Genomic DNA, 288,358 nt, shown 5'->3' with positions numbered 1-288,358 from the left:
CTTGGAAATCAGGTCAGTTTATTGCTTCCCTTAGAATGCTTCAGTTGCAATTAGCAGAAAAATTCTATAGAAATACCATGTTATAATAGAATGTATTTGGAAATCGGGTCAGTTTATTGCTTCCCTTAGAATGCTTCAGTTGCAATTAGCAGAAAAATTCTATAGAAATACCATGTTATAATAGAATGTATTTGGAAATCGGGTCAGTTTATTGCTTCCCTTAGAATGCTTCAGTTGCAATTAGCAGAAAAATTCTATAGAAATACCATGTTATAATAGAATGTATTTGGAAATCGGGTCAGTTTATTGCTTCCCTTAGAATGCTTCAGTTGCAATTAGCAGAAAAATTCTATAGAAATACCATGTTATAATAGAATGTATTTGGAAATCGGGTCAGTTTATTGCTTCCCTTAGAATGCTTCAGTTGCAATCAGCAGAAAAATTCTATAGAAATACCATGTTATAATAGAATGTATTTGGAAATCGGGTCAGTTTATTGCTTCCCTTAGAATGCTTCAGTTGCAATTAGCAGAAAAATTCTATAGAAATACCATGTTATAATAGAATGTATTTGGAAATCGGGTCAGTTTATTGCTTCCCTTAGAATGCTTCAGTTGCAATTAGCAGAAAAATTCTATAGAAATACCATGTTATAATAGAATGTATTTGGAAATCGGGTCAGTTTATTGCTTCCCTTAGAATGCTTCAGTTGCAATTAGCAGAAAAATTCTATAGAAATACCATGTTATAATAGAATACCATCTATTTATAAAATCAGGTATCACATTATGATAAAGTATTTCTAAAGAACGACTTATTATCATTCTGAAATAAAAAAATTTAATTCCGTAAACATATCTTTTTCAAGTATTCATAATTATGATTGCTCCAATATCTATTTAATTAGAGGTAAACAATATTTTATTTTGACTTAAATTTATTCGGGAAGTGTGCCCCTTCCCTTCCTTTCAACCATACATAATTTGGCATTCTTATAATCGATTGTCGGTAACATGATTTTAATTCTTACAAACTGACTTTTATCTGCTCATGAACACGCCCATTTAAACTGGAGTTTGAAACATCGGTACTGGTGTTTGGGGCAATGGGTCAATGTGGTGTTCAGTTTCGAATTTCGCTTTAGTTTAAACACTGATTTCCATCATCGGATAACGACCTGACAGAAATGCAGAAGACATTTTCACCAAGGAAACGTCACGACAAAACATCGTTTTCTCTGAAGGGTGTCATGGTGTGTGTAGGCGTCACGCTGAATGGTCGAAAAGATCTTCTCTTTCAAATGGAATCTGTGATTTTTAAAAAATATTGAGATGAACTTATTGAGTCTTATTTTCGCCTATTTATAGGTGTTTCTGGTCATATTTTTGAATGATTACAGTCTTGTCATAATACGAGCCTGGTTGATGATTTCTTTTAAACGAAGAATATCCAACGCATGCCGGGCCTCCTTACTTACCTGATCTGAATACCGCTAAAAATGTGCAAGAATTACTTCATGCCGCTTGCTTGGTGAGGCAATCGAGCCCACGAAGCTCCATTCCAGAAATGAAAAGAACTCTTCGTGAGATTAGGAATTCTTAGAGCTCACCAACTCATCCACAATGCCATAGAAATATTGTTGTGCAGCATGCTCACCTACCACAGATGATCTCATTTTTTTTTTTTAAACTATAACATCAACTTTTTCTTTCATTCGTTTTTTTACTGTAGTGTGAACTTCTCTCATACACAATTTTCATTCAAATTCACTGTTTTTTGGATACTAAAAGTTATTATTATCATTCTTCCGTATGGTTTTCTACTTTTATAACCATAATACAATCACATATCACATCTCTCGGTATTCTGACTTGGAGTTCCTATATCACTTATATAATTACTAATTATGGTTAACTTTAGGACACCCGTATATAAGTCACTCATTTCTATATGTGCCTTTTTAACCACTTGAATATTCATGAAATTTTTCATAATATACTGTCTGTGAATTTGTTGTGACCTATTTTTCATCCAAAAATGCCGAAATTTCTTTTATCGGTAAGTCATTTTTTTCATATTTTCTATTATCTGCTTACGAAATTTAATTTTATCCGGTTTACTGGCTTCCGCAACAGATGACTCTTAACAAAGATATGCATTTTGTGATCACCCTGTTTTTTCCACTGGCTTGGTAAGGGAATTAAAGAAGTTTAAAGAAATATATTTAGATTTTCACAAAATTATTTAAAATTATTGAATCTATAATGCACCTTAATAGTTAATTAAGAATAATTAACTATTAAGTTAATTATTCTTTAAATAGTTAATTTCTGAATAACTATTTAAATAAAAATAATTTAATGTATCACTTTTTTAAGACTATCAAAGAAATATAAAATAGTTTCCTTTGCTTCGCTACAGATAATCCATGCAGATTGTCTGGAAAATTTATGATTACGAATTTTTAAAATTAATTTCCCAATTGACTACACCAGAAGGAGAAGTTTATGACACCATCTATCCGGTAAAAATTGATTTGATTGATTTAAATCGACTGCAAAATTTGCATCGAACAGATAGATATATTATACGGTATTTTCATCCAGTGCTGAGCTATGTTTGAAGTTTCAAACCTCTAGCTCATTGGGAAGTTCGTTTAAAATTGATCGCAAAATTTGTACCAAAGAGACACGAGATACAGAAGAAAGTAAATTAATGAAAATGTGTTAATAATAACAAAAAAAAATATTAATATAGAAAATTTTACGAAACTTAAGCAAAATATGTAAATTTTTATTCTGTTATATATTCACATAAATATGTTGTTCGAAATCGAAATAATGCAGAATTTTCAGATAGTTTCAATATAAAACTACTACAGCTGACTCAAAATTTAAAAAACAGTCATCAAATAAAATATTCTAATCTGTATCTTAACAATCTTTCTGGAATTTTAAATCCTTTGAATTGGAATTTCAAAAACTAAAAATAATACTTCAAAATATTTTCATTGCAGCAAAATACTAATAATGATAATAAATATTCAGAGTAAGTTTGATATATAAACTCAAATTGATAAACATGTAGGAATACATCTCTAGTATATTTGAACATGAACATGATAATATCCTTTCTTAAATCCTATTTACAATTGAACTAAACAAATGTCAAACATGAAATAATTAAATACTACAAAAAATGGTCTTCATAATATAATATTTCCAAGAGGTTGTTGTGATATAATTGACCCTTTATCGATTTATTCAGAAAATTAAGTAAAATATGATCATTCTTAAAAAAGTCTATCACCTTTAAGTTTTTCATTATTGACGAATCATTTAGTTTTCAACAACGCTGATTTTTTAAGATTTCAATATGCTTCATTAAACAATTATCTTCAGAAGACACATTTTTCGAGCAATTTAGCTTTCTCGCATGGAATGTTTAAAGATGATCACATTGAAAAGGATATAAATTACAGGCAAAGAAAAACTAAAATTTTATTGTTTTTTCACATTTCCTTTTCATTAAGCTAGAATATTCCCTATGTTTAGAATTAAAAAAAATTGTAATGAATAAAATTTTAAAAATATATTTTTTTTTCTTATATATCCAGTAACTATTAGTCGAAGATACCAAACAAGAAGGAAAATGAAATAGTTTCTGCTTGTGAAAGCGATCATTAAACAAATAGGCAGCAACTGATTTAGACAAGTGATCTAGCCCAGTATATGCTCAAGTTTCGTAAACTCAAGTTCGCTCAAGTTTCGTATCTCGAAAGGTATTTAGAGATACTTAAAAGATTCATTTTCTAGAAATCGGATTCAATTAAGAAATCTAAACATTTAAACCAAACCATGAGACGAAAATTGAATAAAAATAACACGCCAAAGACGATATTTAATAAATAAAAAAGAGAGAAAGGAAAAATGCAGATTAGCTAAGAATTGAGAAAACGTTTGGCTAAATAGGATTTGGCTAAAAGATAAGAATAAGAATCATTAATCTCAGATTAATGAGCAAATTTCGGAAATCATTAATTAAAGAAAAACAGAACTGAATCTTCTTTAATGAGCCCCTTGAGTTTATCGCTAATATGACAACCCAAATACACTGGTATGCAAAACTTAAGCAACAATGTAAATTTTAGGCAGGGTAGCCATGAAACTGCAGAAAAAGGGTTATGCGATCAGTATAATAAACACACAATTCAGTAGAAAAGTGATGCGTATGCAAATGTCAGGAAAAAACATCATTGGCTACGTGAGTGTGCACAAAACTTCAAAGTCGTGGCGCATAGCTCAAGGCTACAAAGAAAGGAAGGACGGAAGCGTAATTAAAGTCATTCGCTGCAAGTTTAAATGAGTTTTTTTCGTGAAATATGGCTAGAAGAAATAATCTGCACGATTTCACACGTGCAAACTGGTGTAATGTGGTGTGGAGAGGGGGTGACAGCTCAGGTGTCGTCCTCGTCATCTGACCGCGGTTCAAAATTACGAGGTCCGTCCCAAAATAGCCCAAGTGTTGCTTCAAACGGGACGTTAATATAACTAAACTAAACTAAACACACGTGAAAGAATGATCGGAAAGCTGGAGGAGGGGCGCAGTTTGACCAGTGTAGCTGAAGAATTCGGAATCAACAAAAATGTCGTTTCGCGCTCTTGGAAAGCCTTCCAAACCGTAGGCATAGGTGTTAGAAAGCATAGTTGTGGCCGCCCTAGGAAAACAACTGCAGTGGATGACCGATATATCGTTCTGCATGCGAAAAGAGACTGATACCATTTAGTAAGCGCTACTTCTCAGCAACTGTGTATAGCAACAGGGCAACAAGTGTCGCGGTTTACTGTGGCCAGACGCCTTCACTAAGGTGGCCTATTATCCCATCGTCCTGAAAACTGAATCCCTTTGAAAGCTGGCCATCAGTGGCACCGTTTAGACTGGTGTAAGGAGCACAAAACTGGACATCTCATCAAGGGCACCGTGTCTTTACGGATGAGAGTTGTTTCAGTGCCACAAGTGATTCTCAACTCCAGTTGATTCAGAAATAGATCGGGACACGTTTCATCCCAGTAACATCATAAAGAGACCGCCTAGGTTTGTCCTTCAGTTGTCGTCGGAGAAGCATTATGCTGAACGGGTGGACTGAGCTCCACATTTTCGTTTTCGACTGAGGTATCGCTATTGTAAGGAGGTGATCCTTCTCTATGGGCGTCTGTTCCTAGGTGCTATAGGACCAGACTTCGTTTTTAAGGAAGAACCACGCACGGCCACACATGATTGTTGATGTTCAGCAGCAACTGGAAAATCGAGATATCACTCGAATGAATTAGCCAGCATTCTCTCCTGATTTAAATCCCATAGAACATGTGTGGGATGCTTTGGGGATAAACCTTGATGCGAAAGTACATCCTCTGGGGAACATCCAACAAATGAAACAAATGCTAATTGAGAAATGGCACCCTTACCTCAAGAACTGTTGGAAAATCTGGTGTTCAGTAAGGAGAGACGGTGCGAAGCAACCATTACAGTAGGGGTAGGGCAAATTCCATGCAAAGGAACATCTGCTTGTTGCTCTTCCACTTGGACAGATATTCATATGTACTATGAGCTCAATAAAGCCTTTTTTCTGTTGTTGTTGGATTCCATGCTATATACATTGTATTCATTTTTACACAACTGTGCTTTCTTACAAAATGATGTCTCTCATTTCTGAATTTCATGTCTCTCTGATGATTTCCCGTGGAGTTATATGCAACAGCAGCTGTTGCTTAAGTTTTGCACACCAGTATATATTGTTACGGACTTACTACTTCCGTTTGGGGTTCTTTTTGATTTGCTGGTCGATGCAGAAGTAATACAGTTCTTTAGTAGAAAATAGACAAGAAGACAGTTCTTTAGTAGTTTATTAGACAAGAAGACACTAACACAAAGATGACGAATACTCAGAGACAACAAATATATACAGCCGAGACAAAGACAGGCAACACACAGCAGCACACTACAACAAACAGTAGCTTACAGGTCATAAACGGTAGTAATAACAGCTACAGCACACAAAGCGACCAGACAGAATTCAGCAGGAGAGGGAATCTTCGCAGCTTCACTCTAAGGATTCTCTAAATGGCTGCAATTCTCCCTTGTCTCCACGCTTTAGCTGTATCCAGATGCCGACACACTACTACACGACTGGCTCCTCACAAGAATCGATGCTGCTTCCACAATAAATACTAGGACTCGGCACACAGCTCAGTTCAGCAATAGCTTGGGCTCCACACAACGGACTATTCCGCCATTGCTTCGTTATCCTCTCGACGACTCGTTACTTGTCTACGATTCCGACTATGATTAATTCCTTGCAGCTTGAGAGTGCCGGCCTTTTATAGTTCCTGAGGCAGGCTGAGCTGTTTCGGGACTAAGCAGGACTATCTTGGTTCCTATTGGATGGATCGCTAAAATTCTTAAAGTTTCCAGTAATATCTATTTTGTCGCCAAAGTCGCCAAAATTCCAAATGGTCGCCAAGTTTGTAACCAAGAACTGAGATCACTGATGCCGCACCCGATCAGCACCCAACAGGGCTCACCGTGAAACGGTCTTCTTGCGATGAAACTAATCGTGCTGGAAAGCAAAACTGCCGGTTTGTAACAATATTATATTCGGGTTTTCATATTGAGAATATCGCAAACGTCAAGCGTATAGTTCCAATAACTGCGTTATTTGCCTTAGCAGCCATTTCACTTTTTGGCCTTAAAAACTTGACAACGTTGTCGATGTGAAGCAGCACACTAAATTATAATTTAACCAAAAAGAGCTCAAGTTAAGATGTAGTGATATCTAACTAAAACTGTGCGCTATCCGTCGCTGATTTAATGATTATGGAAAACAGTAAATATAAAAGTTAATAAACAAAAGACAGGAATTATTGTACAACAAAGAGAATATATAAGAAATAAGCACCAAATATACTAAGAATATAAAACGAAGATGGTAATGGCTTTCTTAGTTTTTCCACGACTCTTGTTCCACGTATATTGCTTTCGTGTCTGCACCCAGCTGATATCACACTTTATTAATTTTATGGTCAGTCTAGACTCTTTGTAACTTATGATATAACGGGTTGTTTAACTAAATAAATAATATTATTTATAATCATATTCCCAGCAAATTTCCGCCTTACATTTCAAAGCATATGTAAATTCTAACAAAGGCCTAGTGAAACAGAATTTATGATCTCAGAAAATTTATAATTCTATTCTTATATAAAATTTACTCGGAAAGTTATCGAGTTTTTTTTAAAGAAAAAGCTTTCTTTTATGCCTTTAAGCTAAATCTATTTCATAATTTTCATAATTATTACTTATAAATTGAAGACTTATGAATAAAAAAGAATTAAAATTTGAATAAATTATTTTAATACATAGTATAAAAATATTTTTAGAACTCATTTTATTAAATTTACTTCCGATTCAATCTCTGAAAAGGATTGGATAAAGCTGATAAATTTCATTAAGCAGAATTTGATTTTGACATACTGTGAATGTATGATATCGCTACTGGGTTGAAAAGATTATTTTAAAATAAATATAAAATTGATTTATTGGCTTAAGATAAAAAACTATGTTGAAAAGTCAATTTTGTTCAAAAATATTCTTAATGTTTGAATAGTTTTCTTTGTAAAACCTTTTGAATTTTGGCCGACAGATGGTCAATCCCTAAACGGTTTTAGTTGAAAACTCAATAGAATTCTTAAATCAGTTTACCAATCTATTTAACTCTCTCAGTTATCAGTTTAACTCCTTTATTTTTATATTATCATATTTACTTGTATTCAGGCAACTAAATATACATACTTCCTCTGATGATTTTTAAAATTTGATTTTAAAAAAATCTATAAATTTGCGCAAAGGCGGCTTGCCAATTTGATTCATCGATCTCAAATCTTTAAAGTTAAAATATTCACAAGCACACACAAAAGAACAAATAAGACACATTTCCAAAAATATGTTTCTCGGAAGACTCAGGGATGTCTGAAACTTGGAGATTCCTTAAAATTTCAAGTTCACATTTTTTTATGATTGCATTGTTATCTCTTTATGTATTTCGTGTACGAAATAGTAAATTAATAACGTAAAAAGTAGAAAATACAAAAAAGAAAAATTATGTACGTTGCTAATGTTGATTAAGCATCCATTTCTATGCTCGATAATTTCTCAACGATCAGAATGACGGAGTTACTGATAAGTTGGAGTTTCATTCATGAACCATAACCAGAAGTTATGGAACTCAAAAATCACCTCTACGTTCTTCGATGTGAATTAAGCGCATTTGTATTGATCCCCCCTGCTCCCCAGAGATTATCTAAAAATATACTATACTGACCCCTTCTTAGATGTCTTCACCATGAAATGTGTCCTTATATTTAATTTCAAAATACGACGTTTAGTTAAATAAACAAAACATTGTTAACTTTGGAGATCTGCTATGCGTGTGAAGATTGTATATTTTATTTTTTCTCAAAATGATCAAATGTTACGATCGTGCGATGATGATGTTTAGATTGTAAAAATTAAAAAACGCAATATGGCAGACTCCATATTATAAAGCGATAAAACTGCTTCAGAGAGATGGAATTCCTCAGAAAATTCCTTTGTTTTTCGAATGGTTTAATTCAAGAATTCAGATTGATTTTCATTCCCCTGTATTTTCAGATGGACGAATTCAACAACTTAAATTAAAACAAATATTTGACTTCAGTTAAAAACTTTCATTGCCATTAAATATATGTTTACTTATTTACTTGATTTAGAAGGTGAAATTAATTCATTTGAACGAACTGTGATTTATTTCAAAATTGAAGCTTCAATTATATATTTTTACAAAAAAAATATTCTGACTATAAATAATTCTAGTATATATATTGAATCCTATTGAAAGACATTTGTAGCGTAGCAAAATCAATTAATTTATGTTTTAAAGCTAGAGGGTACTCTACAGTTATCTCAAGAAAGAAAGTCCTATGCTGAAATTCTCCAGACCAAGTTGGATATTTTTAATTTTGAAATGGATTTAAAAGTGTAAAGCTGGGATAGCTTAAGTGTAGCACAATTCTTCAACTGTTTGATTTAAGTACACATATTTTGATATTTTGAAAACTGCCGCTTCTACATGAAAATTTATTTTCCATGATTTCAAATAAATCTATTATGCATAGTATGTTTATGGTTCCCTAAACAAAATACTTTCAAGCATTAAATTACGATAAACTGAAACTCGTTGTGTTTCAATAACCGTACATCGATTATGTTTATTGTGCGCAGGATTCTTTCTAGTGGAGTCAATTGCCATGGCAACATAGAGAGTAACTTTAAAGATAGTCTAATTTTACTTACATGCTGCCGTTTGCACTAAATAGTTCTCTTTCTGATTCTGCATGCAAACTGAGCAAATAAACAGTAGGCAAAATCTTTCTTTCTTAATTTCCAAATATGGCAGAAAGTCTATTGATTACATATTTGGCGAAAAATGAAAAATGTTTGAATTACATTGTAAAGAAAAAAAATATTTTTGAAAAATGTGCCAAAAAATTCTATTTAAAAAAATTGTCGAAAATCAGAGAAAATTTGTACTACAAAAACGTCGCTATCATTAAAAAGGATTTTTTTTTAAAAAAAAAAGGTACAAAAATCAGTTTTATACAATGTGTTTTTCGAGGTTAACACATAATACGCCAAATTAGCACTTAATTTTAATCAATTAAAATTTTCAAGAATTCGTCGAATGTGTATGTTCTCACCTTAAAAGTCGTCCAATGTGTATGTTCTCACCTTAAAAGTATGTATGTGCCAAATTTTGTAACTTCAATTTAAATAGTCTGTTCTATTGTATGCCCACACAAACATTTTGCGTTATTATTATTAGAGATTAATAGAAAGTAATAAATCGAATATAATTCATATATTCTGCTTCTGAATAGGTTCAGATATTAGCTTAGAGAAAACTATCCTTTCAAAAAATTATAGTACTTTGAAACCGGGTATAAATACAAATATTTATATCACCTAGATGATATTCAGCAAATTGAAAATTTATTATATATGTGACAGCAACGTAGCTGTCAAAAAAGAATATGTTGCTTTTTTTAAAGTCTGAAACTGTCATTGCTTTTCAAATCCTTTTAACGATAAAGCGATAATCTTTCAGATATCACCTGTGGCGTTCCGTCGAATATAGCAATTTCATATAAGCCAAGCAGAAATTCCATCGCGAATGTAGTGCTTATATATATATATATATATATATATATATATATATATATATATATATATATATATATATATATATATTTCTCATTTTGACAGGTGTGGATGATCGATTTCTTCGATTTTCCTGTCTTCTTCGAGTGCTTGTCAAAGTCTGGCATTTCTCAAAAACTTTGCGAGACCTGATTGCACAATTGGCATATTGATGTTGTCCACCAGCCATTCCGATCAAGTGAGAACTATGATGTTCGTAAAAAAAAATTCTTTTGAAAAGAAGTTCTTTAATGGCGATAACTGAAAAACTATTGGGATTTTGCTTTGATGTATAATAATTCAGACAGTTTTGTTCAATCAAAAATCGAGTGTACTGATGGTTTATAATCGTTTTATAACATCAATCACAAAAATAACAGAGATTAAGAACTATGTATAATAATGCGTACTGTTTTAATGAAAAGACAATTCCAATTTATTATAAAACTAACAGCTTGTGAAACACTGAAAATATCCGAAACTAGAAAGCATACATAAATTGAAATTGCTTCTATATTTCATTCCTTATTTGATAGTTATTACATGATACGAAATATCCGGATTAGTGATAAAGGTTCCGAGTTTTTTTAATAGTGAATTGTTTCAAATGGAAAGCAAAACACTTCTTCTTAGTCGGAATATATTTGATTATTAATGGTAGGAATGCAGGCTAAGGCATTATCCTAACCATCAACAGAATATTCAATGGATTATTCATCGACTATTTAGGCGGTATTTAACATTTAAAGATGTGTGTGTGTGTGTGTGCGTGTGTGTGTGTGTGTGTGTGTGTGTGTGTGTGTGTGTGTGTGTGTGTGTGTGTGTGTGTGTGTGTGTGTGTGTGTGTGTGTGTGTGTGTGTGTGTGTGTGTGTGTGTGTGTGAATCTAATTTAATTCCTAACCAATTTCCTAATTTTTATCTTAATTTACCCCATATTAACTTCAATCTAAAATATGGTCTTATTTCCTGTTCCAATTCCCACTTTTTATTTCATTATTTTTAACACACACTCTAGATGATTGATTTCAGCGTTTTCTCTGGTTCCGAGTGAAGGGATAAAAATCCCTAATGCTTACAGTATTATTTTAAAGATACCTAAGATTTCCTTTCCTAAGTCTACACATGTCAAAGAATCAAATATCAAAGTAAAATCACTGAAGGTGAAAACTTCTATCTCTCTCTCTCTCTTTTTTTTTTTTTATTTATTTCTTAGGATTGCTTTTTGCCACTTTTTCTTTGTACAAATTATGTCTCCCAGGATGAAATAAATCGAAGTAAAACTTCAAAAGTTCCATTTTTTCGGACAAGCACTGTTAAATCAATAAATTAATTTTTTAATTCAATTTTCATGAAGCAATTTTTAAAGATTTAAATAAACAATTCAAAAAATTAAAAAGTATTTGCATTTGGGAAGAAAGTTATATCTTGAAAAGAATAATATTGAATGCTTTTCTTTTAAAAAACGTGTTTAAATACTATATTATATAAAAACAAATTTAGAAAAATAAAGTGTATAGTAATATGTGTTTGGAATTCGTATTCCGTTCATAAAATTCACTTTATAATTTAAAAAAAACTACCATGTGTTTTTCTCTCATGCTGTTTTTTTCTTCAGCAATGTGCCAAGAATAACATTTGTAGAAGCAAATTAGTTTCAAATATTTTTGTTGTAATAATAAAATATAGAAAATATTCTCTAACTGCATTTTCTTTCTATTAAAAGGATATCTTTCTATCAAAGGATAAAAACGCACTTACTCGGTTGAAGAATTTTTTTATTAAGATAAATATTTTCTACATGACATTAATATTTATTTAATCTTTTAGAAATAAATTGACTTTCATCGCTGTTAAATGATAAATATCTGATCTTTGAAACCATTCGAAACATTTCTAAAGAAATTAAATGTAAATTAGACAGTAACCAATAACTCAGCTTATTATTGATTCACATATCAAGGGGAAACTCATTAAATTCTTTTGATAATTATATTAAGCTGTGTAAGTTCAATTTTTAATATTTTTTTTAAATATGAATTTTGGAAATATTATTCCTTATGAAAATCAATTCCTTTAACAATTTTACAGCATTTTTATGTTCATATGTTGTGTTTTCCTGACTGTTTTTATATTTTGAAACTTCCTAAGTTAAAGCTGGAGTGGTATGGAAGTTTGGAGAAGGGGTGCAAGCTCAGACGTCGTCCTCGTCATCTGACCATGGCACAAAATTACCAAAATAGCCCTAGTGATGCTTTAAAACGGGACGTTAATATAACTAAACTAAGCTAAACTCGAAGTTAAAAATAAGTATTGTTGAATCAGTAGTATGAAGATAGAGAACAAATACAAAAAAAAAAATGAAAGTGCACATTGCCTGCACCAAACATGCGTTCTCATAGAAAGCACTTATATTTAAAATTAGAGTAACGAAAACCAAAATTAAAGCAAAGAATGTCATGTAAAATTTTGGTTGAAAACACTAAATTAGAAAAATCAGCTTGTTTTTATTTCCTGTAGCGAACTTTTGGATTAGCTCCTTTCTAGAAGCTGTGTATTCAAATTTTATTTATTTATTTAAGGAAATAAGCACAGTTGCCAAGTTCTGTAAATAAATTTTTTTTTCTTTTATATTTTTAAAAAAAATTACCTTTTTCAGATTTCTTACGTTGATAAACGATCAAAATCAAATTGAAAAAAAAAATATGAAATTTCGAAATTTTTTTCAGGCGAAATCTTTTGAAACAAGATGATAGAAAAAAAGATTTTTTCACGAAATATTCTTTTTTAAAACAGCTATCTTAAAAAAATAAACTTTTCAAAGCCGATTTTAAAAACTCTCAAAAAAATAGTTGAGAATTTCTGCTCCATGTTTCAAAGCATTTCCAAAATATCTAAAGATTTAATCTTTCAACTATGAATGAAGGGTATTTTATCTTGGAGAAGGGAAGTTTTCCTTGAAACTCCAGCTTCAAAACGTTAATAATGTATTAGAAATTCATTATTCTGTTTACTTCAAAGTTAGTTTTGATGGTGAACTTTTTTAATCCGAAATTCTTTTAGATGGTATCAAAAGTAAAGACTTCAGAAAGTGTAAAATATTGCAAAAGATTTTTTCCGATAAGATAAGAATCTGAAAGCAGTTTTCTTTTCTACTTTATATTTGATAGAACCTATACAGAATTGCCATTCACATGTCAATTGATTTTTATCTTGATTCTTTATTTTTATATAATCTACAAAAAAAAAAAAAAAAAGATTATTTAGCTGTGAGCCTAACATCATTATATACGAAATTTGAACCAGATATGTCCGAAACTGGAATTAACTCTTTAACATCGCCTTGGGCAACCAGCGGGTATATCAGGAATATTTACTGATTATTATTTATATAATTGTGCTTACCTTCATTTAAATCTTTTGTGCATAATTTCATAATCATGGTTATCTCAACAAAATAATTTAAGCATCAAAATTGTGACAAACATTGTACCACAGTTATTTTAATCGTCATATAATTGTTCTGATTATTCTTTTCTGCTCTATATACATGAAGTTTCCTAATGAAATCGAGTCCCATGACATCATAATGTCGCTGCAGTTTTAAATATCAAGATAATCTATTTCATATCGCGCTTTATCTCTCTTGTTAATGTAATTTCATTTCTAATTCCTCATAGTAGCTGAAAGGATAATAAACAGATTGTTTTTTTTTTGTTTTTTTTTTTTTAGATTTTAACAATAATATTTGATGGAACAATAAAAATGATTTGGATTTCATTGCAGTAATGGAATCTAATTTTAAAAATTCTGCAGAAAAAATTGTTTGATGTTTAGGAAAATATTCCACGGTAATTAAATTGCTTTCATTAAAAAGACAATCAAGATATTTAAATAATACAAAATTCTGTTTTGTGCTGTAAAATTACCGGAATTTTTTTTAATTTGAAATTTTATTTAAATTATTTTTTAAATTTTATTAAATTTTTATTAAATTATTATTTTTTAACATTGTTAAATTTTTATTAAGTTATTAACATTTTAGCAAAACGACGAATATTTTTTGGCATGATAATTTTTTATTGGCATTTTTTCTGTAAATTGCATTTTGTAAAGACTAACATAATTAACCAGACGAAGGAAAAATACCAGATCTAAACAAACTTAAAGCATTCTTACAATGATTCAATTTAGAAGTTCAAATTTTCTTTAGTTTTTTAATTACTCTAAAAGCAGTTTTGAAAAATTTTGATATACATAAGTGCTTGCTTTCACCGATACCTCAATGACTGAATGAAATTATCTCGCCAATGATATTGCCTCAATGAACATTATTTTTGTCTCATACATTAACATTTATATTTATTCATGTTACACACGATGTATTCCACAGAATGTATCTGTAGTTGAAACCTATTTTATCTCTTGAGTTTATCGCCAATACCGTAACCCAAATAAATAAGAGGATTAATAATTCTAGATCACCTATTAATGACATTGTTTACTTTGTAGCCATCTTGATTAGCAACTTGACATTTTTGGCATCTTGGTAATGTGAAAAGGGATATTCAAGTACTTAAAGTTTAACCTGAAAGTTTATTTTTCCTAAGTTTTCCAATCGCTTACAATGAAAACCACCGTACATTTAAATATTAATTGCTCTCTAAGTAAGTTAAGTCCAAAAAAATCATTTTTTGGAGAAGTGTTCATTTGTCTGTGAATATAATAACTTATAATTGTAGGGGGAAGTCTGTTCTCTTAGAGTAGGCATCATTGTATGAAATTGTTATCTCTTAAGGGGGTCCGGGACACATAAATCGTCAAATTTTCGAAAAAATTTTTTTAGCTGAAAAAATCCTGCATGCGTTTCTGCTTAAAATAACATTAAATAATGTTTCTATCTTAATTAGAACGGGAGATATCATAATTTTTGTTGACCACTGCTTTGAAATTCCAACTGTCAAAAAGGCGTTACCATGGCAACTTCATCTCTTTAAATGTAAACAAACATTTCCTGGCGTTGTTTTAGCGTAATTTTTGATTTTTTGGAAATAAATTTTTAAAGAATTTATTTTAAATCCTAGATTTAGTTTGTATACAACTCAACTCCTTCAATAATGAAATGAAACGAAGAGATTCAGTGTTTATTTGAACCTCTGTGTTTACATTTCATGAGACAACGTGCTTTTTAGTTCCCTGCTCTAAAGTTTGTTTTCTTCTAATTTTTTCTGAAAGTTTACGCAGTTATTTGGTTTCATAAGCTGTTAAAATGGGTAGAAAAAGGAAATCTCAACTTTTGCGGTCTGAAATCATGAAAAGAAAATCGAAAACAAAACTTGGATTGTGATACTTTGGTAGCTGCTGAAAGCAAAGTTGTTAAACGTTTGGATGAGCGAAACATAATTTCTCCAATGAAGAAAAACTTGCCTGAAGAAGTAAATGAAAATTACATCATTTTAAAACAGTCTGTATTGCATGATATTTTATTAAGTTGTTGTTGTATCTGTTGCAAACAGAATACATTAGAACTTCACATTGGCAAACAGTTTGGTTTGGCCCAAGATATAAATGTAACTTGCAAGAACTGTTTTTTTAAATTTTCAAAGAACTCTTCTACGAATGTGATTGAAAATAATAAAAGCTCATACGATATTAATCGCAGAACAGTGGTTGCTATGACTGAACTGGGAAAAGGACATGCAGGACTTGAAAAATTTTCTTGTATAATGAACTTGCCTTGCATGGATTCTAAATCTTTCATTAGACACTTAAAATCTTTTCATTCTTCTACTCTAGAAAACTTTCAAGAACAACAGAAAGACACTTTAAAAAAAGTTAAAGAAGTTCATGCCCTTCTATCCAAATCTTCATCTAATATTTTGGATATAGCTGTAAGCTATGATGCTACTTGGCATAAAAGAGGTCACACGTCAAATTACGCTGTGGGGTGTGTGATCGACGTGCTGACCGGATATGTAATTGATCACCAGGTTTCATCGAAAGTTTGTAATCACTGTATTCAAACGAAGAAAGCTTTAGGTAAAGATTCACCGGAATTCGCTGTGTGGCAAAAAGGTCATGCTCCATCTTGTGATGTTAATTACGTTAGATCTTCTGGAGGAATGGAGGTAAATATGGCTTTGAAATTATGGAAGAATTCCGAAAAACTAGGATTTCGATACGTGGAACTGGTTGGAGATGGAGACACTAAAACATTCCTCGAGCTAAAAGCTTCAAATGTTTATGGTAAGGAATTCTCGATACAAAAAATAGAATGCATAAATCATGTTGGGAAAAAGATGGGGACTGCTTTGAGAAATTTAGAAGATGCTGAAAAGAAAAGAGGCTTTACACTCGGTGGAAAGAAATATGGCAGTCTAAGTGACGCAACAATAAAAAAAATTACCAGGTATTACCGTAATTCAATTATAAGAAATAAAAACAACGTTAAAGCTATGAAAAGGGATATTTATGCCATTCTTCAACACTGCAGCTCTACAGACTCAAAACCAAAACATACGACTTGCCCTGCTGGAAAAGAATCTTGGTGTTTTTATCAACGAGCCATTGCTTCAAATCAAAAACCTGCTGCACATAAAAAAGCTTTAAAAACCCCGTTGCGTGAAAATATAATTGGGAAAATGATGCCTATTTTTCAAAGACTGGCCTCGGATAGTCTTTTAGAGCGTTGTTCAAAAGGGGAAACTCAAAACAGAAATGAGTCTCTGCACAACATGATTTGGACCCGTTGTCCCAAAAATATGAACGGTTCAAAAGTTAGAGTTGACATTGCTGCGGCTAGAGGAATAACAGATTTTAATAAGGGAATCAAACCCTCAACTTTAAGTATGTTCAACTCTGATTTCCTTTCCCCATGCCAATCGTCTCTCAGTATGTTAAAGAAAGTGCAAACGCGACATCTCCGAAAGGCATTATTTAAGTTGACCGAGACTTTTAAGTTATATCGGAAAAAGGTTGAACTTGCAAAAATTAAATTAAACCAAACACTTGTGAGGAAGGGAGGTGTCTCTTATGCATCTGGAAGCTTTTAAAGGGATTTAAATAGTTTTAATTCTTATAAATTTTATTTTTAAACTTTAAACGCATTTTTAACCATGTTGCTTTTTTTCATTATTTGTTGTGATCAAATTGATATAAGTCCAGATCATATAAAGATAGAGGTCTGAAATTTGAAACACATACTTTTCAAACTGTTTACTTTAATTTTGATTCAGCAAATTTAAAAAAAAATTTTACTTTTCAAGATATGAATTTTTTTAAAAAAAAGTACCCAAGATTTTTTCAAAATTTTCATTCAAATTTTTTTAATTTTTTTTAAATTAATATTTTTTAAATTGCCGAATCAAAATGAAAGAATATATATTTGTTTTTGATTTAATGAAAAAATTTTGAAAATTGATCAAAAATATTTTGAGTTATATCAATTTAAAACAATGTCACTTTTTTCAAAAAAATTTAAATTTTAAATTTAAAAAAAAAGTTGAAAACTTTTGTGTTGTGATTTTGCTTATTAATAATATGGTTAATCAGTACAAAAAATTTCAAAATTTTAAATTAATTAAAAAAAATTTCAAATTGTGTCCCGGACCCCCTTAAATAAACCTACTATCCAATAATACACAATGCGCTTAAAAGGACTTTAGTGACTTTAATGCCTACTCTAAGAGAATAGACTTCCATCGACCCTTTCCAGCGATTATATTCGCAAATAAACAGACACATCTCCAAAAAGGATTTTTATCGGATTTAACTTATTTGAAGTCATAAATATTTAGACTGCAATGATTTCAGTGGCATACGACTGGGATTTTTTTTTTGTTTGTTTGTTTAAAATGCTAATATGTCAATATTATTTTAATATTCTCGTATATCATTAATCAATCTTGGAAATTTTATAAAAGTTTAAATCTTTTAATTTTTAACAGTGTTTTCATTAATTCAAACAATATTAAATAATAACTCTTTACATCATTTTGAGTATTTTCCAAATTAGAAATATATGCATATTTCTAAAGATTTAGAAATGTGCAACTTGGTCATGCTTTGAAAGGACATCCTGTGTAATCTCACTTTGTCGTTTTACATCATCATTTAAATTATTTCTCCATTAAGCTCTATCATTGTGTCGCATCATCATTTAAATAATTTCTCTTAAGAAGTAAATGCCTATATCAAATGATTTAGAAATTTACTACTGGTTAGTGGAAATTGTGTACACATCTCTTTATTACATTATAAAGAATATAATATTTTGCCTATCATAACCTTAAAAAAAATATTTACTTCTCCATTCACTTTATTTAAAGTAAGAATTATTGGACTTCAAATCATATAATATTAAATTTTGTATGGGAGTGTAGAAATAGTAGTGTATTGTACCTGAATGTGAAATTACTAATGAAAAATAAAAATAAAATATTTTGAAAAAAATGAGAATATCAAGAATATTTTTAAATTATTTAAAGTAAATATCCTGTTATATTTAAGTATAATCATGCAAGATCTTATTAAAAGAAACAAAATTACTTTAATTATAATTATTAAGAATATAATATTTTGCCTATCAGAAGCTTAAAAAAATATTTACCTCTTCCTCAACTTCACTTAAAGTAAAAATCATTGAATTTCAGATAATATAATATTAAATTTTGTACAGGAGTGTAATAGTAATAGTAATAGTGTAGTTGAATATGCAGTTACTAATAAAAAACAGAAAAAAGAATACCTTGTAAAAAATGATAAGATGAAGAATATTTTTGAAACATTCAAAGTAAATATCCTGTTGTATTTAAGTATATTCATAGAAGACCTTATTAAAAGAAACTAAACTATTTAAACCTTAAATGCAATTAACTTATTCCCACAAACGCATTTCTTCTCTAACGCAGGTCTTGAAACTTTTAACTACACTTCGAACTTAGTTGTTCTTTCTTTTAAATGTTCGAAAAATAATAAAACCTAATGGATAAAGCTTGTGCTTAGAGTCCAAAGTTATTCTGCTTCTGAAAGAATTATCATAATACTCTAGGGACAAATTAGCAAAGGATCAATTATTAAAGTTAGGATCGATTAATTAATTACTCTAGCCCTAAGTGGATGGAATACTTTAGGAATGTTAGAATTATTTTAGCTTTCTTTTAACTTCAATCCTAAAATATTCGAAGCTCATATTCTTGATTTAGTTCCAAAACATGAAATTTTAATCGAAATTTTTAACATTTCTACTGTTTTAGTTAATAACTAATTGATTAAAAGCAGTTAATGTTACAAAAATAAAATCATAAAAATATATTGAAAAATTAATATTACAAAAAACTCAGTTAATATTACAAAAAACATCTTAAATTTAAGTATTTAAGTATAAAATAGAGGAATTGTTCACGCTATAAACTATTCTTAAAACTGAAATAAAATGTTTGACGTAAATAGTTTAATACTTTGAAAGGTCTACTTTTAGTTATAGTATATTAAAATATTTTTGAGATTAAGTAGATTTTTTTAAAAAAAATCATTTTATTTATTAAAAAAATTAATTTTACTACTCATTGATTAATAAGAAATTAATAAATCAATATACTTCACTATACTAAAAAACTACTGCTTCTAAAATTTGTTTCAATAAAAAAATATGACAGGTGTTTATGCCAACTTATTTTTCTTGCTAAAGGTTAGTGTATAATTAACTCCAAAAAATATTATTAATCCCTTGTTAATTAACTTAATTTATCAAACTACAATATTCAATAATAATTTTCTGTTCCCAGAATATATAAAAAGAATGAAATTATTGAAAAATCCTTGTTAGCATGGAGAAGTTCTTTTGATAGAAATGTGTAGAAAAAATTAATTCATTATGTATGAATTCTTTACACTCATGTTTCTTTTCAATTCATTAATATAAATAAATGTATTGAAATATTTTCGAAAATTAAAAATCGTAAAAAAATTGCAATTATCATAAATTAATTTTTGTTTTCTCATATAAGAAGAAATTCAAAGAGAAAGTAATATAATCGTCAAAAATTTGACTTTGAGGTTTTGACGAATCTCCATATTTCAGATCTTTCTGGCTAAAATATTTTTAGGTTATTGTGTCTTTCTGCTTCTATGCAGTTCTGAGGATCTATCTGTCTATTAACACGATAATTCATAGAAACTTTGAGCTGAAATTTATAGATTTGAAACTTAACTAAAATTTATAGATTTCTTTCACAACTTTTATGAAATCAATTCAGATAAAATTTGTTTACTTAATATTCGATAACAAATGAACACAATAACTACAAAACATACGCAAATGATACACTTTTTTAGCATCTTTGTGGATTCTTCTCAAATTTTGAATTAAATCCGTCAAGGGACTAAGTATCGGTTGACTTGTACATTAGCAGGCATGTTAAAGGAATAATTAAAACTGAATGATTTACATAAATAAAATTCGGTATGTTAAAAATTATAGATTTTTGTCAAACTATTTTTAAATCAGTCAAAAAAGAGGCATCCAAAATGTTTATTTGCTTTCTTTCTCTATATTCTGAAATACACAATTCTGATTGACGGAAATTCTGAAATTTGAGTACTCACGGCATTTGGCCAAGATTCACGCAAATTCTGAAATTTGAGTAATCACGGCATTTGTCCAAGATCCAAAATTTTATGCTAGGGAAAGGGCATAACACAAAAGTTATAAACATGCAAGAAAGTTTCAGGGAGACCATTCCCGTTAGTTCAAAATTGACTAATTTGACCTTCATTTATTCCACTCATTATATTTTTCGAAGAAGAAAATGAATATTTTTAAGAGTTTTCATTCAAATAAGTAATTATTGTCATAAATTCGTCACAATTTCTCTTAGAAAATTCTGTCTGATATGTAAAATAAAAATTCTAATTAGTTTTATTTAATCAATGTTTGAAATTCTAGATGAATTTTCATTTAATACTTTCAGCAAGCCAGGCTGTAATTGATATTTTCAAAGTTAACGAAATATTTGCATTGCTCGCAATGCAAATCCATAAATTTTCATAATAGAATCGGAAAATTTTTAAGCAATCCTCAGCAAGTGCTATTTTCAGAAATGACTATCTCCGAATTCAACTGAGGATACTGATTAATCTGATGGTAATTAATGCATTTCAACAGATCCCGCAAAGCTGCTTGGAGAGATCACTGAGGATTTGCCCTGGTTCAGCGAAATATAGCCAAATCAATAAGTGAAGCTTAATCTAAATTTAACCAGAGTAAATTATTGAAATCCTATAAGTAAATTGATCGGACTAAAATTCAGACCAAATTAATTATTATGGTAAACCCTTTTAAGGCGGGTATTAAAAATAATGTACGAAATTTCAACTGAAGCATACAGTGATTAGAAACCCGCTTTTATATTCCTGTATTTAACATTTTGTTATTAACATTCATTTACAATTCTAATGTAAGGGGTTTCCAGTGATGTACGTTTTCTTCCAAATTACACCTTAATTCTTCTGATCACTTTTTGTGTGTGTGCCTTTATCTTTGTATCTTTCTTTTATTCGTGTCCTTTATGGCGAAATAAATCTTGATATAATTTTACAACACACACAAATTTACGAATAGCACCAAATTTACTGAAGTACTTTGAAGGTTTTATTTCTATAAGTATTGCCAAACTATAGATCTAAATATAAATTTCTAAAACTATATTTTTAATATTTTTGCATTTTTCAGAGGTAAATTTCTTTTTAAACGACAAATTATGCTGACTCTAAAGTAGTGATAAGTTTGTTTTTATAAGTGATAAAAATGTGGCCTACTACGTAGACAAAGAATTAATTATTAATATGCACTTTCATATACGCTATTTAAGCCCTATGATCATATTTATTACATTCGATAAATAATTAGAGAAACATTCATCTTGGTTCTTTTTGCTGACTGTAAATTATGGTGAGAGGTTTGTTTTTGTAATTGAGGAAACTCTCACAACGGCAATGAATCATTTGTTAATATGTACCAACATTAAATCTATTTAACCCCTATGATTTTATTTATTACATTCGAAGAAATAATTAAAGAAGCATTCACACTTGATTCCTTTTGCTGACTGTAAAATATGGTGAGATGTTTGTTTTTATATGGTATATGATAATTTAGGATGGTCTTTTGTGAGAAAAAAATCGGTATCTATTATAGAATTTTCAAAATTTTCGTTCCTTCTTTTGTCTAAACTTCATTCCCCGTGTTTATGTAGCATTTTCAAAAAGACAAAGCTCTTGTTCCATTTCTAATGTTTCCTGACATAACAATGAAGTAGACCAGTATACTCATTAGCTTTGAATTGTTTGATTACTAAAATTTCAGAAGTTTTCATATTTCAATTTAATGCTTAGATGTTAAAATTGGAATTAGAGATTTTTTACAAAAGAAATGATTACATATCTTTTAAAAGGCTTTTAATATCTACGAGTCAATTTCAACTTGCTCACAATGTGTTTATCAATCTAAGGATTATTGAAACTACAATTAATAATGGTATTGTTTTATTTCATAAATGTTCCCATCTGTTGTTTTAACCCATGTGTAAATGAAGTAAAGCTTATTTATGTTTGGAACATTTCTGGAAGCAACTTTTAGAGTGGATTTATAAAATAATGAATACGCGTATTTAAAAGTAATTTAACAATAATGTAAGTTAACCAGGAATTAATTCCATTGGCAGATTGTAACATGCCCAAGAATTGAAGAGTGCTTAATGCGCTTATTAATAAAAACTATCTACAGAGCATATATATTGTTACGAATCTGTGATGCGGCTTCCCAGCATAGTTGGTTCCATAGGAGGTCCCAGAGCTTGGCGACAAACTTGGCGACCTTTTGGCGACTTGGTGACGAATTTGGCGACTTTGGCGCAAAAATAGTTATACCCGAAACATCGAGAATTTTCCCGATCTGCCCAGTAGGAACCGAGTTACGCCTCGAACGTTCCTGATTGGTTGAGAGGCTTCTAGCCCCGCCTCCTGAGACCTATAAAAGGAAGCAGCCGCAGCTTCCTGGCAGTCGTGAACCAGTGGAGTGCGAGAATAGTCGGAAGCGACAGAGGAGGTCGTAGTTGGAATCGACGGTAAAGAACTGGCCTTCGAGAGATTAGCAGAGCAGCGACGGAGTCAAGCTAGTGCTGAACTAAGCTGTGCGCTACTGTCTGCAGTAGAGAGTCTTGTTGTATGCTGCACGTCTCGGCTGAAGATAATCGTCTTCTATGCTATATATAGTTGTCGTCCTTGTGCTGTCCTGTGTGTCTTCGTGTAAATAAACGTCGTTGTTTTATTTTTTACTGCCGCCTGCTGATTGAGCGTTCTCCACACCATATAACTCCCACTATCCAAACGAACCCCGGGAAATTTCGCAACAATATTATTGTTAGGTGACACAGTTATTCAAAAGTTTTATAGTGAATTGCAATTATATTATCATAAAATTTAAGTTGGGAGATATGAAATAATATTACGCAATACGAAATTCGTCTACTTTTTGTAAAATGTTACATCAAGTGTTTTTTTTAATGTCTCTAAGTGGGTATCTAATCTTTATAAATATCAGGGCCTACGCCTTTGCATAAATTTATGAAAATTGCAACTCAATTTCATAAATAAATGAGGTCCACGACAATATTCGTCCTTTCAAAGCGGTTGTACCGAAACGTTGGGTCGAATATATTCCTGCAACAGGCAAGATCTCTTTCCCTACGATTTCTAAGGGATTTTCTTTCCTTTTTTAGAACTTCTACTGGCTTTCTTCAAGATAATGTAGTGAAATAATCTTTTATCTAATGATTTTTCATCCATGTTGTCATCATAATATCTATGGTACCTTCTCTTGAAAAATCATACTTAAATGTAAGCCAAATCATGTGCATCAGTTTGAAATATAGTGCAATAATAATATTTTACATGGATAATGGATCTCCCTGTCTAGACACACTAAACATTGCAATTTTCAAATCATCGTTATTAATTTCAATAGTATATCATTAACATTAATGTGATATAATAAATATAATGTATGTAATATATGCAATAATAAATGTAATGTAATATAATTATGTAAATTAATAAATACAATTGATTATTTTACGCAGTTAAGTTACCAGAAAAGAATTTCAATATTGTGAAGCAATTTGTCATCATCACAAGTACAAATCATTTTAATTATCGGCATAATTTTAATTAATCAGTCAAATGTTTCATTTAGGGATCTGTGCGTATTTTCCAAATTTTTATCTTATAGGGTAGAAAATCAATATTCCATCAAATCAAATTAATTAATAACCTGTGTGAAAACTTTATAAATACAAAATATAGTAGAGCTCAGTGTGTCACAGTATTCTCAAAAATTAGTATTTTGTTGCATTTAAAGAGATAATAAAAATACGTTGGAAAGGCAAAATAGGATTATATAATTGAGGATATATTTTCGTACAATAAAAAAGCTCTAAATTTCATATTCTCTAAGTGAATTAAATACTAAATGAAAGGAAAGAGAAATATATGATGTACATTAAAAGAATTTTAAAACTCAGTATGAGCGAAATATTTTCCCTTTATTAATTAAATTCGAAATCCCACTATAGCCCCATCTATATTATTCCGGATATAATAAGCCATAAAATAGATTTTAGGATCTTAAAGATAAATTGTTACATAAAGATTTATCATCATAATATAAATCATAAGAACATAATTTAATTTCCATTTCATTTATCATAGCTACCAAATTCATATTAAAAAGGAAATGCAATACCTTCTTTCGTTTAAAGCTACCTGGGAGAACAAAGGTAGTAACTGAATTAGAAATCTAACTTTACATATATGTATTGGAAATGGGTTGTTCCCCTGGAGCATTTATCGTAAAAACTAACCCATATATTGGTCTCGCTCATAGCAATTAGTAATAAGAAGTTTATTAACAAAAACAACTTTTATAAAATTTGTTACGGCATAACATAATATTACATCCATGACTTTTTTTCTCCAATTCATATACTTCAGTAATACTTTAAACTAATAATCCTATATAAGACCAATTATATACCAAGTTACATAGTTTATATACCAAGTAGAAATATTTCTTGAATAAAATGAATACAAAACTTTCCAGTCTATTTCAGCGGTTTTACAAATGTTACATTGCTGTTTATTGAACTGGTCAGCGTATTCTGGAATAGAAATAAAATACAAAATCCATGAATCTTTTATCCATTTTAGACATTTTTCACTTTCAGATAGTATAAACACAATATTCTTGTTACAAGAAAAAAGAAAACGTTTAGATTTTGTGAAGACATGAGATCCACAGGTATTTTCTGACTTTCTCCTGTATTTTCTCTATAGATTTCAACCAAGAAGGAATCACTCTCTAAACTCTCCTAGAAATGCTAGAAAAACGGTTTCTACTCTGACAGAGATATTTTTCAGTGCATAGGAACACATATATTATGCACGAAATAGAAAAATAAGCTTACATTTGTAAAAAAAATGTTTATAATCAATATGAATTTCAAATAAAAAAAAATTTTAATCCTATTTACTATCTCTATTAAGAATACTTAAGAAAATCAAATTTCAAAATCTGTAATTAAAAGCATAGATAAAGCAAAATTCATAATTTCTGTTGCTTTTAAAGGGAAGTTTGATTTATAAGAAATATTGTGTATATCAGTAAAGAAAAAAAAACATATACATAATTGTCCTCCACATATTTAACAATATTAATAATTGCATTCGAATTATCAACCAAGTTTATCTAAAAGGCAAAATATATAGAAAAAAAATTTAACTTGTTTTTCGATTTATTATTGGAGTTACATTGGCAAATCAAAACTCATTTAAACTTTAGCCAGAAAAACCATTCTTATGAATAAAGTAGAAATGCTTTTTCTGGAAATCAATGTTAGGTCATTGCTTGATCTTACGAACGAGGCTTCTCTGAGGATGATGGAAAAGATTTCTGAAATTTCGAGAGATATTTCTGGTGAAGTTCATATGTGGATGGGATGATGGTTCTGAACTCTGGGTTGCTTGCAGTCTTATTTTATTTAATGTTTTATTTATGTAATTATTCTGGCACAGCTTCTAGTTGTTATTTTTTTGTGCAGGATTATAGTTAATAAAAAAACTTGTGCATTTCTACTCATATTCTTTATTTATCTTTCTAGTAATTCTCTTTTTTTTATTATCTATGCATATCTAGATCCGCTCTGTATTTTCACTTTGTGTTTATGTCATTCACTTATTACTCACTTTGTATAATGGGTTCACTTGGTGTTTTAGATATTCGTAGGTTGTTTTATATTTCTGTGCAGTTTATTTTATCCTTCGTACTTTGGACATTGTGATATTATTTTTATATTTATATGTGTTACTGCTTTATCTATGTAATTTTCAATTTAAGTCTTTTGAATCTATTGATTGTTTATTATTTAATTCAAATATTTTTTTTATTTTAGTCAAGTGAACTATAATGCATACCTTTTCAACTATCATCCGTATTCTGACGGTAATTGCAAGCCTTTCAATAATATCCTTAATAACCTTAATAATTTCAATAATAACCTTAAAGATCGCCGGGCAGGCAAATCGTCGCGGTGCAAACGAAAACCAATATTTGACCTTGCCAGTATCATTTCTCTTCATTCTATTACAGAGCAAATATGACAGTAAAATCCTGAAGAAAACTGAAAAATAAACAGTAAAAAAAAACCTTGAGATAAAGTGCGCAAGAAATTTTGAGAATTCATCCGCTCTGTATACAATCAGCGGAACTTACAATCCGAGCAAAACGCCAAGACCTTTCGTTAGTCTTGGCGTTTTGTGATGGCAATTCATTGCAACGCATACCCACATGCTGTATGGCACTGTTTGGTAATTATTAACCTTTTAGTCTTAAAATTTCTAGAGCATTCACCTTGTAGGCCGGATTACAGTAATTTTTTATTTTATTTTATTTATTTATTTATTTATTTTTATTCTTTAAAGAGGCATTATGTTAATACAAGTTTCTGCGAAATAAAATGTATAAGCTGAAGTTTAACAAATATCTAACACCCATCCAAAAGCATTCTTCTCAAGGATTCTTGAAAGTCGCTGGATTATTAACCAACCTTTTAGGTATAAATTTAAGAGAGTACACTCCTTGCAATTCTTTATGCACTTCGTCCATCTCTCTAGATCTTTCAAAGAAGTATTACACTATTATAATTTTTCGACAGTATAGGATTTGTAAGATATAGTTCAGCAATTATCTAATAACAGCCATGGGCACTCTCCTTCAAGGGTTCTTTAGAATCCCTGAATTATTTGTATAGCAAAAGAGCGGGACTCTGGAAATTACCAACTATCTTGTTTACTTACTGCTGGAAATCGAAAAGCAGATAATTTTTTTACTTATACTCGCTTTATTTTGAGGAATATTATTCTTTTTTTTTCCTCCTAGCTAGATGTGGAAATATGGAAGATAGTACAAGCTGAGATATGTACTTATATTTGTGTGTGTGGATGTGTTTGCGTGCGTCCATGCGTGCGTGTGTGCATGTACATGTAACTATCAGTATATAACTTTCTTAGGGAAGGTATGTCATATTACCGAGACTCAAAATTATAAGTTTCTTTCAAGAAAAAAAAGAATAGATATTATTTTAACTAATAACATAAAATAAAAAGGTTTAAGATGAAAAAGTTGATTATTAATTAATTTCATTTTCTTATTTTCCTCTTCATATTCATGCTTTCTTTAAAACGTAAACTGATTAAGAATCAGTAGCATTCGATATTCACTAAGTAACCAATTTTTTTTTTTTAAACAATGTTTCAAATTGGGTCCACATGTTACTAGCTGAGAACTGCAAAAAAATCTGTTCTTGAGTTAAAAATATCAAATGGTTTCTAAATAATGTTATTTCAACTCCTTGCCTCCGAAATATAAATGGACCTTAAGGTAAACATTTCCTTTGAATTTCTGCTTTAACGAAATGATGGATTTTAGATTTTCACCATCATGACACATCAACCATGATGATACGAAACGAATCCAAACATAAAAATTTTAATACACCCAAATTGTCCGCTGTTGTATGATTTCTTAACAAATTAGTTTAACACTTACCAAACAGAGAAAATCATATTTACCAAGATTTTCCTAATTATTGCCTCCGGTTTAAGCTTTTGATATAATGATAAGTTTATTCATATAATCTTCAAAATTGTAAGAAGTTTGAGTAAAAACTGTTAAATCAAATATAAGTCGTTAGAGTTACGCTTCTGAGTTTATAAAATATAGTATCATTTTCAAAATTTTCAAACCTTAGAATTGAAATGAAACTGACTCTATGTTCCCTTTCAAGGTTGAGATAGGTTATGTTTCTTTCTATGGTTAAAATGTGTTTCTTTCTTGCTTCAATTCAGAAACTATACGCGAATGATAAATCCTTATTCTCCTTTTTATAACTTTAAAAGCAGAGATATGTTTTCTAAATGGGCTCAATAAGTAAGCTTCCAAAAAGTCGTTTATTTTTATGACTTCCTCTTTCCTTCATGGAGTCATTTTCTATGTATATGTTTATGATCATGAATAGTTTGAGCATAAAATAAAATAGCACAGTGAAATCATAATAGATAAGTGAAATTTCAAAATTACGTCTTGGCTCAACATTTAAATTCATTATTACTATTTTCATATTCTTTAAAATATACTAACCCCATTTATGGCATTGAAAAATTTGGCATCATACTATAAAAATCAGCGAGAATGGTCTCTCACTAACTTTTCCCATGCTATCCAATAAATGTGCTTTTGTAGTTTTAACAACATTAGATATTTCCAACTTTTCTATTAGATCAAGAATTTGTATGACATTTCCACACTATTGGTTTATATTCTTAATATGGAAAATACCGTGAAGATATCTTTTCAATGGTCCTAAAATTCCTTTCCTGAATATATACAAATGTTATCGAATAATAATACACATTAATTTAAGGCGTTAGAAACAAAGTTCTGTTGAAATTTTATGGCATGACTTATCCATTAAATAAAAAGAAAAAGAGAGAAAGTGAAAAAAAGACTATGTTACTTTTTGTTTTAAACAGGATAACAGGCTTCTCCTGCTTAAAACAGAAGAATCCTATAGGACATTTCTTAAGATATCCTCATAAAGAGAGAATAAAGATATAATTTAATTTTAAACAATGAAAGAAGCAATCTTTTGATGTGCAATCTATAATTTGGTGAATTGACGAGCAGAAAAAAATATCTATCATGCATTTCAATCAATCTCCAAATAATCTGATTTTTTTCTACCCTTGTCAGTCATGAACATAGTTACACATAAGTAACAAAATATTTTGTACAATTCATATATAAAAGTTAGTTAAAAAGTTTTATTTCAATTCGAAAAACTTTTTGTAACCTTCAGACTATTTTGATATAATTAATAAATAAAGGTACATTTTTTTTCAATAAAAATAATAATTAAATGAACTTTTAAGCAATTTTTACACTTGTAATTAAGCAAATAAAAATTAACATATGTTTTGAACTAACGACTTTTGGCGACCAGCTGGCTCACTGGGATTAATATGTTCGAAAAATTTTTATCTTATATTTTATGCAGTTTTATCTCTCAATAACTTCTTCGGCAAAATATATAAGCACCAAATTTTGATAGTTATATGACTATCATATAACTCATATTATTAAAGAACATTCAAATCTTTCTGTTCATTGCTTTGCGTACCTATCTAATTTTCGATCAATTCTCTTAAAATCTGAATTTTAAAATGAAAAGGAAGTGATTAAACTTCAATTAATACAAAACCGTTTTACTGAAAAGACATATGATTTTTAAAAATAAGTGTACGAAAAATAGAATCTTTCAGCATTAGGTTCTCATGTGCAAAGTAGAATATTTCTTATAATTTATGTAATACCTCAAAATATTATTCAACAAAATTTTCTCAGATTCGTCGTAAAGTATTTAGTTTTTAGTTTTACTTTCAATGGGATTTAAATGGCGTAAATAATAATAATTTATTTTGCTTCAGGCGGTAAAGGTACATCTGAAAAAAATCATGAAGCCTAAATTTTCTACAGTCTTTTGGTTATAGGTAATCATATTACTATGGAATCATATTACGTGAAATACTCTTGACACACCAACTTTTAAATCAAAAAATTGTTTCTGTCTTCTATGGCCAAATTTGACCGAGTTGTGAAAATTTGATTGACACTATTTTAAGACAATCAATATTTTCATGACCTTAAATTAATCAATCTTAGGGAAAGTCCAGGTATTGATTGAAGTGCTAGCTTTGTGATGGTCAATGAAGTCGTCTGAAATAGAGGACACTTCATTCATTAGATTCAAATTTAATATTTAAATTTTCATGACTCATTCAATTTTAATCACAAAAAAGATTGTCTTTCTTTAAATTTAAAATGTCAGCTTCTCATGATTATTTTATTTAATATGATTCATAGGGCATAGGGTATGCACAAAAATATAAAATTCTTAATTCATCTAAGCTCAAACTGCATAAAATAGTATTCTTTAATACATTTTTAGAAATTGGGTATTGAGATATAGAGTGATAACCTGTATACATATAAACCTTGTTTCCCTTTACTTAAAACTTGATGTAAATATTAAAATGTATTTAATTACTTAAAAGTTGCATATCCATGATCAATCTGGAATATTTTTTTCTAAAACGTCAGCAGTAGCTAAAGCAGACTACATAGGCAACATGTAGTAAAAAGCAAATAAGAGAGAAAAAATAAATAGTAGAGAATTAATGTTTTAATTAAAAAATAATCGATGGCAGCATAACCGATTACTTGAAAAGAAACGATCTTAACATAATAGGAAAAATTTTACATGATGGAACTTGTGTCTTTAATTAATTATAAAAAATGTCATCGCTGGCTAATTTTAGGAAGAAAATAAACTTCGCTTATTATTTCCAAAATCCTGACATTCCATCACACCAATGCATGTATGAATTGATATACAATTTGTTCAGGAGGTGTGTGTTTTTCAATAGAAATATCTAAATGATATAGAAATTTCAAATTTGATTCTATTTATTTTATCTCGATGACTAAAATAAAACTTTTTAAGAACATTTCTGTTAAAAATTGTTGTTAATGTGTGAAAATTTAATAAGAATATAAGGAGAATGTATGCCGTTTCATACATTCAGAATTATAGTAACAAAATTTTGCACTCATTCATAACAGAGTTACTATGTAATACAAAAAAAAACTAATGCAAACATTTTCAAAAACATATTTCCATTAGAGTATAGAGATGTTAAAAAAATTTTAATAAAATTTGGTAGTAAAATAATAAAAAATTAGTATGTAGGGGATTCGAATGAGCGAGGATAGAACCTGGGACCTTGTGGTTCGCAGCCCAGTAACATGACCAAGATACAAAAGCAATTGCTCGTGTAGTGTAGCTGTTAACTGGCTTATAAGCTTTCACCACAAGTACATAAATAAAAAAAGCATTGTAGTATTTCTATTAGCATCCTTAAGTTATTCAGATTTTTCTGACCTCCAGATCTTGACGAATAAAAATTAATCTTCATTGTACCACTATTTAATAGTACAGTAATATGAGTTTATTTTTAAAAGCTCTTTAATATTGATTTCATCTAATTCGCCATGCACATTAGCACATATATTGAGAAGTTTTTCAAAACATTTTCCCAAAATTCATTATCATTCGGAAAAAAAATTTATTTAAATAAACGATTAAAGTATTTAAGCTTTTAAAAAATTAAAATATTATATCATCATAAAAACTCACAATTGTGTAAAATGTCAAAACTTTAGCACATCATAAAGCAAATACAAATCAATTATAAATTTCAATTTTGCGAACATATATGAAGTAAAATTAAAAGAAAAAGTGTGTACACAGGAGAAACTTATTCAAAAATTAAAAGCAAATAGATGAAAATAAGCAATGTTACATTTTAACAAAGAAAAAAACTTTATTGAAAAAGTTCTTACAAAAAAATTTAACAATGGAAAAATATTAAACTTTCTTTTTTTTTATCACTATTTAGTACCTTTAGTTTTTGATATCATTTTTTCAATATTATATTGCTTTTTAAGACATCACTTCAGATAAAAATCCTGCTATTTTTTTACACAAATTTCTGTATACTGTACAAAATGCTTATGGATACTTTCCGTTTCTTGCAGTGGGAAAAAATGTATATTTAGAAAATGTAGTTCGATTGTTTGATTCTAAGTCTTTTTTTTTTAACTTTTTAATGGGAAATTCTTTTTTTCTTGGTTTTCATATTTGTCATCATCTTGTAAGTTTCCTACAAATCTACAATTCAGATCTCCTTTCCATCAAGTTAACTTCTTCAATATTTTCGTCTTTTCTTTTCTAAAGCTCCGTTATGTAATTTTATTAAAACACTTAAAAGGCAACTGTTATCATGTTTTTTTTTTTTTTTATTTTAACTTTAAATCGTTAGAGTGAGAGCGTGTCATAAAACTTTTGAATTGTAACTACTTCAAAATCTCATTTTTTTAACTATGAATTTTTGTGAATGCCTTGTGTTTATATTGAAATAATGCGTCACTTTTTTAATATGATAAGGAAATAGTTATGAGAAGTATACAACAGTTATACGCATTAAGAACTTTTCATATTTATTTCTGTTATGACATTAGGAAATAAACTTGCACAAAGCATTAAAAATCTGCTGAAAATTTAATTAACTTCTCTCAAAATTGTAATCAACTGCCTTATTTGCGAATAAACTTCAAAAAAATTTAATAATTGAGAAAGCCGCATGATTTTAACATTCAATGAATAGATCGGTAAATTTATATTCAAGTTAATAAATACATTGATATAAAGATAAAATCTCAATAAATATTTGACAGATTAAAAGAGATTGTTGAGATTAATAGAGTCGAAAAGCTTTTAAAATTGTTTCACAAAATTTCGTTAATAAAAAGAATAATAGATGGCAGCACAAGCTATCATTTGAAGTGAAATGTGCTTCTCCCCATCGTCCTTAACCTAATAAACAATAATAAATACTTTGTGAGTGACGGGAAAAGTTCAATAATATTTAAGTAAAAATTTTGAATAAAATAAAGTTTCTCATTCTTTTTACAGTTGATATTTTTCAAATGAAACAATATTGTAAAATCATAATTAAATTATTTTGATTATCAAAATTGTAGGGTTAAAAAATAATGATGGAATTCATCTAGTGTTGTAATTTGCAAAGGAAGCTATCTCTCCATCATCAGTCGCAACAAACAATAATAAAAAAATATTTTCAGTGACAAAAATTAAATATATATAAAGAACTCATTTAAAATAAATTAAAATTCCTCATTTTTTGTATAATTGTTACTTTACACGTTGAAACAACAAGGCATGAGTTTAAGCAATCTATTTCAATTAATTGTTTCATTTATGAAAGTTAGATTAATCAATACAATGATAAGCATAAAGAATTCACTAAAACACAAAAATATCTATTTCTTTGTTTATATAAAAGGCCTTATTTAAAATACAAAATTCTTTTAAAATTCTGAATATTCTCTAAATCTAAAATAAATTATATATTGTAAACTGAGTATCGAACATACAACAAGATTCAATTGCAGATATTAAACAGCAGAAAGAGAAATTCATTCAATTTCTACTTTTCCTCTTTTTTCCCCATAGGATTTTAGATGGCAGGATCAGTTATAAATATTAAACAGCCGTATGAATACACATTCGTGTGATTTCAATTTTGTCCCTTTCTTTTGTTTTGTCTGCAGGATTCTTCCAATTCTTTATGGATGGATCTTGATGGAAATTTGCATCCGAGTTGTTCTTGCATCTTTGCTTAGGTAGCGCCATCTGTCCACCATTTTTTAAGTGGTTCCGATGCATTTTGATGACTGGTCCCGGATGTGGACCTTTAGCGGCATGCTTGCACATGAACACGCTTGCCAGAAGAAACAATGATCCGAATGCTACGCAAACCGGTCCTGAATAGAGAGGTACAGTCAACAAATTGGTGGCTCCTATCCCAAGAAATACACCAGCCATCATTAAGAGAATAATTGCTGAAACTGCTAAATGCGAGTCGTACTTCATAATCAAGCAAACTCGAACTCTGAAAAAAATATAATTTATGTATATATATATATATATATATAAAACCAATCTTAAGTAAGAAAAGTTTGAAAACGAAACTAAAATGAAAACGAAACAAAAACAGTTTCGAAATCGCAACTAAAATTTATAACCTATTTAAACTAAAACCAAAAAAAAAAAAAGAACTTCATAGTATTTAGAGAGCGCAATTGCAGCTACTTCTAAAACACAGATGAATTAATACAAAAGTATTAGAATCAAGTTAATAGGAAAAACAAAAATCAAAAAAATTAAACCAAAAAAATTATAAAAAATATAAAAAAAGAATCCGGCCTGAAGACTTTTTCAAGGGTCACCCTCAGGCAGGGATTCAAAGAAAGGGATTTTTTCTGTGAGGAAAAACAGACATTGTCTAAAAAGGATTCCTCGTGACCCGAAAATCCCCTGAAATTATGCTCAAGAGATATACCATTTTAACAGAAAGGAAATATAAAACAACAAATAAGAAGAAATTAACCACAACAAAGTAAAAATACAATAACAAAAATAACAATAAAAACAAACAATAGCACAAAATTAAAAATTAAAAACGAAAAGGCCAGTACATACCATTAACAGTCAAGAAAACTTTAAACTATTGATTGTGATTCCCTGTTTTTAAAAAACTAGCGGTAAATTATGTAAACAGATGTAGGCTCCCAGCGCCATCTATTGAGTAATCCAATATGCAAGGAAAGTTCTATTTTTATTTAAGCCAAAGGATTAATCCCAAACCATACCTTGTTTAATTAAAAAATTGACATTACAGTAATTTCTAGGAAATTCATTTTTAATTAAATTTTTAAGGATGTTGTTTGATGCTTCAATATAAGAATTTTTATTATTGCAAACCCTTTTGATCCTGTTAACTTCTGAGAAAATTAGATTTTTGAAAATTTTAGAGTTTAGATTGGAATGGTAGTTACATAGTTTTGTTATTTTAAAGTTGAAATCATACCTTTTATCGTATATACCAACTATTGTTTTATCATTAGCAATTTCGATTTTTAAATCCAGAAAGGTAGCCTCAAGTTGATTTTTATTTGTATCTTTTAGAATTAAATCTTTTGGATAGCAATTAGTAATAATATTAGTATTGTCGAAGTTAATTAAAAGTAGGTCATCAATATATCTCCACCCGTTTATTAAATTATATTTAATTATTTTTTTCTCATAGTAATGCAGGAAAATATTAGCTAAAGCACTTGAGAAAGCTGTCCCCATTGGAATGCCCTTGACTTGTTTATAAAAATTAATACCATTAAACACGTAATTTTCAGTAATATTAAAATTACATAACTGAAGCCAGTTAGTTTTAGGAATGATATTTTCATTTAAATATTCGTCATATATAAAAGTGCAGACCTTTATTAATTTTTCATGAGGTAGATTAGTGTATAAATTTTCGAAATCAAAAGTATTAAGTTTATTAATGTTGTTATCTTTAAGAAAATCCAATACTTCTTTGTTACTAGAAATAATAAAGTTGTCTTCATTTTTTATTTTGTCCAGGATAATTTTTAAGTATTTAAAGAAATGTTTACCCGTATAGTAATTATAACTGCCAGTGCTACAGGTTACGAATCTGAATTTTAATGGATTTTTATGAAATTTAACTGTTGGGAATAAATAAGGATAGTTAAGAGAGCAAGTCTTAGTTTTGGTTTTTTTTGCGAAAGCTAGCATTCTTTTATCTAATTCCTTTTTCCCGGTGTTCTTTAACATATAAGTTGCATTAGAGTTATATTCATTAATTATATAATTATTAAATATATATTCATTAATTATAAAGAACTTTTAATATATATATATATATATATATATATATATATATATATATATATATATATATATATATATATATATACATACATATATATATATATATATATATATATATATATATATATATATATATATATATATATATATACATATATATATATATACATATATATATATATACATATATATATATATACATATATATATATATATATATATATATATATATATATATATATATATATATATATATATATATATATATATATATATATATATATATATATATATATATATATATATATATGAACTATATACCGGTTGATTCAAACTGAGAATCTACAATTAGCAAACAAGTGAAATTAGAAAAATACCATTTGCATGGAAATAACTGAAATGAAAGATAATTTCTTTAAAACATGCTATTACTCATATTTTGCCATACCATCATACTTAAAACTTAAATCTGTATAAAAGTGCAATTCTTCAGCTGACAATTTAATTTGAAAAATGAAGAATGGCGTCTAAGACATTTATAAATCATAAATACGATTGATATCTCATGATATTAAACACAGGGCTACGAACTTGCAATATCACTTTCGGATTTAAATTGTTAATTCTGCTACAAATGAAATCCAAAATTCTCATATTTCAGTTCAAACTTATCTCATGTTTGTAGCCATTTTTTATATCAATCTGAAAAATCTGTATCATCTCGTAAAGTAAAGTGAAGATTAATAAATAAAGTAAAGAAATCATCTCTTAAATAAAGTAAAATTTTTTTCCATTCCTTTTTGATTGAAAATATTAAAATAAAAATTCTATCTAATAATTGGCAATTTAAAAAAATATTTTACGTAGCACATTATTTATGTTATTTTTTTATTTGATGATATAACAATATTCTTAGCAAATTATACTCTATCAATTTTATGCATTCTATTATATTTACCTTATATAATTTTAGTTATTATGAAAGATTTTATTAAGCAATAAAATTGATTCTCATTTCATTACAGATTACAATCTTGTAATGGTTAAGCTTATTTTTGTGCTCAATTAAACTTTCTGTTTGAAGCCTATTTGTAAATTCCTTTTATATTTTTCTTCTTCTGATTGAAAATAGACAAAAAGTGTTGATGAAACGTTGAACCCTTTTCGGAACATTTCTAACAAAATTTTGCCCCTTCATTAATGAACTAAGCAGAGCACTGAAGAAGGCCACTTTTGGACGGACAATTCAATCTTCAACCGCCATCGCTTTCTCGTATGAGAAAGGCGATGCGTGAGCTGGAGCTGGGCCATCGGGAGGAAATTTAACTCACACATACTAGTATTCCGTATTACCCTTCTCAGTCTTTACATACATGATGCTAATGTAGTGAAATCGAATTCTGAATCTGGAGCCTATCTGCCATAAAGCCATGAACCTCACTGAAATCAGTGCTTTGTCTTTCTTGAAAATGAAGCTAGTATTTCAATATAAAAAATAAAGAATTTCAACTTTCTGGTTGGTGTGTAAAGCCTAATATCATATTTATAACGATCAAACTGGAAGCAGTTTTTGGAAAATGTGAAAGATAATAAATACAAAACATAAACATATTTCTGCATTTCTTAATAATTTTAACTTTGGAGTGAGAAAATTGTCAGCAACTTTAAACTCAGTATTTTTCGCGTATGGTTTCCTTGAATATGAGAAAAGAAAATTAGATGACATTCTAAATGGTTTACTTCATTTTTCTGCCCTCTCTCATCGGGGCACTTCAAATATAAAATGAGAAGCTTGGCGTGGTGATTGGTTCTTGCAACCCGGGTGGGTACAGAAATGGTAGAAGTTGGCTACCACCTGACAGATGACAAGACGTGCTTTCTGTGGGAAACATTGTACCATGACAGGGAAGGCCCTTCGAACTTAACCTTAGTTTCCACTAAGTCTGTCACGGTGGTCCATTCAAATTTAATCCGTGTACCTTAACTAGGGGGTGGGGCAGAATAGCCAAGCTGTGGTTATGATACCTCCTCCCCAATCCTCTTCACCTCAAAAGTGAGGGTGAGAAGCTTCCGGCACCCGGGTGGATACAGTAATGGTAGAGATCGGCTACCTCCTATGATAACGGGACGTACTCCCCACTGGAAGGGCTATATATATAACCGTGGCTAGTGATGGCCCTTAGCACTCAACCTTAGTTCCCATCAATGCTGTTGTGGCGGTTCCGGCATTCAAATTTAATTTCTGTGCCTTAATAAGACTCGAATGACTATTCAAGCTGCGGTTATAATACCACACACTCTCGATGCTCTTCAACTCGAAAGTGAGAATGAGAAGTTTCGGTCATGGTAGTTGGTTTTTGCAACCTTGGTGGGTATAGAACTGATGTGGGGCGGGAACGACTATTGACGGTCGTGCCTCTTACAGGAGGAGTTGTACCGATGTTAATAATGGTCCCTTAGTCCCCCTCACCCACAGTTCTTACCAATGCTATCGCGATGATCCGGTCATTCAGAATTTTCGTGAGACTTTTAGGTGGGGTAAAATAGCCTTTTGTGATTATGTTATACCTGAGAGGCACCTCATATATGGGGATGACAACTTTCTGGAAGGATGACTGGTTCTAACCACTCTGGTACTTGCAGAAATGCTGCGGGTTTGGCTACCTACTGCCGATAAGGAGACGTGTCTCCCATAGTAAGAACTGTACAGCGATGGCCTTCATTCAACCATGGTTCCCACCTATGCTATGATGTGGGGCGGCATCCGATCAATCAAAATTTGCATGTACCTTTAGGTGGATCGAAGTAGTCATATATGATTATGATTACGTCATTCAAAACACCCCAGAAGAGCATATCATATATATGGATGAGAAGATTCTAATATGGTGATAATTTCTTCCTTCCCTAGTGGGTGTTGTAAAGATGTAAGTTAGAGTTATGTGCTGTCGATGATGGGACATAACTCCAACTGAAGGGGCTGTACCCCATCCAGAGAAAGAATCTAGGATAGCTATAATTCCTGCCTTATTGGTCTTGTGGCAATTGTTATTAAGATCACGCTGCATGTTTAGAAAAGGCACGGATATATCCATTGTAGTTATGTTATTCAAAATAACATAAAAATATGTCTAATACCGAAAGCCTTTTAATAAATTTTCAATTAAGTATCTTGTTTTATCAATTCATGACGATAAAATCTTAGTTACTCCACGAAACAGACAAAAATAATTGTCTAAACTTTTGAAGAAGAATTTATGATTCTAGAATTAATGATAGGTACAATAAGTCGTTACCAGTAACTAATTTTAAAAATTTGTATTGCTCAAAAACTATTTTGAATCTTTTTGAGGTTTGTTTGTTTTTATTTTATTTTTTTTTATTTGGGAAAACGCTATACGAACTGTAAAATAAATTCAAGGCAGTTTCTAAAAACACCTTTTTATAAGTGGGCTAAAAAAAGTAGAATTTCTTATTTCAAATTGTTTTTATTTTTTAATATTTAATTTATAATTCAACATTATAACATTTAAATAAATTTTTCTCAAATTCTCTAACAGATGGCTCCTCTAATACGAAATAAAGATTTCATCCGATTAAACCACGAATTAATAATTCTGATAATATAATAAGAAGAGAGAATCATCGTCAAGAATATATGACTGTACAAAATTTGGAACATCAAGAAAGGAACGTAAAATTGACTATCATGTTCCATCTTTACAAACATAAACAAGATAAATAAAACTGTATGAATGTATGCTTAAAAACACAATTCATTTTTATAATAAACGATTAATTTTCTTCGGAAATATTATTCAAAAAATTGAATTCATTAATAATTCTTAATAAGGATATTTTAATATTTGAAGTAAATGAGAATTTAAATATTTTGTAACAATGTTATGATTAGAAGGAAAAAATTAAATATAATAAATAAAATTGTAAAGATAAACCAAGATCGTTCCATTGTTGATATTTATTTCATTTAAACAGATTTGATACACATCTTAATACAGAAAAATAATCATCAAAAATACATACGTAAGTGAATGAATTTTCTCACTTTTAATCAATAATAAAACTACTTAATCAACAAGAACGCATAATATATTCATACATTTAATATTTAACTCATGCAATGCAAAAAAGTATTAATTTTAATTTTAAAAAATCATAAAAATGATGCAAAATTATACTACCTGCTGAAATAATGGTTGTTGGTTTCAATTTATAAAGTTCCAAGAATCCAAATATGAACTTTAAGCCTTGCGTATGCAATTGACCTTCAATCGCTTATTCTAAGAACTTCCACTAAAAGACGATAGGAGTCGAGGGGTGACAAACAGGGGGTGGCTGATTGTTATTCTTTTGGTTGATAAACGATGTCACCCTTATCTTGAATTGAATTATTCAAAGTCTTTCAACAGCTATGCCTTGAATCATGATCAGTTTAAAGCTTGGAAAAGATTGCTGATTGTGCTGCTGTTATCGGTGGACAAAATTGCTCTGGCACGCGTCGTTTTCGGAAGTGGCCATATATTTTGAAGTTCAGCCTGGCGCATAGTTTGAAAAGATATCTTGAAGAAGTGGGGGGGGGGGGGGGGACTGAACAAAATTCTTCAAGTATGTCAATAAAATATGTAAGAAAAATTCAGGAACAATGAAACACATAATCATGATGAACCTTTAAACTAGAATAGATATCAGGTATATATAAAGATGTATAAATAATGTATTTTGCTTCATTTTTCTTATTTTTTATTTTCTTATATACGAAGAAAATTTAATTATAATAGTAAAAAGTCGTACTTTGTATTTTGATGAATATCCAGGTTTCAGACGCCTCTGAATACAAAACATAATTCTTAAAAAATATATATTATGTCTGTCCGTTTGTCTATGAGCATGATAATTCAAAAATAATTTAAACTAGGCAAATGAAATTGAGTATACGGCATTTTCATCAAACTTGCAGATTTCAAATAAATTTTGAGCGAAATCCATTCATAGGAAATCTATCTGTCCTGAAATTTATTAAACTTTATTTTATAAAATTTTAAAAATTACAACACTTTTAGGATAAATTTATTTTGAATTGTCATTTCATTTACAAATGCAATATATCCTGGAATTTATTCAATTGGAAACAATCATTTAAATGTGAGAATTTTAGCTAAAAGTTTTATATATATATATATTTACAACTTCACTTTCAGATAGGTGCGGTCCATTTCATTGTTTTACTTACTCAACTCTTATTGTATCATAAGTCAGCATCTGCAGTAAGTTTTGTATTTAAATATTTAAAATACATTTTTGAAAAATTTATAATTTTTTTTCCTATTTTATTTAAAATTATTTAAATATTTTAAAACGAGGAACTGAAACCAATTTTCTTAAAGGGGTCTCTCAGTTGAATGATTACAAATTTGTTGTAATATCTGTTACATAAAAACTCCTTGTATGGAGATTACGTTAAAATTAGCTTTAAAAAATCTGGTTTAGTAATTGTAGAAAGGAAAAGAAAAAGAGTCCCAATACTTGCTATGAGGGAGGGACATCCACAGCGTTTAGTAGATCCCTACATATCAGGATGACTTTATTCTATAAGTAATCAAAGCGCGGTAGGAGAATCCGTTAGAAACAATAAAAAATAAAACTTCAATTTTTTTTTCCTTTTTTGCCGTTTTTTTACTTTTTGTACAAGAAGTCTGGAGTATTATAACCGTCAAAAAAATTCGAACTTAAGATTTTGACGAATTTTCATCTTTTAGACCTCCCGGGTGTGAGAAATATATTTTTGGCATTATATATATGTCTAGCTATATGTCGGTTTGTCTATTTGTTTGTGACAAAGACGGCTAGAAACAGTTTACAGCTGGAATGCTGAAATTTAGTATTAGTCTTCTAAATGATAAAGAAAAAAATCCTATAAATTTTTTAGATTTATATCAAATTTTGAGCGAAATCCATTCAGAGGAAATAGATCTGTACGAAATCTGTATATAACTACAAAGTAAAGAAAACGAAATAAATGAAATCTAGTACACAGATTTAACATTTAAAGTGTAGATATCACATTTGGGACTAAATCCATCAATGGAGTGTCAAAACTCGATAACTCAAAAACGAAATGACTTAAGAACAGAAAATTTGGCATTCAAATTTGTGATTATAATTGCAATTCTGAATCAAATTTTGGTTACAATCATTTAGAAAAACACGCCTAAAACTTAATTCTCGGGTAACTATTGTAAAATGTCAAGGATTAATTACAAATGAAATCTTCAAGGATGCCATAATGTATTCAGTAAAAATGCTAAATTCACTCCAAGATAAATATTTCGTAATTATTTTTCGCTAATGCCATGTAAGGCATTTGTTGTTCTGTTTGTTTGTAGTGAGCCCTAGACAATTACGTCTTTTGACGAGTTCGAAGAAATTTAGCATATTTATTCCCAAACACCTTGAAGAATTAACTAAATTCTTAAGAAGTTGCAAGCTTCCTCTAAACGAATTGGAATCGTGATAAAAAGAGTAACTTTTAACGTTTTCAGCTGGAATAGAACTGTGGTATTTTTTAAAAAGGTGACCAGGTCCTATTCGCCAAACTTGCAGTCAATAAAAATTTTCAACAGTCTATCCTAAATTGTTCTCTATTCTTAATTATTCTTCTAAATTCTGTTCATACAACATTATTCTTTTAAATTGCTCTTTACTCTTTATTATTCTTCTAAATTGTTCTTTATTCTTGATTGTTCTTCTAAATTGTTCTTTATTCTTGATTGTTCTTTTAAATTGCTCTTTATTCTTTATTATTCTTCGAAATTGCTCTTTATTCTTGATGGTTCTTTTAAATTGCTCTTTATTCTTGATTATCCATACAATACAAATATATGCCATAAAAAGTATTTCGTACTAGAATATGAGACTTGGACACAATAGAATGATTTGTATAATTGTTGAAATCCAGTCTTTATCTATTGCGATCATAACCTAAGTTTTCTATCCTGAAATTTGCACTCCCTTCCTGTGAAAGTACAAGCCAACCGATGATCAAACTCTTCTCGGACTTTGCTAAAATTTGCAAAAAATCTGCATTGTCGATACTAAATTTTATTCATCTACATTTTCATCTTTATTAATAAATTGCAACATTTTGTAGCTTTCTTGTTCACTTAGCATCGAATAGGCAAACTGATCGACTTCCTGTGAATGGATTTCGTTCAAAAAATTGATAGAAATCTATAAATTTAATGTGATGATCCCATACTAAATTTTATTCTTCGAGCTTAAAGCAATAATTTTCAACTGCTGAGTTCACAAACAGGCAAACAGACACTATTTCCGAAAATGGAGGGTGAGGGACTCGTGGAAGTTCAAAACGTGGAAATTCATCAAAAGATTTTCCTTAGATTTTTGAAAATAAAAATCATTTGTTTTCATATGCGAGAAAGTAAAAAGTAACTGAAGATTTCTCACAGATACAACATCAAAAGAAAGACATACATACCAAAGAGCTATGTAAAAGCACACTTCTTACTCATTGCTTATCATTCTTTTTGTTACGTAAAATCTTCCAAAAGAAGTAAGAAAGAATCTGAAACTAACAATAAAAATATTTAAGATGAAGTAATGCAAAGAACCAAAAATTTTTTATTTAAAATTTTTATTCTAATAAACTTCCGTATGGAGTTTCTTCCGTATAGAACGTTTTGCTGTTGAAACTGTTTGTATGAATTACCATACAATATTCTCAATGAAAATCATTTTTGATGAAATATTTAATGTTTTGGCGTATTTTTAAAAATTTTATTGGATCTTTAAGACTTTAAAATATAAGTTTCTCCAGTGGAGTCCCCCCCCAAAAAAAAAATTTCGTCAAAAATTACATTTTCACATAGTTATTCCAATATTTCAGAAGACAGAATTTTTAAAAGAAGAGAGCATTTTTTAAATAATATTAAAAAAACAGAACTTGCGACACTTTTTTTAAAGGAAACCAGTGCGGAATAAATGGATAATGGGATTTTCACCGAATACAAACACTGTGAAAATATTGAGATTCAAACTATTGATTGTAAAGGTTGAAATTATTCATTATTGATTGAGGAAGGGCGTATAAATCGCGTTTTTTTAACATTCAGATACTATTTTTAACTTTCGTTCGCTTAAAGCAGCTTTCACTCGAGGCCAACTATTGCGCGTAATAAAACGTCATGCAAAATCAGGAAGATCACGTGACCTCAATGAGACAATGGCAAGTAGTTTTCTCACCTGGGGAAGGCGGGTTTACTCTCAGCTAGCTATAATCTATCCAATAAGAATGCGCATGCACAGAAACTGTACAGTCCCTTCGAGACAAGAATTTGTTACTGTCCTCTCATTCATCGCATGCGCAATCTTTTTTCTGCGCAAGTGCAATTTAATAGAATTTTATAACTGGCTGAGTGTAAACCCACCTTAACTATTTGTCACTGTTCCATTGCGATCATGTGATCTTTCTGTGATAGACGTGACTTCTATTGCACGCAGTATCAACGTTGTCAACATTGAGTAATGATAACATTTTAGTATCCTTACGAATAATTCGCAAAAGGTAACTGTCCATTACCACTAGGAATAATACACTAACGGTAGTAGTGATCACTTAACACTCTGAAAGTAATGACACATAAATTAACATTCGACACGACTGTATTATTCCATGGATGAAGATCACTAATAATCATTGATGGGGATTACTTCTTTCAAGAATGCAACCCCGTCATCCATTTTTATTCTCGCATACGTAATATAGAGGAAGTACTGCAATCGTTAAAAAATTCGACATTGTGATTTTGACGAATCTTAGACTTCCCTGAATTCGAAAAATGCCTTTTTTTAGAAAATGTCCTTCTACCTGTCTGTCTGTGACAAAGAAAACTCAAAAACGCTTTGAGCTAGATAGTTGAAATTTAGTATTCGGTCTTTACATCAAATTCGTAGATTTCTCACCAATTTTGTGCAAATTCCATACAGAGGTAGTCTGTCTGTCCAGCGGTTCCATTATAAGTTTAGACAACAACTACAAAACTAAGAGAGCTAGATAGATAAAATTCTGTACACAGACTTAACATCTACAGTGGAGACATCTGACAAATTTTACGCTAAATCCAACATGGAGTTGATCATCAGTTGATCTGTTCTTTTAGTAACATATAAATGCGATAATTCAAAAACGCAATGACTTAAATATATCAAATTTTATATGGTATTTTATGACTACAAATGTAGTTTTGTATCAAATTTTTATTTCAGTTGGTTGGGAAAAACATATAAAAAATACAAATTCGATTTTCAGATACTATTAACCACATGTCAGAAATTAATTGCCACAAACCTCTCCAAGAATGCCATGATAGATTCAGTAAAAATGTTAAATTCACGCCAAAGATTAATATTCCGTAATTAATAGTATGCCATTGCAATGCAAGGATATCTCGCATACTCTCTAATAAAGGGATAACACCTTTATTAGAGAGTATGCGAGAAAGCTTTGGGAAGACCACTCTTGCTGGTTTCTTCTGACTTCTTAATAAGTGAAGTTATCAAGAGTGAAAGAGGGGGGGGGTGGAGAAAAAACGTTTCTACTTTCCAACAGTGTCACAATTTGGGGTAAGAGATCTCTATATCACTTTTTATTTCTTGACATATAAAATCATTGTAACTATCGAAAAGCTTTTTTTATAAAAACTGTTTGTTATGTTGAGACGATGATTTGTTAAATTTAAATTATCTTTCTACTTCAGTCCGAAAGGAATTATGGGGAAGTCAACTATCTAACTCTCTTACCCGCCACGAAGGCACGTGGATTTAAACCATAAAAACTGAATGACCGGATCGCCGGAACAGCAACATTGGCGGGAACTGTGGTTGAGTCCTAAGGGCCGTCACCGGCCACAGTACAACCCTCCCCGAAGGAAGTACGTCCCGTCATCGATGGGAGGAATCAGATCCCCCACCTATTAGTGTGCCCTCCAGGGTGGCGAGATCCAACCAATATGCCGGAAGCATCTCATCCTCATTTCGAGGTGCCCCCGGGGGGGGGGAATTATAGGGAAATAGGAATTTATATTGCGGTGAGGCTACTTTTTCATTTATACTGTGGGGATCCTGCTCTGTGCTTGTGCCAAAGCATTAATAGTGAAATGCACGCTCCAACTGTATTTTTTTAAATAACAATTTTTATTTATTTTTTTAAATATTAATAAAAGTTTTTGTTTACTAGTTAATGGAATATATAGCTCCTATATATATATATAAATCTCGTGAGCACAGAAAAAAAAAGCAGTTAATTCTTGCATCGCATTATTAATCCGCTGATAAGAGCACGCAGCTTAAACCGCGACGTTACCTTAATAAAGACAGGATTACTACTGTGGTGACGCTTTATAAGCCAGATAACAACTACGAGACATGAGCAATTACTTTTGTCTTGTGATCATGTTACTCGGCTACGAACCATAAGGTTGTGAGTTCGATCCTCTCTTTTAACCAATCGCAACACTACAATATCCCACGCCATTTCCGCCATTCATTATCTTTTATTTGATTGCAAGTCGTGGCATTTATTTTCACATTTTATAGTTTCTGGTAATAAATAAGGAATTAAAAAGTGTTCAAAGTTACGTACGCATATAGGGTAAATTATCGGATATTCATTGAGTTGACAAAAATTTCTGTTGTTGTACAATCTAAATAATACAATATGTCCAAAACTTTTTAGATCATACAAATAAAAGATAACTGAAATATTTTTTTTAAATATCGGCTTACCCAGTTATAGTTTTCGATAATAAAAGCTTCAGAAAAATGACTGCAGATCTTTACTTTAAACACACGTGAAGAAGGTTTGAAGTGTACAGTTTCTAAGATGAATAATGGATACTCACAATCGAGGATTAGGGTAAATATTTCTTTTGTTTGTTATTTAAAAGAAAAGAAATTGAAGATTATAAACATTATTTTATCGGACAGAAGCAATATTTTCATTTCAGTTATGTAAATATTAGATTATGATATACAATCAGCAATTGAAATTTACTACTAATGGAAAGAAAAGACGGTAAGACCGGAGTTTAACCCCATGCTTGGCGCAATTTTCAAAAACCGCCAACTCGCCAACAACGATCTTGCGCCGTGTTTTGCGAAATATTCAAAAGCAAGGGAGCAGATGTTCAATCATAGCGCATAATAAAGGCGAAAGATAATAGGTTTACCAGTTTGGAGGTTGCCAGCTTTTAAATCGAGTTAAAAATTACGATTAGAGTACAGTTTTGCACCAACACGACAAAGTTCTGCCACCTTTCCAAAGACTCAACAAAAGTTCGCAGTTTTGGATGGTTATAACAAATAGTAACAACCAGTTTTTAGAGGTATAATAAAAAAAAATTGTTAGGATGATATTCATCCAAAAAATCCCCCACACCGACATTGATTTTAAGTCGTGCAGAACTGTTTTTAGTAATAAATAAAATTTATTGCAATTAGAATAATCATTCTTTATATCGGTGCTTCATTTTAAGTCCAATAATTTAAATAATGCCGCTTTTTCTTAATTAATTAAAAAAGGCTCATTATAACATCAAGGTATGCGGTCAAAATTTATGAACATCACTTTAATTTCATTTTTTAACACCAAATAACTGGATCATGTTTTATGAAAAATTTTAGGTTTAGGGTAAGACATAAGTAAACGATACCAAAATTTCGCCAATCTCTCAAATCACATTGGACATCAAAATGATCACCAATCATATTCCTGGCATCATTACTTGTGTTACTATATTTGGCGAACTGTCAGCAAAGAAAAATGCAGGTTTCGCCATAGCATCGCACCGTTTAGTCTAACTGGTTCAAGATTCAAATCATTTGAATCTATAAAATTTGTAGCCAAAAAATATAAAAAATCAATTGATTACCGTAAGTTACGTTTTAAATGCACCATTGGACTTATTGACGTTAGGATTATGCCAGGGTTGCTTAACTCCATTATAATTAAAGCAACCATCTTGGCGATATAGCCTGGTTGCTTGGCGATTGAATCTGGAGTTGCTATAATATGTACACTTTTTAATCTTACTGAAATCAATGGTTCGGAATACTTTATTAAATAAAGAAATAAAATTATTTTTTGATTTTTCTCGATATTTTGCTATATTGAAATATTAATTTAGAATGGGCAACAAAAGGAAGTATCAAAACAGAATGTAATTTCCGCATTTGGCAACCATTTTAAACTAAATAATAAAGTAATTTATTACATGATATAAGGGTATACTTAATACACTTTCAGATTAGTTCTTGGAAGGAGAGAGCATAATGTTCGTAATGGAAATGAAATGATTTGGGTTTTGAAGAAATTGTGAAATACTCCAAGTAAAATAAAATCTAACCCACTGCTTGGTGATGAAATTCAAATTCTTTCTTCATATTAATTGCTGCAATTTTGTTTTCTTTTATATTTCCAATTATTGGGAGAAAAGAACATCAGGCAGTGGGATAAAGCACATTTTCAATAACCATTTAACAGATACAACAGAAATTTGTCAATTTTCAAACTGTCTATATTGGTTGTCTTTTAATCGTGTCACAAAAATTTCATTCGATACTCACGAGAAGTAACATCATCTTAAGAAATTTTAATTGTCTTCCATTAATTTCACAAAAGCCAATTTAATGCAATAAAAACAATTTTTGTATTTATATGATGATGAAGGCAAATCGGTGATGGAGAGATAGCATAATCGATCTATCATTAATTGCCATTTAAAACAAAAACTAGCGAAATTGGTACAATTATTATTGCTTGGGAACTGATATTTTCGTTTCTAGAATTGTTATACATAGATGAAGGTTGAACAGATAGTCGCCGAAGGTGGCTAGTTGCATAATAATTTTTACAATTAGTTTAAAAGCTATTTTAAATTTATATCAATATACTTTATAATAATAATAATTATAAAAAATTATAAAATTTCTTGAAGTTTGAACCTCTTTAAGATTCAGAATTTAATATTCAATTGGTTACCATTTCATTTAAATATGTGGATCAAAGTTAATGGTGTCAATTCATGTGGAATTACAATCACAAACATAAATGTGTATGTAATCCAATATCTAACTACATTTTGTCTTACAATATATTGAAACAGCAAGTATTTTATATTTTCTCGTACACTAGAGAAATTATAATAATCGCCGAAAAATTCGAATTCGAAATTTTGACAGATATCCAGTCTCAAATATCCCTGAGCTCGAAAAGTCCATTATTGGTATTATGTCAGTCTGTCTGTAAATAAGATAATTGAAAACCCCTTTGAATTGTATACAATATATTGAAACAGCAAGTATTTTATATTTTCTCGTACACTGAGTATAGAGAAATTATAATAATCGCCGAAAAATTCGAATTCGAAATTTTGACAGATATCCAGTCTCAAATATCCCTGAGCTCGAAAAGTCCATTATTGGTATTATGTCAGTCTGTCTGTAAATAAGATAATTGAAAACCCCTTTGAATTGTAAGGAAGAAATTTTATATAAAAACTTAAGATCACATTTTCAGATTTTTATAAAATTGTGAACAAACTCTATTTGGAGGTATTCAGTTCTGTCTGTATAAATGAACTCAACAACTACAAAATGGAAAGAGGTAGATAAATAAAATTTGTCGCACATCTAAAACGTAGATTCTTGTCAAATTTTGAATTCATGCAATACAATAAACACAGTGACTTAAATCAAGGAAATTTAAGAATTGAATATGACTTTGTAATTATAACTATAGCTCCATGTCAAATTTTAGTTTAATTGGTCGGAAAAAAATTCGCCTAATATACATATTTGCATGATAGATTCAGTAAAATTGCTAGCTTTACGGTAAAAATCTATTTCTTGTACCTGTTGTTTGCCAACATCGGCATTTGCGGTCTTATCCAAAATCCACAATTAAATTCTGGGAGGGGGGGCATAAGATCTTTATTGGAGATCATGCGATAAAATATCGGGGAGGTGACTTTCAATACATGCAATTCCGGGAGACTCCCCCCCCAATAAATGCAATAAGTAGAAGAATTCAATTAGCACAATGAACTCGATTTATATATCAGAAACACGAATTGACTCCACCAGAATAAAATAAAAGGCATCTGAAAAATGTTGGATAAAAATATAAAATGTATAAAATAAAAACTATAAGATAAAAAAAGAATATCTTTAATTATTTATAATTATCTTTAATTATTTATGATTATCTTTAATTATTATACTAAAACTGCTAACATCAATAAATCTCAACATGAGATCTTCTGATTGCGCATATGATATCGAAGTTATGCTCAGTTTCACATTACGGATTTGCAAACACTTGAAAATTTATGGATCCAATAACTACAATGCACTGCTTTAAATTCTGCAAATCATCGCAAGGCACCTGATACACACAATATTTCCATAATCCCACATGGAAACTACCTTAAGGAACCTAAATTTGAAAATCGAATGATATGACAACTAAGAGAAATTTTCTCATTAAATCATCATCAGGCTATACATAGTGCCATCTATCGAATTATAAAAAATAAATAAGTTGGGAAAACATTATAAACCATATTAGTCATCGAAGGCTATTATTTCTTATTTCTAATTATTATTATTATTATTATTTTGCAAAATTTTGTAATGAGTTCAAGAATTTTCAGGACCTGTATATTCTAGCGCTGTACTTAAAAAAAAATTTTTTTTGACAGGAAATCCAAGTTGGTCCACAGGTTCCAGTTTTATATCAGGATGAGTATTGAGTCTTCCTTTCCTTTTTAAAATCTAGTCTTCAATGAAAAAATTTGCAAACGATAATTTAGGATTGCCTTCTGAAGACATTTGCGTTTTTTTTAAACTGAAGAAATTCATATCAATTATATTTTTTCACCTTTACCTGAATGATCTTGTAATTTGAATAATTATAACGGTAAGTTTATTACATTTACATTATTATTATTTCAAAACTAGACCTTACATTAAAAATCTAAACTCTGAAATAAGGACTGAATTAAATTTAAAAAATTGACGTGTAAAGGGCATTTATTGTCTATTTCAACAAGAATTGCTAAATGAAACAAATTAATCTAATTGAACATAATTAAAAAATAAAAATGCAATTGAAATTCTAAAAGCGGGGTTGTGATATATGATTGTAAGCTTTATATAAAAAAATGAAACATTACGAAATTATATATTTATAGTTTTCAAAAAACTGTTAAAGATTTTTTGTTAAATATTAAAAAATTTTGAGAATGTTATCAGTTTTGTCTTTTTCATCTATTCAAAATACGTTTGTTTTTATTTTTCTTTTGATATTATTATCATTATTTGTAGCATTAGTATTAAATAATCGAAAAAATTGTTTTTAGTTCATTATATTTAGATCAGAGTAATTTTTTTTTCTTTGTTCTAAAAGATCTAAAAATAATTAATAATTGGAACTCGAAAGAATAAAATTTTCTTTTTCAATATTTACATCTTACATACAACATAATTTAACATATTCGCAATTTTTTAAGACAAATGCATTTACTTCCTGCAGACTTTGTTAATTGTATCATTTTGCAAGAATATAAAATTAATATTTATTTATCTCAGATTATTTAATGATATTTCGACAAATCATAAATAAAATGTATTAAATTTATGAAAAAGAAAAAGTATTGATCGAAAAATGGTACATTACTAATATCTGTTTTATGATATCCAATAAATATTAATCTTCACAAAACAAATAAGCATGTTTAAAAATTACTATTGTAGCTTTTAAATTTTAAGAATTTTAATACACTTTGTTGGTTGGTACAAATTCTTAAAAATGAATTTTTTTTTCATAGGAATAAAGTCTTAGAAACGGAAATATGTCATTTTGCTGCATGATTAATTCACACTTTTATTTAAAATATTTCCATTGCTGGAATACAGATGTATTTAATTCTGGTGGAAGAGACGACGACGCAAGGAAGAAAACATTCCGCAAGTATGCAGTGTTTTATTTTTTAATTCTATCTTCTAACCAGAATTAATTTATATTTTGACATGTTTATAGTTATTACGTAATTTTATTTTTAATGATTATTTAACTTACAATTGATTTATATTTAAATTGCATATTTTAACTTTTCTTCAGATATTTTAATTGAAATCTTCTTAAATTTTTCATGGAAATCTTCAGTATTTAGTTGATTTGTAATTAATACCCAATAATATATCTGATATATTTATTGTAAGTTGCGTTAATATATTACCTTTGTTTTGATCGGTCTTTTTGTCTTTAAGTATTTTATTTCTTAAAGCTTTTTTATTGATTTCATTACATTTCTTTTGATTTCGTTATTTTTTTTCGAAAGAAAATAACTATTTGGTGCGAATGAAACAATTTTTTGTCTAAGATTTCGAAAACATTCGTGTGTCTTTACATTATCCTTTTTTACTATAGTTGTTAATACTTCTATTATTAAAATTACAATCAAATCTTTGAATAAACTTAGTAACAATACTCGAAGATTATCTAATTTTAATGGCATGGTATCATAAAAACTTACATAAAGAATATTTATCAACAGGCATTTACATTTTTACACAAAAATATTTTGTTTAAATGATATTTAAAATATATTTCAGTAACCAAGCAGGCATTGTATAAACACGGTATATTTCAAATTTCATTAAATTTGAATCAGTAGTTTAAGAATTATAACTAGTCAAAGTTTGTGAATTTTGACGCTGACTGACTGACTGACGGATCATCAAAACTCTAAGGCACTTCTAGCAGACATAGAAGCTTCAAATTTAGAATACAATTAGTGTGTAGTGTATAAATCAAGGAAAAACTAAAATATTTTGCAATTTCGATCTAGTTTTCTAGATACACCAACTGCATAAATAACTTTGTAATCCCATATAAATATATAGGATGCCGTGCCCCCAAATTACAAAGTTAAATTTGCAGTGAATGACTCAGTGTACCAGTATATGTATAAATAATAATAATAAAATAATAACATCAAAGCTTACGAGAAAAACCCATAGAGACAGGGAGTAGGCTTTGAGAAAAACTGTAGCTGAAGCTCAAGAAGTAGTACCGTAAAAGAAAAAGAGGAAGACTACATACAAAAAAAGAAAAGGACTATCTACAAAAAGAAATAAGATGCCATCAAAAACATAACTTGTAAAAAAAACCAAGTCTCGCAACTCAGTTCTTCTATCGTAAAAAGTTATGAGATCCATGTAATACCAAGTCGGTCAATTTATTCAGTCCCTACTTAAGTGTCCTTCTGTCTTAAGTTATTACGTAATTAGCTAACTTAATCTTATAGTGACCATATCAATATTAAAAATCTTTTATGGTTTAAATAAATAGATTGACTTGGCAATAGCACTAAACAATCTAATTTAATATAATATATGTTAATGTAATGTTAATGTAATCTAATTTAATGTAAAGATAATTGTGTTTTCATGCGATGACCAAGTCAATTTGACCGACTTGGTATTACATGGATCTCACAACTTTTTACGATAGAAAAACTGAGCTGCAAGACTTGGTTTTTTTTTTTTTTTTTTTTTTTTGCAAGTTATGTTTTTGATGGCATATATATATATATATATATATATATATATATATATATATATATATATATACACGGTGTCTCAAAAATCTTGACCACGGCTTTTATTCCTTAAATATTGATCGTAGACATATAATGTAAATTTCAAAGTTGCGTAAAAAAAAAAAGGTGCAAAATGTTATGAAATCGATTAAAATTTTAAGGGGAATAAATTTTAAAAACAAATTAAAATGCAAATGTTTATAGCTTCAGTGCAGATGACGCGATACAGAAATGCATCATAAGAAAATTAAATAGGCTTCATATCTATAGTTTTAAGTACAAATTTTAAAATCTATGCTTTCTGAAAAATACTTATATATAAAAAAATTTATATCATGAATTACAGAATATAACTTAAAAATAGCACAGTCAGTGAAGTTGTAAAAAATCTTGTGTAATCTTTCATTAAAGTAATCTTTCCTTTTTGTAATATTTTCTTTAAGTTATGTAACATTTCCTTTAAGTTATGTAACATTTCCTTTAAGTTATGTAAACTTTCCTTTAAGTTATTATTTCTACATAAGTTATTTTTTAATACTTTTGCACCAATAAATAGTAAAATTATTACTTATTCATTCAATCATTATTTTCTTTGTTAATTTGTGTACTACCCCTAACTTCCCCTCCTAGTCAAAAAGGTATGCTGTAGTTTTAACCAAAATGTAGGGTTTAAAAAATTAAACATATTAAAATTTAAAATTTCGGTTTTCTAAAATATGTAAAAAAATGCAAAACTAAGAAGAGTTAATATCAGAATTCGCAACAGAATTGTGAATTTTAGACGAAGTCAATACAGTTTTAAAAACGGTCAGAGGTACATCACTCTTCCTTATACATGCATATCAGGCATTGACGTATATTCCTTTGCTAGGAATGAAACAGATTAAACCAATAATAATTCAGTATTGTAAAAATACACAAACTTCAACAGCTAAAATTGAGCGTAGGGGTTCTTGATTTAGTAAATTTTAAAAAGAATTAAAGAATAATAGGTATATTTTAACCCCTAAGAAATACAGCACTCTTTCTTCTTAAATAAAAATTAACTATCAAATAATTATTTAACCCTTTCCAAGGCCGTGGGAAGTATGCTTCCCACCAAATTTATCAATCTTTGTATGAAATTATGTAGGTTGGCATAAGTTCTGACAAATTTTTTTAGTAAGTCAGAAACTTAGATGCTTCAGTTCTTTATCTCACTCAAAATGATGTGTTTTGATTTGTTACTTAATTGTTAATTAATCAAATTAAATTTATCTAATAAGCTAAATGAATCCATTTCCTTATTCTAATTTCAAGCCTAGAAATATTTTTACATAATATGACTAAAAAAAAATGGCCCTTTAAAGGGTTAAAATATTTAAAAATAAAACATTAAATATGTGCTAAATTAATTTATTTTATTATTGGATATTTTAATTAATTTATTTGATTATTGAATTATTTTAATTAATTTATTTTATTATTGGATATTTTAATTTATTAATTTATCTTTTTTAGTTTCTTTTACATTCTAATTAGAGAAATTCCACTAGTATAACAGAATTATTTCTTTCATAAATTCATGCTACAATAAGATCTTTTTGTTATTAATAATGATTATTTAAATTATTTTGCCTCAAAGATATTAATTATTCAAATTTGATTAAAAAATCTTTTTTTTTTAGTTATAGCTCAAAATATCCATTTATCCAGTTTAGAAACTCTCCAAGCCTCAAAGCAAGCCACTCAGTAAATAATGGTTCATATTTTGACGAAGTACTTCATATGAAACTCTCCGAATTATTAAATCCTTACTCAAAAAATAAAAGATGCTATTGCTTTGAAATTTTGGAACATTTGAAATATGCTAAGAAGTTCAATAAGCCAAACAGATTTTCATATAGAAATCATCTGCCGAATCACACCATAATCACGAGTATTACTTTGAAATCGAAGAAACCCTTTATCGACTCCCATTGCCATCTGGATTTTCTTTTTCAAAGACAAAAGTTTTCTGGAACATATGCCGAATATCAAACCAAACATAAAAAAACTTTTCCTCTGAACTATCAAGGTTGTATTGCCGTCTTTTGCAAGCCTTCAACATTTTCTGAAGTAAGAAATTAAACGTTTAATTTCATAAGCGTTATTATTAATTCGCTTTATTTAGAAACATTTTACATTGTATTTAAAAAAAAAAAACGTTCTACAGTCTAAATTCATATAATGTATCAAATTTGAATAACATATTAAACTTCTTTCTTTCTCTGTTGCAAATATTTGAAAAATTAATTACATTTTTGCCAATCTATAAATTTTTGTCTCTTTTCTTATATGGTTTATGTCAAAAATTAGGAACCACATTTAGAGTCCGAATTTTTAGAAATCTGCCTGTCTGACTAATAAAAACGAAACGGATAAAATTCTGTATGAAACTATTTAAGCCAAAACTTTGGATTTCTGTCGAATTTTTTCGATCCGTCACTACAAAACCTGACTTTCAGCTCGGATATATGTAAATTTAGCAACTAAAAATCGCAAATAGTTAATTCATATATTAAATTTTTATTATGCTTTTATTGCCATGTTGTATATATGTATCAAATTTTGGATCTTTTTTTTTAATTATCGTTTTTACAAACAGATTTAATTTCAAAGATAAATTTTTCGTGAAACAGAGAAATCTGAAATGTGGAAATTCATCAAAATCTCGAGGACGAATATTTTACAATACAATTACTGTAATTCCTCTATGCAACGAAGCTCAACGTTTCAGACCAAAAAATACAATTTTACAAGTATGACTGTCTATCTGTTTTTGAACAGTATAACTCTAAAACTCTTTCATCTAGAAGGAGTAAATTTGGTATGCGGCTTTCTTACAAATTTGCAGATTTCTGCCAAATTTTGAACTAAATTTATTCGCAAAAAAAATGTTTCTATGTATCCGGATACAAGTGAACGCGATAACTAAAAACGTAAAAAACTAGAAAAATAAAATTTGATTCCCAAATTTAACATTTAAAGGCAGATCTATGTTAAATTTTAAATTGAATTTGACAAGGAATTGGCCATTCATAGATCTGTAATTGAGCAGGTATCTAAACGCGTTGTGCTATTTTGTGGTTCAAACTCGCAAAGTTAGGGTTCGTAGCGGAGTAACATAACCACTAGACAAAAGTGATCACTCGTGTCCGGAGGTTGTTATCTGGCTTATGAAGTTACCATCACAGCAACAACTTGTATAAATCAAAAAAGCAACAACTTGAATAAATCAAATTTGGAATGTGATCTTGTTACTAAAATTCTAGTTATGTGCCATATTTTGATTTCAATCCGTCGGATAAAAAGCATTTAAAATCTTTACTTAGTTTTAGTTGTTTTTTACAAAACTACATAACACGAAACTCTTAAATTCGTGAAATGAAAGTGATCGTGTGACTATAACTGTCAAATTTTGGTATCAATCGGCCGGCAAAAAGGCGTTTCAAGATACATATGATCGCAATAGACTCAGTAAAAAAGCTAGACTTGGGCCAAGGATAATTCGTGCCAATCGTTCGCCAATGTCATACAAGGTATTCACAGCCTTACCTAAGGTCCCCACTTTTATGCAGAGTAAAGGGAAGGAAACCTTTATTACAGAGTATATGAGAAAGTTCTGCGAGACTACCCCACAGGTTTATTGTTATATTCGCTAATGCAATTCTTTGTCCTTCTTCAGAAATCTGAATGGCAGAAATATCTGGAAGAGGAAAACGTTTGGGGTGCTTTTGGCTGCCATCCTCATAATGCTGCAGATTATAATGACAGTGTAGAGGAAGCTCTCAAACTCGCTCTTTCGCATCCGAAAGTACGAGCTTTAGGAGAAATAGGCCTCGATTATTCGGAAAGGTTTGACCTTCCTCTTAATCCATACACTATAATAATTACAATTTAGTAATTTAATAACTATCTGGCTTTGCAGTAGTAATGTTAATCTATGTTTTCTCATTTTTCTATTTGTATAAAATAAGTTAATGGTTTTTATCATGAAGTTATGAATCATAATTAATACTTACTTATGCAATATATATCTTAAGAAAATAAAAAAAAAATCTTTTTAGAAATAAATGCCGTAAAGAAGTTCAGCATGAAGTTTTTAGGCGCCAGTTGAAGATTGCTTATGAGAACCGTCAAAGTTTGATAATTCACTGTAGAGATGCCAATGAAGATTGCATGAAGATTTTACAAGAAGTAATTGATAGATGCCAAATTTTTTTAGATTAAGTTTTCTTTGTTTTAAATTGAATGATTCGCCATCTTGCTTCAGTAACCTTTATACCATTTATGTAGTCAACAACTTTTTCTTCAACTAATCCGAAGACTGAAGTGATGAATAAGGTATCGATGAATAGGATAATATATTGAATATAGGATACATTATTTATTTAAAATTTAAGCTAAAAGAAAAAAAAATGTCATAGAGATTATAACATCCTAAATGCAATGCTCTCTTGTGCATTATTTACTACTTTACTAAGCTAACCTACATAAAATTAACATTTTAATATCACTTTGACCAACTTAGCCTAACACAAGTGAAGCATACTGAAAACTAAAATACAGACAAAAGTCCAGATAGTTCCATTGTGACATCAAATATCGCATAAAAGGAAATACTGTAAGTTTAAATATATTCCCTTAAATAATCTGTTTATGCTATTTTATGCACACATTTCGCTGAATATTTAGTTTCAAAAATCCACAAAAAGACTGTCATTTTTGCGAGCAATGGGAAAATCGAATGTGCGAAGGTTTCGCATAAATTTGTTGATACTATCCATAATTCCACAGCAGAAAAGCGTTTATATTTCATAGCATAGCTTTTATTTATAATTATTACAAACATTGAATTTCATTTTTCTCATTTTTTTTCACTGCTCTGTGATAATGAAAATATCTGATGATCGGTACAAATTACATTGTTCCACACTCAATTTTTTTTTGTAATATTTAATAATGTTTTCGTATTGTTTTCTGGAATGTCGTTTTTAAATCTTCTCCCCACTTAAACAGCCCAGAAATCGTCAGTTTACTTTTGACGCTGTTTGGCAACAGGATTCGAATGAAACATCATTTCTGAAAAAATATTAACAATGAACGAAAAAAATGAATCAAAGTGACAGTAACTTCTCCGTCATTAAGAAAAGCTTACTTGTTCGATTAAATAGGTCTCAATACTTTAATGGGAACTCTATATAATTATACGCACGGAGTAATCTTTGTAGCGAAAATTGTGATATTCGTAATTTCTTCGATTAATTGACAAGGATATATTTAGTTGAGCAATATTTTAGCAGATAACACAATGTTTTAGTTGACAACAAAATCTGGAGCTTTTGCGTAAATCGAGATATCATAATGAAATTAATATGTAACCCTATTATAGTTCAATTTGGTTGAACAGTTTTTTTTTCACAATGGAGCTTCAAATACTTCATGTTATTTCATACGTTCCCTATACGTAGAATACAATAATTCTAATATACTTACCAAACTGATTTCAACGAAAAAGCAAGTTACAAAATTATTTTGAGTATTAAAGCTGAGAAAATTATTTAGAGGGCATTAGTTAAGTATCATTTGTTTTGCAAATTTCCCTAAACGAATATAAGGAAAACTGAACACCAGGTTTAATCCAAACTTCATGAAACTTCTAATTAAACATTTGTTGGATTTTTCTTGAATATACAATCATACTTGATACTTGAATCTTGATATACAAATATACGATACTTGAATATACGATATACGAATAACGCACGATAATACCTCGATCCGATTTATTTTGGCACAAGCTTCTTTTCTCTCAAATGCTCCGTTTTTGTTGAAATTTGATTCAAGAGCATCTGAAGAAAAAATATGTTCAAAGTTGTTCCTCTTGTAGAATTTGAATGCATGTGCCTGTTACACAGAATATTCGACGAATTTTAAACATAGAACAAATTTATGTAAAATAGAAACTATATTCAGATATTATTTTTCTCCATAAGTGTTACTAACATGTTCTCAGAATTTATGGTTCTCATAACAATTATTCCCAAATTTTGAAACTACTGGTTCCCAAAATCATGAGATGCTTTTCAATACCCTGCATGAAATCCAGTATTTGCTATGGTATTACATTAAAGTATCGCTAGACAAAATTAATGTATATAGTGGTAATGCTTTGAATTTTTATTGGTAGCTTATGAGATAATATGTATATTTGATAGTTATCTCTCTATATACAAAATTTTGTAATGTATTCATTCACTCATTTTTGAATGTCTTCTACTGTGAGTTAGATATTAATTGCTTACAACTAATTTTCACTTCTTTTTTTTTTTTTTTTTTTTGTTCCATAGCTTCTTCCAGAAGATTATACTTTTCATTTGCATTGCTTTACTGAGAACTGGAAGTGGGCACAAAAATGGCTGGAAGCCTTCCCTAATGTGTATATAGGAATAACTAATCTTGTCACCTATGGCTCAGCGAAACCAACCCATGAAGTTGCTAAAAGTATCCCATTGAATCATCTACTTCTAGAAACAGATGCCCCTTATTTCCTCCCTAGAAAGGCAAGTTTAAATTTTCAGTACTTTATCTTTTTGTTTGTTTATTAAATTAGAATTTCGGGGTAGGATGAAAACGTTACAAAAAAATTACTTACTTTTTTTAAAAAAAAAAAATATTCAACTGTTAAACATTTTCCACAAAATTCAAGATTTTTATATATTGATATAAAATTTCTCAAAACTTTGCCAACTTATTGTTTAGAACATCGAAAATCCATGTTTTTCACATGGCCAGTTGTATGTTGGATGCGCACGAGTCGGACAGGCACGAAATTTATTTGTTTTTGCTGAAGGTGAAAAAACTAAAAATATTGTTTAATCTAAAGAATGCTTGAATAATAAAGTAAAAAAATAGAATAAATATTATTTATACTTCTCCTTTATATATCATTCAATTTCAGTGAATGTATTCATTGTCGACAAGAAAATAAATATCATTCTTTCTATCCTTCCTAATTAAACAAGATAGCTATTTCAAATTTAAAACGATATTTTCAAAATTATTTCTTTTGTGGTATCAGCGCGCCGGGTACCAGTTAGTAAAATAATAAAAATGTTTATTTATTTTGAGAATGTTGTGCAAATTCTGAAGAAGTTCTAGTCGAATCCATCACTATGACAATTAAACGCTCCAAAGGATGATTCTGTAATTCCAATCGACTTCATATTACCATTTCTCCAAGATGGTTAATAAGAGTCATGATGACCTGTAGCGGAATCTTAGTTTCTGAAACATAGTTGTAATGGGGGTTCAATTTTGAGTAATTAACACTCAGAGATGCCTTTTTTCTACCAGTATGCAGCTTATACAAAAATTTACTCCTATTCAACAAGAAGAAATGCATTTTTATACTATAAGGAATGCATTTTTATAATTTAAAGATATGAAAAGGGCTCAGAATTTAAATTGAGTTTATTTACATTAATCCATTAACCAATATTCTATTCTTATAATACAATAATTATGCTTTAAGAAATGCATTCCTTATATGATTGAAATTCCTTATATGATCTTTCATGAAATTAGCTTTATCTTAAAATATGCATTTTACTATAGGTTTCCTAATAAATAATTGCATTCATTTAAACAATAAATAGACAAATCAAAAACTTTTTTTAAGATAAATAAAAACAGGTAATTAACTAATTATCACTTTTTGAAAAACAATCAAGTCGTAATAAGAATTTACAAAAAAAAATTCTGTTTTCATATAGAATTTTAATGAAATTTGCTATAAGAACATTGCTAAAATTGAAATATTAGTATAATGCAAAAATTGAAATATTAGTATAATGCAAAAATTGAAATATTAGTATTATGGTACTAGAAAATTTTATAAATACTAACTGAATATTCATAATGTAAACCTTTCTTTACAGATTTCTAAAAAAATTAAATGGTCTCATCCTGGCATGGCTATTTATGTAGCTGCTCAGATTGCTGCTCTTAGGAATATAACACTGGAAGAAGTTCTTGATTGGACTTATAAAAACACTCGAAAAATGTATAAAATATAAAGAATACTGCTTATGTTGTTTAAATTTTTTTTTAATCTAATTCAAGTTATGATCCAGTAAAAAATTTAACATAACATGTTAGCATTATTTTTGTATATTATCTGTCCAATTAGTTTAAATTATTGTAACATTTATAATTTTTAAAATATTTATCTTTCAAGACTCAGAATTGTGTACTTAACATGAACACACATCATCAAAATGTAATGTAAAATGAAACAATTTGTAATCGTCTTTATTCAATAAATATTTTTATTTCTTGTTGATTTAGAGATATTTTGATACTTCATTACTTTGAAAGTACAGTACCTTCGAAGCTTTTATATTACACCAGTCCCCTCAGAAGGCCAATTGGTTCGGCTGGAGTATTGATTATATTTCATAACTGATAAATCATTTTAGAAGTAACTTTGTGTTCATATTTTCGCTACATTTTTTAACATTAAAATGGTGTTATTTAACCTGTTCTTCTAATTTTTCTTTATTGTATGCATGAATTTTTCTAATAGATACACCCCCATAACATCATGGTGCTATTAAAACATATTTATATCAGGTTCATCTATCTTCTGAATTTCGCAGAACTGTAACTTCACTTTATTTTTTATCTTCACTTTTTAGTTTTCAACTATGGGTTAAAGGCATGCAGTTAAATATTTGACTAAACAATGAAAACAATTTTACTTTCAGAGTAACAAATATAATATAATTTTAAAAACTAAATTTAAAAAAATTGCCGAAATTCAGGGAAAAAAAATGCATGACTACTGAATTTGTACGATAAAAGATAAATTTTTTTTTAAATTTTGAAACGACAATTTTGAAAAAAATTAATTAATTTTATTTCATACTAGCCGCCTTTGGCGACCAGCCGGTTCACCAATCTTAATGTTCGTTAAAATTTTCATAATTAAATATTTTATGCAATTTAATAGCTTCTTCATCAAAATATTTTAAAACATCAAATTTTGATAGGCATATAATTTACTCATAATATTATAAACAACTTCAGTCATAACGTAATATGTATCTCTCTCATTTTCTGTTGGCTCCCATAGAATTTATACTTTAAATTAAAGTGGAAAGGATTAGTCTGCAATTAATATAATAATATTTTTTACTGAAACAAAGTTTTTTTTTTTTTTTTTTTTTGTAATATGATTATTGAAAACAGTCACTGAGTGTTTAAACTTTATGGGCACTAAAGAATATCTTTCTTAATTTATGTAATATTTCAAAAATTTGTCAACAAAATTTTCTCAGATTCATCATGACCAGATTGATTAATTAACAATGTTTAATTTTAAATGCATCTAACACTAAAAAAAAAAAAAAAAAAAAAAAAAAAAAAACGAATCGTTTAAAATAATCGGTTGAAAACAGGTTAAAAAAAAACTACTTAAAAGACGATGGTCTTAAAACTATAAGCATACACAAAAAATATATAACTAAAATAAATACACTTTAATTACAAAAGCATGCAACTAATCTAAAAATAATTTAAATCGTCCGTTGATATTGGTTGTCATGTCAACAATCAGAACACAATGCGCATACGTGAATTTACAACGTTAGTTACGGTAACGCAAATGCGTGAGTTTTTCTAAGCCAGTTGGGGTAACGCTATGCAGATTAGAAATTTTTATTTCCTTTATTCTGTATTATTTTTATTTCCTTTATTTTATTTTAATTCAAAAGTATTTCAGAATTAATCTGAAAGATCGATTAATTAACAATGTTTAATTTTAAATGCATCAAACATTACGAAAATAAACAGAATCCTTTGAAGTAATCAGCCGAAAAATCTTAAGCCTAGCCTCATTACTGTTGGGAAAAAAACTGAACTCTTACTCATTTGGTGGTAGGGAAAATGAATAATTTTTTGTCGAGAAAGTTAGCTTTTAATTAATAATTAAAATTCTAATTAAAAATTCAAAAAAAGGAACCCCAGGTGCACATTCCCGACCTCTAAGGTATACATGTACCAAATTTGGTAGCTGTAGGTCAAATGGTCTTTTCTGTGGAGCGCCAACACACACACACACACACACACATTGAACTTTATATATAAGTATAGATGTTTTTTTAAAGCAAGCGAAGAGGGGAAAAAAACTATTCTAAAAAATTGGGTAAAGCAGGTGTTCTTATTAAATAAGTAATTTTTTAAAAAAATGAAACAAAAAAGGGGAAAATGTTATTCTATAAAATTGTGTAAAGCAGATGTTCTGCTTAGAAACTTCTTTTCCCTTTCCAGCTGTGTTGCCATAAAAATCGGCGCACAGCTGTTTACACGTTTATGTTTATCTATTCAGATTTTATAACATCTAATCAGAGTAACGGTGAATATCAGTGTGTTCGTGTTCGTCAATAAATGTTAATTTTTTTAATAACATGATTAACGAAAACAGAGTCACTGAGCATTTAAACCTTATGGGAACTAAAAAATATCTTTCTTAATTTATGTAATATCTCAAGAATTTGTCGACCAGCCGGTTCGCCAATCTTAATGTTCGTTAAAATTTTTATATTTAAATATTTTATGCAATTCCTACTTTAATAGCTTCTTCATCAATATATTTTAAAACTTCAAATTTTGATAGTCATATAATTCACTCATAATATTATAAAGGCCTTCAGTCATAACGTAATATGTATCTCTCTCATTTTCTGTTAGCACCCTTAGAATTTATGCTTTAAATTAAAGTGGAAAGAATTAATCTGCAATTAATATAATAATATTTTTTACTGAAACAAAGAATTTTTTTATAATCTGATTAATGAAAATAGAGTCACTCAGCGTTTAAACTTTATGGGCACTAAAGAATATCTTTTTTAATTTATGTAATATCTCAAGAGTTGGTCAACAAAATTTTCTTAGATTCATTATGTGCAGATCGATTAGTTAAAAATGTTTAAATTTAAATGCATCAAACACTAAGAAAATAAAACGAATCGTTTAAAATAAACGGTTGAAAACAGGTTTTAAAAAAACTACTTAAAAAACGATGTACTTAAAACTATAAGCATATACAAAAAATATATAACTAACATAAATACAATTTACATACAAAAGCATGCAACTAACCCAAAAATAATTTAAATCATCCATTGATAACGGTTGTCATGGCAACAATCAGAACAGAATGCGCATGCGTGAATTTTCTTCGCCGGTTACGTAACGCAAATACGTGATTTTTTTCTACGCCAGTTGGGGTAACGCTATGCGGATTAGAAATTTTTAATTTCCTTTATTCTGTTTTATTTTAATTCAAAAGTACTTCAGAATGAATCTGAAAGATCGATTCATTAACAATGTTTAATTTTAAATGCATCAAACATTAAGAAAATAAACAGAATCTATTGAAATAATCCGCCGAAAAATTTTAACCCTAGCCTCATTACTGTTGGGAGAAAAAAAAACTGAAGCCTTTCTCGTTTGGCGGTGAGGAAAATGGAAGATTTTTTTGGCGGAAAAGTTGGCGGTGGGGAAAATGGAAGATTTTTTTGGCGGGAAAGTTAATTTTTAATTAATAATTAAAATTCTAATTAAAAATTCGAAAAAAGGAACCCCAGGTGCACATTCCCAACCTCCAAGGTATACATGTACCAAATTTGGTAGCTGTATGTCAAACGGTCTGGCCTGTAGAGCGCCAACACACACACACATTGAGCTTTATTATAAGTACTAGCCGCCTTTGGCGACCAGCCGGTTCGCCAATCTTAATGCTCGTTAAAATTTTAATTATTAAATATTTATGTAATTCCTACTTTAATAGCTTCTTCATCAAATATTTTAAAGCTTCAAATTTTGATAGTCATGCAATTCACTCATAATAATATAAAGTCCTTCAGTCATAGCGTGGCATGTATCTCTCTAATTTTCTGTTACCCCTCGTAGAAATTATGCTTTAAATTAAAGTGTAAATGATTAATCTGCAATTAATATAATAATATTTTTTACTGAAACAAAGCATTTCTTTTTAATAATAGGTTTACTGATAATAGAGTCACTGAGCGTTTAAACTTTATGGGCACTAAAGAATATCTTTCTTAAGTTATGTAATATCTCAAGAATTTGTCAACAAAATTTTCTCAGATTCATCATGAACAGATCGATTAATGAACAATGTTTAATTTTAAATGCATCAAACTTTAAGAAAATAAAATGAATCGTTTAAAATAATCGGTTGAAAACAGGTTTAAAAAACTACTTAAAAAACGATGCACTTAAAACTATAAGCATATACAAAAAAATATATAACTAACATAAATACAATTTAATTACAAAAGCATGCAACTAACCTAAAAATAATTTAAATCTTTGAAAACAGGTTAAAAAAATCTACTTAAAAAACGATGTACTTAAAACTATAAGCATATACAAAAAATATATAACTAACATAAATACAATTTACTTACAAAAGCATGCAACTAACCTAAAAATAATTTAAATCATCCGTTGATAACGGTTGTCATGGCAACAATCAGAATGCGCATGCGTGAATTTTCTTCGCCAGCTCCGGTAACGCAAATGCGTGAATTTTTCTACGCCAGTTGGGGTAACGTTATGCAGATTATACATTTTTAATTTCCTTTATTCTGTGTTATTTTAATTCAAAAGTACTTCAGAATGAATCTGAAACATAGATTAATTAACAATGTTTAATTTTAAATGCATCAAACATTAAGAAAATAAACAGAATCGTTTGAAATAATCCGCCGAAAAATATTAACCCTAGCCTCATTACTGTTGGGAGAAAAAAACAACTGAGCCTTACTCATTTGGCGGTTGGGAAAATGGAAGATTTTTTTGGCGGGAAAGTTAGTTTTTAATTAATAATTAAAATTTCAAAAAAAGGGACCCCAGGTGCACATTCCCGACCTCTAAGGTATACATGTACCAAATTTGATAGCTGTATGTCAAATGACCTGGCCTGTAGAGCGCCAACACACACACACACACACACACACACATTGAGCTTTATTATAAGTATAGATTTCTGGAAATTTTCGAAAAAAAGCCAGGATTAAATACAAGAAGCAACAATAAGATCAAGTTAAATTTCATTTCAACAATGAGATGTATTGTTATAAAATATTTTTAAGTTGTTTAAAAATGGCAACAAAAAAAATTATACGAAAAAAATATTTTATAAAAAGAAAAAAATTTTGTATTTTAAGTCGATGACACAAATGGCAAAGTTTCACATATATTTATATTTAATAATTCTAAATAAAATTTAGAAACAATTGTTTCAAGGTGCACATTTTTATCTTAGAAAATATATAATATATGTGCCGTGTTTAGCAGCTCTAAATTAAATGGTCTGGCTCGTAAGATTTGGTGACATATTCAGGCATACATTATTCGCTTTCATCATTAGTAAAGAGAGAGAGACAGAATTTATTCGTAATCACACAGCAACGATAACGCACACACAAACTATACACTTAATGCTGTCATAATCTGTACGAATATAGTTAAGTTATTAAAAGAATGAAAAATTTTGTAATATATTTTTTAATTTATTAAAATGAAAAAAAAGAATGAAAAATATTGTAATATATTTTTTAATTTATTAAAAATTGTTGGGGAATAAAATTAGTACCACTGATAAACTATCTTTTTTTTTTTTTTTTTTTTTTTTTTTGTTCAAAGCGGTATAAAAATGGTTTTAGTTCGATTATATACTCCGAAGTAATTGACAAAAACATGGAGAGCTTAATTAAGTTTTAATGAAAAATCTATTCAAAGATTTAAATTTAAAAAAAAGTATTAAAATTTATGAAATGTATTTTAGAGAATCTTTCTACTACCAAAAATATAATTACTTGTAAAATCTATTAGTTTTAGAAACAGTAGAGTTTCGTTGTTGCCAATAAGTAAGCGATTTGAACCTTGCATGTTGCAATAAATCTGCATGTCACATTTCACATTTAGTGAGCTAGCCTATAAATTTTCGTCTTAAGAATATTAAGGGTTGGGATTCTTTGAAATAAACTACCGATTTTATCATTATTATAAAATCATTAAATAAAGGCTCGCCTAGCGAATATTTATTTTAACCATTTCTACACTTTTCAAAAACTTTCGCATAAGAATGCAAAAACATAAAATTAAATAAAAGCGGGAAATAAAATTCAGTCCCAGAAGAGGGAAAAAACAAAATCATCACGTTTTATTCAGAATCTATGCGGCTCACCAAGTTGTATTAATGATCGATATAATTTTCAGAATCTAAACTACGATGGTGAAAAAAACTTATTGGCTTAACAAACAAATATATGTTCTGAATCATACAAAACTCTTCAATGCTTATTCCTTAATCGTACTAAAGAATTTAGAAAAATGTCTCATTCTTCTTTATTATAAGTGGAATAAAATTCTGTAGCTTAATTTCATATTTAAAATTCTGGCTGTACAATTAAAAATGTAGAACTATTGACGCCATGAAGCTAGTGTACACTCAGTTTCTACAAACATACAATTTACTTGCCTTTCAATGCCTACGTGCCACCTTTGGCGATTAATTAGTTTGACCAGACTAATAGTTGCTGAAAATTCCAAGACTTGACCTTAATGGTTTCCATAGATAAATGTTTTTGAACGTCGAATAACTTATGTTATTTTAGAAGCTTTACACCATTCTGTTCATATTACTATGCGTTTCCCTAATTTTTCATCTGTACTTTTATATACACAATTGTATCATAGGAAAACGCAGCAATATATAAAAAGGGAAGGCAATATTTCGAAATCACTTTGTTCTGAAATTAAATCTTAATTGAAAGTACAAAAAAATTATTAAAAGTGCATTTTATATTGAAACCTACTGAACTTTAAATGTACCATGTGTAAAACTTCAGAGTTTCTGTATCCTAGAACTGGCAGTATTGTCCAAATATTGACAATGCCCAAGCTGCAAATATTAGAAACCGAGTGAATGTAGAAAAAGAACCCATTTATTCTTAAGTATTATAATGCTTTACGTGCATGTTTAAATTTCCCATTTTCAAGCAAGCAGGTGGATTGTTTTGAAAGGATGTCATTTTGGACAGAGAATAGGTGACGAAAGCGATACCTCAACCAGTACCCCTTCTCCAAATTTCCAAAATATATTATCAAAGAAATTTACAGACAGATTCAACACTTCATTTCTATATGGATTCAGTGTGTTGAAAAGAGAAATCAGTAATCAATACCAGTTGATGTTGGTCTTAATTAATCACAAATCTGTCATTCATATCACGAAATCAAAATTCTGTTATCTGGTAATAGACGAGGAAGATCAAAAAAAAATTAGTTAACTTATTACTTCCTAGATTACAATTCGATAAGTGTCCAAAATTAGGACTTCTTACGCTTTCCAGTCCATGCTTAAAATGGCTTTTCAAATGACTCAAAATGGTTTAGAATGAACTAACAATTCAATAAAACAATAAAAATTAAGAATTAATTACAAACATGAAAAAACGAAATAATTTACTTAAAAATAAAAGTATAAAAATCACTTTTATATTTCAGCGATGTTCCGTCTAAATAAAATATTTGGATTCAAGATCATTTAATGTTTGCTTATAATGTGAGTTTTAAATTAATAGATTTTAAAACATCAATTTTAATGCAATTATTTTCGGTTAAACTTTATATCTGTGACATTCCTATTTGTCCAAGATATTGTACGATACCTTCATGATGTTGTTTGATATTCTGAATGCCGGTCAATATCGTCAAGATATTGTGACAATGTTGTTAGATATTTGGTGTTAATAGGGATAATTTGTATTCTTGCTTTTGAGATTTCTTCAGATATTCACAAGGAATGTCTTTGTTTGAAATTTTTGTTGTTCACAAAAATATTGCACTATACCTTTACGAGATTCACTAATCTGAAAGATAAATAATTTCTTGGTGATATCGTAATGATTAGGCCCCTATTTGCGCAACATAATGTGCAACATCACCATTCTGATTGGCTTTCAGCGTCAGAAGATATCGTACCGATATTGTTTCGTTGCATTATGTGAAAACTGTATTTTTGGATGGAAAACAAATCTTTTGTAACATTAAGCCCTTGTATTTGTCTTTTCGTGCCTCTCTCCCCCCTTGTGTTGGAGTGCAGCTCTCGACGGATTCTTTTTTTACAGACGGCGGTTTAGTGCGCTTTTGCTACACATAAGTGACACATGTTAATGGGCATTTCGTGCTAGTGCACCACCTTTATTTTCTTTTTGGCCTCTGATTATTTTATATATTTTTGAACAATTAATTAATATAAGCAGACTAAACTCTTCTCCCCACAAGCTCTGTGGTTGCAGAAATTATGACATATTTTATTTCTTAACATACTTTTCTTTCACAGCTATCAAGTATGCTTTCGAATTTAAATAAATTTTACAATTTTTTAACGAATAGAAATAAAATGTTTCAATTTTTTTCCTTTCATTTTTTTTCCTTCATTTATTCTTTTATTCATTTTTATGCTCTGTTTTTCCTGTCATTATCAATATCAAATTATTAATTTCTCACAAACTTTCAGAAGAATGCGAAAACAAATTAGAAGCCACTATTATAGAGCATCTTGCATTATTTCTATTAATAATGTTCAGGGAAAAAAAACTATTTTCCGTAGCACCAAACTTATCTATAAAAAGTGTTATATAAAATTTTAACTTCTAATAAAATCTTAAAAATTTCATGATACAATTGTCCTATACAATTGTGTTGCTCCTCTTACACCCAACTTTCATTGTGTCAAACGCATAGTGTTTTTCATAAAATGACAACCAGAAATATCTTTCTTCGGCCTATTGATAAGCCGCGGGGCCAATTGTAATAATGCTCCAGATTCGAAATCCAATCCAACTGAAGAAAGCCGTGTCAACAGATCTGGTGCATGTTAAATCCATCGGGACCACACATCTTCCCATTAGTGTGATGCGGAAATTTAAAAAAAGGAGATACCAGTTCGGATGTTGTCACGTCATCTGATCGCAGTTTCAAATTACGAGGTAAGTCTTAAAATAGCCCTAATGTTGAATTAAAGTGTGATGTTAATATGAATAAAGTAATTAAACTCTTTTGATGGTAATGACTCAAAATATGGTGATCCACACATGAGTATGCATAAAACATATATTAAGATGAATAACACATGCTCACACAAAAATATGATTTAAAAATTACTTCATTTTCTCCAACTTTTTCTCTTAAAGAACTTTTTTATTCCTTAAGCAACTAATTTTTCGAATGTCTTAACGTGTTAAATGAGAAATAAATGCAAAGCTTTATTTTTATTCACCATACGCATATCATTCACCTTACGATCATCTGATCTAAAGGGTATTAATCTCCTTAAGAATGATGAAGTCCATTCTTGAGAAGAAGCTCATGTACTGTAAAAGTTTCCCTCTTTTGAATCAACAAAGGAATCTTTTTAAATTCAACCATGCCCTAATTCCTCCTCCCTCTTTATTTTTTATTTATTTATTTATTTTTAAATAATCGATTTTGATCATGAAGTGAAATTAATATCAAGGAAAAGCACAGAAGAGAGTTAACACTTCAACTCATCATTTTCATCTTTGCTCTTGCCGGCAATAGAAGTTCCCGCCGGTATTTGGATGTTTTTGATACGTAAGTAAATTTATTTGTAATTATTTGGAAACAAATTTTATAAAATTATTGGTCTTGCCAAACTAGGACTTCTAAATTTTCCATGTAATTCTTCCGTGCTTGATTTTATTACATAACATTGATAATGTCATATAATTACGTGAGATTTGGATTTTCTCTTGAAGTGCAAATAAATATTTCAAACTACGATACTGTGAGATAAAATTATTCTTTATATGCTCTTTTCAATGCTTCAAATAAAATTATTTGTCATTTTGAGGTATGATCAAATTCTCGTTCCCTTCCAAAAAACTAACTTGTCAAGAAATATTGTTGTCTTAATATAGAAGCATACAAAAAATTACGTTCATTTTTAATATTACGTTTGAATTCTAAAGGTCTCTTGCTTATCCTCGAGTGTTGAAAATCTTATTCTATTGATATTATTACATGTTGATTGAAAATTTGATAACATTTAGAATTGAATTGCTGATATATATTTAACTTGACGGATCTAAAAATTCAAGATCTTGTATATTCGTATTGTTTTCACTAAATTCTATATCTTATCCACATACAAGATTCCTGATTCATGTGCTGAAATGTTATACATTCACTTGATTCCTACCATAACTGAAAAGTCTCAACTGACTTAAACATAGTAAAATTATTTCATAATAAGTGTTAAAATCAGATGGGAGCAAAATTGGCATTTATGAGAATCAAAAGAGGAATATAATGTGAATTTATTAAAATTTTATGTTTTTAATATAATGAAAGAACTTCTAAGAAGATGAGTTTGATAATAAAGATTCTTTTGAATACGTTTTGATTCTGTGTTTAAATAAAAGTGCTGGAAATGATGAACTTAAATTAAAAATAAAGGACGTTAATTTGATTGTTTGTAGAAAATAAATTTTTTATATAAACCAATAGATATTAGTTGATCCATATTTTTTTTTTTAAATAAATATTGATTGATCACATTCAGACTTCTTTTATTGTTTTAATTAAAATATTTTAATTCGTATCTTTTCCAACCTTTTTTTTAGGTAATTAAACCAGTAAAGAATGTGCATGAATATTGTTGTATGAAATTTATAAATTATTTATACAAAATATTTTGTTGAATAAAATAGTTTTTGATATTAAAGAACATAAAGTTTCCACGATGTCATCTCCTCAACCATGTAAACCAAAAGAAACTATTGAAGGTAAGAGCATTCCATTACGGACATCATCTCTGGTACCATATTCATCTGATACGGGAAGTGATAGTGAATCTTCTGCTTCCTATTCCCTGACGACAATATCACAAGATTATCATATGAATACTAATCTCAGCAGAAGTTCTGATGTTTCTAAAATTCCAAGCTCAAAGGAATGCTGTGAATTATTTTCAAGCTCTTTGAATTCTACTTCAGAAAAAATTAGTTGCCCAAGTTTTGGTTTAAATAATTGTAAAAAGGAATCTGTATTGAAATCTAGAGAAAATGAAATGAATGAATCTTCTGTCATTCCTTTCACAGGAAGTCCAAGAAATGGAGATGGTACGAATTTCCGATTATTTTTCCCCCCCTCCTGAAATTTGCTTGATTTCTAAAGTAGCTCAAATTAATTTAATTCATTCTATTTATAAACTGTGTTTTATACAACTAAGAATTTAATTTTTTTCCCCTTAACTATTTTTAAGTTTTAAAAAATATTTTAGCTTCAAATATATCTAAAAACTGACCTGAAATGTATATGTATTCGTAAGAACTTAAAACAAATTATCAATTAACGACTAATAACTTACTAAATTTAACTGTGCTTAATTTAAAAAATAACTAACTTATTTTTGCTGTAATATGTTTATTTCCATAATACTACTACTTATAAAGGTAAAATAAAATTTGCTTAGCTCTTAAGAGTAGTATTTGTTTAAAGTGTTATTTGTTTACTGCATATTTTATCAAACGATGTATTAATTTCTTCCATTATATATTTTTGAAGTATAAAAATTTTCTTAGTTTCCTGGCTATTTTTTTATTTAATTTATGTTGCAAAACTTAATAATATATCAGAATAATTAGAAATCTGTGAGAGTCATCCCTCCAAAACTTTCTCATATTCCTCAAATAATGGTAGTAATCTAATTTCACTTGCACATAGAGATTTTTGGAGTTTGTTGAGTATTTGATAAAATTGTTGTATTTGATTAAAAACTCATAAAAATTAATGAAACAGTGAGAAGACTCATCATCATGGTGTATAATCTGTAAGGTGCTTCTTTTTTTTTTTTTTTTTTTTTTTTTGTACATTTTATTGCTTCAGATAAATACTACAAAATGCTCAAATAATAAAACTTATTGACTGTCTGATTCATTTGATAAGAATTTTGTTATGCAGGACATCATAATAATTTAAGAAAGAAGTCAACTTGATTTTATATGGTATTTTAGGCCTTGCTCCATTTTTCAAGTTAGTTCACAGATAATAATTCAGTGCTTTGATTAAAGCATCTCACAGACCACTTGTGTACATTGTTGTTTTTGCTACAAATTTTAAGATCTTGTAACAACTGAAGAAGTGATGTGTCAAAATCCTAAATGATCTTTTAAAACTGCTTGACAGTGACCAAATGAACTTTTGAAATTGGAATTTTTCAATATTATCTCTTATTGTCAAATTATGATCTTAAAGCACCAATTCTCTAACCTTATGTTAATTAATTTAAATAAGTGATCCTCCAGATAGCAGATCATCTATGATAGATTCTCCAACATCTTTAAACTTTTTATACTAATCATATAAAGTTGTTTTTGATAAAGAATTATTTTTAACGCCTTTGATGTATTTCAAATGCTTTTGAAATAAAAATTTTATTTTATTGCATGTTCTTTACTCAATAATATGAAAGAAAATTAATTTGTTAAAGGAAATTAATTCGTAAATTCTTGTCTCATTAAAAAGCAATTTATTATCAGACAATAGAGTGAAGTCAATTCATGACTGTTGTTAAATAATTATAGGAGTTTTAAAAAAATTTTATGAAAGTTTGTAGATTATATCTATTATAGATGTATTTTAAATTAAGTATGCAAAATTCTGTTTGATTAAAATAATTATCTATTTTTCTGTTTAAGTATAAAGTATGATATATAATCAAAACAGAATAGATAAAACAAATACAGTATTATCTTTCTAGATGTGTGACTATAAAGGAGATAAATATTTTAGTTTTTCTTCAAATTTATATATATAACACAGGGAGAAATGCTGAACAAATTAGGTGTTTTGATGGAAATGTAAAGGAATTCATTTATTTTTAATATGGAAGCATGTATTCTTAAATATTGAATGATGGTTTTAACATTTCGGATCGTATTTTAAGCAGACCAAACTATATGGCCATTTGAGATGTAAATCGTATGGTAAAAATTCAATATAGAAAGAAGAGTTAACAATGTGATAAAACTTTCATGAATTTAGTAAAAAAGTTCTTTTCAGCTGGAAAATGAAAATGAAACTATTAAAGTTTGCAGCAGTAATCAAATATTCTGTATCAGGTTGACTTTTTAATTAATTTTGGGTTAGTACACTCTCTAACTCACCCTGATTTTAAATGCCTGTTATCATGGCCATTATTTGTGATCTTTATTTCAAATTTATTAATTATTATTTTATTGTTATTCTAGTTTGGATTCAGCAAAACTTTGGTTAAACTACACAGACTAAGAATACATTTATGTAGTTTAATAACTCATTCTAATCCTTTGTGGGAATAATTTTTTCAGCTCAAAATTCTATTAAAGTCCAGTTTTATGTGCCTTTTTTCCATAAAAAGTTTTGAAAAAATATATAAACTTGTATTTTAGACAAGAGTATCATTCTCATTTGTTCATCATGTGTGTTGTTTGTGTATCATCTCATCACACTCAGTTGTGATTATTTAAAATGAAAAAAGATGTTGACAATATTAGATGAATATACTGGTTAAAAAACGAAATCAATATTATATATATAATATACTATTTGTTATTCTATTGTTTATATAATTTTTTATTATATTTAATTAAGATTTTTTTAAACTTATTGTTTGTTTAGAACAATTTTACTTTTTTGTATTGTCAATAAAAATTTTAATATTAATTCTGACTTACATAAATTACATATCCAAGAAGGGTTTGCTATGGATATTTTGTATTGTAAAATGTTTTTTCTCCTTTTAGGGAATGCTCTTAAAACTTTTGCCACTCCAACATCTGCAAGAAAAACTGAAATGTTTACAAAATCAGCTTCAACTCCTTTGAAAAGATCTTTCTCTATGATAGAGAATGATGATGAAGAAACAGGTCCTTTTACTCCCAAAACAAGTATCAAAAGAATACAAGAAAACTTAAATAGGTAAGTTTTCATATTTATAGTTTAATGGTTCAGATTTATTTCATGTGTATTTTTATATATGCTCAATTTAATCGGATAGTTCCACTTACATATATGTCTATTTGTAATTTGTCTCTTACTGTCAAAATGTGTTTTGTTTTCGATGGGATCTACTCTGAACAGATCATGAAGTATTTGGTTCTTTTACATTTGTATTAGCAAATCACTAAAAATAGTACCTTAACAGATAATTTGATTTTATGCACAAGGATGTTGTGCAATTTACATACAGGGAGTGACATTCAGTATTACACTAATTATATGTATTTCAATTTTATGTTTTAAATATTTTAATTTTGAGAATTTTATTAGATTCCCTATTTGATTGTCGGTTAGATAAAATTGTGCTATTAAGTAGTTCTCCATTTTTCCAGACATGTAGAGATTTTGAGTGGAAACATTTTGTTCTCTGAAAAATTATGAATTCATCTCATTCAAGTAAATTTTCAGGATTGAGTATTCTTTTTGCTGCTGCTGAAAAAAAAATCTGAAAGTTCTCGAAATATTAAGAACTAGTTGATATACCTAACTTTGATCGGGATTAAAATTCTTCCATATATTTTTTTAATAATTGATATTTAATTTTCTTTATAAGTTATTAAGATTTATTATATTATATTAGTACTGCAAATTTTGTTCACTATATTGAAGTATAAGAAAAGTTTCCTTTCTTTGATTGATTGACTTAAATTGGCTTTTAAACATGGTTAAATCACTACTTTAAAACCAATAAAAAGCATTGCCAAAGGCTGTAGTAAAATCATATTTTTATAAATAATAGTCATATAATTCAAAGTATTAAAAAAATTAATTTCTAATTAATTGTGTATTTAATTAATTTTTGTACTTTGGAAAGTTGGCAATATGTTTCCTCTTGTCTTATATAATAGTACAAAATTTGGTTCATTTACTTAGGAGAAGATATGGAACATTTATGCATAGACATAATAACTTTTTTTTATGCTAAGATATTCAAGAAATATATTTTAAAAACATATAGATTAAATATTAGTAATATGTATCTGTTTTTGAAAAGAAAAAAAAAATACTTGTATTCTATTAGTATACTCGTTAGTCTAATTTTTTGAATATATCTGAAATTTTGAACAGAAATTGGTATTTTCTGAACATTAATATTTTTTTTTAATTTCTACAAAATGAATATATATTTGAAATGAAAGTATTTATATATTAACTGTATGTGAACTTTTGGCTTAATTACATTCTATTATAAACCTGGTCAATACACAAATATGACATCTTTGGCAGTTAATCACTGACTGCAATTAAACATGAAATCTCTGCCAATTAATTGCTGTCATACTGTTAATGTATAAGCACCAAAATGTGGTAATCAAGAATTTAACGAAACTGCTGCATACTTTAGTATACTGCCTTTATATAACCCTCCAAACCTACCTAAAATTTTTCTTTACTGCTAAGAAGTTTTTGTATTCATATTTTACTATTCTATATATTTTTTTTACTATAGATGAATGCAAATTATATAGCCATAACTATAAGTTTTAATTTATTATATGATTATTTGGAGAAAAGTTTTATTGAAATTTTAAATCTATTGACTTTATATTGTATTGTTATATTCTGTGAATATTTGATTTGAATATAATGTGGAAATTTTGTAATCAATTACATCATTAACTGAATAATATTTGTTTAAATTTATTGGGGGGGGGAAGAGATTAAAAAAATATGTAGAATTTTGTGATGTGTACAAAGTGGGTTTTTATCTCGCATATTTTGTTTATAGTTTTAAAGTCTTTTATCAGTAAATATTTATGAATTGGCTATTATGAATTTAGCAATGGTTTTCATATAATATAATGTGAATAATCTGTGCTTTTGTCTAATCTGCTTTACCGCATTTTTTTGAAGCATTTTATTTTAAAAGCAAACGTAGCCTGCTGATTCAACAATTAAAAGTAGGAACGCAGTGAAAATTAAGCTATTTCTATTATTTAATACTTTCTTCTATGTCCTTTATAATCTTCTATGTTCTTTCTTTATTTTTTTCCATATTTCTCAATGCCAATTAGTCTTAATGTTCAAACTATTCTAATAAAGTGGTGATAGATAACCTTTATTAATAACACCCAATATTTAAAAAAAACATGACAAAACAAGTTAGATAAAAGCTATAATTATTTATATTAAATTGATCAAAATTATTTTCAGATTTATTGCATTGGACTGTTAATTTGTGAATATTTTCTATTGAAAATGATATGCAGATTACATAAAATAAAACTAAATTAAAATTTCTGGGTTTTGATTTGAAAAATCTATTTTTCACCAACAAATTCTTGATAAGAATGATTCAAAGGAACGTTGTGCATATATTTTGCAAAAATTAGTTGGTTCAATGTTTTTGTCAAAAAAACTGAATGCATACAATACTTTAAAATTGTATGACATGTAATCAATTACAATTTTCATTATTATTCTCAAATTTTACATTTATGGAATATTTTATATACAGTACAAGGTGCTATGGAGTCCTATTCACCATATATAAAGATTTGTCTAAAGAATAGGTTTTTTTAAAGCACGTCATTTTATTTATTTATTTATTTTCTTTTTGCAGTTGGAAATCTCCAAGCCGATACCACTATTTTTCAAGGAAAAGCTTACCAGCTAAAGCTGAAACTGAACTTCATACTTCTAGTAAAGATTATTCTGATAAGCAGATACAAAACAGAAGGAGAAGTTATCCATTTGCAAAATCATCTTATCATTCTCCAACTGCAAAACAAAATTTCCGTAGTTTCAGAACCGATCAAACACCATATTCACCTGGACAAAATGCTCTTCATCAACAAAAACGAAGACGATTCAATTTACCCTATTATGATGCATTTAGTTTAATGTCATTGGAATCAGAATCTGGTTTTATTGATTCTCACTGCCATCTTGATTTTATTTTCCAGAGGCAAAATTATGAAGGAACATATTCTGAGTATCAAAAAGAGCATGAGCATACTTTTCCGAAATCATATCGGGGATGTGTTGCAATATTTTGCAATCCATTTACTTTTAGTAAAGTAAGCAACATGATATTGAATTTTAATACATATTATTTATATTATGCTATTTGATAAATTTTATATGTTTTAATTGCAATATAATTGAACTTTAATAAATGAATTTTATTTTATGAATAATTTAGCAACTGAGTGCCTATCTGCCAGAAAATTTAGCATACATAAAATCTAACCATAATTTTATTAGTTCTAATAAAAAAGTAATTTTTATAGGAGGAAAAGACATTTTTTTTTTCTGGAAATTAAAGGACAGATTATAAATTGTTTTATTGACATTTCAACTTGAAGTTTATAAAATACAGAAGCGCATTGCATTTATTTGATTTTAATTTAATTTATTTATTATTAATTTAGTTTTAGTTTTATTATTTATTTATAACATTAATTAAATACGAATTAATTTAATTCTTTGTTAATTTAATTAGGTCACATTGCAATTTAAAAATTACCATATTGAACTGCAGTGAATAGTTTCTTTGATACTGCGATAATATTTATTAGTGTTTGCTTTTATTTACCTTGTTTGCACTCTAAATAATTCCTCTTTGAACCATTAATTAGGAACTTTTTCATTGTTATCCTAGAAATTTATTTAATCTTTAAATCCTTATCCTAGAAATCTTTAAATTAATGGAAATATAAACTTTTATTGTGAAGTTTAAAATTTTGATTAGAATTGTAATCTTTAAATTTATAAATATGAATATGGCTTTCAATTATTTCCTCTTAGAAATATAAAATCACAATTTAAACTAATTGTTTTGATTCAATTTTGTTTTGAAGTTTGTTGATAACAATAAAACAAAATAATTCAAAGATTACTAATTTTGTTAATCATCATCAGTTTAAGCTGCAATTTCTTTAGTTAAACTAAGTCTATGAAAGTGAATCTTTCCCATGCCAAGTAAAATTGGTATACTTCTTTTTAACTTGATATCCATTAATATATTATATATAGTTCCATTGTAAGTTTCCATTTCATGAAACCTGCTTTTCCATTTATAATATTCAAAATGCTAGTTGTATTCTAAAAGTTTCTGTGTTTTAGACAAATCATTTTATTATCATCATTTAAATCATGAGTGTACACTATTTGTAAATATAGTATTATTTACTTATCTCTGCAGAATAAATATAGCAGCTTATGATTATTTATGAAAATTTTAAAATGTAGTACTTCTTAAACTTGTAATTTATTATTGTTGAACTTTTTTCAAAATTGATTAAACAGAAGACTGTAGCTGCAACTTAAATTCTAGTAGTTTGCATAATTATAATTTAACACTTTTGATTACTGAAAAATATTAAAATGATTATCTAAAAAATAATTATTTCTATTAATTAAAATAAATGAATAGAAAAATAATAAAATAATAATAGAAGTTTTTTGTATGGCTATTAATTATTTGATAAATACAAAAAATAAAATTTAAATTTAAAATACTCAACATGTTTTAAATACATAATTTGTACATAATTCATTTGAATTAACAAAAGTTTTTTTAACTGTGTTTTTCATTTTAGCCATTCCCTCTTACAACTCTTCCATGAAATTAAAAAGCTTTTTTTTTTTTTTTTTTTTTTTGTATTATATATAAACACATCATTATCCTTAGAAAAATGCTCAATGCTTACCTTTTTTTGGTTTTAAAAGTAGATTAAAAATTATTCTAATTTAAAACTTTTGTATGAATAATGATTTTAATTACTTATTTTAGAAAGATATGTGGGGAAAATTTCTGGAAGAGGACAATGTTTGGGCATCATTTGGCTGTCATCCTCATAATGCTAAAGATTATAATGATTATATAGAAAAATCATTATATGCTGCACTAAAACATTCGAAAGTACGAGCTTTAGGAGAAATTGGTTTGGACTATTCAAATAGGTATTCATTTTTGAAAAACTGATTGTTACTTATTTATTTTGCAATTTGTTGCTTAAAGATGTAAAAGTTTTCTATAGAAATTGTTTTGTAATGGCAATAATTTAAACACTTTCCAATTATTATTTTTTTTTTACCAGTTATATATTGATATACAAATTAAGTCTACTCATCTTTAAAAGAACTGAGTTTTAAATGTCAATGAAACTGCAGATGTAATCATTTCACGTTCATAAAAACTTTTCCATGATTAAAAAATTCCTTACATTAGATTGCATAACTGTTATTAAGGAGAAAATTGGTGTTGATAGGAACCAGAGACATAGTGTGCATATGCACATATTGCTTTATAAGCAAATTAGTGTTGCTATCCTTTCATTTTGTTATTTTCATTGACAAATAAAGCTTCTTTTGACTAAGTTTAACATGTTTGTTTTTAAAGTTAACGATAAATTTCCTGATTTAATATTGATTATTACTATGCAAATTACTTCATTAAAATTTACCTTTTTACATAGATTTCTTGTATGAACCAGTTGTGATTATATTTTGTTACAAAATGAGCTTGATCTTGATTAGTTTGAACTTGTTTGATCATGTCATATAGAGCATTTCTGCCTCGGTTTATGTTTTAACTGCTTCTAAAAGTGGCCAATTGTGAATTCTCGTATGAATAAAAAGAAATGGAACCCAGCAGAACTAGAATTATTCCTATGAATCAACAAACCAGTATAACTGAGGGATATTAATACATTGGTTATATTAGAAAGCTCAGTAATTCAAGGATTATAAATCTCTGAAATAAATTTGACACTTTATTTCAAATGGGAATTGATGTTGATCAAAACCCTTGTACAAAAAATGCCTTTTGTCACTGAATACAACCTAATTCCAATCTTGAGCAGTCCAAGAGTGATATTTCCTGGCCCAGTACAAAAGTTTCCTATTCATAGTGATTTTTAGAATGCTGTTCTCTTCTGCTTCAATAAACCCTTGTCATAGTGTGGATGAATCAATGCTCCCAACAATAGCCTATTATTTTCTCTAAAGTTCTATATTTATCTTAAAGAAAATGCATTTTACAATTTCACACAATAAATTTGTCTGCCTGAAGTGTTTATTTAAATCTTCAAATTATAAATGTGTTCTAAATTTTTATTGTGTCCATGAATTGATAATTACATTAATAGAAATAGATATATAAAGAGAAAGAATTGAAAAATATTTGACATTACAAGTATGTCCTATGCTATAATTGAGGGCTGGCATATGAACTTTTTTTTTTTTCCCCATGCTTAATTTTCTGCTTCTTATTTGGGGCTGAAGAAAATAGATTTATTTTGTGTTCTTTGTGAATTTTTAATTCCCCACTTCTGTATCAATATAAAATGATTAATAGAAACAAATTCTGTTTGTGCTATTGATCATAGTGTTTGCTTTCAACTGGCCTTAGTCATAATAATAATTGATTATGTTATCATTAAATTAACATTTAAGTAACTGTATAAGAAAGAGGTAAGCTTTGGTACTTATCCATTTCTCTTGTCTTAAAAAAATATTATTTCTAAGAAAATTATAAGTTAACTGAAAATAGACTGTATGCCAAAATAAGTATTAATTAAAATCACATAGACATATAATTCAGAAAAATAAAGAAAAATTTGACTTTTTTTTTATTTATTGTTTATTATAATATAACATATGTTTATCATAATAGTTCTTACTGAAATCTACAGACTGACATTTTGAAATTTGGTTACTCTTTTGGAATGTGCTACATTCGGAGGAAGAGTTACAATTTGACTTATAGTGTTTACATGAGGTAATCAGAAAGAACATTCAGCATTTGAAGCTGCAGTTAATGGTGAATATCTAGGTCTTGAATAAGAGTACAAGATCTGATGAATATATAAAATTTCGAATGGATCCTATGTTCTGCTCTCAAGCTGTAGATTCTCATAGATATGCTCACTTTTGGAAGAAGAAAAAAAAAAAATTGCATCTTGGGGCCTTCAAGACTGTAGTACAATTTTCCTGCCCATTTTTTTGTGCCAACAATAAAAGATAGGTAGCCATTGATATTATACCTTATTAGTTTGAAAGATACTTTTTTCTGAGTATAGAGTGTTGTGTTATATAACTTCAATATATTATACCTAAATGAAAAGCATTTCTTATATTAAATAATTTATCCTTAAATGATAGATTATAGTTTTGTTCTGTTATCTGCTTACCAAATGCACATCCTTTTTATGTTTTATCAATTCCTACTATTAGTTAGTCCCAAGATAATATATATTTCATGAAATGCAAATATTAATCCCTTCTAATGTTCTTGATGAGTTTATTATTCAGGCATTCTCATGTAGATTTATTTAAAAAAATTCTCAAACAGTGTAACTGCATTGCCAATGCATAGGAATTTGTGAAAACATCAACAATTATTGAAAAGTTGATATGATAAATTATGGTCCAATTCAATGTTTGCTTTTCATTTGAATGAAGATTATAGAAATTTGTTTGCAAAGAAAACCATTTATTTAAGAACTTCTTTATGTTAAATATCCCAATTAATCATGATGAAAGAAGTTTTTATCAAAGACAATTGAATTGCTTTTACTGGAATAGATGGTTATTAATAATGTATTTACCTACAGTCCAACATTACACAAGTTCTGAATTGTAAAAATACTAAAAAATTCAGATTGAAATTTTTATGCCTGAAATGAAAGAAGATACAAAAGAGAAAAAAAAAATCTGGTGGCAAATTCTATTGAAAATGAAGCTACTGGTTGAGATCTGTGCAGGAATTGTAAGTCACCAAGATATCATTAAAGTTTACTCTCTTCACATTTAACAATTAAGAGAAATTCACAAATATATAAAGCAGCAGATACTTCACTACATATTGAAGAAAATAATGATGATGTGAAATGTGGTAATAATTCTGCTACAATCAACTTTAAAGCAAATAGACATGCTCTCGCCACACTCAATAATGAATATGATTGACAACCCATCTGCTGTTTAGCTTCTTTTTAAGATTACAGTACAAAGTTATCATTGAAGTATTGGAGAACTATTTTATTGGGTTAAATTAAAATTATTATTCAATTGAACTAAAATTCTATGGAAATATAATTTAGAATTAGTGAGTTAATATTCCATGTGTGTGTTTTCTCTCTCCTTTAAAGAACTGCATTTAGTTATTTTCTGTTAAATATGTATATCATATATATATATATATTTTTAAATCCTTCATTTTCATTTCCAGTTTACTTTATATCCAGAAGTTTGATAAATTTTTAAAGATTAATAGTATATAATATTTTCAATTCCAGGAATAACTGTATGAAGACAGTACAATTTGAAGCTTTCCGGAGACAATTAAAAATAGCTTTAGAAAAGCAACTACCTGTTGTTATTCATTGTAGAGAAGCTCATGAGGATGCAATGGGGATAATAAAAGAGGTGTGTATTTTAAAATTGAGTGTTATATTGTATTGCAGTATATATGTTTTACATTAAATGACTTTTCATGGATTATATCTTGTTTTTAAAAATGTTCAAAATCTTTATGTATTGTTTCGCTTATTCAGATCCTCCCAATCGATTACACTATTCACCTGCATTGTTTCACAGATACTTGGGAATGGGCCCAGAAATGGTTGAATGAATTTCCAAATCTTTGTATTGGAATTACAAATGTTGTGACTTTTCCTTCAGCTGAATCAGTTCATGAAGTGGCAAAAAATATTCCTTTGAATCGTTTGTTACTAGAAACAGATGCTCCTTACTTTATTCCAAAAAGGGTTAGTATCCTAAATTTTTCATTCTTCATATAAATATTAAGCTATAAGAGGGTAAATCAATCACAGATTAGATTTTTTTAATAGCACTAGATTATATAATATTGCTCTAGTGTTTGTGATAACTTATTTAAAGTTTAAATAATTGTCTGACATCGTTTTATTCTTCATATGTTTCTTTTTTTTATTCATCAACATAATAAAAAAAAATGTAATCAACCTTGTGCAGTTGGACCATGAATTATAATTAAACTTGTAATAAAAGAAAATATCAAACCTATTGAAATCTCAAGTATGTAAATGAACAAGATATTTTAAATGACCATGAAGAATTTGAAAATGTTGTCTCTACTAAAAGTAAAAACTGGGTTTTTTTTGCTAAAAATTCTTGCTACTGTTTTGTTATATTTGTAAGATACTATATCTGTCAATTTTTATGAATAATAATAATATGATATAATATACCGCTCTGAAATTTTGGAGAAAATTAAAATAACATTTAGTTTTAAAAGGTGCTCCATATTAATTTACAGTGTCCTCTCTTCATAGAGAAGAATATTTCAGACTGCCTTTTGTTTGGACCTATTAAAATAAATGATAGGAAGAAAAATTTCATTGGAATTGCCAATTCAAATTTTTCGTGCTGTTTGCTTAGTGTACATTTGACTACTTTTAAACTTACTGAATTTTTATAAAAATTACAACATATTAAGATTACTGTAATGTTAAAAGAGGATATTTAGAAAAAAAATGTTGGTGCTACAGACGTACAAAATTAATTAATATTTCCGGAAAGATTAATAAAAAAAGGTCACATTGATCCTTTGCTTTTGAAAGCATGCATAAATTTATCATGATATGTTCACGTCAAATGGAGAATCAATGTAAATTTAGCAGGAACTTTACAAATGGACAACAGACTGTAATAATAATTACTTAGTATTTAATCTGTAAATCAGAATCGAACACACACACACAAAAATTCTTACAGCCTATGTAGTTTCTGATTTTATCATCACTGTGATGATTTTCTGTTTATCCATAGGTTTACTAAGCATTTATTAAATAATGTTATTAATCTAACATAAAATAGAAAATAAATAGTTGATGAAAATGATACTAAAAATTATACTTATTTTTCATAATGTTTATTAAATTTATTAATTGTGTTGTCATGTTGTTTCTAATCTGGCAACATTTGTTGTTTTGGCACCTATCTTCTAGATTTCTTTTAAAATGACAAAATTTTGCTTTTATGATTACTATTATATATTATCTGAACTTATATTAACTAAGAAACAAATTAAAAAGTTACATGAATTTCAAAAATGAGTTAGCACATTTCTGCAGAAACTTATTCCATACATTTTTTTAGAATATTAATCTGTCCTGAGGTAACATTTCCCACAAGAATGATTTGAAAAAGTGGCATGAAAGAATAGGATATGTAAATATGAACTTTATTATATATTTAAAAAATTCTTCTATGAGGGTTGCCATTATAGCAAACAGCACAGATTTCAATTTGTTTCAAGGGAAGACAAATCTATTAAACCAACAGAACTAATAAATAATTCTATCTGGTCCAATGTCTGAACAATCAATAGGTGGCACAAATAATTTCATCTTAATAAATAATTATTGCAGTGAAACAGTCAGTTTCCTCAAATGTAAATGGGATGTTCTTCGAACCGTTCAGAACTTTTTTCCACTGAGTGAGAATAAATTGAATCACCAAGTTAAAGTACTTAAAATTGGCAATGGCGCTGAATACAAAACGTTTCATTTTAATGATTTTCTAAACAAAAAACAAAAAAAAAAAAAAAAAAAACATTAATTTGGAAACTAAAGTTTTTCATATCCCATGACAGAAAGAGAAGAGATGTGTAAAATTGTGCACACTGCTATTTGTATTGTTAATAGTATTAATTGTATTGTTAATTAAATTCTCCTTCTACTTCTTCTCATGAATTATGGATTGGAAAATATGTTTCCCTCAATCATTTAAAAAAAAATTGGTTCAATTTGCAAGCATGAACTTGATATCTTATGAAAGAAATTAAAACCTAAAAGTAAGAAAATGATTTTAATTGGAATGAAATGTTTTGAATAAAAACTAACATCATTTTTTAATCCAGTTACCAAAACTATCAAAGTATTAAAAAAATGTCTGTAATGAAGATATAAAATTGAGATGCAAACCACCATCAATATCCATTTTTACTATTAATGGGAACAATCTTATTGCCAAAGATTCATTAGATGAAGTACAGGAAGATTTACTGTATAATTCTCCTAATTCAAATAATGAGGATCATTATAACCTTCATCCCACAGACACCATTAAGGTTTCCGTTTATTATGAATCAAATGTGGTAGACATAATAACGTCTAAGTGAATGAAGAGGCAATGAATTTTTTTAACAGATAAGTGGTGAAGCCATAAATGAAGAATTAAATTTTCTTAGTAAAATGAAATATGAGATCTTGTGCATCTATCTTCCAGAAATAAGTAATGTAATTGGAGGAAAGTGGATATTTAAATAGCTTTCCGGGGGGGGGGGGGGGAATGATAAATATATGTCTATGCTAAAAGGTTTTCCCAAGTAAAAGAAGTGAATTTCAATGGAACTTAAAAGCTGCTTTTCTATACAGAAAAATAAAAGAAACTACATTTATATAATCTCCCCTTGCTTTGCTTTAAACTATGCCAAAAAACTAGTTTACCATCTGAAAAGTCTATATAGACTGAAGCAGACATTTATAAACTGAAACAAGACTTTCTCTGAATTTTTAACTAGTTTTGGCTTTAAAGCAAACTATTGTCAATTCATTTATTTTTATTTTTATTGCATTTTTCAAGGAAATGAAACTTCAATTTGTTTTATATGAATATATTTTATTAGGATGGAAAATGTTATTTAAAATTATAAGTGATCTTTAAATGAAATTTTGTAGTAATTGTGACTCAGGTTGCTCTATAGGAATGGAAATTGACTACAGAACAAATGGTCCTTTCTTTTCTTTTTTTTTCCCCTCATTTAAAATGTTATGTAAAGCATATTTTCGAATGATTTCATTTAAATGACATTAACCACTGTCATAAACCTACAGACCCTGGAACAATTCTGTTGTCATAATCAAACTCATTTTAAGAAGGAAAATCAATTCTGTATGAGGAAGATGTTGAATCTCTGAAGTTCCTTGTCATTACAATATGCTTAGATATACTTTTACTGTAAATTGTATCACTGGTTCTCAAACTAATCTTCGCCAGGTGCATTGGAATGCAATGAAACATATTTTTAGATATCTGATATGTACTGCTGACTATGGCATTCCCAGGAATTGGCTTTACTTGCCATTTTATTGGAATTCAGATGCTGACTTCTAAAATGTCATAGACATGGGATAATCAGTTTCTGATTATTTATTGCATCTCATCTGTGATCCAGTAGCATTGTGTAACCAGAAATAATCAACAGTATATATAACTGAGGCAGAATATATTGTAGCTTCAACAATGTGAAAGAAATGTTATGGCTTGTCAATAAATAAGGGAGTAAGGTTTTTATTAATAATTAGTTGCAGTGCTATCAAGTTGTATTTTCAAGATCTGTATTGTACAAGCATACAAAGCACACTTACTTTCAATGAGTGAAGTTCAAGTTGCTTGATGCTCATTGAAAAATATAATGATGAATCAGTAAGTGTGAGATCTGGAGAAGAATTAGCAGATATTTGTACTAAAGCTTGTCCAAAGGTAAAATTGCAAATTTAAAGGAACTGCTCAACATGAAATGAATCGGTTGTTTGTGGTACTTTTAAGAACTCGACAATTTTTATAAATAAATCTTCACTGACTGACATCATAGATATTTTTATTACAATGATTTAGAAGTTGTTTTTAATAGTTTTCTTTTCATTTATTTTGTGTAATCAATATCAATGATAATTTTATTTGGACAAATGTATCAAGTGCATATTTCAGTTCTTCAGTATTTATTTTGTAACTTTAAGTAAAAACATAACTGGGGGGAGTATTAAATTTATTAATTCTATTGTTGCTTCCAATCAGTCTTATATGCTGTCTAAATGTATATTAACCAGGTAATAATGATTTATGAACCTATTATCATCAGAATTTCATCAAGATTCCAAGAAGTTGCACATCTAAAAATGCTTAACATCAGAATTATTAGAAAAATAGAGACAAACTGTTATATTGAAAGTTGTATCCGTTTCTCATTCTTGCTAAAATACATTTAAGTGTATTTTAAAGGGGGGGGATGCTAAGCTTGACATTTAAAAAATAGTTTTGTTGAATTAATATTTAGTTTGTTAAAAATCATAATTGTTGCTAATTGAAAAGTGTATGAACTTTTTATGCAAATCATTTATGTTGATTTGATTATTTTTTTTAAGCTTTATATTATTAAAATTATATCTATTGCCGTCTAAAAAACATGGATAATTAAAATAATGAAGTTGTCAAATATAGGACAAGAAATTATAGAATATAGATTTCTAATGCATATTTATTTAATTTTTACCTCTTTGCTAATATCTATCATTTAAAATTGGAGCAGTTTCAATTTTCTTCCTCAATAGAAAAGAAAGCCTATGTTTTTATTATTTATAATTAAGTCAATACTATTATGGGTAGTTTAAAAATAAGAGAGGAAATAAAAATTTTGGTATGATCAAACATTATTGCTTCCATGCTGAATAATAAATGTTTAATTTGTTTTAAAATCCTATTCTTTAACAAAAGGATAATGACTTGATTAGAGATTTATATATGGTAACTTGTTTTAACAATTTCCCCTCAATATAACTTTTTTTTTTTAATTATAATAAATAGAAGTTTAAAATTTTGAAAAATGAAACATTGATGTTCACATCTAAAATTTTAATTTAACTGAAGAATCTATTTAGTAGGATATATTACATAGTATATTATGTATTTCAGATTAATTTTTTTTATCAAAGAACTTAATATAAATATGATTATTCTCCATTTTATTCATTCAAATTGTGCTATATGTATAAAATTGAACATGTATATTTTTATGGTAAATTGCCTTTAAATTAAAACTGTTTAAATCAGATTCTGCTAATGATATTGTTTTATTCAGTTAATTTGTAATTTTATAGGGCTGCCAAGGAATGAGATGGTCTCATCCTGGTTTGGCTATACATGTTGCAGCACAGATAGCAGCTTTGAAAAATATTCCTATTGAAAAAGTACTGCAATCAACTCGCAGTAATACTAAGCGAGTATATAACATTTAAAATAAACTTTATTGTTGCAAGATGATTTTTAGCAAAGATAATCGACACAATTCTATTATCATTGTAGATTTTTAAAATATGTGGTGAGACATGTAGTTATGAACTTTTATTTCTAAAAGTTCAAGCATATGTTATATCTTTAAATACCTCATATGTAAATCTATCTTGAATTGTTATTTTGTTGAATAAAATGTTATATCTAGTTGTATGTTCATGCTTATTTAGTCCTAGTATTATTTCATAAATAACTATTTATGAAATAATAGAAATGGTTCTCATTATTTTAAAAAGTTGTAACAAAACATTAAATTTGATTGAACTTTTTACAAACAGATTTTGATGTATTAACGAAGTTATATTATTATAATATATCTTGATATTTATTAATGTAAATAAAATTAGAAAAAATAAATCATAGTTTCAAATGTGCAAATAACTGTAATATAAAAACATTATATTTAAAAAGTAATATAAGAATTAATATACTTTCAATTTGTAGGTCACTTTGACCACTTTATGTTTATAAAATCAGTAAGATCATCAGATAAATTAGCTTTTTTAGAAACATTTTGTTGTGAGTGTCTTAAATATCATTTAACTAATTAAGTCTCTGAAATTAAGAACTATTCCATTTGTCAAATTTTAATTGATGGCTACAATAATTTTGTTTCATTTTCATAATAAAAGGAGATATCAAGAACAGCTTTATAACTAATAATAATTTTTTTGATAATATATAAAGGTCCAGCATATATATATATAATATACACAGGCTGTTCATTCTTGTTGTGCCCCAATATCTAATTTTCAAACCATTATAGATAAGCATATAACTGATTAGGAAAATGCTTTAAATGAAGAGGAAAATTATAGTTTGAGTTAATAAATGCATTTATGAAAAAAAACGAATTGTATTTACACAGTGTCATCAAAAATTGTTCATAACTTAAAATATAATATTATAAAAGAATCTTCCTTTGTTTTATGACTGAAACTGGCTGAATTATAACTGTTTAACCTAAATAGGGCTAATATACAAATAAGGTAAAGGTTTGACAAAATAAAATATTTAGTTACAATTAAAAATATTGTTGTTTTTTTAAGTATAATCAATCATATAAGTATTCAGCTTGAGTATAAATAATAATAGAAGTATAATATGTTTTGTTTCACAAAAAATGTTATGGGAAAACTAAATCTTTTTTTATTATAAAATAAAATTTAAAATGCATTTACAATCAATGATTCTATTGACTCAGAAAAAGAAAAAAAGCATTTTACCATTAACCTTTAAAAGTTACTTACATTTATTCAAGAAGATTTTGGCTCTTTAATTCTTGCTTAGATATATATCACACAGTCAAAGTGTAAGTAATAATAGCAAAAATATTAATTGACAAATGCCTTTTTAATTCAAAAGCAATCACTCAAAGGAAAAATAAGTCATATATAAATGAAAACTTGAGAATAACATACTGTTATAAACAGTTGAAATATTTTCATAGAAGAAAGGTTTAAATTTGCCTGTCAATACTTTGGCTTATGGTCTGTTAGACATAATTATTGCTTTAATTTAGAAACAGATATTTCTGTTCCTTTTATTATTATTTTCTTTCTTTTTTTTATGAACAGTGTCCCTAATTTCCTTAATGATATCAAATATTTCACTATCCCAAACACAAAACATAAATTTTTTGCTAAATTTACTACAGAAAGTATGCTGTGGAATCCAAATTCTGCAAATTATAAACTGTACATTAAATAAAACTACTAAAAAATGGAAAATAAGATTGATTAAAATAATTATATATATTAAAAATATACTCATGCCAATAGTAATGCTTCATGTAAAGTATGAAATAAATCTAAACAAAACAATGTATAATTTAAATATGCTAACATCCCCTTAAGGTTTCTCAACAGGCTGCAAAATTTGTTTAAAAGTTACAGCCAAGCATATTTAAAGAAATATGATTAAAATTACCATTGAATTGGGTAGGAAATTGGAATTTTTTTAAAATATACATTTATTGATTCAAATAACTGAAAAAGTAATTTTTCCCATCATTTAAAGCATTTTTCCATTTCAAAATTAATTGTTGGATTAAAGCAGGAGTGGACAGCTTGTGTATATATTCTTACATTACATTTTGTTTATATCTGTTTTCCAGTTATAGAGGTGTGCATCATTTTCATAGTATCTTTTTTTTTTTTTTTTTTTAATACTGTGTTAAAAAGCTTCATATAACCCAATTTTGCATAATTAACCAGATTGGGTTTTGGCTTAGACTTCAAAAAAAATCTTCCAGTTTGCTACTGATTTATGTACTTGAAAGCCGCTTTTAATGACAAACTGATTGCCGGAATTAATTCTCACAAAAAATTTCAGTTAAATATTTTATGAAATTTGATCTTTTAACTGCATCTGTAAAATACTTTAAGGCTTCAAATTTTGCTAATCATATAAGTCATGCTACTATAGAAGCTTTATGCCTTTTCATTTATTGTACCATACATTTCTTTAATTTTCTACTGCTCCTATAAAATGTGAACTTTTAAATTAAAACAGAAATATTAAATTTAAATTAATTATCATTTGCTGAAATCAAACATGTTTTTAAAAATGTGTGCAAAAAAGAAAATCATTCAGCATTGAAGTCTTATGGGTGCTATGAAATTTTTTTTTTATAATTTTGCAATATTTCAAAGAATTAATAAAAATTTCTTTGATTCATCATAAAATACAGTTTTTATTCTTGCTTTCAAAAGTATTTAATGGTAGTGGTTTCAAAACTATTTAATGGTACATAGTAGTGTTTTGTTTCGTTCAATAAATGTACTTCAGAAAAAATCATGGACTGTAAATTTGATATAGTCCTTTGGTCTTAAAGAATCATATTGAATGAAATATTCTTGACATTTTAAATTTTTAATTAAAAAAAAAAAGGTTTTTTTCTCTCATCTGTGATCAAATCTGGCCAAGTTATGAAACTTTGAATATCACTATTTTAGAATAATCAATTTGGACTCTGGGCATATTTTCTTTTAGATGTCTAAAATCACACTTTTATATAATATAGTAATATTCAAATATTCAGTTTTAATTGTAATAGCTTGGACCTTTCATTTAAAATTATAGTGTTTCAAGGATATTTTATTGAATATGACTCGTAGGACCAATGGTCTACAAAATATTCATTATTCATCAGTATATTTATTGATTGATAATTGCATTGAAATAATATTTAAACCATTTTTTCCTATTACATATATACGTGTGTGTATGTTTAATACTAATTGTTTAAAAATTACGTATTGGAATCTGATTAATAATACAAAATTATTGAATTAATAATATAGATATTTTGGAAATGCACAGAAACCTTTCCTTGCACTTATGATTCTAGAAAGGTTTAATTTTCTGTAAGTCTTTTAATTTTAACTTTTGTCAATGTGATGGCAATATTTTGATAAAAACTAATTTTTCCCATGCACGCAAAACATGCTCTTGCAGATTGAATTTAATTTTTATTTTGTGTGAAATAAACAGCAGGAAAACATTGCTGCTTAAAAAAAAATAATTTATTCATTAAAAATTGAAGATGGTGTAAAATTGTGTCCATACTGTAATATTTTTGGATACTATCACAGGAAAATGCCGAAATTTCACTTTTATTATTATTTAAAATTCCCCCAAAAAATCGCTCTAAGGCGCACATTCCCACCAACCAAAGTATATATATATACCTGGTTGCTCTAGCTCAAATAATCTAGCCTGTAGAACACCATCTCGCATTCATCTTTAGAATAAGAAAAGATTTATTGGCATTTCATATTATGTTTTGATTTTGCTATAACATAACACTTTTAACTGCAATGATTTTTTTTTTTTTTTTTTTTGTAATGGAATTATAACTAATGAATTTTGAGATATATTTATTAATCTGTGTGTGCATGTAATATATGCACATTGATTTTAGATTTTGCTTCATAGCTTTTGTTAAATGTTCTTTAAGAAATAAAGAAAATAACGATGCTGTATTAACTTATACTTTTTCTTTATGCTCCTGGTTTTTGGATAGTTAGCTTTGTTAAAAAGTACTTTTTAATATAAAGAGAAATCATTTATCTTGGCAAGGAATTTTGGGCAAAACCATGCTCAAACTGCATATAAAAACCAAAAAATGACCATTTTAATACTTCCATTTTGTACTTATTTCATTACATTAGTGTAATCATCAACGAAAAGTAAAAGCGTTTTTTGTAAAAAAAATAGGTCAGCTGTGTATATATATTTAAAATATTAATAAAATATAATATATATATATATTATATTTCATTACAAACTAGTTGAATATAGAACATTTATAAAATGCTAATTTGTAATAAGTTAGGAAATATAGATAAAAGTAGTTTTTGATATATAAAAGGTTTTTAATAATATGCGGGATAAGAAGTGAAATTTTATTGAAATTATCTCATCTTTTAATATGTTTAGCTGAATAGTTAAGAGCTGATTATATTTGTGAATTTATATATGATCTCAAAATACTTGCATTTTTGCAAATTCTATTTAATAGAATTTGCCTGCACTGCAAATTCTATTTAAATGATAAAATCGTCTTTTTGAACCTGGCCCAGAGCTGCCTTAAATAAGAATTTTCCTTTATATTCACTTTCTTTGCTTGTTATCAGTCAGCAACCTAACTTTTAATGCTTTGCTTCGGCTACAGTCTTTGCTTTTTTCACATAATCCTTATAATTGTCGTGGGTGGTATTAGGATATGTGGAATTAATGCATATAATTTAGCATGTTTCTGCCTCATAAAATGTATCAGATAAAAAATATTAAAAATAATTTTTTTTTACAATCCTGGTCTTATTTTTTCACCCGGAAATGCCCTTCATGAGTTTGCTCTCCAAATCTTGTAGAAAATTATTCTTTTCTTTGTGTTTCGTCACAACTGTGTATCACAAACTTTTGCTATATAGTAATTCATTATCATTTATTCTTGGCAGTTCAGAATCTTCAGCCCAAGAATTTAAAATAAAACTTACTTATCACTATTATGTAACTCCTAATTATATATTTCTTAAGCAGTAAAATATTTCAGTAAGCTGATACCTAGGACCACTGGACTGAGAGGAGATCTCAAACTAGTTGATTAAAAACTATTATTGGTATTAACTAGATGGCAAATAAATAAATTTGTAAAAATTGCAAATTCTAATTCTATTCTATTATAAAATATTAAGATAATATATACACTCCATTTATTATAATTAGTGAAATTTCCATGCATTTCATAACAATAACTTAGTTATTATCCTATTTATAAGTACCAAGAGGTTGCTTAAATAACAGTACAAGGAAGACCAAGCTTACCTTGTCATTTTTTTAGAGAAAATATTCATACGAATCACATACTGATTACGTATGAATATTTTTCAATCCTACCTACATATGAACTGGTCATTTAAATTTTTAAAAAAATCATGAATGCACTTAGTTTAACGTGTTATTCAAACAATCTGCTATATTGTACAGTTTATCTATCATTACTTACATTTTTGAACTTACATTCAGTTTTACCATGGTGAAATCGAATCCGAGATGGCACTATGACATTGTCAGCATGAGAGCAGATAGAGAAAGATTCTAATAATTAATTATTTAAAAAAAATAGGGAGTTTTGTGTGTGTGTGGGAAAAACCACGTTTTTCCAGGAGAGACAACTATATAAATAAACTTAAAAAGCAAAAATATTAATACATAAGTAAAAAATAAAACAAAAAGCGCGACTCGAACCGAGAACCCGCAACAAACTCGCCAGACATGTGGTTCTGACCACTATGCTGTACGGCTCGCAATTAGAAGCCGAAGTTGAAGAAGCTTATTCTAATAGTTATAAAAAATGTATGTGTGCGTGCGTATAAAATTACTTTTTTTTTTTTTTTTTTAAGGAAAGGTACCTATATCTAAATATAAACTTTCCTATATCTAGTAACATTTTATCTAAATATAAAATTTGATTCCAAATCGTTAGAGCCGTTTCCGAGATACTCGAAATAAATAAATTCATTATTATTTTAATTATGTATATACACGAATTGCTCGTTTAAAGATATAAGAATATGTGCAAACATGAGACATTAATAATAAATAAATAAAAGCATAGTTTTCATAAAGTTCTTAAAACAAAAAAAAAACTGACTTAACATGTCAGTTAAATTTAAAACAATATTTTCTAATGTGAAATTGCTGGATTGACTAGTTTAGTAAAAGATGAGCTTCATAATGCACATAGTCTAGGGCCACAAAATGCCTAAATATGCCGTTATTCTTGCAAATATGCCTTGCTAATTTTTGAAATCTACATAATAAGAGCTCATGTAAAAGTTTCATAGATTTGAAAAGGAACAATTACAGATATCCTATGTACAAACAAACCTATGGTAATATCGAAAAACTTGAAAGTACATTTTAATAAGAACATCATATATGCGACAATCATTTTCGAAAACTCTCCTACGTGATGATTTTAACATTTTTTTTATCTGTAATTATGACAAGTTTAGATAAATTCTAAAAGAATATTTAAATAAAATTCAACACAAATTTCTTAGATTTTTCCAGGCTATTGAGCGCAAGTTAGACACCTGGTTACTCTAATAATCTGCCAGATGTTTAGAGCTGGTGTGTTGAGATAGCTTGATAAAGAAATGAATAAGACATCAAGTCACATGTCTTATTCATTGGTTCAGAAATTCAAAATTGGACATTAATTATTAAAGATTTCCATTTTTATAATAAGGATATTTTGTGAGACATTTTGTACAGTATCTTCAGCTTGTCTAGTTTGTTAATAATACTTTCTAAATTGCTTGAGCCAGATTTTTTTTTTTTTTTTTTTTGTTCCTATATGATTAAAATATGCGCTATTAATATGCTACCCGTCATTTACTAACTGACCCTCAAGTATTAAAAGGAAATGCAAGAAATGTATCTAATTTCATTCTAAAATCTCAAACAGAAATCTTCAACTCTCACTTGACTGATTCCCCGGGAAAGTAAGTCAGTGAACCATTCCGAAGAAGGCGACCATGCGGAAAACTCAATCTCCCCCTCTTTGTGTCGGCAGACATCCTGAAAATAGAAGAGTCATGATGAATCTTATGAGATGGATGCACCTATTAATCTTATGAAATCAGTCGCAATCAGCTGGACGACACTGAAGGTGATACCAAAGTGGCCGTGTACATTTTTTTTTAGTTTAATGATGTCGCCTATAATATTTTGTTTAATGTTTGTTAAGTTCCTTATGTAAATTATTCAAGCAAATAAAAGACATCAAGATAAATTTTCTCATAGAGTACGCCTGCCTTTGTGATAAATATGAGTAGTAGCATAGCAAGGGTTTTCGTTGCCTCTTGTCTCCATATATGACAAATTAAAGAGGAAATTAACATAATATTTCTTCTGTCCCATAATAATAGAAGCAAGTGAATAGACTCCCGATTATCCGCGGGCGGGTTATCCGCGCCTGCCGCACTAAGTTTTTTTTTTTTTTTTTTTTTTTTTTGCTTCCAAGCAAAGAAAAAAGGCTTCCAAAGCAAGAAGCAAACACAAATGACTGATTTCTTCAAAAAGGTGTAGTTTTACTGTTATGCTTTTGTAATTACATAATACATTACAGTATTAAAACATTACATATGTATTAATTTTTCTGTGTATCCTTGACGCCTCTCGTAAGTACAAAGCACTTTTCTGTTTTCATTAACAAAATGCATTTTAGGTTAGCTTTGAGTGATATACTAAAATATTAGGCGTTAGTTAAACATTTCCTGCTGTTTATTTTGCGTTTTATTGTACATAAAACGATTTTTCAAAGTTGGAATGACTGTTTTCTCTTTTGCTATACCCGTTTTTAACTTTTTTCGAATTATCCGCGATTTTTGTTATCCGCGGCGGCCGGGCCACCCAATTCCGCGGATAATCGGGAGTGTACTGTATTTAAATGGTGGAATGGCTGAATATTGTTGCAAATTAGGCTGTAGCGCAAAGTTTTGAAGCCTGCAATCGAAGTCATGACACATCTTTCAATTTTTAGATTAACTTAATAATAACAAATTATAACTATTTTTCTAAAGTCATCCACTTATCGAAATTGGTTGTTTTGTTTCAGTTGAATGTCAACCTATTGTAAAAGTAAGATGGAAAGACAAATTCTTTTCAAGCTACGATCCAGTTGTGATTGTTCCCGTTCTTGATACATCAAAAGAAAAATGGAGAGCTACAAAAAGATACAATTACGTAAGGTTCAAAATAATTTAAGTGAAGCAGAATGACCAATGGTAAAAACATAAATAGTTGATAAACCTGTTTCTTTTTTTTTTTAATTACTATGCGTATTTGAGTAAACTTATCAGAAATCTTAAAAATACTAATAAAAATAATTTATTTAGATAGATCAGTTAAATTCTGTCTAGAAAAACTCTTATATTCGAAATTAAAAGTATTTAAGTTTAGTTGGTAATATTTTTTGCGATTATATAGAATATACAAATGTCGTTAAAAATTAATACGCTAGTCTAGTCGTAGCATTGACTAGAATTGAACTTGAATGTAAAGAATCTGCGATATATAGCTAAAAAAGCTATTATCACCTTGTTATAAAAAGGATGATGTCAAAGTGCTGAAGAGTTTAAATGAAGATTATTAGAGGATTTTTTATTGTCAAGAACTTAAGAAAAAAAAAAAAAAAAAGGAAAACGAAATATTGGATTGAACGGCTTTAAGTTTTTTTCAGAATACCACTGTACATGTTGAGTATTTTGAACATTTTAATAGAATGTGGGAAATGATTTTGATTTCTTCGCAATTCATGCACAAAGGGTTATCAAATAGGTTGAGTTTGTGCAAGACGCCTGATGCAATGATCTTTTACTAATCGCATGTGCAATATTTAATAGAATGTGGGAAATGATTTTGATTTCTTCGCAATTCATGCACAAAGGGTTATCAAATAGGTTGAGTTTGTGCAAGACGCTTGATGCAATGATCTTTTACTAATCGCATGTGCAATATTTAATAGAATGTGGGAAATGATTTTGATTTCTTCGCAATTCATGCACAAAGGGTTATCAAATAGGTTGAGTTTGTGCAAGACGCCTGATGCAATGATCTTTTACTAATCGCATGTGCAATATTTAATAGAATGTGGGAAATGATTTTGATTTCTTCGCAATTCATGCACAAAGGGTTATCAAATAGGTTGAGTTTGTGCAAGACGCCTGATGCAATGATCTTATACTAATCGCATGTGCAATATTTAATAGAATGTGGGAAATGATTTTGATTTCTTCGCAATTCATGCACAAAGGGTTATCAAATAGGTTGAGTTTGTGCAAGACGCTTGATGCAATGATCTTTTACTAATCGCATGTGCAATATTTAATAGAATGTGGGAAATGATTTTGATTTCTTCGCAATTCATGCACAAAGGGTTATCAAATAGGTTGAGTTTGTGCAAGACGCCTGATGCAATGATCTTTTACTAATCGCATGTGCAATATTTAATAGAATGTGGGAAATGATTTTGATTTCTTCGCAATTCATGCACAAAGGGTTATCAAATAGGTTGAGTTTGTGCAAGACGCCTGATGCAATGATCTTTTACTAATCGCATGTGCAATATTTAATAGAATGTGGGAAATGATTTTGATTTCTTCGCAATTCATGCACAAAGGGTTATCAAATAGGTTGAGTTTGTGCAAGACGCCTGATGCAATGATCTTTTACTAATCGCATGTGCAATATTTAATAGAATGTGGGAAATGATTTTGATTTCTTCGCAATTCATGCACAAAGGGTTATCAAATAGGTTGAGTTTGTGCAAGACGCCTGATGCAATGATCTTTTACTAATCGCATGTGCAATATTTAATAGAATGTGGGAAATGATTTTGATTTCTTCGCAATTCATGCACAAAGGGTTATCAAATAGGTTGAGTTTGTGCAAGACGCCTGATGCAATGATCTTTTACTAATCGCATGTGCAATATTTAATAGAATGTGGGAAATGATTTTGATTTCTTCGCAATTCATGCACAAAGGGTTATCAAATAGGTTGAGTTTGTGCAAGACGCCTGATGCAATGATCTTTTACTAATCGCATGTGCAATATTTAATAGAATGTGGGAAATGATTTTGATTTCTTCGCAATTCATGCACAAAGGGTTATCAAATAGGTTGAGTTTGTGCAAGACGCCTGATGCAATGATCTTTTACTAATCGCATGTGCAATATTTAATAGAATGTGGGAAATGATTTTGATTTCTTCGCAATTCATGCACAAAGGGTTATCAAATAGGTTGAGTTTGTGCAAGACGCCTGATGCAATGATCTTTTACTAATCGCATGTGCAATATTTAATAGAATGTAGGAAATGATTTTGATTTCTTCGCAATTCATGCACAAAGGGTTATCAAATAGGTTGAGTTTGTGCAAGACGCCTGATGCAATGATCTTTTACTAATCGCATGTGCAATATTTAATAGAATGTGGGAAATGATTTTGATTTCTTCGCAATTCATGCACAAAGGGTTATCAAATAGGTTGAGTTTGTGCAAGACGCCTGATGCAATGATCTTTTACTAATCGCATGTGCAATATTTAATAGAATGTGGGAAATGATTTTGATTTCTTCGCAATTCATGCACAAAGGGTTATCAAATAGGTTGAGTTTGTGCAAGACGCCTGATGCAATGATCTTTTACTAATCGCATGTGCAATATTTAATAGAATGTGGGAAATGATTTTGATTTCTTCGCAATTCATGCACAAAGGGTTATCAAATAGGTTGAGTTTGTGCAAGACGCCTGATGCAATGATCTTTTACTAATCGCATGTGCAATATTTAATAGAATGTGGGAAATGATTTTGATTTCTTCGCAATTCATGCACAAAGGGTTATCAAATAGGTTGAGTTTGTGCAAGACGCCTGATGCAATGATCTTTTACTAATCGCATGTGCAATATTTAATAGAATGTGGGAAATGATTTTGATTTCTTCGCAATTCATGCACAAAGGGTTATCAAATAGGTTGAGTTTGTGCAAGACGCCTGATGCAATGATCTTTTACTAATCGCATGTGCAATATTTAATAGAATGTGGGAAATGATTTTGATTTCTTCGCAATTCATGCACAAAGGGTTATCAAATAGGTTGAGTTTGTGCAAGACGCCTGATGCAATGATCTTTTACTAATCGCATGTGCAATATTTAATAGAATGTGGGAAATGATTTTGATTTCTTCGCAATTCATGCACAAAGGGTTATCAAATAGGTTGAGTTTGTGCAAGACGCCTGATGCAATGATCTTTTACTAATCGCATGTGCAATATTTAATAGAATGTGGGAAATGATTTTGATTTCTTCGCAATTCATGCACAAAGGGTTATCAAATAGGTTGAGTTTGTGCAAGACGCCTGATGCAATGATCTTTTACTAATCGCATGTGCAATATTTAATAGAATGTGGGAAATGATTTTGATTTCTTCGCAATTCATGCACAAAGGGTTATCAAATAGGTTGAGTTTGTGCAAGACGCCTGATGCAATGATCTTTTACTAATCGCATGTGCAATATTTAATAGAATGTGGGAAATGATTTTGATTTCTTCGCAATTCATGCACAAAGGGTTATCAAATAGGTTGAGTTTGTGCAAGACGCCTGATGCAATGATCTTTTACTAATCGCATGTGCAATATTTAATAGAATGTGGGAAATGATTTTGATTTCTTCGCAATTCATGCACAAAGGGTTATCAAATAGGTTGAGTTTGTGCAAGACGCCTGATGCAATGATCTTTTACTAATCGCATGTGCAATATTTAATAGAATGTGGGAAATGATTTTGATTTCTTCGCAATTCATGCACAAAGGGTTATCAAATAGGTTGAGTTTGTGCAAGACGCCTGATGCAATGATCTTTTACTAATCGCATGTGCAATATTTAATAGAATGTGGGAAATGATTTTGATTTCTTCGCAATTCATGCACAAAGGGTTATCAAATAGGTTGAGTTTGTGCAAGACGCCTGATGCAATGATCTTTTACTAATCGCATGTGCAATATTTAATAGAATGTGGGAAATGATTTTGATTTCTTCGCAATTCATGCACAAAGGGTTATCAAATAGGTTGAGTTTGTGCAAGACGCCTGATGCAATGATCTTTTACTAATCGCATGTGCAATATTTAATAGAATGTGGGAAATGATTTTGATTTCTTCGCAATTCATGCACAAAGGGTTATCAAATAGGTTGAGTTTGTGCAAGACGCCTGATGCAATGATCTTTTACTAATCGCATGTGCAATATTTAATAGAATGTGGGAAATGATTTTGATTTCTTCGCAATTCATGCACAAAGGGTTATCAAATAGGTTGAGTTTGTGCAAGACGCCTGATGCAATGATCTTTTACTAATCGCATGTGCAATATTTAATAGAATGTGGGAAATGATTTTGATTTCTTCGCAATTCATGCACAAAGGGTTATCAAATAGGTTGAGTTTGTGCAAGACGCCTGATGCAATGATCTTTTACTAATCGCATGTGCAATATTTAATAGAATGTGGGAAATGATTTTGATTTCTTCGCAATTCATGCACAAAGGGTTATCAAATAGGTTGAGTTTGTGCAAGACGCCTGATGCAATGATCTTTTACTAATCGCATGTGCAATATTTAATAGAATGTGGGAAATGATTTTGATTTCTTCGCAATTCATGCACAAAGGGTTATCAAATAGGTTGAGTTTGTGCAAGACGCCTGATGCAATGATCTTTTACTAATCGCATGTGCAATATTTAATAGAATGTGGGAAATGATTTTGATTTCTTCGCAATTCATGCACAAAGGGTTATCAAATAGGTTGAGTTTGTGCAAGACGCCTGATGCAATGATCTTTTACTAATCGCATGTGCAATATTTAATAGAATGTGGGAAATGATTTTGATTTCTTCGCAATTCATGCACAAAGGGTTATCAAATAGGTTGAGTTTGTGCAAGACGCCTGATGCAATGATCTTTTACTAATCGCATGTGCAATATTTAATAGAATGTGGGAAATGATTTTGATTTCTTCGCAATTCATGCACAAAGGGTTATCAAATAGGTTGAGTTTGTGCAAGACGCCTGATGCAATGATCTTTTACTAATCGCATGTGCAATATTTAATAGAATGTGGGAAATGATTTTGATTTCTTCGCAATTCATGCACAAAGGGTTATCAAATAGGTTGAGTTTGTGCAAGACGCCTGATGCAATGATCTTTTACTAATCGCATGTGCAATATTTAATAGAATGTGGGAAATGATTTTGATTTCTTCGCAATTCATGCACAAAGGGTTATCAAATAGGTTGAGTTTGTGCAAGACGCCTGATGCAATGATCTTTTACTAATCGCATGTGCAATATTTAATAGAATGTGGGAAATGATTTTGATTTCTTCGCAATTCATGCACAAAGGGTTATCAAATAGGTTGAGTTTGTGCAAGACGCCTGATGCAATGATCTTTTACTAATCGCATGTGCAATAGATATTTCTTGTGTTCTGCTTCGACGGTAGTGATGTCTGGGAATTTTCCAATCAAAACTTGATATTTGCTCCAGTTATAATTTGCTGAGGTAATTTGTGATGAATTCTTCCTCAGATTGGAAATCGAATCCTCTGGAGAGATCCAATCTATGAATGACGATCATCTGATTCTTAGTTCCACAAGATTTCTCAAATGTCTTAGGAATAATTCGTCTATTTTTTTTTTTTATAATTATTATTTTCAAAACTTTACTCTTAATTATATGGCAGCAATAACGCGGACTCAAAAAACGTATTCAATATGATTCCAATCAAAATTTTTAAAATATTGTAAAACTTAAAAATATTTTAAGAATTTATTAAAATTAGAAAAAAATTATACGGAATAAAACTGTTATCGCTAAAAAGGTTTATTATCTATTATTATTTCATAGTGGTGTAAAGATGGTTTTACAAAGTTATTGAAAAAAAATGTACAAAGTTATTGAAAAAACATTTCAATTAATTTTAAGTTTAAAAAACTTAAAAAAAAATCTTGATGAACCTTTCCTTACTGAAATCCACTATTCAAATATTTACATGGTAAGTGTTGTTGCTCTATATCCAACGGCCTACCTTGTAGAACTTTTTAAATTATTTTTTAGAAAATCAAGATAGAATTTATAAATAGTATGCCATTGTATTGAGAAAAAAAGCATTTCATATCAGAAAACAAACTGCAGCTTTTTAATTGCTTTTGCACAAAATAAAAAATTTCTCCCATTTTTGCTGAAAAATGTTTAAAATAAGACATTTTTACCTGCGGCCAATTTTGTGATTCAGGAACATAATATAACTTTGTCATGGGTTTTATTAATTACTAGCTATGGTCAGATTAGGTGCTAGAATTTTTTTTTTTTTTTTCATAATTCATTACAAATGTAAGCCAGTTCCGTTGAAAGACCTCGATGTAGGCAACCAAACCCATCACCACATGCAAGAAATAATCTTGTGCTTAATCCAAGAAAACTTCTGCTTCATGCTATTCAAGTACTCCAGGCTGCGTTGATCATAAAATTCTCCTTTATCATGAGTCCTTTAATAGTTATGCTGGATCAACAAAGATTAAACAACAATGAATCTTTAGAGTAAAATTTTTTGAGATTTTTGATGCTAAAGTTATAAGAGAAATAGCATTTTCAAAGTTTCATATATTGACTTTAACAAAATAGAGGTTTTATGCTTCTTTATATTTGAAGCTGAGAATAAATAAGCTTGTAATTATAAATTCTTACTCATGTTGCGGACCTTTAGCTTGAACTATTAAAATAATCTAGCCGTTTATGATCAACAGAAAATGTAATTCTCAATTTTTTAAAGATGTTTTCTATGCATCTTGTTCTAAAAAAGAAACTTATGTCTCCTGTAATCCATGATATTCATCTTTTGTATTATTATCCATGCGATTTCAATCATGTCTCTGCAAACTGCTGAGATATGAGAATCCATTATGGTATTTTCCCTTCTTTGTTTTTTAAAATTATAGTTTTATCCAAACTTGAACTTCAAGCTTAACCTAAACTTAATAACAGCGCAATCGAATGCATATTTCAACATGCATTCATTAGTTCAGATTTTCATTTTGTCTAAAATAGTTCATTTCGTTCCGCTGGTAAGGAATCTTAAAAGGAAATTCAGAGTTACTTCAAGAAAACGACAAACGAAATTGTTCAGCATTGTTTTTCATTTCCCTTGTTGATAGATACCTGATCGTTTCTCTCATTGGAAAAAAATGCTTTCTCACTCAATTACTCACAGATAAATTTTTAGATCACCATTGCTGAATCTAGACTTGAAAATACATTTAAGTCTAAACCCTATAAAATAGGATCCTCTGTATCACATCACATGACCATTGGTTCATCAGCAATGACGTAATTCATAATGCTTTCAAGATCTAGATAATCGAAGATTTCATTCAGTGTCAAGAAAATGTTTCACCGTATCTCGAACTGTACTAAGCATCAGCTTTCTTTGCTAACAATAATAGGAGATACTCCTACCCTTATTAATTTTATTGGTGTCCATCAATTAAGGCTTAGTAATATTTTGCAGGGAAAAAAAAGCGATAACAGTATCGTGCTTCTAAAATCACGGATATGAAATGCAACAAGTTTTAGAAATATACTGGATGCGAAAAATGAATCAATCTACGATTTATGGAGACACATAAGATGATAATAAGAATTTTATCGTAATTTATTTTATAAAACTTCAGAAAGATATGCGTCCTCCTCTGATTCTTTATGTAGCCCCTGTTGCGCATTCTTTAACTAGTTATTCTGTAAATTTTTCACTCTTGTTTAACGCCATAATAAGTTTTTTTTTTTTTTTTTTGCTAAGTTGTGGTGGAATGCACTCTGCTTCCGAAGAGCATCCCATACATGCTCAATGAGATGAAGATCGGACAACCACTCCATTCTATTCATCGTTTCTTTTTTTAAAGAACATTACCATATATGAAGATAAGACAATTTTGAATTTCACCACAGAAAATGGCAGACATAAAGCTGTATATTACCCTGGTAATAAATTTGTGCATTCATTATCTCTCATTCCAAGACATTACGTTGCATACGTCTATAAAAAATTGTGTTTGCCCAGACCATATCACATCTAACTGTTTTTAATATAACTACGAAATTATTCAATTAAGAATGACAAGTTTCAAATTCGTGCCAAATCTACTGCTGCCTTGAATGCGATAGTATACGAAATTTATCTTCATCTAGAATAGTGCTATTTCCTCTGCGTATGTACATGCTAATTCAAAAACAGAAATAGATTAGCAATTAAAATAAAGTATTTTGAATTTTTCACTACAAAACTGTATATATCTAGAAAGAAACTATGTACAAATTCGTCAACGGAACGTCGGACCGTCCACGTGTATGTGAAAAACAAATACAACGGAATTGATTAATGTCATTTATTATATGGTTTTATCAGCATAGTTTCGAACCTATCCATTAATTAATTGTTTATTAATATACTGTATGTTTATTGACATGAGTATGAACGCAGCAACTGATAGACATAATTTCTCAACGTTTTTGCTGATTTTTTTTTATTTGGGAGCGGGGATACGTTTTGTTTATAATGTTTAAAAGGCATATTCGTTTAAATTAATTTTCTGCATAACTAAAGAAAAGAATGCTCTTCATTTCATCTGCGAGTTTTCATACGTGTCATTAACGTATGGAACACTAAACATCCACGTTAGCTGCTAAAGATATTTAAAAGAAACGTGTTTTTAAATTTTATGGTGGAAAGTACTGAAGGGTAAATTCATGCAGTGTGAATAAAGAACCATGATAATAAAAGTTGCGTGTAAATATCCCATTAATATTCACACAAAAAAATGTAATATGAATGTCTTGAGTTGGAAAGATGTTTTGGAGTGGACCGTCGAAGAGTGCTAGTTATTATAAATGGAATATCAAAAACAAAATATTTTTTAATGTTTCTTTAACATTATACAAATGAAGAAATTAAAACATGACAGACCATTTATATTCTTTCCGCTTTTATTTGTATAGCTATAAAAAAAAAGATATAAAGTTTTATATCTAAGGAGCACTTTTTGCTTTGACAACAGAACGTTTAGGTTCTTTATATAACAATTTGAATTTTCAGTTTTTGTGCAGTAGAAATTAAGCTAGTCGAATTACGAATTATTCAACAGCAATTTAACTTTCTTGCCATCCTTCATTATGATCAATCAAGGATATTAATTCTCACTTTTTTCGAGTCGTATTTGGGCCAAATCGAAAAGTTCTACTATAATTCATTTCATAATACAATGAAAGTTTTCTAAAATAGTCATCCTCACCCCAAATAAAATTGGCCTTGGAGAGAATTTGATAAAGACGGACCCCTTAAGAATAAATATAAATTTTTTTGTTGTGTCCTCTGCTATAGTGGAGGGGGGTGGATTTCATTTATACTATTGCTTCAAGTTTGAGTTCCTGCTTGAACATATAGTTTCCCGAATTTGGCCCCTCAAGGGTGCTATAGAAAACAGCAGGTGGGGCCACATGATGATACAAAGGACCGTCCCAGTGGGTTTTTAATTTTTGGAACACAAAGTATTTCTTAAAACAAGCTTTGATACATTATTTTTGACAGAGTGAGTCTTAAGTTTTGTTTGAAGAAATGACTATATTAATTTTTTAATGTGCATTAAAAATTCTCAAAGGTCTTCACTATGTACATAATAGCAAGCATGTTGTTCATCTTAAATTTCTGTATTTAATTCTTGTCTTAAACTTTTGCAAATTTTAGTTTGTTTTATTTGCTTAATTAATTCGCTTCATTGTATAAAATTAACGCATGACGTATATAAAGAGTTTACTTTTTGCTTTGTTACTCGAATCTTTGATTGTACTTAGTTTGCATTTTTATACAGTACTTCAGACTCCGTGCCCTAAATCATTAACTCCTTTTTTGTTATAAAAATGCAATTTAGTTTGCGCACGCATCAATTTCAAGGTGGTTCTCTTATCATCTGCGTAAACATTTATTATAATTAATACAAACGTTGATTTTAGGCTATAAAATTTCTTGGAAAGACCATACACTGTTCTTAGAAAAAATTTAAAACGTCGAGGTTTGAGTTGACTGCTATAGAATAAGTTTCTAAAAAGTGGGTTGCAACATTTCAAAGTTTGTAAACAACTAGCTTAAAAAGTAAAAAATTATTTCTGAGAAATTATCTTTTAATAGTATCGTTTTCAAGAACTCACCAGAAAGAAAAATATGATTGTTTCCGAACAAAAAACAAACTATATTTAACGGAATTTATAATTCTAGTTGAGACTAAATTATTAGGAATTCATCCATAACCTGATAACTTTATTTATGTTTGGCTGGTTCAGTTTTCTTTCTTTCTTTTATATATATATATAAGTTTGTAAAATAAACTGAAACTTTTCGTTAAGGATAGTAGATAAAGCAGAAATTGAGATTGAATAAACATAAAAAACTTCTACGAAAGTGATGATGCGAAAATATTATTTTTTTATTAAATATAAACTTCTCAGATAAGTAAAATAAATCACATCACTGTTATCTGTTTTAAAATTTACTATGTAGAAAAGTATATTCTGAAATAAAATAACGAATCCTTTGTTTTTGAGAATCTATTCATGGGAAATTATTATTTTTCTAACTCTAAGTAGTTTATAATAGAACGTCTGAAGTAAAACAGACCGTATCATTTTAATAAATGAGTATGATTTTTTTGTTTAGAATAATAATCGTATTTTTTCTTAAATATGTGAAAATATTTATTCAAATCCACTTCTCAAGAAATACACTAAATTTTAAAATAACAGTTACTAGAAAAAATGAGAATTCGTATGTGTTGGCGAGATCATTTGACCTATTGGGTTGGCAACTAAGTAATTGCGGATTTTAAATAAAAGTGAAAATTCAAATTTTTTGCTTAAAAATATAATTTTATTCAATTAGGTACAGTCCGTTTTTGTCGATGACCTTTTGCCATTGTTAAGACAATGTCATAATTCCATGTTCGTAAAATTTCTGATCTTTTCTATAAAAAAAAAACTGAATGAAATGTGATATGACATCATTAACGTCATTAAAAATTTTACCGTTTAGGGAGTTCTGCATGAAACGAAATAAATAGTAGTCTGATGGCACGAGATCAGGGCTATATGGTGAATATAACAACACATCCCAATCCCTATCCAATAATTTTTGGCGAGTGACCAAAGATGTGGGGGACTTTGTATTGTCATGGTAGAAAACAACACCCTTACGATTTGCCACTTTTAGCCGCTTTGCTTGAATTGCATTGCTCAGCTTGGCGAGTTGTTGAATGTACACGTTTAAATTGATCGTTTGGTTGTTTGGTAAAAGTTCGACGTGCAGAATTCCTTTATAATCCCACCAGACTGACAGCATAATCTTTTTTTGGTGAATGTCTGCTTTTGATGTCGTCTGGGCTGGTTCATCTTGCATCCCCCCACGATCTCTTCCAATTAATGTTGTTATAAACTATCCACTTTTCATAGCCAGTAATTAGTCTTTTCAGAAATGGATCAATTTCGTTGCGTTTCAGATGCGAATCGCAGATGCTAATGTGTTGCGCCAAATGAATTTCCTTAAGCTGGTGAGGGATCCATAGATCGAGTTTCTTGACATAACCAAGCTTTTTAAATTGTTTTTCAGTGCATGTATGAGATACATTGAGCTTCTCCGCAATATTACGTGTTATGCTATGACGATCTGAATCCATAATGGCCTTGGATCTCATCGATTTCAACTGGATGTTCAGATCAGATAGCTGAGCATTTTTCAATGACAAATCACCAGAATGAAATCACTGCCTTTCTTTCAAAGCTTCGTTCTCATATACGTTACATAACTTCTTGTGTGCTTGCGACACGTTCTTGCCTTTTCGAAAATAATACAATAAAATATGTCTGAAGTGTCCGTCTTGTTCTTCCATTTCTAAATTGGATAGAAACAAAAGTACTAATCGATATAATTTCTTTTTACTAAATAAAAGGTAGAAGTCCAAACAATAAATATATATATATAGTTTAGGTACTTTGAACATGTTAACGAAACAAAAGAAAATGTAAAATCTATTTGTCTACAAAATCCGCAATCACTTAGTTGCCAACTCGATAGATCTATCAAATTTGGCGCAAGTATACTTCGGAAAGCTACTCCGAGTAAAGATTGGTATTGCAAATATAGAGACACCTATATATTATTATCCCTTTATTATATAAGTAAATCCTAAATTATTTTAAAGAATACTAATTGTTAGTTAGTTGCTTCAAATACAGAGGAGCTCCAAGTTTCTTAAGTGATTTTAAAATAACAATAGTTTTTATCATAATTTTTTAAAGATTGTAACTGCAAATACAAAAGGACTATAAGACTAAAATTGCAAAAACAAATACAAAAGACCTATAAGTTCTCTAGACGATTTCAAATAACAATAATTTGTATCTTTTTTTTTTTTTTTTTTTTTCATTTTAGATTAAGAACTTGAAACGTGAAATACTTTTTTTGAAATAGTTTGCTGTTGAACTGAAAATTTATAGTAATAAAACTTGAACCATTCTGTAAATAAGCGCTCATTTGCTTTGAATTTTAGAGTATAACTAAGACATTTTAATGCAAGAATGTTAGCTGAAGCATTTTAATGTTGCTTAAATCATGTCAATCCATATGAGATTAATGAATCAAATCATGCACAGGTATTTGTGAGTTGATTGAGGTATGAGTTGACCTCTTGGTTTTTATCATCAAACAAACGAGAAATATCGTCAAGATGGTTGTATTATATATATATATATATATAAGGGAGCCTGACGATCTTGGTGCAGTCTAAAAATCGCCAAGTAAACAGGGGGAAAGGGAGAGAGGGAGGTAATATAAACAAGCACCGACATATATTAAATAAGTGTACATTAAACGAATTACAACTTACTATATAATATCTACATTAATATATAATATCTAAAATTAATGATGTCTAAAATAAATTAAAACTTTCAAAAGTGTTAAAAATAATTTGGTATATTTTTATTATATTAAAAGTAATTTGATATATTTTTTTTTTCTTAAGAGCTTTTTTATGTAAAAAGCTCTCAAAATTTACAAAAAAAAAATTATTATTAACAGACACTTTTTCATTCATTTAAAAGTTTCATTATCTTCTGCTTTTCTATCCAACAAGGCTGGGATCTGAAATCAATTTTTTTTTATTTATTTTATTTATTTTTTTAGGAAATTTCTACTTACATTATAGATGTAAATGATGAAAATATGTAAAATTGATATGAATTTCATTTTTTGGGAGTAAAAATAGCAAAAACATATTATATTTTGGATTTAGTTGATAACTAATTTAAAATTATTCAATATATTTTCAGAATATTTTATTATATTTTTCGTCTAGTCATAGAAAGTACCATCGATCAAAATTTAGTACCATGTTTAATTTCATTGCTTTCCACTTCTCAATTGTCTGTTTTAAAACCAATGGGAGCGCTTTCTCCAATATTTTCTCGCATATTCTCTAATAAAAGTGTTATACAGAGAAGGTCTCACGTGGCACTGGCGTACAATAGATACGAAATATTAACTTTTCGAGTGAATTTAGCATTTTTACTGAATCTATCGTGTCGTCCTTGGCGAGTTATTTGGCGATTAAATCCTGGTATGCAGTTAATAACAGCAGAAATCGAATCTATATTTTTAATGCGTTTTCTCAATAGATTGAAACAAACATTTCTTAAAAAATTGCATTTGTAGTCACAAAATAGAATTTAATTTTAGAATTTAATCAAATTTAATATATTTAACTCATTGTGTTTTTGAGTTATCGCATTTATATGTTTTTGAAATTACTGACCGACAGACGGTCAACCTCTCATTGTATTTGCCACAAAATTTGATAGATGTCGGCACTACAGATGTTAAAAGTTGTCACGAATTTTACCCATCTAGCTCTTTTCGTTTCGTAGTTATTATATTAATTTATATTTGAACAATAGGGCAGACAGACTTCCTCTGAATGGATTTTGCTCAAAATTTGATAGAATTCTACAAATTTGGTGTTAAGACCATGTACCAAGTTTCATCTGTCTAGCTAAAAGCGCTTTTAAGTTATCTTTGTCCCAGACAGACAGATGAACATTTTCCAAAATGTGTTTTTCGAACTCTGGAAAGTCTAAAACGAGGAGATTCGACAAAATCTCAAGTTCGAATTGTTTGATAATTACTATACTTTCTCTATACTACGTATACAAGAAAGTAAATATTATAATATACAATATATAGGAATTCTTAAGGCAAAAATCTTCTCAGAAAAGTTCCATGGTCAAACTTTTTAAGGAAAATTTACTTGAGTAAAAAAAATAGGAAAAACTACCTAAAGTACAGTCATCTTTAGAGCTAGAGACAATGATAAAACAAACATTTAATTTATACAGAATTATTCATGCAGAATTAACTCTATACAACTGAATAATTAACACTTTAATACCTATTTTTTAAATGGGTTTTTAAATGCTTTTTGACATTAATTCTTGAATAAATCATGAGGAAATTGCTTTAAAAAGTCTTATATTTTATTGTGAATATGGTTAGGGCTAAGAAATAGCTTATTGCCAATAAGCAATAATAAAATATGATACTCTCAGTTCTACAAATAAACGGATTCTACAAATAAAAAGGACATGCAATCACAAGAGAAAAGCATCAATTTATTTTATTTACTTATCAGTACTTCTATATACATGTTGTAAATTGATTTATTAAATGTTTCGTTGTGTATCCTGTTTGCAATATCAAATATCATAGCTTCAAATTTATTCTCAAAATTGGGTATGTTATTTATTGATAATACTTGGCATTTAAAGGGTTAATATGTTAATTAGTGCCAAATTCAGACATTTTTTTTATTTGATATTATGCAATTAGCTTCAACTGAAACAATTTCTGAATTTTTAATTATAAGTTTCTGTTTGTTAATTTTAATATTGAAACTGAAGAAAATAACAAATGGATTTTAAATCGTTTTTTTAGTAGTAAGTTTGTTTTATTTCCTCATTCTTTTTCCTATCTTTATTACTAAATAAATGAAAGATGGGAAAAAGAATGAGGAAATAAAACAAATAACAAAAGAATTAAGAAAAAACAAAATGTGAATTATCAAATTTGAATAGCTTAAAATATTATAAAAATAACAAAATAAAACAATAATAAAAGGAATTATTTAATTATTTTATTTAAGAAAAAGCACAATGTGAATTATCAAATTTGAATAACTTAAAATGCTATAAAAATAATAAATCAATAATAAAATTAATTTTAAAAAAATTCAAGTTTAGTTGAACGAGCGTCAAAAATATATTCGCAATGATTGCTCAAACTCGCACTATTTTCCAACGAGTGACAATATGAACGAAAATATTTTATTCTACAACTGACTGACGTTTTGCATAAAGATGATTGGCAAAGGTCGAGGTTACTGAATAGCGTAGTTGCGAGATCATTACTCAGAACAGCTGTAATTTCACTTGACTGCACAAATAGTCAGTTTGACCCTTAAGGTAGAAGAATTTATCGTGCAGTGTTTGAAGTTTCAATGTTGGTACTGTTTGCTCTTTGCTACAAGACCTTCTCTTCCACATTATTGTAACATCATTACCTTTTCCCTTTCTCGTAATAAATCTCTTTTAAACTGCAGACAAGAAAAAAAGCTTTCATTACAGAGAATGATGCGGCAGAATGCAGATTCCAGCATGTGTGTTTATCGTGTTCGTGCCGAACTGACATAACAACAGTTGTTGGACGAACTGAGTCACAAACAAGTTGGAAGGAAATAACGACTCTCGGCTAAAGGCCGCAAAGAGCAGGTGTTTCTAAGGGAGGACTGGGTCATGATTATATGAGAGAAAAAAATGGCTCATGGCGAGGAAGAGATTCAATGTCGCACGCTTTTTCTGGAGGGTGGGGGAAGATTTTCGTGTGCATTATGCTTTGTTTATAATAAGCTATCAACCATATAGTTGCATATCGAGGGTTGGGCAGAAGGGGTTATAAATGCCCCAAGCGGTAGTTTTTTTTTTGGGGGGGGAGAGAAGGGGCAATAGTAAGAAGTTTTGTGAAGGTTTGGATGTCTTCAGTTTTTTTAAATCGGAAAAACAAATACTATGGGCCCTGGCACCATTTGCCATTGCAGTCATGGTAGCTTTTTTATTTGAGATAATGACATGACACTTGTTTGATGTAAAGGGCCATAAGCACCGATTTCACTTTATATTAAAGTGACCAAACGTTCTTGAATGGCTGAAAAAAATATTTCGGATTTTTCTATTCATACTGAATTTTTTTTTTTTTAAAAGAAGGAATAAATCGTTAAGGTTTTGAAAATTAAATTCTAAAGAATTTTTTTTCCCAATTTAAAAAAAAAAAAGTATATAATTTGTATATTTTATTGTATAATTACTTTTCGATTTCTTTTTATTTGTTTTTTTATTATTAAAAAAGGGGTTATCTGGGATCATTTCATGCGAAAAGTTTCAGTCAAATTATTGATGTACAGCTCTATTTTAATGATTACCTATCAAAGTATTTTAAATTTTTAAATGCTTATAACTTGCACCATGTTAGAAACTTCAACCCTGTTCTATTCTTTCTTCTATGTACTTTCTCAATTCAACCGAAAGTTTGAAATTTATTCTGAAATGGATACAGCGATTAAACTTCAAGTAATCCAATAATTTGCTTGCTAAATCGAAGCATACTCATGAAATATAAAAGATAATTACTGAAATCATTATGTCGAATTTTTTAATTTAAAACCAAATCTTTCATAAATTTGTAATAACTTTGACAATTTTTGCTCAATGATTCGATAAACTTTAGAGGACTAAAATATAAGATCTAAACTTCATAAAGAGCGAGAATTTATTTTTATGCATCGAATATAGGAAAGAATAGCAGTATTTATAAATTTGCAAACTATGTAAAGTTTTTCTCCATTTATACACATACTACATTTAAACATTTAATATTAAATACATTTTTTTGTTTGTGCATTATAACTGCTGTATAATTAAGAGAAATTTTTAAAAGTAAAATATCTTCTTCGTTATCATTTATTAAAGATTGTTGCAACAAGTATGAGATGTAACATCATTATTATTTTATTTTGCTACTAATTTTACAAAAGATCTGTAATTCTAGCATTAATGATCATTATTTTTCCCTAAAAAAATATTTCTCAAATATATTTTCCCTATTTGATAAACTGTAATTCAGAATTTATTTTTCAATGATATAGACTTAATTTGTTTTCACTATGGCAAAGGAAACTCAGAAAAATTGTAAAAACAAAACAGTTTAAAATTACATTGATATTAAAGAATTGAGGATAATATTTCCAAGTAATAAACATATTTTAAAATTTATTTATGCATTTTTCAAATTTTGATCGATGTTTCACTGTAACACTAATACATTTAGAATTAATATCTGATGACTTAATGGCATAAATCGTTAACCAAACGGAACACTCAAAACACATATCACTTCATGTATCTTCCTTATTATAGATAATTGTTTTATGATTCATATCTGATGACTTAATATTATCAATAACGAGGATAACTGAATAAGATTGTTTGGAACACTTATGAACGATGCCAATGCCTTCATTTCCTAAAATGTAAAGTTTTTAAATTTAAGAATAGATTTTTATGCACTGATTTAAATTTAAATGCTTCATTTCCAGATGTAATTTGATTGAATAAATTTTTACGTTTTATGTTTATAGACTGGCATATTATCAGCAAATTGCTACATTCAAAATCAAATATCTATTTGCAGTAGATGTAGGTATTTTACGCTCTATGCAGTGTACAATATTAGATCCTTTTTTTAATAAAGTGGTAAATTCCGTTTTATATTTTAAAGCATTCCTAACATGTGAATGATTTATTTTAGGTTTATAGTTTTCATTTTTACTATCCACTTGTAAAACTATTTGTTTTTATTTTTGTTGCTATTTAAGATTACTATTAAGTTGGTTTTTTTAAATTCTATCATGATTCCGAACTATTCGGCATCTACATTGGTACACAAAATTATAGAAGAAACATTCGGAGTTTATAATTTAAACTCTATTATGATTTCAAACTACTCGGCATCTACATTGGTACACCATATCATTGAAGAATAATATGGTGTTTATAAATTATAATAACTAAGTGAACGTAATGAAACATATAAGAATCTGATCAATTACGTTTGATAGAGTGTTAATATTTATAGTAATAATATTATCCAAAGAGTTAATTTTAACTCTTCAAGGTGTTGACAATCAGCTATTTCTAAAATTGCTATGAGTGAAGAGAGTAATTAGAAACGTCTCTACTCCTCGCTACTCAAGAAAACCAGCAGGAATGGTCTTTCCTATCCTAAAACGGTAAAGGTCTTCGTTAAAGCCGCGAATACCTTGCACGGCATTGGTGAACGATAATTACGAAATATAGATCTTTATCATGAATCAAGCTTTTTTACTGAATCTATCGCAAGAATATGTATTTTGAAGTGCATTTTGCCGGCTGACTGACACCAAAATTTGACACAAAAGTACAATTGTATTCAGAAGATGACATACTGAATTTCATTGATTATACATTCACTGCATGCAAAAGTAGAGAACGACAGACGGTCAATCATTTGGCATATTTGGATCAAAATTTGATAAATATATATATTTAAAAAGATAAATCTATGTAACAAATTCTATATACCTCTTTCTTAGAATTTTGTAATTATCGAGCTTGTGGCAAATTGGTATGGGTGAGGATAGAACCTGGGACCTTGTGGTTCGCAGCCCAGTAACCTGACCACAATACAAAAGCAATTGCTCGTGTAGCGGAGCTGTTAACTGGCTTATAAGCTTTCCCCACAGAAAGGTTCTATCCTCACTCATAAAAATTCGCCACAAGTTCATTTGTATTCAAACAGAGACAGACTTTTTGTGATTGGATTTCGTTTAAAACTTGATATAAATCTACAAATTTGGTCGTAACTCCATATAACAAATTTTAGTTGTCTAACTTAAAGCGTTTTTGAACAGTACATTTAATGCATGCAAAAGTAGAGACCGACAGACGGTCATCCATTAGACAAGTTTGGATCACAATTTGATAAGTACCTATATTTAAAGTTCTAAATCTGTGTAACAAATTTTATTTGGCTAGTTCTTAGCGTTATGTAATTATCGACTTCATTTGTATTCAAACAGCAGCAGGCAGACTTCCTGTAAATAGATGTCGTTTAAAATTTGATAGAAATATACAAATTTGATCTTATTTTCATACACCGAATTTCAGCCATCTAGTTCAAAGCGCTTTTGAATTATCGTGTTCACTCAGACAGACAGGTAAAAATGTGTCTTTTTGACTCAAGAATGTCTGAAAGGATTGTGGAGATTCGTTAAAAATCAAGAGTTCGAATTTTTTAAAGATTACAATACTTCCTCTAAATTTTGCATACGAGAAAAGGATAACGTTTTTCTAATAAATTGTCACTTTTCTTGAGTAATTATAAATTTGCCACTGTATTATATTTATATATTACCTGAAATTTTTAGCTATTATATGATAATTTTTGCTATTCGACATTCAATATTTTTTTTGGGGGGGGGCGTTTCTTTCAATGATCTTTAATGTAACCTAATAGAGTTATAATTCATTTTCTTCTTTTTCTTATTTTGCTTTACAAATCGTTTTCAGTATAGAAATTCTTAAAAAAAAATTATGGCAAAAATATTAATATCACATAGTATAATTATTTACTGTAAAGTAGTTACAAATATTTTAAATATTTTATAATATATTAATTATCTGAATAGTATGACAAAATTCATTTCGATTAGGTCCGATTTTTATATTTAAATAATCACAATTAACAATATTTCTCACCAATTACTAATTAGTTATTTTGATATAAAGTTATCGCCAAATTAAAACTCGAAATAGAGCATTTAAAATTAGTATAGATACATAAAGAATATTAGTCTAAAAATATTACTTGTTGTGCTTTACAAGCAGAAACTAACAAGTGTCCGAGATTCGTCGAAAGAATGAATTATGAGCTCCCCGAGAGAGATCAACTTCTGGATCAAGTAACGGATATAGTTGGCGACTTGGCGAGATTTGTTACTCAGGTTAATGGCGGAAAGCACATTTCGCCTTCATCTTCAGCTTCAGTTAGCTACCTACACGTGGTGTATCAACAGGTTAGAGGATTCTTTGATGACAGATGCGCTGAATCCCGGAGTTTCTCACTTGTAGCAGGCAGAAGTATTTGTTTTCGTCGTAGACGGTTGTGGGCATTTAGTGGAAATTTTATTTTAAGGAAACTAAGAAAGATAATGTAAAAAAAATTTCATTTTTGAGACATTTTTAAAGGATATTTTGTGTGTTTGTCTATCAAGGATACAACAACTTATTTTTACAGGTAAGGTGCATTCTTCTCTAAATATTTTTATCTGAATTTTATGTGTGTTTTTTTTTAAATTTATATATAGTGTGCATGAAAATATCATTTAATGTAACCGATGTTTATCATGAAATTTTAAATTTTATTTTTATATAATTAAATTCTATCCTTCTATAAGCGTATAAAATTTTAAATTTAAATTCTGATAAAAGAATTCATTCATATCAATTTCATTGGTTGAAAAATCTTTGTTATCGAATTAAATGGGATTATTCAATATTTTTTGCTAGAACGATTTTTTTTTAGCTTATTGTTATAAAACAAATAATTTTTTTTTTAAATTTTAGGCTCATATTTCATGTAGCGAGTTCGAACTCACGAGCATTTATATTATATCCTTTAGTAACGTTAATTAAAATTTTGACATGCAGGTATGATAATTTATTTAAACGCAATGTTATTTTGGAGTTAATAAATATTATTGTAATTTTAAGGAGCTTGATTATTAGTTAGGTATGATTTTCATATAGTTATGAAATTGTAAAATATTGATATAAAATTATTATAAAATATTATTTCAAACGAAGTTCTGATACCAAAATATATAATTAAAGATATATAATGCTTTTTAACTATTTTTTAAATTTAATTATCTTTTTAATTATTCAGAATTGTTTTTAACAATGTTTTTATTGTTTTAACAAATGTTTGTTCTACATTTTTAAAACAGATTTATGATTCTCTATAATTCACTCTGATATTAAATCAAAAGAATAAATAAAATTATAGTGTTTCACACTTTAAAAAAATAAAATTTTGACAACTAATTTCAATTTTTGATCATTGATAAAAATCTACCAGGTTTGTTTTTTGTGTGTGTGCTTGTGTTTTAGCAGTCAAAGCAGATTAAATTAACCAGCATGTGTTTAATCGTCATAAAATCTGTTAGCTTTTATAATAAATTATGTGATTTTTATGTGATCTTTGTTTTAAATTATAAAATTTTCGCTTATTAATTAAGTATTTTTATATAAGGTTCAAAGAATTTAACTGAAAGAATATTTATTCAAAACATAACTAAAATGAGATTTAATCCACACTAAATATAAATCTGATGAATCTCCAATAATAATTATTTAAAATTGTTAAGATAATAATAATTATGTTTATTCACTTCTAACAATTTTTGGATATAATGATCATTTTGATGGTCTCATTTATATAGTTTCAAACATTTTCTGATCTTGCTGTCAAATATATACAAACTTCAAATGCTCAATTTTTCTGCATTTTCTTTTCAAATTGGGAAGTTCTCGAGATCTTACATGCACATATACTATGTCTGTAAAGGCAAAAGAAACTAATTACAATCACTATATACTAATATATTGTACTAGAGTAATTATAAGTTAGGTAATTGTCAAAATTTACTTAATTTCAATAGGGACAAAGTATTTTTAAATATATTAGAGAGATAAGATTCATACTTTCAAGGCTAAACATCTTAATTATCCTCACAACCACGATCGTTTTATTTCTTATGCGTATTGTGTACATTTAGGTTTTATTTAATTGTCCTTTTAATTACTGTAAAATAATTTCTTTCAACCTATTTGAGATATCAATCTTTACTTTAAATAAATATATCAAACTCAATACATTTTTCCTTGCAAATCATCCAGAATCATTTATAAAAATGACTTTGGATGAATTGCATGCAACATGTTATTTATGGATGAGGCTATAATTTCGAATGACGTTATAGAAATACGTGATGTTATATAAATAATTTGTGGCAATTTTAATCGTAAGCTTTTGAAAGAATTGCAACATGCAATTTATAAATGAGAACGTAGTATCAAGTATTTTGAATATTTATTTTTTATTTTTGCAAAATATTAGGGGAAACTGCTCAATTATTTCTATAATTCATAAGTGCATTAGTGCACAATTTTTTTTTATATATTTCACTATTAAATGCGAATGTATAATATAAAGAAAGAAAAATATTTTTAAATTGCATGCACGGCCATAATTTATATGCACTTGGAGTTTTAAAACTAATCATTCAACTTTTTCTAATTATATATTTCGTTTTGCCCATATTCATATTTATATAAAATAATGTGAGTAGTATTCATATTGCGAATGCCGCAGAAGAATGTAATCAATGTTTAGGCAATATAGACAAGATAACATTAAAAAACTAAATTCCAATTAAAAAATGACAAACATCTTTATCAAAATAAATTATACTTTAAGAAAGAGCTCCGAAACTGTTAATAAATGCAGTGAGTTATTATGGCTTGTGGTACGGTGTTGTTTGGCCTCGTGACTTTTTATACAAGGTCTTGTCTCTTCCAGTTTCAGAAACAGTCGCCTCAGATAGAAAATGAGATACGACAATGAATAAAGTGTCAACAGTTCCAAAAATGGTTTAGAAAGTTTGTGTCAACAATTAATAAGGCATGTTTATACATTGATGCCTTGACTTACGAGCTATTTGGATACGGCAATTCAATAAATAAATAAAAAATTATAACTTTTACATTTACGGAATTTGCTTATCTCTATTATGAATATTGTTTCTGATTTTCTTCGTAGATCTTCACTGACACGAAGGATTCTATGCATGAGGAATGGCTATCGTAAGGTTCAAGTTTCATTAACTGGTTTCAAATAAGATTGAATATAGTTTTGGTGTTAGTATGACGATGAACAACGATGGGTTAAAATTCAAAACATTCTGATTTAAATTTGTATTTAGTTATATTTTTAATCTTTTAAAATACTTTTTCATGTTATGTGTAAATTTTATTACAGCATTCGGCTACTGGTATGATAATATTTTGACTTACTGAAATAATTTTTTTAAAAATTATTTAGTGATTTCGAAGAACCATCTGTCTGTTGGATAAATGTTGGTTTCCGTCCAATTTTTTCGATTCTTTATTATGATGTTTTGCTCTGTTAACATTTATAAAACGAAATTGAGAAAAATTGGATTATATGATGTTTTGCTCTGTTAACATTTATAAAACGTAATTGAGAAAAATTGGATTATAAAATTTTTTTTTTCTAAAATAGAATTGTTTGAAAATTTGTTTTAAATAAAATGAATAATGCTGTACTAATTTAATTTTTAAGAAGCTGCCTCTGGAAAAATTCCTCTTATTTTTCAACTCATTGGGGGAAAAAATCACTGGGAAAAACATATATTACGTCTGCATTCATTTTTAAGTAGAATTAAATAGGTGTTCTCTTAAGATTAAAAAAGGAAGAAATATCATATGGAAACCATTTTTTATGCATTATTTCTTATATTTTTGGGTAAGCATTAAAAAATTACTTTAATTCCAAACACATTTGCATTTACTTCCCTTCTACAACATACTTTTAAGAATTTAAAATAATTTAACAAATATTTGTTTTATCTTATGAAACTATTTCGATTGAACCAGATTTACCAGCATTCAAACATATACCAGGAATTCAGAGTAGAAATTATTATCTATTTATGCCGATTAGAAACAAAATAAAACCAGAAACAACTTTACCAGTGTCTGTTCAGCACATTGCGACAAGCTATCAATTATTTTTATGATCTTAATCCTGCATTGTTTGTTCTAAACATATTTTTATCTTATAAATCTATAAATCTAATCTAAGAAATTTGATAAGTTAATTCGATCCAAAATTGAGTCAGAATGCTTTGTTATTGAGTCACACCTTCATTCCATGTCTATGTCTTGGGCTTTCAAATCCCACTGTCATTTGTATCTATCAAGGTCATTGCATAATTATATTCAACCTTGCCCCGAAAACGAAGATGTAAGTTTTCATGAACTGAGTCATTAATATACTGGTATTATTTTAGGATCGATTTGTATACTTCGCTTATTTAACACTATTTAGTTATTATTTATTTATTGAATTAAAGAAGAAAGTAATTTTAAAATTTACTTTATTATTTCTCTTTCATTATCTTAATAGGTTATTTATGTTACTATTATTTTCCGTACAAGCATAGCTGTTGTTAAAATCATAAATAATTTTTTAAAAAAGAAGTTGGTAATAAAAAATGCCTGTAAAAATGACAAACGATAAAAATATATAATATTTTAATTTATTCTTTAAAATAGTTTCCATATTAGAATCAAAAATAATTTTATTTAGTGACGCTTCTCTTTTTACGAATTTAGATAAATTAAATTCATGTCCCGTTTTTAAGCAGCGCAAAGACTATTTAGGGGTCGGACCTCGTAACCTTGAACCAAATTCATCGATGCTTGCGTTCCTCTCCCACCTCTTTCTTCAGATTTGCGCACCATACAAATGGGTTATCAATGGGATTTGATTCCAAATGAAGTGAAGTAAAGATAAACAAAGACGGAAAATTTAGCTATTTAAACCAAAGTTAATTGTTTTTGTTAATACAAAAACAAAATATCATTCTTGAAAATGACGGTTACAAAGTTTTTTTTAATATTAATTAATTAAAATTCTAGAATTCGTTTACAGAAATGGAAAAACTCTCCAAATCTGATATGCAAAATCAGACCTTCAATATTTAAAAGTTTGAGAACTTTTATGGTGTTCACAAAAGTTTATTTATTCCTCCTTGCCAAAGTATTCAGAAACCTCTATGGTATCAAATATTTCATCAAATCAATCAAAGAATCTTTATCAGAGATATCAAAGCGAGAAGTTATATAGTATTAAATACTTGGTCATTGAAAATATCTACTTGCTATTTTTAAGAAAAGGTATAATTAAATATTCTTAACAACCAGATCCAGTTTTGCAATTAGAAATCAACTCCAATGCACAAATTCTGTTCCTGAATATATAATATAATTTATCCGTATAATATTCCTGTAAATTTTCAATTGCTTCATAGTTCTATAATTAATAATTAAGCATTAAATATTCGCTTATACAACTTATCAGATCAATTCAATTTTCCATGATAAACTACTCATTCTAATGTACGGTTTAAAACAGAGAACTATAAATCCATCAAGTAGTGGTTGGTTTCCTATTGGATAGTTGGGACAATCAAAACTAATATTTAGCGTTTTAAACTTCTTAACCATGAAGCATTAAAGGATAAAAAAATTATATTGGAACTGATCATAGTTTGTCATAATCATCTTTCAAAATAAAGATTTTTTTTGTTTGTCATATCGCTAATTATTTTCAAAGAAAAAAAAGAGTTAGATATTAAATTACCTTTGTAGAGGCATATTAAAAGAGAGCATTAATCAATAATAAATACTAAGAAAGTAAATTTTAATAAAGAAAAGTTATAATTTTAGATAACTTTTTAAATAATTTCAGCTTATAAACACGAAAGGAATTGGAATTTGGAGATGAATTTGATCTTATTAAAGACCCCCCTCCCCGCGCTCTTATAGTTTTATACTACCTTATCTTGGGCGGCAACTCACAATTTAAAACCCACTTAAAAAATTTCTTGCGAAAAACGATAAATTCTATCTAACTTATGAAATAAAGGGTTTTCTGGAAAGTTATTCTTTTAATGTTATTATTTTAGTTGCTAAATTTTTTAATTTGTAAAAATCACAAATTCTATGAATCACAAAATATTAAAATAATGTGAACACTTTGTCAAATATAATTGTTTTGATTCTTATCTATTTCATTGCTACCACATAGTTATTATAATGCTTATAAATACTCATAAGCAAGTGTATTCAAACATGGATGATCGAACAGTCATGAATTGTATAAATGAAACATATATTCAAGTTACAAAACTTGCACAATTCAAAATAAAAAAGAATATTCGAAAATAAATCATTACCCAGGTAATTAAGTAAAAAAATGTATTAAATGTGAAACCCAAACTGATTAATTTATTTAATAAGGAGAATCATAATATGCTGGCGCCACAAAATGTATAAACCTGCCACTGGCTAAATTCAAGCTATTTACTATATACAGTAAGAATGTCTGACCAATTAAAGTTAATATTAAACTTATTTTCTTAATGCCATTCCTTTTATTTTTTTTACCATGGGAATGTTAAACGTCCAGTTTGAGGAAAATATATATATATATGGTCCATAAAGACACAACACGTCTCACGGAAGACGGCAAGATCAAAGTGGAACGAGGCAACAAACTCTCTCGGAAGTATGCCCATATTGAAAACATTACTCAGTGCTCCTGTTCCGGCATATTAAATATGTATAAGTTAACAGAGTGTTTAAGTTCATTGCATCTCAAACCATACGGAACGAATCAGTAATATGGATGGCGTTGATCAAGTTGGTAGTCTGTTTCACTGTGTATCTACCGGCACCAAAGGCATCTCGGAAACCCCCTTCTTTTTACGTTTTTCTTTTTGTTTGCTCGCATGAATGAGCGATATGTCTCCCCTCTTTGTCACTCAGATGCACTTTCTTTACTCATTACTTGCTTCGCTGTAGCGTGCGATGTGCTTTCTCCAGAAAAACACATCTTCCAGAACTAATCGCCAAATATTATCTGAAAAGGCTGAAAGAGAGGAATTGCATACACAAGTCACCACTTGAGGATGAGAGTGAACCGTGAAATGCGATGGCAGCATGAGGCGGTGTTCAATTTTTCATCTTGTGCCCGTGATGAGTTATCTGTCAAGATTTAAATTGTTTTGATTCCGTCTAGAAAAGTTGCATTCTTAAAAAAATAAAGAAAAAAAATCATCGATCTCTTTATGTTTTGTTAATTCCCTTCAGGCTTTCAATGACTGACAGATAACTTGAAACTTAATGTTTTCGTATTTTGACATTGTGAAAAGTTCAAAAACCTTCTATTTATGGGACTTGAATATGTGAGTACTTTTATTAGAAATTTTAATCGGTCAGCCACTTCTATAGAATTTTATATTTTATTTTTCTAAAGATGGTATTCCAAAAGAACGTTCACATTCCCCTCCATAAAAATGATCGATAAAAATTCTCTACAATTCTATTTAAGTGCATTCTCTCTTGGTTTCTTTTCTTTACTCCTCAGCTTTTAAAAGTTCTAATATTTGCAATTCTTGTAAATTATTCTTAATCTTTTAACTGCAAAAGGTCAGTACCATAAAGATGATAATATCGAAAATGGTATTGCAAAAGAATGTTCTCTCTATATATATAATAATGATCGATGAAAATTCTGTACAATTCTATTTAAGTGCATTCTATCTTGATTTCTTTTCTTTACTTCTCAGCTTTTAAAAGATCTAATATTTTGCAGTTCTTACAAATTATTCGTAATCTTGTAACTACGAAAAGTCAATACCATGAAGAATTTCTATTTATGATATGATTATTAACTGAGAAATTAAAAAAAAAAAGTTTATTCCATCATTAGTATATTTTAACTATAAAAATTACAAATCAGATAAATAAATAAACACCTTGTTTTTAATGATTTTAGCTGGATTATAATTTATGATTAGAATTATTTAAATAATTTTATAAAGTTTATTCAATCGAAATTTTTCTTATTTCAGGATTTGAAATTCGTTTAGTTAAGGGTATTTAAAAACTGATGGGGCAATCTTTAAAAATTGAAAGTACATATCAAAGCTATTAAATAATTTGAATTCTTTAATTAATTTATATCATGAAAATAATAATAATCAATTATTATTTTAATAATTTTTTAATTAATTTTTTTTATTTTTAGCTTTACTAATATTTGTTAATTTCCACAAGTGCACTTGGAAAAATAATAGTATAATGTAGAATGAATAGAGGACAGCTGGGTTGAGAAGGCACTGCAAGTAATTCAATTAAAAAACTGTTATTAACCAAGTTTCCAAATAACTAAATTTAGAAAAAATATAAATTCAATGAACTATAAAATATTAAAAATAATATTACTTTCCCAAGTGTCAGAGTTCAGATTCATATCTGTTTCACTATATTCACTTAATTATAACAATATTTAAAAATGAGCATCTGCTTATAAATAAAATAGTATACAAAAGTGGTTGTTGCCCCATAATGTGTCTTAGCAAATAAATAAATATCTTTCAAAAAGTTATTGAAATAAAAAATTAATTTAAATAAATAATTAATATGCTGATTAAATTTAAAGTGTATTTTGAAATGTGTAACTGAACTAGCTAATGTATTAAGAAAGGGATCTTATATAGTAAATGCATAATGCCACAAAATGTCTAAATCCGTCTTGTCCTTGATAATAGCTTCATAAGAAATATATAGAAACAAGGTTTTAGAGAAAAAAAAAGTTTTTTGTTCAATTTAAAAAAAAAAAAAAAAAAACATTCGTGAGCTTCTATTAAATATTCGTATTATTTCCTATTTTTTCCTCCCTTTATACTCATAATAAATGAACCTATGATGAATTTGAACAGTTTTTGACCCCGCCAAGGAATTCAAGGTGCAAAAACCCTTAATAAAAGCATGGTGGCAGAAATAATTTCTTAAGAGAAAAGAGAACATGTCCAAAGTTGAATATGAACTGTCAAGGAATGTCAAGCCATCGAATACCCGCATGAAAGAATCTTTTATTTATTTTTTGTTTGTTTAGATATAAGTTTAATGTAACGTATCTAAGACCTTGCAAAAATGCATTATTTATTGATAATTATTTGGATTGTGATGAATGGATTGAAAACTATGCGGGTCTCTTTCTTGAAATCCATTAATAGATTTTATCATCTTCGCAATCAATTGCTTGAGTTATAAAAAATTGTGGTGGGACAATAAATGATGTGAGCAACGTCCTGGAAGGTCTTTTTCAAACGCTAAAGGAAAGTTCAATACACAGAAACAAACCGATTTGAAGGATGTGTCACGGAGGTCTTGAACTCAAGTTTCTTAACCTCCGGACTGAACAGGTGATATGGGTACCAACATGACATTGAGACTACTTAGTATGATGTCATATCACTGACTCTCCGACCTGCCTCGAAGGCACACAGATAAAAAAAAAAAGGCATGATCGGACCGCCGCTACAGCAACACTGGCGGGAACTGTAGTTGAGTCTTAAGGGCCATCACCGGTCGCGTTACAACCTTTCCCTAAGGAAGTACGTCCGTCATCGATGGGAGGAGCCAGACCACCCACCTTCGTGTATCCTCCAGTGTGGCGAGAACCAACCACCATGCCGGAAACTTCTTATCTTCAATTACGAGGTACCCCCCCCCTCGTAATTGAGGATGAGAAACTTCAATTACGAGGGGTTAACTTTATCTATGTATCTAACTTTAATATCCATTTCATATTTGTATGCTAGTGAAATAATTTTTTTTTAAAGTGAAAACTTTCAATAGAAAAGTTAGAGATTTTTATATATAACAAACATTGCAGAAACAAGAATGGTAAAAGAAAAAAAAAACCAAAAGGGAAAGGTTTTGTCTTTTTTGTCTAGGTATTTTAGGTATTATTATATACACATTATAGTTTTCTTGGAATCGAGTTTCAGCAAATTCAAATTAAATCCATAACTTTCTGGTTGCGAAGTCCAAACTCCACTGCTAGCTCATCGTATTTTTGGCGAGTCAACAACTGCGGAACTTAAACGTATATTAGTTATAATGTCTTTTTCTACCTATATAGTATTTCTTCTCTTCTGAACTATTTTTCTATCTTAAATAGTTATAGAATTATAAAAAAAGAAAATTTTGCTACTTCTCTCTTCCAGTATTTCTGTGGCTTTCAATTGGATGGCCCATTTACAAACTCGTTCGAGAGAATCTTTCTTCCGATGACATAATCATCGCTAGTTTAAATACAGTCAAAATTACTCTAATTAACGTGTTCACAATATGTGCAACCCATTATACATTTCAAAAATTATGTTAAGAGAACCATTAAAATATATAGATTTCCCAAAAGAAGTCTACAAATTGGACGATCTATGGGGATTAGAAACACAACAAATCGATCAATTGTCCATCAAAAAATATCAGTTATATGGTAATATGTAATATTTAAACTGTAAATTAATTAACCTTAAATTAGAATAAGTATTTCATTCATGGCGACATTTACTAAAGAAGTTCGCATCATATATGGGACATATATCTTTTCTCCCACTTTATTTTAATCATTAACATTGTCATTAATTTTTAACTAACCGCGTATGGCAACTTGTTTTCCCAAACTATAGGTTTATCTGCTTGTTAAACTAATGATATGAAATATATTTATTTAAATTTTAAATATGTAATTTGCTGAGACTGAAAATTTGAATTTTTTGGAATAGATATTCAGGAAATTATTGCACTTGCAGACTATAAAGATAAATCACTGCGATATAAAAGCACAATTAAAAATCTTATTTCGGAGTTGAATGTACAAAACAAGTAATTTTTTTAGTCTTTACATTGGTAAAATCATACGATTGAATGATTATGAAGTAATAATAAAATTAGTTGCGATTTCAACATAATAATAAAAACAGTATATATAAATTAATTAAAAAATTTATTAAAATTTGAAAATTTTATGAAGATCCAAACTAGTACCATTTAAAAAGATTTTTTTTTTTTAGTTTTGAAGTAATATAAAAATTATTTTTGTGGCAATATATTTTTGGAAGATATATCCAAAAAGTATCAAAAATATATTTAATTTTTTATTATCTCATATTTTAATTAACTTTTGGATTTTAAAATGTTGAAATTATCCTTTAACTTGTCTTGAAGAGCATATGAAGCCAAATTTCAAGATCAACAATAATTGTGTATTTGTATAAAAGACTACATTCTGTCGTTTGAGGGAAGTGTCTGTCACGGAATGCTTGAACTCAAAGGACATAACAGGTAAATAGAATAATGACATACTAATGAGAAAAAAACTGTTTATATAAAATGTTTATAAAAAATGTTATGCATGTAATGATATTTTAAAATCTAATTAATTCTTAATTAATTTCCAAATTTTTATCTTAATTTAAACCATATTAATTTCATTCTAAAATGGTCTCTTATTTAGTGATCTAAATCCACCTGTTTAATTTTATTAATGCTACACGAGCTCTGTAAAACTGCTTTAAGTAGCACTTTCCCACACTCCAAGTAAAGGAATAAAAAACTGTCAAGCTAAACAAATTTTTTAAAAAAATATCTGTAATTCCTTTACTAAAACGACACGTGAAAAGAAATCCCTATCAGAATCTCATAGTATTTAATCACTGGGGATAAATATTTCTCTCCCTTTCGTTCTTGTGTCGTATTGTAGATTGACGTACCTCATCGCTTCTTGCTTGTACATAAATTATACCTCCCGGGATGGAATAAAAGCGAAGTTTAAAAATTCTAAGTGTCTTCGAAACTGCTTAAAAAATATGTTTACATTATATATATAACTATTATTTATTTCATTTATTATGAGGATTTCAGATTTGAAATGTTTATGCCTCCCTCATTTGCGGAACTACGAATAAAGAGATTCCATTCAAGCGGATATAACTTTTTTCTCCTCAAAAGCATCATAAATCTCCGAAATTTGCTGCTTTCATTGCTAGAAATGGAAAAACAAATTGATTTTAAATCACCTCAAATAACAGAGAAACGTTTACTGCACTCAAAATAAGACTGAACTTTTTTTTATAAAATCTTTTATATTGGTGACTGAATGCGAGACAAAAGATTTGTCTTTAACTTATGTTGACTAGTGATATATTGCGCATTGTTGCCTAAAATATGTATCATAAAAATATTGATAAAACAAAAGTATTAAAATACCAGGTGATAAATTTTTGATTTGCTTGGTTAGTTTTTATGCATGAGATGGTAAACGTTTTTATTAAGTCCTTGAATTTATATATATATATATATATATATATATATATATATATATATATATATATATATATATATATATATATATATATATATATATTGTTTTAAAAAACGTTTTATTGTTATAACAGATTTCTTTCTGACTTAGTTTCAAAAAAAAAAAAAAAAAAAAAAAACGTGATAGAATCTTTAAACGGTAATTTTCCAGATTTAAATATTAAACTTTTGCAAGGAATCTTTAGAGACAGTAATGATTAGATAACGAAGATTTTGAGGTGTGCAGTTGAAAGTAAAACAAAGTTGAGCCTTTAAAAATATATAAACTGTATTTTTATCCTGCAACACTTCAAAAAATTGTGGGGGTGTATTTTCTAAAATATTCTCTCATACTTCCTTTTAAAGGTATCATCATCACCCTCTCCCCCCAACATAAAAAATATGGATTTCGAGTAAAATCGTGAACATCATGAGTGCTCAGATTTTTATTTTCAGTTTCCCGCATCTAAGCGTTTTTGGCATCACAGAACAACTAGAAAATGGAATATAAATTTTTGATGCCTATTTTTGAATACATATATCTACAATTTTAATAACAAGGTCACATACAATTTTGATTTATCTAAACCATTGCGTTTTAGGATTATCGCGTTTACGTGCATGCAAATTATGGAACGAAAAGTAGTTAACCTTTTTGCGGATTTGGTTCAAAATTCGATAGAAATCAAAACTTCAAATACTAAAACTGTATACAAAATTTCATTTATCTAACTTTGTAATTATTTTATACACTTCCTTGTTCGATAAACAGACAAATTTTCTGCCGATAAGTTTCGTTAATATCGAAAGGATAAATTCGAATAGTTTAAATACAGACAAAAATAATTAATAATAATTTTTTTTTCCAAATCAAGAGCTTCAGGATGTGCTAATTAAATACTATCCTCTTTTTTTTATGCTGAAAACATAAATGTTTTGTGACATGATAAAAACAGCGAAAAAAAATCCATCGATTATCTACATTTTTTCACCTTATGTGCATCAGAAACGGCCTTTGTAGTCACTTGGAATGTGGGCAGTTGTTTCATAAGCTGTTAGAAATAAATCATATTGATCATTTTTAGCTGTTTTTTTCTGTCGTCCCCCTCCTCGCCTTTTTTTATTTATTTATTTATTTTATTTCCTTGCTTCAAAAAATATAACTTTATTTCAAAGATTACAAAAGTTAATAAACTATGCAATGTATAAATGCTAAAATTTTTATTAATCATTGTTGGATATGAGTCACTGACTTAGATATAAGCTGAAAAAAATTGGTTTGAATTATTATTTCAAGAAAAATAATTCAAAATCTGGCTTATAAATCTATTTTTGCCCGATCATACTTCTTTTACGGCCTAAATAAATTATGATATATATATATATATATATATATATATACTTTCTAGAATGCTAAGTATATGAAGAAGAATTATTATAATCATTTAAAACTTCGACCTCGAGATTTTAGAGAGTAAACTTGTAAACTTTCTAAAGTCAAAAGAAAATTGCAATGCAATAACTCAATATAACGATCTTGCAAAGTGAAATAAATTTCAATATTTGATCTTGACATCAAAATTGGCGATCTGCTTCAAATTTCAGAATCAAGCGATCAAAAGGAGGAGATTCAAAATGCATATCACGAAGTAAAATGTGAAAAGCGTCATAATATGTAAGCATACAAGATAAATATTGTTTTTAATTTCCCTTCCGATGTTGACTTTCCTCTTTTCTTTTTGAATTGTACTGTTTGTTTTTTTAATTCCGAATTGTGAAGTGTTCCTATATATTTCCCGGTAAAAAAAAATACTAAACTTTTCCTGATCCATCGATTACCTCATATCTATTTCGGAGACTATTTTGTATAAATTCGGAATTGTGGAGTATTCTTATATATTGCCTGGTAAAAAGAGAAAAAAAAATCCTGCTCCATCGATCTGATATCTTTTTCGACGATCAAAATCGAAAGGCGCATGCATAAAAGTGCGTGGGATTTCCCTATTTGAAAAGAGAGAGTAACTGAAAAAAACAACACTCCCTTTGGTTTTCTTTTTGTTTTGTAAATCAGACTAAATAACCAATGAATCATCTCATTTCACAGTATAAACATAGGACTAAAAAAAACGCTATTTAGAATAACAGTGCTAACAAGCTTTTAATTGATTAACTGCGTATTGTAATTGTGACAGCGTATGCAGTATTCATTACATTTAAATCTCATGCAATCAATTTCCTAAACATTTAAAATACATCTTCCTGACATCCAACTGAAAACATAACATTTTGAAATTGATTGCTTTCAATCATGTTTACTCAACTGGAATTTAAACATGAATTAGATCTTAAAATGTTAATTAGGCATGAAGAAGATAGCGGAAACAAATGGTTCCCACGAGAATATTTTCTTTATTTTATTTCAATTTACTTTCTTCTTCCACGTACAGGTTTTTTCCTATTTGTTTTATGAATCCAAAAGAGCAAAAAAAGAAAAAGTGGAAAAAAAATATTGCAAATAAAATTTTTATTATGTCTAGACTTCAATATTTTGGCAATTTTATTAAAATTTGTTTTTAAATTTGGGCGAACTTAAATAATTCTTTATGTTCCGTTCTTGTAGAAAACGGTCAAATATTAAAAAGAAAAGTGACTACAATAATTGTTTTAATGTAATTGATAATGTTTGTGTTCTTTTACGGTTTCTTTTATACTATACATTTCTGTTGCTTTTAGATTCATATTTCCTGTAGTTTTATGTATTTTTGAAAAAAGTTATTTAAATCACAACTTAAATATTTATTTATAAATTTGCATTTTTATAGCACAGATTTTGCTATGAATTCATTTTAATTATTTCATAGCTTTTAAAGTATTCACATAACAATTTCCATTTTGTGTGGCAGCATATATTTTATGCTATTTGTTTAATATTTTGAAATGGATTTTTAGTAATTTTAACTAAAACTTATAATTAATTCCTTACCTTTTGGAAAGCTGTTTTTAAGCAGCTGCTTAAATTCCGAGAAAATTCATAAAAGATTTTTTTTTTAAATGAAAGATCAAGATATCATAGAATATACCAACACATTGTAAAAGAAATCAGATTGTGTAATTTTAAACTAATTTCATTTGGATAAAATTTGAACCAATGTTCTATTATTCAAGATCGCTCAATCGAAACAATATTTTGAACCTCCACTGCCTTAATTTCTGTTTAGTTAAAGCAGCACTCTTGGTAAATGAAAACCAAATGATCACATCACAGTAACTTTTAGCAGTTTTAATATCACCATTTGTTACTTTTCCATTCGGATATTCATTTACTATCTTTATATTTTTGGAGAGAGAAAATGGTATTTTTCCGTTAGCTGGGCGTAAATGTCGCCAATTGTGAACCAAACGCGAATTTGGCGTAAGAAATTTGGCAGAAATTTAAATTATTTGCCGATTTTTCGCTTGCGTTCGGTAACGGATTATTAACTAAACACGAATTTGGCGTACACATTTGGCGGAATTCTACATTATTTGGCGATTTTTCTCTTGCGCCCGGCTAATGGAAAAGTAACGAGAAAATGTATTACTTGAAATAATTATTACGATACAGAGTCAAAAATTAAAAGCAGCTAAGAAAAATGTGGCACCTCTAAACAATTGACTATATTTCTAAATAAATACATCGATCGTTTAACCATCTGATTTTATTTTAATCAACAGAAAACAATGCATTTATGAGAAATTCTTTCTTAAAGATTTTCAATCAATTCATTCATTTTTGAAACGTTTGTCTCTTACAATTCATTTCAAAATTAGAAATTTTCAAAATATTTTCGCAACAAAAGACTTCGGTGCCCTAAAAATACCAGCAATATTGGATACATATTTAAATCAATTCCATCTGAATCAACGATGAACTTGAAATTCCATCGCTCAAGAAAATGTCAGTCTAAACAAATCCGTTGTGAATTTCAATTTCTAATTGTATTTAAATCATAAATGTATTTCATTCTAACAAACATGTTCTTATAGATTTTGATTCAGTTCATTCCCTTTTGCTATTTTTAACTAATTCTTTTTAAAACTGGAAATTACCGAGAGATTCTCTATATAAAGGAAATTTATGTTATCACAAAACACATCAACTATATTAAGGTGAACTTCAAAAAAAAAATATTTGAATTAATACTGAACTCGAAATTTCAACTAAATATCAATCTAAACAATTCCATTTCGAATTTCCATTGTTTTACTTTCTATATCCTATGCTTGTGATAAATGAAATACAAATCATTGTACGAATTAAACAGCTTCAATTTTTTTTATTAGATCAACTTTACTTTTTATTTTCTCATATACAACGAGAAAGTATTATAATCGACAAAAGATTCAAATTCGAGATTTCGACGTATCTCCACTTTTCAGACCCCCCCCCCCTTATTCCGAAAAATACACTTTTGGAATTATGTTTATCTGTATGTTCATCTGTCTGTCTGTGAATACGAAAGCTCAAAAATGTTTTGATCTAGAGGGGTGAAATTTGGCATAAAGTCTTTATATCAAATTTATAAATATCTATCAAATATTGAATGAAATTCTTTCTCAGAAAGTCTATCTTCTCGCCTGTTTGAATATAAGGTAATACGAAACTGCAAAAGAAGATAACTACACAAATAAATTTTGGTACACAGAATTAGTATTTAAAATATAGATATGTATCAAATTTGAAACCAAATCTGTCAGTGGATTCATTGTCTGTCTGTCTGAAATTTCATAAGGTAAACGTGATAATTTTAAATCTCAGTGATTTAAATATGTGAAATTTGCTATGACATTTTCGACTCAATCAAATGGCTTCATTCGGTCAGTAAAAAAGTGTCCAAAATCCAAAATTAGTTTTCTGCTAATTTGTGTATTAAATGCATCCAGCAAGCAACTGTTAAAAAAATCGCCAAAAATCGTTCGCTAATATTCTCTTTCATAGCTAACGTTCGCCAATGGAATGCAGTTGACAATACACAAATCTGTCAGTGGATTCATTGTCTGTCTGTCTGAAATTTCATAAGGTAAACGTGATAATTTTAAACCTCAGTGATTTAAATATGTGAAATTTGCTATGTCATTTTTGACTCAATCAAATGGCTTCATTCGGTCAGTAAAAAAGTGTCCAAAATCCAAAATTAGTTTTCTGCTAATTTGTGTATTAAATGCATCCAGCAAGCAACTGTTAAAAAAAATCGCCAAAAATCGTTCGCTAATATTCTCTTTCATAGCTAACGTTCGCCAATGGAATGCAGTTGACAATACACAAATACATTTACTTGAATATATGCTCAAAAATTTCTGGGAGGGGAGGGAATCAGCTAGCTTTCATTGGGAATGTTTATTTGCAATGAGCTCAGTTTCAAAGGCACTTTTTTCCCCCCATTAAACCCTACTATTAAATCTATGAACCGAAAAGCCTTTCAAGTATATCTTCAACTGCAGTACCTTCCAAACAATATCTTCAATCAATAAACAGTACATCAGAAAGAACATTATAGTGTTTTAAAATAAGTTTCAGCATTTCGAAATATATTAATTACGTCACTAGATAATTTTTACTTTAATCAGTAATATGCTACAGGCAAATCATTTCCCAAAGACTTTTTGAAACAATTTAATCATTTGTTCTTGTTTGCTTTTTCTTTACCAATCCATTTAAAAACTGAAAATTCTGAAATGATTTTAGTTATGAAAAAAAATTACATTGACACTGGAAACACCATTTATACTATGATGCATCATAAAAAAAATCATTTCTATTTGAATAAGCAGTGATCCTGAAATTCTATCATCCACGAAAGTATCGATATAAATAATTCCATTGTGAAATCCCCACTGCCTTACTCTCTGTTCCCAACGCCCCAGGTAATTAGGAAGTAATGCATCGAAACCAAGTAAATCACATCAGTTTCATTAGGAGGGCAGCTGTTACTTTTAAGTTCACTGAGATGTTCATTCGCTGGACTTCAGGTTCACTGATAAAAATTGCCCTTCATGACATATGGAGCGTATCTCTTAGAGGTCTTCTTGTGATCCAATTTTCTCTTTCGATTATAATTAGAAATTTAGACGTGCCATCGTGGTGGCCAACTGTGAAGTGTTTTTTTATGATGCCATTTGTGTGGTTGCTTCTTCAAGACTCGGAGAATTTCCTTGCACAATGATGTAGAATTTACTTTTGAGGCGTTTGTTACAAATTTTTCAAACTGTAACTCGAGCCCCGATCGGAATTACCTAGAAAAATATTGGAATCAAAAAAATTCCTGACATATATAATTAATTATTAATTTGATTTTAGCATTAGATAATCTTCATATTTGAAATTTTTTTGTTATTACTCATTGAAATTTCATTCTCATATTAATGGTATTTCATTTTCATAATTAATTTTTTATTTTCAGAATGTGGTAAAATTTTTATTCTGGAAACAAGGTTTACGATATTTTTTATTCCAAAAGGAATAGCGAGGAAAAAAGAAATAGAAAAGACTTAATTTGAAACACTAAATTCATATCAATAATTCTTTCTTTCTTTCTTTTTTTTTTTTCGTTCTAATGAATCTTAAAAATATGAATTTTATCATTTAACCTTTAAAGGGCCATTTTTTTCTAGTCATATTATGTTAAAATATTTTTAGGCTTGAAATTAGAATAAGAAAAGGGATTCATTTAGCTTATTAGATAAATTTAATTTGATTAATTAATTAATTTGGTTAATTAATAATTAAGTAACTAATCAAGACACATCATTTTGTGCAAAATAAAGAACTGAAGCATCTAAGTTTCTGCCTTTCTAAAAAAAATTGTTAGAACTTATACCAACCTACATAATTTCATACAAAGATTGATAAATTTGGTGGGAAGCATACTTCTCACGGCCCTAAGGGTTAAGCGAATTCTGATTGTTTAATTACATTCCAATTCTATCAATGAAAAAGGAATGCAAAAATGCACGTTTCTCTCTTGTTTAAAAATATCAAATAATTTTTTCTTATATTGAACTTATGACCCATGGGTTATTAGAAGCAATTATCCAATTAAGAACCAAATTCAATATGTATACACACCATGAGTACTGCTCTTTTCGCAAGCCATGTAAAGAAAAAATTTTATACCGCATTTTTCGAGAATTAATTATTATACTATACATAATCTGTCGTGGAATAAATTGAAGTGGATTCAGTATTTTATTATAAATGTACTTATTTAAGTAGATAATTAAATATAATTTGAAATAGTTAACCCGAAACTCTTAAAAAAATAATTATTTTCAAATTGCATAATTGAGTCCAATTATTCTATGCGTTTTTATTCACTCTATAAAGTTACATTTTAAAGGAATAAAATCTCATTTATCTGAAGATAATAATTGAATCGGCTTATTAATATTATTAGGCGATTTATAATGCATGAAATAAATATTGTATAAGGGGCTTTAGATATTTTGTTAATTTTTTATATAAAATAACAACAATCGACGTAAGGCATAAGTCAAAATATTTTGACTTATAATTTACGTTTGAATAGAGAAATAAAAATTAGGTAATAATTCTATGAATTCCATTTTTTACATATGCGGAGTTTTTTGTCACGATTTAATAAAAATATATCAATGACACCTTCATAATTAGGAAAAAAACTTTGTAGAAGATTTTATTTACATAATAGAAACGTAGAACGAAGGTAATATAGCTCAAATGAATAATCAAGCAAAAGTGATACTGAGGATAAAAGAAAAGAATAATGACTGAAAAGGTGCTGCTCTTTTTCTAACATATCCCAAGCTTTGTTACATAAATTTTTCAATATGTATCCTGTCCGTATTTGAATTAAATTCTCTGATTCTCTCATGTTTAAAATATTTATAAATATCATATATTAAAAAATATTAATTAGGTTTAAATTTTTCTAAATCAGAATTTTTAATTTTTTTGATTTATTCTCATTTTTATTTTTTATTTTTCTGAAGGATTTCCTTTACAATTTTATTATACAAACGAATACCCCCCCCCAATTGACCGATATACTAAACCAACCTGAAGAAAGAATCGAAAAAGTGATAGGAAAATGTGTTATTTATCCTACTTTATTTACTACTGAATGCTATTTCGTTGTTTCCAATTTTTTTATTTTATTTATTATATGCATATTTTTTTTATAATTTGTCGATATCCCTTGCACTTCTCTCTAATGTCACTGCTTGCGTACCATCTACAAGTTCAGAAACTCTGGCCACTATAAGCTAACACAGTGGTCGGCAAACCGTGGCTCACTAGCCACGAATCAGATTGAGGACGTTCTTAGTAAAAGACAGCGTAAGAGTACCCTAATTAAATGAATAACAATATACCTACCTATATCATTTAAATCTTTAAATAATGTGTCGCTCAAAAGAGATTTTAGTCGTTGAACTATTGATAATTGGCTCTGTTGTTGAGTTTGCTGATCATTAGACTAACTTAACATAGAACAATTAATTGGTTGCATATTATATGTAAGTTCAGAAAAAGTGGTTACTTTTAGACTACCAAATATGACAGCCTGAATTGAAGAGCTAATTGATTGTATATTATATGTAAGCGGAGAAAATCTGGTCACTTTAAGTTAAACTGACTTACTAAAGTAAATTGAAGTAATAATTGGTCATATATTAATAAGAAAATCGAAAATCCTTCGATTTTTCAGACAAATCACTTATCAGAAAAAAGGGCCAAGATACAATACAAGTTAACCACTTCCTTTTATTTTTCTTCAACTTAAATTTTAGTGAATAAAAAAAGGCCAAACGAAATTTTCATACTCTATAATTAGAGATTTTTCCTCTTAAACTCGTTCTATCAAGCTGTCTTCAGACATCATTCATTTTTTGATGTTGAAAGAAAATCGTAAAGCATGCGTGTTTGTAAAACGAATTTGCAACGCTTTTTAAATTTCATCTGGAGAATGTCATAAAAGACTAGACTCGTGACGGGCCTATTCAGAGAATGGTTATTGTTACGCATTTGTGGTTTCATTGGCTCTGAGTTTTTATTGCCTGAAGCTATCCAATTCACATTTTTAGACCATCATCGAGATTTAAGACCATTTTATTACATTCTTGACAGATGAAAATAAAATCGTTCAAACTCAGGAAATCACAGGATAGAATATTAGAGGGGTTGCTTGATATATAATATAAATTTTTAGATGGCAGACCAAAGTATCATTAAGGAATGTAAGATATATAATTTTGAAATGGTGAAAGTAATCGAATTGTATATGATGATGATTTTATAATTTTTAGTCCATGCTTTTTTTAGTGAACGACATGATATTCTGTTGCAATCGTCAATCAAAATTCCTTTTTAATTGAAGAAAATTTTATTTTGATGCTCAAATTTTATGCTATTTTAAATGCATAGTTCTTTATGTATCTTTGCTGTTAATAGTAGTAATGATAAGAGAATATTTCATGACATACCGGTTCCAGAGAAAAATGCTTGTCCCGTAATCTTTTTCAAATTCAATTTGCATTGAAAACGATATTTTAGTACGGCTGCAGTGTTGTAGTTAATTCAATTGAAAAATAATAAAAATAACCAGGGCCTGATTTAGCCAAATTGGGGCCGGGGCAAAAACTTCTTTGGGGGGTCCCCTCTGCTTTACTACTTTAGTAATGAAGAACCGAGTATAGAAGTGCTTAGAACTTGTTATCTATGGTATATTTCGTTAATTTATTCAAAATGCTTTTTAAACTTAAAACTAAAACCACTCTTAGTCTCTTCATTAAAGAAGGAAACGTAAAATAAACTTTCTATTCGATTTGAGGGCCGCCTCTGATGTGGGGGCCAGGGGCAACTGCCCCGTATGCCCCTGCCTTAGTCAGGTTCTGAAAATAATACATATTCAAAAATAATCATTTTCTTATCCATGCTCACGTAATGTGATGCACTGTTCCATTTTAATTTTAAAATTCTCGAAACATCTTGAAGAGAGTAAACGAAAGTGCCTAATGTTGCAAATTAACAGAAGAATAGATGTTTAAATTGAATTTAATAGTAGATCTAATTTGCTTTTTCAAAAACTTATGAAAGGGTTTAGGATAAATATCGAACTAAACAGATGCTTTCAGATGAATAGAAATAAATTTCTCAATACTTCTCAATACGGCTTTAAACACTAAACATGCCGGCGAGAACAGAATGCGACATAAATCTAGTCAATCTAAAGCTAATAATATTTCTAACATGATAGTGCTTTTAGGTTGGTATAATTTCAGTAAATTGAGGGATGTAAAATTCTTTCAGAATATTCAAAAGAGCTAGGTCATTGGCTCATATATATTCTGAGGTAACATGTGCTCATTAAGAAAGAGTTTTAAAAATTTTAATTAAAATTTCAATTAATTAAATAATAATCAAAAATGTAACTTTCTTCCTCAGTAATTCGGTGCATATTATTACATAAAAATTCGTTCTTACTCCACTTAAATTTTTTTTTAAAAAAATGGGTTTTATATGATGTTAACTTTATTTCTGTGCAGTTTCTCTTTGATTTTTATGAAATTTTCAAGGTATGTTATGCAAAACTGATTAAATAAATTTTTGTCATTCATTTGTTATTGAAATGCTATGCTATCTGCTTAATCGAGAACTCATATTTCAAATTTTAATTTAAAAATATTTGTAAATTTATATTTCAAAAGTATTTAGTTTTCAAGACATGCTTGTATATTTTTGCTTGAAATTTAATGGAAGTATTTCACATTTCATATTATTTTGCAAAATTTTATGAATTTGCAAACTTAATTACAAACGATGGTGATGCTGTATTATAAAAACGAAGACGGTGAAGTGAATGCTTTTTATAATAATAACAATCTCGTGTTACGATGCTTACACTTAAATTTCATGTTCCTTTTCTTTTAAATTATTGTTTTTAGTCCTAAAATCAAGTGTAAAAAGTATTGCATGAAAATATTTAGAGTCTGTATTGCGATCTAGATTTATTCACTTTCATATTAATAAGAGAATGTCCCAATATTTTTTTAAATAGTACATATGAAATAAATTTTTAAAAAATTTCCTTTGCATAATAAATTTGAAGAATCTAAAAAAATTAAATTTATAATTCAATGAAATAATAAATCAAACTTCACTAAGCCTATTTTTTTTCTTTTTAAAAGTTTAATCTAAGTTTTATTAGCGATTTTCTAGCAAAGCCATCTTGAAAAAAATACCATCTTGAACTGATGGATTCTGTGAAATTTTTGTCTTCATATTCAATTTTGACTCCAATTTTTTATCTAAATTTCGTCAACATGGATAATAATTATTATTTATTAAGAGATTATTAAGAGATGCTCCAATGTATTATTCCATTCTGCATTATGATTGGCGATGATAAAATCCATCTTGAACTAATGAATTCGGTGAAAATTTTTGTCTTCAGATTCAATTTTGACTAATTTCTTATCTAAATTTCGTCACCATAGAGAATTATTATTATTTTGAGCAAAATCTGTCACTAAAAAATTGCTGCAATGTATTGTTTCATTCTGCATTATGATTGGCGATGTTAAAAGCCATCTTGAACTAATGGGTTCAGTGAAATTTTTGTATTCAGATTCAATTTTGACGAATTTCTTATTTAAATTTCGTAACATAGCGAATTATTATTTTTTTTCTGGCAAAATATGTCTCTAAAAAGATGTTGCAATGTATTATTCCATTCTGTATTGTGATTGGCGATGTATTTTCCAAACTTCTTCCTTCTCAAGTTTTCACGGCGAATAAAATTGTATAGGGAATGAAACTAAATCCAGTCTTAATGAGCATTAACGAAAGGTATGTCGTCCTTGACCCTTGAAGGAGCTTCACAAAAAAGGTCACTCGAGGCTACCGAAGGTCGATGTCGACCATTTACCTGGTGTCCGGCTTACAAATCGTTGGATGCTTTCTTTGTTCACTGTCACCCTCATTGTTTTCTCTACAAGCCGAACAATAGCCTGTGGTTCTTTATGCGAGTTTGGTGATGGTTAATTTACCTACCCATCGGCGGAAATGGGATGCTTTGTCTTGAAGAAACTAGATGATGCGAAGGCGTGATATGCACTTCAGTCAATAAAATGCCTATGTTTATGAATTTAAAGTCCTTTGCATGCTCTGGTGTTAAGATTGCTTGGTGAGCTGTTTAGGCCATTTGACTGGAGAGTGACCTCTTGTTTCAAAGTGAAAACAAAGAATATGCGATTTATTTAAAGTATGGCTCTTTTTTTTTTTTTACCTTTATATAAGGCTGATATAAATACACAAGAATTTAAAGTATTTCCTGTACTTAAGTTCTCAATTTTATTGAAACTGCTTTAAATTCTTTCTGCTTAAACGCTTTAAATTCTTGCACTGGTTTTTTTTTTTATATTTATGCTGATTTTTTATTTTTATTTTATTGCATATCTATTATTCTATTTTAAGCTATTAAAAAAGCAATTTTTTAAGATACGATTTGCTTACTTTAAATATGTTTGAAAAATCATAATATCTTCTGAAGGGGGAGAGGAAAGGAAGCAAATGTGAAAGATATTTTATAATTTTTTTATCTTTTGATGAAGTTTCTAAAATAGATTAATTTAAAATAAGAATTTGTGTCAGGTTATTCAAGCCATTGATATAATAAGGCCTTCTTTACTTTTGAGTTGCGATTTTGTCAATAAAAGCAAATATCGAATGCAAAGAATGGGTAAAAATATTTTTAAGTCAGAAATCTATTCATTGTAAAATAAGCATAAATAAAATTGTGAAGTCAGTTAAATTACCTGTGCTGTGTATATGAAAGAGAAGTTTAAATTTATTCTCAAATAAATCAAATTCACTGTACTACAATTTGATCGTATTTTCTTGAAAAATAAATTTTGATTGCCCCCCCCCAAAAAAAAGAATCGAAATATAATAATTTTTTATATGAAACATCATAAAAGCATTTTCAAAAAAGAATTCATGCGATTATCTCTTTTGTTGAAAAATTAATATTTGATAATGATGATATCAAACATCTGGTCTCAAAAATGGCTTCTCTAATCCACTGTTTGTTTGTTTTCTTTAAATAATTCACCAAAATGCACACAGTTGAAAAAGCGAATTGCTCTACATTAAATAAGGGATGAACATTTGATCGTAACCTTAACTATACCTCTGACACTTTAAATAATCACTTTGTCTGATCTAATTTTATTAAAATTAATCCTGTGAAAGAAAGTACATCGGACGATTCACTACTGGATTTTAAACAATCTTTGTGAATTTAACTTTCTTCTTTTTATAAAAGTAAGACTATACGCTTGCAAATTTACAATTATCCTTATTATTTCATTACGATGAACTACATTTATTTTAGTAATTTTAATGTATTATGAAAATTACTTTCGAGACTAATTTAAATTTCCTATTGTTAGTCATCATTTTTAAAAATAATAAGTTATTTAAAGGACGGATTAAATTTCTAACTTCAGAAAAAAAATGACAAATTCAGTAATATCTATTTTACTGGTGACTAAACATCTTACTCATTTTTGGTAAATTTGTTCTTTCTATCAAATAATCTTTTTGCAGAGTTAAGCTGATGTTTTCTTCTGAGTTTGTTACTTGCTCCCTTCAAATAATTTTAAGCAATTTTTCCAATTCCGCACTTGCCTTCCTATCATATTTCCACGTGGCTTGCAAGTATGCCTATTAGCTACGCATCATGGCATAGGCAATCGATATTTATCTTCTGCTTCTTATGAGTCAAAGACTTTATCATTCGATGACTTCAACTTCTGCTCTTTCTTTTATTGTAAATTTTTCTAAAATTTCGTGAGGTATTTTGGTACTTTTTTTTTTACTTTCTCGTTCTCGAAGTGTAGAGAAAGTATAGTAACTGAGAAAAAATTCGAACTCGAGATTTTGATGAATCTACACGCTTTACGCCTTCCTGAATTCGAAAAACGAATTTGTTTGGAAAATGCCCGTCTGTCTTTAACCCAAAAATGCATTGAGATAGACGGGTGAAATTTGGTATACAGACTTAGAACCATGTTTATAGATTTCTGTCAAATTTTGAGCAAACTTCTTTCAGAGGAAATCTGTCAGCCCGGCTGTTAGGTAGATACAAAAAATGGAAAGAGCTAAATATATAAAATTCGGTACACTGATTTGGCATCTTTAGTACATACATACCCTTACCAAATTTACAACAAAATCCAACAAGGAGTTGACTGTCTGTCGGTCTGTGCTTTCAGAAATATGTATATGATATATCTTAAAAAACACATTGACTTTAATATATCAAATTTGGTACGTTATTTTGAGACTTTTAATGCAATTTTATGTCAAAATTTTTTTTCAGTCGGTTGGGAAAAACACATATCAAACCCAAATTCGATTTTTTGTGGTACTTTTGGCTACATGCTTGAGATTAATCGCCAAAATACGCCAAGGATCATACGAGAGATTCAGTTAAATATGCTAAATTCATGCCAAAGGTTAATATTTCGTAATTATTGTACATCAATGCCATGCAAAGCGTTCACTGGGATAACATCTTTGCTAAAGAGTAAGTGAGAAAATTTTGAGGAGACCAATCCCGCTTTTTTTTAATTAAAGGTTTATTGTAAATACGTTTCTCCAATATTAAGTCGAAGTTTGGGAACTAATAATAAAGTTAAGCATTTTGAAAATTATTTTCCGCAATTGCTCTAAAATAATGTTGATAATAAATAAATAAATGGAGCTTTTCAGTTAATAATTGGATATCAAAATTTTCATTTTAATGATCTAGAATATTTTGAACTTTACAATGAAAGCTTTAATTTTAATAAACAAACATTTCATTTGATTTCTTCAAATTATACGCAAAAATTGAAAAATGAAGAATGTATTTAACAGTTAGTTAAGAAAATCGTACCTCACTATCTGAGTGATCTAAGTAAATACCGTTACAAATAAAGTTTTCTTTAGGTTAAAATGTCAGTTCTCAAGCATTCAGTAAAATATTTTTTTTTCACCGTGCGTAGCGTATTAAATGGGAACATTTTATAAAACAACTACCAAAACCAAACATTGAAAAGTGTTTTGTCAATTCTCGTGTACATGGCCCATGTCCTTGAAATGTTTTGTGTTTTAGCAGCTGATCAAATAACAAACAAGAGGCTAGGACATCAATTACTATTTCAGCATTTTCAAACACAGCTGTCGAATCTACAGGCATCTTGTTATAGAATGAGGAAAAGGTCTAGGTTTCGAAAGCATGATGTAACTGTTCTTTTGAAAACGAAATAACAAACTTGTTTAAAGTGGTCTTTATAAAAAAAGTTCAGTTTGCATTGAGTTTTCACAAAACTTCCGTTTAGAAGAGTTTTAGATTTTTTTAAAGATATTAAAAATAAACATTTTGGAAATGGAAAATTTATTTTAAATGGAAGTTTTTGATATTTTGATAGATAGAAGATTTAAGTAATGACATGTTATAGCCTTTAAGCAGGTGTTTTGAAAGGACTTGGAGCTTTTACATATCTTTAAAGAGATGTATTCTGGCTTTAACCTTATTGAAAACATCTTTCCAATTTTGAAACCTCTGCCTTTTAAATTCATTTCCGTGTTAAAGAATTATATTTCAACTAATTTTATTTCTTGATTTTTTTTCCCTCTATAAATATCCCCAATCACTCTACTACATTTACACAAGTGAAATGCATATTTAGTTTAAAGAAACGATGATGATTTTATAACTTACATAATTATAATATAGTTCCTGTCCTTCTTAAACTGAACTTCTCTGAATTCAGATATAAACAAAATCGATTTAGCTGATATTATTTGCAATTTGATTATATTATTAAAGTATGAAAGTGTAATATTATAAATATTAAACTTTTATACTTTAAATTATGGAAATATTATATTTCGTATTATGTATTTAAATATTATACATTACACATTATCAACTTACAAATTTCACTTATATATTGAAAATTTGCTAGTTGATAATGAGTTCTAGCAAGGAGAACTTGAAGAATACAATCTCTGTTTATTTGGATTTTGGATTTATTATGAAATCAATAAAGTATCTTTTTACAATCTTTTATTGATTCAGTCAAATTGTAGGTATTAAAGAAATTTCTGGTAAATTAGAAAAATAATTAAATCGTATTTTTTTTTTTTTTTCCTTTCCAAAAAGAAGATACTTTTCTATAAGCATGATATTTTTCAAAGAATTTTCAAATTTTCATAAGATGTACAGTTTTTTTAATGCTTCAGATTACATCTTTTCTAATAACCACGTCATATCTCGACCTTGACGTGTGTTTCTTAAGAACTATTGACCAGATTGCAGCGAAATATAACTACTATTCGAATGACACTGAAATCTGCTTTGAATTCTTCATGCCACCGACCGCTCTCATCAGTTTCCTAGGACTATAAAAACTTGTTTTATGATCAAATTTTCAGATTAAGTAAGAAAGTAGTTTCTTGCATGTTCGTATATATATATATATATATATAGCGTGAGAAAGAACGATGCATTGTATTCATCTTTACAGAGTATTATTTATTAAAACTTAGATAAACATATACAAACGCTATAAAAAAAATTCCGACATGAAAGTTGTAAATGAGCAATGCAAAACAGAGTTAGCAATTAAAGAGTTGTATCTTATAAAAAGTTAATCCTTAATACATGCAAAGAAAATAAACTAATGAGAGAAAAGTGTTTAAGGTATTTGTATTAGATTTCATGTTTTATATATCGCATCTTCACTTTTATCTCTTGATAAGAAAAATATCATCAGAATAATGAAGCATAATTACATTTAACATGAATTAGTAGTTGTACTTATTACAAGCAATATGTTTTAAAAATCATCTCAGAATTGGCTCCAAGAAAGTATGTAAAGATTTCTGTTTTAATGTATCTGCATTCAAGGAAGAAAGAAAATCTCAACTTATTATGTTACGCCTCAACATTATAGAGGATCGTGAAAATTATAAAACGTGTGTCGCAATTTTTTCTAGTCTGATGGTATATATATATATATATATATATATATATATATATATATTGCTGTCATTCTATTTATGCTATTTACTCAATGATAATTTTTGTTTCATACTTATCTTTCATTTTTAAACTTCTAAGGACCATTTTTTTAGATCATTGCATTTGAAAAAGACGAGTTACATTTTTTTTGTATTAAAGAAAAATAATTAAAAATTATTCTAATTGAAAGTATTTTAATTCAAACTAACAAATAAATGAGTAAAAATATTTTTCTTCAAAGCTACTTTAAAGGAATTTATTTACATTTTTCGAATGTATATTTGAAGGTGATGAAAAAGTATATGATCAAAATGAAATGTTTCAATTGTTCAAAAAGAGTAATAAACAAAAAAAAATTCATTATCTATCACATCCTGCATAGAGGCGTTATGAATAATTTAATGAAATGATGCTTAATTAATATCTACTTTTAACTTTATTTCTTGCTGATAAAATGACTTAATTTTTTATTTATCTAAAATCTAGTCATAAAAAGAAAAGTTTAATTTTAAAAGGAAAAATATGATATTTCGAAACAAAGGTCATTTATTTTCGATACATAGATAATAAAGATTATATTATATTTATCCTGTACAAAATAGTCAATTTATTTTGTCTGAATTCCTTTAATTAATAAATAATGGCAATAATTTTTTCTCAAAAACTATTTTTTTAAAAATTTAACTTAATCTATTCTTTTTAAATATGAAAAAAGGTTAAAAATCACTAAAGTCAATCTTTCAAATTCTTGAAACGAATCAAGATAAGTATTAAAATCAACACAATAGAAAAAGCCTTCTTTGCATTTCGTCAGTTTATCATATGCTTAGAAAATTTAATTTAAACTTTCTTTTTATTTAAAGTATTTAACTGTAATTTTTTACAAAAAAAAAAAAAAAAAAAAAAAAAAAAAAAAACGAAAACGAAAACAAAACAAAACAAAAAAACTGTTGTCGAACTGAATGAAAAATTATTATCCAAACATTATTAAAAAATACATATCTGTGAATATTATGTATTTGCATATTAATATGAAATAAGGCAGTCATAATACTATAGCATTATGTCATTTTTTTAAAAAATTTATTAATTTCATTAAACTGATAAATTTTTATGCTCCCCATTTCCGCAAATACATGACGAACTAAAATCAAATATCTCAGTGAGAACTCTTGCAGCAGGAACCACAAACCGAAGTCTTTTCAAAGAAGCCAGATGTCATAAACTCTTTATAAGACAATTTTGTTGGCTCATACATAAGGAAAGTAGTCTTTTGTGGCCACCCTATGTGCTATTTTACCTTAGTACTGTTGTTGACGACACCAAGATTCAGTTTCTACACAAAAGGACAATTGTTGCTATTGTGAAAGATAAACCATATTTTCCGTTAATCCCTTCCGCCCTAAAGATGCTTTTATGTTCTGTTATCCACAATCCTGAGCGTGAATAATCCTTGTCCACAAGTCGTCATATTTGAGCCTTTGTTGAGAAATCTTATAATAAAGATAATTTTTCGGGATATTTTTATCTTGAATTGCTTTCAAAGGAAAAAGATGAACAGTTTAGATAAAAGGAATAGCAATAAACGTGTGAGAACTGCCCGTTAATCAGATTTACCAGATACACTCTGTTATAGTTTTTCATGATAAAGCAATTAAACTTGAGAAATTTTGTGGTTCTGTAAAAGCAAGAGTCCAGGTACAATGTCCATTTAATCGTTAATTATTTTTATTTTTTCTTGATATATAAACGCATAGCAAATTTACTCAGAAATTTTTTGCATTTCGTTGCTATTCTTGTGATTTGCTTTATTTTGCAAGTATGGAAGTACCATCATTTTTTATACACAGCAGGTTCTCCATTAATGATGTCATATATATACATAATTGCTACAAAACTTGAATTTTTGTTTGCTTAAATAATTAAATTAATTAATCTTTATTTTTTGTTGATATATTCTTAGCAAAACTTATGTACATATTTAAAAGTCGAGCTTTTGAAAATGAATTGATTTTTTTAATATTAAATCTTTGATTTGCTTTTATATGTTGTTCGCTTGTTTCTTTAGTTCACAAATAATTGAGCAGCTAATTAATTTTTTGCAAAAAAGTTAGAATATTATTTCCGTTGATATATAATATTTCAGTCATTCATTCATTTAATTATTTGTTAAAACTAGCAGATAACTATAAAATACAGCTATAACAAAGCATTCATATGTATTTTTCGAGCACAGTAGCTTTTTTATTTTTATTTATTTATAGAAATATAGCATTGTAATAAATATCAAGAATTCTTTATCACAATAATCCAAAATGATTTTAATAAAGTGATATTAAAGAAAAGGATTTTTGTGATGTTAATTAAAACCATAAAAAAAACAATATTTATTCAGATATTGCAAGTGATAGACAGTCTTTCTAAAATACCGGAAGTAAGGAATTTATTTGTTGGTAATGTTTTGATCCTTTCGTTAATAATGAAAAGTTCCAAAACATTACATCACTAGTTAATATGAGGTAACTCACATGTCAAGATAAACGAAACTTAGTCAAAAACTAACGAAATTGTACTATTCTATCTAAATCAGAGTTTTAAAATTTCTTTGTTGACTTACGTATTGTTATGGCGCCCTTGCAAAATTTGATATAGATTCCATAATTAAATTGATGTGGTATATTTGATGTGCATCTGACGATAATGAATCGATTCGATATTTGAACACCCTATTAGCCCCTATTTTAAGGCCAATACGATATTTTTACGATGTCTTCCTAATATTTTTCTTCATTCAGAGCATCAAACACCACAGCGGAGATATGTAATATTTTGTGTTAATAGGATGAAAATATCTATATTTTATTGATTTAAATTTGACTCAGCAGCAATATCAATAGTTAGTTGATCATAGTTTTTGTAATAGTGGTAGATTAGTGGCATTTTTTTTTTTTTTTTTTTTTTTTGTAAAAGACTGCAGTCATTTATATAGATGAGATGTCACTCTTTACAGATCACTTTCCATAAGATAAACTATATCTCTTCTCATTATACTTCAACCGAAGTTTACCACTATTTGCAAAAGAACGTTCACCTTTTCTCATTTCATTTGTTTTGAGATCATTATTTTTAATTTAATATATTGCTTTCCCAGTTCAGTAGACACGACGATTTTAATAAAAATAGCAGAACTGTAATTGAACTCAGAAAAAAACGAGTTTCAAAACATTTTTCATCTCTTTCTTTTGTATCTTCGATAAGGACTTTGTTTCCATTTCGCATATTTAAAAAAGAAATGCTTCAAAATTAAAAATAAGCATATAAATTTAATTTTATTTTTGAACTTTCCTTGGAATTTTAAAATCATTTTGTAAGATCATTAAATCCTTTTATTCGAATGTTGGAAATTATATTAGATGATTCGTTCATTTATTTTTGGTGCATTGTTATTTGTTTCTCAATGTATAGTTATAAACATTTTACTTTTGTGAAGATTTTATGAATATTTAAAATAAATAAGAAAGGAAGATTATGAAAAAAGATATTCAATTTGAAAGCGAATACGAGTAATGATATATACCTGTCTTTTTTAAAAAATCTTGACTAAGTTTATAATAACAAAAGTCTTATTATTTTATGCGAAAAAAATTGTTGAGAATAAAAGACAATCAAAATATTTCGTTTCATTCAGGATTGCACAATGAGAATAAGAACATTCTTTTACTTCAAGAATCCCACGCCCCATATTTATTCTACTTACAGGATTAGTTGCCTTAAAAAGCAAAATAAAACTAAAAAAGAAACATATTTTTATATTCTTGAATTTTTTTCCAGCTTCATCGGAATAAATTTTGCGCTGCAAAGAAATTGCAGCTGAAATTACATTCTTTTTTTTTTATTACCTCAATAAACCGAAGAAGAAAATAGCAGTAATTAATATGGGCGAAATCTTCCTAATCTTTCTCGCCACAAGCTTTAATTAAACACACCGATTTTATTTTCAAATGAGATTATTAACGGGAAAAGATCTCGAGTAATGAATCGTTTGGCGTTGTGGCCTAGATTGCTTTCTGTGGCTGGCAACGATCGGCGAATCAGTACACAAGAGAAAGCTTAATTACTTGCGTTTTAGACAGTGAATCTTTCGGGCGTTACTCTCGCTTCTCAATCTAAATCGTGTTTATGCTATTTCGTGTATCTGTGGGTGGCATCTATAAATGTTCTAAACAGGTTCCATATTTTCCGTATTTGAATGTTATGCTAGATTATTTTCCTTCTTTTTAAATTTTATTGCGATGGTCTTTGAGATATTTAAGTGTCAAAGTTACATTGAACTTTATTGCTAAAGGCGTTGATAATGATGTTCCGAATAATCCAAGCCTTCGAAAAAAACTTATTTATCAAACGAATTTTATATTATTTTTCTTTTTTAGAGCCAAGGTTAAGAACTTATTGCTGTTATATACGTATTTTTAACACATTTTAACACTGAATGACAGTAATCTAAATCTAAGCAGATTACTTTATTAATAAACTGAATTTTAATGTAGTCTTAGATTATCTAAATTTTTCAGTGGATGCTTTTATAGAGTGTAATCTTTCTTATCAAAAACCTTCATTCCTGTTTCTATAGCAATGATAATAAAGCGGTAAATAATTCATTCGAATTTTAGAATTTTTAACAGTTATCAGTGATTAGTTGTTCGTGCACATTTTTTAGAATAATCTTAGAACCTTATAAGAGGATTAGGAATGAAAAAATAGGAATAATCTCTTGACAAGTTGTTGGAAGTTCAACCGGATACATTTCGTAGGTTTCTGGGCTAAATAAAAGTAAAAACTTCTGACCATTTAATGATGAATTTCTTTTATTATACGTGGATTGGAATCAATGAGATTTGATTCAGAATAAATACTTTGTCTACTTTTAAAGATACTATTCTTCAGTTTTGCTTTGTTTACATAATCTTATGCATATATTTTTATAAAATGGGAGAAGTCAAAATAGTATTTTACGATATAGGACAAATAAGAATAACATAGACTTAAAATGTTACAGAGTTTGAAATTGAAAAGATTGATACGCTTTTTTTTCCCTAGAGTCCTGTCATTGTATCTGTTTTTCTGTTCTTACTTCAGGCATTTTGCTTCCGATAATTTTGATAAAATTATAATTATGAAATTTTGAATCTATAACAATAATTAATTTAGCCATTATAAATAATTTTCCATCATTCTGATAGAACTATAATTATTTAATTTTAAATCTCTAACGATAATCAATTTAACTGTTATAAATATAATAATTAAAATCGGTACAGAATTGAGTTCAAATAGAAGACTAATTTTTACCAGTAGTTAACATTTTCATACGAGAAAATTTCTTGTATTTACTTTAATCCAATCCCTAATTAATAAAAAAAATCTTTTCAATTTATAAACGATTTTATTCAATCAATATAATTCTATTCTTAAAATTGTTGAAAAATGCAAACAGGGGGAAATAATAGAAAAAAAGTGTATCATTTTATAAATGTATCAATAAATGATAAGCAGTTTCCTTCTGCAGCGACAGATTTGCATAATTTGGAACTTTAAATGTGACTTTTGAATTAGAATTTTAAAAAATATATTCTTGACTCTGGCGTTAATTCCTTGGTTCTAGCTTTAATTCTTTGATTTTAATCTCTTGACAAGTTTCGTTCAATTTTAAGTTATAATTTGGTTTAAAAATTGATTATAATTTTTAATAAATGGCTAATATCTACGATGAATATGTGTTCTGTGGAAAAATGTCATACGATGCCTTTTCTAAATAAAGTTATTTCATTTAAACTTTTTTATTAGTGATTCATATGAAAGAAAAATATTAAACACAAATTTGAACTATTTTGTTTGTATACTAGAATGAATATTGTCGTCTCACAAGATCAGAAACTATATTCTCATGAGAAGATTCATCTTCAATCAACTACCAATTTTCTTACCAAGTGAATCTCTTTCGAAAATTACCGAGAGACCCCTTTTTAATTCTAAAATGGACAGAGTGAACTACTAATATAATCTCACTTAATGCCACGTTTATCCCACATAACAGCCTTAACAGCGACATAAAAGGAACAATTTCCACTGTTCCTTTTCATCCACAGTGTTAAAATATCATCCCGAACCATCCATTAGCTCACTTTCTGTAGGCCAAAATGCATCATTACCATGTTAGGTGTAATATGATCTCCCAAGTGTCGATTCATCTATTTCGTGTGCAGCGGTGGATGCGTCAGAAGCTGCAACATCAACTGCTTACCGGACGCGTCTTGAGCTTGAAGCGTAACAGTCGATAACCCGTGTATGGTACACAGGGCATCATTTTCTTTTCCCTTCATTGCGCCCCATGGACCTTGGACACGCAACGCTACTTCGACGAGCTTTTTCCTTTCGGTCTGGCTTTCACTTGAGTCCAGGCGACTTAATTCCTATCCCATTTGCTAACTTTCATCTGTATCTGAGCGAGCAATGACAATGAATGAGTGATCTTTTCCTGGTAGAGAAAAACTAAGGAGATAGTGGATGTGTCTTGGGACTTCTTAAAATGATAAGGCGGCCAGGCCAATAAGCGGATCTTTGCTATGGATGATATTTAATAATGATAATGTATTTTACTATTGTTATAAAAATAAAGGGGATCGTTTGTTAAAAAAATAAACAACACTTTACACAAAAAAAAAAAAAATCTTACTTTCTTTGTTGCTTTGTAAAATGCATATGCGTTGCATTTCGTTTATAATGTGACTCGCTTTAATATTTTGTGTTTAAAAGTTTTTAGTCTTCTTTCAATAATAGAACAAATAGTGGTTTTTCGACTAGGTAGTGCCTTGAGTCACTAAGCAGAGAGGGAGCAACAAGCAAGTGGTAAATTTTAACGTTTTCTTTCAGTAATAGTGCAAATGGTGGATTTCGAAATGGCAGCTGCCTAGGGCCGTTAAGCCGAGAGAAGGCAACAAGCAATTGGTGCATTTTGTATTTAATTTTTATGTTTTCTTTCAACAATAAGTCAAATGGCATATTTTCGACTAGGCAGCTGTCTAGGGCTGCCTAGCTTCCCAGGAAAGGAGGCAACGAGCAAACCTATTAAAAACTTTATTTCGTTATTTGTCAAGTGAATAAATTTGTAAAAAATACAAATTCTATGAATAATAAAATATCGGAATACTAACATTTTATCAAGTATAATATATCATATTCTTATATATTTCATTACCTTCACTTATGTTAGTTATTAGAATATTTATGCAACTGAACAACTGCTTCAGTAATATTATGCACAAATCAGGATGTCGAACTGTCTGGAATCACGATAGATAAAAGAAAACAAATACATATTCACGAAGTTAATAAAATAAAATAAATATTAATCAAAAATAAATTATTTACATGTTAAAAATGTGCTGAAATGTGGAATTAAATTAAGGGCCTAAATAAAAGAGAGACCTCATATTGTACACTGCCTAGGCCTACAAATTACCTAAATCTGGCACAATATAGGATTATATGTAAGTGAAAGGCAAGTTCCCCTGTTTTATTTGTTATTTATAAGTCATATCATTAAGACCTTTAAGAGAAATATTTCTTATTGATTAAAACAGGTTGCTTTAGCAAGTAGGATGAGTTTAAGTAATAAACTCTGCATAAAAATCTGCATTAATTGTAGATATGCTTTTTCAATACCTTCTTACATTCGATGTTCGAAAAATTGTTATCTGAAAATGAGGTTGCCAACGAAATAACATAGTGTTTTTGTCTAATATTCTTAGTCTGTTATCAAATAACGATAAAAGTATGTGCCAATTTGCATTTTTTATTAATTATTTGATTCATGAATAAACACATTTGTGTTATCGATTATTATCAAATGTCCAATCCGTTTGCAATATCAACCTGCAAAGTAAATGCGAAAAAATTTAGGAAAAATTGATTATAATCTCATAAATCAAAACATTTTTTTTATCTTCTCACTTTACAAATGTGACAGTTCATATTTTGTCCAATGGCATATTTTCATTATCTCTTTCATTTACATCTTTTAAGGAAATATATTAGGAATTTTCTCTTATTTACATATGAAGGTCAAGAAACCTGCCATTAGGTATTGCCGTGGAATTCGAATGTTGCCAAGTCGAATTTGTTGACAATTTGAATTTTTTTTTTTTCTCTTGTAACGTAAATTTTCTTTTAATATGATGTTAAAGTATCATCTATAATTCGAAAACATTTTTTATTTTTATTTTTGAAATATTTTCTTTTCATAAATACAAATCTTATGTCCACAGCAATTGTCCATAAATAATTTTAAAATATTGAGTCACTTGAGTATTTTATATATGTGCAGTAATTAATTCTGAAAAATAGTTTTTAAAATGCCAACTAGAGAAAAAAAAAAAAAAAAAAAGAACTTCTAAGCCTTTTAGATGTGAATTTTATTGTTTATCTAGAAGTTTTTTTTTTTTTTTGTACAATTGATGCATTAAATGCTGTTTTATACTATTTGCTTATTAATTCATTTATTGATCCATTAAAATCTTTATTTTTAAAACTCTTGATGTTATTTATCTTTAATTTATTTATTAAAATAATCTATTATTTGATTATTATTATACATTATTTATTGTGGAAAATTATTGAGATTTTTGGTTAATAATTGGCATTTTTTCCTTGTTTCTTTTTTTATGTCCAATTTTCCTAATGCGAATTTTTTGTATGAATCGAATTTTTGTATTGATATTAATATATAATCGAATAATTATTAATATTTCCTTCAAACTAGCCAAAACTCCTTAGTAGAATTTAAATAATAAATATAAATATTTGCTCACCCATTTTTAGAAAATGTCATTTCTTCGCCTAAAAAACCCTCATAGTGTAATTATTATTCTGTTGTCAAAGTCGTAGGAATGTATTATCATTTCATGATAAGTTTTACAAATTTTCTATTAAGATTAGACTCACAGAAATAAGAAGAAAAACAATTTACATTTTTTGTTTAAATTGTTAATCTAAGTAAAGCACATATATTTCTTTTGAATTTCGCCTTCCGCTGGTCAAGGTCACAGAAGCGATGCGGTTCCAGTTAAAGGAAATCTCCAACGATTCGTGAACTGTCTGAGAAAATGTTCTGTGTGCTTTTTTTTTTCTCCCGCATAAATCTTTTTAGGGGGGAAAAAAACTGCGGTTTTTCTTTCACTTCGTTTCTCAACTGAGTACTCTCTGAACCGCTATCAAAGAATACCTGCAATTGCCCGAAATTAACAATTATGCAAAAAATGCGTTTCAAACTTAAGGACATGCGCTTCGATGTGTATGATTACGTGGGAAAAAAAGAAATAATTTTGTTGCTAATAGCTTAACTTTTTTTGCGATCGGTCAAGGTTTACTGTGTTTCCGAACAAAGGAAAAAGTGATCGGCCAGGAGCATACAGTACATAGTTACCGTAACCATTTTTTTCAAGCATTTTTGGAATTTTCTTGTTTTTTTTATTATTTATTTTTTTATTGATATAGCAAGGAAAAGTTATTTCTGGGGTACAGCATTATTTTTTCAATATATTATCATGACTGTCTTTAAAAAAAGCCAATGCATTATTAACAAAATAATATGTGTAGTATTCGCTGCATCTATTTCAAGGTTCTAGGTATCTATACACCCTTTGCTTTCTCCTTTCCTTTCGCTACACACGGTTTTTTTTTTTTTTTTTTCCCCTTTCGCTTTGCATTGTGTGTGTGTGTGTGTGTGTGTGTGTGTGTGTGTGTGTGTGTCTATTTTTATTAATTTCCTTACATTTTGACTCTTTATATTTTGTGGCTAATATAGTCAATTCACGTGACCTCAAGCATAATTACATATATCATCAAATATATAATCGTTGCTCAATGGTTAATTTTTATACTGTTAGAAAAAGGCATAGTTTCGGTCAAAAAATGTGCCTCGAAAAATATGAATGAACTATATTTTATACTGCTTGAGTCTGATAATGTGCTTTTGCAAAATGTATCTAAAATTTTATATTTCTTTCTAATTTTACTGTCATATTTAATTAAATACTCTTGACACACTAGCATTTTAAATTACAACAAAAGATTCCACTCTTTGTCGACTAAACTGACCGAATTATGAAACCTTTAATAATATTGTTTTATATCAATCACAGGTTATCTCGAGGAAGTACCGTGTGTTGACAGACCTTGAAATATTGTATTCAAATTTCATATCGATAACAGAGAAGCGGAATTTTTAAATTTTTAAATTTTAATATATCAAAAGTATTTTCTGGATTATAAATATAAGAATTATATTAAAAATTGGGTACTGCGTTAAAAATTAGATATAATAATTTTTTAGAAGTACATTTATTGATTCGGATATGAAGTATTACAGTAAAAATTCCTTGCAGCATAATATAATTAAACATAACTCCTTTCGTTATTTAGAGCAACATTTTGAAAATTAGTTATTAGATGACAGTTCTTATGTACATATATGTAATAAAATGTTTCCTGTACGTCATGCTCTTTATTTTCTTGCGAGATGAACACTGGCTTTCAAAATGCAATTGACGCGGCGAATTCATCATGCGGGCATGAATTGGCACGATTCATTTGTAAGAACAAATCAACTAAACAGGAAAAAAAATTATATTAGTATTTTGGTTTATTTATTTAATAATTGTTGGTTATGTTTCGCTTCTAAAAAATATTTTCTGAATAACCAATATTTTCTTTAAAGAAAATTAGTTTATATAGCGAATTTATATATTTTCGAATCTCAGAAGAAATTATTTAAAATAAATTGAAGTTATAGGGAAAAAAATCCGGAGTGTCGTTAGATTCGGTTGAATTATTTTAACTAAAAGTAAGTGTAATAGGTTTGGATTCTGATGGAATAAAACACACTTCTTGATATTTTTTGTTTATTTTGGAAAGATTAGTAGTATTTACTTATCTACATTTTACTATAAAAAATAATACGAAATCACGTAGGAGTATTTAAAACAAAGCATAAATTGTTATGAAAGGAAAAAATATTTCGTTTTCAGGAAAACGATAGCAAATATTTTTTTAGCTTATAAGTAGTAAATAACCTTATAATGAGAAAGGAAATCTATATATAGTTTGAAGAATGAAGAATATTTTTAAATATTAAGAACAGAATACTCATTACTCTGTAAATTATTATACGTCTTCAAAAACAAAAAATGAATTATTGTTTTCGGTATGAAAGTTAAAAACAGCATTTTATTTTATAGTTCAAAGATAATTAAAAAAAAAAATCTTTTCTGAAATCAGTCGTAGCGATTAAACATATTAATAGTTTTTTGGTATTTTTCATCCAATTAATAATATTTTTTTTATTCTTTAATGGTGAAAATTTACAAAATACTTGAATATTGATATTTTGTGTTTAACAATTAATGTAATTATCTGCTTTAAATAATCTTAACATCATTAAATATACTTTTCATTTTTTGAATCCAGAGATAAATTAAGTATTGGATGAATTTCTTTTTATTTTTGCTATAAAAGAAAGTAATTATAAATAAAGTCAATAAAGATGAAAGCAGATATTAGATTTGATTATTAGATTATTTCATTTGGAATATAATGAAACTTTTTATATATTTGATTCTGTAAATAATCTTCCTATAAATTTAATCTTTATAAATTTATTATAAATCATCTGGTAATTATGATCGTGTTTAACATAAAACACCAAACTGACCGTTTATTACATTGTTTTTTTTTAATTATTTTTCGTGAGTGGCAACAATGCTAAATTTGTTACTTTTATAAAGAAACTTTTTAATGTTATTTCCTCAATGAAACTTTTTATATATTTGAATCAAAATAATAATAGAACATCAAATTAATTATCTTTAGTGGTATTTCTAAAATAATTTTTTAATTCATGGCAAAATCTACTGACAAATGCTGCGATTGTATGGCAGCATTACTGCCATTATTTTCTTGATTATGAGGTGAGATATCGCCATCAATCTGATAAAGAATAAAAACTAGTGTCATTTATATTTTATATTACTGCCCTTTTATATTTTTCTTTCTCTTTATTTCATTAATAATTGCTACTGTAAATAATTTATTATTCTTTACTATTGTTTTAAATAAATTTATTATTTGTTATTAATCACCTGGTAATTATGATCGAGTTAAATATGAAATACCACACTCATCGTTTATTACATTATTTTTTTTTATTTTTCGTGAGTGGCAACAATGTTAAATTCGGATAAGAGGCATCAGAATTCTTATTCTTAACTCTTTACCCTTTTTCTTTAAAAATAAAAGTACGCTTTTGCTCAATAATTTTGTGAGTTCAGTCGTCGTAAATAATTATTGTTATTTTTGTAAATTAATCTAATGATTCATGAAATATTGAATAGATATTTTTACAATGATTACCTGGAACAGCTCATTCATTGTTCATTTAATTTTACTGTTTTTCCTCCTCAGCAACGATTTATGCATAAAAACGAGCAATTATAAGTTTTATTTACTTAATCCTTCTGAGAAAATAGTTAATTTTGTTTTCCGGATTAAGTCAAAATAATTGGTCATTTCCTTTTCCAAAACTTTGGGCACCCTCAATACCTTCGACAAGCGAGCATCCAAATTGAGTGAAGTGTAACGCAGACACTGATGAAATGCGAGGTTTGAGTGAAAGGTATTTCCATTGTGGCAGTGGTCTGTTGTGGGGAAATGTGGCGAAAAGATGTTTTCCGAATGTATAAGAAATAATGGGGGCGGGTTTGGGGGGTCACATCCGGTATGTGCGGCTCGAGAGGAAATGCAGGACCAAACCATCTGTTCTTCTAGCATGGGAACTCTTTTGAGCAGGTGCAGCCCCGTGTCTGTTAAACCTGACTTTTTGGGTACATTTTTTTTAACTGATGCTGCTGCTTTTCTAATATTTTTTTTAACTAATGCTGTTGTTTTTGTGGGTAGCAGATATGACCAATCAGTGGTTGTTAGCAGGATTTAGATAGTGTATAAATAACATTTCTTGGAAATAATTATGTATTCAAAACACATTTTTCTAACATAAAACTACGTATCCTTATAAATTCATTATTTCCCAAATTATATTTCTCTGAATATTCCATGAAAAAATTTTTATAATATAAACAGTTAATGAAAACACACTCATATTACTCTATTAAAAAACAAATTATATATATTTTTTTTAATTTTAAGTCATAATTATGAACACAGGTACAGTCCCGTGTCTTTTAAATCTGATTTTTCGGGTATATATAATTTTTGTAAAGTGCTGCTGCTGCTGCTTTTCTGGCCGTTTTTATTTTTTAAACTAATGCTGCTGCTTTAGTGGTAGCAGAAATGACCAATCAGTAGTTGTAAGCAGGGTTTATATAGTATATAAATAACATTTCTCAAAAATAACTAGGTATTCAAAGCATATTTTTCTAACATAAAAATATATATTCCTATAAATTAATTGTTTCACATATAATATATTTTTTTCAAATATTCTGTTAATTTTTTTTAATAATATAAGCATTTATGAAAACACATGCATATTATTCTATTAAAATACAAATTTTATACTTTATATATTTACAAATTTTTAATCTCAAATTATAATTCGTCATAATTATGAATTGGATGAAATGTAGAAACATTGCAAAAGCTTGAAATTCTGTATGCACTAAAAATTTAATTGGTTATTAAGTTTTTTAAACTAATTAAAAGTGATCGTGTATTGTCGTAAAAAATGCAAAATGTGCAACATTTCAAATTTCTTACTACTGAACAAGTGGTTGAAAAATTTCCTGGCTTCTCGCAAGCATAATTAAGAATTTCCTTTCAGTCTAAAATAAATTAGCACAATACTAAACAGAAATGTGCAATTATACTGGATTTATTTATTTATCTTTTTTAAAAAAAATAAGAACGCATAATTTAATAGTTAATTAATAAAATACTTTTTAATTTTTACATTGGAAACAGAAACGTTTTTAATAATTAAAATTTAAGCATTTATAATGTTTGAATTAATTAATTTTAGACAAAATTAAAACTTATTTTAAATTTTTTTACTAATTTTGAATCAGTTCTTATTAATAAATTACTTAATATTTTTAATTGTATATACTATGTAATAATTGTTACATTAGTGAAAAATTTAGGAATAAGATTTAATTTTCGGTTGAAAGTTTGAAAAAATTGCTGTATTAGAACTTGCCGTATAACCGATTAGAAAAGACATTCGAAAAAATCGGAGAATAATTCAACTGTGTCTACGTTAGGCTATAATATGCCTAAACATATTTATTATTATTTAATCCATCCACAAAAATGGAAAATATATGAATATCGATTTAATTCCATGTATGGTATTTTTTATCATTTATATGTTTCATCTATTGAAGTGTTTGTTTAATTGTCAGTATTTCTAAACAAATTATTTCTTATGAATGTATTAATAAAGGGAAACGAATTAAAGTTTTAAATTAAATCTCATTTGTAGACGTATTTCTCATGAAATTCATTTTATAAACTTCTTTTCTTTTAAATGCATGAAGCATGTCATTCGCAAATTTAATTTTAGGAAATTAAATGTTTGGCCAACCGTGTTTTTTTAGATTAATTTTCTTTCTTTCTTTCTCTCTCTCTTTTTTAGAACACGTATTTGATTTACATAATATTAACAAATTACACTATTCAGACATTATTAAAAACGTTAAACAGACCAAAAATTATTTACTGGACCTCAATCAAAAAATTCATGGTTCAATTCATATCCAAGGTTATTCGTCACAGTTATGGTTTAAAAAAATTTCTACGTGATACTGATAATCAGGATACGGCTAGTGAAGATATTTTGATAAAACATTTTTGATAGAAATCTTGTCTGTATAAAATGATATATTAGGTAGTGAAAGAATCACTTGGAAATGTAAATATTTTTCAAGTCCTGCGTTTTTTCCCCGAGATCTTTTAGTGATGTAAATACTGAAAATAAAAACTTAGATTGAGAATAAAAAAGAAAAACTTAATTTCTAATAAATACTACTATAAATTTCTTTGTGATTTTCAAACACACACACACACACCTTTTTGCTGCATCGTTTGTCCTATGTTTAGTATTAAACACAAATGAAATATAGTGTTCTTAGGACCATTTCTTTCTTTTATTATCTTTTCTTTTTTGCTTTTAATTCTCTGCTTAGAAAGTTTAATTTTAACCATCCAACATATTAGCTATTAATCATATTTTCAAATGATATTAAATATTCAAGGTCATTGGTAGGTGTGAGGTCTTATACATATATATTGAAATTTTTTTCTAATATCATTGCTTGTACAAATAGTAGAAGCATGACATGAGAAACCAAAATTCAGGCCTCTTAAAATTCATGGGAAAAGTGTTTGTTCAATGTTAGCTGTTAGTTCCATCAAAGGGGCGACAAGAAATAATGGCTTCCGGAAAAAAAATCAGCTCAATTTATCAACCTCCCCTGTGTTTTTTTGCGCAGTGAAGAAGTTAATTGTTTTATATTTGTAGCATTCATTCAATACTAGTAATCAAGTCTGATTTCACAAGTTAACAGTATTAGCGCAAAATGCCCAACAACATTGTTACGATATACATACACGATATTGGCCAGCATTCAGAATGTTGGACAACATCGTGGAGATATCGTACAATATCTTGTGCAAAAATTGAATTCTAACCTTATGGCATATTAACTATTAATCTAAATATGTTTCAAATGACATTTAATATTCAAATTTATTAGTCCTTGTGAGAATTTTAACAAATGCATTGAAATATATTTTTTAATTAGATTGCTTATAATAAACCATGTGATATAAGAAATTAAAATTCAGGCTTCTCGAAATTCATGATATAGGAGTTTGGTTCATAGTAGTGAAAAATCCCGTCAGTGAAGATAATATAGATTATTGATTTCTTGGGGAAAATATTATATTTCCACAAATTATCCTTTTGTTATTGTTGCGCCCATCCATTAATGGCCATCAATATTTATTTCACTAATGGCCCACCATGTGTAGACTTAATGCACGTTAAATATGTTGTCATGTTCTTATGGAAAAGAGTTGTGTAACTTTTTTTCGTCAGTGAAGATGCTTGAAAATCACAAAATCACGCTATCTGTCCTGTTCCTTCAAGTAGCTTCAAACTGAGATGAAATTCTAACTAAATTAAACTCAATATAATATATACTAGGCCATCAGCTCTTGACCTCACATTGCTACATCACTGCATAGTATTCGTACTGAAAGTTCTATTTATTTTCCTAGCCAAAAACAACCGTTTTCGTCATGTATGCTATAAATAACAGCAAGAAGACATCTGCGACCTTTGCCCTTAAATGTTTGTTTGTTTCTCTCATTTGACTGAGCCTGGCGAAAGGTGAATTGTTTCTTTGTCCACAAATTCGCCGAGAGTTAAGGAGGAGTAAATCTAAAAGCGTCAATTCCAGACAAGGCTGTCTCTTGTGAAAAATATTATATTTTCTCAAATTAATCTTTTTGTTATTGTTGCGCCCTTCCAATAATGGCAATCGATCCTTATTTCACTTATAATTCTCCATGTGTAGATCTAATGCATTTTAAATATGCTGTCATGTTGTTATAGCGAAGGGTTAAGTGATTGTTTTTATCAGTGATGATGTCCCGAAATTACGATATTCGTCCTGATCCTTCACGTAGCTTCAAATTGAGATATAATTTAACTAAATTAACTCAATATAATGTATAGTGGGCCATCAGCCCTTGACCTCACACTACACCACTGCATACCATTCGTACTGAAAGTTCTATCTATTTTCATAGCCAAAAACAACCGTTTTCGTCATGTGTACTATAAATAACAGCAAGAAGACATCTGCGACCTTTGCCCTTAAATGTTTGTTTGTTTCTCTCAATTGGCTGAGCCTGGCGAAAGGTGAATTGTTTCTTTGTCCACAACTTCGCCGAGAGTTAAGGAAGAGTCACTCTGAAAGCGCCAATTCCTGACAAGACTGTAATAATCTCCGTGGGAAAAGGTTAGCCGTGAGCGAGGGTGGAGAGTCACCGAAAAAAGAAAGTAATAGTGTCTCTTTTCAATTACATCGGAACCTGTTCCAGAAGGTAATAGTCGTGCAACGGGGGTGGAGAGGATCACCTGGAATGTCGATGAACCGTCCATCGCGGAACTGGCCATTTCTCCGGCGAAATGTAATAATTCAGAAGCCCACCGATCTTTCGTGATGATACCACTGAAAGAAGGAACAATATCAACCTAGAATGTGGCCTTTTTTTGGTCTTACTACTTTAACGCAGACACTACATTTATAGTTTTTAAGAAGCGAGAAGCATTATAGCGAGTTCATTTCAGGGCTAAGTGTTGAACTTGATTCAGATCGGCATGTTTAGGAGCGGCATTTCCATAATTTTCATATTATAAAAAATTAGCTCTTTTTCAATAGATTATATCATGGGGCTGGATGCACATTCTACTAACCAAACAATTCTAGTCGGAAGTTTGCTATTATTTTAATGACTGTTGATCTTCCTGTAAAAAACGGTTCTTCTAAGATAGGTCTTTTTCCTGCAATTACTTTATATTTTTAGGTTGATTATTGAATACATAAAGTCCTTCGGTTGTTTAAGAAATCTATTCCAATCCAGATTGAACTCGATTGTTAAATGCTCATACATGTTTAGAATCTTTTAGAAAAACTATTTTCCCAGCAATTTTGCTAATAGGTAGCTCTCTTTCTTTTATCTGTTATCATAATAGGAACTTTTCGATCCACGCATTTCTCTCTTTCATTTTTTTCTGGTATTTCTTCTACCTCAAAAATAATGATTTATACTTAAATAACTAAACAGAATTTGTAGAAATGGATTTCACTAAATGAACTCTCCCTTATTCATGCGATTTCAATTTCTGTGTGAAACTTATAATATTTCATTGAAATTTGCTTACAATCGATTAGCATTAAAGTCCAATTCTTTTTCAAAGTTAAAGGTTTTCATTGAAATTTTTATCAGTTTTCTGTGGTGTAATGACTGGTAATGTGTGTTTTTCCAAAAAAGGTGTAGATTCTTAAATATGAAAACATAATTTTTTTTTCATTGTTATTTATATTTAACGAAAGTCAATTACTAAAACACAGTTTTTTACTAACAGCCAATTATTTGAATAGGATAGATTCACAGAATATATTTTGAAATGCATAAAATATTAATTCTGAATATAGATTGTTTGTATTACGAAAATGTTTCTGGAAATACACTGAAAATTGCATCGCGTTAAACGGTTATTCGAAACAACAAATAAAATAAATCACTCAGCATGCATGATTCTAGTTAAATATTTCCAAGAAAAGAATTTTATACTGAGAAAAAAAGATCCTTTCGCGTCTGTAATGCATGAACGAACACCATTTTGTTAACATTACCAAGAAAACATCCGTAATCTTGTTTCTCTTTTGTATGACATCAAATAAATCATTTGATTCCAAATACAAGGCATATTGTATTTTGACAAGTAAAAATTCACAACAAAACTATAAGGAACAGTTAAAATGTGGATAGAAAATCTTTTAAAAGAGTCAAATGATGAAATGTGTTGTTTAAATCCAATCAGAGTAACACTATCTTGGATTTTGTATGGAAATAGTTTTTTACTCGCGTTCATAAACAGCTTTTCATTTCTTTTTAACAAGGAACGAGTTATGTCCTTTCTAGGTCGTTTTATAACGTAATTTCCGAAACAGTTATCCTTGAAAACCCACTCTTTGGATGGGTTTTTGTTTTCATCTTAACATGTCATTAGATATCGAAGAATCTAGAAAATTCTACCAAGGCAAACTACTAATTTCAGAATTTGCATCTGTTTTTGTCATTAAGCATTCTCATCGGCCACGATATAATGGCGGTCAGAAGTTAATGACATTATATTAATTACTCTTCTTTCTGTGGTCCAAATATTTATAAAAAAATCGGAGAGATTGAAATCTTTTTATAACACATACTATCATACAGACCAAAGTTTTCGAAGAGAATTGTAATTGCAATCGATATTCTAAAATTTATATCTGAAATCAGGATCCATAATTAACAGACAATTTTTTTTATAAAAGATTAATAAAGTTCCAATATATCTTGAATGTGCATTTGAAATTTCTAGATAGCATTTTTTTGAAAAATTTCCTGTAAAATTTGTTGGTTTTTCTTTTTTCGAATAGCGAAAGATCTTCTAATTTTGAAGTGCATTAATAATTTGTTCAAACTCTTACTGATATCCTAAGAAATATACTACCTGATAATAGAATTGAAAAAAAAGTTGTATTTCAATCCAAATTAAACATTGGAGTTCAACTGATAAATAACATGAAATTTTCAAATTTTTTTTTCTCAATGTGATGCATTGAAACAACTAAAATATATTTCTAAATGAACAAATTTCTTATTTTCTACTTCAGAAGCTGCAGAACATACTGAGAATTTATTATACGATTTTTTTAAAATATATATATTCAATCTATTTTAATTTATGGGATTTCACCTAAGAAAATTCTACTCAAATTTATTATTTGAGAAAATAACATTTAAATGTATGTAATATAATTCTAAAAAAAATCAACATAACTTCTCAAAAGGTACGTTAGAAAGAAAATTTAAACAGTTTTATGAAGACTGCTCAGAAATTAAAAATATTGAATATTTAATATTTCGGGGGAAAAAAATCTCGACTTTTCAGTGTAATCACATACTTCAATTTCAATTGAATCAGATATGCATAGTTTGAAATTCATTGTTCCCTTTATAAAGTATATTTGTACTTTAAATTGGGATAAACCTTAAAATCTATTATTTTTACCCTTGCTTTGTTCATTATGCATTCAAATGATATTACATCATGTGACTTAAATTGACTATCCACTTGCCATTATATATCTACATTTTTTTCAGCATGAATTTCATGTAGTTATTTCTCAAGCAACAACAAAATGGGTCTGAACGATAAATTTTTTATGATGGCATAAAAATAAGAATAATGAAATTTTATGATGGAGTGATGGGTTTTATGATAGGATCAATGTTACATTTTGTCTTCGTATACTTTACATTCGTATATATACATTACTTCGTATACTATACGTTCGTATATATACATTAATTCGTATACTATACGTTCGTATATATACATTACTTCGTATACTTTACATTCGTATATATACATTACTTCGTATACTTTACATTCGTATATATACATTACTTCGTATACTATACGTTCGTATATATACATTACTTCGTATACTTTACATTCGTATATATACATTACTTCGTATACTTTACGTTCGTATATATACATTACTTCGTATACTATACGTTCGTATATATACATTACTTCGTATACTATACGGTTGTATATATACATTACTTCGTATACTTTACATTCGTATATATACATTACTTCGTATATATACATTACTTCGTATACTATACATTCGTATATATACATTACTTCGTATACTATACATTACTTCGTATACTATACATTCGTATATATACATTACTTCGTATACTTTACATTCGTATATATATATACATTACTTCGTATACTATACATTCGTTTATATACATTACTTCGTATACTTTACATTCGCATATATACATTACTTCGTATACTATACATTCGTATATATACAATACTCACAGCATCACAATAAAAATTTTATAATTTTTTTAAGTTTGCTATATACATAAAACATAGCTAATGTGGTCTCCCCAAAATTTTCCAGCGTACTCTCTAATAAACTTGTCATGCCAGAGAACACCTTGCAAGGCACGTATAATAGTTATGAAATATTAACCTTTTGCATGAATTTAGCATTTTTACTGAATCCATCGTTTTATCCATGGCGAGATTTTGGCAATTAATACCTGGCATGTGGTTAATAATATCCGAAAATCGAATTTACATTTTAGACACATTGGTCTCAATCGATTGAAACAAATATTTGACACAAAACTGCATTTTTAATCTCAAAATCTCATAGTTAGTTATATTTAAGTCATTGCATTTTTTATCTATCACGTTTACATGTTTCTGAAAGTACAGACCGTCAGATTGTCACCTCTTTTTTTATTTTGGCTCAGAATTTGACAGGAATATATAAATATGACATTATAGATATTAAATCTATGTATTGAATCCTATCTAACCAGATCTCTTTGCGTTGTGGTTCTCCTGCTAACTTATATTCAAACAGCTGGACAAATGGACTTCCTCTGAACATGGTTACTGTACTTTTTATGACGATTTTGTATTTGTTTTACAGTTACTGTACTTTTTCTTTACTATATAAAAAACTAGAGCTGCTTTAATTTGTTTATTTCTAAATAACTTTACAATTACTCTTTTTTCGTTCCAAAAACATATTTTATTAGTGCATGTAGCCGCGGAGTAACGGCAGTGCGTGTGATTTTTTTTAAAAAATTTTTAATTCTGTTATATCTACATCTGCCATTGGTGTGCAACTTTCTTCCACGATCGAAATAAAATCTTCGAACGACGTTGATGGAGACAGATAATGAAATGAACATTAAGGTAGAAAAACTGTATCATTTGTGCCGGTTTTGCAACTATTTCAAATCAAGATAAAATCTGTCGTTGGAAAACTGGGGCGCACGATGCCTTTCAGACGCGCATTAAGGTACTAAACAATCGATAAAGCTTTTAATTTTGATTTTCTGAAGACGTGGTTTGAATCAGGATGTGTTTTTGGAAGTTGGTCCATTTTCAAGGAATACCAATCATTGCGTCATCTGAAAATTACGTGATACTTTCGCTTTTCCTGGTAGACTGAAAGGATATTGTGAAAGAGTTATTCAGTATAATTCATTACATAAGATAAAAAAAATTTCTTGAGTTTCTTCGTCAAAAAGCTCAATGGGATCTTAAAACTCACAATAAATTACATGCTATTGAACCTTATGTGCAACTGTGGTTTTCATTACCAAATCGAAAAGCAGACACAGTGTTAACCCGTTTACGCATTGGGCATACTAGAGACATCCATCGCCACTTGCTTCTAGGTGAACAATCACCTGTATGTTCTCAGTGTGACTGTCAAATGTATGTCCAACATATAATGTCAGATTGCCCAAATTGCAATGCTCAGCATTTGCTATTTTTCGAAAACTCGAACATTGCATTGCCTTCCTTACTTGGTAAGACACCACATGCTCAAATTTTTGCATATTTGAAGTCCATCAAGCTTTATGCACTCATTTAAACTTATTTGTAAGTACACTTACGTTTTTGATTTTTGTACATTGATATTAACCCTGGTTTGGCGCGACATAGTTAAAACCCTGGATCTTGCGCCAGAAAAATCCAAACAAATCCAAAATCATCAAAAATTAAGAGGTTTTCTGGTAAGAGTCTGATTCCTGTTTGTATATTAACTATTTTTATAAGTGGCAATTTAAATGGATATGGGACCTAAATATGTATTATAATTCTTGAAGAAAATATGAAAATTTAGAAAACTTATATCTAAATAATTTCAAAGTGGAATAAAATGTAACTCTGATATAATTTAAGAGATATATTAAGTCATATTCATTGAGTTCATTCAATTGAAGATTTAGTAAGGCCCTTATTTTACTTCCAATGCCGAACTACTTTCAATTGATGCAACAGCTGGAATCTGACAATAACTGATAGTGTTATAAAATAGTTGAATTCCATAATAGGATAATATAATTTTATTAAATCTATCTATGATATCATTAGCCTTGACGTTATTTAGAATAAATGAGCCGCGATTTTTGCTTAAACTAACCAATGAAAGTTCAACTTGAAATTTTATTACAAAAGTTATTCATCATTGCATAATGCATATGAAAAATTAATAAGAAGAGAGAATTTACATCTATTTAAATTGAAATTAAAAAAATACTGTTAAGTAATTTATTGGAAATTTCTATTGAAGCTTTAGTAATGCCCACATTTCCTTCAATGCCAAATATGTTCTATTGATGCAACAGCAGAAAGCTGGTAATAACTGATGGTGTTATAAAATAACTGAGTTCCATAATGGAATGACATAACTTTATTAAGTCAATATATGATAAAATTAACCTTGAAATTATTAATAAATCTGCGCAATTTTCACATAACCTAACCAATAAAAGTAGCTTGAAATATTATTACAAAAGTTATTCACCATTACATTATACATATAAAAAAGTATGAAAAAGTGAGAATTTACATCCATTTAATATAAAGTTACAAAATGATGTTAAGTAATTTACTGGAAATTTAATTTAGTAATTTGAAAAATAGTGTTGAAATGTCTTAAAATTTGATTAGTAAATACATTGATTAATGGCATAATTAATTATTCTGTTTTATTCGGTTTAGAAAGCAGTAACGTAACATTTGTGTGTTCCAGCTGCTAATGAATCTGGTTTCAAAATAGCCATTTCACAAAATCTACTTCCACGTTTCTCTATTACCGGTAACAGCTGGAACTAGAATGTTTATCAGGAATTAGGAACAATTTTCTCTTTTCCGCGTTCCGTCTGTTTTTATTGTTTTTCCACTTCGTTTCAATTCCGCATTGGTTTCTTTGTGAACAAACGAATGAAATGCAACATTCTTATCTGTTTGTTCTTTAGTTTGGTTCTTAACCAGTTAGAGCTGTTATTTATCTAACTATAATCAGCTGTTACTTATTTAGTCTTTCATATATTTCATTATGGTTATTTATCTAATCTTATATTCCATCTTTCGGGATCTACAAAAATAGATCAATTTCAAACACTTTAACAAACAATTACGAAAAGGTTGTAGCGAAAAGCAGAAATGGATCCCAAAATGTATTAAAAGATTTAAATAAATGATTTAAATCGCAGTAATGGATTAATAAATTACTCATAATTGAAACAATCAATTAAGTGTGGAGAGAATATTCTCATTTTTAAAACAAGCTAATGATATTTTAAAAACCTAGACATTAATAATAGGAAATTAAAAGAATTTCGCAGTTTTTTAAAGAGGAAATAAGAACATTATAAAACGTAATTACTTGTAGTTCAATATGCAATTCAATCTATCTTTATATTATTGTCATCGAATTTTTATTAAATTATAATTAAGATATTTTTCATAGTACTAATAGTAGAATAAAACTAGAAGTATTTTAGAATAAAATTAAAAATCATTTAAATGCATTCAATTTTTTGGAAGTTTAGTCATAGAAAACGTCTGGAAAAATCCCTTAAAATTTTAATTATAATAATGGCTTTAAGAATCTTAAATCAGTTTGCCATCTTAAATCAATTTAGTAAAGTACATAAGAGACAAGTGTATTTTATTTTAAATTTAGGAATTTCAGTGACATATCATACAACTAGTTTTATAAAATTTCTTAAATCTTTAGTAAATATTAAAGAAGAAATTGCTACTTAATTGTTCCTACCCTACAATACATAAATATTTACTACATTTTCATTTTGAATTTTTATACCTTAATTTTAATAATTTAATAATTATTGTCACGATTTACTTGTTAGATTTTTAAATGAACAATATCATTAATTATCAAGAAGAAAAATTTAAGAAAAAAAAATTACTATCTTTTAAGGTAGAAAAGTTTTATTAAATACTTACCTTATAAATGAATTGAAAATTTATTTTTTAAATCTTTTATTCGTCACACTAATTTATACAACTGTGACGCAAAAATAGAAGTTTTTACTGAATTAATCAGAAGCATGTCCGGCTCTTATTTACAATAAAAAGAAGTTCCATGCATCGTTTTGCCCAAAATAATAATAATAAAAAAAAGAAAAAACAGCTGTTTCTTATCATATTCAACCTTCAAACATTCCAATTTCACATTTAAAACAATTCAATGGCATTTTTTAAATTATTTTCCTTGAATTTATTTTTTATATATATATATTTCAAAGCTAAGATTAAAAAGTCAAAAACCATGTTTTGTAAAATTAATAAGAGGCATGTTTGTCGATGTATTTACAATAAAACATTCCAGAAAATCCTATGTCCGTTTCTGCAATACTTCAGTTCACGTAAATATAATCTCTTTAACAAATACTTCTTAACATTCCTGGCCTTCAAACATTCTTCCGATTATATACTTTGTGCCATGATGTAGAGAAATATTCGATCAATTCCCAGCAATCCCATTCATTGCTGAAAGAATTTTATTATTCTGGCTTCCCATCATCTTTCTAAGCTGCGTTGGCGAATTTCAAAGTAGAAATAATTTCTATCTGTGGTCAGCATATTCGACCCATTGACCCGGAGCAGAAACGAGTCGGGAGCAGTAATAACCCATAACCCCAGGCCATTAATGTGACTATGCAAGACTTAGGCTCGGTTGGCTTACCAAGCTGGTTTGGCAAAGTTTTCGGAGTGCCCCTAGCTTCAGGGTCTTCAGGTTGTTCCTGGGGTCAGATTCTTCAATGATTTAACACCCTTCCGGTTTAAAGTACTTTTTTTATTTCTTTCACTAATTGGGTATTTTAATTTTCTTAGTTCCGTGGGTGTTAGCATTACGAGATTTACATTTAAGATTTAAAAAAATGATTAAGCATGAATTGGTAAACAGCTAGAAAAGGTCAGCTTTTGTGTGTTAAGTTTGTTTATCAATGGTCTTCTTTCTGCATTGCTGCATTCCTAGGGGTTTTTTTCTTTTGATTTTTTTTGTGTGTGTTAATAAAACATACGAATTCATATTTATGCTCGATTAGTATTTATTATAGATTTTCATCACAGGGAATAAATTCACCAGAAATTAAGTGTAGCATTAGAGAATAAAATATTTCTTGTAAAGTTTGTTGGACACTTTAAATTGGCGTTATTAGTTATTTTAGGAAATTCAATTTAAAATAATAATTTATGTTTAATTTTAAAAAATGAAAGTAAATGCTTTAAAATAAAAAACTGAATATTATAATTAAATATTTTTTTTCTATTTTTTAACAAAGAAATGAAATTTCATATTAAATGTTTTCAGATGCATAAAAACACGTTCATTCGGATAATACGTCCAAAAATATTAACTATTTAGTATATTTTTTTCATTTATGGCAATATCAAAGTTATAAAAAAAATCTTTTATAACTGTCGTAGGAAAGTTAAATTAAATCATCAATTACTTCTAATAAGAAAATTTTTTTATAATTTTAATTTTCTATATATATGAGCTATTTAGCTTTACTTTCAGTTAAAATAAAAAAAAAAATAATCATGTTTAATCAATAATCAGTTACAAAGTTAAAATGTAATTTTTTTAATATCCTTTTTTTTAAAAATTGAAATTAATAGACATATATTAATTAAAGGAAAGACCATGTACGTGCATTAATTCAGAAATGAATCACAAAAAACAGTACAAATTTTAAAATGGAAAAAATATTTCTCTTTCATAAATATTCAAGGACGGATTAAAAGCAAAATGCGATATGTTCGAGCCAAGGTCTCTGAAATTTATTTTAAATATTTATCTTATTTCTCTCACACATAATAATATTTCAATATTTTGTTAAATTAATTCCTTTATTTCAACTTTGCAATTGTATCGAAAATAATTATTATCTATTTAAAAGTTATTCAAATGTAATTTCACTGGAATAGTTCAATTACAATTTCTTTCGTGCAAAGAATCAATAAATTCTTTCTACAGAATATATGTTCTCATATTTGGGACCTAAAATAAAATTCCTGAATTCTAAGAGTTTAAATATCAGGACATAATAATTAAAATTATTATAAAATTATATAACATACCAGCTATTTTACATAAAAATGTAATAATTGAGATTGCACCGTTTAATAGTAGATAACTGACAGTTCGAAACATATAAAGATAAATGTGTGACACTATCAGAAGGGCCCGAAGAAATTTTATGCGAGGAGTTCCAATGAAATTAATCAGTCTATGTAGATTATTGTGTAGTAATTGTTTCTGAACTACTGCAAATTATTTTCTATGTTCATTGAAATGTAAGGCATGTTTTATTCACTTTCATTCACAATCAAATGACCTTCTTTCAACATTATTTAATCTTATTTCATTCAAAGTTACAGCTATTATCTTCCAAAGAAATACAAATTATGTGAAGTAAATGCAATTCTCATACTAAATCACTAACAACTAAATATTTCACAATGTTTCATGGTTCAGTTGTTTAAATGTTTCGCATACTTTTTCCCTAAAACTCTTTAAACAATAACTGTTGAAATAAACTATCTGATATCAGCGATGAAAATTGTCAGTTACAGTTTCCTTGTCCACATTTATCCATTCATTCGTTAAGATATCATATCCATATGGATCTCCTATGATTTCTCTACTTTACATTGTCATAAGCAGATTTCCCACACAACAAAAACAATACAAATAAGTTAAACAGATCTATAATCAATCGGACTCCGCTGGAAAGTTAACTGGATGCAACGTCCTTCACGAAAGAAGATTCATCTACAATTTCCTGTTTTCCTGACCTGCTTGCTAGGAATATTCCATGCTGTGGAATGCTAAGAAGGCTTTCATAGCATCGCCTCTCTCTCGTGGTTTGGAATTTTTCTTTGTTGTTGGCGCAGATAAACGAAAGAACGGACCAGTTTCCGGTGTTTTACGACATCGAGAGATGCTCACGGTGACCCTAATTTGACGCCGGCTCTGTCTGGAGCTGGATGATGATACCTGTTGAAAATGATAATGAAGGGGTCCCATTTGAAGTTAGAATGAAATAATACCATTTTGTGCTTTGAAATGGGTCATAGATAGTTAAGGGAATTGTTCATTATACGTTTACCAACGTTTTAACGTCCATAACCTTCTTTGAGGCACTAAATTATCAAGCGGCTTATTTACTATGATCTTTGCGAATATTTTAGCTCAAAACATCACTTTTTTTTTTCTATTTGGGCTGAATTTAATTTTTAAATATAGAAATTGTCTTGATAGTTCCTTTATCCTCTAGTATATTCGTTTCAGGTTTATTCTGTGAAATATCGCCATGTAATAAAACTAAAAACATGCCAACTAGAAACTTGCAATGAAATATTATTCAGAATTAAAATTATTTTTTAAGGAAACGTAACTTATTGATTTCAAATGTAATTTAAATACACTAAATAAGATTTTCAATCGATAACTTTAAATTTTATTATGATTAACAATGTAGAATTGCAAAAAATTTGTGATATTATGTCAAAAACTTTTATTTAATAATAATTATGCAATTATTCCATTAGAGTATATAGTTTGGTATATGAATGTCTATAATCCGTTCTATTTTACCAATTTTGGAACTGCGTTACCTGGAATCGAGACTGAAGGGTTACGCGTTCAGTTTTTAGTTTCATGCAAAATCTATTATGTGTACCGGCCTAACTTCTGAGGACAAATATCCTCTCGTTGATATAGTACAAAAGCTTAAGCAGGATGTTTTCTTTCAGTTACCTTTCTCTTAGCTCTCAATTCAAAGATCTAAAATTGCTCTCGTGTAACAACAAAACTAAAGGTTAATTAAATTTAAAATCGGTTATTTATTAAGAAACAAAAAGACACATGTTATATAATTCTTAAATGAAATTTAATAAATAATAAAATCTAGTTCGATGATGCCTTAATTTATAGCTTAAACAAATTTTTGAAAAAGACTTTCATTAATGTTTCCCACGGATGTTCTAAGTCATGGTTAGAACATTATTTCAAGTTGTATTTATTAACGATGCTGACTGCAACTCTTGAAATGTCACACCTTTCAGAGCGTTTAAATATTTTTTTTTTTTTTTTACTATGTGAGTTAGAATCACTTTGCCTCCAGTCTTTTTTTAAATAATGGGGTTATTCATAGATTAAAATTCACTAGTTCAGATGGGTACCGAATGTATTCAACTACTCCAAATGTACGAAATTTGAACAAGAATTTCAAGTGATTCTCTTTCCATTTATTATATTCAAATATTCGGGTAAAAAATATTTTGAGTTTACAAGATAAACTTGACTTTTTAAGGCAACCATTAACATAAAATCCACAGAATGGGATCATTAAAGAGAGAAAGTCAAGTTATTGTAAAATGATGGCTGATTATTCATCTATGATAGTTTTCGTAATAAAAGTCAGACAGCTCGAGTTACGTGGCAGGTGCACCATTTTGCATGACAGTTGTGTTCTGAATGCATCGCCATTGTTTAAATCATAGGATTACGCAACTTGTCAACATTCATAACACCGTTGTTCAATAACGAAATTTATATGATTCCCTACAAAAGTGGCCGTTCCAAAAAAAAAAATAATAATAATAATAATAATAAGGCCCTATGATTTTTTTGAAGCATTTGGAAAGTTTCTCGGCTTTCCCTCTCGAGTCATTTGAATCTTTTGCACAAAAGCTTCAAATAAAAATTTTAAAATTTTTTTCATCTAATAAATGGCGAGAACATCATATAAAATACCTGTTGTTAAAATTTCATATCGTTTGAATTATCAGCTTTCACGTGTATTTTATCATATTCATTGGTACATTTAAAATAAGAAATTATCGCATATTTGAATCAAATCTCTTCTGCGCTTACTGAACACTACAAACAACAGATTCCGCATATGATTTTAGATTTTCAAAATGATAAAGATTCTACGAAATTATTATACTGAAAACCGGAAAAGTGAGCATAAGGTTTTAGCACTGCACCAACAATTGTAAAATCTGAATGCTTTTCTCGTGAGAAATAAATATGAACTTGAAAGAAATGTGGTTCCTTGAAAAAAGTTTCGTATGATTTCGAACTCGTGGGACAGGAACTGTTATTTTTCGTTTCACTTCAAAAACCAAATATTTTCTTTTGAAGTTGCAAATGTTCGAGTACCCTATATTCCGTCATTTGTCCCACTTTACTTTCACTAAAAATAACTCTTAAAATTCGGAAACCGAGTATACCACCTGCTAATGGGGCTTTCAACAGATAGTTCGTGATCCTGGACTATGGGAAGAGTCTCTGCTGACTGAATGTCAAGGACACATAAGTGGTACAGTCAAATGACAATTTGAAAACACAGAAGCAGATGTCACAAAAATGGTTTTTATAGCTTCAAATACGATCGTCTCACGAAATAATCGGGGTACAGAAAAATCTTTCAACCACAATATTTTTCATTTATTTCTTGTGCATGTTTTTAAAAAAATCGCCTGCGCGTTCTAGTATCTTGCACGTTTAATAATTTATTATTTGAATAATCTAATACAGATATTCTTTTTTTCATATTTTCCCTTAAAGAGGATTCAATGAAAGTTCGGACTGAACGGAATTTTCAATAAATAAAGTACTTCATATCTTTTAATTCTGCTATCGGTTGCTAATCATAGATTGCATAGTGATCAAATTAATTTTAATTAATTTAATAAAATTGTTTGATTAAATGCCTTTAAATTAATCCTTAATTTTTTATTTAATGAAAGATGGGAATTATAGTGTAGAAATTATAATTTAGAAGTTATTGTTTTTAATTGATAATTAATACCAACATTAAATTCGTAACATTTTTTTAAACATTCCTTAGAGATATACAGAATATTCATTGCAAAAGAAGTAAAATAATATAGTATTAATTATTTGACAATATTTTTGACAACCTATTTTTTTTTCTTTGACATTCAAAGATGCATTTTCTGTTTATTTTAAGGATTTTTAAATAATATGATATAATTAACTTTTTTAAACTTTTATTTAAAGTTTTTATCTGGACAATATTTCCAAAATTCCCTAATCTATATACTTATAATAAAGCTCAGTGTGTGTGTGTGTGTGTGTGTGTGTGTGTGTGTGTGTGTGTGTGTGTGTGTGTGTGTGTGTGTGTGTGTGTGTGTGTGTGTGTGTGTGTGTGTGTGTGTGTTGGCGCTCTACAGGCCAGACCATTCAACCTACAGCTACCAAATTTGGCACGTGTATACCTTGGAGGCCGGGAATGTGCACCTGGGGGTTATTTTTTCGAATTTTTAATTAGAATTTTATTTATTTAAAAATTAAGCGAAATTTTGTAGTGTTTCTGCTATAACTTCCGAAAATAATACCGCATAAAAAAGATTTTTACATGAAGTTAAAGATCAAAAATTTATCTTTTAAATGATACCAATGTTTTAACTTTAAAATTAAATTTCTATTTTTAACGAATTTTTAAATAAATATTTTAACTATATTTTTCAACAATTTTTTTCGTACAAGATAAAAATAAAATTTAAGCTACACCAGCACGTTTCGCATTCATGGGGAAAAATGAGCTTTTTTCAAAGTGTTGCCATCACATTGATTAAAGCTCCAATTAAAAATAAATGAAATCTTTTTGGAAATGAAATCTGCAAAAATATAATTTTCGGCACGTGTCTGTAGGAAATGAAACAAATATGAAATATTATTTTTTTCTAAAAAATAAATTCAAGAAAAGTTATTTTATGATCTTTTACACTCTCTATATTATTAATCCAATAAATCAGTTTTATTTTAAGGCAAGTTTTGTTTAATATGAACAGGATATCCATTCAAATCAGGGCCACACAGCTAATTTGTAAACCTTTAATAAGACACAGATCTGCTAAAATGGTCTAAATGGAAAATGATTATATTTCATGTAACTTGATTCAATAAATGCTCTAATAAATAACGAATTTTTGATTTTACATAAAGCTTCTGCTCTGGAAATCACGTTTAACAAAATGTTCTTAAAACATTAATATTTTAAATAAAAAGAGTTAATTTCCAATCAACTAAATCAATCACTTAAACTGACTGATTTATGAAAATTTGAGTATCACTATTCAATAAAAAAAAGGATAATTTTAAATTTTCCATCGATCGTTTCAAAGAAAATACGCCAATCAGGGCGCAGGTTTCTCAAGATTAATTGGCCTAAGATTATGAAAATGTTGAGTTTCTTTAAATTTTTAACATTCAAAACTTCATAAATAAGTCTTAGTTGATCGTGTAAAATAGAAACATTCATTCATTTATTTAAAATTTGGTGTGTCCAGAATATTTCTCAGAATATGATACCTTACTGCATTAAATTTAGACTTCATAATTTTTGAAATATACAGGGTGTTCATTAATTATTGTCGGGGTTTCCGTACCTCATAACTTTCGAATAAAAAATATTACGCAAATCGATTACGTATTCGTAAATTACAACTCAAAGAATTTTATTAATGATATTAAAGTGTAAAGCTTGCACAATTTGCACTTTGTAGGCATTCAGCTGAAGGCGATTATGTATTCGTAAATTACAACTCAAAGAATTTTACGTGGCAACAATGCGAAGAGGTTGTCCAATCCCAGGGCCTCCGAGATCACCAGATATAATATCGCTGGACTTGTTACTAAGGGGGTTTGTCAAGAATATTGTGTACATGACCCCTGTGCCCTCCCTTGATGAACTGAAGCTCAGAATTGTTACTGCGATCCAAAATGTTACCCCACAAATGCTGGAGAACACTTGGAGAGAAATCGAATTTCGTCTCGATATGTTACGAGCCACGAAGGGCAGCCATGTGAAAATTCATTAATCTTTTTGATATCATTAATAAAATTCTTTGAATTGTAATTTACGAATACATAACCGCCTTCAGCTGAATGCCTACAAAGTACACATTGTGCAAGCTTTACACTTTAATATCATTAATGAAATTCTTTGAGTTGTAATTTACGAATACGTAATCGGTTTTTGAGCAATATTTTTTATTCGAAAGTTATGAGGTACGGAAACCCCGACAATAATTAATGAACACCCTATATTTATAGCCCGGAACAAAATATTATTATTGATTTCATTTCAATCCTTTTGAAAGCAAAACTAAAAACTGAATTTTATGCTGAATCTGGGGATTTTTTGTTGAATTATTCTTTGAGATATTACATAAATTATGAAAAATATTTTGTAGTTCACATAAGACTTAAATACCGAGCGATTCTGTTAGCAATACTCATATTCAATAATAATAATAATAATTAATAAATAACAATAAAAATGATAAATAAAATAAAACGCTTGGTTTTATTAAAAAATATCTTTATATTAATTGCAATTTCATCATTTCCACTTTAAATTAAAGTTGAAGTTTTACCGGAAATGACAACAATTTAGGAAAATATATATAGTAAATTGAACGAAAGGATCTAAACAACAGTATAAGTTTGGTATGACTATCAAAATGTGAAGATTAAAAATGTTTTGTTTGAGAATCTATTAAGAGACCAGTTACTTAAAATATTTAATTGAAAATTGTAACGAGCGGTAATACTGGCGAACCGGCTGGTCGCCAAAGGCGGCTAGTGTTGTATAAATGGAAGTATTAATAAAAATATGCAGTATAATTCTTTTCTGTTATTCTCAAATTATTCAGTTAGAGTATACTATAGATATAGTATTATAGTATAGTATTGTATACTATATTATAGTATAGTTAGAGTATCTCAGATATGGTTGCGGTTAAGGTTAATTTTTAAATGAATAGAGCTTTGCGATATATAATGACAGTAATTAAATTATTAATTTAAAGAATAATCAATTTAAATGCGATAAAAAATTCCTTATCCATTATAATTTAAATATTCGTCCATAAATTATTTTCTTATTGCCCATCTTTAATCACAGAACTTTTCTACAAATAATGGGAAAATTAAAAACGATATGCACAGCTGCAGTTTAAAAATTAACAAATATTTATATCAATTAAAACTTGTCGAGATTAGAGATCCTGTGGAGGGTCATTTTGGGTTCATTAACTACTTCAGTTAGAATATCAATTAGCTGTCATAGTTATGTTACACACAGACAAAATTAAAACATTTATTTAAAAAATAGCACAGAAGGGAGAAATCAGTAGAGTGTATCAGTTGATTGCTTGCTCTTCACTGAACCTTTTCAGCTGCCATAAACAATTAGTTGCAGTTAATGTCACCGGAGCGATTACCAACTCTCTCTTTGGCTCTAGTATGCAGCCTTCTCTACTCAATGTGGGTTGAGTTGTCGAATGAAGTTGTTGGTAGCATTAAAAAAATAGGGAAGTTATTAGAAAAGGCTTCAGCATTAGAGATGGGGGAACAGTTTAAGGTAGAATTTAAAAATCAATTTTAAGATGATTAAACATTAGGAAATGAAGTTAAATATTGATAATATAATTTATAGAAACACAAAAGAAATTAGAGTAGGGGAAATTGATTTATTAGATAATGTTATTTAAGATGCCAGAAACAGTGTAATAAAATTTGATGCTAACAATGGCGAGAAATTCTATAACAGCGAATAATTTTATAAATTACTTAAAAATCAATATCCTGCGAACAATTTTAATATAGTATGGGCTTCGAAGAAAGATTTTACTTTTATCTTCTCAAAAACCTTTGACATTTTATATAAAAAAATAATAATAAATAAAAAAAACGTAATTTTTTTAAAAGACAATTCAATTTCTAATAATAAATATATAGTTTGTTATTTAGAATATAAGAGTTTTTTTATTATTATTTAAAAATAACAACCAATTTGAATAGAATAACAGCCTGCTGTTATTCTGAAATTTAGTTTCAAATATTTTGATGTTTTTATGATTTTTTTTCGCTTTGTTTTGTTTTATTTGTCTCTTTTTTTTTTTTTTTCTTTCCTTCTTTTTTCGAAGTTTTGAAATATAAATGTCGCAAGACAGCTGCATCATGCAAACGCAATTATTATATGTTTATTTCCTGAAGGCTAGTAAAGAAGTTTCAATTGTCGATTCGTATTGTATGAAACACACGTCCCATTGGTGAGTTTTTGGAAACTATGCTTTTTGTGTAAATTCTTAAATTGTATCAATTATTTTGGGACAACTTCGTCTTAGACCATAAATAAATATGTATTCTAAATTGTGTAGTTTTAAACCTTAAATTCTGAAATAGAAAAAAAAAAATTAATTGTACACTCATTTAAATAAAACTAGAAACGCCAAAATAGTACAACTACTTACAAAAATACAATTACTTATTTGCAAAGTTAATGAAATAATTGTAATAAATTAACTAAATTAAGTATTAAACTAACTAAACTAATAAATTAAAAAAACTTTACATAAAACTAATTATCATTTGTATGATGTAAGTTATATAGATTGTTTTAAAAATTTATTCGAAAAAGTTCTTAAGAGCAATAACTACCGTGTGTGTTTAATGAAATAAAATGCAAAATATTTAAATAATTTTAAAACTTAATGCAAAATATTCAAAGACATCAGTATATAAAACACAGTTATCGACAAGTATATTTTTCTTCAGCTTTGAGACCGAACGATTGTAGGTTAGAAACTTTGTTTAACTGGCTTGGTTTGATTTAAATCTGTAGAATTAAAATTTTCTCGTGCTGATGTGGTGTGAAGATTTGAAGAGAAGCTCTGCTTATCTTAAGCAGTTTCTTCAATTGATCACTACTAAAAATTACCAACTCGTAAAGTTGACTAATTCATTCATTAAGCTTCAAAGCGGTTCATTAGTATCGTGGAAAGTAAGTTGAAGCTCTGAGCGGATTTAAAAGAAAAATGTGGAAAATTATGATACTTTATGGCCTTAAATTCATCTTATGATTTAGGGTCTTAAAATCATCCTATGTTATCGATTAATTGATATATATGGCGCCAAGGCCAACTAAAACCGATATGCTGAATCTTTCCATATTAAAAGAATGGTAAAATTCCATGATGTTATAAGAAGCATCAATCATCTTGTACAATGTTATATAGAAATCGTGTGCAATGTTATAGAGAAATCGTGTGCAATGTTATATAGAAATCGTGTGAAATGTTATATAGAAATTGTTTTGTATGAAAACCGTTTGAAAAAAGAGCTATGTTATAAAAGGGCTTCGCAATTATTTAGTACATAGTGTGGCAAAATCATATGCTATAGAAAAATTGACAGCATTTTCCAAAAAATGTTTAAGTTATTAAATATATGACAAACTTATTTATCCTTATAATAAATTTCTGTCATTTAAATAAAATACAATGTATAAACTCCCGATTATTCAATTATGAAAGTTCAATAAAAATACCTCAGAACAGTATTTATCATTTGTGTGTATTTAATCAAGCGGAGACAAGCGGTTTATGGCAAAAAAAAAGCATCAATATAATAGACAGTATATACTTAGTTTCCGCGAGAAAAACAAAAATATGATAGACAATAATAGAAAGAATACCAGTGAATAATATTTCAAAATTACCTCGTTCAAAAGTCTAGATAATATAAGCGATAAGCGAAACAATCCGTGAGATCGAATCCAGTTATTAAATCTCAAGGTTTCTATCTCAAATTTACATCCATTCAGGTCTCGCGAATCTTCCGCGTTTAACAGAATGACGTCACACCCTTCCAAAATTCGAAGCAAAAATTCCAAATCTCATCGTCCAGCCCCGAGGCTGGAGTTTGACCGCTCTTCACCGGGTCGCGAGCATTCCACCCCAAAAGCACGCTCGTAGCCCCTTCTCACGTGCTTTGTATTAACAAGTTGTTTATCTCTGGAGCAACTCGGCACTTCCACGTTCTGTGATTATTCTCTTTGATTTGCCTTGTTAACGACTCTTTGTTTTAATCTGTGAGTGCTTTAATTACCTATATATTATACTTAGTCTTATGTAGTTTCCGTATGTTGATATCAAGTCAACAGAAGAGGTCAATACAAACAGTGAGTTGTTACGGAACCACGTTTGCAAACGATGTAACATATGACCTTTGAAATAGAGCGGGACATATGATTCTTATCGGCAGGTGTTCGTTATGATAGAATCTGATTATGAGATGTATCATTCATATAAAAAGAAGTCTGTGTATTTTAATAGATATTTATAAGTGTGTTTAAAATTAGAATTGTACTATCTGTAGGAATTCGTCATTTACATGTTGAAGATAAGATTTTTTTTTTTTTTTATGTATGAAATTCTGGTTAAAAATAAATAATTATCGTCATCTAAGAAAAATACAAGGTTGCCGTAAAAAAATAAATTGGCTAAACTTTGCTGCAAAAATGTTTGGGAGGGTGGTGGAAAAAGAGCACTTCAGGAATTTGAATAAATTAAAAACTAAGCAAAATATTGGTGTTTTTCCGCGACATCAACCGAAAATATTACAGTACAAAAATAATTATAACATCATCTTAAAATTAAAAATATATATATATATTTTAAATCATGCCAGTTTTTTACATATATAAATTGTCTTTATTTTTAATCAGTTTTTAAACAAATATTTTAAATATATTTCCAATCTATTTCACTCAAAATAGAAAATAAAATTTAACATATAACTATGTTATGCCCGAGCACGCGCGCGCGAGCGTATATGTGTGTGTGTGTGTGGGGGGGGGGGGTGATTAGCTTCTAACAGCGTGTTACCGCCATGTATTCTTTTTAAATAAAAGAAAAGATCCTCACTATTGTGACAAAGTTATAAAATTTGAATATTACTATTTTATAAAAACCCTGAATTTAGAGCTCTCCATTGACTGCCTCGAAGATGACCGGCCAATCACTTCCAAACGTTAATTACCTTAAAATTATAAAATTATTAATTGTTCTAAGATAGTGATATTTAAAAATTCATATCTGGGTCAAATTTAGTGGCAGCAAATATAAATGTTTTATCTTTTTTTATTTATTTAAAAGTTAGGGTGTCAAAAATATTTAATTGCATAATACCTAAGGTCCAAAGCACTGCATAAAATATAAACTTCATAATTTTTTAGAAATACATTTATTGACTTAAACAAAATAAAATCTTATTATTTACATCAATTACATTTTTTAAAAATAAAACTAAAACTTTAATTTTATAATAAATCGGAGAAATTTTTATTGAATAATTCTTTAAGATATTGTATAAATCATAATGCACATCCTTAATGCACATAAGATTTCGATGTTGATTCGGTAAAATTTTTACGACACATGCTTGGTTTCAGTAAAAAATTTTTTGCCTTAATTGTAGTTTAACCACATCTGTTCCAATTTCAAGTTCAAACTTTACGGGAACTTAAAGAAAATCACAGAGGCACATAGTACAATGAACATAACGGTTAAGGCTTCTTCTTCTTCTTTAATGACTATCAAAATTTGAAGCTTGAAATTATTTTGGTGTAGAAGCTATTAAGAAATAGACCAAGTTACATTAAATATTAAATTGAAAATTTTAAAAAGCATTAATCTCAGCAAACCAACTGGTCTGTACAAGTGGCTAATTAAAAATAAAAATAAGATTCTGACCAAGGATTCTGGAGAAATTCCATGCATGACATTCCAGAGTAAGTTTTAATTAATCGGTAGCTTTGAACTGGAATAATTTTTGAGTCGTTGCAGCTAGTTATTTTTATTAAACAAAACAATAAAAAAGAATTTAATGAATAATTAATGAATAATTCAAAGCGGAAACTTTCAGAAATAACAAAAGTTGCTTTTCCAGACAACAATCTTATCAAAAAATTGCTAGAAACAGATTCTTTATTTTACATTTGAAAATTAACCAGATTCTCATTTTTGAGGGCAATAAAATATTTCGATTTCTTCTCGTAATCCCGATGTTTCCTAATACCCCCAAAACAGAAGTCACGTGGTATTAATATTTGGTGAATGAAGTGTCTAAACAATAAACTAGGACAAGGTTTGGGTATTGTATTTCAAAGTAACAGCGGATAGTTAATCGTTTTTTAAATGTCGTATATTACTACCATTGACATAAAGTGGTGATATTATCAAAATATAAATACATATTTTAAACTATTAAAATTCGATTTTCTTTTGAATATGTTAGTTTGAAAAACATTGGAAGTAAAGTTAAACAATTTCTTTTTATACCCGTTCTCATTGTACGCATGCGTAGTAATATTTAGTGAATTGAAAAGTCAATTTAAGTTACAATTTAAATTTAATTAAAATTCACTCTGTGATATGCTTGAAACTAAAATACATATCAATATTACTATTTCCTCATTCTTTTTCAAATCATTTTGATATGTGTGTGTTTTCTTTAAATTCTTTGATTTATTTGTGGATATCTACATATGGATGTCATACACTCTCTTGAAAATGGCGGAAAAGTGCCATTTGCAGGTGTAAAATATTTATTGTGTTGTAATAAATAAATTACTTTCAGAAAACACATCATGTTTAATGACGTGACAAGAATAATGAGTCATATTTCATGCATCTATTATTAAACATATTTTTATTGCTACATCGATAAAGCTTTTTAGCACAATGATTAAAATTATATATTGTAAATATATCACTGATCTTTCAGTATACTATCAGATTTCATTAAAATAATTGAAGAAGCCTAATTTCATATACAATTATTTGAAAAATACAATTATTTGTTTGCTACTGAAATAAACTCGGTTGAATAATAATTTTGAATAAAAAGAAATATCAAGGATTTAGCTTAAATGTTGTAATGGGAAAAAAAAAGTGAAATGCCTTTTTTGTTTTAAAATGCACAACTGCAACAACATTTAAAAAAAGATCCGATATGTCAAAATATCGCCAGTATATAATATTTTTACATGCATATTGATGTACTGGCGAATTTTTCTATTATATTAATGATATTTTCAAACAGCAAACACTCCTAAATTCGTTATTATTTTTTCTATTATTTGATCATATTTAGGAGTACAGCAGCTATACAATTTAAGACTATGTTTGTATTAAAAATTTTGAACGTTTTTACTTCGCTGATTGTTTATTAACAATGATACTATTATTAAGTATTTATTTACTATGATTACTATTTGCTATGTTGAACTTTTAAGAATATTTTTCATTCATATTTTTGAAAATTAATTTTTTATGTAAATTTTATGCATGATTTTAAAAATATATTTAATATTAAATATATAATTATTGGATGTATTTGAGTATTGTAGTTCTTTTACAAATAGCTGTTCTCAAGAAATTCTTTACTAAAAAATAGTATGAAATTTTTTAAGAATTTATCTTGTACGGTGTTGTTGGGATATTATTGCATGCTATATTTATCATTTAATTCGATATATTCGATATCGATATATGTTTAATTGTATTCGATATATGTTTAAAATATTTTTTTTTCCTTTTCTAATCTTATAGTTAAATAAATCCCTCTGACCAACAAAATACAAGAAAAATAATAACAGAAAAAAATTGTTATACGTGTATAAAACTAGAATTTAAATTAAGTGAAAATTGTATTCATATGGATGAATACAATCGATATACAATTCTGCTTTGTGTTTTTACATAGATATAAAAGGACTTCCATATTAAGTCTTAGGTATAATTTTCGATGGTCACTAATAAATGTATCTTCAATCCCTTATTTTTTACTTTTTAAAATACTGCCATTTGAATTCAAAGTAATTTTATATAAATTTCACATATTATTATTTTACTTTGAATTTTTTCTTCGTGTGATATCGTTGGACGTCCCATTATTGTTTTTTTAATGCAAAATTAACTCGTGTATTGCTTAGTCATTCAGACGATTGCTAACCGAGAGACGAAAAACATCCGTCACTTGAAAAAGGTAAATAAACCGAAAAGTTATTCATTAGTGTTGCCATAAACGGTGCGTCAAAAAGTAGAATTAACAAATAATATTGTTTTAAACTCATTTGGTGTTAATTAAAGATTTACTTTTTTTTATTTATCGCCATTTCACCGCCAAGTGAAATGCAAATACTTGCTATGACATAATAATAATAATTTTCTTCAAATATTTTAAACAATACTGATAAAACAAACCTCAAATGTCATGGATCAGGTGACTCGCTGTCCACCAATCACGAAGCGAATAAAACGCAATGTTTACATAAAAATATATTATACACTAGATAGATATGCGATCATGCATGCAAACGATTCATGTATTAAATTATAAATAAATCCTATTAGATAACTATATCAAATACTAAATCTTTTTCTTATGTGAAATTTTCACGTGTAATTAATGTAGAATAATAAAAAATTGTTGTTCAGTTTCATTGGTATTCATTATAGGAAGAATTCTTTTATTTGTAATTAATTTTATTTAAATGATCGCTATAATTCATACATTATATTATAAATAAACTATAGCAAATACTAAATAAGATCTCTGTTGAATTTTTCAAATATTATTAATATCAAAGAAAAAAAATTGTAATTAAGTTGCATTTATATTCATTAAGAGCTCAAGTCGAAATCTTGTAGAACATTATTAATTCATAAACATTGTTTATCAACCAAACTTTCAATTTCATAGATTTATATGCAATGCACACGCAAATGTGCACATAAATTCAGTATGAATATAAATTTGAATACAGCACGCAACCTCCTGTAACCCTGAAATAAAACAATCATATTTCAAGTCTCGAATTTTGCATATTAATAGCTCTAGTTCAGACGTGACCCACAATTCAATGCGTGGATATTAAACTGATAATTTGAACCTTTTGTGAGAAGGTTATTTCTGTTTTGATGTCACGAACTTACTGTTCGTGTTAAGGTTTTTAAGGAAATTTGTTTTGCGATATAATTGAACAGTATTTTGAGATGCATAGAAACTTTAAATTCTTATTTTGTTTCTTTAAATTTATTTTTATTATTACAATATATTTTTAAAATAAACATATTGTAGTTCCCATATTAGATTTGATACTATTTTTAATTTATAGCTTTTCCTTTTTAACATTTTGTTTAAAAATAAATTATTTTTTAACTCCATTTAATTTTTAGACAAGTAATGATGCTTTAAATTTACGATGGTTATAGAAAACAAGGAAGCTTCTATTAAATGTATAAATTTAGAATCGTTAAGGTTTTATACGTATTTTAATTTTTTAAAATTGTATATTTTTATAGAAATGCCCTTCCTATGTTTGCAATGCTTATATTTTCATAACAAAACAACTTAAAATAATTATAAGCAGTAAGCATTGACAATAAAAAAATACTTAAAAGTAATTTAATAAAGAATAAACCTGTAATGCTTTAAAAGTGGTTTATCTATTTAAAAAGTTCCCTAAAAAATTGGTGTACGTCTTTCAGTAATTCAATCATATTGATGTCTTAATAAAAATGTCGTCAATAAACTTAATGTCATGTTATAATTTAGGTATAAAAAATTCGAATTGGCAGTGTGTTTAGGGTTTTTGCCTTTTGAATATTTTATGTTTAAATAGTTTAGCTGTCTGTAGAGAAGTACATCAATTTTTAGCAAGATTAAAGAATGGAAGTTGTTGATTTTTTTTAATATATAGCAATATTTTCACGTAGTTTAGCACATTATCATAAAAAAGTGCTTTTAGTGCCAATGCTTTTTTTATGTACAATTGTGGTAAAAAAAATGTATCCAGAATAGTGACATAAAGCAAACGATTTTTTGGTCAAAATTTATTGCATCACCTTCAAAGTAATATCTTCTGACTATAATACACTTCTACATTTTTTTCAATGATTTGACATTTTTTCCAATGATCAAAATATGGCTTAAAATCACTTTTGTAGTACCTCATTAGTGTTTATAAGAGACGATTTCAACCTTAAAAGAGATGAAATCATACGAAGGCTCAGGTAAATACGGAGCTTGCGAATCTTCTTTTTTTTTAATCAAAAATTCACGAACGGTAATTTTTACGAATTATGAAAAATCACATTATAGTTTTCAAAGCCAATAAGTTATTTCTCTACATTTTGTGTTGTTTTCGACTTTTTTTTTATATATAGAAACTTGTTCTATAATACCTCTTATTATTAAATGACGATCACTAAGCGGCAATTCTCAAATCTCATCGACGCTGATAAGAAGATAAGTACGTGGTTTTTCAGAGGTTCAATCATCTGACAGATTCTCTACTTTTCTTTGAATTTTTTGTTCCTCTCAAATATTCTTATTTATGATACGCAGATTTCTCTTTTAATGCTTTTCGCAACCTTTCAAATATTTTTGTAGCAGAAATTTCTTTGCACAAATAAATTTTAATTCATATTCTTTATTCAATTACATTCGCCATTTTGGAAAATCAATTTAGTTAAAATTCGTATCTCATTAAAAACGAATATATTTTCACACGATAAAATAAATAAACTCCTAACTGTTTGCAGATGTTTAGAGAAATTGTAAAAATGTTTAATAAAAGTTTGAAGGCCATATCTATTATAGATGTAATTTAAATGCAACATTCCGTGCTTGTTGCTATTTTTATCACAGTGGAATTACAGATTTTTCTTACAAATTGCTTTTATACTTTTTATCGCGAGTCAGTCTTAAATGTCCTATGAATATGCATATAAAAATTTTCTAGTTGCATCAGTTTTTTTTCCACTTTTGCCATAATTTTTAAAATTTGACGTCCCTTCAATTTACCTTAATGATAGCCTGAATGTCAAAAGACGTATATTCTTATTCAATTTCAATTTATTTCATAAGTATTTAAAAATATAAAATAAATTAAATACTATACTATCTTTCTATTATACTTGTCAAGCAGTTAGAGAAATATTTGTATAAGCATTTGAGAGTGAGAACGTTAATTGCAGAAAATCCCTTTGGAAATAAAAAAAAGAAGATTGATCTTGAAATAAAAAAAAAATTTATAAGCAGGGAAAATATTGAATACTGGAACCTGGATATGAGTTAATATATCCCATCAATTTGAAATTAGAGAATTTTTTCAAAACATTATTTTTATGAACATAAATATTGTATATAAATAAACATAACATATTAAAAAGAAGCCTTTATAATAATCAATTTCATTAGTTATAATAAACAAACTCCAGCAATAAAAATAATCTTTAGAGTAATATAGTACTAAGTATTTATAAATAAGTTATTACAGAAGATATACCACCAAATGAATTGGGTAAAAGGAGTAATAAAATATATGTATATACCGATAAATATGGAAAAATTTTATGGGCTTTATTTAAGAAAACAAGGACATTTTGCTAGTTTTAGAAGGAAGGAAGTAATAAATATTTTATTTGTTTATTACATTGTTCTTTTATTAAATAACTTTTACAACACACTTAATCAGAGATTCCAATGAAATAAAGCTTTTTCGTCTGATAGTCAAAAAGAAAATATATTGAGCAATTCACGTGTAAGTTTCTTAACGCATATAGTGCTATTTCAAGGGTGAACGTCTGATTTGCTAACAGTTCCCTTAATGAAATCGCTAGGCATCCCGGTGACAAATTACAGGAACAAATTCTAAACAAGTTAATGGTTTAACGAAGCATGCCACTCAATTTAAAAGAATTTTAATGATTTTTTCAACAAACGAACACGAGACTGAGTAGGAAACAGCCCTGAAGAAATACCCAAGGCATTTTCAGCTTCAAAACTTTCTACTGCATGGATCAGTGCTTGCACCAACAAATGAGCAAAGTAATTTGTTTGCGCAACAATGTATTTCTGAAACGAAATTTGACGCTGAATATTAGCAGCTTGTTTTGTTAATAACTGACTGATGTATTTGTTCATGGACTGATTGATTTCACAGGAAATGTAAGTTCAATCGTTCAGTGAACCAATGTGTTTTTCGGATAGTGTTTGTTTATATCCAATGGTTTCATCAAATCTCTTGCACTGCAAAGAAAGTAAAGAAGTTATACTTTTTAGTTATTGATTTAAAAATTTATTATTTGCTTTTGTATTTTTTTCAGGCATCAATGTATTATTATTATTCTTGGGTTTCTTTCTGCATCTTGGGTTTAAAACAATGTGAATTTTTATTTTTCAAATCATTACTCGAAAACTGACGATTTTTAGTACCGCATTTAGTTTATTATAAACAAATAATGGCTTCTTTATTCAAAATTAAAAACAAGAGTAAGTGTAAACAGTCATAAGGAAATTATTCAAAAATAGAAGTAAAATCATTTTGATTCTTGTTTTATCTATTTCCCGCTGTTCCTTTTTTTAAAATTTTACATTTTGCAAAGATATTATAAGAAGTAAATTAAAAATTTAATTTAAGAAGGAAATTAATGTAAAAAATTTGTTTGAATATGCAAATTATCTACACTGGCCTAACGAAAATTAAATACGCCTGGGGCATAATTTGGGTTTATTGCCTCCAGTTGCAGTCAGTTTGGTCAGTTTTGTAAGTGTATAAGGTTCCTGCAGTATAGAATTATTTTTTCGTCTTCACATTATCTTCCACTCGAAATAATTATACCCTCTCTCCTATTCCCCCTCCCCCTTTTTTTTTTTTTTTTTCTATACCATTGATTGTTTAAGTAATTTTTCAAATTTTTGTTATGAATTTTTAATGCAATTGTTATTACAGTTTATTTATTTTTCGATACTCTTAATACAACATTCAGAAAGATGAAAATAAGTTTTATCTTTTTTTTTTTTTTTTATGATAAACAAGCTAAAAGCTAAGATATCAATAAGTCTTTTCTACCAAAGCTTCAAGATAAATACAAATAATTTTTATCTTGAAAAGATCCTAAAAATAAAAACTTTGCTGTTCTAAATTCCACTTTCACTTTCCATGCAATTCCACTTTCTTTGGCCCATACATCAGCGCCAATCATTCACGAGCATCTTCCTCTAATCTCTTCAATAATCTTCTAACTATAGTACACCGAAATTCACCAAGTTTCCGATGTCCCTCCTTCCCCGTCCACAGAGCACTTTTTCCAAAGTTATAGAAATGCGAACTGATCGAATATCCCTCTTTTCACTCCACACCCGGCCAATTCTGAAATGTTTCCACATTAATGAACGATTTTAAAGTGCCGCATTCCATTGGTGTGTTGCGTAATCATAGTGAATGTTCAGCTTGAATCTTCTTCGAGATCAGTAGCGCATTTCTGACAACAACAACTGCCTATGTCTCAAGAGGACAACACAAACAGGTTGATTAAAAATGTGATTTACCTATTTCTCAAACAAATTTATAAAACATTCATATTGTTTAAATTATAAAATATTTGGTGAAATTAACTGAAAACTGAAATTTTTTACCTTTCTAGGCCATGTGATCGAAGAGGAAAGGGCGATTTTTATTGCAGTAGGTCTATATAATAGAGTATATAAAACTACTGCACTGTATGTTTTAATTTTCAACAAAAAACAACAATGTTGTGATGTTTTTGTATTCAAGTGCATTTATGAGCATTCTTCTTCAAACTTTCTGTATTTAATTCTGAGAGGGGAAATATAATATCCACACATAGTTCCTTTACTTTCCTGTTCCTGCAAACTGATAATCCTTTTTCAAAAGAATTTTCGTAACTAATGAGCTATGACGTTTTTCTGTGTTTTAATCAAGGTAATTGTTATTTATTATGAAAGCTTAATGAATACTGGCTATTTTTGTATTTTCTTTATGGCAAAAAGATTCATTTTTTCCAAGGAAATACAAAAATAATATCACTTTCTTTTAACATCAGATTATTAGAAGTTTATTGCATATTCTTCTCGGCTTAACATGTGAAAACGATGAGTAACAAATAAGGATTACTTTTTGGAAGCTCTGCTGATTATATTCTTTATATAGTTCAAGAAGCATTAACACAAATATGATTGGATTTCAGGAAATTTTATCAATTTATCTTCCTAATGTTAAAGCAAAGCGTTGAAAAAGCTTCCTGCAACTTTCTTGTGTAAGCATTTTCAAACACTTGACTCTTTTTACGAAGTATTAAGAAAGTGCTATAAATGTCAAAATATTCTAGCTCGGAATTTTGACGAATCTCCACTTTTCTGATCTCCTGAAACATTTTTGGCATCATGTCTGTCTTTCTGTCCGTTAGTTTGTAAACGCGATAGCTCAAAAACACTTTGAACTAGACTAACGAAAATTGATAGTTGTAGTTTTTATCAAATTTTGAATGAAATCCATCCACAGATGGCCTGTCTGCTTCGCTGTTTGAGCAAAAGTGGACTCAATAACTCGGGTACATATAACTCGCAAATAGCTAAGTAGACAAAATTTGGTACTCAGATATAGCATCTAAAATAAAGATTCTGGCCAAATTTTGAATCAAATCTGTCGAAAAAATGACCGTTTGTCAATTTGTAATTTGGCATGCAATAATTCGTTAATGCAGTTACTTAACTCTATGATAATCAATATGTGAATTTTATGATTATAATCGTAGTTTGGTGTTAAATTTTGGTTACATTCAATCCGAAAAAAGGCACAAAATACATATTCTCAAGATAATTTAAGTAAAAATGCTGAATTCGCGCTAAAGAATTATATTTCATTTATACAAGGAATTCGAGACCTTACCCAAGATCCACAATTCTATGTGGGGGTGGGGGAGAATAGGACTCTTATTGGTGAATATGCGAGAAAGTTTTGAGAAGACCACTTCTGCTGGTTTAAGAATAAAGTTTTTATACAAATATATTTTGCAGTGGATTTTTTTTTTATGTCGAACATTTGCAATTTCAGTCATATAGTTTCATTTGTGATTCATAATTACAGTTTCAGCTAATTTTAATACATTTTTATTTAACTTGACATCTTTCATGTTTGTGAAGATGGAAAAAATACTAAATATGTTTTAGGAAATAGGTGATCTGTACGATAGCTGCTTTAGGATGGAAATTTTGAATCTGTAATAATAAATGGTTGAGGTAATGATCTCGGTTGCCACTTTCTAGTCAAATGTGAGGGTGGCAAACGAGTTAACACTGATCTTTACAAACTTCTATTCGGCACTAAGGTGAAGACATTTAAAACTTTTTAGAGGATTTAATGTACTCCTGTATGATAATATAAAGTTTGTAAAATACGATGACTTTGAAGATTAACAATTTCAATAGGACAATACAAAAGCATCACAACTCATCCTTAAATCCCGAAGCCAAAATTCAACCATCAAACCTTTTATTTAATTGATGGAATGCTTATGGATAGATACTTTGAATAAATAATATGCAGAGCAGTTTCTTGTAAGGAAAACTTCAAGCCTTAAAAGGAAAATTCATAAAGTTTAGAAACTCAAAATTAGAAACATGGTTTACAACTCAATCAAATGTTGCGAATATGCAGTAACAAAGAAGAAAGTGATGATTATGTATATATATTCATAAGTGTTTGTTAACAAAGAAGAAAGTGATGATTATGTATATATATTCATAAATGTTTGTTAACAAAGAAGAAAGTGATGATTATGTATATATATTCATAAATATTTGTTAACGAAGGAGAAAGTGATGATTATGTATATATATTCATAAATGTTTGTTAACAAAGAAGAAAGTGATGATTATGTATATATATTCATAAATGTTTGTTAACAAAGAAGAAAGTGATGATTATGTATATATATTCATAAATATTTGTTCGACTTGATAAATATATATTAATTCATTTATTTTCTTCTTTTTTTTTAGCAACATGACGAAGATCGTGTTGCTGATCACATTGTTCAGTATCGCCTTTAGCCAGGAGCTCCGGTCTGATCCGGCGCCCATCATCTATCCGGGACAAGTAAACATCGGCATCATTTCCAACATACACGGACCTCCGGACAATGGCACGGATGGCTGTGGACCACTCAGACCAGAAGCGGTTCAGCGGGTAATGGCTGCAGTGTGGGCAGCCCACCAAGCCAATTTTAAGAAAGACGACCCTCAAGAATTAAATATCGGTAAAACATGTTTCAAAATAATCCATTATAGTAGGTGGACAAGAAAAATAAATGTTAAAGCATAATTCATTGCAATATAAATTAAAAGATGAAGCATTCTTCATTTTATTTCAGAAAGAAATTATTCTGGATGATTATTGAATATTTTGATCCTGGCAGCAGTTCTTGCAATGTGGCTGCCGATTTTAAGAAAGATGGTCCACAAGGACTAAATATTTGTAAAATATATTTTAAACTGAACACTCACTATAGTAGAGGGATAAACATAAACATTAAAAATGTAGTGCTTAACAATATAACTTAAAAGATGAAACATTCTTTATTTTATTCAGAATTTTGGTTATTATTTTTATGCTGGTGCCAATTCTAGCAATGTGGTAACCAATTTAAAAAAAATACGGAACACAGGAACTAAATATGGATAAAATATATTTCGGACTGAACACCCATTATAACAAACAAATGGGCAAGAAATAATATTAAAAGCGTAATGCATAATAATATAAATTAAAATATGAAGTAGTTTTAGTTCAGAAGTAAATTACTTTGCGCTTCGATTATTATTTTGAATCTGTCAGCCAATTTTGAAATTATATCTGCTAATTTTAAGAAAGATGATTCGCAGGAAATAAATATTGAAAGCCTAGAATATAGCTATATACATTAAAAGAAGAAACATTTTTCATTCTAGTTCAGAAAGAATTTATTCTGAGTTTGGATTGTTATTTCGAAGCTGTCAGCGAATTTTGGCAATGTGATGGCCAATTTCAAGAGTTAACAATAAGATCCACAAGGATTGTGTATTGGTAAAATATATTCCAAACTGAACACTTATTATAATGTATATATTATAGCAGATGAACGAGAAATAAATATTAAAAGCATAGTATATAGCAATATAAATTAAAAGATTAATCATTCTTCATTTTAGTTCAGAGCGAAATTATTCTGTTTAGATTATTATTGATATTTTGATGCTTTTTTAATACTCCATAAAGTAATTAAGTAGTCGGATTTTCCATAAAAATATGTATTTCTAGTTTTCTACATAAAATGCAAACAGTAAGTGTTTAGAATATTTATGGTTTATCTATGGTTTATTTATGGTTATGGTTTATTATGGAATATCAACTCCTTTGTGGAGAAAGAGAGAAGAATTTTAAGAAAGACGACCCTCAAGAATTAAATATCGGTAAAACATGTTTCAAAATAATCCATTATAGTAGGTGGACAAGAAAAATAAATGTTAAAGCATAATTCATTGCAATATAAATTAAAAGATGAAGCATTCTTCATTTTATTTCAGAAAGAAATTTTTCTGGATTATTATTGAATATTTTGATCCTGGCAGCAGTTCTTGCAATGTGGCTGCCGATTTTAAGAAAGATGGTCCACAAGGACTAAATATTTGTAAAATATATTTCAAACTGAACACTCACTATAGTAGAGGGATAAACATAAACATTAAAAATGTAGTATGAAATGTTTCATGAAATATGAAATCGTAGCAGATTGTTGAAGATTTGAATCGAATGCGGCTTATTGAAACCCAGATTTCTGAAGCAGCTGATCACCGAATTAAAGAGTGGTTTCACGTTTGAAAAAAATCGAAAAATATATTTTTTTTTCCATCAATAATAATGGAATTTGCAATGGAATATGAAACCGCAGCAGATTGTTGAAGTATCGAATCGAATGCAGGTTATTGAACCCCAGATTACTGAAGGAGCTGATCACTGAATGAAAAAAAAAAAAAAAGATTAGTTTCACATTCGCGAAAATCGAATGAAATGTTTTTCACCGATAGTAAAATTATCATTCTTTAAAAATTTAGAAGTTCAAGTCTAATGTAAGCATTAGAATAATTAAATTAAATGGTTAAATCTTGAATCCATTACACTCGTTCTGTCAAGGAATATCAACTCCTTTGTAATTACCACGAAATATGAAATCGTAGCAGATTGTTGAAGCTTTGAATTGAATGCAGCTTATTGAAACACAGATTTCTGAAGCAGCTGATCACCGAATTAAAGAGTGGTTTCACGTTTGAAAAAAATCGAAAAATATATATTTTTTTCCATCAATAATAAATTGTCATTCTTTCAAAATTTAGAAGTACAAGCTCAATAAAAAAATTAAAATAATTAAATTAAAAGGTTGAATCCATTACACTCGTTCTGTCAAAGGATATTAAATCCTCTTATCTCCCATATTATGACAACAAGATAGCAATTAACTCATTGACAATAGAATGATTTGTCATATCTTGCCGCAGAGAACGTTTCCGTTTTTAGATTTCAACAAATAAAAGTTCAATTAACATTTTATTATTTAATTATTGCTCTTGTAAAGTTAATTTATATTTTGACAACATTCTTATTTACAAATGTTTATCACTGATTGATTTTTTTTAAAACTTTTAGGCATTTACATTTACGACACATGTGGTCGAGAAGATGTTGCCGAAAGGCAAATTTACCGATTAATGGGCCATGTAGGGCATGTGCAGACAACAGATTGTTCTGAGAAAAGAATTCCTCCATTATTTGGTAAGTAGCTTTGCTTGTGTATGAAATAAGCATTTAATGAGTTGCGTAAATCAAACTTTTCATAATCTATTTTTCAACGGACGCATAATCGTGATTCTGAAACGTGACTAGAAATGTAATTTTAAGACGTGACATATTTTCGTAGATGTATTTTGTCATTATATATAAATATTAATAAAAATTTACTTTACACGTATGCAGTCGAATCTCTGTACATAAAACTTGGAAAAATCCTGTAAAATATTCGAATTATAGAAATTCCAATATACAGGAAAAATGGATGGAAAATTATTCGATATTTTTTATTAAAAGCACTTATGCGGGATTATTTCTTTTAGGTTAAAGAAAATTTAAAAGAATTGAGCTATCAATGAAATTTATTTGAAAAATAATATCATTTTTTCGACGTTGTTTATATCACACACGTTTTTATTTATTAATTTTTTTTTAATTTTTATTTTTTACTTTCTTGTATACTTAATATGGGGAAAGTATAGTAATTTCCAAGTTTTAGGCCTCCGTGAGTTCGAAAAACACATTGCTGGAAAATGTCCGTTTTTGTGTGTGACAAACATAATTAAAAAATTCTTTAATACAGACGGATGAAATTTCGTATACCAAATTTGTATTCTTTATACCGAATTTGTAGATTTCTATCAACTTTTGTGCAAAATCCGCTCATAGGAAGTCTGTCAGTCCGGATATACGTTAACCACTGCAAACACTGATGACAACTGAGGGAAAAATAATCATACTATTTCAGAGTGCCAGTTATCTATATACGCCACTCCATTTCGTAAAATATTCTGATTACAAGAAATCTAAAGCTAATCAGGAAGCTAGGAATTTGAATTAAAAATCTCGCTCATAGTTTTATTAAATAGAGGAACAACATATGTCTAACAACCAAGTCTTTATTGCTTTTTTATAAACACTTTGGGTTTTTCAAAGAATTTCTATTACAGTAACAATATAAGAAACATTATTTATATTCTTTCTCATTATCGAAACGAAATCAAAAATCACTTTTTTTGACGGCTATAGATATATGTAACTCTTTATGATAAATTTTTTCCTCGATATATAAAAATTGCATTCGAAATACAAAAATTACCTTTTCCATTAAAAATCGAAGACGATTGATAAAATTTCAGTTTATAGAAATTTTCTTTATATAGAAGTTCGACATATGGGGGTGCCACTGCGTATTGAGTAAATTAAAAATTTCATTTACAACAATTACTTTTAAAAAAAGAAAACTTTTTAAATGCTGAACTCTAAATTTTACTTATTTTTGTTTCCAAACCCCCTGGGGGGGGACCTTGAAATGTGGATGAGATACTTCCGGTATTCTGGTTGGATCTCGCCACCCTGGAGGGTACACAAAAAAGTGGGGGGATCTGTCTCCTCCCATCGATGATGTGACGTACTTCCTTCGGAAGGGTTGTACCGTGGCCGGTGATGGCCCTTGGGAATCAACCACAGTTTCCGCCAGTGTTGCTGTTGTGGCGGTTCGGTCATTCAGTATTATTTATCCGCGTACCTTCGGGTGGGTCGGAGAGTCAGTGATATGATTTATGTTTGTTTCAAAAATAATTGCAGATTGTATAATATTTTCTAGTTATTAAATTATATTTACAATATTATTATCAGGGACGCACAAATAAAATTTGTAATGAACAAACATTTTTTATTATGAGTATTGAAAGAATTTTCCACTATAAGTATGAAAAGAATTTTAAATGCTATGATAACGCTGTTAGTAGTTTTAAGTGTTTTAAAAAGGCGTCAACATTTAATTCAAAGAACTTTTTTTCTGAATTTTCTTTATTTTGAAGTGAAAAAAGTAAACAGCAGTTTATATATATCTATATAATAATAAACTGCTCCATCCTTTATCTCTTTATTAACGTGTAATACATGTATGTATCTGAATTTTTAAACTCTAACTTAAATTGTTTTTTCAGCTGTGATAACTGAAGGAGAAACAGATTACTTAAAAGTTCCTCTAAAATTACTGAATGCCTTCTCTGTTCCTGTGATCTCGACAAGTGGTCCAGGACTGCCCGAATCTCATCTTTTAAGCACAGCACCCACCACAGTAGCATTGTCCAGGGTAAATCCTCAAATATTGATACTGATATTCAACTTTTTATTGAAAAATATTTTGATTTATTTTATGCTTTTCCTCTCTTGATGTTTAAAATGTGTTATGTGAATCAAAATATGAAGTTCAGTGCTATTCAATATTAAATTATCTCATGAGTTTGAAGATATGCTGTAAAATTAATTTGAACAAGATGATACAGTTATTTTGAATTGGACAAAAGAACAATCAGAAATATTGTCAGATTTGTTTGTAATGACATAGATTTATACAAATGCTTTATTATTAACAAGACAAAACAGCAGCTGAAAAAACAGCGTTTAACAAGAATAACACCACCACGATATTCAAAATAATCAATAATTTGCAACTCATTGCGGGAGCTGTCATTCACTTTCATCTAAACCAGAATTGGACATTATTTATCTTTTGAATATTTAAAATAAACTTTTAATTCGCAGTCGATTGATGGAGGCTGTTATTCACTTTCAACAACGCCAAAATTCTATATTAGTTATCTTTTAATCTGAGTTATTTTTTGGTATGTTTTCCGTCATTTTCTACCATTTAAATGACAAATATATATATATAATTTTTTTCAATGTAGATCAAAATGTTATTAAAACTTTAAGATCATGGTTTTATAGCTAAATTTGAAAACTCAATTGAATTTTATTGGAATCTTATAAGAGCTCTGTTAGTGGTAAACCTTATGTTACCACACTCTCTTAGTGGTTGAATCTGCTGCACATAAACTTAATTTTAACAATCACTTTCGATCCCAGTATCTCTAAATTATTTCAACAAAAATGATTTAATTCCAACGTAAATAATTTTACATTTTTTTCCACTCAGGCTGCTGTCAGTGTTCTCCGTCAGCTGCGATTGCTGGAAGTGGCAGTGATGGCTGAAGACGACAACCCGACCGGCCTTTTCGGAGACTTTTCGCGGCAGGCCCAAGTTTCCGGAATGCAAGCCATTCAGCTGGACCACGGCACAGAACATGATGACGATGACTTTTTGGCGACTCTGAAACTTCTATCAGAGTATGGAAAGGTAAGGTTCAAAGCACCATTTATCTATTTATCGATACAATTGATTTAATTTTCATTAAAGAAATATGAATTTACAGATACAAGTTTAGATTGTTGACTAAGTTTGTGTTAAGTTGTTGACTAAGTTTACAAGTTTATTTTGTTTAGATTGTTGACTAAGCAAAGCGTTTGCAATGATTAATTATTATACTGCCGGCGTCCTGGCATAGGGGTAGCGCATCTTCCCCGTGATCTGGGCGTCCTGGGTTCGAGTCCTGGTTTTGGCATGGTTGTTCTTCCTGTTCTATCTGTGAGATGTATGAATGTGCCCTCCTGTAAAAAGGGCTTGTGCAAGCGAATGAGTGATGCGTGAGTAGTCAAGTCGTACTCTTGGCCTAAGTTGGCTCTACGATAAAAACAAGAGGCGCTCCCCCTTAGGCTTAAATCGACTGGCTTTGAACAGCAAGCTTGTCCGTGGCAAGTACCATAAGAAACAAACAACAACAACAATTATTATACTTGCCAACAGTATTTAGAAGTAAACTAAATTGAATTTGAAGCAAAAACGTAGTATGTTAAAATATGTAGTAGAAAGAGGAGTATATATTTAAATTGGATTATGTCGGCCCATTTTTTATTAATCATCATCAAGTCCATTAATAAATCTTTTCAATAAATTTGTATTTTGTTTGGTTATATGCTTATGATAGTAAATTCAGAATTAGAAATACTTATTGTCTTCACTTTATGCTTTAAAAACATAAAAAAACTTATTAATGAAGAGTAAAGCTGGAATCATTATTGGTCTTTTTCATTTTATTTCTTGGAGTCTGTAACAAATAAAAAAAAATCACAAGCTACAAAAGTTAAAAGTTTTACAAAATGAAAAGTGTATTTTCATAATCATACGTTTCAAATGTTTAAATATCGGGAACATAGTAGTCTGTGAATGAGAGCGTGTAATTATGACTTTCTAGAAAATCGTTTTTATTTACAGTACTGGTATTTAGGTTCTGTTTATAACGAGTCATATATTGACGTTCTTAACTTTCTTGAATGTATTCAAACTTCAAAAGAAGAAGAATCTGCAATGAGACTATGCAACTCTGCGACATACAATTTTGTAAAGAAAAGCAAAACATTTTTTTTTTCTTTGTTCATAATATTTCTAGATAGCAAAAGCACAAAAAAAAAGTCATAAAGAATGCAAATAATTTTAAAGAAATTTCTATTAAAATGTTTTTGTAGTTAGGCCCAAAGCAAGCTCTCTACGGCCCTTAGAGAGTGTTTGTTTCTGGGGCCCTTTTACCAGCTTCTAAAATCAGATTTCATTGATTTTAATTTAATACCTAAATAGACAGTTTTTAATTATATATTATGACGAATTGGAATAACAGAACAATTAATTTAGGATCATCTTCAAGAGAACTGCTTTCCTTAATTGTATTTATAAAAATTTCAAAATTTAAATCTAAAAATTATTTAAGCAAAATGATAAAAAGTTAGCTTTTAACATATTTAACATAACATTTTTTAACTTAATATAAATAAATTAATGCACAGCTTGCAAGAGCTATTAATTTTCGATGTAAGCGAATTTCAAATAAAAATTGATCACACAGATCTGTAAGCTAATATTTAAAAAAAGAACTTCTGAGAATGGTGTTTTAAAATTTAAACGATTCCAAATTAAATCTTCGAATATATGGCCGTTATAATGAGAGCACAAAATCGGATTTTTCAGAAAGTACCAAAAGAAGATGTCGAGAGGTTACTGAGCCCCTAGGCAACTGGCTACCGTACCTATTTGATTACATAGCTTTGTTAGTAAGACGAACCTCAGGACAGAAAATGACAAGACCAACTTCAGGACAGAAAATGACAGAGGAAATGATTATCAAATATTGTTTGTTGCAAATACAATTCTTTATTATAACAGCTTGAAATGAAATAGTAATCTTATGAGATCAGATACATTTTCAGGATAAAAGTGATGTCTATCTGTCTTATGTCCACCCTTCCTTCCAACCTTAAATGACGTTTTCTATTGACCATGTTTAGTTGCATTATTTTAATTATCATCATTTTATATTCCAAAAAAAAGCTTCGTTGTCTTTTTTTTGTTGTTGTTGTTGTTATTGGGAGACTTAAAATGCTTCTCGTTTTTGTTATTGATAAAAATGTTTCTGAGCTAAAAGCAATTGCCTGATTCTTTCTGACCGCCCTTTTAGATTTAGATTTCTGATGTTATTAATGCTTTCGGTCATAAATAAACTCAACCGGTACTTCAAAGTCGAGTTATAAATCAAGAAAGAAATTCTTCTCGTCTTGGAAACTCATAAATCTATCGCTGTACTTCCGAATAAATCTTTTCTCGTTCGCATTTCACTCTCATCTGTTATACAAAATTATTTTTTCACGAGTGCTCTGCGCCACAGAGAATCTGTGGCCTGCGCAATCTTATCCAAAGGGTTAATTGGCTGCAGTTTAGGGTAAGGGACTAAGATTTTATTTTAGTGATTTTGTTTTAATTTTCGACCAAAGAATTTGTTTAGTTATAAGTTTACAAATATTAAATATCAAAGCATAGTTATGGTTTGTAATTAAACAACCGCCGATTTAGTAATTTAACATAAACATGTCTATGAAAAATATCCATCCAAAGACAAATAGTGAGATTATGTTAAATTAATTCAAATAATAGAAATTCTATACATTACCAATAATAAAGTAGGTAACTATCCTAATATCATAACGGATTATCTGTAAATTAAAACAGTGCAGCAGATTATCTGTAAATTAAAACAGCGCAATAGATTGTCTGTAAATTAAAACAACGCAACAGATTATCTATAAATTAAAATCTATATTTTCTCTCAATTAAATAAATTTAAATTGTAATTAAATTATGTGTATACATGTTCTATATTACATTAATTTAAATAGTAAGTATATTATAATTATTATATCAAAGTTAGATTTTAGCGTAATAAATGGAAAAGGTTTTGAGTACAATTATACAAAATTATTTAATACAAAAGCTATTTCAAAATGAAATTGACTAACAGGATTGTATTTTTTCAGTCGCATTTAAGGGAAATAAATGTTATATAATGTTATCATTTAATCTACATTCATAACATTTTTTACCGCAGTCACGCCTGAAAGCTGTTGTGTTCTTGGTGAGCTCTGAAGAAGCTTTGAATCTTCTCGGAATGGTAAACGACGAAAGCCTTCCGCAAATCCCTTGGGTCATTGTCACGCCCTCTGACATATCTCCAGTGCTCAAAACATTTGATAAGAAACAACTAGGAAGGTTTCAGAAGGTGAGAAGTAATGTGTAAATGGATAGTGTGTATTTTTTTCACTGGTACATATCACCAGACTAAAAATTTAACAATATTAGTATGATTGAAACTGTTTATTGGGAAACGATTTTTTTAAAAAAAGATTTCACTTATTATAATATTTTTAATGCTAATGCAGTGCCAAAACCTTAAAACCAAAGAATTTTCACAATTCATTTTCATAAAACAGCTATTTAAAATGTACACATACAAACAACTTTTGTATTATTATTTATATGTAATTTATTTATTGGATTACTTTGACTATTCATAAAGAGTAACATAAATTATATCGACTCATATGCAATGACCAACCAAAACCAAATCAAAGAATTTTCACAATGAATTTCCATAAAATGGCTATTTAAAATGTCCTCATTTAAACAACTTTTGTATTATTATTTATACGTAATTTATTTATTCGATTACTTTGACTGTTCATAAAGAGTAGCACAAGTTATATAGACACAGTGACTCATATGCAATGACCAACTAAAACCAAACCAAAGAATTTTCACAAAGAATTTCCATAAAACAGCTATTTAAAATGTCCTCATTTAAATAACTTTTGTATTACTATTTGTGTAGAATTTATATATTGGATTACTTTGACTGTTCATAAAGAATGTCATAAATTATATAGACGCCGTTACTCATATGTAATGACCAACCAAAACCAAACCGAAGAATTTTCACAATGAATTTCTGTAATACAATTATTTAAAATGTCCAACTTTTGCATTGCTAATTTTATGTAATTAATTTAAATATTAGATTACTTTGATCATTCATAAAGAATGGCACATATTATATAGAAACAGTTACTCATATGCAGTGGCTTTACGAGAGTAAATAGTGCCAGGCATATATATTCGCCCGTTTGTTAGTTCATTACGGTCGCCACCAGAAAACTTCAGCTCATGATGTCAGGGATACTGGCCGTTTGCGAGTGCCAGTTATATCATCGATATATACTTTTAAAAAAGTTAAATATAAACAAACATTTTTAGACTAGCACTCGGATCTCCTTGCACTCCCTTGGTTATCCTTCGTATCTTCTCTGAAAGTATTTTCATAATTTTTGATCATAAGCGGCATTTAAAAACTTGATCAGTGACAATGCGAATAATATGCTTCTTATAATACTGATCTAGTAATGCATATAAATTTTTTTACAAAATTATAATGTACAAATTTAATTTGTTCCCATCCCCATCAAACATATGATTTCAAAGACGCCAGTATCTTGAATTGTTGAAGCGTTATTATTGTTGTTTTTTTTTCACTTGTTGGAATATCTATAAAATACATTGATTATTAATAGTGAAATCACTTTTCAGAAATTTAGTTTCTAAATTTTAATACTTTTCTTATCTAATAATAATATTCGATTTAACATGCATCTTATTTATATCCAAAATTGAGAAATCCGACCAATCAAAAGCAGATATACGGGTAGCATTTAAGATGCCATCAGCATATCCGCTTTGAATTAATCGGGTTTTTCTACTTTGAATATAAATAAGATGCATGTATGTTATATCGAATATTATTATTAGATAAGAAAAGTATTAAAATTAATATCGTTGTAAATGAATAATTTTATATTAACATGGTAATACTTAAAATAGCGCAATTATATTTCTTATTAATATTTTGCAAAGTACAATTTTAATTAAAAAATTTTCAAATTTTTTTTCAAAATAAATAGCTGATTGGAAGTTTCAATGATACAATGGTAAATTTATTAGGGGAAAAACTTAAATTTCAGCATAACAGAAAAGTGTTCAAGAACTGAATAAAAATTGTAATTTTAGAAACGAATGATGCATTTAGTAGTTAAATTAAACGATGCCCCTATTATATTCAATAAACTTTAAATATTTAATCATATATATTTTTTAAATTTTGTTTTCACTTGAAAATGACTTACAACTTTACTAAGACTAATTTTTCGAAAGTTTATTTTTAGATTTGGTTAGATTTTTTTTCAATTATTCAAGATTTTCATGAATGTTTTATATTTTAAATATGAACTTTTAAATAATAGTATTCTAAAGAATCATTTGTACTTTCAGATACTTCTGTTATCTCCTCAATCTACCGACATTCCGGAATTCGATAACTATTTTCAACAACTACTTGATGAAGACACTATTAAATACCATCCTCTTTTGATAGAATTTTTACAATCTATTAATGGCAATGGAACTGATGGAAATAGTAAGTATTATAATCGACATATAGTGGACCATTGCAAATTTGAACGTTTTTAATTCAATTCATTTTCTGGATCGTTGAACTTCTAATTAAAATAAATTCGAAATGGCATCGATAATTTAATTCTATTTTGTTTAATTTGCAAAATTAAAATTTCAATTCCTAATTGAACTTTATATTTTTCAGTACTGTTTTTTTCCCAAACTAATAATAAAGATTTTACAGGTAACACAAGAAATTTATCTGTGTAGGTTCGGTTATTATACATCATGTGAAAGGTACATAATATAGAAAATATGACTCCTTAGTTTTTTTTAAATTAAAAAAAAACATGTGCTATAAAAATTGAAGATCAATTTATGCAAAATATTTATGCAATATGCCTCTCAGAAATTACAACGTTTTTCTATCTTCTGGGCAACAAACGAATTCCGCGAAGAAAAAAACTTTGGTTGTTTAAACATTATCCAATTTTGGATATCTGTGTAGAAATCGAATCCGTCTTCAAAAAAGGGCACTTTGTATGGAGTGAAACAAATATAATCTGAAGGAGAAACATCTGACTGACGAATACAACATGGGGGGCAGGCATAACGCAACGAAGCGATTATAAAGTTTTTTACACTGATCCGGAAACAATGAGGGAACATTGAAATAAAACCTTGTCATACTTTGGAAGTTTTTTTCCTTCGAAGATTCAATCAAACTGATCAATAATGCTTGCATATTACACCATTGATGGTTTTATGAATTAAAACTTCCAAATCATGGAGGATGTTTTTTTTTTTTTTTTGTGGTTAACCATGTTCTTTGTCACTTGTATTGAAATCATCAGTTTTAAATCACCAAAATCATTCTTTGCAAGTTGTATTGTATAGGACACATCCACCATAGATGTCCAACTACAACCGATGTGCTTCAGTTGCAGTTTTCTTTGCAATGAAATTAAGAAAATATCCTCTTTCAAATATTGTTTATTTCGAAGATTTGTTCAGATAGATCCACTAATGCTTGTATTTTTCACCAGTGATAGTTTCATGCAATAGCGCTTCGAAATCGTAGAGTATTTTGGTGATTAACCGTTCTTTGTCACATCAGTTATTATCTGTTTTATATCAAGGAAATCACCGTTTGTAGATTGTTTTATAAAGGGCAATTCTTTTCAATAAAACAATGAGCATATCTTCCAGCAAATACTCTTTATTTAGAATAAACCTAAGCGTGTGTTCCAAACTAAAAAAATATTTTTAATACTAACCAGAAGTCGAACACTAATTTTTTAAAGTTGAAGTCTGATTTTTCAAGTGCAATATCCCCATTTTATTAGCAGGCGAGCAGTACTACTAATGCCATCTATTAAAAATAGACAGAGTCATATTTATATACTCAATATGTGTTTCTGTATACAGTTCAATATGTAAACTGCACCGTATATTTTAAGCAATAATGCAACAGGGAATCAAGTGTTATCTTGAAATTTATTTTTAATAGTAGTTGCGTATGGATCGTCGTAATTAGAGAAACAACTCAAATAATATAAAAACAACATGTGTGTAATGAAACACTCTTACAAAACAATATTGTGAGTAACAAAACAGTAATCAATATATTTCCTATTCTGGGTAAATTTTTGTGTCTTTCATGTCCCAAAGACTCAACTTCCTTTATATGACATTTTTATGACTATGACTTTTATTAATTTTGACTTCTCTTCTTTTATTTTAAACTGTCATTTTTGTGTCTACCCTCTGAAGAGTTCGCTCATCCTGATTCTTTTAATTTCAAAGTTATAATCATCTTTCAGTTGAATTTCTACATGTCATACTTTTTGATTGATAATTTTTTTTTTATGAAAAGGATGATATTTCTTTTTTTTTTTTAACAAAGCATGAATTTCCTCATTATTTGCCTTATATGTTTTCATGAATTTTCTGTTTTTAAATTTTTTATAATGAGCAATTTAGAGGGATGTTAACCACTTGGATATATTTGATGACTAAAACTCATCAAGCATTTTTTTTTTTCAAACCAGAAAAAAATTAAATATCTACATTGTTGTTCATGATAACAGTGATTGTATCAGTTGTTTCTTTATAATTCTGATTATTATGTATATCATAACGCTCGAATAAATCTACTGCCTTTACACAATATCCCACTCATTAGCAAACTAAATCCGTTCCAAATACAAAGATATTTACAAATAAATCTGTACCCAAGGGGTTAATATAATAAATACATACTTCCGTACATAATTTTTGGTGAATGCTTAAAATACTTAATTTATAATTATTTTGTTGTTTTTCCTTGGATGTGTGGGCCTTTATATACCAGTTTTTTTCAATCAAAAAAGATTTATTATATTAATCGACTTATTGACGTAAAAATGTTCTCTTCTGTGTTGTAAAAATTGCTTTATGAGCAATAAAAATTTTAACCCCATGTTTTAAAGATAACACCATCTAGCAAAGGCCTACTCCGTAAGAAGAAAAAAACGATTCATAAATAGTGATAACTTAAATGAAGTTTACCAGCTTTAATTTCTTATGATAACTTTAAAACTTCATTTCCATTCTTTTTTTATTTAAATTCGATTTTCCAAAAAGTTATCTGCTATTTCTAGATGTGCTTATTTTTGAAGAAATCTTATCAATGAAAATTATGTTGTCCACTTAAAACTTCGATGCTCTATTTTTCTCAATTAGTGCATTGTTAAAAATTCTTCCTCTGTCTTTGGAATATACATAATTTCCAAATGATGGCGGATATATACTCACTTTCTAGAATCGTTGCCGGTTCTAAAACTAGTAAGATTATATAAAGTATTAGTACAAAATGAAGAACAACACTGAAACTATATCTCCGCAACATTGGTCGGCATTCAGAATGTCAAATAATGTCGTAGAATATCGTAGAACATCTTGTGTTAATTGGGGCTTATTGTCTTATTAATCTGCTGTTCATTTTTCAGATACCTCATCTGAACTTCCAGAAACCACGCTTACATCCATGCTGTCTACTTCATTAAACAATTCAATGGAAATAACAAAACCCGAATCACCCACTGATCAACCCATCGAACCGGCAGACGTTTCTTCGGTTGTCAAAGCTGTCTGGACTTTAGCAGCATCTCTGAAGAACGTGCAGAAACGTTCTTGTCGTCGAGGCACCGACTGTCTTTTGTATCTGAGAAGAAGTCTCAGTGCTTACGTTTCCAGGGCTGCAACTACTCTCAATCATGTAGTGGACGCCGGTGCAGAAAATCTCAAAGGAATGAGATTGAAATTCGAAGAAGATGGAGAGTTGGCATCTAATCGATATGGTTTGAGAGGATTTACTGAAGAAGGAGAAATAATCGATGTAAGTTATGGCATTTTATACATTTTATAAAATTCATTAATTACACTAAAAGTCTTACTGTACCTTTTTATTAAATTCATGCCAAAATATAGTAGCAAAGTCTAGCTTTCCTGAAATTAGTCCTCACCAATTCTGCTTTTAATTAAATTAATCTGATATTTTTAAGCTTAACATTAATATAAAAAGATATCATGAAAACTTATGATTTTAGTAAATTGCCAGAATTAAAAAATTATTGAAATTATAAATTATTTTCCCTATATCGTTTGATATTCTTTATAAGCTGTATAATATCATGGCAATATCGTCGCACTATTGAAGAACATCCTGTACTACGAGACTGTTAAGCAAGTGAAGTTATTAATTCTTCCAAAACTGAATTTGTACATAGATATGGATTAACTTCTTTTTTAATTCTTGAAATCCACTAATACTGGGCAAAAGAAATGTAGTTTGGTGCAATCAATAACATAAACAAGTTCAGAATAAAAGCATATTCATAAAAAAGAAAAGTAGGTTTTGCACATCACAGTTGGAATTTTATCCCATTTTTTAATTAATTTTTTGTTTGTTTTTGATAATTATATTTCATTACAGACAATATTAATTGGTAACATTTTACTTTTTATTTTACCTCTCTGAAATAACTGCAAGATTCTAATTTTTAAGTTTTGAAATTATTAATAAATTATTAAAATTGGAATTATTTTAAAAATATTTTTAATAATTTTTAACTATTTAATTTGTTAATAATTTTTAATGTTTCTTGTATTAACAATTAATTCCCTTTAATAGAAATAAGATAATATATATATATATATATATATATATATATATATATATATATATATATATATATATATATATATATATATATATATATATATATATATATATTTATCCTCCTACTTAACTATTTTTCTTATTTTCCATGAGAATATCATATTCCTTTGTTTCATCTGACAAACATGAAATATTCATTTCTAAAAAGTTTAACTTCTGTGTCTACCACTAGATGGCACAACAACACAGGTAACAAATGTATCAAAAAAATTGTAAAAATTTACCAGGAAATAATGAAATTATATGTATACTATGGATTTGTTTCTGCATCTATCTCAACAAGAATTTAAATTTAATTAGAATATATAATTAAAACTAAGATTTCAGTTTCGTAATGTTAAATTTAATTTTCTATAAAGTAGTATTATTTTTAATTTATTGAAAAACAATATTTTAGATTTTTTAAAAGGGTTTTTAATATAAATATTCTATTTATATTAGAGATGTTCTTGCACAAAAATAAGAGGATTTTACTTAATTTTATTTTAAAAATACTTTCTTCATTTGAATAAAATTTCCTGTTTATTAATGTTGCGAAACTTAGACATTAAAAAAAATGGCTGAAATTTCAAAAACCGTAGTGCCATCTATTGTTGACAATACTAACCAATATTTTTCTCCTTTCTAGTTTATTAATTCGATTATAAAATATAATGATTTCATTTTTAAAAAATATACAATAATAGTAAAATATTTTCAAATTTCTTTTCAAAAAAAAATTATTATAATATTTAAATATTAATGCAAGATAAAGATTACAATCAGAAGTTTTAATTTCTCGATTTCAATAAATAATTTAGAAAATATTTTAAAAAGTCGTTTATATATCATCAAATTAAAATCCTTATTAATTTCTTAAACATATTTACATGAGTTTTTATATCTTTTTAATATTGCTAAAATGCTATATTTAAAAATGTTTTTATATTGTTATATCTTAAATGGATAGTGTATATCTTTAATGGATTTTCTTTAGATTGTTATTATAGATATTAAAGTGTCTTCAATGTATTTATAAAATTATCTTTATATATATTAGAAGACTATAATAATCTTAACACGTTTAAATGCATATTTTATAAAATCATTGAGTAATGTTGTTGCAATGGCAATGAATTTTTGGTGGTGAAAATTCGAAAACGTTCTATACTATTTCTTAAATAATTGGTCCAATTTTTGTTTATTTGTTTTTATTATCTTTCCAATCTAGGTTGGTTTCTATAGTGATGATGAAGGACTTAATGTAGATCACGATGTTCTGATGCCTTTCAACGAATTTATATTTGTAGAGCCATTGTCAGAATCTTCTTCTTCTTCATCTAGCTCATCTGCTCCTTATGATTCTTTGTCATTCAGTCTTAAAGCCCTTGCGGATAACTTTACAACTTCAACTGAACCGATTATTTTTAATATCTCAGATGAAATTCTTTCTACTACTATCAAGCCCGAACTAGTTGAATGGAAAATATTTGATGATGTTACTGCTGAAGATTTAACCATGGGAAATGTGAGTTCATTTTTTTTTATCTCTACCCATAATACAAGTGAATTTTGTCTATTAGCATTTTCAGGGAAAAATTACCAAATTTGACACAAATAACCGAATTTGTCTTAAGGTTACCAAATTTTTCACAAATATATTTTGTAAATTGGGATAATCATCTTGCTACAGTTTTTCTGAACTTTTAACAAGCATTTAAATTAGTTAAAATTTAATCACAATAAATACCAGATAAATTAAAAATTAATGTGGTATTTTTTTATCGATACCTTTTTGAAAATATTATTGCACAGAAATGATTTTTACGCCTTAATTGCAAAAAATTATTTTGCAATGTCTTTAAAAAAGACATTGCAAAAATTATTTTTGCAATATCTTTAATACAGTTGTCGTCCATTCGTTTTTTTTTTTTTCTTCTTCTTTTTTTTAATTTAACAACTTTTTAAACATTTTACACATAATTTGTAACAATAATTTTCATTATTAGAATGAAATATAAACCGTTACTTATTCTTAATACAAATTTCTTAAATTCTACTCTCTTTTTTAGTTTTATCAAATTTCTTCATGAAAATCTGTAAATAAATTTATCTAATATATTCAGCATATTAAGAAATATATTTAGTAATTTAATTAATAATAAATTAATTAAATTAATTAATCTTTGCTGATTTTTTCTTCTTTTTTTTTCATCATATATTCTTTTAATTTATTATAATTTTATTATATTTAATTCATACTTTAATACAGCTAACATGCAGTTGAAATAAAAAACGCCGTAACATTTTAATGTTATAATAAACTACAAATTTTGCTAGTGGAATAAAAAAGGTGTTGGCTCTGTCAATGTTCAGTTAGATCACTTCTATAATTATAGCTGGTGACTTGGCACCATTAGAAAAATTCATCTATATAATGAACAAAATAAATCGTTGTTGTTTCTAATGGCATACACAAGCCCACTGACGAAGTCAGTGATTTTAAGCCAAGGGTGCGTCTCTTGTTTTTCAGAAGCGCTATCTAGGGCCAAGAGTACGTCTTAGCCACACACACGTCACAGCCTTTTTTACGGGTCGGACTTTATTCATGCATTTCATTCATTCATCAACAGATCGTAATTTAGACCTGAAACAGAGAACGATCACCTGATCCAGTGCCCCCAGTGGTATTACTCTCGACATGGAGGACTTTGTGACCACGACAGATTTATACACGCGCCAGCCGCCACACATACGGAGAGTCTGGCCGCCGAGGTTCGAACTCGCAACCCAAAGGACGCGAGTCCAACGCCCTACGAACCAGGCTGTCCCAGCCCACACAGCAAGATAATCCAAGACTACTATAATAATACTTCTGAAATGTCACCAGTTTGAAGTTTTAAAAAATTTTTATTCAAAGAACTTTGATTATCACATTATGTATAAATGAACCACGTGAAATGAAATTCAGTTGCTGCACCCTCGAAAAAACCGGTTGCCAATGGCGGCTAGTCTTATGATAACATATGAAGTGGCGTAGTAAAAGTAAATAATTCCTGGAACATAATAATATATATATTTTTTTTTTTTTTCAATTTTCTCATCATATTTAGATTTTAAAAAGGAAACACTAAACAATGTTTTGTTCCTGGTTTTGTGAACTTGTTTCCTCTGCTAACCGCTAAATGAAGCTAATATATGAAAAAGAAAAAAGACCGCAAGTTTGAATTCTAACTAATTCGAACTGTAGCAAGAAATATAGGCAAATGGATATGAATTCAAAATCTTACTGTAATTATTAACTCGAATAGTTGCTTGTATAAAAAAAATAATAAGGAAGCCCATGCAAAGGATGCCGTATAAAAGTTAATTTTATCTCATGCTTTAAATCATGTTTTAATTTTGGTGTTGTTTCGAAGTTCGAATTGTTGGTGGCCATCGTCATCTAAACACATTCCAAAATTACGAAATCCAATTTCGCTCTCAAAACAATAACTTAATATAACAAAATCTAAAATCAAAGCATCATGATTTAATTTTGTGGATCGCACTTCAGTAATACTTTGCGAATAATAATAATAATAATAATTTTATCGGATGTTTTTTAATCAAATTTTATAATATATAAATTATACAATTCAGACGCATTCCCTTCTGGTGTTACATTTAAATATAATCTCATACAAATCTTTTAAACGGCATGTGTTGTCTAGAGCAAAGCCTTTTATTCAAATAACAACTTAAAAACTCTGTTTCTAAATATATTTATTTTCTTTCAGCGAAATGGATCTGTCCCTGCAGTTCTCACAAGCGATCTGAATAAAGACCTAGACTTGGTGTTGACACTTCACGATGATTCAAATCTGCAGCTGCTTTCTGAAAATAGTTCCGTTTTGAACAAAGAAGAAGAAAGGGTGGGGAATCGGGTCGACGTGGGGCCCAAATACAGCAGCGAGCACCATGCATCGTCTTCGTCGTCGTCGAATCTCAGATCCATCTCTCTGACGAGTCACCAAGTCCCTGAAGCCAATGGTGCTTACCGGGCAGGTAATGGATTATTGCTTATTATCCAGATTAATGGTTCCCTAACTTTTTCTTTATTTTTTTTTTGTTTAATATATATATATATATATATATATATATATATATATATATATAAATCGCTTTTATTACATATTATCGTATGGTAACAGTAAAATGTAAAGAAAGCACTCTACGAACGTTTCGTCAACAAGTTAATCATCTGTTGATTTGTATATTCTTGTATAAGTGAATGATGTAATGTTCAATCAATAGACAAAAAGGCATCAAAAATTCTCACGCTTACCAAAACGCAATTCTTTCTAAATGCAAGAAGCATAAAAAGGGTCATATTGTTTCACTATACACGAAGTCCTAAGGGAAGGAAGACACTTCTGTTGTGATATCATTTTTCACATATTTCGATCTCAGATTGCTTGGTTTAAACCCTATGTAACCCTAGTTTTTTTAAATTTTAAATTACCACTCATTGTCATGCCTATTCCCTCAACTTCCAGCAATAAAAAATTCCATTAATTTTACTAATTTTACTAATCCCCTTTAACTTAAATCAAAATACTCAAAGTAAGGTATAACACATTTGAAGGACGTATTTTTAATTCTGCATTCACATTTTTACTTTCTCGTATAAGTAGTATTGTTTAGTTTAGTTTAGCTGTATTAAAGTCCCGTTGTAAAGCACCACTAGGGCTATGTTAGAACGGGCTTCGTAAATTTGAACCGCGGTCAGATGACGAGGACAACACCTGAGCTGGCACCCGCTCTCCACACCACAGTAGACGGGAGGACGTTTGGCCCTCACGGATTTAACGTGCAACAGACCCCCTTACACGACGTTTCTTCGGTGGAATCGGGTCTCGAATCTGAAATCCCACGCCTCATGCGCCGTGACCTTACCACCACGCCACCGCCTGCACTTGTAAGTAGTATAGAGCAAGCAAATTCGAGCTCGAGATTTTGATGAATATCTACGTTTCAGATCCCCTTGAGTTCAAACGCACAGTTGTGGAAAATGTTCGCTTGTCTGTCGGTCTGAGACAAAAATAACTCAAAAACGATCTGAGCCAGACGTTTGAAACTTTGTATATGATTTTTACACAAAATTTGCAGATTTCTAACAAATGTTGAGTAAAATCAATTGGGAGAAAATCTATCTGTCTAGCAGTTTGAATATAAGTTTACAAGATAATCACAAAATATAGAGAGCTAGACAGATAAAATTCAGTACATATGTTTAACGTCTGTAGTATAGACCACTACCAAATTTTGAGCGAAATCCATAAAATTGGTAGGCCGTCTGTCGGCTTGTATTTTCAGTAACTAAAACAGCGGGAACTCAAAAACTCAATGACTTAAATATATCAAATTTGGTATGGGATTTGGCGATTTTAAGTGTAGTTTTATGGCAACTTTTGCTTTCAATTGGTTGGGAAGAACACGTCTGAAACCCAAACTCGATTTTCGGATATGATAAATCGCATGCCACGGGAATAATCGCCAAATAACTCGCCAAGGATGACACTATAGATTCAGTAAAAATGCTAAATTCACCCCAATAGTAAATGTTTGATAAATATTGTACATCGATTAACGTCTAGGCGTTTAACATTAATTAAACAATTAACATTAGTCGTTTTCTGGCGCTACAAATTTATTAGAGAGTACAAGAAAATACTGGTTTTACCACTACAGCTGGTTTTATCAAACAATGTGTTATTTTTATACCATCAAAAATAAATCATTAAAATAATTTGGTATTTTTTATAATGAAAGTTAATAGTTACTCATCGTGATAATCAATTCATCAAGTGAAAAATAATTTTAATGAGATTCTTGGGATTTTTCATGTAAAGAAATTTTGTAAAACAGCAGATAACATCTCATGTACAAGCATTTATGTAATAAGTAAGTGCTGCTTTAAAACGGGACGTTAATATAACTAAACTAACCTTATGTAATAAGTAAGCGTATGAGATATATAAATAATATTTCAATAAAAATAGTACATTTTTTCTCTCCAATTCTATATTTGTGAAAGGTATTAAATGTTTGATTTTTTTAGCACTGATACCGTAGGGAAACAGAATTCTATTACATTTTTTTTTATCTTAATTCCTAATTTTTTTGTATTTTTCACCATTTCCTACATTACTTTCGGATCCCTCGAATGGATCCATTGCGTAACCTCCATAGGTGCATGTATTACTATTAGGGGCCTCTGACCTAAATAAACCTTATTGACATATATATGTATTCCTAGGCATTAGGAACACAGAATGAAAAGAACAAGTATTAAAATGGATTTTGCACGTGCGTTTTACGAAATGGTTTCTTTCTTCTATTCATCGATTCCCATTAAGTATAGTGTCGCGTGCAAGGTAACAGTAAGAATTTCGACATTCAGTTTATGTATTTTAATAGCTTTCGTGCGGATAAACAAAAACAAATTATCTGTCCTATCCATTTCTTATTGCTTATTTTTCATTCCTTCAATGGCAAAGATATGTATTATTTTTATTCTCATTTTGTGAAATTATCATTTTACGTTTTATATCAACAGAAAACCTATTTTATGTTACGCAGCCCTTGGAAAAAATATTAAAATGTAAAAATAAAGCTTTTATTTTGTCTTTTTTAGACTAATTATTATTGTAATTCATGTATTGAAGTTTACACAAACGCAATTGAGAGTTTCATAAAATAAAACGATTTTAATATTATAATTTTAAACGAGCAATTCTTATATATATATATATATATATATATATATATATATATATATATATATATATATATATATATATATATATATATATATATATATATATATATATATATATATATATATATATATATATATATATATATATATATATATTGTTCTAAACGATTTTGAACGGAAACGGTTCTAACGATTTTGATAATTTTTTTTTTATTCAGGTAAGATTTTGCTTTTTATCTGTATAGATTGTTGTCTTTCCTGAAATAACAGGATTTTATACACGCACACACAAAAAGGACATTTTTTTAAAAAAAAACTAACTATTAGAGTTTTTTTCTATCTCTCTCTCATGCTGACAATGTCATATAGCGCCAACTCGCAAAATTTTGTGGTACTTGCATTGTTGCCATAGGATGATAACCTATTGGTACCTCAAAATTTTGTGGATGGATGTGAAATGAGGTAGTATTGAAAAATATTCATATGTATTCACTATGTGATTCATATCTAAATATTTTCTCAAAAAAAACAACAACTCTGCCGAGCGAAGTTATTAACTGGTACCATTACTGAATTAAATTTAAAACAGTAGATATTTTTACCATAATTTTTAATTTACAGTTATTCAATTTAGCTTTCATAGAACAGTTAACTAATATCTAGAGTAAAAATAAATAAATCAAATATTTTCTTGCTAGTTTTTTTTTTATTTACGGACAATTAAAATCAAAATGTTTGATTCTATATTGTAATTAAATTTCAAATTATCTCTTGAAACTCTTAATAGTTTTATTTATGCAAGGAGCTTGTTGCTATTTACCATCATTATTTTATCAACATGTTAAATTTTTAGCCAAAATCAATTAACACACAATAAAATATTTTATTCAACATACTTTAAAATTTGTCAAAATTATCATAAAAATTTACAACTTTTTACAGAGCCGAGTTCTCGTTCTGACCGAAGAGTAGATGACTCTAGAGCCAAGCCTGCTTCTTCAACATCAGAAGACGTTAAAGTCGTTCGAGCTAGTAGCAGCAGGCACGTGTCAGCTTGGCTAGGCCGACCCTGGGCTCTGTCTGTGCTGGGAGTGTGCGGATTCCTTATCCTGGCTACGCTCTACATTCTAGTATTCCTCATGGTCAAAGCATGTGAAGGATCCTTGAAAAAGACCAACTGTTGCCTTGCTGGAACGCAGCTCGTAGCTCTGCTTTGTCTGTACCTATCCGCTGCTTTGTATACCTGGAAGCCATCAGCGCTATTATGTGGATTACAAAGACTGATGCCTAATGTTAGCCTCGCTTTCTGCTATGGAAGTCTGCTTTTAAAAGGTAATACTTTAAAATGTAGTCAGACCAAATACATTTGAAAAGGTATTAATATTATCCTAGCATTATATAATCTATAAAATTTGTTTCTTATACATTTATTTATTTGTAAATAGACCAATAATAACTGTCAGTGATCTATCTGTTTCCCATTCAATTCAATAGCTCTAGACAGCTAGCTATCTAGTCGGAAATCCGCCACTGATAATACAGTGGCGGTCGTTTAAGTTTAAAAATAAAGGCGAAAGAGATTATCTTTTTTATTCATTGTGTTACGTGCTGTTCAAACCGCAAAGAGGCGAAAGCTTCATTGAACAGCTGCGAAACGTTTTCCATCTGCGGTTACATTCAAATACGCGAAAGACTGGATATCATCTGCTGTTGTTAAAGTGGGAGGATGATTAATATAAACAAATTCCTACTCGATTGTAGGATGATAATTAATTTTTTATATATTCATTTTCATATTTCTGATATCTGCCATTGCGTAACTTAATAATATAAAAGAAAAATTGTCTTGAATTTTTTTAAAATTTACATTAATTTTCTTCCATGATGTTTTTTCGAATTGTTTTTAATGAGGATTTTATTCAATTTTAAAATAGTTTTCTGGCATGATAACTTTTATACAGCTTGTAAATTACGAGGATACTAATATGAAACAGAATTCCACTTCTTTAGCTTTCAGTAGTGGAAGAAATTACGTGATTAATTATTTGATGAAACAATGAAAACAGTTTGAATTTTAGGGCTACAGTGTAATCTATAATTTAAAATTACAAAAAAAAAAAAAAAAAAAAAAATTAAAAATTGCCGAAATTCAGAAAAAATTTCTATGACCATTAAATTGGTTTCATTGGGAAAAGGACAAAATTTGGTTTAATTTTTAATTAATTAAAATTTTTTAAAAAATCACTGAGATGCACATTTCTATTCTCTAAAGCATATAGGTGCCAAACCTGGTAGCTCTAAATCAAGTGGTATGGCCTGTAGAGAGCTGCTAGACTTCTTTATTTACTTTTCTTGCGCCGAGTCTTTGCTGGGGAAGCTGAATATTTCACGGTCATTGCCTTTTTAATTCCAGTAGGTTTACAGTTATTGGTAGCTTCTGGAGCACACACGGTATCTACGTGAGTTTTGGGACTAATACAAAAAAATATATACACAAAAATTTCTAGCCTCATTTAATAACACCTTCTAGAATAATTTAAATAAATTTCATAATTTGCCCAACAACTTTGTATTAAATGCCTTTATGTTTCCCAAGACATTCTGTACATACTAGCAAACATCAGACGTAGTCACGTTTCTAAAAGAAATGAGTGTATTACTACTACTACTACTACTCGTGTGCTTTTGACCTGAAAGTTTTGCAAATCTTATCTTGCGCATGACAATTTTTGCATAACCTCAAACTCATATAAATGAAATTGTACAATAAAACCATAATAAGCAGTGTAAATGATCATGAAATAATCAATTATTTTTTATTTGGATAGTACCACTCACAAAGAAATTTTTTATTAATTATTTCATTTGTATTGAAAAATTTAATAGAAGCACATATTATCAATATCACAAGCACAGTTCGGTGTCACAATTTTAACGATTCAAAACCAAACAGTAATTGAACCCGTCTTTGAGTTCAATTCAGAGTTCAATTTTTTTTTCAATTACAGTAATTTAGAAGTAAAAGACTTATTCAATTACAGTAATTTAGAAGTAAAAGACTTACATTCTTATTGAAAACAGAGGGGCAAAACTAAGTCACCAGAATGTGAACAGATGGATCTTACATAATTCTTGCCCTCAGACTTGAAAGATTTAAGAAGCTCTAGCTCTAATTTAGAAAAAAATAGTCCAACTTTAAGCTAATTCTCTATTCATATATTTTCAAAATAAACTACGACGTTTAATTAAATGTTTCAAGTTAGAATGTACTTTTTTTTTAACTTACGAAGATTGAAAAAATTTAAAAGAGGGCAATATCTAAGTTTTCGTGACTTCACAATTTTTTTTCGTGACCTCTTTTTTCAAAAAAGAATTATAGGAGTTAGAATCTATTATCTAATAGGCATTGCTTTTTTTTTTCTTTCTTTACAAAATGCAAAATAACAAATTTTTCTTTCAGAATTAGTGCTTTAAATAGTAACTAAGCATTGAATAATAATTTTAAATTAAGAAACATGCAATGTCATAAAGAATAAATGTCCTTTTTGTAAAAGCGATATTCCATCATTTTCTAGTTTCGTATTATTAAGTTGGAGACTGTCCAATTGGTCAGTGGCACTTTTCCAGCTGGCAGCTCTCATTTCCTTGGGTTTCTCAGTATTCGCCAAAGGAAAACCTGCCATACGCTGCGGCAATTTTGTTCATTTTTGTGCTATTTAACTGCATTCTATGTCTAGACTTCGGCTCTAATTTCGTGACTGCTTAGGCGAGAGGTATTCTCTTTTCAAATTTATGAAAAATTATGAAGAAATTATGGGTAATGACACCACGTTACAAATAAAGTATTCAGCTCAAATGCTTCAACAACGCTGAGTTCGCATAAAATTTTTGTATTAAATAACCAGAAAAAAAAATTCAATTCCATTTTTTAAAAAAAAGTATAAAGTTAAAACATACAACGTAATATAAAATTTATCGTCTGCTGCAGTATTTTTGTTCAGTTTTGCTTTATTTAATTGCATTTGACGCTTAAACCAGTTATATCTTTTTATCATTTTTGCAAACGATATTTTCTTTTCAGATTTATGAAATTTCAAATAAGAAATTATTATACAGTGGCTCCTAAAAGTGTTCGTACACTAAAGAAATTTGCAGAAATTGTGTTCTATACTTCTTAATAAAGCATTTTATAAGTTGGTTTTTTTAATTAGCATCTTTAAATAGTTCTTAATAAAACTGAACAAATATTTTTATAAAAAATCAAGTAGTATTGTTCTAAAAAATGAATAAATAAAAAATGTCACAAAATTAGAACACAAAAGTCTTCGTACATCCAAACATTATTTATTTAAATTCATCATAAAAATATCTTTTGCAGCTTATTTTTCTTCTAATTCAAAAATACACTAAAATCGTTTGATTTCAGTATTTAATATCACTATTATTTATTCTATTTACTTTATTCTTAGATATGACGCGCATTCGTAAAGAAACGAGTTTAGACGTACGAAAATTAATTATATTTCATTTTAAAGCTGGAAAATCAATTAGAGGCATTGCAACTATAACTAATCTACCTCATTCAACGGTGCAAAGCATAATAAAACGTTACAGAGAGGGAAAAAGTATTGCAAACAAGCCTCGTAATGGTCGCCCTCAAATTCTGTCAGCTAGATGTCAAAGAAATATTGTGAGTAAATTTATAAAAAATCCACGTCTGAGTGCAATAAAGTTTACTTCACAATATAATGAATCAAATGGAACTTCTATTTCCTGTGAAACTATTCGTAGAATTCTTCGGAATGCTGGTATACATGGCCTCTCTGCACGATGAAAATTCTTTGTAAGTCAGAAGAACAGAATTGCTAGGCTTAAATTTGCCAAATCTATGATAAACCAGCCAGAGGGCTATTGGAATCGTGTCTTATTTGCAGATAAAAGTAAGTTTTACATCTTTGGGTCGGATGGGAGAATCATTGTATGGAGAAAAAAAAAAAAAAAAAAACGAAGAACTTAATCCCAAGAATTTAGTTGGAACAGTAAAACATGGCGGTGGAGGTGTCATGGTTTGGGGGTGTATGTCAGCGGCTGGAGTAGGCAATTTAGTATTCATTGATGGTATAATGGATCATAGAGTTTATATAAATATTCTCAATAATAATTTAAAAGTGTCAGCACAAAAATTGGGCATTTTAAACAACTTTGTGTATTACCAAGACAACGATCCTAAGCACACGGCCATGAATGTTCGTCTTTTTTGCCTCTATCATTGCCCTCAAACCCTTAAAACACCAGCTCAATCACCGGATTTAAACCCTATAGAACATATTTGGAAAGAATTAGTGGTGCGAATAAGAAGTCACGACATTAAATCGAAAATTCAACTGAAAGCAGTAATGATCGAAGAATGGAACAAGAACGGTGCAGAAGTAACCGACCGTTTAGTTAAATCTATGCCCAAACGTTTAAAAGCTGTTATAAAGAATAAAGAATATGCTACTAAATACTAAACATTTATAAAAATTTAGAAAATTTCATATTTAGTGATGTTTTTTTTAAAGTGTATGATCACTTTTGTGTCCTATTTTTGTGCAATTTTATTTATTGTCATTTTTAAAAAAATAATTTGCATCGTAATTAAAATTTATTCTTCACTGCTTTATTAAGAACTGTAAAAATATGCTATGAAAAAATTTTCATGTAAAAATAAGAATATATAATGGTAAATAATGAGGTTTTTAATTGATTCTTGTTGGTGTACGAACACTTTTGGGAGCCACTGTATATGCATTGTACAAATAACGCACTCAGATGTAATAATTTTGCAATCCTGAATTTAAATTAATTGTATTAAATCATCAGTGAAACATTTTAATTAATTTAAAAACATATAATGTAATTTAATAACATGTATCCCTCTATCAACATAATGAAAAACTATTAAGTAAATATAAGTCGTGAAGTGTTAAAATCTTAGATTTGAACAGAACCATCAAAATGTTTGCAAATTGATAATTATTGCGATATTTTATTAATTTAAAATAATAATTTGAAATAATATTTTATTAATTTAAAATAATATGTTACAGATTGTTAAAATTTTAGACTTAAATAATATCGTGTTTGTGATTAACAAACACGTTTGTTGCAATGGGTTGGCTTAAGAAAAAAAAACATTAAGCAGTTTACTTTTAAATATAAATATTATTCATAAGATGTTATTTGAATGATAGAAAAGTAAAATATTTTTTTTAAAAAAATCAATAAATTAATGATTTTCTTGTGTAAAATACTTAACAAAAAGGAAATTTAACACTAAGAAACTGAATATTTATCTAAAACCGTAGAAATAATATCATAATCAGTCACATGTAGAGTTCGTAAACTCTACATGTGACTCATGTAGAGACCTTGTTTCTAGGCCGGTAGATCGATGTTTCGATCCTTGATTCATTAGAACATGCGATCTCTATATGCGGCTCCATCGTACAACAAATTCAGTATGAACCAAATTTTCTTACCGTGAGTAAATGTAGAAGCTTGGTGAGAAGGCTACTAGTTGAGGCGTTGTCTCTGATATCCAATTCAAAATTTCTAAAAATAACTCTAAAGTAGATTTAATCTAACTGAAAAGAAATATTTTAAATTATTCATTTAACTCGTTAACCGAGGAATCTGATTTTTTCAGCTCATTTCATAAAGAAATATTCTTTCATTCTTTGTCAAAGATATTGCTTCGAAAAAAGACATTATAGATGAGATATTTGAATACGAAAAATAATATAGATTGTGTTAATTTCACAAGCATGGTTTACTTCTTAAACATCAATATCTATTTGTCTTTTTCCTTTTGAAAACTTTATTCAAATAGAGCGTAAAAGGAATATTTTTATAATTTACGAAAAAATAGACTAAAGGACTAATAGAATATAAAATTCGCGATTCAATATAGTGAACAAATAGGGTGCAAAAACCTAATAATAAAAATATTATGTTTTAACTGTTTAAATTTTTCTCGAATAAGTATATCATATTTGCCATGACTGTATTTACAACAAAAAACAATATTTATAGCAAAAATCGATGCAAAAGTGAAATGCAGTAAGTATTATTTTAAAAACACATAATATAAGCTATTCCAACAAATATTTTAATGTTTATGGGAAATTATTTCGGCGCGCAATAATTTCCTTTCAGAAAAATAAAGACAAATAATTTCCCTTTTGCTTTATAATCTTACAAAAAAATTTGAAATCTTCAAAAATCCAATATATAATTGTATATTGAAATCCAATATACAATTGTATATTGAAATCCAATATACGACTGTAAAAATTTGAATTCTCCAAAAATCCAATTTTAAGTTATTTTCGTGAAAATAATATACAATTATGAACGATAATAAACTTCTGATCATGGTTTTTTAATTCAAATTTATTATTCAAATCGGACATTATTCCCACTGTAAGAGCTATTAGTTAGAAAAAAAATACAATGCCAAGCGTAAAATAAAAATAATGTCCAAAGAAAATAACAATAACCCCTAGCCAAAGTGAGAATATTATGAATCAACATAAATATAAAATAATAAAAAGTACTGACTTCATCTCATTAATCTTTACTGCAGTCCAGCATTAAAAAAATGTAATAAAATGTGAAGTTGACGATCTCATTATTAATTTTTATTCGTACTTCGCTTTAATCACACATTGGTAAATTAAACATTTAAAAAATCTATTTCAATTACTAAATGCCAAAACAGAAATTGGTATTTCTCATTCGATAATGATCAAAAGGGTGGGGATATTTTTAACTTTAGCCTGCGTTACAGGCGGCGTCGGATGATTATATACACTAATATTAATGTTACAACAAATTCATATCTACAGAAAATCTAATTATTAAAAAATTACGCTCCTTTCTGAATTTAAAATTTAAAAAAAAATTAAATTAAGTATAATTTATGCAAATATATTATGATTTTTACTTTAATTCTTTCAATGAAAATTAAGAATCTTGTAACGAAAATGAAATCCTTTCATGAAAAGTAATTTCATTTATGATACGCCTGTCTGTCCGATGACAACCAAATAAACAATGACATAAAGTCTGTCTGATACCAGTTACTGTAGACAACATAATTATAATACTTGTATTTAATTAATTTATTCAATGTAATTATATTACAACGTTATTATGAAACAACATTATAACATAATTATGATACTTCTAATTTTAATACTTGTTATATGCTTAAAACAGTGGTTACATGACAGAAATTATTTCTTTCATTAGCCATTACTTACATCTATGTAAATAAATTTTTCTTTAGTGTTACCTATAAAAATCGGACAAAAATTATTTATTTCAGCAGTGGGGGATTTCCAACTAGGTAGATTAGGCAGCTGCCTGGGTTCACGAGCAAATAGATTTAAAATCATGATTTTCTAAGCTGTCCAATAAATAAGTTCGTAAATAAATTCTATGAATGATAAAATATTAGGAAGATATTAACACTTTGGTCAGGTTCTTATCTGCTTCATTACAATAACTTATTTATTAGAATATTTATTAATAACGAACCTCTGCTTCAGTAACATCGTGTATAAACGTGCCGGGAAGTTTGGAATTATAATACATAAAGACAAATATATTTTCACTAAATTAGGAAAATTTAAAAAGATTAATCTATTATTAATCATTAACATTTTAAAAATATGCAGAAATGTGAAACTAAACTGATCTTCTTATTTAAAAAAGTATCTCATAATCTGCACTGTCTAGGACAACAAAATATCTGAGTCCGCCATTGTGTTTTCAACCTCTGATTATTGCCAAATTTACACCGATGGCAATTGCTTTCTTAGCAAATACTAGCAACATTCTTTCCGTCGCAAAATTTGAATGAAACAATTTATGGCAACAATTTATGATTGCAAAATTTATTATTTCTTCAAATGACATATATAATGAAATTTTCAAGCTGGTTTTCCTGCTTTGAATTTATTTTCAATTCATCGTGCAGAATGATGCATGTAATAAAACATTCTAACAATTGAATCTTTATTCCAGGCATGTATTTGCGAGCTCAGAACAGCTTGGGTCTGGGTGGAAGCGTGAATCGGTGCAATCAAATGCTGACCCTTCTGTTCATCGTTGGAGTGCAAGTTGCTTTGGAAACTCAGTGGTGGTTGGTTCATCCACCAGCTCTTGCCACAGAGGTTTTCGAGTGCATGACGGGAAAGACAGAAATTTTGCAATCTCAGATTTACATTTCTTTCCTTCTTCTGATGGCAACAGCACTGGCTGTATCAACACGCAGGTTAGTATTTTCATAACGCGCTTTCTTTTAGGTTTATTTATTTTTAGATGATCAACATGTTTTGTTGCGATTGATTGCTGATGTTCTGAAATTATGGTACATGCACTATTAATGATTTTTTTAAAATTATTTTTTGTGGTACAATTTTTCTGGAAACGATTTGAATGAATATTAAATGGAGCCCGTTTTAAGATTTTGATTTACCCTTAATTATTCCGATGCCTAGAAATATATACACAAGGTGTACTAGTATAAACACAGTACAATGCGGCATCTTTATCTAATATTTATTTTCTGCATTTACTACTTTCATTTTTTTTAAACTTTCAAATGTGATAAACATTCATAATATTATTGTTATAATATTTATTAACGGGAAATTATTATAATATTTTAAAGGGCCATTTTTTTCTAGTCATATTATGTTAAAATATTTTTAGGCTTGAAAATAGAATAAGAAAAAGGATTCATTTAGACTATTAGATAAATTTAATTTGATTAATTAATTAATAATTAAGTAACAAATCAATTCACATCATTTTTTTCTGAGATAAAGAACTGAAGCATCAAAGTTTCTGACTTACTAAAAAAATTTGTCAGAACTTATGTCAACCTACATAATTTCATACAAAGATTGACAAATTTGGTGGGAAGTATACTTCCCACGGCCCTAGAAAGGGTTAAAGTAAAAATAAAATCAATTATATAAAAATTAGGAAATTTAGCATTTTACATTCGCCCATACTCTGGAGTTAAGTTTAGTAAAAATAGTTTAGCAAATTATTTGCATTCTAATAGATCTTCCCATAATCAACAAGATTTGTTGCGATTGAAAAAAAAAAAAAAGAAGAAGAAGAATCAAATAATGCTGAGTTTCTCAAACTAGAGCACTTGTATTATTAATCATTTTTTTAAAATTATTTTTGTGGCACAATTTTTCCACAAAAGATTTAAATGAATATAAAATGGTGTCCGTTTTATGATTTTAATTTAATCTTTATTATTCCAGTATTTAGAAATATATGAACAAGGTATACTAGTATATACACACTAAATTTGTTATCTTTATCCAGTCTTTATTTTCGCAAGCGTTGCATATGGGAGCGTCATTTAAAAAAAATCATTCAATTGTTATAAGCATTTAGGTCATGGTATTTTTTAAATAGAAAAAATTAATTATATAAAAATTACAGAATCTAAAATCACATATGTTGTTGTGATTAATGGTACTTTACAAGTCCGCCGACAGTATATCTATCAGCGATTTAAGCCAAGCGAGCGTCTCTTGTTTTTTCAGTAGCGCTAACTAGGGCCAAGAGTCCGATTTAGCTACCCGCGCGTCAGAGCCCTTTTTGCGAACCGGACTTCATTCATGCATTTCATTTACTCAACCACAGATCGCAATTTAGACCTGAATCAAAGAATAATCACCTGAGAACCAGGACTCGTTGTGGTAGTTCTCTCGATATGGAGGATTTTGTGATCACGACAGATTTATACGTGAGCCAGCCACCACCACACACATGGAGAGTCTTCGTCCGGAGGTGTTTGAACTCACAACCTAAGAGATGCGAGTCTAACGCCCTACCAACCAGGCTATTCCGGCCTCAAAATTGCAAATGTTCACCCTTATTCATATTCATCATTATATGTTCACCCTCGTATGTTCTCGATCAATTTTTATTCTGTAGAACTCCAACATTTTGCATTATATTCGTTAGAATACGAGTAAATTTCTATTAACCTTAACTGCAATGTAAAGGGTGAATATCACATATGTTTACCCTTACCTTGCACTTAATGTTAATAGAAATTTACTCGTATTCTAATGAATATAATACAAGAAGACGGAATTCTGTAGAATAAAAATTAACCGAGATATTTCATCTTAAAGTTGAGCTGATTCGCTTTAAGAATAATTTTATTCAATTATACATAAAGTGACTCACTTTTACTCACTTTATGCGTGTTCAATACTTCAAATTAAGTAGAATCGACAGAAAAAAACTAAAAAAAAAAAAAAAAAAAATCTCATTAAGAACTGATAAACTGCAGCGAAATACAAATGACCAGCAGAATTATAATTAAAGTTTAAAAAAATTAGAATAGTACCGCAGCGATCTGAAGCATATATCTGAAAGTATATATCTAGGCATCTGGTTTATGAAAATAAACACGAGTAAATATAAAATGTTTTATGCCTATGTTTCGTTTTTCGTAGCATATAAAATTTTTTTATTCCTTTCAGTACATCACATCTTTACAAAACTGGATTTTAGACTCACTTTTTAAAAATTGAATATAAAGCATGACTAATTAAGAAAGATAAAGCGCCACCTATTTCATATAAATAATTATTTGTAGCGTTAATCCTCTTCAATAATAAATCTTAATATTTATTGTTATGTTATATTACCCAATGTTTATTACAAATAAATAAACTTTATTAAAAAGTTTCCTTTAGAAATATAATTAAATAATGTAAATTTAAAATATTTATTCTTTAATTATAAACAAATAATTTAGGATACATTGATTTTAAATTGGAAAATGCTTTTAGGATGGTACATCATTTTCGATTTTTATATTTGATGTATAATACTTAAAAATTTTAAGAATCAACAATTTAGGGAACTCCTTTTTTCGTGACACGTTATTTAACTAAACGTTAAGCCACTGAGCAAAGCTTTTTACATGTTATCATCTTCTTTTATCACTCACTGGCTAAAGCAATATTAATCCTATGGAATCTGAAAATTGCACGAGTTTTATTTTCACTCGAATTCCATTTTTAATGATTTGGTTAACATTGTATAAGCTTCAATTTTGATGTACGAACAACAGTGGCGTAATAAAGGAAAGCAAGGGAGGTATAAATGGCATTGAGCTCTAATCATAAGTGCACAAAACTTTTTGAAGAAAAATGAAGAGTAAGCGAAAAAATAGCATCCTGCCCAGAACGCTGTCTGAATTTATTAAACGTCTAAGGTTGGTTGGTGTTCGGAAAAATTATGTTATATATAATACGTCACTTATTATATCTATACCACTTATGAGCAGCAAACACATTTGAAATAAACTGTTATGATTTTATTCAGTTTTTAGTATTTTTCCTTTGTTTGTTAATCGGTATTTTAAAAGTTTCCTGAATTTTACACATTTTAATGTATTACATTTTTTATTCTATTTTTTTGCAGGATTCCTTATAACCAACCCGAAAGCAGAAGCCTCATTGCTACTACCCTGTCTTGCCTTGTGATCTTCTTGTCATGGGATGTCGCTTGCTGGCTTTTACCAGACTCCAACAGCAGGAATATCGCCGCCCCATCAGCACTGATGGCTACAGCACTCACTATATTGCTAGGTATTTTTGGTCCTCAGTTATTCGCCATCCACAAATATGGAGGATTCCCGCACAAGCCTTTGTCCTATGCTGATTCTCTGTCCACTGTCTTCACCATGTTCAAAGACCTTGACAACACTTCCACAAGCGGAACTACAGCAAGAGGTAAAAAGAACGCCAAGACCTTGGAAACTCCTTTTGCAACCGAAATGGGAGAAGGAACTAGGAATCCTTTGTACAGTGATTACCAATCTGCATACCCATAAAGGCAAGATTCATACCGATTTTCAGCAAATGGCCACAATTTCAAGTGCAAATCTTGAGAAAGCGATTGCTTTTGAAGCCAGTCTCTTGGCTTTTCTTTAATTATTCTTATTAACAAACACCATTTCAAAGACAATTTTTATGTGTTAAATCTGTGATGATAATGATTCAGGAGAGAGTTTCATGTATCTTTTTTATCGTTTATATTTAGCAGGGAGCATACGTATTTATCCACTGTTAGGTCCAGTTGCAAGTAGATTTTTCTATTAATCGATTTTCAAAGCAATTTGCATCAAAATAGTTTGTCTACTTTTCATTTTATTCATGATTGCAATCATTTGTTCTTCTCCTTACGAGCTTTGTGGATAAACGAAATTTTGTGTTTTAAAAACGGAAAGAAAAAATTTTTTCAGTAGTAGAGTGGTCTTTCTTTGACCACACTTAAAAAACGTATTTCATTTGCATAATTTGATTTTAAAATTTGCGAAAATAATCAGATTTTGTTGCCTTCAAGTTCATAAAATTTGACACTTCTATAGTTATTCTTTAAGTTTTCATGTTAGTATTGATGAAAATAACATCTTCGGAATGGCTTGAAAAATCAAAGTGGAAGAGTGGCAAAACGGAAGAAAATAATTCTTAATGTGGCATTAGATTCTTTTAATTTGAAATAACTTATTTTGTTCTGTATTTTTCTTTTAAATCATTCGTATTATTCATTGTAATTCTTCAATTCATCCCTTAAAGGAACCTGGGTCAACTTGGCCCAAGTACAACTTAACTATCTTTATCCATAGTAAATAATAATCAAATTTGTCTCTTGCGCGCTATTAAATCTAATAAAAAAATCATCAAATGCTAGTTTCACCAAGGACAGAAATAAATTCACGAGGGATCTTTTAATTAGTGTATTTTTATTAATGGTATAATTTCGTGTTGGAAGGAAAATAAAGTTCAATGCCGAATTAATTTTCATGTAACTGCGCTAAACTTCGTCATTTTCCCTCTGATAATATAATCCGGTGAATTTCCTAAATTTAACTTTAGGAATATAAAAATGCAGCATTCGCACAGGTGGTTGTATTGTCTAAACAATTGCTCAACATCGTCACTTGTTAATTTGAACATCTTCGTGCCTTTCTATGTAGCAGTTTTTATGGAATGCAGAAATTATGATTCTTGCGTGTTTTCATGTTACTTTTTTGTGGTCGCATATCCAAAAATGCAAACATGCACCTATGGAACTTAAGAGACAGTTACAGTTATTTCTTGAAAAGAAAATATTTTTTTTTCTCTCATGCTGAAGAAATATTACTTGTGCTATTGTAACTGTTTTTATCTGCAGGTAGTGGAATTTTCAAGGGAAATGCAGAGGCGTTTTATCTTTTTATGTAAACAAATGCCTCAGTTCTGCTAGGGAAATATGTTGAAGTCTACACTTTTTAACTGAACTGTGAATTCCGTGGTTCTTCTTCTCATGTTTTAATTTCTTTTATGTGTCATTGTGAGTGTGTATTTATTTATAAAATGTGATGAAGTTCCTGTGAGAAAACATTTTCGAAAGTTCAGCACTCCAGTATCAGCGAACATATTGATATGTCACTTTTCTTTTATGTGAGTGCAAGTGTATTTTTGTATTAAACATTTTTTTTAATAAAATGTTTTTTGTAAGCTTTTGTGCATCGATTATTACTTTTATGCATACTATTTATTTCCAAACATATTTATAAAGATCGTTTTTGGTAATAGATTTTTCATTCACCTTTGTATTAGATGAAATATGGAGCATAATGGTATTTTCTTTACAAACATATATATCTCCATAATTTAATTAAATTATTTAATTTCACTTTTAATTAAATTTTGATTTTGTGTAAGAGGTGTTATCTCGAAGTAACTAAAAAAAATAACCACAAAATTTCAATAATATTGGAAAAAATGAATTGTGAAATACATTAAAGACAAAACAATGGGAAATAATAAAAATATAAAAAGATTCCAAGCATGCTTTTATGTTGAACTCATAAATAAAATGTTTTTATCGAAAATTTCAATATCCAAACACACTTTTAGAAGAAAGGGTACCGAAAATTATTCGACGAGAAAATTAAGCTACAATGAATTTCATATAACGGAAAATATTTAAACATATATTAAAATACATGTAACAAAAAAGATGACCTGCAACTCAGTTCTAGATGAAATTTAGTATGATGTTAATATAATTTTATGGTGTTACTTCAATAAAATATCAAAACGCTATTGAATAAAATCTAAAAAATATTAAATTCTAATTATCACTCAAGAAAAATGTGAATAAACATTTATTTTTGTAACTTATAATTTTAATTTTAATAATTTATTAATTGAAATTCTTCGTAAATTGTTAATTTAATTTGAAATTTTTTCAAAAAAAATCTTACCTGACTCCTTAACGATGGGAATAACTTATTAATATTTTTTGAGCATCATTTTTTCGGATTTTGTTAGTTATCGTGTTTTAATATTTCAATGAATGAACATCCTAAATGCGTCCTATCAATATACTAAATCTCGATTCGAACTTTTCGATTTTTCTAACCGTGCTTCCTCATTCTTAGAGTATTTCTACGCACAAATAGAAACGTTTCTATTGCACTAATAATTGCAAGTTCTTAAAAAATTTTTATTGCGATTATATTTGGTTTTAAAATGTTTGAAATATACACATTTCATTACACTTGACATCAGAAACGTTACATTTGAAAATCCAAATTGCAGAAGATTCTGAAAAGTTTTTGTTGTAACAAAAAAGAGTTTAACGATATTGTAAAATATCATAAATATTCTGTTATTCTTCGTAAAATGTTTTCATTATGCTCTTTTACCCAACAATTTTTTATCACCTTGATTTAAGAGTATTTGATTTAAATTTCAAATATCAAAAATAAATTAATTAAAATTTAAAATGAAATCTGCAATTGCAAATTTCAAGTTATTATGTGAGGACATTATTATTTTTTAAGTCATTAACTAGTTTAAACGGTTTGAAACAATCACGAAACTTCTCTCTCTCTCTCTCTCTCTCTCTCTCTCTCTCTCTCTCTCTCTCTCTCTCTATATATATATATATATATATATATATATATATATATAATTTTTTTTAACTTTCATTTTCAATTTTTTTAGCTGGCAAACAAAGTTTGGGAGCTGGACCGATTTTGAGATGAAATAACAACTATGATGTCATAATTCTAAGTCAACCTTTTAAAAACGCATCTGCTGTCAAAGAAGCATACATAACAACAAAGCAGTACTGGTAGAAGCCATTAAAAATGCATCTGCTGTCAAAGAAGCATACATAATAATGATGCAATACTGGTAAAAGCAGGTAAAAAAATATATGCGACTAAAAGATGATAATGAAAATTGCCATTCATGCTTTTTTTCCCCTTGCCTTCGCTATTTCGAGCTTCAATACTTATTACTACGATTTCGGACTTCAGTATTCATTGCCTACGCGATTTCGAGCTTCAAAACCACCTAACCAAAACAACACCATTTTCTCACATGATAAAAATCAAAGGAATTTGACCTCGTATTCTAGAACATGTCACGGAAAGAATGCAATAATAAAAAGATGGACTGCTATTTTAAGATGATAGCATTTATAGACTTTGCATCCTATTTGTAAATTGTGACATGTGCTTTGTGATACTCATGATGAAAAACTCATTCGGAACGCTCTATAGGGCAGAAATTTGGACTCAGAATTTCTAACTTTGGTACATTTGGAAATATTCTACCTACATAGTGAGTAGAATACTTCTTTGTCTGTATTCTACTCAATATGTGAGAGTATTTCGATTTTCTAACTAATTCTAATTCTAGAATTTATAATTCTAATTCTAGAATATATTTTTAAAAGCTTTGGAGCCTATTAAAGCACAAAAACTATTTTTACAGCGTCTAAAAATTCAGTATAAATAAGCTTTTCGCTGTTATAAATTTTTTTTCGTGAATAGTCTTTACTATTATTTATAAATTTTAGATACATTTTACAATATTTTTAATACATTGCGTTATGAATGATTCTCGAATGTGTTGCGTGAATATTAAATCCATTTTCTTCTGGATGCACGTTATCATTGCTACATAATAAAAGCAAATCTTGAAAATAAAATAATTGCAGACGAAAAAAAAACGAGAAACTTGATCGCGTTGTAATGTTTCAGCCTATAAGTTCGAATCTTTTTTTAAAAAAAATTATATCTTTTTAGCTCATATCAGTTAATTAATTTTATATATTTTAATATAATTTGATGTGGGCATATAATAATTATATTAGTTTGATTTTATTAAAATCTTTTTGAACACTAAATAATATTATAACTGCTGCAATATAACGTTAAAAAAATATTGTTTATATATAAATAGTTACAGTAATTTTAAAATGGACTACATAAAGCAAAATATAACAAAAAAAAAACGCTATTCTGATGCACGAAGCTTATTTTTAACAATATCGACTAGTTTCTCCGGTTATAAGTAATTTGGCCTTGTTTAAATTATGCGGAAACTTCCAACGAGGTGAAATTAATTTCTACATGTTAGCGGCTTCCAAAACCATTTTTGTTATGTCCTGTCGTGAAAACAGGAAGAAACTAAAAGGAATTTAAATCGTCTGCAAAATGTTTTTGGTGAAAGAAATTTTTCGCTTCTTTCAAACATAAAAAAAATAATCTTTTTTTTTGTGTGTGTGTGTTTTTACATACAAAATATGCAACAAAAAAAAGTAATAATCAAAAAAAAAAAAAAAAATGAACTCGGAACTTAGACGAATATCTATGTTTCAAACCTTTCTGAGTCCGAAAAACATATTTTTGAAACTATGTCTAGTTTAATGTTTCTGTTTATGTTTATGTTTTTTTACTGTCTCTATGTTTCAACTAGACGGATCAAATTTAGAAAATAGAGTTTACGTCCAATTTATAGATTTCTATCAAATTTTGACGGAAATTCCTTCATAGAAATTATGACTTGTCCTTCTATCTAAATGCAAGCAAATACAATAATTGCAAAGTATAAAATGCCAGACAGATGAAATTTGGTTCGCATTTAAAATGTATATATCAAATTTTGAACCAAATACATCAAACGGTGACCGTCTGTCGATCAATATTTTTGCACGCATGTAAAAGCAGTAACTAAAAAATGCAGTGACATAAAATTAATGAAATCTGGTATATATTCTTGTATACCGAATGAGTTATAGTTCTCTGTCAATTTTGGCTTCAATCAGTCAGAAGAGGCCATCAAAAAATGCATATTTTTATTTTCCGGTACTTGTGTAGTAGCGAAATGCCAGTGATTAAAATAAAAAGAAAAAAAAAAGTCAAATATCGCAAAATAGATTCTTCCCAAAAATTGATATTTTGTAATTATTGTTGTTAACCAGTGCCATGCAATTAATACGACAAGACAGAACTGCTTTTCTATATTACAAAGACGTAACTGCCAAGTGTAGGTATAAAAAAAGTGAGCAGTCGCAATGCTTATAACCTTGCCCAAGGTCCAGTGGGGGGGGGGGACGGAGGTGAAGGTAAGATAAATTATTTATAGAGAGTAGGCGAAAATATTTTGGGGCGATAACTCTAGAATTTTTTAAATAGAAATTTAAAGGAGATTCAAACCTGTAATTCGATACTTGTAAAAAACAGTGATAAGTATTGTTATATAAAATACTTACAATATTTTTTTAATTAAAGTTCGATACAAAATTTATACAAAAAGAAAATTTGAAAGCTTTTTTTTTTCTTTAAATTTTAAAATGGCATAATTTTTTTTTTGTGCAATAAGATGCACTGAAGTTATTGAGGGAAAAAATTGAATCATGAATAATTTTTAATTATAAATCTGAATTATTATTTTGAAATATCCTATCTTGGCATAGGATATTTCAAGAATTTCATTTTAAGAATTAACTGCTTGCCAAATTGCTCGCTCCAGGACCAACATTTGATATGTTATATAAAGAAATTTAAATGATATTTTTTAGTAATTATGTCATAATTTGTAGATAGTATGCTTACCTATAATAATCATCATGTTAATATGCGACAGTATAGTTATCTCTTTAATGAGATAGATTTAGGTGATGCTAATTAAATAAAATTTATGTTTTGAAATGACAAAAAATATAAATTTAAATGTTATCAATAATTAATCATGAAAAGTTTTTCATTTTTTAAACTGAAATCGAAACCATCTCTTTTCTGTTTTTCCATTTTATGTATAATTAAATGCAAATTTCTAAAAATTATTTAATTTAAAAACGAGCATGAATAACTCTTCTCAGAACTTTCTCGAACACTTTTGGGGATGTTTTATGTGCATTTTCGAACCATACCACTTCTTACGTCAGCATGTGTAAAAGATTGTCCCACCTACTGACTGGAACGCTCGTAAGTGGCGAATTGCAAGAAAAGCTCATGTAGGCGGCATCACCTACATATGATCACATCCTCCCTTATAGCGGAGAAAAGAAACACTCAGCATCGCATAAGAGGCGATCATCTAATCACCAACAACGGAGAAATAAAAAAATTTAACTTTTGATTTGTTACTAAAACAGCGGGAGTGTTCTCTCCGAAGCTTTCTCGAATACTCTTTAATAAACTTGTCATGCCAGAGAACGCCTTACATGGCATTGGCGTACAATAAATACACAATATTCACTTTTGGCGTGAATTTTGCCTTTGGCGTGAATCGTGTCATCATCGGAGAGATATTTGGCAAATAATCTCTAACATGCGATAATAATATCCCAAAATCGAATTTGGGTTTTAAACATGTTTTACTCTACCAAATGAAACAAAAATTTGGCACAAAATTGCTCTTGTAGTCACCAAATTCCATATTAAATTTGATATATTTAAATCATCATGTTTATGAATTATTGCGTTTACAAGTACAGACCGACATGCAGTGAAATCGCCATAAGATTCAACTAAAAATTTGATAGTTGTCTACACAAAAGATGTTAAATCTCTATATCAAATTTTATCTGTCTAGCTTTCTTCACACATCTCACAGATAGAACAGATGAAGAACAACCATGCCCGAACCGGGACTCGAACCCAGTACGGGCAGATCACGGGGAAGACGCGCTACCCCTATGTCAGGACGCCGGCGTGTATTTATATTAACGCGTTTACATGTTTCTGAAAATACAGACAAACAGACAATCCCCCTTTTATTGGAAATAGCTCAAAATTTGACATATGTCTATAGTATCGTTGTTAAATCTCTGTTCCGAATCTTATCTATCTAGCTTTTTTTCGTATTTTAATTATTGTATTACCTCATAATCAGTCAGCTGGACAGATGATTTCCACTAGACAGAATTTATTCAAAATTCGATAGAAGTCTGGAGATTTGGTGTAAAGATCGTATACCAAATTTGAGCCTTCTGGCTCAAAGTGTTTTTGAGTTATCTTTGTCACAGACAGACAGATGGACATTTTCCAAAAATGTGTTTTTCGGACGCAGGAAAGTCCAAACTATGAGATTTGTCAAAATCTCGAGTTCAAATTTTTTGTCTATTACCATACTTTCACTTTGTTACGTATACGAGAAAGTAAAAAACAAATGCAAACCCATTTTCAGACCATATTTGTAATTACGACATTTCCAGTTTACAGAATGGGTGCTTGTAATTCATTGCCTGCAGTAATAACAAAGTCCTTAAGTACAGTATCATATACCGACCCTATCATGACTTAAAGTCATAGACATATGTTTCGCTAACATTCAGTAGATATACATATCAGCTACGATTATAGTATAAACAAGGTCGTACGGTTCCGATTAAATAGTTATGAATTTAGATTCAAGTGAAGTGACTAGTTCAAAGAATCGATGTAAAACCTTAAGAAAAGATTGGAACCTTAAAGTAAACAGTACGCGAGGCAATATGAATTTAGAAGTAAATATGAGTACTTGCCAACTTGCTTTTAAAAACTCCTAACAGTCACAAAATTCGATCTCGAGATCTCCACGATTCAGACCTCTCCGAGTTCCAAAAACATATTTTTGGCATTATGTCGTCTGGAACACGATTAACTCAAAAATGGATTATATTAGAATGAAAAAAAAATTATATATAATCTTACCACTCAATCTATAGATTCACATCAATATTTAGACGGAATAAGTAAAAGAAAAAAAAAATCATACCAATCTGTTTGTTTGTCTACCTATCGGTATGCATATAAACACCGTGATTCTAAAGCACAAAAAGCTATGTGGACCAAAATTGGTATTCAGATTTATCACTGGAATTGCAGACTTCTGGGAAACATTGAATAAAATTTATCAAGGCCTTAATATCTTGCTGAGCTGTATATTCTCTTGTATGTGAACGGAATAACACAAAAACGCAACAATTTTAGTTATATAAAATTTTTTGGCCAAAACTGAAACTCCAGGTGTAATTTTGGATCCAACTGACCTGAAGTATAGCCTCCAAAATATATACTTAATTTTCTTCAGTATATTGGCAGAAAAAGTGTTAAACTGCCCCACTATATGGCGAAGCTAGGAAGGGCGATTCACGATGATCGTCAGCCTTGACCTTCGAGGGTTCACACGCTTCCCACTCTATACTTCACCTCCACGTTCAGGAGATGCAGTGCAAGTGGGTCAAATTTTGGATGCCCTTGATCTGAAGGATAGCGTTCAAAATACATATTCTGTTTTCTTCAATATATTTCGAGGCAGAAAGCATGCCCAATTGCGTCACTATATGCGATGTCGGGAGGGAGATTCACGTTGGTGGATAGCCTTGATCTTCTAGAATTCACTGAATTCACGCCTTGCTCTTTATACTCCAACCGCCTTACAGTACGTTCAGGAGATGCAATTGATTATAGCAGAAGAACTGAAAAGAAGTTGCTAGAATGTCTAAGTATACGAATTTAAGGGGAGAGCATCCGTTGATTAATTATTACTAGCCGTCTTTGGCCACTGGATTGCTTGTCAAAATTATTGAATTCTTAGACTATTAAATGATTAATATGAAACGTATTTTTAAAAATGTAAGTTTTATTTGATACAACTTTAAAATATTACTTTAACTGAATCATTCTGCAACAAATTACTGTAGGCACAAATTAAAAGTATATATACTATGAAATATAAGCGAAAGTGAAAATCCTATTTCGGAATTATTAAAAAAAAAATATCTTAATTTTAACATTGGTAAAAGCACACGATCGTATATTTTGATGGATGAGTTTGAATTTCATAACATTATAAAACATTATAAACAAGAATTCACTGAACATTATAAACAAGAATTCACTGAAAGTAAATAAAATATGTCTAAATAAAATAAATGTCATTAAAGAAGTATTTTTTTTTAATTTTAAGATAATGCAAAAGCCTTTTGAGAAAATGGCTTAATAATTTTGGAAGCCATATATTTCCATAGGAAAGTTATAATGAGAATCCATAGTGATGGTTAACCTGTTTTCTTTCTCGATTATTAAACTTTCCGATTAATGCTTATTTTTTAATTTGTTTTATATCTTCTGACTGAATGAAGTGTTTGACATAGCGAACGTCGTTTATAATTTAATAATTTTATTTAATTAGTGTTAGTAATAATAATTTTATTTAATTAGTGTTAGTAATAATAATTTTATTTAATTAGTGTTAGTAATAATAATTTTATTTAATTAGTGTTAGTAATAATAATTTTATTTAATTAGTGTTAGTAATAATAATTTTATTTAATTAGTGTTAGTAATAATAATTTTATTTAATTAGTGTTAGTAATAATAATTTTATTTAATTAGTGTTAGTAATAATAATTTTATTTAATTAGTGTTAGTAATAATAATTTTATTTAATTAGTGTTAGTAATAATAATTTTATTTAATTAGTGTTAGTAATAATAATTTTATTTAATTAGTGTTAGTAATAATAATTTTATTTATAAGTGTTGAATTAAGTGCAGCTGTAAAAATACTGAATAAAGTAGTCTTCTAAATCTTTCAGGCATGGATATTTTTAAATTTTATTGCTGCCATTCTGTAAGAAGTAATAAGCGCAATTTCTGTGCCACTTACGTTAGCGTCGTTTTATATATATATATATATATATAGACAGATAGACATAATTACAAACTCAACTTTTGGTATTAAATAAGATCTAAAACGAGAAGAATCATTAAAATATCGATATCGAATTTTTTGAATATTTACTATACTTTCTTATTATATACAAAAAGACATCAATGTTTTTAAAAGTATAAAATATGTGTGTCTCCTTTAAAAGTTTACTTGAGAAAATTTAGAAATTGGCTTAACTTTAAATTGGAACCAAAAGACGAGTACACGCTATCTGTCGACAGTTAGAAAAGATTTAAAAAAATATTTTTTCCAATGAAAATTCAATAATTCTTCTTCCATTCGATATTCCCAAATAAACTACGTGAGCCTCGTTTATAACGAGCATCAATAATAATAATAAAAAATCAGTTAATGAAATGCGTTTAATTTATGGAAAATCATTATTATTAATAAAAAAACAAATGATTTTCATTTGCAGTTGAGATGAAAAAATTAAATAAAAATGGAATGCAAAAGAAGTTAAATTGTATTTGGGCGGGAACACTTGAAAGAAATTGAAATTCTACGAAAATTGTAATTGCTTGTGTGGGAAAATATTTAGCGAACGAAGACTTTACCAAGAAAAACGAATGTTACCATGGAAACGAAGTTGCGTAAATAAATACGTTTCTGTTTTCAAATACTTTTATTTTACCAACTTATTTGATGTTGATAAAAGTAGAATTTTGTTACCGATTTTTTGCATTTTTTCTATTATACTACAATTTTGAAATTTTATACATTTATGTATTATCGATGACGATACTCTATTTTGATATTTTCATAACTTAATTAATCAATAATAATCAGAAACAATAGGTTCCAAGATTAAAAAGATCAAACTAATTAAAATAAAAAATTCTGCTGTTTACACACGAATAAACATATGTTTTTGAAAAGTATTTTCTTATTAAATTTATTGATTTTGATTTTGTAAACTGTACTTTTTTTTATAACGATTATAAGTCGAATTCATTCGTGTTGTCAACTAATCTAATGCGAGTGCAGAAATCTCTTGCATTTATTTCAAAAATAGAGCATTTTTATTTTCCGTTACATTTGTTGACTTTTTATCCTCACTGAGATTTCTGTTATGTTGTGTACACAAAGATAAAAAATGTTTGTTAATCACAATTCAGTTGCGAAAGTCAATTGTCCTCCAAAGAAATATCAAATAAGTTGAAGAGCGGTCTCGCTTCAACAAACACAACCGTTACGTGCTCATAATCGCTTACTGCGCATGTCAGGATGACGTATAATAGTGAAAACGACTTTTCTAGGTCCATAACAGGATTGTAGAGCTTCTCATCTTGAAGCATCGGAATTATCATAATCATTCTTTCTCTCTCCAAAATCTTCTTTTCTTTTTGTTTGCGACCTGTTTTTTTAAAAACTGTTTCCGATGGCAAGATTAATTAACTAGATGTATTTTTGAACAACTGGTTCTCTGAAATTATTTGTTGTGAAACATTTCGGTTATATGTTTTGTTCGAAGTTTAGTTGTAATAGTTCTTTCAGTATTTTTTGTATTAAAACTTTTAAATAACTAACTAATAAATACATACTCCAAAAAAATCAGTGCACTGCAATAAGAGAACAAAAATTTCTTACTAACAAACAAATAATTACGCACAAAAAATTATTGCGCTGAAATAAGAAAATTCAAGTATCTTATGAACTAACTAATAATTACACATAAAAAAAAATCAGTGCACTGCAATAAGAGAACAAAAACATCTTACTAACTAATATATTCTTAAATATTCAACTGAATTGCTGGAAAGTGAAACAGTGTTTAAAAATGAAAGAATAATTGAAACATTTTCACAATTGCCTTCTTCTAAAGCGAAGTCCTTGTTGTCCAAATTTCAAGTTATCAAGTGAGAACGTTATTATTTTTAAGTCATTATTTGTCTTAATTAATTTATGTCATTAACCAGTTTAAACCGGTTTGAAACCATCACGAGATTTCTCTATCGGTCTCTATCCCTATATAAATATATATATATATATATATATATATATATATATATATATATATATATATATATATATATATATATATATATATATATATATATATATATATATATATATATATATATATATATATATATATATATATATATGAATTAAAAGATGGTGATGAAAATGGACATTTATGCTTTATTCATTGCCTACGCGGTTTCGAGCTTCAAAACCTTCTAACCAAAACAACATGTTTTCACATGATAAAAAATGTTGAATACGTTAGTTAAAAGGAAAGGAAAGAAAAAAAAAGTCTAGAATTGAGTAGTTGTAGCAATGTTGAAAATTTTCAATCGCATTACGACAATAAAAAGCACTAAAAATATGCTTCAATTTTTTTAAAAAAAATATTATTTAAATTAAAATAGAAATTGTTTAGAAATTGAGTTGGCATAGTTGAATGGGCATCTAAGGTAGTGTTAAATTTCTTTTTGTGTTGTAATTTCTAATGTTAATACGAGTAAAGAGCGAAATACCACTTATTTTTTAATTAATTAAAAATCTCATTGAAATATTCGATTGGTTTGAGTCCTTCCTAAAGCCCACAATTTCATAAAGTTTTTCTAGCTAATTTTTTAATTAATTAAAACTCTAATCGAAATTATCTCTAATGTGTATATTCCTTATCTTACAAAGTATATTTAAATCAAACTTGGTAACTCTTGGTCCAACGGATTGCTGTTTAAAGTACTAACATGCAATCATAGCAGAACAAGTAATAACGTGCATACACTATTACTATTATTACTAGTAGAGCCTTTATTATTAGCAGGAATCTTTCGAAAAGACTCACTACTACTAAGCATTGCTATAAATTTTCTTAAATTTTATTGTCGAGTATTAATTTTTCAGATAAAAATGCTTGTTTTTTCTTCTTTTTCGTATAAGTAGTATAAAGAAAATATAGTAATTATCAAAAAAATTTGAACTCGAGATTTTGACGAATCTCCACGTTCCAAACCTCCTTGAGTTCAAAAAACAAATTTTGTCTGTCTTAGTAACAAAGGTAACACTCTCAGCAACAAAAACGCTTTTAACTAGAAGGATGAAATTTGGTACACTTTAGAGCAAAATCTGTTTAGAAGTCTGTCTATCCGATTATCTGAATATAAGTTAACACGATAACTACAAAATGAACAGAGCTAGATAGATAAGATTCAGTATACAAATTTAACATCTATAGTATGACACCTGTCAAATTTTGAACCAACACAACAATGGGTTGATTGTCTGTCGGTCTGCACTTTCAGAAACATGTAAAAGCGATAATTCAAAAACGCAGTAAGTTAAATATATGAAATTTGGTATGGATTTTGTGACTACAAATCAATTTTGTGTCAAATCTTTTTTTCATTTGGTTGAGAAAACGTGTCTAAAGCACGAATTCGACTTTCGGATACTATTAACGGCATGTCAGAGATTATTCGCCAAAAGATTCACCAAGGAAGACATGATGCATTCAATAAAAATGCTAAATTCACGCCAAGAATTAATATTTTGTAACTATTGTACGCTAATGACATGCAAGGCATTCTCTTGTGTGATTGTTTAAATGTATGTGAGAAAGCTTTGGGAGACCACACCCATTGGCTTATGATGGATATAAATATTTTTCTAAGTACCTTTTGGACACCAGCTATCTATCCTGCAGTATAGAGAAAGAACAGACATTAAATACTATTCTTTTTATTTTGTTAAAATGCAGAAAAATTAACTTCTAACAATGCATGTAAAAGCTTGTTTAAAAAAAGGTTTTTATTTAATTTATTTTTGCATCAGTGAAAGAAGAGGCATTATATTTTACTCTTTTAATGCCGTTAATATGTAGGAAAATTAACTTCTGACAATTCATGTAAGAGTTTAATGTAGGTTTCGAAATATTTTTGTTACATCATTCGCTTTTCTGAAATCGACCTGTCATTGATCGCATATGACTCAGACTTTTCCCAAGCTAAAAGCGAGCAGATATGACGTCAGCTCGCCTGCTCGGCACGAGCCAATAATATTGTCCGGTTTCCTGCCGTGGGGGAAATCGGGTAGGTTTTAGAATGCTGCCGAGTCAACATTTTTCGCCATCTCGGGGTTGAATCGAATAGAAAAATAAAGACATGCATTCATTTGTTTTTCTTGAATAAAACCCTGCGAAATAACTTTAAATTCTTGCAAACAGTGATATATTTCTCATTTAAAACAAATATAACAAATACTAATAATTAAAATTATTATTAAATATTTCAATGTATTGAAGATTTTATTCGAATAGTTAACAAATCGCACTATCAGATTGTTCCGTTCTTTAAATCACTTAGTAGTTATTTTTTATTTTATAAAAATGTGCTACTGTACATATTATGTTCTTTAAAACTTTTAACCAAATAAATTTTTAACCAAAGTTTTTTTTAATTAATTTCATCTAATTCATGAAATATTTTTAAATTGTAATATCCTATTTTGACAGTAATTCGTGCAGGTTTTTAGCTAAAATAAAATATGCGAAAGCTGTATATTTGACATTTAATTTGCTGTGATGTTGCAGAAAAACTTTTGATGAAAAAATGTTTGTATGAGGAACTATGAGAAACATGAAAAGAATTAAAATAAGAGATACGAATAAATAAAACTAAAAACATATGCTTTTATGAATCTTTCTTATTTAAAAATGGTCTTTTTAGCAAAATAATTGTTTACAAGAAAATGGATACGAAAATTGAAATACTGAATGAAAACTGAATTCACTTATTGATATGAAAATGGAATTTTCATTCTTGTGAAAAGGCAGGAGGTTTCATTCTGTGGCTTTAGTGAACTAAAAATAACCCTCGCCTTTCTTTCCCTCTCTTTTTCACCACCCCGGATTCATCTATAAAAATGAAAATAAAGAATTCTACTTTGGAAATAATGTTCAGTGGAAGCATTTTCTTTTTTTCGTATATCGCAATGCTAATATTGCCAAAAATTAAACGATGGAGAAATTTAATGCAACAACAATTTTGGTTTCGAATTTCATTATAAATATATGAAGCCAAGCCTTGTACAACAAATAAATAATAAAATTACTGTCGAAATTGTATTTAAAGTTAAATTTTAAAAATCCGTTCAAATTAATGGGAAAATTGCAGGGGAATAAAAATGGTATGTCATTGAAATATTGGTCCGTTTTAAGAATAATGTCCATTTGCCAAAGCTGAATGTTTTGGAACAATTTCTTGCCAAATGTGATAATCCTGACAATTTTTATTTTAACCCTACAAACTGTTTGTTACTATTTCTTGTAGCCATCTAAGATGGCAGACTTTTGGTAAATTGGTTGGTAGTTGGTATGATTTTGTCGTGTTTAGCTAGAAATTGGACATTCATCTTAAGTTTCTCATAAGCTAACTTTTTGTATTTTAAAATAATGAAAGAAAGAGGTTTATTTTTTGTGTGTAATCTTCTGAAGTTAAAAAGATAAAAAAAGTTAAAATTTGATTAATTTTAATTAATTAAAAATTTAAAAATTATTTTAAAAACTGTAGTATAGTGAGCACTTATTATCCAAGAAGTAGCGGTCACTTTTGGAACGTCATATCCTGTAATTAAGGCCTTTTACATTATTCAGTCTGCAACTAAAATACCAACCTAAAAATATTATCATGTTAAGAAAAAGCATCATACTTACATAGATAATTTTTGTATATTTATTACCATTTTCTTTGAAAGATATAATTATACATTTTAAGTTATTGTGTTTTTCATTATTCCAAATATTTTTTTTTCTTTTATCGCAGGGTAAAAATATTAAGTTTATTTACTTATAAGCATGTTATCAAAAAATAAAATTGTAAAGCACTACCAGAAATAAAATAATCTGGTCGTCATATTGACGTTATTAAAAATGCATTTCTTTGCATTTTCAGAAAAAGGAAAATCGTTTCCATCAGATTTGTATCCAAGTTTATGAAAACAAAAAAGTAAAAACTAAATAAATAAAGCTGTGACAAATTATTAAAGAAATAATTCTGCATATTTTCAGAGTAATTTTATACATTCTGAGAAGTTTCATGTCGTAGAGATATTTCATAGTAATAACTGTTTTGTTTTTTATTCTTCTGATATACTAGAGTTATTATTGAAGCATTTTAATATGTTCAGAATTTAGATATCATATAGTATTTAGCTAATTTAAGTTAGATTTTAATCAAGAGCAAATTAGTTGTTCTTCTAAAAGTTGCTATAAACTGTTCCAACAGAACAATATAAAAATATTTTTAAAAAGAACATTTAAGATTTTGTTTGCTTTTGATTTAATCTTATCTCATTTAAGAAATTTTCTTAAAAAATTATAAAACAATGAGTGAAATAGTTATTCTTATAGAATAAGAATTTATTTTTATGAATTAGAAATGTAATATTCTAGCAAAATAGTAAAAAAGAACATAAATAAATAAAAAAGATACCAGTAAGAATTATTTATTCTTAAAAATCGAGAATATTTCAAGAAATATCAGTTCTGTAATAGCAAGGCACGAGGAATGAAATTCACTTAAATCTATTCTCCCCACGTAAATAGTTTTTATATTATTTTACTAGTAATTTTAATTAAAAAAAATCATGCTTAATAACGTTAGAGCATTATGCGCTAGTCCAGACTTTTACAAATATAATCGTTTCTTCAATTCACAGATTAAAAGATATTATTCCAAATTATGATGTAAGATGCTTGCGATTATTTTGTCACGTATGAGTCTTACAAACATCCTGTCGCTGCTGTTCCCTCTATTATCTGAAGCTGTAAGTTCATCTAATAATCAGCCGCTACCAACAATAAGCCATATCTCAGATCAATCACAAAATAACCACCACAGACCTATGCTTCAACTCCTTCCATTGGAGATATGGTCCGCCATCATGTTGTGTTAAACAAGACGTCACACCATTATTTTAACTTCCTAAGAAGAAAGAATCTCCTTACTTATGCGACAAGTTCATACTTGTAATACTTTTCCCAGAAAAACTTTTCATCTATAAATTCAAAATAATTAGGGAACTAATCCCATATTTCACTCATATTGTTTGATTTCGCCAGTTTTTATTTCATACGAAAACTTACAATTCTTAATGTCGTCAATGTTTCCTTGTCTTGCTCCAGCCTCCATATTTCAGAGAAATTTCAAAAACATTGCTTCATTATTGAAATTTCAAAAATACTATCTTCATTCTCTATGGAGAAAACTAAATAAGTTCTACTATGATAAATAACAGAAAATATGTACTAAATTACTTTCCTAACCGCAATTAATGTGACGATTTCGAACATTTTTATTTCATTTGAAAGCTTGTGAAGTTTTTATTTATCATCAATGGCCACCTGCCCCCCTCCCAGGTCTCCATTTTCGAGAGTTTATAGCAAATTAAAATTTGGCAGAGCCTTCAGTTTCAACATTTCGAGAAATTTCCCCAATTAATTTATTTAGTTGTCGTGAATAGTTAATCAGTCAAAATGCTCTAGTCTTATCATAGGTGTATAATTCTAAATTATACTTTCGTTTGGCATAATGAGATGTAATTGATTCCTTAAAGTTGGTTCACATCATTAAATTAATACTATTAATGTGATGAGCAGACAAATGATAAGTGGCTGATGAGAAAGTAAAAATAATTTTTTTCAGGATGATTTTTCTAAAATTGTTCATAGGTTGTCACATATATCAAAATATAAGAAATCTGCTGAAAGAAGAATGTTACCACTAATACCATTATGTGGCTCAACAGAATATATTAAGCAACAATTTACTATTATTAACTTTTTGGACAGTTAAATATTAATGTGGAATGTATATGTTTTAAATTTCACTTTATTATTTGATAAAATCAGAAAACATGAATTTAATTGAATTAAAAAAATTATATTACGAATTAAAAAAGGAATGGAAATTCTACTTCTGATTAATGTTCAAGGAAGGCATTTTTTTTTTTAAATCTTAACATTGTCAAAAGCAGCCTGATGGATAAATTTGAATTTCATAACAAATTGTGTATCACATTAAACAATCAATAAAAATAAAGTAAGCATGGTACAGAAATGAAATTAATACCATTAAAAAGTTTATGTTTTTGAGTTTTACAATAATACAAAAAAAAAAAACATTTGTGTGAGATAATATTTTTGGAAGATAATCATCAATTTCCATAATTAAGTCATAGTGATTAACCATCTGGCCTAATTTTGTGTCCGACTGAAGTTTCTTTAATTTTTTTTTTATTTCTTTTATATCTTCTTTCCTCTGAGTAAATAACTTTTTTAATGAATCTTATCCACAGCATTTCTAATGATTTTTTTTAGCATATCATTAATTAGCGAAGCGTTGAATTAAAAGCAACTGTAAAAACATCATTCAATCAAGTAATCTGAAATGTTCGTATAATAATGTGTCTACATTTCAGCGTTGTCATTTGACATAAGAACGATTTCTGTACCACGCACGTTATCGTTCTATATATATATATATATATATACAAATGCAATATAGACGAATCGAGCCGAACATTTTATGATGGTAAAATTTTTCAGATAAAAAGTTTAAATCTTCATTAATTTTTTAAAAATTCAATCCAAAAAAAAATTATTTGTGCGTCACTAAAACAAAAAGTTTTGACCTTAAGTTATTAATATCATTAGGTAGTGATAAGAAGGGGGGGGGGAAGAAAACTACACCCGACTTAAAAAAAATTTTTAAAGCTAAATATTTTATAATATATTTTTTTAAGCTAATAATTTTTAAATAATATAAGCATACCTTATATTACTTTTCTGCACATTTCCTATCACGATTTTCTACCATTCGAAAATTATAGATAAAAAAAATGCTGCACTTTTATTTTTGGTGAGTCAGATTCACCAGCCGAGTGCATCGGGTTAACTCAAAACGCCCAAGACGAGGATGAAATTCGAGGTCATTTCAAGACCTACGCGTGAAGAGGCCACCTAATGACTTTCAAAAAGTGCAACATCAGGTTTTTTTCAGCCGAGGTTGACTAAGCAGATCTTCGAACATGTGAATTTAATTAATATTCACTTATGTTTGATTAACATGTAACTAATAATTTATGCATTAGTATGCAATTATTTATGCATAAATATGCTCGATATAAAATCGATGTGTTATTCTAAGTGTTTAAACAATGCAATATTAAGAAATATAAACTCACTGGTTTTAAATTGCCAACAATTCAACAAGTTTACTTTTTGTTGAATATCACTTTTTATTTTTGGTTTTTAGATATAATTTTTGAAAAAATAACAATGAAGTAATAAAATAATTTAATTATTACGATTTATTTGAAATGTGATAATATTTTTAAATAGAAATATCGATTAAGCGATTTCAGTTTTGTTATTCATTTAATTTTAAGTTGATAATTTACAATTTAAATATTTTAAGTTGAAAATTATTTTTAAAAATCCTTTTTAGTTTATATTCTTTATAATCACACGTTCAAATTTGAAGAAATGCGGTTCAAAAATAAATAAATAAAACTCAAATTTACAAAAAAAAAACAATTCTCTCTTTTTTTTTTTTTTTTGTCTCCCTTTCTTTTTTAACGTTTCTTAATCTTTCATCAAAATTCCAAGAATCTATTTTGTTCCATTGTTTTATTTTTTCATTACAGGTATTTAAATGTGTATGTATGAGTATAAAAAATATAGAACAAAATAGCTAAAAATATCTGCAATTTTTTTATTTGTAATTTTTACTTCCTATTAATTTATTCAAAATGGTTTAGTTAAAATACTTACATTAATAAAATTATCCTTCTTTAATTTAAAAAAATTCATTCTGTAGAGATTTTTATTAATTGCCTGCCGTAATGCTCATGAGACAAACGTAAATTTTAAAATTTTCTAATATGCTAATAAACATTCTGCTAGACAATGTTACGACGTCATTCTCTCTCTGTTTTTGAAAGTTGGCACTGTTTTCCAAAATTGAGCAGACATTTCACATTTGATGAAAATCCGAAAATTTGATAATAAATATAAAAACTTTAAAAAAAAAAAGCTTTATTGGCGTACTAAAAAATAGCAAATAATTTTGCTTTTCCCCAAAACATACGGAAGTCAAAACAAAAATAATAGATAATAATAATAACAGCGAGAGTTATTATAAGAAAAAGCATCCCATATTTTCATCCATACTCTCGAATAAATGAATATTATGGAAACCCGCATAAAACAGAGGACCTAAAGCAAGGTCGTGATTAGATTTTTATTTTTAGCGTGCCGCACATGAAAATTGTGTGCTTCATAATATATTAGAAAACCGATACTTGTTTATTAATTGCATGGCATTGGCTTAAATTAATCGTTTTTATTGAATCTAGAGAGTGATCTTCGTCGATTTTTTTTGGCGATTAATCGCTGGAATGCTGTTAATATTCAAATACCAGAAAACCAAATAAGTATTTTGGATGCTTTTTTATCGTACTCGAATGAAATCAAAGTTTAACATAGAATTACAATTGTAGTTATAAAATAATATACCAAATTTCATTGATTTAAACTAATGGAATTACTGCATTTAGTTTACATGCGAAAGTACAGACTAATAGGTTATGAATACCACAACAGAATTTGTTAAAAATTTAGGAAAAATCTATATTTTAGATGTAAAACTGTAAACCAAATTCCATTTATTTAAACTACTATGTTTTTTAATTATTGAATTTGCATGCATGTGAACACATAAACCGACAGACAATCAATCACCTGATGGATTTAATTTCAAATTTCATTCGGATTTACATTTTCGATGTGAAACCTGTGTATCAAATGTTACCAATTTAACTTTATATTTTGTAGTTTTCATATTAACTTCCACTCAGACAGCCGTATAGAAAGATTTCTTCTAAATGGATTTCATTCAAAATATGAAAGAAATCTACAAAGTCAGAGTTTAATTCTTATGCCAAATTTTATCTTTCTAGCTAGAATTGAATTTGAGTTATCGTTTTCATACACATAATTTTAAAAATGTGGTTTTCGAATCTGAAAAGTGGAGAATCATCAAATCTCGAGTTCAAATTGTTTGACGATTTCAATACTTTCTTGATATATACTACCTATACGAGAAAATAAACAGTATGAAAACTCTAAGTAAATTAGGATTTTGTTCTTAATATATTTTAGTCAACTGAATATCTATTGTTTTCTAATTATAAACTCATTATGATTTACTTTCTATGTCATTTTAAATTTAATGCTTCAAGAATTTTTGTTTTGAGCTCTAGAATTTTTTTTTTTTTTTAGAACACCGATAAAAGTCTGTTTTTTAAAAATATTTGTCTTTTTTAGATTTATAATTTTTAAGGTTATAGACTTCAATATGTTTCCCTGATCATAATCATTACGAAATTTTTTAATCAGTTTTTTCATCAAAAGTTCCATCAATTATTCCTTTTGAATAATTTTTAAGAATAAATATTCTATTTTTTTCTATTTTTATATCGCCTTTTAATAATTTTATTTCGTATTTTAAAAATACCATCTGCTCAAAAAAAAAAAAAAAAACTTCTATCTATGATGAGGTTTTTCCCCTCTCCCTTTATTTATTTCTTTCGTTTTTGTTCTGTTAGGGCATGCTATCTGCTCAACAATAAAAAAAAAAAATGCTATAACATATGACGAGGTTTTTCTCCCCTATATTTCTTTCTTTTGTTTTTGTTCTGTAGAACAGGCTTTGGCAGCAGGTGTTCATCATAGCTCTTAATTTTAAAAATTAGTAGATTCGCAGGCATATAAAAAAATAATCAATTTGAAATTAGCTGTAAAATTATTAAATTCTCAAACTATGGCGGTCACTTTTTCTTTTGGCTCATCATGCTTACTCAGCATATCAAACACACAAAATTAAATAGAATCAATAATATTTTAGTACTGAACGGTTTTGTTTTTTGGGAAGTAGCCAAACCGTGACCTTGAAGTATAAAGGCACCAGCATCCCCTTCGCAGTCTTACGAGGAGGGGTTATTGACACTAGATTTCATGGGGTAAGGGAAAAGCATATTTTTGGACCTTTTCTAAGCACAGTTTTCGAAAAACAGCGTCAGAGCAGCCTGGCTTATCTTCATTCAATTCGAAAATTCAAATTAATCAGAAACCCGATTGATAGTAAGTTTTGAAAATATTAAAATATTGTACTGTCTTTGGAATATAAAACTGTACAAGAATAGCGCACATAAGGAAGTCAATAAAAAATACATTCCAAACCCCATTCTTCCCAACTTGAAATAAGTTGAATTGCAACTTGTAAAAAGGTGAAAAAGGAAAAGGCGAAGGGTCAGGTTCGGAAGAAATTCTTTGGGAATCCTTAGGCTATGCAAGTTTGGAGATACCCTTTCCTTTCCTGGCTTCCAAAAGCAAATATGTTTTAGTGATTTTATTTTCATCTCTATTTAAGTAGTTTTTACATAAAAACAATTATGACAAAAAATGTGTCAAAATATTATGAAATAAAAAAAATATTTATTTAAGTTTATCTTCAAAGGAATTGTTTACAGTAATATATACATAAAAATTTCTTTAAAAAGAAATAAGAATTGCATCATTTTTTTAACATTATCTAACTCTAGGGGTTTTAACATAATCTGAAGGGAATTTTTTAACATATTGTAAAGGGGTTTCTAAACTTTCAAACAATGCTATCCACTTTTTAGAAATCGAATTTACAGAGACCCACTTCATCTTCGGCGAATTGTATTTTTCGAGAATCAGAACGTACATGTTCTTTCCCAAAAAAGGCTTCTTGTGCCAAAGAAGAAAAAAAAAAAAAAAAAAAAAAAAAGAAAAAAAAAGAAGAGCTTTTGAGGGGGAAAAAAATCTTTATCATTAACTTGATTTTACAAATAAAAATTTCTAATGTGTCTAATTAATTTTTGAATATATACATATATATGATCAAATCAAGTCGTGAAACAGCAAAAATTCGTTCCGATCTATAGTTTGGGTACTCATAATTGGGGATTTGGTTGATCAAATTGTGTTTGGGTCAGCAAATCACAATTTGGAAAATCTTAGAACTTATTGATCTGTAAGCGAATTCGAAAATACAAAAAAAAAAAAAAAAAGTTCAGATATTTAAGTTCCTATTGATTTTACTTTAACTTAGTTCGAATATGTATGGTTGTGGTGAATCAAAGGCAAAATCAATTTTCCCTAAAAATATACTAAAACATCTCTTTACATGGGGCTCCTCAATGTTATGAGACCTTCAGGCAGTTAGTTATTTGTTGGATAAATAAATATCTGCTCACTTCATCTTCGGCTGATTGTATTTTTTAAGAGTCAAACAGTACATGTTCTTTCCGAACTAGGTTTTATGTGCCAAAAAAAGAACTTCTGGGGAAAAAAAGCTTTATTATTAACATAATTTTAAAAATAAAAATTTCTAATGTGTCTAGTTATATTTTTGAAAATTGGATAAAGATATATATATGATCAAATCTAGTCGCGAACGAACAAAAATTCTTTCCGTTCTACAGTTTGGGAACTCATGATTTAAATATTATAATACAAAATTTTAAACGAAAACTGTGATCTGGACAGAAAAATTTCAATTTATAAATTTTCCATGTCTGTTCAAAAGGGTAACGGTGTATATTTGGAACTCCTTTTTTAAATTCTTTCTGATAAAAATTTGTAGGAAAGATCCATAGATTATAATAGCGGTACTAGAATTAGATTTAAATTGCAAACTTGAAAAAATACTAGGACTGCTTTTGTATGTATAGTTCCACCATTAAAAATATAATCAAAATACTTTTTAGCTTCGTAAAAATACATCAGTAAAAAGATACTTTTATTTTTATTGCAGAATTTTTATGATGTGGTTTGTGTCACTGGGGTATTGTTAGTACAATTTAAATGTTTTTAAAATTTTACAAAAAATACTTTAATTTTTTTTACATAATCTTCTTGAATTATATGCAGCTACTCAAAACACACACACACACACATGTATATTATACAAAAAATTAAAAGTCATGTATTTTAGGGTTAAGAAAAATATTTTGACATTTAAGCCTCTATTGATTTTAATACAAATAAGTTCGAGTATATGATTCTGGCAAATAAGGGGAAAAATTAATTGACCCTAGAAATATCCCTCCTTCTTTTTTTTACATGGGGCTTCTCAATGTTATGAGATCTTTAGGCAGCTATTCCTTTGATAAACCAGGTTTTTCCTCGTTCGATGAGAAGAATTATCAATCACGTTCTACGATTTATACTTTGGCACATTTTTTTTTCATTTTTAACACGAAAAGTATAAATAATCAGAACATATTCATCGACAGTTGTGTTCTCATTTCTTTAATTTTGTTTTCGTGATTTACGGAAGGACTTTTATGACATGCCACTATTATTTCTTATGATGATAGATATCTTCGACAATTAATTTGGGTTCACTTCAGTTTGAAAGCCTGATAGACCCCGGTCCATCTCCCAATTAATTTGGAAAAAAGATAGGGAAAAAAAAATAAATAAATAAAACTGGCCAGTTCATGCTTACATGACGGATAGGGCCTGGTTATCAAATAGGTAATCGCTTGGGGAACCCAGCTAGCGAGTTTGCTTTGGGTTATTTTCAGGTTTATCTACATTAGATTACTTATTACATTATTATTCAATTTCATTTGTTTTAATCTTTGTTTCGGCCGATCAAAACCAAAGCATGACATAAAAATACAACTGTAACCAAAAAATAGCATACCATTTTTCATTGATTGAAATCCTTCTGTTTTTTAAGTAATTATGTTTATATGCATATGAAAAGACCGACCAACAGCGGTCAACCCCTTGACAGATTTCGTTCCAAATATGATCCGCATTTAGTATGCTCATACCAAATTTCGTTTCTCTATCTTTTTATGCAAGACAGATTTCCTCAGAATGGAATTTGCTGAAAATATGATAGAAATTTTTTACTCAGTAATTACAAAACAGCAATACAATTTCGCTGCATTGCTTATATACCAAATTCCATCCATCTAGCTCAAATCACTTTTGAATTATCATGTTTATAGACAGACATAATTCCATAAATGTGTTTAGGAGACTCGGGAAAGTTCAAACATGAAGATTTGTCAAAGTCTCGAGTTCGAATGTTTTTGATGATTACAAAGCTTTCTTTTTGCATACTTTGACCGAGAAAATGAAAAATGATCTTTGGATAATTTAAGAATTTTTAATTTGAGAGCGGAAAGGAGGTGTGGGTTCTGATGCCATTTTCATCAACTGCTTATTTCACATCTGCTTGTATTAACAAGTTAAGCAGAAAAAGGCCGATTTTCAGTCATGAAGACAGCTATATTTGATCTACCGGACAGTAAAAAACAATATGCCGACAAATGAAAAGCATTCATTCCCTTTTTCATTTACTACTTTCCAGCTTACAAAAAAAAAAAAAAAAAAAAAAAAAAAAAAGAAACTGCGGGTTTTTTTTTTTTTTTTTGTGCCAGCCGGTTGAAACCGGCAAGCGTGAATCATATGTAGCCATGGTTACTACTTACAGTCATGAAAAATCGTACGCTCCAAAAACAACCTTGGAGTAGTTTCCATAGAAGTTAATCTAACTCAATTTTACTTGCTGTTGTAAAGATGTAACAGAATAAGTGTTTTTAAAAGATATGGTTTAAATGAATAATAATTTTATTTGGAAAGGAAGAAAATACTTTATTAAGACTTCAATTTATACCAAAAGAAATAAAAAAATCAGCAGATGTTAAAGCATAATTATTTGTAATATCAAATTATATCAAGCTACATAAATAGCTGATGGTAGTTTTCTTTATATATCTGTTTTATATATAATATCATGATAACTGTTTTATATATAATATCAAAAATATCTTCTTTTTCTAATAAATTTTCATATTATTTTGGCTTATATAGATAATAAGGGTGATTATAAAGGAATATCTTATTTACTACTTTAGTTCCGTTTGTTAGTTTTGCATAATTTTGGATACAATAATACCTTCTTATGGTAAAAAATACTCCTTATCTCCTTCGCACATGTTATTGCACTGCTGGAGCTACTATTGCCTCATGCGAGGCACCCGGCGAGTGGCGTAGAGAAGGGAGGGATATCGATCTTTCGGGCGCTCTTAAAGGGCACCGCGCAGACAAAGTATGTTTGCGTTTACTGCATTCAAAGAAAAAAAAGAAAAATTCCACGAAGAGGTAGAGGGGAAAAATGTCCTCAATGCGTGATGTTATTCATTTCAATTAATAATAAATGAGAAAATGTATGTCTGTGTGTGCATATGTTGGCGCCCTATAGAGCAGACCTTCTTGTGCAGAGCTATTAAATTTAGTACAAATATGCTTTGGAAGCTAAAAATATACATCTAAAAATAATTATTTTGAAATTTTAATTAACCACAAATCAACTGAGATTTGACATTTTTTGCTATAATATAAAAAAATATTACTGCACAAATTTTTTTGCACCATTTTAAAATTCAAATAATTATCTTTTTTAATAATGGCAATTTAATTCAAACCAGTTTCATACATTCATCAAATATTTAATCTAGGGATTTTTTCCCTTATTGTTGAAAACTAAAATAGAAAGGTTCTGTTTATTACCTCTGCAATTTACTTCAGGTATAAGAAAGTGAAGCTGCAAAACCTTGAAAGCTAGCGTGCATTTAGAAGATAAAATGCTTTGAGATAATTACGATTTTAGCTGCACTTATGAAACACTTGAGAAAATGAAAGTCATGGAACTTTTTAGGAATGTTCATCCACCCAATAAATGGAACAGGTATAAGGCTGTTAAAATAACCCGATTTTGATCTCTCATATTAATAACCAAAAATTCTTCATTAAAGGAATCATGGACTTCAAATTTTGCATAAGAGATATAACTTAAAACATCCAATATACTAGTCGAACTTGCTGATTCTTAAAAGCGGTTAGTTTCAAATATTTTCTAATAATAAATTTCACAATTTTTTTTCAGCCGCGGCATTTTCGACATTGCAACTAATTCACAGGCCCACAAACGATAAATTCTTGAACGGATTTATTCCAAAATTTGACACTGATCTATTATTCTAATTAAAAAACAAACAAACAAACAAAACTACATGCTGAATTTCATCCATCTAGCTATTTGCGTATTTTAAGTTAGTAGCATGGACAAGAATGGATGAGCATACAAATTTTCTAATGGTAAATTGTGTTCAAGATTTGACAGCTATCTGACAACATATATTTCATATTTTGATTGTTGTCTTCACATGAGGATAAATCAATATAATTCCAAATATGGTTTTTAGGAATTCAAGGATATCTAAAACATGAATATTCATCAATTCAATTTTAACAATTGTTATATCGCTGTGCAATTTTGTTTATAAGAAAGTAATTAAAAAAAATAGAAAAAACACTTCTAATATTAAACATTTTGTGTTTCAGCAGCTTATTTCATTCAACCATATTACATATGGGAAGTGCTTCGAATGATATTAAAGTATTTAGACATAAAAGTAAATGAAGTAATCTCATCTACTCAACTTAACATTTACACACATTTTTACATTGAGCAGAAAGAAGCAAAAGAAAGCAGAGAATATAGAATCTCTATTTCCATATCAACTGAAAGAAATACAATTATAAAAAAAATTTTTCATTATAAATAAAACCATAATTATAAATTATTAATAAATTATAAGTTAATAAATTATTTTGAATGTTGTTTTTTTAATTTCCAGTGATTTTTTTATGAATTTATTACATGCCGAATTAAAATACTAATTTAAAGTGAATTCATACGAATTTGCAGAATTTTTTTAACACTAAAACACAGACCTTTATAGCAAAAATTTAATTGTAATATTTATTTTATTGAAATGCACGACAAACGTTCTAATTGAATCAAAAAACTGATTAAAAAATTTCTGGATATACGGATGCATTTTATGTTCCATTTATTGTTCTGGTTAATATGTTTTGTAATTATTTCTGTGAGCATTGAAAGAAAAAATAAACTGAAATATATAATGCAACTGCAGAGGGGCAAAAGGTAGAGATGTCCTGTGATATAATTTTTCAGGATAAAGCGAGTACAAAATAATATTGTATTTATTTAATTTAATAATGCAAAATTAGAAAAAGGAACGAAAAAGGGATATACAAAGAGCAACTCTAAATTTTCTTAAACCGCTTGCATATCGAACAAAAAGAAAGGTCACGATTAATTAAAATATTCATAAAAATTATTTTTCATTTTTTAAATTTGATTAAAAACAATTCACAGTTTTAAGTTTATGAGAAGAATAAACGATTTGAAAGCATTTTCTTCTTAAATACAAATAGTTTTATTAAATTTTCTTCTTTAAATTTCATGTTGTGGAAAAAAATGTGGTTTAAAAGCTGAAATATTTTATTTAAAATGTTATTAAATGAGCAGATGTTTTCAAAACATCAGATTATGAGGTGAATCACTTTATTTGCGTGGGCCTGCAAATGACAGAAAATTGAAGAATAGTGAACCGGTGAAATAGCCGCGGAGAATTCCTTAAATGGACAACAGCCTCACGCGTTCTAATTTCTTTTTGTTTTAGTTTCCATTTCCCATTCACCTACACTACGTCTGGTTTGGAACCTGTGGGCGAATCAGTTTCGGTGATTGGCGAAGAGGCTCCTGAATGGTCGGCGAATTGCCCCACTGCAGTTGAAATTTGTCGATACACGCATGCGCAAACAATCCAGCCAACTCAAGGAATAAAATTTCGGACCAAGTGAAATTTGAAAACAAAATCGAATAATAATAATAATAAAAAAAGGTTCAAGGAAATTAAAATTATTAGCATTATTCATATGGATTCTTTTCTTATTAATTCGTATATCATTAATATGCAAATCACAATTTTTTTCTGTTATTGACAAGTTCCAGAAAAGAAAATTAAATATTTATTAACCATAAACATAAAAATATTTTAAATGAGCAAAACGTGTATTTTATACAATAATCTATCGAAAGTTCATCTTAAAATTTCCTTTCTTAATTCAAAAATTTAAATATTCAATAATGTTTTAACAGAATTTTATGAGTCGCAGTTTTCGTGGGTCGATAAACTGATGCCTTTTTTTTTCTTTTGACATGGGGAATATGGTTTTTGCTCTTGGATTCTTGTTTGGTCGGGGTTGCCGTATTGTGCCGTAGAGTGGGGGAAGGAGTAGCCAATTCCTTGACGTCATCAATTTCGTAGACTCTGAGTTGGCTGGAACCGTTGCATTTAAGGCGCGCCCAGTTTACTGCGTCTCTTTCTAAGAAAGGATTTCGACTATCGAGGATCATTTTCTAAACGAATTTACTTTTCGCTTAATATCGTAAAAATGCGTGAAATTGTACATGTTCAAGCTGGCCAGTGTGGTAACCAGATTGGTGCCAAAGTAAGTTTTGAAATTATTTAATTTTACTAAAAATTATGGTTGATTTTACCATTATTGTAATGACCGTACCAAATAGCTTATTAAAGTATCAATTGAAATACATTCTTTTAATTAATAAGTTTCAATCTTAATATCTGTTAATTATTTATGTATATTGTAGTAAAAACTGCATTTTCCTTATGATTTATTCTTGCAATTGTTGCTTATGGGATTTTTTTAGTTGCCGGTTAAAAGAAAATGGCGCTATGTATAAAGCAACTGTCAGTTTCGTTTTAAGCACAAAATATGCTTTTGATATCGACATAATTAAAAGTGTGATGTATTGCTTAGAAAAAAGACAAGTTCTCTAAAGTGAATGAGAAACATTACAAGCCATTTCTAGCTGCTTTTGTGATTCAGTGATTTCTTTTTATTTTTTTACGAAGACTTATGATCATGTTCATTTTGTTAAAAAATTGCATTCAAATTAATTTTTCTGATCGTGTTCAATTAAATTCTTTGTTGCATAGATAAATTCGTTCTTCAGCTAATTTCTTTAATCTCTAAAGAGGAGAAATAAAAACTACCAAATAGGAAGTATTCAGATTCCATTGAAGGGAAACTAAAAACTGGAACAAGAAGCAAAACCGGTTTCGTTGTTTCATATAACCTTTAGTCAATCGTATTTTAAAAATAATAAATACTTGTATGCGACTTTGCGGTTATAAGATTTAGTGCTACCATCAAAATGTAATTTTAATCTTTATATCGTGTTGTCTTTAGCTTTAATCCAGTCCATAAATTGAATTTTTTTTTTTCAGTATTGTATTATGAAGTTTAACATTAAATGCCGTTTTATTGCATAAAAAAATAGCAATGGAGGTTTACTAATGATTTCCTTAATTTTTTTTTTATCCGCTGTACGAGTTGTAGCCGCATTCTCCTTCTCACTCCTTTTGATCTTTATTACCAAATTTAATTTTAGTTTTCTTTTCTGTTTCGCCCCCCCCCCCCAAAGTTTCGGAAAGAATATCTGAGAGCTTGTATCCCCTTGAAAGATTTTCTCGGAACCAAGGTGTGTAATTTTCCATTGAGAGCGAGTTTTTAAATGTTTAGCGCCATTTTGGAAAATCGGCGGCAAAAAAAACCCCGCGCACCGTGTAATTGTAGTAATGTAGATTTATAATAATGTAGATTTTCATATATCATTGTATTAAGTCATTCAACTTCCTATTAACTTTCAGTAAGTAATGTACTTCTGTATAAAGAAGACTTGTAATTTATAATTTAAATAACATTGTCACTGAAAATTGAATAAAAAGCTGCATTTTAAAATAAAATTGTATGCGAAAAATGTAGAGTTTATATTATGACATTGTACTGTTTTCATAAAATGTTCTTTTATAGTTCTGGGAAGTTATTTCTGATGAACATGGCATTGACCCAACTGGTACATATCATGGAGATTCTGACCTTCAATTAGAAAGAATAAATGTGTATTATAATGAAGCTTCAGGTATATCCGACTTAATTTTTCTTGCAGAAGTCACTGACATAAACTTATATTTTAGTATAATTGTATTTTGTTAATTTGTTTATTGTATTTGAATTATTTTTAACAGGAGGAAAGTATGTCCCTCGAGCTATCTTATTGGATTTGGAGCCAGGTACCATGGACTCCGTCCGATCTGGTCCATTTGGTCAGCTCTTCAGACCCGACAACTTCATTTTTGGTAATAATTTATTTGTTTATATTTGAAAATTTCTTATGCATTTAAAAGTAGGCAAAATATTAAGATCGAAAGTACTAATTTAATGTTTCTGTGGCAATTTATTTAATGGTATTGAATCTTTGTATAATATTCTTAGATGAAAGAAATATTTATGGAAAGTCTCCAATGACTACTAGATTTTGCAAATATTTAGTGTTAATATTTTTTTGTTTTTTGTGTATTTTGTTTTCATCTACTTGATTAAGATTGAAATTCTATTATGATTTCTCACTTGTATTTTTTGATGAATTCAGAAAGCCAAGATAAAATATCTATTTTAACTAACTTTTTAAAAGAATTTTTCAAAAATGGCAAATATATACATTAGGCAAAAAATACTAAGAATTTTTTAACAGATTTTAAGCTTCCATAATTTTTCAAGTGTTGCTTAACGCAAAATATACCAGATTCTCTTGTTTTACAAATTTGAAGGGGAAAAAGTGTGCTAGAGAATCTAAGTGTCACCATATTAGAAACCTCTTTAAGAAATGTTGAAAAATGTGTAAATATTTAATTTCTTAAATTAATGTAGTGAATTTTAGTAGGTTTGACTAGATTTTTCCACCTTAGTATCGGAAGTCCAAAAATGGTTTATCTTTATCATTTAAAATTATCTTTGTTATCTATATATATTCCAGATTGATTAGTGTGTGTATTGCATAATTTAATCATGCAGTAGCATAATTAGGCTAATTAATAAAGTATCTTTTTTCAATTAAACATTGTTGTGGGTTTAGAATAGAACTCGATAATCCAGATTATAGATTTTTATATATTGTAACTATATGTTACATTTTAAAAATATGACAAGTTATATCTTTTTCTAGTGTTAGGATCATCAACATGAAATTGTGTTTGGCAGAATTCTGATGTTTAAATGTGTTAAGATTTATTGTATACAATCTGATTTTTCAAATATGAATAGTTAAAACGTTATTAGGATAATAGCCTTTCCTTTGGAACAACTTTTCCTTTTGGAACAACTATGCATCTTTGTCCTATTGGGGTCACATGTTTCCAAGATAGGCGTGGCCTTCTACTATAACTCAACTTCTAAACCCTGTTTTTGTATGCATCCTATTTTATGATTTATCACTGATATTTTTAGCCAATCTTCATATTCCATTATCTGTTTTAATGACTTATTTTTAGTACATTTGAGTTATTTTCATAATTAGATACAGAAATCATCTATTTTAAAAATAAAGTGTTACAAGATTTTTAGTTTCAAACTCCTGTTAATGTTATATACATAAGTAAACATTCTGTGTATTCTTTATTTAAAACTTTGAACAGTAATATTTTTAATTCTTTTCAACTAAATATTTTACTAATGTAACATGATTTTTGTATTGCTGTTGAACACTATAGTAGTAATTTATATAAATAAAACTGACAATTCTATTTTTTGCCTAGAGAAATAGAAAACGTCCATTAAATATTTCTTTGTATTTTTCTTGCAATACTTTGAAGTAAAAAAAATTAATATTGGATACATGATCATTGAAATAATTTGGTCATACAGGTAAATCAAGCACATCATCTACCTAATATTGTATAGTTGTAATTTTCTAAATATGTTGATTGTTTTAAATTTCGTATTGTATTAATTGATGCATTATAACAGATTTTGGAATTTTTTGTACTTTGGCAAGAGCCTAGTACCAGATTCTTTTACTAATTTTTTTTAATTTTATGCATTTTGTCATCAAATATGTTTGCACTTAAGATACAAGAAATATAATTTAAAAAACATAATGGGAAGTAAAGTCTTCTCTATTTTATCTATTAAAATATTTTTATTATTAAGATTTTCTAATGATAACCATTTTAGAATTGCTTATTTCAAACAATCCAGAAGAAATTTATTATTAAAGAACTACCTTCTCATTCTATGATAATATTTTGTAAAGTTTTTTTTGTTCAGTTTTGTATTTAAAAACTTTAAGAAATTATGGAAAATTTCTTAATCTTAAATGATTGATTATCAATCTAAAACTATTAATATTTAGTAGTTTCTTTAGAAAAATTAACTCTTCTATGTAAAGAATTCCTTCATTTTTACTAGATTTTATATTGTATAGTATTTTTATTTTTCGGTACATTAGGATAATGTCATATGTTAAATATTTAGCTTTCAACAATGTATTTTATGCAATTCTTTTTTATATGCAAGCAAATATTTAATTTTGTTCATAAATATAAATCCGAGTGAAATTTAAAGTAATACTTTTGTTGTTGTTAATCTTAATGATAAAACTATTTTAATTCGTGTATAATTATCTTGTAAATATAAGCTGGCCAAGTATTAAAAATCTCTGAAATAACTTTTATTATATAAATACTTTTCAACTTCTCATTACATAATAGATCTGATTTTTTAATTCTTATTGTATTGCTAGTATTTAAAGTCTTGTTAAAAGTAACTTAATATTTAATTAGTAATTTTTTTTAGCAATAAGATTTAAAATATTTCGGATCCAGCATTGGATATTATTTCTAAAGATCTATTTGAATTTTACGTTTTTTATTAATTACAAATGACTTTTAGTAATTAATGAATTATAAATATTTAAAGAGAATTTTCTTAAAGCTCTTTAAAAGACTACCTTTTCTGTTTCTCGCATGTAAATTCAAACAAACCGAATCATTTTCTTTTAGATTAGTTCATACTTCTAATATAAATTGAATATTAATATTGTAATTATAATTGTAATATTAATTTTTTAATTTGGAATTGCTATTTAAAGCATCAAATTTTATTGATTAGATTTTTTTTATTATAAGTCTTAAACTAACATAATTTATTAAATTATATAGTTCTTATATAAAACTTGAAGCCCGTTTATAAGTTGACTGTTATTAGGCTGAATATTTTTTCTTTAATTTTTAATGATTAATACTATTACAATACTTGGAAGAATTCCAATTGTATCTTATTAGGCTTAAAATGAAAATAGTATATTATAATTGGAGCTACCTAATCATATTAGAATGAAAAGTTCTGATATTTCTTAGAAACTAACTTAAAATTTCAGGGTTTTTTCCCCCCTTACTTTTATATGAAATTTATGTTCTCTTGTATTTTAAGAAGCTTAGAATTTTTTAAAAATCTAAATTCAAATGCGAAGTTTTATTTCTTTACTTTAAAAAGGTATTCCGACTCCTAAAGCTACAAGAGATGTTTAAATCGATATTGTTTAAAAAAATTAATATATTTAAATATGTAAACTAGAAATATTAAGGTATCGTATATATTATTTTTTAAGAACAAACTTAATCTAGGTATACTAGCTTCTAAAATGTTCTAGACCATTTTCTTTTTCAAAATTCTAAGCATAAATATTTTTTAAAAAAATTATCATTACAATTTAAAGATTATGAATCTTTATTTTTACAGGTCAGAGTGGAGCTGGTAATAACTGGGCCAAAGGCCATTATACTGAAGGAGCTGAATTAGTTGATACAGTTCTTGATGTTGTAAGAAAAGAATCTGAAAGTTGCGATTGCTTACAAGGATTTCAACTGGCCCATTCTCTTGGTGGAGGAACTGGTTCTGGAATGGGTACTTTACTTATCTCAAAGATTCGTGAAGAATATCCCGATAGAATAATGAACACATTCAGTGTTATGCCATCTCCAAAGGTACTTCTAAATTTGAACTTGTTAAATATTTTTGTCCGTTTTCATTGTTTTTTTTAAAACCTATTCAGAAATGTAAAGTAAAACTAGTCAATTTCATATTTATCAAAATTAACTTTTATTTGTTTTAATAACTATCAAAATTACTTCTCATACGAGATGAAATTTAGATCTTGTATGGCCTGTTTCTTAATGTATTTTAAATTTGTATGATGGATATATTTACATAAATGTATATTGTTAAAAGTTTAATTACAGCTTTAATTTTCTGCTGCTTGTATATAAATAAAATATTTTGTAAATTTGATTACATGTTTTTTTTCTATAAATTAAACACTTTGGGTTGATTATGTAATTTTCTATTTTAAGGATTTTTCTCTATTTTAATTAAATTCTTATAAACTAATCTCTTAAAATTGCAATTATATTCAAATCTTCAGTTTTTAGTCATTCTACGTTTTAAGCTAAAGTCTTATAAACCTATTATATGTTTATTAATTAGAAGTAAAAATTAACTTTAATGTAAATTTAACATTGATTAGGAAAACTAAACTTGTGTAGTAAGATTCAATCGGTTATGGCAAATTTATTTCGAGAATTTCTTGTTGGATTGCAAAATGTTTTATGCAGCTCAGAAAATTTTTATTCAGTTTAAATGCCTTTATATTAGTTTATTTGATCTTCTGTCTTATCTGTTTCGTTGATAAAATTCAAAGCTTATGTAATAACTTTTCTTTCAGGTTTCCGACACAGTTGTAGAACCTTACAATGCTACCCTTTCTGTCCATCAACTAGTTGAGAATACAGATGAAACTTTCTGTATTGACAATGAAGCTTTGTACGATATCTGCTTCAGAACCTTGAAGCTCACAACCCCAACTTATGGAGACCTTAACCATCTTGTATCTGTTACTATGTCCGGTGTTACTACTTGTCTCAGGTTCCCTGGCCAGTTGAATGCTGATTTACGAAAACTTGCTGTCAACATGGTACCATTCCCACGTCTTCACTTCTTTATGCCTGGTTTTGCTCCTTTGACATCCAGAGGTAGCCAGCAGTACCGAGCTCTAACTGTTCCTGAGCTTACCCAACAAATGTTTGATGCCAAGAACATGATGGCTGCTTGTGATCCTAGACATGGACGTTACCTCACTGTTGCCACCATCTTCAGAGGCCGCATGAGCATGAAAGAAGTTGACGAACAAATGTTGAATGTTCAAAACAAGAATAGTAGCTACTTCGTTGAATGGATCCCCAACAATGTTAAAACTGCTGTCTGCGATATCCCACCACGTGGTCTTAAGATGTCTGCCACCTTCATTGGTAACAGCACTGCCATTCAAGAAATCTTCAAGAGAATCTCAGAACAATTTACTGGTATATCTTTATTTTTATACTTCAGAATTTTATTCTTTAATTTTTTATTTTATAAATGTAACATTTGTTTTACTGATATAATTTTCTAGTCTGGAAGCAGTAAATGAAATTAAAACAATGTTTAAAACAATATTGAATTTCTCGTTTTAGCATGCATTCAAATAAAAGTAATCTATTAATGATATCTTAATATTATTAATGATATCTTAATATTATTAATGATATCTTAATATTATTAATGATATCTTAATATTATTAATGATATCTTAATATTATTAATGATATCTTAATATTATTAATGATATCTTAATATTATTAATAATGATATCTTAATATTATTAATGATGATATCTTAATATTATTAATGATGATATCTTAATATTATTAATGATGATATCTTAATATTATTAATGATGATATCTTAATATTATTAATGATGATATCTTAATATTATTAATGATGATATCTTAATATTATTAATGATGATATCTTAATATTGCTAAAAGTAAAGGTATATGAATATTTATCTTTATAACAATCCAATCAAATTTGTATTTAAGAAGCAACTTGGTTTTTTTTTTTTTTTTTTTTGGTGAATATTAAATTTTTAACCTTAGATATATATAAATACATTTATTAAATATAACTTTAAGAATATTTCATTTTTAAACAGTCGACTAGTAAAATTAATATAATACTAAGTTTTCTATAAACGAGTTTGGGGAAATTTTTAAATTTTCTAATAAGTGAATGCTTCTGATCTTTTGATTTTAAAATTTGATTCGATTCTTAATAAAACATTTGCATCTTTTTCTAGCTATGTTCCGTCGTAAGGCTTTCTTGCATTGGTATACTGGAGAAGGTATGGATGAGATGGAATTTACTGAAGCTGAGTCCAATATGAATGATTTGGTCTCTGAATACCAACAATATCAAGAGGCTACTGCTGACGATGAAGGCGAATTTGAAGAAGAGGATGTGGCTAATGAAACTGCCTAAATTTTGACTTTCATAAAATTAACTTATTTTAGAAGTTAATATGCATTTAAAGTGCTTATTGGTTTCTAAGATCCAAAAGTTCAATTTTGTTTAAGCCATTAACCACCGATTTATTGCTGCTGTATAATTTTCTAAAATTGTAATAAATTTTGTTTATGTTTAAATGGTCTTTAGACGACTTCTTCTAGTAACCAAAACATGACATTTTTCTGGAATTCGATTAGCTAAAATTATATAATGAATACTATATTACATTATATTATCTTAAAAATGATATAGATGATATCCATGTTAATTGTTTATATTTTAAATGAATGGAGAAACTGAAAATGAAATCTTATAATTTCATATAACAATTACATAAATAAACTTAAATAATACATTATCCTCTTCTATAAAATTGATTTGATCATTTAGCTTGTTAAATGGTCAATTTTCTTTGACTACAAATAACAAATCTTGTTTTCAATTATCTATACTTTATCTAGATGCAAGTTTGTTATAAATGAAAATAGCTCAAAAATTTTTTACGAAGTTTAAGCACGACGGTATTATTGTTCAACATGAAAGGTAGTGCATAATTAAAACCTGTCTATTAGAGTTGATATTTAGCAACCATAGAATCTTGCAGGTATTTAAGTTGTTTACAAACTTGAATTATTTCTTGGAAGGAGTACTGTATATTTATTAAAACAATTTTTACTAGTGAATTTCTTATTTTTTTTCTATTCTGATTATCGTGTTTCGTCTACTTTTATGACGTCAGTTAGAAATCGGATTTTAAATGATATACTTAAGTATTCTTATTTAGTAAAGAAAAGTACCTTTAAAAGTTAATATTTTAAGGTTTAATATTTCAGTTTGAAAATAAAAATTGTCATTTTAATGAAATTTTAAAGTTAATATTGGTATAATTTGGCATTTTAAAGTATTTCAGGTTATTGATTGGAAATTATGTAATAGGACGGATTTCTACTGTATAGGTTTAGATTTCTTTTGAATATGTTAATAAAACCATGAACCTTAAATTTTTCACATAATTTAAAATGGCAAAAAAAAATTATTAAAGTCTTATCAAATCTTAAAACTTAGAAAATTTCTCTTAGAGCTGTATAAATTATATAAAGCTAGTATATGGTTGTATCGTCTTGATTTCTTAAAATAAAAGGCTTTTTGATTTTCAGTCTTTTTTTCCAACATTAAATAAAACAATTTTTTCTAATTGTTGAATTGAAATTAATTCATTTTTATAAAGTTTAGTATTGCAGAAGTTTAGAAGCCAGTTATTATTTGCTTCATTGTAAATTTCTATTATATTAGTATATATTATATTTTACTCTCCTAACATTCTCATTTTAGAGGCATGTAACTTGTGAAAGAGTTGCTTAAAAATTTGTCCTAAAATCCACCTTAGTGTTTCATAAATAAAATTTCACGATAAATTTTTTTACACTTAAAAAAAAATGTATGCAGATTTGAGACTAGACTAATAGAAAAGGAAGGGACTTTCTTAAGTTATAATTTAATGTAGAATTACATGAATTTTAGTTTAAATGTTTTCCTATAAATATCTTGTTTATATTTTAATGAAATTAGCAATTGTAAGAAATTTTAAATATTCATGTAGTAAAATTGAACTTTCTTAAAGGATGTGTTAACTGAATAGGGACATAAAAAGTTTAAATACTGTGAGTTTTGAATTAATTTTATACTTGTATTTAAATTAATTCTTGCTTATATTTTAGCTGTATCTAAATTAATGTACGAATTCTTAAATTTATATTTGTGGTTTTAAAACGATCTCTTAAGACTTATTAATGCGTGACAGTGCATTACAAAATTTTTTCCAACAGAAAATTGCATCGGCTGCTGTTTTGAGTTTTGATGTTGTATATACAAGATTTTTATTAATATATCTGTAAAGGTTGTAGATGACATTAAAACTAAATCCAAATATTAATGCTACTATAATAATTGTGTGAAGACAAGACAATTAAAGAACAAATTTATGAGTGTTTTAAAGTTCATGTATTTATTTTTCTATGAATATGGTACACTATAATTTACATAAAAGCCCAGATTTATGAAACATTCAGATATATTTTCTATAAAGCCTAGTTGCTTGCTAGTTATAAAACTATTTATAAATAAGATAGTTGATATTTTAAAACAACTTTTCACAATGTCATTTTTTTAATCTGACTTTTCCCTCATTGTTTGTGACACTTTATTCATGGGATTTTAGAGAATTTTTAACTGTGTAAATGGTTTCCCATGGATGACATTTTTTAATTCATACTTCTAATCCTCTAGTGTCTTGAAAGGGTGTTAAAAATTAATATTGATTCTAATTAAATTAATAACAAAGTAGGTTAAAACTAAAAAGCAAGATTATTAAAAACTGAAAAAAAAAAATTAAAATATTTGAAGTAAAAAAATTTTTAAATAAAAAATTATGAAAATAGAAGTAAAAGCTAGATTTGCTGAAAAATTAACAGCTTGGTATATTGTATGAAAGATAATCTCCTAAACATAATTGAAAATACAGTTGAATTATTATTAATTATTCCAATACATTTTATTAGTTTTTAAGATGCTATTAAATGTTTGTTTTATTTTTTATTTTTTTATTTAAGGAACTATGAACTTAATAACAATTTGATCTAATTATTCTGAAGAATGAATTGATGTAAATGAAAAAAAATCAGCATGATACTGGGTATTTAATTGGTAAAATTTTCTACTTATTCAATTATGATTTATAAGGAGAAAAATTGTGCTTGCTATTGCAGTTTTTTAGCTACATAATGTGCCATTAAATGGACTTGCATTTTTAATTATAAAATTTTTGAAAGATATTATTTTGGAAGTTTTTTAAGTTTTCCAGAACAGTGAAAGTATTAAAACTAGTTTTTTACATTGCAAATTAGCAGATGTTATGAAAAATTCTGTTAGAAACATTTCCTTTTAACCACACAATCTTGCTCATGGCTTCATTCTAAAACATATCTGCACAATTTTATATTGTCAGTTCCTATATATTTATATGAGCAATTGATTCTTAACTTGAATCCATATTGTGACACATCTGATTTAAATATGAGTTTTTGAATCATGCTCAAAAATAATTACAATATGAACAATGAGTAAGTTTCTTTGGAAAAGAAAGCTCTGCTCATACTGTTTAAAACCTATGATATCTTCTTGAATAATTTATTTCTCTTATTTTGATAAAGATGTAATTGATATTTTTATTTGTTATAGATAAATTAATCTTAACGCTTTTTTGTTTATAAATAGATTTAATTTTTTTTCTCCATTTGTTACAGATTTGTTCTCCTGAATAATCTGCCAATCGGGTGATTCTGAATGCTTATTTAAAATGTAGATCTTGGATTTCTGTTAATAAGAAAAGTTATTACAATATTATTTTGATGTATAAGAAAGGGATTACAGATCTTGTATGTATTTAATTTGTGATAATATCTATGATTCAATGTTTCATGTTAACAATTGACATTGACAATTTCTAATTATGCGCTTTGAAGCAGTTGATATGTTAAAGTAGCTCAGATTTACTGAGAATCATCAACTATTTCATTAGTTTAATTTAGTTTGATGGCTTCTGGTCAACTATTGTCATCTAAGACTTTCAGTCATAAAAGACATGACGAATGTTTAGACAGAGCACTTGGACTCTATGGTCCTACATCTCCTAGACCTGATAGTTAATTTTATTTATTTCTAATTAAAAAATGCTTTAATATATGGATTGGAATATATATATTGGATATGGATTGGAATATATTGGATAACTTTTAGATATTGTTGGTACATTTGTTTTTTTTTATCTATAAGGGTATTATCATTTAGTGACATAGTATAATTCATTCATTTCTCCTTTCGCTTAACATTCACACACATTCAGTCATAAAAGTTCACCACGGAACTGTTGTTTTAATGCATGCAGAGGGTCTTGTAAGTACACGACAAATATGGGCTCTAGTAAAATAAATTAAAATACGACGCGTGGTGAGCAAACAAAATTTACAAGTGCCTCTACCATTAAAAAAAGCTTTTGTAAAAAAAAAAAAAAAAAAAAAAAAAAAAAAACCTAACAATTTTGAATTATATATAACAAATATTTGGAGTAAATATAAGAATACATTCTGAATTGCCTTTTCATTTCCACATTCGATATTTTTATTCCCATTTCATAATAGAGCTTGTCTTTTCGCCATACTTAGTATGGGAGTTTTATTCCTCGCTGACTGATGACTAAGTTGGTAGTAGAAAACTATGGATGTGATGGTTCAACTCGTCAGCTTCATCAGATACTTGAATCAAATTACTTGGTTATGGATATTATTAAACATAATGGAAATGCACTGTACTTTGAAATTAAGGTTAGTTTTAATGGTAGAATTCGGTTTTAACGGCAACCAAAAAGCGGCAAGAAAAAATTTCTCCAAATTATAAAAAAAAATATACTTAGGTGCATTATTATTTATTATCAAAAATTTTGAACGTGCGAATCACATGCTAGTTTGACCATTGAAACTACGAAATCAGCGAAATGTTTTCTTGGCTCTTTTTGATTACAATCGACAAGTACCATTTTAATTTTATCGTGCATTAATTATTTTGGGACAGCTATGGATGTCATGATCCCGAATTTCTGCTTCAACATAGACACGAATCAAATTACTAGTTGCGGATATGATGGAAAGGCACTATACTTTGTATGAAACTAAGATTAGTTATAATTTTATCGTACACTAATTACGTTGGAAAAATTATGGATTAATGATCCCGGTCATCTGCTTCAACATAGGCACGAATCTGATTCCTCGATTGTGAATATCTGAAAATATGATGGATTTGTACCATACACTCTGTGTAGGTTCATTTTCATCGTTTGATTATGAGATGTTGTCCGACGTTTATAAAATTATTTACCGTGTAACTAATAGATTCCATCATAGGAAATGTATTGTAAAATAGAACAATCAAGTATCAGATTCTCACCAAGTGTAAAAAAATTCTAGTCAAACCTATCAAAACGTGCCAAACTAATATAATGAGAAATTTAAGAAGAGGTTGTCATATTTGGCTACTTTTTTGTTTTAAAACCGTTTCAAGATGCCATGTACCTGATTATCCAATACGTATTTCCAGTATGGCTGGCTATATGTTATTGTTGCCGGGCTTACACTGTGTCAGTTATAAGTCGGCCAGTAGGCAGCGCATGCGCAGAAAGTGACTGATTTAGGTTTTCCGCAAAAGATTTGTAGTGAAAGCTTATAAGCCAGTTAACAGCTACGCTACACGGGCAATTGCTTTTGTATTGTGGTCATGTTACTCGGCTGCGAAGCACAAGATCCTAGGTTCGCTCATAACAAATCCGCCACATTGGTGACCTCGGATGATGAACCTTCAACCTTCGTACAGCTGTTGTGGCGCCATCTACCCACAGCAACCCAAAGTCGTCAGACTCGACGCAGCAACACAAAGCCGTCAGACTCACTTGGCGCAACAGCATGAGCAACCACTCACTCACACATGCTTGCCATAACGCTTGGCGCTACTCAAAAGGGTACAGGCACATTAGAACCAACAGCTAATACATCACCACTCAACAGCCATATCGTTCGTCTCACCTCTCACTCACTGGAGGGAGAGTCTGTAGTTAAAGCTTATAAGCCAGTTAACAGCTACGCTAAACGGGCAATGGGGTCAATTCACGGTCACGTGTCAGGTACCAAACAAACCGCTTCTGTTCAATTTTCAACCGTTCTGCGCATGTCGTGATGTCTACCGATAACATTGACACTGTTTATATTGTTGTTGACATTGTTTAGTAAATATTAAGCTAGCCGATCAATTATTAAAAACTTATGATTTTTTTAAAAGATATTATTTTGAATTATTTTCTCCAAATTTTCTTAGTTATATAATTTTATTTCTTATATTAAAATTTTAATTAGTATTTTCAATGGGATTATTGTTTTTGCATAATTAATTAACATCGCTTTTTAATTCTTTTGGTGCCGCTTTATTCTTTCCTTTCCCATATCCTTCCCCCCCCCTTTTTTTTTATCCGGATGAAACATTTTGACAAATGACAATGGCAGTATTTTTGAAAAATTACATATGTTCTTTTTTACATATTATTTAAATAGTATTGAATGTTGAATTTTATGAATATAGTTCCCCCAGTTAGTTCTTTTTAAAAATAATTATTACTCTTAGATAAGTTAATATTTTAAAGCTTACTAATAAAATTATTATTTTTTTTTTCTTATGTAATTACTTTTAGAAATATTGAGACTTTGATGTTTTCAGTTTGCTTAGAGGAAAGAACATGAAACTCAAATTAGTATATATTGAATAAATTATGAAATATAAAAGGTATGGATACTTTTTTTAAATCTATGCAACTTTTGTATAAATAATTTCTTTTTAAGTTGTAGAAATCATTAAAGGAAAACAAACAAAATTACGCTTTCATAATTTTTATTTACACATTACAAATATATATATATATATATAGAGAGAGATAAAATATATGTGATAATTATTTGAAAAAATATGATCAAATGTATATTTCAATGTACTCACTAATTCAAAAAACTATTTACTATTTATCAATATTTATTCTAGACACTTAGAAATAATATAAACACAGTATGACAAGAATGTCAATGTAAATGATGAAATCAATTTTATTCAACAGAAAAATCCTAGATACTAAAGAACAGTTTTTTTTTATTACTAATAAAAACATATTGTTGAACAATATACTTTTAAAGCAGAACATTTATGAATTTTTTTTAAATGCTAAAGTTACATTGATAAAAATTATATTGAATGAATAAACAAGAATAAGATCATGATATATGTATATACAGAGAGAGAGAGAGTGAGAGAAAGTTAAATAGTATATAAAGAGGAGTTGAAAGAAACACTTTTATGCTTTCGCAGAATTTTATAATTCCAAATTAATATGTTAAAGAAATAGAAAAAAAAAAGTGAAACATGCATGTAGCAATGAAATTGGGAATAAAAATTATATAATAAATGGTGATATGGAAATTGATTTTCAATGAAAAGTACTTTATTTATTAAAACAGAAATCACTGTGGTGCACAATGTTATAACAGGATATTATGATAACAGTCAATTTCAGTTTAAATACAATAAACTATTGACATTTCATTTTTAACAATAGAAAAGTTGTTTGATATAAATTCACTTTGAATCCATCACAAATCTGCAAATGTAATTAGAAAACTAGTAATATTCACTTCCACCTAAGTTTATCATTATAGCAGATATTATTTTTGCAAAAGGAGTTTGTTTATTTACATTTAGATAAGATTTTGTAAAAAAATGCAATGTAATACTCATGTAAACATTTTAAAACCTTCTAAGCATATTCAAAATTTTCAGAAATTTCATCAAATGTGAATAATGTAAATTAGAAATGCACTCACGATTTTGTTTGATTGTTTTTGGTGGCAAATCGCTTACCGATTTCTTTTTCTTCGAAGAGTTTTTCTAACAAATTACTGGAACAGCTATATTTAATAAATGGACACACACTGAATGAATTCTTCAAAATGATCGGAGCATATCACCGACTTCGAAAGCTTGAAAAAATCTATATCAAAGCTATCAACCCATGTCAGGATTGTTGAAATTAAAATAAGAAAACATTTTATCATGACAGTCACTCTTGTGTTTCGCATTAAAGCATGCATCCATCAGCACACCAGTATTTCCTCTGTTAACACATAATAAGACGAAAGAAAATGACTCAAAAATTGTATCTTCAAATGTAAACAAAAAATCCGCTTCATACTTGGTGGAGAACGTAAATGGCAGACTGATCGACGAAAGCTGTGCGGATGAAACTTAAATGCCATGCGCAAGAAGTACATGACATGCGACTTTTACGTCACATGAATTGACTCCATTGCTTTTGTATTGTGGTCATGTTACTCGGCTGCGACCCACAAGGTCACAGGTTCTATCCTCGCTCATTCCAATCCGCTATAGATTTCATAAGATAGATTCGGGCATTCCATGCTTGGTTATAAGTTGCCATTTTGGCGTCCCTTAATTTTTCTTTTTCACTATGCATCGTATTAAAATGATTGATATTTACACAAAGAAATATGATCAAATAAGAAAAAGCTCAGCATACCTAAAATTGGAAAACTATAGAAAAGAAATGGCAAATAAAATGAAACACGCACACACACAAAATCTCACGCCAGAAAGAATAAAGCGCAAAAAACGACGGAATTAATAAGTGATCAATTTTTTCACGCCATAAAAAACGGCCAAATTCTACAAATGCATGCGCAGTACAATACAGCGGCATGTTCCCTTCGGGGCAATTATTTGCCATTTGCATTTTTCAGCCTTTCTAGGCATGCGCTGCCTACTGGTCGTCTTATAACCGGCCGAGTATAAACGCGACATAATACTGTTTTCAACATAGTCCATCACGAGACCTACTAAAGGTATGATATCTTTCTATTCAAATTATGATGCCTCCTCCACAAAATCGATATTTGTCTTGGTTTCTAAATCATGTCTTGGTTTTATTGTGTAAATCAAGCTGTTAATTGCTTTAGAATTGTTAAACTTATTATTAAGTTTGTGAATATTTTTATTGAAATCTATAGATTCATATGCATAATGAAGATATTTCGCATGCATTTTCTGAATAAACACTGCATCTGCGTGCATTTGTGCTATTTGATTTTCTTAGCGAGATTTTCATTATAGTTTGTTTATTTTGAATGTTTAAAGTGACTTTTTTTTTTCTTGTTAGTTTAAGAGAAATAAAAAAATGTCGTCTTTTAATATTAATAAGATTATTTCTATAATTTTAAATAATATAAAAATAAATTTTTTAATACTTTTTTCAAGAAGTCATATATTTATTCCCAGTTCTGCATGAGTGAGTAAATTCATTTGTGATTTAAGTATTTACTTATCATAGAGAAACTGAAAAATACTTCTAATATTTTATAAATGTGAAGGAATAAATTTAAGTTAGCAATATGATTGTCAGTCATCAGAAATATTGTTTTTATTGACATATATTATCGTTTTTTTTTATCAAAGAAATCTATGCATCATCTTTATTGAAATATTTAGAAATGCAGACAACAAAGAGTCAAAATAATACCACGCAATCATTGAAAACAAGTACGCCGATTTCAGAAAACATAATAAATAGTTTTCTTCCGCCTTTTAAGCAAAAAAATTTGATCAAATCATGTGATCGGAAGAAGAAACGTTTGAATTTTTACCATGATTTTTGTGGAGCGAAAAAACGGAGTAAAGATAAAGGAATCAATCCATCTGGTTCACTTTATCAAGACTACATCAATAACGAAAACAGTAAGGAGAACCTCATAACACAGACAAGTTCTAATTTAAATGTGTTTACAAAAAGTACTTCTAAAAGATCAAAAACTTCAGCTCTTAAGCCACTAAATGCTTTCAAGAAATGCGGTACAATTTCTGATGTATCTCCTATATATCCAGAGCCCTGGCATAGTAAAAGATATAGACCTTCTCATCAGAATTCTAATTTTGGTTATTCAAATTTTAATAAAGATGTTACTTTATTTGATAAATCCAAGAATCAAAATTCTAGAAGTTTCGGAGATGCAAATTTCAATTCACGAATGTCCTTGCCGAGTTATGCAAAAGTTGGTTCTTCATTTTTAAGTGCTAGAAATGACCATGATGTCAAAGTAGCAAACAGAAACGAAATTGATGTTTCAATCAACGCAGATGTGATTTTTAGAAATAATTTTATTGCTAGAAGTAAACCCTCCTTTCCCCACAAAATCCAAGACACAGTAAGATCAGAAACATTAGATGAAATGACTCGTAGAGCAATGCCCAAACGGTCAAATTCCAGCATCGGTAAAAAGGTGAGATTTTCTGACAGGATCGAGTTATTTGAGGACACAACTCATAATCATTTAAATTCTGAAAGTATATCAAACAAAAAAGACAAAGTTGTAATAGACCCATATGATCTGAAAGAACTTCTCGAGTTTTTTGAGGATAACAGGGCATTAATGAATGAAAAGAAGCCAAAGATAACAACAGACGGATCTCAAAAAACGAAAAGAACTTATATAAAGGAAAAGAGAAAAATTGAAGATTCAGATAAATGTATTAAGAAAAAAATCACAGAAGATGGAAAAATAAGTAATGGAGATAAAATATCTCATGCTAAAAAGCTAAGAATCAAAGACTGCAGAAGAAATTCCAAAAAAGAAAAGAATAAGGTAAATATTAAAACGAGAAAAACTCATCATTTAAAGAAAAAGAAAAGTTTAAATCATTCAGACATTGATAAAGAATCATTGGATAGGAAAATAAATGTATCAGTACCATTAAATATGATAAGAAACTTTAAATTATCATTAGATACAAAAAATAAAGCAATTAGTTCAAAATTAGATGAAAAAGAAGAACATTCAAGAAATGAAGAGATACTCCAAAGAAACATATTAAATGAAGGAGATGGAGCTCAGAAAAATGGTACAATCACCATTAAAGACTTCAAGAATAAAAAAAAATCAGAGAAAGAGAGGAAATTAGACGATGAAAGTAATTTGATTAAGAGTCGGACGAAGGTCCAAGCAATTGATAATAAAGAAGAATTCAAACAAAAGGAAGGAGAGACTATTTCAAATGTTTTGGAATCTTTGGAAGATACCATATTGTATCCATCTACTTCTACACCATTTGATAGCCCACAAATAGCAACCAACGGATTATCTTTGAATTTCCAACGTTTGTCTCCAATACATGAACATCAATCTGCAGTTGTTGTCAATACTTTCAATTATTCCGAACCATCTGTTGTTTATACCGGAAAAACTTATAGTAAACTCAAATTAAAAAATATTTCTAAAAGTGAGAAGCTATGGTCTTTAATATCTACTACAACTTCTTTCGATTCTAGATTGGAAACTATTTCAACTACAGCAATTTTTGAAGGATCCCTGGAACCAGAAGAAAATTCTGAAGATATCCCACTTTTTGAAACTCCACTAGTGAAAATGGTGTCTGGAGGATCAATCGATCGCAAAAGGCAGCATAAAGAAGCTGAAAACAACAAGAAAAATCACCGTTTTCATAAAGAAACTAAATATAAAGCTAGTAGAGGAACAAAGCGAAAATCAAACAAAATTACTACTGACAAAAGGGAAAATAACAGTGACTTAAGCATCAGGCAGAGCCATCTATCGCAGCATTTTGAAGACGTTTCGGAATGGAATCTCTGCATTGAGAAAAAAGAAAACAAAACAAAGTTTTTTGCAAAAGGAAAAAAATAACCGAAAAAAACCCCCGGATTTTTAAAGTATTTTTATTTCAAGCAATCTAAGTTATATTTCACGCGGTCCATATTAATTTTTGATATAAATTTGAACTAATATCTGAAATTTTATTATAAAATAACATATTTAAACTATGACTGATGGCATTGTAGTACGAAAAAAATTGTTTATGAAAATTCAATGCAATGCAGCAACAGAAGATTTTAGTTAAACATTGTGAATTGATGGAGTGATAAATTATAGTTTTAGAAGAAGACTTTAAACTCAGTGAAAATTGAGGATTTCGGATGTTTTAAAATTTTCATTTCGCAAAATGTCCATATAATTGACGAATTACATGTTTGTAAATTTAAGTAATAAATAGTTTTTAATGGCTTGTATTTAATGGTTTATTTTTACTCAAAATGGGAAAATTAAATTTTTTTGTGAAATATTTTCTTGTGCTTTTCTTGTTTCTTTGATCTTCATATTTTTAAAAGATAGGGATCTTTTCATCGGATACCTGCGATACTCAACTATAAAAAAGATATAAACTCAACGAGCAATAATGTTTAATTAGAATATTCAATTACGATAGAAATTCTATATGCTGAACATTTAAAGAATTTCGTGGAAATATAGCTTATTATCAACTTAAGACAGTTGAAGGCTATTAAACTTTTTTTAACAATAATAAAACAACGAGACAAAAACCTCAGAAAACACCATTTACTTGCTTCCCAGATTTGTATTTGAGAGATATATTTCTTCCAAATTCCTTTGTTAGTACTAATGTTATACTTTTAGCTCCTGTCGCACTTTCATTACCTTAGAGAATAAATCTGTATTTTATATAGTTCTTTTGAGTTTTAATTCCTTGGGTACGACCGGAGTTTAATCCCTTGCTTGGCGCAATTTTCAAAAATCGCCAACAATGGTCTTGAGCCGTGTTTTGCGAAATGTGTGTGAGCCGTGTTTTGCAAAAGCGAGGGAGCAGATGTCCAATCATACCGCATAATAAAGGCGAAAGATAATAGGTTTGCCAGTCTAAATAAAACGGAGGTTGCCAGCTTTGGCGTGTTATTGCAATTTGGCGAAGAAGGGGGTTAAACTCCGGTTCACCCATTCCTTGTCCTATTTCATCACAGTGCGTAAGTGGATAAGTTTATTCCTACTGAATTGTCTTTGGTGCGTGTTCGCCTTAATTATGTTTAGTTTCGATTAAATTTCTTATTATAGTTATATATTCATAGTCACTTAATTTCTGAACGATTTTTTTCCTATATTGTGTAAAAAAATCGATAAAATTAAAAAAACAAAGTGAAACTCATTACGATATTACTAAACGATAACACCAATATTTCATATCTTTTAAATTTCAACAATCACAAAAAAATAAACTTAAATCTCCATTCCTTAGCTTTCATCAATAGAAGAGAAACACAAAATGCTTATATTAGCAATTAGTCGTCTTTAGAGATTACTTGGTTCGCCTGGAATATTTATAGTATTTAATTTCAAATAATCTCGTAAGCGTAAACTGATGCTCAAGATTACTCAAAAAAGTAATTTTAAAGCCATGTTTTTTTAATGGTTCACACCTATTCTGTTTATCGTGTGCATGAACCTTCTTGATGCCAAAGTTCTATTAAAAACTCTAGTTTGTGGGTAAACTATTTCAATTTACAAGTTATATTTTCCGATAATGTGATTTCATTTTCTGATTTCTTTTAATAAATACGCAGATAATTTGCAGAATATTTCAAGAAAAAGCTTTGAGGGGACCAATCTCCCTGTTTTTTTTTTTTTTTTTTTTTTTTTTTCATAAACAGAATGCTTTTATATTTGATAAAATCTGTTTCAGTACAAACGTTTCTGTAATTTTCCATGCTTTGATATCATAATTTAAAACATAAAATTTCTCTGACTTTGACGCGAAAAAGTATAATACCATTTTATCATTTAAACAAGCAAATTGTCTTGTGCTACAACATAAATGCTTCAAGTTTTCCGCGAATATTCAAATTTTTTTCGGTGTTAACTTTAGCATACTATTTATCCATGGATGCATAATTTATACGCTACGGATCTACTTTCTTTTAGGAACGTGCAAAGCTAAAAGCAGTGAATTGCTTATAAATTATCTTTCCTATTTTTGCTACAATATTTATGACTAATTCCCTTTTTGTCATAGTGGTTTATTCTTGTCATTCACCTACCTATACAGTTTGCTGTTTTTTCGTCTTTGGCACTAGACAAAACATTTTTCTCTATACTGATGAAGCAAAAAGCTAGAACATTTCTTATGATGGGAAAAACATGCATAATTTATAGGCCGATTGTTTGACATATCAAGCCCTTTAACGTTGTAAAGAATGTACCATAAATAAAAATGCGGATACCATTAGATGAGAATAAATGACTACATGGATCATATACAGGAAGTGATAAAATGATTGAATATCCAAAAGATTAAAAATATTGTTCTTTCCATACCTCTATAAATATGCAATTTATGCATCTCATAGAAAGAAAATGGAATGCCCATAAAAGCGGCTTTTTAGTTATGCGTTTTAAGGCAGCACCGCCATTTTGTCAGAAACAATAACTAACTTCTGTGCTATAAGATTTGATTTATATGCTTAAAATGCAAAACCCATTTACGATAATACCCGTTTTTACATTTTTTTAAAGGAACCACAAAAGGTTTCGCTTGTGGATCACGGGAAACCTTTTATATAAATAAAAATATTCAGGAGAAAAAAAAGCAGACATTTCAAAAATAATTACGATTAATATTATAGTATATTTATTTTTAACTTGATTTACTTTAAACAAACATCCAGTATAAACCAAATGGTATTACTATGTCTTTATACTTCTGCTTATCCACTGATAAAGAGAAAGATAATTAAAATATTCAGTATTTGTTATTTTTCCAGTCCCAGGGTTTCAAATTACACCAAGAATGCTAAAATTATGGGTTTAATTGGCTATTTTTAGATTACGCCTGATCACCTAGATATAACATGAAAAAGATGCCAAGATTTCGTCAAGATGGCTGTATTCTCGAATTTACTTGGCGATTTAAAAATGATTACGCCAAAATCGCTAAATAACTGGATTTACTTTGCTATTTTCAGATTATGCCTAGATCTACAAGCACTATCTTATAAATTGCCAAGACTCCCGAGTTGACATTTTTCAAATTACTATAACATTGATAATAATAGTTTCTAAGAGCCAAGTTGCTGACAATTTTCCAATTACAATAAGATTGCTAACAATAGTTTTTAATTGCCAAGTTGGTGACAGTTTGCTTTTTGCAACGATTTATACGGGAGCCATAAAAAATAAACCATTACCAAATAGACTTTTAATTTTATTATCTTTCATAATACTGGTTGTCAAAGACACATTAATGCTATTTCATATAAAAAAATAATACAATTTTAATAACTATTATTGCATTGCAATATTAGTTAACTTTTTATTCCAGTTAAAAAACACAGTTACTGCTTCCTACCGAAATATACCGTTACAAATCTGTAATTTTGCTTCCCAGTACGACTAGTGACATCGTAAGAAAGACTGGATGTACGATCTGTCCTGTGCATGGTGAGCGTGTGCCGCATCAATGACCGCAGAGCTTGGCGAGAAACCTGGCGATCATTTGGCGACAAAGTGGAGAAAGTTCTCCACTTTGGAGAAAGGATGGAGTGGAAAGTTCGAGAACTTTCACGATCCATCCACTAAGACCCGAGATACACTCAGGTACGCCCTAATTGGTCTGGAAGATTCTAGCCCCGCCTCCCGGAGCTGTAAAAGACGGGCACTCTGAAGCTGCAGGGAAGTTGTGAGTATCGTCAGAAGTGGTATGTGAGAGTAGTCGGAGTCGCTGACAAGTAACAGATATTAGAGGATTACAGCAAGCAAGCTGCTGACCTAGCGATTAAATGGGCTGCGTCATTACGATTGATTGACGGTATTTGTAGAAGAAAAATTTTGTAACAATACAATTCAAAATTGATTTCTGTTACAGTCTGTTATTCCTTATGTCTCTTATTTTTGCTTTCTTGTTTATGTAGTATAGAGAAAGTATAGTTCTCGTCAAAACATTCAAACTCGAGATTTTGGGAATCTCCATTTTTCAAACTTCAATGAGTACAAGAACAAATTTTTGGAAAGTGTCCATCTTTCTGTTTGTTTGCCTGTGACAACGATAAATAAATAAATAAATGAATAATAATAATAAAAAAACAAACAAACAAACCAAAAAACTGCTTGAGCTAAATGGTTTAAATTTGATGTAGGGTTTTTACACCGAATTTGCTGAATTCTATCAAATTTTGAGTAAAATATGTCTAGAGGAACTCCGTCTGTCCGGCTTGTTATAAGTTAACACGATAATTGCAAAACGAAGGAGTTAAATCGAAAAAGGACTACAACATTTGTAGTGTAGATGCTTGTTCAATTTTGAGCTAAATCCAATTACGGGTTGATTGTTTATAAGTCTGTGCTTTCAATCCTATGTAAACGCGATAATTAAAAAATTCAATGACTTAAATATATCAAATTGGTGTGGGATTTTGTGACTACAAGAGCAGTTTTATTTCAATCGGTTGAGAAAAACGTGTCTAAAACACAAATTCGATTTTTGGATATTATTAATTCATGCCAAGGATTACTCGCCAAGGATTACATTTACACCCTTACATTTATTTACATTACAGTTAGAATACATCTAATGTTGCTATTAGTCCTAAAACATAGTCAAGCAACAATGTTTCGGATTTGAAGTCTGAATTTCTTTTTCTTTTTTATCGTCAATCACTTATTTAATTAATTCTTCCTATTTAGAATTACTTTTTTTTAAAAAAATTGCAAAAAATAAAAAGCAATGAATTATTTATGATCCACAATATTTTGCAATTTAACTATATAGTTAATTCTTCTTTCCACTTCTATGATGAGGCAACATTTACTTTTTCTTTATGTATGGTAAAAAACAAACTAAAAGTTGTCTCCGGACATGAAAACCTCGCATGATTTATAGCAGGATTATTAGACTTCGCTGGCGCTTTTGCATTTAAAGTGTTGTAAAGAGAGTACCATAAATAAAGCAGCGGGCGCCATTAGATGCGGATAAATGACTGCCAGCATCATAAACAGAGGGTGATAAAAGATCCAAATATTCATGCAAATAAAAGATTCAAAAAGAAAGGGGTGTCCTCTGTATTCTTCTGAAAGCATCCAATTTATGCATCTCGTCCTCAAAGAATGCATTCTTTTATGTTCCTCAAGAAAGCAAATGCATTTTATCGGAAACTTAAAAAATATTCTTTCTGTACCAGTCGAAATGTCTTAGGTCTAAATTATGGTTATTAATTGCAGACATTTTCGATGATAAATTAACGTAGACATTGAATTCTATGTTTTTGAAGAGAAAAGCAAGATTGTCGCTGCAGAGTGGTCTTTGATGTTTACGTAATTTATATTCTTTTTAGTTTTTTCTTTACCGAATTTATTGGCATTTGCTGAATCTTTTGGATGTACACTTTTATATATATAAAAAAAGATGTTATCTTAATGACTATGTATATTCTGTAAATATAATGTTAAAACAAATTTTAAATATAAAGTTAGTTTGTGCTTTTCTGTGGGATTTTCTTCGTCTCTGTTATATCAAAATGTCTCATGTCGAATTTGACAAAGTATTTTACTGATAAAAAACACCCAGATATGTCAGCTACATCTGTTCTTAAATTACTGTATGCAATATGTGATGATGGTACATTTGTCATGAAATGTCATATGTTGCAAGTAATTTCAGCCGTTATGTAAGAATTTTGTATTTTTTTCTGTAATTAATTTTTAACGAGACATTTTGAAACAATTGTAATGGTATTCCTATAGTACTCTGTCTTATTGTAAAAAAAAAAAATGACAAAATCAAGAATTACTATAAATTAATAATAGAACTAGGAAATTTTGTAAAAAATTGTAGCTGCGTAATTTTTGAATACTTTATTTATTGTCTTAAATAGCATCTACATACTGCGTGTCCAGAATTAAAGGAATTTCTTTACTGCAAATTTGCAATGTTTGCCCAATTTTGATGAAAATTGGCACATGTGTTCTTCAAGAGAAGTGGAAGGTCGCTGTCAATTTATTACTATTCAAAACTTAATTAAAATTAAGTAGAGGTTATTTTTGTTTTTCAGCTATATCTTCTGATGATATAGTAATGATTTTTTTACTATCTTAAAGTTGAAAACAATTAGATTTTTAATGATACAATTTTATTTTACGTGTAATTTCTTAAAAAAAATTAAAATTTAATTTGATATATAATCTATAATAAAGTTTTTATTGTTCTAAAGAATTTTGAACTAATTTTTTTTGTTCCATTAAAGCATTTACACTCGTGCTTTTGCTAATGCAAAAATTAATGCAAACCAAATGCATTTTTTGGACATTTTCAATAATGTAGGATTTATACAGGGTGCGGCAGAAAAACTCGGACAAAGTTATTACATCATAAAATAGAAGTTAATTTCTTTTTAATTTTCGATCATTTCTTTTTGTCTACCACTTCAATTTTAACATATTTTATAATGTATCTTTTAGTTTACATACTGATTTTTTGCTTTTTTATAATGCCAAGCAAAATATATGCTAGTTTAGAGTTGGAAAACGAACAGTATGAAGTCGTTCATTTGTTTAATGTGTCTCGGCAAACAGTGTTTGATGCAATCTATCGTTTCAAAAAGCTTGACAATGATAATCAAATTCCAGGAAGTGAACGAAACAGTAAAAACTTTCAATAGCCTTAAGATTATCGAAAAGCGAGTTCAATGAAATTCGATGAATTCCATGAGAATGATCGATCATGAAATGGAAATAACTGACCGATCAGTGCTACGAATGGCAAAAACAGAGCTTGGACTGAAGCTTACAAATTCCAAAAAGTTCAACTTCTCATTGAAGAAAACAAACTTTTGCGGCTACAAAGATGCCGAAACTTTTGAAACTGGCCACAACTCAGCGCTGAGAGAGATTCCTCTAATGAAAAGCTCTTTACTGCTCAAAAGCTCGTAACGCCTCGAACTATAGGACCTAGTTTGTAGACTCTCGAAGCACTTCAGCAATTTTTGAACATCGCAAAAATTTTAAGTCCCTCATGGTGTGGAGCGGAATTTGTGCAAGCGGCAAAACATCTCTGGTTTTTGTGGGTGAGGACGTTAAAATAAATCAAAAAGTGTACCAGAGGGGCATTCTAGAAGCTGTTAAATTTCCGTGGACCAAAACGCATTTCGGCAATGTAAAGTGGGAGTTTTAACAAGACTCCGCACAACGTCACGAGCCCAAAAAGACAGAAAGTGCTTCAAGGCGCATTTTCCGGAAGTGATATCATCTGAAAGGTGGGCACTATATTTGCTGAATCTCAATCCCATAATTACAGTGTATGATCCATTTTGGGGTTTAGGGCTTGCACTAAAACATGCAAAAGTTTGGACTGGCAAAGTTTGTCAATGGCTTCGGCGGAAATGGGATAGATTAAAGGTAGACACTTGCGGCCCATTGATGTAAATTTCAATAAGAGTTTGGGCCTCTTCATCATTGTCACTTTGAAACAAGTTAAATTTATTAATTAGTAAAAGCCTAATCTTATTATTATTTGTTACATTTTGTTAATTTATTTATTTTTAATCAAGTTATATTAAAAATGGTTTGTTCGGGTTTTTCTACTGCACCCTGTACTTACATTTTTATTTCTCCATATATGCGAATTTAAATTTGTGAAGACAACAATTTGTTTTAGACCGATTCCATTAAATTCAGATATTTTAGTTATATCAAATAAAAAGATTAAGTTTTAAATAAATGCATACATACTACATACTCACATACTAATAGTTTAACAGCTAGAAAGGTCTTTATTTCAAGAAAACAATTGGTTATCAAAGTGCATAGTAAAATATAATTTTT

General features: G+C 28.5%; 4 protein-coding genes across 5 annotated transcripts; all 4 read left to right on the top strand.

The window, feature by feature from the left end:
• Positions 1–55,760: 55,760 nt before the first annotated feature.
• Positions 55,761–62,092, top strand: LOC129966222 (putative deoxyribonuclease TATDN2). Its single transcript, XM_056080636.1, has 5 exons — positions 55,761–56,090; positions 57,700–57,869; positions 58,082–58,211; positions 60,365–60,577; positions 61,955–62,092. Exons 1-5 carry the CDS (start codon positions 55,761–55,763, stop codon positions 62,090–62,092), a joined length of 981 nt encoding a protein of 326 aa, XP_055936611.1.
• Positions 62,093–71,633: 9,541 nt separating this feature from the next.
• On the top strand, positions 71,634–90,352 carry LOC129965466 (putative deoxyribonuclease TATDN2). 2 transcript variants are annotated; one of them, XM_056079358.1, is made up of 8 exons: positions 71,634–71,729; positions 72,761–73,258; positions 75,923–76,097; positions 78,742–79,198; positions 80,917–81,086; positions 84,425–84,554; positions 84,683–84,895; positions 90,050–90,352. In XM_056079358.1, the coding sequence occupies exons 2-8, from the start codon at positions 72,880–72,882 to the stop codon at positions 90,185–90,187; spliced, it is 1,662 nt and encodes a 553-aa protein (XP_055935333.1). In that variant the 5' UTR covers positions 71,634–71,729; positions 72,761–72,879; the 3' UTR covers positions 90,188–90,352. The 2 variants fall into 2 exon arrangements, with proteins under 2 accessions (XP_055935333.1, XP_055935335.1); XM_056079360.1 differs by having other exon boundaries at positions 72,761–72,922; positions 90,050–90,350.
• A 28,262-nt stretch (positions 90,353–118,614) lies between these two features.
• On the top strand, positions 118,615–233,283 carry LOC129965465 (uncharacterized). The gene is made up of 13 exons (XM_056079357.1): positions 118,615–118,851; positions 196,225–196,481; positions 198,905–199,030; positions 200,998–201,146; positions 201,993–202,193; positions 205,327–205,497; positions 207,597–207,741; positions 210,710–211,098; positions 213,152–213,448; positions 215,700–215,967; positions 219,626–220,015; positions 227,756–228,005; positions 231,203–233,283. Exons 2-13 carry the CDS (start codon positions 196,229–196,231, stop codon positions 231,612–231,614), a joined length of 3,051 nt encoding a protein of 1,016 aa, XP_055935332.1. The 5' UTR covers positions 118,615–118,851; positions 196,225–196,228; the 3' UTR covers positions 231,615–233,283.
• A 27,791-nt stretch (positions 233,284–261,074) lies between these two features.
• On the top strand, positions 261,075–269,167 carry LOC129966791 (tubulin beta chain-like). The gene is made up of 6 exons (XM_056081354.1): positions 261,075–261,234; positions 262,621–262,729; positions 262,836–262,946; positions 266,386–266,630; positions 267,368–268,004; positions 268,822–269,167. Exons 1-6 carry the CDS (start codon positions 261,178–261,180, stop codon positions 269,001–269,003), a joined length of 1,341 nt encoding a protein of 446 aa, XP_055937329.1. The 5' UTR covers positions 261,075–261,177; the 3' UTR covers positions 269,004–269,167.
• The last annotated feature ends 19,191 nt before the right edge of the window (positions 269,168–288,358 follow it).

This window comes from Argiope bruennichi, chromosome 4 (genome assembly GCF_947563725.1).
Source record: "Argiope bruennichi chromosome 4, qqArgBrue1.1, whole genome shotgun sequence".
NCBI classification, from domain to species: Eukaryota; Metazoa; Arthropoda; class Arachnida; order Araneae; family Araneidae; genus Argiope; species Argiope bruennichi.
Note: the sequence above shows the minus strand (reverse complement) of the source record. Positions and strands in the feature narration are given on the sequence as shown.

Coding starts and splice junctions, on each gene's coding strand:
- LOC129966222 (XM_056080636.1), top strand. CDS start 55,761: ATGAAACTCTCCGAATTATTAAATCCTTACTCAAAAAATAAAAGATGC. Junction 56,091..57,699: donor AGCCTTCAACATTTTCTGAA/GTAAGAAATTAA, acceptor GTCCTTCTTCAG/AAATCTGAATGGCAGAAATA. Junction 58,212..60,364: donor GCATGAAGATTTTACAAGAA/GTAATTGATAGA, acceptor TTTGTTCCATAG/CTTCTTCCAGAAGATTATAC.
- LOC129965466 (XM_056079358.1), top strand. CDS start 72,880: ATGTCATCTCCTCAACCATGTAAACCAAAAGAAACTATTGAAGGTAAG. Junction 73,259..75,922: donor AAGTCCAAGAAATGGAGATG/GTACGAATTTCC, acceptor TTCTCCTTTTAG/GGAATGCTCTTAAAACTTTT. Junction 84,555..84,682: donor CAATGGGGATAATAAAAGAG/GTGTGTATTTTA, acceptor TCGCTTATTCAG/ATCCTCCCAATCGATTACAC.
- LOC129965465 (XM_056079357.1), top strand. CDS start 196,229: ATGACGAAGATCGTGTTGCTGATCACATTGTTCAGTATCGCCTTTAGC. Junction 199,031..200,997: donor AAGAATTCCTCCATTATTTG/GTAAGTAGCTTT, acceptor TTGTTTTTTCAG/CTGTGATAACTGAAGGAGAA. Junction 213,449..215,699: donor AAGATTTAACCATGGGAAAT/GTGAGTTCATTT, acceptor ATTTTCTTTCAG/CGAAATGGATCTGTCCCTGC.
- LOC129966791 (XM_056081354.1), top strand. CDS start 261,178: ATGCGTGAAATTGTACATGTTCAAGCTGGCCAGTGTGGTAACCAGATT. Junction 261,235..262,620: donor GTAACCAGATTGGTGCCAAA/GTAAGTTTTGAA, acceptor GTTCTTTTATAG/TTCTGGGAAGTTATTTCTGA. Junction 266,631..267,367: donor GTGTTATGCCATCTCCAAAG/GTACTTCTAAAT, acceptor CTTTTCTTTCAG/GTTTCCGACACAGTTGTAGA.